Source organism: Saccoglossus kowalevskii, chromosome 4 (assembly GCF_978046115.1).
Source record: "Saccoglossus kowalevskii chromosome 4, keSacKowa6.1, whole genome shotgun sequence".
Lineage (NCBI taxonomy): Eukaryota > Metazoa > Hemichordata > Enteropneusta > Harrimaniidae > Saccoglossus > Saccoglossus kowalevskii.
In genome coordinates, this window is record NC_140644.1 from 13,592,533 (window position 1) to 13,831,935 (window position 239,403).

Here is a 239,403-nt window from a genome sequence, read left to right on the forward strand (position 1 = left end):
ATTGAATTGTTAGCAATAGCAATTAGAGAAAACCCAACTATAGAAGGTATCTCTTTTTTAAAGAAGACATTTAATCTTGTAATGTACGCAGAGGATATATCATGTTTAGTTCACCCATCCTCAATACAAAGTACTTTTTTTCATGGTCAATAATTTTGGTAAATGCTCTGGGTTAAGGTTAAATAGGGACAAAACAAAAGCACTTTTGATGGGTAATGGCCACAAACAGAAAGATAAAAATGATATTAAAATGTCAGATGGGTTAAGGATTCTGGGTATTTTTATAACTTATAATGAGAAGCTATTCACTTCTGAGAATTTTAATTTAATATTGACAAAATTAAAACAGTCATGTGGCTTGTGGTCTCTAAGGGGGTTATCAGTTATTGGCAAAATTAAGAATTTAAAAACACTTGGTATTCCAAAATTTGTGAATTTTTCGACAATGATCTCAATCCCGAAAGCAAATATAAATGCATTTAATTGTATTTGGAAAGGTTGTGACCGGGTTGTAAGAACCTCTTTAATTGTGGGTATAGAGGATGGAGGCCTGAACATGATAGAAATTGAATTTTTTCTAATAGCACAAAGAATGAAATGGGTTCTACGATTGTTTTCGTCAGACCCAGCTGGTTGGAGAAACAGAACCACTACTAAATATTAAAGGGGGTAGACATGTATTATCTTGTAATTTTGATGTAGAAAGTTTGGTAGATAATTTACCACCATTTTATGTTGACATTACTAGAGAATGGTCAGATTTAACGCTCCATTCCCCCAATTCTGTGTATGGAATTGACAATCAAGCGTTGTGGAACAACTGCTTTATTAAAATTGCAAACAAACCAGTTTATTTTAAATCTCTGGCAAATCAAGGCATTGGTCGCATTATTGACTTAATTGATCAGAAGGGGAGTTTTCATAATTGGCAGTATTGGAATATGAAGGGTATTACACACATTGAATTCATTCAAATAAAAGGTCTTATAGCAGCTACACCTAAAGATTGGAAGCAAATTATTTTTAACTCAAGACATACATACCTGGTTTGAATCTGATTATAATAGCACAAAAAATGAAATGGGTTCTACGATTGTTTTCGTCAGAACCAGCTGGTTGGAGAAACATTATAGAACCACTATTAAATATTAAAGGGGGTAGACATGTATTATCTTGTAATTTTGATGTAGAAAGTTTGGTAGATAATTTACCACCATTTTATGTTGACATTACTAGAGAATGGTCAGATTTAACGCACCATTCCCCCAATTCTGTGTATGGAATTGACAATCAAGCGTTGTGGAACAACTGCTTTATTGAAATTGCAAACAAACCAGTTTATTTTAAATCTCTGGCAAATCAAGGCATTGGTCGCATTATTGACTTAATTGATCAGAATGGGAGTTTTCATAATTGGCATTATTGGAATACGAAGGGTATTACACAGATTGAATTCATTTAAATAAAAGGTCTTATAGCAGCTATACCTAAGATTGGAAGCAAATTATTTTTAACTCAAGACATACCTGCTTTGAATCTGATTATACTAGTATTTTTTGGGAAGGAGAGTACATTAATATTAAATCCTTAACAACTAAAACAATTTACAAAAAAATATGTAAACAAATAACTGAGCCACCCTCGATAGTTCAAACATTTAGGAACTCTTATATCTCAGCAGAACATATTCCTGTTATCTTTAAATTGCCATTCATAACTACTATATCAAGTGCTCTCAGTACCAAATCCTTCACAATTACATTGTTACAAACAGTAAATTGTATGCTTTTGTTGTCATGTTAATGACGAAACCTTACATCACTTGTTTATGAGTTGTCATTTTGTGCAAGAATTATGGGAATTGGTACAAGAACAGTTTGAAGTAATTAGACATATAAGCTGTAACTACAAAAATATTGTTTTTGGAATACACAACTCACCAACAAACTAAATGTTAATTCATAGCATAATTTTATTCAAATGGTTTATTTATTTCTGTAGAACAAAAATATATGAATATGAAATTTCAAAAAGAAATATTAAGGTCAACTTACATTTTGAAAAATGGGAGAAAACTGGTTTAGTAATTAAATGCTGTATTCGTACACCAGGTCATCTTTTGTTTTTGTATTTCCGTTTGTAAATTTGTGTTTGTAATTACTTTATTCGTATAAAAAAAAGAAGCCAACGTTACATATGTAGAAATGTGAGCATTATATTGTATAATCGATTGAAAAACGTGTCATGATATATTATTGTCAATGAATGGTGAGATATGAATATATCCACATGCAAGCATTAATAATAACCAAGGAGTACGATTTAATGACGACACAAACGACACTATTAAGTTTCCTATTACTAATACAGCAACAACGACATAGCGTATATAAGAACATAATGTACCACAAACTTGTGTTGAGATATTGATGTTTTCATTAGTCTTTTATATTTATTTAATTGTTTCACAAACAGTACACCACATCTTGCATTTTTGTTTAAAACCTGCTTCTGCTTCAGTGCTAAACACAGCTAATATAGTCCACCCTCGATAGTTGAACAGGGAATTTCGTGTGTGATTCGGTGAAAAAGCTTTGAACTAAATTTTGTTGACAATGCAATGTACAACTGTACAATTTTATGGTTTTGTTTCTGAACACAGCATTCTTTAAATCCTACATAATTCTATAAAACTTTCTCAATATGATGCTCTCTCTGCAACTGGAACGTACACTATTGCATCTGGTGAATTCAGTGAGAATCTTGAAAAATACATGTAACTGCTTTAACCTGTCGTATGCGTGAGTGCATATAATACACAAATGTCAAGTTAATGTTAGAACTCGCTTTGATGTGTTTTACATGTCAGATGATGGGAAACTGCAGCAGAGGTAATCAGAATATATTTCTGTACGAGCTTGAGTGTACAGTTGTTTTTGAAATACAACGGGCCTAACATAATAATGCCATAGTACTTTTTGAAAACAATCTTGTGGAATGTTGATTTTCAGGATTCAAAATAATGGTCGAATTTTACATTTACGTAGAAAAAGAAGCAATTGTCTCAAAAGGGGGGGGGGGGGGTTGTTGGTTATAGAAAGCACATTAAATGATGTTTCATTTCGGCTTAAATCACTTTCAAAATGGTTTAAAATGTGTGCCTGGGCTTTGAAAAAGGGATGAACAACCGGAATTGATATCCCTGTGCTTAGCCCACTAACATATAATGGAACACACTTGTTAGCGAGTCTTGGTTGAGTTCCATTTTCCGGGACATAATCGTATAACAAACATTAATTATAACGAGTGAGTATGGAAAAATGGTTAGTCTCGCACAGTTTTTGTAGTTCGCAATTAATATAATACATGGTGAAACTCATTTCTATGTACAAAAGTGAACTATCTTTATCTCACTGCATTCAGTGCTGCCATTGGCTAGAAATGCGTTTGATTGACGAGTATAAGAATTGGAATGTCGTATGGTTTTACATCTCACCTCACAAGAAATTATTTTAAAAGTGGATCATTTTTCAGCTTATCTTATGTGTGATTATGATGTGTATTTTTGTACAGCACATCAAAACGAGTTCTAACAGGTGATTGTTGGCTTCGAATCTCATCTATTACTCGGCAAACCCATTCATGTATACACATGATGGTTCACAAAATGAAATGTGTTTGTGAAAAATATTTCCAATTGAAATTTCTGCACGAAAAGTCCATATTACAGTACTGTATCTGTAATTTGTAGATCGTTTCTCGCTTTTTGTGTGTCAATTTAACAGGGATTGGAAGCGAATGGAATATAAATCACGCGAATTGCGAGATAGAATAGAATTCTAGAAATAATAATGCAAAGGAGTTAGTCTGAAATAACTGGTTAGTGTTATTCTTTTGATGTACTTTTAGCGTCCTGAGATTTCCACAAAGCATGTATTAAGTGCGTTTTCCGTTTTGAAGTCTGACGATAATTTCGTTTCTGTGCAGGAAATAAAACCTTGCCCATACGTCTGATGCTTTCAGTGGTGCCATTTTAGGAATGCGTTTAGTTGACGAACATGGATCTCTATCACAGCAAATCATACACACGAAAAATATTTATACATTGTGTCACGATCATTAAATGCAACCGTCCTCCTGTTAATTAAAAATCTCTTTCGGATAAAAAAAATGGCTAATGCACAATATTAATTATTGACTCCTGAAAATCACCATGCCTCAAGAATGATTTTAAAAACTAAAATGAATATAACATTATTAATGCAAAAAAAATTAACAAGTTAGAAGTGTTATATTTGAAAAACAATGCGCAAAGATTGTATAGTTGGTGTGTCTTCGTTTACCAAATAATACATTACACAAAACTAATACAGAAACATTCTGATTCCCCTTGCTATTGACTCTAGTTGGTTATTCTATGACGTTGTTGTAATACACATCAAAACAAATTCTAACATGATCTTGACAGCTTAGAACTTAATTTACCAATAAATAAATTTACGTTATTGTAATACACATCAAAACAAGTTTTAACAGGAGCTTGACAGCTTAGAACCTAATGTATCAGCAATCAGTACTAAATCTACTTACATATACAATTATAGTTCAAAACAATAAGATGTATTTGCTGAAACTATTCCACAATATATTCCTTGTTGAAAATTACAACTTTAAGTAAAATTGTTATACAATCTAATGACATACAAAGAAAGTCTTTTTCCAGATTCACCGATATTATTCTTTCACTGAATTCAGCATTCAGTATACGTGTGAGTTGCAAGATCGTGGTATGCTAGTATTGGGATGTGCAATGAAAATCACGCGCGAATTTAAAAAAAATCCACACAAATTGTTAAATGATTTAAAAGTAATGAGTGAAAATGTTTTTCTAATGTACTTGATCATTTGTGAATATAGTGATACTTTCCCTGTGCCATTGAACATTCGCAAATAACGCAATATATTGTTTTTGAATATGACGATACTCTCACTCATTTACGTGTATAAAATTGAACGTCCTTGATCCTTGCGTTCAGTGTTGTCATTGATTAGAAATGCGTTTGATTGATGGGTATAACAATTGGAATGTCGTATGGCTTTACATCTCACCTTAGAAGAACCTGTTTTGAAAAAAAGTGAACCATCTATCATTGTAGGAAAATATTCATATGCTTAGTATCGTTACATTTACGTTTTACATGGATATTTTAATAAAGAACAATCATAAGTCCATAAGTACTGTCGTATATTTGCAGCATATGTATTCAACTTATCTAATGTGCGATTATGAAGTGTATTTGTTGCAAAACACATCAAAACGAGTTCTAACAGGTATTTGAAAGCATGGTATCTCATCTATCAATCAGCAAACCCATCCATGGATACACATTATGATTCAAACAAGTGAATTTTTTTTGTTGAAAAATATTTACAAATGAAATTTCCGTGTGCACTCATGACACGCACGAAAAGTCTTTTTTTTCATACTGATTGAATATTTGTCTCGCACTGAATCGCCCATGTCACAGTAGTGTATCTATAATTTGTGGATCGCTTTCAGTCGTTTAGGCTGTTTTCACAGAGATTTTACGCGAATGGAAGAAGAATCACGCAAATTGCGAGACGATCACAAAACATAGATTTCTAGAAATACTAATGCAAATGAGTGAGTCCGAAAGAACGAGCTAGTGTTAGAATGTGGATGTAACTCTAGTGTCTTTGGCATATTCGCAAAACGAGAATTAAGTGGGTTTTTTGTTGTTGAACTCTTTCGGTAATTTTACTCGCTTCTGTGCACACAAACCTTCTTATACGTCTTCAGCTTTCAGTGTTGCCATTGTGTTAGAAATGCGTTTGGTTGAAGAACACGCGGAATGGGACCTATATCACAGCAAATCATACGCAAGACAAATATTTATAACAATGTTACGATCAATAAATGCAGCCGCCTTCCTGTTAATTAAAAATCCCCTGCAGATAAAGAAAAATGGCCAATGCACATTATTAATTATTGACTCCTGAAAACCACCATGCCACAAGAATGATTTTTAAAAACTAAAATGAATATAACATTATTAATGCAAAGAGAATTGACAAGTTAGGAGTGTTATATTTGAAAAAAAAACAATGCGCAAAGATTGTATAGTTGGCGTGTCTTCGTTTATCAAATAATACATCACACAAAACTAATACAGAAACATTGTGATTTTTTTTGCTATTGACTCTAGTTGGTTATTCGATGACGTTGTTGTAGTTCACATCAAAACAAATTCTAACATGATCTTGACAGCTTGGAACTTAATTTACCAATAAATAAATTTAAGTTGTTGTAATACACATCAAAACAAGTTTTAACAGGAGCTCGACAGCATAGAACCTAATGTATCAGCAATCAGTACTAAATTTACTTACATATACAATGATAGTTCAAAACAATAAGATGTATTTGCTGAAACTATTCCACAATAAATTCCTTGTTGAAAATGACAACTTTAAGTGACATCGTTATACAATCTAAAAACATACAAAGAAGATCATTTTCCAGATTCACGGATATTATTCTTTCACTGAATTCAGCATTCAGTTTATAGGTCAGTTGCAAGATCGTTGTATGCTAGTATTGGGATGTGTAATGAAAATCACGCGTGAACTTATGAGAATCACGTGAATTGTTAAATGATTTAGGAATAAATAAGTGACACTGTTTTGCTAGTGTACTTGATCATTTGCAAAATCCGTTTTCATTTTTGAATATAGTGATACTTTCCCTGTGTCATTGGACATTCGCAAATAACGCAATATATTGTTTTTGAATATGACGATACTCTCACTCATTTATGTGTATAAAATTGAACGTCCTTGATCTCACTGCGTTCAGTGCTGTCATTGCTTAGAAATGGGTTTGATTGACGGGTACAACAACTGGAAGGCCGTATGGCTTTACATCTCACCTTAGAAGAACTTATTGTAAAAAAAGTGTGATAATTTTTCATTGTAGGAAAATATTCATATGCATAGTATCGTTACATTTATATTTTACTTGTATATTTTAATAAGAAACACTCATAAGTCCATAAGTACTGTCGTACGTTTCCAGCATAGGTATCAACTTATTTTATGTGCGACTATGAAGTGTATTTCTTGCAAAACACATCAAAACAAGTTCATCTATCAATCAGCAAACCCATCCATGTATACACATGATAATTCGTGTTTGTTGAAAAATATTCACAATTGAAATCGCCCATGTTACTGTAGTGTATCTGTAACTTGTGGATCGTTTTTCAGTCGTTTATGTTATTTCACAGAGATTTGCCGCGCATGGAAGAAGAGATACGCAAATTGCGAGACGTTCACAGAACAAAGATTTCTAGAATTACTTATGCGAATGAGTTACTCTGAAATAAATGGTTAGTATTATTCTTTGGATGTATTTTAAGTGTTCTGGCATGTTCACAAAACATGTATTAAGTGTGTTTTGCAGTATTGAATTTCACTCGTTTCTGCGTACGAAATTCTTTCGGTGTTGGCAGTTTTAGAAATGCGTTTGATTGATGGACACGCGAAATGGGATCTCTATCATAGCAAATCATATGCGAGAAAAATATTGATGACAAAATGTAACGATCATTTAGTGCCATCTTTCTGGTAATTACAAATCTTTCTCAGATAACAATAACCAATGCAAATTATTAATTCTGAAAATCGCCATGCCACAAAATGTTTTGTTTTATAAATAACATGAATATAATATTAAATTATAAAGTAAACGTAGCTGATATAGAAACATTTTGATTTTTTGGTATTAACACCATTTTTTTTATTCTGAATTTTTATTTTGAATATGGTGATACTTTACCTGTGTATAAAATTGAGCGCACTGCATTTAGTCCCACACATAAAAAATCGGAACGGTGTTACATCTCACTGTGCAGGAAATTATGCATTTGTATTCGTACATTTGTATCTCCCTTCAAAAATTATTTCTGATTCCATTGGTATCTTTGCTATTTTTTTCTGCTTTTTACGGTGTTTATATGCAAATTGGTAAGAATTCTTATGAGTTTCTAATAGATAAATATAATGAAAATAATAAAATGTCTGGATGAAAGTGACTAAATTGAAAATATGGTGGTTTAATTTGCGTTGTTCAATTTTATAAGGAGTCAATCGTAAAATATTGCAACAACCACACTGATATACGCTGTGGTAGAATGTTCAATATGCAAAACAAAAACAAACGAATGGTTCAAGTTCACATCAAACAAAAAACAATTGGTTTGTACCTGTTTTGGACGTGTTCCTCACAACTAACCCAACGCCTAAAAGTAACCTAGCAACTAGAAAATTTAATTCTTGGAGAAGAAAAACACAAATATCCACTATACCGAATAATACATATATTTTGGCACCCACAAAGCAACTATAGCAATCAGTTCATAATGATATATATCCATAAGTTATGAATCATTGCCCCAAACCGATCACTGCTTCTTGCAACTACATTTATTCGCTGTGACGTCATACTCTGAAGCTTAATTATCTATTCCACGATTTACACTTATGACCTGTTAATCGTTTAAGTATACAAACATTTCTGATTTATGTGAAAACTTATTATTTCTTTTATGTCAGCTGAACTGATTGCTGATGAATGTAATGACTATATTTAAAAAAAGTCAGGTTATTTGTTCTGAACTAATAACTATTTGAACTATTTGTTCTGAATCGATAAGAAACAACTTGACTCTAATAAAATTATAATATGTGGGCCTCTAATTATGCTGTTGTGTTTTTTACTTAATTTTCTATTACCCAGATAATTTATAAACACATTATTCAGTAAAGAATTTGAGTTAATAATATTATTGATTATGATGTTATATCCTATAGATATATAACAATGTGTGTAAGGATATTCTCATTACACCTTCTAGAGATCACATATTTTATTTAAGGATGTAGTAGAGTATTTGTTTTGAAAATAGCAAATTTAATTTTTCCCTACATTTATCTATAAGATATATAAATAATGTATTCAACTAGAAAAACAAAACAATTGTAGCGATGGTTTGAGAGGGCAATACATTTTGAGTAAATCTGAGATACAGTGTATTTTTTGTGATTTTTCACACTTAAGTAAACATTGGATTTTTGGCATAGGGATTCTGTGATAGCTGCTAATAAAATCTGGCAAAGATAGGTTGTCTACCACTTTGACCTTGGAAAATACTACTCAACACTTCTCATTGTGAACTCTGACACAGGATATCATATTTCAAAACAATGTTGCCGATGTTTTTAAGAAGTGTTATGAGGTCAAAATCTAGGTCACGCAATAGTGGGCGAACGGGGAAATTGAATTCAAATCTTTTATAGTATCTAAGTAACGTGAACATCATTTCTGTGGCCTTATTTCGGTTTCTTAGAAAATAAAACCCGTGTATTTATTTGCACCGTGTTCACATGGTTAAACGGCTAAAATTTTGTTTGATGGAATATTTATTTCATATTATTCGAAAAATAAGCTTTCTAAAAACTTGATAAGATTCAAAGAATATGTAACTTCAGAAAACCTCTACTCATCCGTAATTATTGTTATTCCAGTGTGATTCAAACGGTCTGGGTCGTATCTTTTCTTTTATTCATCAGGTTAATTTATGATGTATAATATTACTGTATTGCTAGTATTGAATATGCATTCCGAGTAAATCTAAACAAGTTATGATTTCAATACAAGTTTTGTCTATACTAGTATTCGGTTATTTATGGCAATGCGTCATTTGTGTGTGCTAGCAACTGGCTCTTAGCATTAGCTTGGTTTGTCAGCGTTCATCATATATAAATATGAGCTCATATGGAATGAGCGACTGAACTACTTATATGGTTTGTATCATAACACACACACACACACACACTCACACACACACACACACACACACATATATATATATATATATATATATATATATATATATATAGCTTGAACAAAGAACAAACAAACAGAAATCCATTGTATTGTCGCATATTTGCAGCAAGAACTTATATTTACATATTATGTAATATTTAATTCTGGTGTGCATTCGTTGTTGCAATATACATCAAAACGAATTCTAACATGTGATTTGCAGCTCGATACCTGATACATGGTGGTTTAAAATAGAGTGGTTCATAATCACATATCTAGTTGTATATTTACTAACAATTCACCATAACGAGCTACCGTATACGTACTAGTCACAATTATCATTCAATGAAACACACTTTTTACATGCATATTTCAAAAAACATCTTTCTTTTCTACGATTAATCACATTCGATAGTGATCCAAAATGATAATCAAGAAAAAGAGAGGAGACGCAAAACAGACCAGGTTGCCACTTGTGTGAAAGATATTAGAAACATTACTGTCTCTACAATATTTTTACATTCAAAATATGTTTCTCACAATTCCCGAACATGTTATTTCTGGCAACAATAAAAACAAAATTACGGAGGAATTATTGCATAATATTATCTTTTCAAATATTACATTGTACCACTTGAATCGTAGGTTGCTAAATGTATTTTTTTCAAACCTTTTAAATGATATTAATTACAGAATTAAAAATTAAAAAGAACACATTCGCAGACATTTCTCGAACTGAATATTTAATTCTCTGGCTAGTAAGTGAAACAGACTTTTGTTGTAGCCCAAATATATAAATATAAAAACGCAAATAAAATGAACTGACAGTATCTAGATTAACAAATATCATTCCATTGTATTCCTAATGTCTTCGAATATACATAGTTCCCTCTTTTGTTTTGTATACTATCATCATAACAAAGATGTTGTTCAACACAAATATTGACACTGTGTTATCGCTCGAGATTTTTTTCTGGAATTCCGCCACATCACGCCCTGTCAAAAAAAACGCACATGTCAGCGAAAATCAAAACACGAAGAAGCATGTTTCAACTTGCTGAACATGAACCTGATGTGCTGCTGACAAAAAGTCTATAAAAGAAAAACATCGCAATACAAACGATACAGTGTAAAACTGACTCACTCGCAGAGCATTTTGAGTAAGTATCGCAGTTATTAAGATTTCTTTCTTTCAAATACTTCAATTTTGTTATTTGCAATTTTTGTATTGTGTGTTGTTATCATTCCAGCCTATTCAGAAACGAATACAATTGGCCAGAGTTAAAATGAATTATATGTGCGTTGGGTTAGCATTGACTTTATTCTGGACTTCAATCCATGCAAAAGATCTGATGCAGGTACGTCGATTTCCTGATGTATTATTTATCAAACAGTTAAATATTCGTTTTGCACTTGATACACACGCTAAACGAATTATCAAATTGATTCAATTTTTAGCGAAATGTTCATACGTTATGTTGTATACAACTCTAACACAACTTCCCTAATTGTTATTACAGATGGATGTTGACGGTATGTAAACAAACTCAGCTTTGTATACCAAAAATCATGTATTTTACAAAAAATTGTAAAACCTCAAAATCGTCTGTTCGATGTAAAATTCCTGTAACCACAACAATTATTGACAGAATCAAATATGTTGTCTTAAATCGTCAAACAAATTGAAAAATTATATTTATATATTTTTAGATTCATGTAGTCAAGTATGTGGTACAGATGATCCATGCCAATGCTTGATGAATTTGTGCAAAAATAATTTTGTGTGTTGCAATGAATACGATGCGAGCTGTGCTACCACTATCGATCCAGGGATGCAGTTCAACGAGACCGTCAAGTTAGACCCGGATCGTCGGAAGATGAACCAAACAGTTCCTTAAATCACTTAATATTTGAGAATCTGTTTTGAATCTATTCGAAAACACCTACTAGATATTGATGTCATCCAATGACTTTTCCAATGTCAATCTCAGTGTTTGTGAATTGAAATCATTATTATCTCTTACAATATATGTTAAGTGATTAAATCAGTGAGACTGCCATACGAGAACAAACATGACTGGTGTCGATTTGCTTAATGACGCATGTTCATTATCGGGACAATACACTGATCAGTGAGAGCAAAGCTGAACTGAGCAATCATAATATAGTACACAAGATATTGTAACTGGGATATATTCTTCTACATATTGCACATATGAACATCACCTGCAACGTATATATCCCGCTTGCCAAAATCCCGGATTCACCTGTTTGCTAAAGTGGGTTGTTCCATTAATACCATACACGTTATTACGCTTTGTACACGTGACAGTCTTTTTGGATTTAGAATGGGTAAAGATTACACATTTTATAATACATTTCCATCACCAGAACAAAACATCGACAGTCCTATGAAGGTAGGTTATACACGTGAATAACACACAGCGCACCAGCTGTCAAATGAAATCGCCAAGAATACCATTTTGCTTCATGGACAAAGAGCGCAATGATGAACATTTCGCCGTTTGGGTATAGTGGATCCATAGGAGTTTAAAATATTAGCCGTCTACAGTGGCTCGCTCGTTGACCCGGAGGTTTTTTCAATCCTCATAACGCAATCGAGCAGACTAATAAACCTCCTAACACCGAAACACCACAACTCCAAGTACATGTATATATGATCATCGCATTCTTGTTCTAGTTGTAGAACCAATTCCAATTACCCACGGTTGCTAGTAGTGTGTGACATATTCTCTTCAACATTTGAACATGCGTTTTTTTGTAAATTCACAGTTCACGACGTTAATGCACAATTCTCAGGAATCATGCGGCTGTAATTTTTTGTCAAACATTGCAAACAAAAATAGTCAATAAATAAATGTTTGTACATAATGCATGCATTTAATCACAGCATACATGTTAATGAACTATGCGACTTGGGAGACAGCGCTCCGAGCTATTATTGGTGCAAAGTAAAACTAACATACCCACAGAAAATACTGAATAGAAAAGCATTCAAATGTAACATGTCAACAAGAATGAAAAATGGTGTTGTACAAAGTCCCTAATCAATATTAGTACAAAATCTAATCAATACAAGACTATATGATATAGTGTTCGTTGCATCATAGTCTATATTGTATAATATTGTATGAATTTATTTCACCAGGAAAAACAAATATGTACACAAGATAATAATTTGTAAGTTGGTATCTGGTGTGGAATGCAGATAGTTTGCTTGAAACTAGTCGAGACTGCGCCCCAATTCTAATGCGATGTATTCAGTAAAAACATGTAATAAAGAGTCATAAGCTTGATTACAATTGAAAAGTAATGAAGATGCAAGTTGTAATAACTAACGATGATACTTTTTGCAATAAATTGTAAATAATTTCAAGATATATAGGGATTACTTTACTAACATAATGTGTAACTCGTAGACTATCATTTAGTTAAAATATATTGTTTTAATTCGGTTTTAAATATACGTCTATTTTTCAATGTTTTGATTTTATTTGGTAATGAATTTCAATTTATGTTGAATGAAAGATTGGCTTGGAGTTGACAAGTTGTGAGGTAATGGTGTAAAATAATGCTTTAAATCAAAAATAAAGACAATTCGAGATTTGCGAAATTTGAATAAATTAAGTATATTAAGTTTGAGAAACAGAGGTGCGGTGTAAGATTTGAAATCTTAGAAAGTTATTAATTGAGTAAGTTGTGATATGGGCATTTCTCCATACTTCTAGACAATTTGTTAAATGGAGTAAAATTAAAGAATTTAATGTATAAAAGTAAAAGTATAGATCTTGAAACATAATGGATTATACAGGAAATTATTCTAGCTATAGGGGTAATGATTTTTACAATGTCTTTAACACGAGTTTTTTAATTTAAGTTTTGATCAATTGACACCTGTCTAGATGACGAAACGCCCTCAATAAAAGTCCCGTTGATACTCAATCCGCACTCAATGTTCCCATACTTCGGTGAGGTTTTTAGTATCATGTTATTTTTTTTAATATTAATGGCAGCTTGTTTGCACTGCAACATTCACATAATCTGTTTAGGTAATTAGTAATGTTGGAGAGATTAATAAAATCATGTTTGACGAATTGAAATGTATTTGTATCGTTACCAATATATTGTTAGTATTTGTCACGTGTGGAAGGGCCAAGCAGTCTGACATGCGACTCGCAAGTCACTAAAGTACACTGTCGAATAGAAACGGTATGGTCGCGACACAGAACATAATTTCTCCTGCACTACGCAGGACAATAATATAAATTGAGTAACTTCTCCAGTGCATTCACAGTTCCCGAACTTCACAGCGCTGGATCATCTGTGTTTACGCAAATCTTCTGACTTCTACCCACAGCACGACGAAATTGTCATTTTTGTTGCAGATAACAGGGTACGGCGGAGTTCCGACACAATGTCCGACTTCACGGAACATTGTTTTCTGTTGACTTGACATCTCCGGTGTAGCACTTGTGAAGAGTCATAGAATGTCAGTTTCCACAGCACGCAGCAGGCCCACTTTACATCCAAGAACAGGAACAGGAACAGTTTATAAAGCAATGTTCAAATAAACTCAGGAAACCCAACAGGAATTGAAACGAAAGCACAGAACCCTGCCTCACTTGTGCAAACCAAAATGGAACGGGGAAAAAGGAAGCACATTGTGTGACTGCTTTTTTTAACCTCCATACACCAGATGTACAGAATCACATTGTTAAATTCAGGCAATCATGATTTGCTACAAGCCACACTTTGGATAATGGCGCATCTATTATAAATACGGGGTGGTCCACCCTTCTGCACTGTGATAGCACCATCATTGTTATGCAAATATACGTGACTGCGCTGTGTACCACTATAGATATATACAAGAAAGACAACGAAAGAATGACCTCGTGACAGTATTGTTACCAATAGTAACCGATTTCAGGCGATTACTGTGTCGTTGTTTAAAGAATATTAAAAGCTATCCTCTCATAGCATAGTGTTGTAGACTATGGAGGAGGATGGTATGTTTTTATGGTATCAAATGCTATTTGAAGGTCTATAGATACTGCAACAATGACATGGCCCTTGTCTCTGTTATCAGCTATGTCATAGACAAAGACTGATAGAGCAAGTGTTGTGCTATAGTGTTTTCGAAAATGAACACATTATGCAAGAGAGACGCCTCATGCTATGCCGTTCCCTGCTGAGTTCAGAATTACTTCAAGTGCGTGACCGTCGACTGACTACTTCAGCCCAACAGCTAAAACGTTATCGTATCAAGTACGTGAATATACGCCCCATTCCAGCGTTATTGTACATTGCTACTTTACCATGGCCAAAGGTATTTCTTAAGGAACTGATCATTTTCCCGAACTGAACTAAATTGTTTGCGTACATATTTGTATTTATATCAAATTTGTACTTGTATGACAGCATATTTATCAACTGTTTTAAGGAGCAAGCATTCCGATTAATTATATAGTATTGCTATCGAGTTAGGAGGTTGTTATGATACGATTGTGTTAACGTATTGGGCCACAATCGATTGTAATTTATATAGTAATTAATGCGGTTTGGTGGCGTTTCTAGAGCCACTGCTAAAATATAGTATTGAATATTTGCGTTATGATAGTGTAATTTATATAGTAATTAATGTGGTTTGGTGGTGTTTCTGGGAGCCACTGTTAAAGTAACCGAATTGGAGTTCGTGGCTGTAAAACCCAGCCGAAGTCTGGTGTATTCGTGAATGTTCGGAATGCTTAGCCTTAGTCTGTAACGAATTATATTATACATTATACATTACATTTCTGATTCTGTGGGTTAATGTGTGCGCCCATCATATTTGTATTTATACTTGATTTTATAGTCTAGTCACATATGTCGTTGTTTTCGATATTTGAGGTATGTATTGTATTTCACCAATATTGAATATATAGTAATTCATTGTAAGAAATGTTCATATGCTGTACAATCCAGTGATACCTTGTGCGCACAGAACAAATACATTTATGTTTTGATAGTGATTTAATCTAGTTTGTGGATCCTTGTCATTTCCCGGCGTTAGGAGGTAACATACGGTGTTTCCTAGCATAGGGCCGTGACAATGATGCAAAGTGATTTTACTGATTGAACCCAATCCTAAACCGGAAAAAATACACGTATATTTCTATACTACCAGATGTGAATTCTCTGCCTATGTTCGAGCAATCACCAAAGTGTTTGAAGTAGATAAGGATGTCACTCTAATTAGCGACTTCAACTTACCATCTATAGACTGGGCTCATAATAAATGACCAAATTTTCTGGGATTGTTCTCTCCAGTTGGTTTAGCTAATAATATTTGCTTTAATATAACATATAAACCTTCCTATCTACAATTAAATTATTATTTATACCAATCCTGATTTGAGAAAGGTATTACCTTCAGAGCATCCAATTTTGATTCACTTGTTAAGATCACTCCGTTAAAATATCGACATAGAAAAAAACGTCAGAAAGCAATTACTTTGCTTGAACACATGTGAGACGATCGGAAATAGTTGCCAAATTGTTTTCTTTGCAGTTAAACTATCTGGTCAACTAGCTCTCATCGTTAGCCACTCTATTAAATTTGAATGCGTTTTTTAGCCATGTTGTAGTTTAATCTAAACAGCATGGGTTTTATGCAGGCAGGTCATATGTTATCAACTTAGCGATGCAATTTAATTTAGTCATTAGTATGTGTGTTCTATACAGTAGCCTTCCTTGGTCAAATCTTGAATACGCACCGTTTATCTTGAGTGGAAGGAAGGAATACATTTCAAGTTTTCTGAACCCTTAAACTGGTAATGTTAATGATAATTACATTTTTTGCGCTGTATTTATTTGTGTAAATAAAATTTAAATAAAAATGAATAATTCATGCAATCAAATGTGCAAATATTAAAAAGGTTTTGTAAGCTGAAGCAGTGGCTATTGTTATCGGAGATGCGAAGATTATCACTGCTTATACAATGTACTCCTCTATTATTGTTCTTTTATTATTGATGTTATTCATTTCAAACGCAGATGGAATTAGTGAATAGTGTACATATGTCGCTTGTGTATACGCCTCATGAGACGGGGTGTGGTGAATGTTATGGTATAGTGATATTCTGTTTTCACATGGCAACACGAATTATAGTGATGTTGCCCTACTTTTTTCAGGGGAGCAATTAATACGCAGTATAATTAATTTATATGCGCATGTTGATGTAAGAACGTCACGATTAACCACTTTGTTCGCTATCGCATACGCCTATCTTGGTTATGCTTGATCATTCTTGTTGATTGACTATAAACTGTGTAAACGCTCTACAAACAATAAACTTCACCCCTTTAATGAGAAAATTCTTCATTAGATTATTCAATATGTATTTGTTTTTAAACCGAACCTAATGTTGTCATCAAGCAGTTACCCTCTTGGTCGGGTATATTTAACATTTTCACCACACTCAATCTCATTCAAGCCAGACAATCTTAGATGCCATCGAAGTTAATGAATGTTAGATTCATTCAGTGACTCATTCAGTTGAATGAAATTTGTTTTACTTGACTTTAACAAATCGAACACTCACACATGCAATGAGGATTACAATGTTAAATATATTGAAAAAGAACAGTTTATAGTATCTGCAGGCATGTTGAACATACATGTGATTGGTGATAATGACAGGTAACGTATGAGTAGGAAGTTCCTAGTTATTGTGAACATATTCATTGGGTTATATTATCTCGGATTTACCGATGAAATAATTAGTTCTATTATTATTTTACGTGTTTACATAGATTTAATTTAGCAGACTCAACATATCAAATAACTGAATTAAATACAAGCCAGCGAATAATCAATGTGTTTGTATATTTCAAAATAATAAAACCCAGCAACAGAGACTCGTCATGTGAATATAATCGGTAATTTCTAGGAACCATGTATTTTCAAACAGTTTGCTGTTAGACTAACCAACTTTGCATTCCACGTATGAGACATATGCATGTAAAGTAACTGTGTGTTTAAAAAACTTGTATCCGACGAATGATAACATGTTATCACTGAAAACAAATTAACAATTGACGTTTAAGATTTTGTATTTGTATTGTTTCATTTATTGTAGAGAAAACAAACAAATCAGACTAATTTAATACACATGGGAACTTAGTCACCTAAATAATGACAATAATCAACATTGGCAACAGTTCGTTATACCAGTGATTTTATAATTCATATTTCAACTTCCCTGGTCTTTCACCTGGTAAGCTCATCTTCAGTTGATAATCATTGTATTGGCACATTGACGACACCACTTCGCTAGTCATTGCCATGGAGAAACATTGACTGTCATATAAATTACGGAGATCAGTTTGGAAACAAGACTCTAGAAACCGACGTAGCAGCAAGATGTGACTGAAATGAGAAATGATTAATCAGATTGTTTGTAGCTTAAGTAAAACTACCCAGCATGTATGTACATAATTGTTCTTTCATTTTGTCGCCCAAGGTGGAAACCTACTCATGAATACTAATACCCACATGTTATCCATTTTGCAATATCAGTATACGGATATTGACTTTGAAAATATTTTGTTTCACCGGCATATTTTGTTGGAGAACGATGGTCATTTTGTTCGTATTTTTTATCAAGTTTTCAAATAGTAAAGATATTATGCCAAATAACAAATTGTTATTACTTCACAAACAACAATGTTATTTTGCTTTAACAATGGAATTGTTCTCAAACTAGGAATGTTAAATTATGTCTGGTAAATGTATTGCAATACAGAGTACCGTGATATAATACGATGGAAATATAACTAAAAGTGTATATAATAAACTAATGGACATTATCGTGTGAGTAAATGCCTACTATGAAACTAGGAAACACCTGTACACCTGTTTTTTGGTTATCACGTAGCGTTTTCCATTATCCTGAGTTTCAAAAACAACGGGGAAATTTGTCATAATTGAATGGGCTCTGTTTTATTTTTCTATCACACTAACGTTTATCTCAAAAAGTTTGTGCATGGTCGTGTATGGCAGTAAGGTACAATCGCAATAGTATATATTGATGGTTTTATTACCTATTTGGTGCAGTGAAATCTGTTAAAAAGTCTTCAACGGTGTGATGTACTTTCATTGGTCTTGGTAATACACTTCCTTCTGTAAGGTTTCTCATTGCACCTCCTGTTCGATAAATATCATGAACACAGTAAGCAATTTTGAAAAGTGCAACTATTTTTCATAGCGCATAATTCGTTTTTCTGTTCATATGTTAACATCACATATATAAATGTATGCATTCAAGAAACGAAGAAGCAAAAGTTACAATGGGAATGGCAAAACTGACTAGTATAAATGGTCGCCGAGATCTTATGAAAGCCAAAGAACTGCGAGACTTGTTTTATGGCAGATCGAAAAGCATCCAAATTCACCTAAATTCAATTTGTAATGGTCAATGCAATTTTGTGACGTTAGTAATGTTTTGTCATTAACGAGTAGGATAATATATAATGGTACATAGTTTATCATGTTTCTACTTTTCAATTATGGTATTTTTATTTCTCATATATGTTGTTTAGTACAATTGCCTAACTATTTGACAGTGTAGGATTTAAAGCAATCTCATTAATATGAGAGAATATATTAGACCGAAACTTTTGTTTCATTTGCTGTGCTTCATTTTGATCCTGTTAGACAAAAAATGGGGCCTGCGCGCTTAAATGATGCGTATTAAATATTCTGAAAACGATAAAACAGACAAGTTCTGTACATATTATTAATTAACTGTGCAAATTACAATTAAGTGTTTCGGTGATCACTGATATTATACGTGTGTAGAAAGTAGTAGATTCTTACTTGAAGGCAATTCATCATAGTAGTATAAAACCGGGTGGAGAAAATACGAAAGATGAGCTTTCCCTGGAATACCAGTAAACTTCTTGACTATCAGTACAAACAATACAATATATAGACATTATTTAACACAATCTGTATATTCTAACGTATTATTCCAAAAAAGTCAACATATGTATTACAAACCACAACACAATTAAATCCAATAGTAAAAACACATTGGGTCCACAGCCATTTTTTAAAATAGTGTATGGTGCACTGCCAACTAGATAAACTATTGTTGAATCTCTCATTATAGTTAATTTTAGTTTAGACGGAAAGGCAATTAAAGGGAGTAGGATGTAATAAATCGGTACAACAAGCTGAGCATAATAAGTGGTCAGCTTCTGGTTGCTCTGTAATTCATGTTTAGACATCTCGGTATGTTTTGAATTTATAATTTGCGATTTTCTAAGCTATATTTTGTTATATTTCCCCAAAAAGATATTTTCGTGTTAAAATAACTGAATATATTCAATTGCAACGTTAATTTTGACAAAAACAGAGCCTATCTTGAAAGTCGGGAACAATACTTACAAAACCGTCTTTTCCCATACTGCATAATAATAACCAAAACCTCCTCTGTGTCATGACCAGTCTTCGTACGTAATTGGTCGAGTAGGTTTACTGGAAATTCCTCAATATACGTGTAAACTGTACGATTTCTACATACAAATATAATCCATAATAGATATTACAAGAGTGACCACACAATGTTCAATATGGGTTCCAAACGTCAGCGCGGTTGTTTACGCAACATTCGATCACGCGCTGCCTGACGACCTCCGTCCTTTTAATCTTGTGTAGTAATTCTGTTCAGCAAAACTGCACATAGTTTTCTGAAACTTATTTTCATAGTGTTTTTTGCTTGGCAATAATCTATAAAATGCAGTATATAGCGCCTAAGACACACATATTGCATGTTACTACATGTATAAGTTTACAAAGGCAGAATATTACTCGAATTTCGAGATGAGCTGCATCCACCTTATTATGTTTGAATTATACGGTTACACATTAAATACAAAAATCTCTTTTTGAACAATTAAATAAGTTTCAGGTTTTCTAGAGAACACAATCCTAAAAATGAAAGAAGATTTGATTTTCTTAAAATATGATTGTTTAACAAAAACAGTGACTAAATATAATAGTAAATAATATCAGGCATTCCCTGTCCTGAGTAACTATTGAAAATAGCTTTCGATAAACAGCCATTAAAATTGCCATAAACGTTCACTATATATCCTGACATTGCTTCATATACTCGAATATTTGTTAAATGGGTGGGAATGTACTTTTATCTCGGCAATTGTTTTTTGCACAATTTAGTGTGTTTTTTTATTTTATTAATGTAAAGTAGGTCCATTCTGATAACTGTATATCATTGTTCCTCTAGTTTAGTACTCTCTGAGAATTCACATTTCTGACTTTATTATCGTACAAAAAATTTAAACTTAGTCGTCAAAATATAGTTGTAGCAATTTTTTGCGCATTTTAACACATTGATCAAGAATATTTTTAGTTTGAACAAAATGAACAAAAAAACTAATCCATATATATATATATATATATAAACTACATTTTAACTTACCTCGAGAACATGACAATATCGCCGAGAACACCATACATCTGATATGTCCCAGAAGCTTCATTGAAGCGTTTAACGATGTGATTTAATAGTTCTGTTGTAGGTTGTGTAACAGATGGCCAAGAGACATTGTGATTCCGAAACTCCAATATTCTGCTAAGCACCCGAGCTGTTAAAAAGATTAATCGTTTATAATTCTCGTATTTAAATTGAATTGTATCAATGAATCTTATCGTATGTTCACATGGTAAAAATAATATTATAGAAAGAACAATATATCTGACCTGTATATCTGAAACCATGTATAAATCCACCAGCTGATTTTTTATGGTCCAAAGAATGAGTGTTGGTGCCAGTAAAGAATAATCCTGGTACATTGAAAGCCTCATAGCTATGGGTAATTGCAGGATACTTCTCTTTTCCTTTGATTCTACCTGGCTCAACATGTACACTCCTACAAGAGATAGATCAACAATTAATGACAAATGAAAAGGGATTCGGCATACGTTATGTATGAATTCAAGTGTTTTCTTTTAGCAACGTGCATATATTAGAAAGAACACACGATTAGATTATGACGATATTTTAAATGTTAGTAACATCTTTGTATACACTTATATTCTGTACAAATGGTACGATTTGAAAATAAATTACGTGTTTGAAACAGACTGCTTTTGCCAGACATTAGGATAATGTGAAATGCCTTATTTATGAACAGGGAACATAGTATGCTCCATAAGAGTTTCATCGTGACATTATCCACCTCAGGACATAAACTATCATGGCACAACGTGACGATTCGTATGGTTATACATATTGTTTTTACGTACGTGGCTTTACTTCTACAGTGACAAAGGCCGATTCATATATGAACAAAGAACACAATATATACGATTACTGTATGTATGTATGTATGTATGTATGTATGGGTGTATGTATGTACATGTACTGAGAAGAGCTCCTACAAAAATTGTTTCTTTCGCGCTTTTGCTGCACCTTTGGATTCAAATCTGTGAACTACCATATCCGTGAACATTAACCGAACATTTTGGTACGTTTTTGGAGTTTACAGATCATTTATTGACGTATTATAGTCGTTTCTTATCTCGTGGACCTTTTCAGGTCCGCGAACAGCTGATTTCCAATATGGCGGCCGCCATGTTGTCTTCTGATAATGGTGATAACTTGTTTACTGGATTAACACCTAATCACGGGATCAAATGCGAATCTCTTCATGGTGTGGACATTGAAGCTTATGTACAGGCAATTGCAAACACGCTTGCACCACAAAATATTATTGCTGCAGCTCGAGTAAGTAGCAGAGTCGTTGTTTTTCTTGACACTGTGAAAGCAGTTGAAAAGGTGTGCTCTACTGGTTTTGCTATTGGGCATTCTAGTGTATATGTGGAGCCCCTGGTTAAGCCAGCAACAAAAGTTGTGTTATCGGGAGTTCCTCCGTTTCTACCGAATGATTTACTGAAAACTGAACTGTCACATTATGGTCGCACTGTTAGTGCTATCAGGTCAATCCCTTTGGGCTGCAAACAACCGACATTGAAACATGTTAAATCTTTTCGCCGACAAGTATTCATGATCTGCAATGATGGTGAACTCGATGGCGTAATCAATGTGCCATATAGGGGACAGATCTACCGTATATATTTATCAACTGATGATGTTACATGTTATAAATGCAACAAAAAAGGTCACATTAAACGAAATTGTAAAGACAACTCAAGAACAAAACAAACTTCAACAGTTGACAGCCAGATTGCAGTGGAAAGTAATGGAAACGCAAATGAATCACAAGATACTCTTAAGGACAATGTTGTAATACCCACGGATCATTTAGTGGATACTGAAGAAAATAAAAAACAGTCACAATGTAACGATGTAAATCAATCACTAGAAATGAACACTATTGAAATTGAAAAGAACTCGATTGCCACACTTCCAGGGAAAGACAAAAGACTTGACGTGTGCATAGACGATTGTAATGCTAATGAAGATACTAAAAATAACGCCAATACTGACAACATAACTGTACCCATGGTAACTGCAACAGGTGTGCCGATTAGTGAAACAGTTATTGCTGAGACTGATAACTCCACACTAACTGGAACAACTAACGACAAAGAGATGGTAGAAGCCTGCCCTTCGTTCTCAATGCCGCCGGGATTTAAATGTTCATTTACTGTCACCAGTGACGCAAATGAGGATACACGTACAACTAAACAAGGGATTGTACCAGTTAGAGTTGCAACAAAGGCAAAGGTACGAACGCCACCCGTGTTTTCACTGCCCAGTACCATTTCATGCTCTTCATTCGCATTTTCTGACAACACAAAACGTACATCAAACGTTTCGGAAGTTTTTAATACAAAAGACACTGTTCCTGCCGATATTTCAGACGATGGAGATGACATAGAATCTATGTCTTCTGATATATCAAACGTATCCTACATCACAAATGATGAAAATACAATTGAAAATGAAAGGCTATTATCAACGGAATCACTAAGGAATTTCCTGGAAGACTCCTTCAACTCGAAACGAATTATTGAACACGCAATTGAATTTTGCCCTGACTTGAAACTTCTAATTAGATCGCTAACATGTCTACGCAAAAGTACGGAAACTAACAGTAAGAATAAATTACGTATTCAACGAATTACATCGAAGCTTAACAAACATTATATCGAGGCATGTAAAAGTCGGGGAAAACAGAGAGCAGAAAGCACCAATGAAGAAATCCAAAAAACATTACACTAAGACGTGGACAAAATTTTAAATAAAAATGAACAGTAATGAACTGAAAACGAAATTAAATAACTGATTGATTACTACTCTGTTATTATATACGTTATGTATTATAAGTTATATATATTTGAAATCATTTATATATCATTTACATATCCCGCTCGAGACATTGTACATATGGTATATTATTTGTATTTTTCATTTTAATTGCATTGTACATTATCAATTATAGTTTGTCCTTACCTGTACTGGTTGTAAACCACTTATTCGTTAACAATTAATTATTTGTTTACTTATGTATTACCATTACTATGCAATAGTTATGTAAATATTTCATAGTACTAGATTTTATAACTCGAGAATAAATACAATATCATGTATGTATGTATGTATGTATGTATGTATGTATGTATGTATGTATGTATGTATGTATGTATGTATGTATAGATAGATAGATAGATAGATAGATAGATAGATAGATAGATAGATAGATAGATAGATAGATAGATAGATAGATAGATAGATAGATAGATAGATAGATAGATAGATAGATAGATAGATAGATAGATAGATAGATAGATAGATAGATAGATAGATAGAACAAAGATTACCAACTCTCATTTATACATTAAAATGATCTGAGAGCTGACTCATAAGGAACATTAAGAGGAATGTCTTGAGTACTACCAATCGGCCGTTTATTGGCGATGATATTTCAATGGCTTGAGAAAGTTAGTGTCACTTGGTGTTTGTAGAAGTTATATTTCACATGTGATAAAGCAAGGACTGGGACAGTATTTTTTGTGGTGTATATGCGTAAATTGTATTATCTCTTCCCATACATATAGTGAAAAGCTAATAAATAATGTTCAAACAAAGATTTTCTCATATTTATAGAGCGACGCATTCCATGCCCATACAAACATACAATCAAATGTGTGGCTCATATTCTAATGTGATCGGTAGATAACATATTGTTAGCCTTATTTATATCAGTCGGTTTATAAATAATATATCTAAATAACACCTCGTTTATAGGCCAGAAATTCATAACTTCATAACTGTGCCCACTCACATATGGATCAAGATTTGAGAGCATTTGTTAATTATTTAATATTTTGTTATTGTGGTGTTATGGGCGCTTGCTGATCCTGTCTGGTTCCGGTTAAAAAGCGACGTTTTAGTTATTAAAATCGTCTTGTTCGCAACTTTACACCACCTAATCGAAGGCTGTATTAAGTTGCGTTCGTGTAATAAACTACTCACTTATCAAATAGACTGAAATCAAACTTGAATCCGAGGCATCGAATGACGACATCATATGGTTCTCGAAGGTCATTATTATCGACAGGTCGTCTTGATTGTCGATGTGTAGAGTTCGACTTTCCAGGTTGAGTGATATGAATCTTGTCTCCTATTTTAACGAACTTCATTTTTTCTACTTCTGAATAAAGTACTCCATCGAGTGATTTTAATAGATATGTATCTAATAAACCATTATTCACAGCTCTGAAATTAAAGTACTAAGTAATGTAGTTTATCATTGATTAGTTCCAATCCAATTAAGACGGTTAGTTCAATTTATGTAAAAAAGACATACCACTTTACATGATTGTAAAAGCCTTAACTGAAATACTTAGTAGACGCTACTGTATTATCTCATATCCACAGAAAACATCATTTTCATGAAAATCCAGTTTATTAACAATGACAATTATGTTGTGATATAAGATAACATTTACATGGGCGACGGATGCCTATTCTGGCAATAATTTTCGCATCATCTTATGTAGTATCACTACTTGCAAGGAACTAACCTTAAATCTCCTACATAATGCGTATTCCATGCTAATTTGTATTGTGTTCTTGACAATATGTGGATGAAATTTGTTGCACCCATTATATAATCAGCAGTCTCAAATCCTGAATTCCCCTTCCCCATTATCAATACCGTCTTCCCTTCATAGTCTGCTTTATCCATCGACATGTCTTCATAACCCACCGTATGTTCAACCCCTTTAAAGGAAGGAATATTTGGCAGAGATAAGCCGGTTCCAACAATCACAGTTCTGAGTAAAAATACAAAAAAACAACAACGTCAAAACAGACATATAAAAACAATGATTCAGCACATTTGTTGCTTAATCATTGAATTCCATGGATATGGTTACTCTTATCACTGATGTTAATGAATTATATTGATTGTCTTGTAATTAAATTATGAACTTATCACAGTACTATATATTAGTAGCTGATGTCTTCGAGGCAGCGTGGTTAGAACAGTTCAGTTCAAAGTAAATGTAATCGTGCCATATTTATTCCATGCGATCGAGCCATATGTACTCGCATAGAAAGCCTATTTAAATTTAAGGCCACATGTTTTGTACACATAAGAAAGTGTGTTGCTCTTAATAAATATTGGTTCAATTGGGGTATGATTTTAGTCATAGAGTACTGAATAGAAATTAGACAGTAATGTGTGGCACGTGCTTCTACATTTGAAAAGTGGCTTGACACATCCTGCAACAATGTATGATATAGTGGTCAAGCATGTAGAATATGCAGCAATCCCTGCCATTTATTGCGCTCACAGAGTCCATGCAACTCACCTAAGTGAAATTACAAAGCATGACTCCCTCACTTCATCCTGACTCGCAAGTGATCTCACCAAAATGAGAACTGGCATGCAAACAGTTGCACAAATACAACATAAATAATACCATCAACTCTAAAGCTATCTGTTCATCCACATTTTTTTTCACAAATCTAATAATAACTTACCCACAGTCATATGTATTGTTACTTTGATCTTGCATTTGAAATTCAAATTTGTCTCGACGTTTGACGTTCACAATGTTGGTATTGTACTTGACATTGATACCATGCTTCTCTGTGTAATCTTGAAGATATTTCACAAAAACATCAGCATGTGGAAAGAAATCGTGCGAATAATGTCTGTAAAATGATAAAAATAATACCATGGTAAAATATGTGAACAAATGTAAATTATTGTGGTCCTGATTGTCTTCAACTTTACACGTTGAACACTTTTGTCCATGTTTATATTATCGTGGGATATGCATACGTTTTCCTGTTATATTATCATCACAATACTACATTATCACACATTTCGTGCATAAATGAAATAAACATGGATAAAATAATTCCATTTTGAAAAAAAATTAAGTGTTAGCTTGAATGATCAAGCTGGCTTGTCTTCCAGGAACAATCACATACACTGTATGTAATGACCATACCGTTATTCTGAGGTCAGTGCAAATCTTCTTAAATGAGTGTTTGTTGACAGACGTTGTGACGTGTCACTTTTTACGTTGCGCATATTCTCGTACTGTTTTATATTTCCCCTTCCCACATTCATTCCACATATAAAGATTTTTGACAGTCTCAAAATCAACTGATCAGCAGTGCCCGCTTGCCTCGACTAGTCAACGTAGATGCCATATATTATAAAATTGCATATGTAGTTATGTAATACTAATATAACATTTTTTTTTATAATTACGCAGCTTATGCAACTAATGCTTTAAATATATTAACTGTACAAACAAACTGGCCATCATGAGGGCTCTCAACAATGCCTTCTCCCATGAAAAAAATCTAATTTGCACAAGATCTATAATTCTGGGTGCCTAAATGCTTTCTTTATAATGTTTGTTTCTCTCATATTTGTAATTTGCTCAAAAACGTTCATTCACGTTCCATAGATTTCCAAACGATATAATGACAACACCCTAAGGGATATGATAGCTAGTCATGTAATACTCAACTATGACTCAATATCTACAGTTCACATAACATTATTCAAGTACAACAAAAAACAATGCTGATTTTTACCTCATTTGCAAACTGTCATCGTCGCTTAGCAGAGAATTCCAATCGTGTCTCAAATTGAACTCCTTATTTGTTTTGCCGGTATTCCGTTTATTGATACTTATCATTGTCCTGTGTCTTGGATAGTCCATGAAGAATGCACCAGATGAATTGGTTCGCTCAAAGATCAAGTAGTCTCTTCCGGCTTTATGTAAGAAATAACCTAACTGTAGTCCTGATGGTCCAGCACCAATTATGCAGTAATCTTTCTTCAAGGCTGGTAGGTTTGCCGTGCAGTTGATGGTTATGACCTGCATATACAGCCATAGTACCAAGACGATGTGTGGCAACATGCTTAAGATAAATGATTGTATTGCGAACTTGAATGCGTAGTAAACCTGTTAAAGAGAATAATCATTAAGAAATGAAAAGGCAATCGAAATCCATAGTCAAACGACCTCTGGTCAAAAAAAATACACCTATTCAGTATTGCAGTTTTCATGATGGTGGATTTACACTATATTACAGGACTGTAGATTCAGATTTTATTTGATAAACCGAATTGTAATTTGTACCTGATATATATTTGTTTCACGCATGTCTTGTGGTCATTTTTGTAGTTTGTATATATCACGGACTTAATTGATGGACCGTAATTGGTTGCGAACAGTTGTGAACAAAAGAATATAGCTTGAAATATAAATAAAAACTAAAATAAATTTAACACGAGTTAAAATGGTCGTGGCCGTGAAAAAAAACATTGCTTTTGGTGAGCAGGGAGTACTTGGTAATGGTAATGGTAATACTTTATGCAAATGAAAAAAAAACACAGAACGATTGTCGAAGTACCAAAAATTAAGTTTCCGACGTTGGTGTTTTCGTTTAAAGGCTACGATACGAATATCAGAAATGAACAAAATATCAAATTCATGAAGGATTTACTCATCTTGTGTAGCGTTATCCATTTCGTCCGAGCATTTTGTAACACCACGGCACATGTTCATGCTGACTGCAGTGAATGGCCACAATGTTTTCGTATGCATATTAATCTAGTGTCATTATATCGTTATTGCATATATGCCGTCTTACTGGCAAGTACAAATCAATTTCGCATTCACCTAAATAAATAACTTATTATATGCATGCAATGTATTTTGCGTCTCTTCGGAATTATAATGAAATAAATCTTGTTCATTGAAACTGGATTCAAATCCTTCTGTTGGATGTGAACATATAGCGTTGTTCACAGATGGCGTCACTAAGTATTATAGTCCATAAAAACGTTCGATTCGAATAAACAAATTAGTACACACTAATTAGAATAACGATAAACGTATTTATAACTTTAATAATAGATTAGCAAGGAATTGTTGTTAATACAATGTTAAAAGTCTATACACAAGTCATGGTTGTTCACATTTGATATATCGGACGCCAAACAAAATTCTATGGTTACATCGTGTAATTTGACACTGTCACTGATTTCGCAATTCTTGTCATTGAACAATGATAGTAATGAACTCGCATCAACATGAAAATGATGGTATTCTATCCACGATACAAGTCAACACGCAGTATAAGTTGTCAGTAAATCTCTGTACGATATTTCTAATGAGTATTCTACCTATGTATTGAGGTCTACTTCGAGATCAGTATTGTCAGCTGGTTGGTGCAAAGTATAGTACAATGGTTGGCATAAGAGTCTAGCATATACTAAAATGTAGGGTTCAAATCCCGTATTAGGCGACTAACAGTTATATCTCTTATATATATGATATATCTGTATTTGATATAAATACTTATAATAATATAATATAATACGATTATAAATACCTGCAGAGCTTGCTCAGTACATTCAGTCGTGTCGGTTATATCATGAAATTGGTTAGTGATGGTCGTATGGTTGTCTTATTCAGTTCCATGTAGTTGATCACAGTCGTATATTTTATCGCTCTGAGAACCCTTAAGTCAGCGTTTATTTTAACAACAAAACTGAAACGTAGTCTGACATGTATCAACTTGCTTTCTTTTCATTGATGTCACTGTAAATGCATAATCTAGAGATGTCGGAAACACGGTTGATGTGTACATGTTCAGTTAATTAGACAATAATGACACGATTCAACATGTTATACCATATACATATACATATAGTACAATCGATATTTTACTTTTACTTTATATTTTACTTATATTTTAACATTCCGCCATTACGTATTGTTCCTTTGTCAAGTTTGAATGTAACGAATGCACCAGTATATGTAGTTTGGTGTGAAGGATAACATACACATAATATTTATTGTTATTCTACTTATATACACACTGGTTATACACAAAACACATAAAGAGCCTAGCTAATGTTAGAGCGTTTAAACTAATATAAATAATGTTGTTGTTCACATGCGTGTATACGTCCTATAAGATCAATATCCAACACAAAACGCACCAACCTATGAATAATGTCTCACATTGCTATTTATTTGTAGTTTCTACAACACAAAATTCATGAACGATACATTTTATATACTCTGATCAGTAGTTATCCGAGGATTCGTTGAACTTTATGTCATTGTAAAATTCCGTTTACTGTACTGGAGACGTCAACATGCTTTTGTTTAATAGTTTGTCAGATCACTATTTCACAATAGACCTTAATCCAAAATAATTGAGTAGTCAACAATTTATTGAAACATCAATCTGTGAAACATTACTTATCCTAACGATAGTTGTTTAATCATATGCTTCAAAATATTAACATTGCCAAACTTGAGAGATTTTGCCAACATACACGATGTGAAGAATACGTTGTCAATATTATGATATAAACAAATAGTCACATGTTATGACACATTCTCTGACAGGTATAGACGAGGTAAGAATCCATTCACGCATGTCCACCAATGACAGCTCAGTGACAGAACTGTCAACATAGTTATATTACTGTATCTTTTTTCATGTTTTCTCTGCAAACAGTGTTCAAGTTATACATATACACTACTAAGGGACTGGACAGAAAGTACAGAGGGAGGTAGGTGGGTGTTTTTGGCTGTGGGTCGGTGATTTTCATGCAAGTGTTTAGGGGAGGGTCGCATTTGTGTGTGCAATGCAAGCCTCATGAGACCACAGTAAAAGTAGCCGAGATTTTATGCACAGTCTGGTTGATTGTGTCACCTCAACAAACACCTATTCGTATTACTCATTCAGCAGTTGTATTTACATTGAATGACATGATAACAAATTAGCTTATATTCAGAGCTTGGGAAACATAATATTTATGTACGAGTACTGCTGGATTAAAACACACAGATTTTACAAAATAGTAAGAAGTGTTTACAATACCAATAACCACTGTTTGTTTACATGTATTTTCGCGGATTGTAATTAATATGCAAATGTAACTTTTACTTTATTCATTACTCTGATAAATCAAATATGTTCTTTAAAATGTAATTATCCTATGCTATGATTATCCAGTGTAAGAGGAATTAAGGCCGTCATTAATATTTAATAATAATATTTGATCTAGTGGCGTGGCTAGCACCTTTCTACTCTAACTGTACAACTTATTGGTGGCTGTGCTGTGCTGGTATGCAGCCACAAGCATACCTATTTAACAAGCCATTTATAATTCCCTGTTGGAATTAGGGGAAATGTTATTCATTATGAAAATAAAGTTACAGACCAAAAGCATAGTCGGTAATTCAGAGTGAATAAATGGCTGGTCTAGTATCAGAAATTACAGGATAAGCTATTCATGCATTTTGTGTATCCAAACTAAATTTCCTTTGTCTGGGCCCATGTACAGAAATATAGTAGTATGGCCAAAAAGCATGATTGTATAATTTGAAGAGAAAAAAAAATTGTCATTTTGGATTCGAACACAAAACAAATCATCAAGGACATCGAGTTTGAACAGAAACCGACAAATCCTGTCGAAGAAACCACATTTTTCAAAAAAACAAGATGGATGCCAGTCGGTTATCTTTAATTATTATAATTTTTCGAGTCTTTCAATCATGAAATAAACAATCAATAATGCTTATTAACGTATAGTAGGAAGCAATATCTCATTATAGTTGACCTGTTGATCCTCGTCTCAATAGCCACTTTCTGAAAATATATGCCAGGAGAAGTTTCTTGTGTTATTAAGTTAAAGCGCTACAATCGTTGCATGTGATTGGGTATATGCCAGGATAAGTTTGTTGTGTCGTTAAAGTTAAAGCGCTACAATCGTGTCGCAGTGCATGTTCAAATTTCGTGAAAATATACAATGTATATTGCACGCCTGATATACATCACTATTGGAGGAGGCATCATTCCCACCAGCCACGAACGTGTGTGTGTGTGAAAACGCGTTTTGCATTACCAATGTTTGACGTATGACATTCACCATTTTGCATTGCTGCACTAGTGAGTTTGTTATTGCATGCATGTGCAATGGGTTATGGGAGAGTACTTCCTATTGTAAACAACTATTATCACACAGACAAATAACCAAATAACTATTTGAGTAAACCATATCCTGGGTTAGTGTGCTGCACAGGGGATTCATACTATAACGAATGTGAACTTGGGGGACCTTGGTTAAGGTCAACATGCGTTTCTATTCTACGTGGTCTGGTTGACACCAGACTACAAGGACATATAAAAGATTGGAATGGGCTTTCTGCACTATATATTAATTTTAATTAAACAGGAGAGACAGGAGAGACAGCAGTGATATTGAATATCTAAAAATGTTAGCTAGCGCAACAGTAGTTGAACAAAATGTGTATAGATCGATTTTAAGCATTTTGTTACTTGAAATGTGTAATTAGACTAATGCCCGATTTGCAAACACCCGTTTACCAAAGGGGAAACAATAATAAGGTAGGTGACTATCCCATTCCTTCTTATTTCACGACATTTATTCAGGGTATGGCCACACGCTTCTTAATACATCGATAGATCTCTGCAGGTATTGTGATCATATTATGACATCAATAATATCATGTAACACATGTAAATACTAAAACTCATTCATCATGCTAAATCAAGACACTTATACCTATCCAATTCAATTCAGAGTAAAATAGAACTATAGCAACTTCACTGTTTATATTCATTTATTTTTATTTTTTATTCCTATTTTTAATTGCATCTCGTTATGTGTAACAGATACGCTTTGTAAATTGTAAGCTAAGACACATGGCAAATGTAATATTGGGAACACATTCGCTCACTTCCATTACTTAACGCACATCGAGCTGGTGGTTCGAGGCATCCCAATCATATATTAATACCGTCAGTATCTCATGAATGTTTTGTCCTGTTTCAGCAGTTCTACTACACAATTATATTGGTAATTTTTTGTTGCAAGCATGTTGCCACACATCGTCTGGTTGATATGGCTGTATATGCAGGTCATAATCACCAACTGCACGACAAACCAACCAGAATTAAAGAAAGATTACTGCATAATTGGTGCTGGACCATCAGGACTACAGTTAGGTTATTTCTTACATAAAGCCGGAAGAGACTACTTGATCTTTGAACGAACCAACACATCTGGCGCATTCTTCATAGACTATCCAAGACACAGGACAATGATCAGTATCAATAAACGGAATACTGGAAAAACAAATAAGGAGTTCAATTTGAGACACGATTGGAATTCTCTTCTAAGCGACGATGACAGTTTGCAGATGAGGTAAAAATCATCGATGTTTTTTGTTGCACCTAAACTATGTTATCGATCTGTTGATATATGTTGATAGCAGTGTATGACGAGGTATGATACTCCCAGATTAATGGATCGTTTGGAAATTAATGGTGGAATGAAGTGTGTAAAAAATTGTCAGAACAAATAACAATTATGAGAAACAATAAAGAATATAATTAGGGCACACGGAATTACAGATTTCCAGGTGAACTAGAGTTGTTTTTATGTGAGCGAAGATTGTTGTGTACCCTCAATGTGACCAATTCAGTGTATACAGTTAAAACAATCGAAGCATGAGTTTGTCGAAATACTAATAAAAATAACATACTGGTATGATATAAATGTATATGCACTACAATGGTGCGATCGGATTATATATGGCATCTACATTGGCTAGTCATATTGACGAGGCGGGCATGCTTCCATGATCAGCGCTTATGAAATGAATGTGGGGAGGGAAAAATAAGTATAGAGTAGAAGTTTATATACAATGTCAAACATATACGCCAACAAACAAGCTGTTTTCTGATTCGTCTGTCTGTTAGACACATTCATGTAAGCAGCTTTGCACCGACCTCCGAATAACGGTACGATAATTAAAGACAGGGTATGTGATTGTTCCTGCAAGAAAAGTCATACAAGCTTGTTTCACAGAGTGTAAATTTGAAGCCATAAGAATAAGAATGACAACAAATCAGGATCACTGGAATTTACATTTGTTCCTATATTTCACCATGCTATTTTTATTATTTTACAGACATTATTCTCACGATTTCTTTCCACATGCTGATGTTTTTGTGAAATATCTTCAAGATTACACAGAGAAGCATGGTATCAATGTCAAGTACAATACCAACATTGTGAACGTCAAACGACGAGACAAATTTGAATTTCAAATGCAAGACCAAAGTAACAATACATATGACTGTGGGTAAGTTATCATTATATTTTTAACAATGTCTGTGGAACAACAGATAGCTGTTGATAGAATTATTCTTGTCTTCTTTTTCATGCGACCACTTGAGATTCAGAACGAAGTGAGTGTTTTTCACGGAGGGGTTCTCATTTTGTTATCTCACTTAAGTGAGTTGCATTGAGTTGCATGGACACTGTGAACGCAATAAATGACAGAGGATGCTACATATTCCTCACATAATTGACCACTAGTCCTAGGATTCGGTATATATGACATCAAAATATGATGCCAGCACAGCTAGAAAAGTATCAATGCAATCTCTTGTTCTCAAATAATAACGCAATTGATCCAAACTTTAATAAAATCAACTTACTATTTTTATGTGCGTACAACATAGAGTCTAATGTGGCCTGAAATTTAAATAGACTTACTGAGCCAGTACATATGGCTAAAACGATTTACAGTAATTAACTAAAAGTATGTCTCTATTGCATTTGCTATTGCCCCGACGACTAACAACAACATCACACACATATGTGTGCTAGCTTCTAATATATAGTATATATAGTGTGATAAGTTCATAATTTAGTAAACAGCACAATCAATATTATTCATTAAATTCAGTCAAAGGAGTAACCTTGATCATGGAATTTTTAAATGTCCTGAAATCTTTGCTTTTACAATGCTGAATTTTGCTAAGTCTTTTTTTTTGTATTTTTTACTCAGAACTGTGATTGTTGGAACCGGCTTATCTCTGCCAAATATTCCCCATTTTAAAGGGGTTGAACATACAGTGGGATATGAAGACATGTCGATGGATAAAGCAGATTATGAAGGGAAGACGGTATTGATAATGGGGAAGGGGAATTCAGGATTTGAGACTGCTGATTATATCATGAGTGCAACAAATTTTATCCACATGTTTTCAAGAACACCATACAAATTAGCTTGGAATACGCATTACGTGGGAGATTTGAGGTTAGTTCCTTGCAAGTATTACATGACATAATATGAACATTATTGACAGAATAAGCATCTGCCGCCCATGCAAACTAAACTTCTTAGAGGGGTTAGAATACGTGTAATGTGGTTAGGACAATATATATGACTGTGCTTTTATTCTATACAAAACCTCAACTTTATAAGGCTCATTTCAACGTTTTTTTTTTTATTTCTGAACATTCCACGTGCGATTGTCTATAAACACAATCACAAAAAGTAATCCTAATTGACACTTGATGAAAGATCCGATTTGCATATCAATACTACAATGTTGATTTACTTACAATACTCATTTCGTCCAACCTTCCGCTTTTACTTCTGCTTCACCTTCCGCTTATTGCTTAATTTCCGACCGTGCGGTCTTGTCCGACCGGAAACCGACCGCATTTTAATCGTTTTTTTCGCTCGCTCATTGAAAACACCGACCGCTCGCCCAAACACTGATCACTGACACATGAGTGGTTTTGATAGTAAAGTGTGAAACACAACTAGTATTGCACAACTATTATTAAATTCTGGCATGACACTTGTTTCGTGAAAGCAACTGAACCGGGACATCTTGTTACGTCTTTTGGGTGCTTGTTCTAAATGTAATATTTTATTTTCATGAGACAGTTACGTGAAAAAACAATATGTAACTCATTTTGACAGAGCAGAGAAACGAGGAAAATGTAAATGATTTATTCCAAAAATAACGATACCAAAACCACGTCGGTCTAAAGGCGGTCGGTCTGTTAAAATTTGACATCCAATTTTCAAAATGAAGTCACGATCAGTAAATGAGCTCGATCTATACTTACCGTAAAAGTATTTACACAAACACTATTTTAGACAAAAAACGGCCACATGCTCTGAAAAAAATCGGACAGAGCTTAACATATATGAATAATTTATTGGGGTTAAAAAAACACGTTTCAAATTTAGTTATAGCCATAAATATTTGGTGGCCAGTCGATGAACAATTCGAAAATCAAGATTCTTACGGAAGTCCTTCAGGGTTGAAAATCATCGACCCTACTCTGTTTAACCTTATTTCACAACTTTTGAAGCATACTGATAGTCCGTGGACTATAATGTATCTCAGCCGAGTTTCATTTTGAACTGAGGTTAAATCCCACCCGTTTGTCAAAATATACCGATGTTTTTCAGTGAATAATTTGAAGCCTGTCATGGCACACAAAAACTCTATGAATCGATTCGAATAAAATAGCGATTGCTAAGAATGGTTTTTAACCTATTCCCCGATGATCTTCGAATTTTTATTTTTTTTTATTTCAAGGTGAAAATTGCTAGTTGAAGTTGTATCAGGGGGAAAATTCTTCTCTCTCTGGGTTCTCTACACGTCTCAGGGGGGAATCTCGTCTCGTCTCTATATCGCGTCCCCTTGAGGTATGGGATCGGGAAAGTCACTTATACTTTACAGTTAAATAAGTCATACACAACGAAATACGTTTCAGCTCTCGTCTTAGTCGGTCAATCGAGCACTCTATAAGACACGGCGCCCTGGGGAAAAATCCCCAAGACTATCGCAAGGCTGATCCAAGACTCTCTTAGACTGCGTCAAGGCTCGCCCCAAGTCTCTCCAGGACTGCTCTAGACTGCGTCTCTCGTGGTGTACTCGTCAAGACCAACTCAAAACTCTCTTTATTCATTTTCAAAACTCTAACCAATTACAAAACAGAAAAAAGACTCTAGGGCGTAACTTTCAATCATAAAGCCAATCACACTAAGCACTGAATACGTCATATCTTTTGATTAATCGTTCACTACATTACTATCTATGAATATAAACTGTCAGAATGAATAGTCTGAATAGCGGCGGTTATCTGGTAATTAGTTCCAAATCACTGAGCCAAGTTCCGTCCAAAACTTCAAATAGGCCTAAACGATGACAGACATAGCACAGCAATTCAGCTAATAATCAGCTAATTAAGTCGGTCAACAGATACGCAAAAACAAATTCATGACAGTTGCATCGACTACAGGGCGACTGTTTCACCGCGAACAACTCTACTTGTTTAATTATTTGGGTTTTCAGCCCACAAATTACGGGACATGATACCCATGAATGACGGTCAATGTTTGTTCTGTCTCGGCTGATTGTGTTGAATGCCGGACGTCGGGACCGACGCCCGTCCTAAACTCAGTAAATGGAGAAACCAACGAGGATCGATATTCCAAACAAATTATTGGGACATTATCGACAGACATTTCAAACAAATTATAAACAAAAGACGAGATTTTTCAGGATAATTACAAAGTTAACATACTGTCATGACAAACTTAATATAAAATTAACAAATACTCAAAGAGGTGTAATATTACGTTTTATTTTAGGGTTAAACATATTTTCTTTCACTCAGTCCATGCATGGGACTCATGGTCCTTCAGCTTATCTTCGCCTTGGGAAAATAATAATAATAATTATACAAACCGTAAATACATTGCGAAGACTCAGCAATCAGGAAACAAAATCCAGACAACCACGTCGTACTTATGTTAAAATACTTTTTGTATTTCACGTCAGAATATTGTTTAAAATATAATATTCAATCCAAGCAAAATCGAGGTCAAAGGGTCAGATTGCGTGTATATAAGATAGTTAAAATAAAAAGTATTTGAACTTTTGTCGGCTGTTCAACATCTATAAAAACAGAAAGACAATTATAAGACAATATGAACCTCTTAAATTTTCTGTTAGTCCGAATTTCAAATTCGAGCGAGCGAGTAAGCGGGCGATCGAAAATAAAGCGGAAATTGTCCGGTCGAATTCAACAAGTGATCGCAAAAGCGAGTGTAAAAAAGCAAAGTCATTGCTCTTGTTCGCACGCTTGCTACGACGTACCATAGTTACACGCTTGCTACGACGTACCATGGTTACACGGCTATCAGTGTTATAGTGAACAGTAATCAAAACAAACTTGAAGATATCCCGTACTCACGGCTTAAACCGTTTTCTTTATTTGGAATAACTCCGCCTTCACACCATATTAGTAATATGCAAATCACTACGTCACTTTTGCGGGAAGTCACCACGTTATCGGTTCTCACACGATAGGGCCGTTCCGAGATTTTAAAACACATTTCATCCTGTCTTTAACGCCTACAACATTTAGCTCCGCCATTAGAAGACATTATTTAGTAGCTAGTCGTTAATTAACTTCTACATAGTTCTACAGATTCAGTACGCAATTTCTAACACACAGATCGTCGCCATATTATGTTAAATTTACCGCTATATAAAGTACTGAAGGAATGTTCCTTGATTTTTTTCTGTCTTCCTTTGTCTCGATTTTTTGCTTATTTTTTGTATAGAGACATGTTATTTTTCCTCAGGTATTACTTACTTCCAAACATTTGAAATAGGTCTATATAAAAACAAATAATAGTTGCCAAAAAACGAAGAACATTGTACCTGAAGCACTCCTCTATAATATTTTCATAGAAACATATATTGAGTCGTGCTACAAATTAATTATTAATTGTGCCATTAACCGTTTTACTTCATTTACGCTTATTCCTGTGATCACGTGAATTGGTAGTTGCATAAATTAAAAAATGGTATATTTTCAAAGCTTGAAACAAGATCTTTATTATGGTGTATAACATGTATGTGTAAATGTATGTTTCAGTCTGTGTATTGAGGCCAAACAATCGAACAAGCGAACATATGGTAACCCATAACTGAAATGGAATAAACTAAATATACTTTATTTTCAGAGCTGTGAATAATGGTTTATTAGATACATATCTATTAAAATCACTCGATGCAGTACTTCATTCAGAAGTAGAAAAAATGAAGTTCGTTAAAATAGGAGACAAGATTCATATCACTCCGCCAGCAATGTCGAACTCTACACATCGCCAATCAAGACGACCTGTCGATAACTTTGATCTACGAGAACCATATGATGTCGTCATTCGGTGCCTCGGATTCAAGTTTGATTTCAGTCTGTTTGATGAGTAAGCAGATCTCTTTTTATTTTATGCTAGCTGAACGATTTACAATAAATCTCATTTATTGCACTTAAATAATAATAATAATAATAATAATAATAATAATAATAACAATAATAATAATAATAATAATAATACATTGAATTGGATTCACACTGTTCGTTATTTGAAAATACGTTGTTTCAAATCACTTTATTACACGAACAAACCTGAATACAGTCTAATTGCAAAGACGAAAACCTTTTTCTACCCGCCACTAACAGGGTCGGCGATCGCCAATGACAGTACAAAAACAAAATATTTAGTAATTAACAAATGCTGACAAATTTGCACACATATCTGACTGGTCACAGTCTAGAAATTGTGAATTTCTCGTCAATAAAGAAGGTTTTATGTAGATATATTATTGATAAACCGATTGACGTAGAGCTATGTCTCAGTTAAAATAATATCATCATGGAATCCCTCGCTCTACAAATGCGTGGACAAACTTTTCTGGATTCGAGTTTAGGTATCAGATAATGCTTTCACAATGTCACTTTTCCCAACATAGTTAATTCGCAATTACAACTAAAGTTTTCAGTTTACACACACGTGTTTGCAGTTATGTGTTCGAAAGTTGTTTCCTATTATTACTATAGACATTTATATTTCTGTAACAAACACGGTATTCTGCACAAGTAATGAATGTGATTTAATTCTGTCAAGCAATATACACCACAAATAATACTCTCCAGTCCTTGCTATATCACGTGAAATATACTTTCTACATACACAGAGTGACACTAAATTTCTCCAACAAATCAAATAACATCGAAAATAAACGGCTGATGAGTTGTATTCACGACATTTCTCTTAAAGTTCATTAAGAATCAGCTCTTAGAACCACGATTACAAACTCTCGTCTATACATCAAAATGTACAGTAATCGTATATATAGTTCTTTTCTTTGACGTATGAATCGGCCTTTGCCACTGTAGAAGTGAAGCCACATAAAGTAATTCAAAGGTTTATGTACAAAGTAACGACCATACGAATCGTTACGTTGAACTTAGATTCATACATACTACATATCAAATCTTGTAGGAGTGTACAGGTTGAGCCAGGTATAATCAAAGGGAAAAAGAAGTATCCTGCAATTACCCAAAGTTATGAGGCTGTCAATGTACCAGGATTATTTTTTACTGGCACCAATACTCATTCCTTGGACCACAAAAAATCAGCTGGTGGATTTATACATGGTTTCAGATATACAGGTCAGTCATTTTTTTGTTTTTCATTGTGCAAGTAATTATTGTGATAAACATTGGCATATTATTGATATAATTTATATCTGTTAACAGCTCGGGTGCTTAGCAGAATATTGGAATTTTGGAATCACAATGTCCCTTGGCCATCTGTTACACTACCTACAACAGAACTGTTAAATCACATTGTTAAACGCATCAATGAAGCTTCTGGGACATATCAGATGTATGGTGTTCTCGGCGATATTGTCATGTTCTCCAAGTAAGTGAAGATTTATTTATATATGTATATAAATTAGTTGTTCGTTCATTTGGTTCAAAGATAAAACAAGAAAGTCAAATTTTGTTTTCTTGTTTAGAATCGTCGTTCTAAAAAACCTGAAAGTTATTTAATTGTTCAAGAAGAGATTTTTTTAATTTAAAGTGTAACCTTGTCATTCAACCATAATAAGGTGAAGGCAGCTGATCTCGAAATTCGAGTAATATTCTGCTTTCGTAAACTGCTAGTGACATGTTTTGAATAATGTAATATGTGCATCTATGTGCAGCGATATATACTGCATTTTATAGGTTTTTGCCAAACGAAAAACACTTTAAAAACGTTACAGAAAACTATGTGCAATTTAGCTAGAATCTAAAACAGAATTACTACACCGGATTAAAAGGACAGCGGTCGTCACGAAGCGCGTGATCGAATGTTGCGTAAACAACCGCGCTGACGTTTGGAAACCATATTGAACACTGTGTGGTCACTCTTGTAATATCTATTATGCATTATATTTTTATGTAGAAATCGTACAGTGTACACGTATATTGAGGAATTTCCAGTAAACCTACTCGACCAATTACGTACGAAGACAGGGTATGACACAGAGGAGGTTTTGGTTATTATTATGCAGTATGGGAAAAAAAGGTTTCGTGAGTATTGTTCCCGACTTTTTCTGTTTTTGTCAAAATTAACGTTGCAATTAAATATATTCATTTTTAACACAGAAATATCTTTTAGGGAAAATATAACAAATTATATCGCCATGAATCCTAGACAATTAATAACTCATTGGCTGTCTGAGCATTAATGACAGAGCAACCAAGAAGCTGTTCACTTATTATACTCAGCTTGTTGTACCGATTTATTGCGTCATACTCCCTTTAATTGCCTATCCGTCCAAACTAGAATGAAGTGGAATGAGAGAATAAACAATATTTTGTCTAGCTGGCAGTGCTCCATACACTATTTTTTTAAAAATGGAATGGTTTTTTTACCATTGGATTATAATAGTTGTGTTTTGTAATACATATGTTGATTTTTTTGGAATTATATGTTAGAATATACAGATTGTGTTACTGTTAGTATCGCTATATATAATATATACAATATAAATAATGTCCATATATTGTATTGTTTGTACTAATAGTCAAGAAGTTTACTGGTATTCCAGGGAAAGCTCATCTTTCGTATTTTCTTCACCCGGTTTTATACTACTATGATGAATTGCCTTCAAGTAAGAATCTACTACTTTCTACACACGTATAATATCAGTCATCACCGAAACACTTAATTGTAATATGCACAATAATTTAATAATATGTACAAAACATAACATTTTTACCGTTTTCAGAATAATTACAACTCATAATTTAAGCGTGCAGACCTCGTCATCATTTTTAGTATGTTTGTTCTAACAGGAAGAAAATGAAGCACAGCAAATGAAAAAAAAATTCGATATATATTTTTACTGTGCTTTAATGAGATTGCTTTATATCCTACACTGTTATATAGTCGGCAAATTGTACTAGCAAACTGTTGCTCGCGGTTAAATTAACAACATATATGAGACATAAAAATACCATTATTGAAAAGCAGAAACATGAAAAACTATGTACCATTTATTATTATCCTGCTCGTTAATGACAAAAAATGACCAACGTCACAAAATTGCTTTGACCATTACAAATATAATTGAATTTAGGTGAATTTATTTTAAGTCTGTATAAGCGAGATATATGTAGACCTGAATCGCAGATACGCGTCGAGATCTTGTTGTAATCGAGAGAACTGTGAAACGCGTTTGCTTCACATAGTGTTATATTATATCTCATCGTCGCCTCAATTGTACTATTGATCTGTGTAACCACAATATTTGAAAAAGTGGACGCAATGGAAATTGAATGCTTTTCGATCTGCAAAAAACAAGTCTCGCTTTCATAAGATCTCCGCGACTATTTATATTATTCAGTTTTAGTCATTTTTGCCATTCCCGTTGTAAATTTGGTTCTTGGTTTCTTGAATGTATACATATGATGGTAACATATGAACGGAAAAACGAATTATGCGCTATGAAAAATAGTTGCACTTTTCAAAATTGTTTACTGTGTTCATGATATTTATCGAACAGGAGGTGCAATGAGAAACCTTACAGAAGGAAGTGTATTACCAAGACCAATGAAAGTACATCACACCGTTGAAGACTTTTTAACAGATTTCACCGCACCAAATAGGTAATAAAACCATCAATATATACTATTACGATTGTGCTTACGCCTTTCTGCCATACATGACCATGCACACACTTTTTGAGATAAACGTGATACTAGTATTACATTACTGTGATGACAGAGTAAATACATCGATACAATGGGGAAAAATAAAACACAACCTATTCAAGTATGACAACTTTCCTCGTTGTTTTTGAAATTCGGGGTAATGGAAAACGCTACATGATAACTAAAAACAGCGTCACGTACCTCTTTGTAAATATATTGCATTGTAATACACAGGTTTTTTCAAGTTTCATAGTAGGCATTTACTCATATTGTTCATAAGTCACATGACAATGTTCATTAGTTTATTATATACACTTTTAGTTATATCTCCGTCGTATTATATCACGTTACTCTATACTGCAATACATTTACCAGACATCATTCAATTCCATTGTTAAAGCAAAATAACATTGTTGTTTGTGAAGTAACAACAATTTGTTATTTGGCATAATATCTTTACTATTTGAAAACTTAATAAACATACGAACAAAATGACCATCATCTTCCCACAAATTATGCCGGTGAAACAAACTATTTTCAAAGCCAACATTCGTATACTGATATTGCAAAATGGATAACATGTGGGTATTAGTATTCATGAGTAGGTTTCCACCTTGGGCGACAAAATGAAAGAACAATTATGTACATAAATGCTGGGTAGTTTTACTTAAGCTACAAACAATCTGATTAATCATTTCTCATTTCAGTCACATCTTGCTGCTACGTCGGTTTCTAGAGTCCTGTCTCCAAACTGATCTCCGTAATTTATATGACAGTCAATGTTTCTTCATGGCAATGACTAGCAAAGTGGTGTCGTCAATGTGCCAATACAATGATTATCAACTGAAGATGAGCTTACCAGGTGAAAGACCAGGAAAGTTGAAATATGAATTATAAAATCACTAGTATAACTAACTGCTGACAATGTTGATTATTGTCATTATTTAGGTGACTAAGTTCCCATGTGTATTACATTAGTCTGATTTGTTTGTGTTATTTACAATAAATGAAACAATACAAATACAAATTTGTAAAAAAGAATTATATTACTATTTAAGTTAAATTTAGAAGCTACGTTCATCGAATCATGTCCATATTTATGAATCATTGGTCATCGTTATATGATATGTAGATAAAACAAACTACCCTATGTACTACTATTTTGGCGAAGCTTTTTATCAAGAGTTAATATCAAATTTGTGATTGCCAATTAAAATTCAATTCCTTGAGTGAATGAAGTCACAAGAATCACATTATATTTTATCTTGTGTATCTAAAAGTCTTAACTTGGTAAACGTCATTTGATAATTTGTTTTCAGTGATAACATGTTTTCACTCGTCGGCTACAATTGTTTGAAATACACAATTACTTTACATATGTGGAATGCAAAGTTGGTTAGTCCAACTGCAAACGGTCTGAAAATCCATGGTTCATAGAAATTACCGATTTTATTCGAATGAGGAGTCTCTGTTTTTGAGTGTGTTTAAACCGAAGAACAAAGACAGAATATTCATACTTGTTTAATCATAACATATATATTCTTCCTTCGTCCTTATTCAGTTTAAAGAAAACCCTACCCCAATCTTTTAAACAAAGAACAAAAAACACACATTAATATTCAAAGAAATGCATTTACATGCAGTCATCGTTCATACTCTTTAATGCATTTACATGCAGTCATCGTTCATATTGATTAATCATAACATATATATACTTCGTTCTTCTGTTTAAAGAAAACCCCAACCTAATCTTTAAGAAGAACGTAGACCATATATGATTAAACAATATGAATATTCTGTTTTCGTTCTTCGTTCTTTGTTCTTCACTTTGAACAGACCCCTCTGTTGCTGGGTTTTAATGTTTTGAAATATACAAACACATTGATTAATCGCAGGATTATATTTAATTTATATATGATATAATATAATGATATGTTGAGTCTGCTAAATTAAATCCATGTAAACACGTACAATAATAATAGAACTAATTATTTCATCGGTAAATCCGAGATAATATAACCCAATGAATATGTTCACAATAACTAGGAACTTCCTACTCATACGTTACCTGTCATTATCACCAATCAAATGTATAGTCAACATGCCTACAGATATTATAAAATGTTCTTATTCAATATATTTAACATTGTAATACTCATTGCATGTGTGAGTGTTCGACTTGTTAAAGCCAAGTAAAGCAAATTTCATTCGACTGAATGTGCCACTGAATGAAACTAACATTCATTAACTTCGATTGAATCTAAGATTGTATGGCTTGAATGGGATTGAGTGTGGTGAAAATGTTAAATATACCCGACCAAGAGAGTAACTGCTTGACCACAACATTAGGTTAGGTTTAAAAACAAATACAAATTGAATAATCTAAAAAAACTGAACAAGTTTCTCATTCAAGGTCTGAAGTTTATTGTTTGTGAACCGTTGACGCAGTGTATTGCCAATCAACAAGAATAACTAGGAAAAAACAAGATAAGCATATGCGATAGCGCACAAACTGTTTGATCATGGCTTTCTTTAAATCAACAGGCGCATATAAATTAATTATACTGCAAATCAATTGCTCTCTTGACAAAAGTAGGGCAACAGCAATATAATTCGTGTTGCCATGTGAAAACATAATATCACCATACCGCATACCATAACATTCACCACACAGCCTCATGTGGCGTAAACACAAGCGACACATGTACACTATTCACTAATTCCATCTGCGTTTGAAATGAACAACATCAATAATAAAAGAACAATAATAGAGGAGTACATTGTATAAGCAGCGATAATCTTCGCATCTCCGATAACAATAGCCACTGCTTCAGCTTACAAAACCTTTTTAATATTTGCACAGTTGATTGCATGAATTATTCATTTTTATTTAAATTGTATTTACATTTGTACACAAATAAATACAGCGCAAAAACGTAAATATCATTAACATTACTAGTTTAAGGGTTCAGAAAACTTGAACACTTGACCTGTATTCTTTCAACATGGCTACCTTGTTGTACAATATTTCAAGATAAACGGTGCGTATTTAGGAGTTGACTTAAGAAGTCTACGGTATAGCAGTTTTAAAACGTGCTCACTTGTTGCGATTGAACAATTTCCAAAATCAAGTACTCTCTCTGCACCCTTAGTTATGGAGTCAATATTTATACAATAAAAGCAATGGCGAATAATCTCATGGAACATTAACATAATTAATAAAAATTAAATAACCAAGATGTGAGCCTTGTAGATCACCTGATGCAACAGGCTTCTTCTGAGAGATATTGTCTACTGTAAAGGTAGAACTAATTAAGAGTGATGATATGAATGATAAATGAGTTTGTAGAGTAACAATTGCTAATAGTTGATAGTATCAAAACCATTAGAAAAATGTGTGTAGATGACATGACATCACACTAATGGCATAATTAAAATCATAGAATTGCATCGCTAAATTGCTAAAACATGACCTGCCCATGCTGTTTAGATGAAACTACATCACCAACATGGCTATAAAACACATTCAAATTTAATAGAGTGGCTAACGAAAAGAGCTAGTTGACCAGATAGTTTAACTGCAAAGAAAACAATTTGGCAACTATTTCCAATCGTCTCACGTGTGTTCAAGCAAAGTAATTGCTTTCTGACGTTTTTTTTTCTATGTCGGTATTATAACGGAGTGATCTTAACAAATGACTCAAAATTGTATTCTCTGAAGGTAATACCTTGCTCAAATCAAGATGAGTATAAATCAAAATTCAATTGTGGGTCGGAAGGTTTATATGTTGACTTAAAGCAAATATTATTAGCTAAACCAACTGGAGAGAACACTCACACAAACTTTGGTCCTTTATTATGAGCCCAGGCTATAGACGGTAAGTTTAAGTCGCTAATTAGAGTGACATCCTTATCTACTTCAAACAGAATCCGGTTCAGGATTGAGTTCAATCAGTAAAATCACTTTGCATCGTTGTCTCGGCCCGATGCTACGAAACACCGTATGTTACCTCCTAACGCCGGGAAATGACAAGGATCCACAAACTAGATTAAATTACTATCAAAACATAAATGTATTTGTTCTGTGCGCACAAGGTATCACTGGATTGTACAGCATATGAACATTTCTTACAATGAATTACTATATATTCAATATTGGTGAAATACAATACATACCTCAAATATCAAGAACTCGTGACTATTAATCCTCCAACGATATGTGACTAGACTATAAATACAAGTATAAATACAAAATTTATTGATGCACACATTAAGCAACAGAATCAGAAATATGTGTATAATATCACCGACATTCCCGCCGTATTCAATTTGTTACAAACAAAGGCCAAGCATTTCAAACATCCCACTTATATATATATACACCAGAATACGGCTTGGTTTTACAGCCACGAACTCCAATTTGGTTACTTTAACATTGGCTCCAGAAACACCATCAAATCGCATTAATTACTATATAAATTACACTCTCATAACGCAAATATTCAATACTATATTTTAGCAGTGGCTCCAGAAACGCCACCAAACCGCATTAATTACTATATAAATTACGTTAACGTTAACACAATCGTATCATAACAACGTCATAACTCGATAGCAATACTATATAATTATTCGGAATGCATGCCCCTTAAAACAGTTGATAATTATGCTGTCATACAAATACAAATCACAAACACAAACATAGGGATTTGATATAAATACAAATATGTACGCAAACAATTTAGTTCAGTTCGGGGATATGGTCAGTTCCATAAGAAATACCTTTGGCCACGGTAAAGTAGCAATGTACAATAACGCTGGTATATTCACTTACTTGATACGATGGCGTTCACGCACCTTTCGGTTCTTTAGCTGTCGGGCTAAAGTAGTTAATCGACGAGCACGCACTTAAAGTAAATGCTGAACTCAGCGGAGAACGGCATAGCAGGCCAGAACATTGACTACTCGAGATATTGTAATGAATGACTACAAATTCAAGCCTGACGACCCATTTCAAAGAAAACGCATGAGGCGTTTCTCTTGCTTGGTGTGTTCGCATTCTTAAATACTAAAAATACTAAAAAATACTAACCAAATAGCACAATTCCAAAACTATGAAATACACAAAACAATACAGAGAACTACGTGACAATCGTGTTAAACATAACCGAACTTAATGATAGTTTGACATAGTAACATGGTTTCAATTCCCATTATAATATGCCATCATACAGTTCAAACCGGACACATTCTTAGGGTGGCGTGGTTGCATTGTACATTCCTATGGACTGTGAATCGATCCTTGTGGAGACCCTCATTAATAACAAAAAGCTGATTGTAGAAGTTAATTATAGGAAGACAAACACCCCGTACTACGAATTTCAGGATAGCTTCGAAGCTTGTCAGCTTGTCACATTGTCAGCTGGAGGAAGTGATTGTGTAAAACTTGGAGATGTGATTATCGACACTACCCATAACGTTACCTTCGCTACTCATTATACTAAACTACTAAATACTCACAACCTTTTCCAATTAATTCAAACTTCTACTCGAGTTACGGAACATACTTGTAAAACTATAGACAACCTCGCAACTAATATTACCGATTATTATTATTAATGTGCACCATTCAGTCAGTTAACACAGATCATTTCTATATTTGGGACAATTAAACGTTTCAAGCATGTATTTAAATCAGAAGCCAAATATAACAGTTTTGATTTTAAGAACATAACCTGGCAATCAGCTAATGATTGTATTGATATTTTTAGTACTATCTGTAATCATTATTTCCTAATCAAAATTATTAAAAAATAAATCTAAATCAGCCCCAGACCTAAACACAAATTATTTTAAAAAACGCGATGTCACCCATTATTGTAGTAAAGTAATCCCTATATATCTTGGAATTATTTACAATTTATTGCAAAAATGATTATTGTTAAAGTTATCATTATTACAACATATATGCTTAATTACTTGTTCATACATTTCAAACAATTGTAACTATTAGGCTTATGACCCTCTACTAAATGTTTTTACTGGATATATCGTATTAGAATTGGGGCCTATTTCAATCAAACTATATCTGCATTCACACCGAATAACAACTTGCAAATTATTATTATTATATTATTATTTACATATTTTTGTTTTTCCTGGTGAAATAAATTCATACAATATTATACAATATAGATTATGATGCAACGAACACTATATCATATAGTCTTGTATTGATTAGATTTTGTACTAATATTGATTAGGGGCGTTTTACAACACCATTATTCATTCTTGTTGACATGTTACATTTGAATGCTTTTCTATTCAGTATTTTCTGTGGGCATGTTAGTTTTACTCTGCACCAATATTAGCTTGGAGCGCTGTCCCACAAGTCACGTAGTTTATTTACATGTATGCTGTAAATAACTGCATGCATTGTTATGTATAAATATTTTGTTTTGTATGTTTTGCTTATTGACTATTTATGTTTGCAACCACGCGATTTTTGGATTGGAATACATATAGTATATGTGGTTTGATCTGTTGGCAAGGAAAGTATTGGCGGGAAACTCCGAGCAAACATTCTTAGTAGAAGTGAACATAATGCATATTGGATCCCAATAATATTGGGCTTGAAGCAAAATGGTATTCTTGGCGATTCCATTTGACAGCAGGTGCCGCTGTGTGTTATTCACGTGTAGAATCTACCTTCATAGGACTGGCGATGTTTTGTTCTGGTGTGGAAATATATTATAAAATGTGTAGTTTTTACCCATTCTAAATCCAAAAAGACTGATGTTACGTGTACAAAGCGTAATAACGTGTACTGAAATGTTATTACCGGGATAAAACACGGTGAATCCAGGATTTTGGCAAGCGGGATATTTATGTTGCAGGTCTCTAGTGTATTATCCCGATAATGAACATGCGTCATTAAGCAAAATCGACCCCAGCCATGTTTGTTCTCGCATGGCAGTCTCACTGATTTAATGACTTAACATATATTGTAAGGGATAACAATGATTGCAATTCACAAACACGGAGATTGACACTGGAAAAGTCTTTGGGTGACATCAATATCTAGTAGGTGTTTCCGAATAGATTCAAAACAGATTCTCAAATATTTAGCGATTTAGGGAACTGATTCTTTCGTCTCCCGACGACCCGGGTCTAACTCGACTTTTGTTCGGGTCTAACTATATAAATGCACAAGAGACAATCTCCCTCTGATTGGTAGGAGTTACAATAGTTCGGCTACAATAATATTTTGCAGTGTAAACACAACACACTGTTCAAATATTAGCATGACGTGTGACGTGAGACTACTAAACACTTCCGGTACTTATATTTCAGTGTTATTCTTATCTCGTGACTATTATCAACTTGTTGTTACATTCCAATCTATATCTATTTTTACTTTCTATATATTCACATATATTGTATGCTTTAAGAGTTCGAATGATTTAATGCTCTGATTTAATTGAAAATTACTAAATAAATGAGTTATAATACGTTTTCGTAAGTACATTTAACTATCAACAATCACTCGTTTGTAGTTACCAATTTGCCTGTAATTACACTACTTTATATTATTAGATCTCTATAAAACCTGGACGATATCGATAAGGCTACACACTTAATATATCCGATTATACACTTTTAAATATATACCAATATATAATAAATGCACTTGAAAGCATGGGTTATAATCATGATGTATTTATTTAATACCTACTAGGATAATATTATTATAGTTTCTAAATTCTAAGCATGCATTATCGATACAATCATTTCAAGATACATAAGTGGCACTGTGGCGTAGTTTAATCTTCAACTTGATTGTCCGTGTGTCTGGATTTCGTCTAAAACAGAATATACATTATAGACATAAGTCCTATTACATTAATAACAACATACATATGCTGACCACTTTTTGTTTAGTATGTATATTTTAGGATATCACATACTACAACTGTAAATTCCAAGTCGGGTCTAACAAATATTTGGAAGCAATTATTCCCATATTGAACGAGACATGCCTTTAACGGACAATGTAGTTCGTAACTTTAACGGGTTATCAATAAACAGGTGTGATTAAATATCATATTTCAATAACAAAATAACAATAACAAAAGGAGACAGAAACACAATAATACAAATTATAGAATAGACACGTGCGCATTTATGGGGTTAGTGCCTCTTTGAACTGTTGTTATTATTTAAATATAGGTTTTTTGTATGTCTATTGTTATTTTTCTAAATAATACTATTTTGAAATATGCCACATAAAATATCAGAAGTACATCAGATGTTCAGTTTAGTTACCCAAACATGTGCTGTGTTTAAACTCAATAACTCCAATCATCACTAGTAGTGTCAAAATACCAATCATCACTAGTAGTGTCATAATTCCAATCATCACTAGTAGTGTCAACATTCCAATCATCACTAGTAGTCCCTGCATCGGTAGTGGTAGCACAGCTCGCATCGTATTGTTGCACCAATTCATCAAGCATTGGCATGGATCAGCTGTACCACAGACTTGACTACATGAATCTATAAATATATAAATATAATTTGTCAATTTTTCTGACGATTTATGACAACATATTTGATTCTGTCAATAATTGTTGTGGTTGCAGGAATTATACATCGAATAGACGATTTTGAGGTTTTACAATTTTTTTGTCTGAGTATGTCATACAGCCAGTCTCAAATCAGGTAAACATTTGACTTGACGGTTGTCGAATTAATGTGTAGTAATATTATACATTTATTTAGAAACACTGTTTACATTGCTTACCGCACGTTATTCCATCTTCGCTCAAGACAAACCCTTCATCACATCCGCAATTAGCAGTTATTCCATCTGAGGATTCACAGGTGTGTTGACATGGGTTGTCAAGCACACATATGCCAGGCCCTGCGAACAAAGGGATTTAAGAGGTCAACTAAGATTCGTGATGGACAAGGCACACATATACTATCCATATGATGGATAGTTTGCATTGATTTGATTGATGTAAAAGACTTATTCATTCGATTTGAACATAATTATACTGAAACACTTTTGTCCAACCTGAATATTGACAAACATATGATTTTCTCCTCCAGCAATAGTCGTCGTCTAAATTCCATGTATATTTTGGAGCCTTATATTGCCTAAAATGTACATAAAACAGGCGTATATAAAATATATAATGTTTACTATGAGCCATTCAGATTGAGGGTAATACAATTGAGAGTATTTCCAAAGGGACTTTCACAATATATAAGCCCACACATCGCCACATACGTTATAATTTGAATAACACAAATGGATAGAAACATTTTCAAATTATTTACACATAAAAACAACATGCAAACTATCAGAGTTGTTTAACATGCCAGGCAAATAATATTCATATATGCATAGACTGACATGTTTAATTCCATTTATATTATATAAAAAGGTATTATGGTTGTTACCCTTTTTTGGCATTTGAATATTGTCATGTACAACATAGTAGCAATATATACAATGGTCCTATCGCATGCAATACAGGAACGGCTGATTGACTTTAAGACAGTTCCACACAACAGGAATATGTAGTTGTATTCAGATAACTCACTAGCTACATTTTTGTACGAAAGAGTTAGATTTTGTTTTGTAGGCATCTATGTGAAATGTCATATTAGTAGAACAAGTATTTTTGATTCGTATGCATACACCAACGTGGGAGAAATTATAGTTTACATCACCTTAGCATTCAAGATATATATGACGGACAACATCCAAGAATGTGCATTGATTTTGTAAAAAAACTCGGGCAAACATTGACACGCAAATGAATAGATCTAATAAATTTTAGTCCACCTACCATAGTTGAACACAGTCTTGCCCAGCCACATCTCTCTTCACACTATTGCCTGGTTGTCCGCTGTACCATTTTTCATAATCTGTTGGTAATTGCTCGCCATTAGTGAACACGAATTGCCCCTCATTCACAGAATCAGTAGCTCCAATCCAGTAACCATTACCCATACACTCTCTTAAGGTATCGGTTTGGGAGTTGATATGCTTTCGTATTTTCCTGTGTACTTCTACGTCGTTGACAACTGCCATCATGTCGTAAGCATTGTCACATACTTGCCTGGCATTGGCCCAATTCTGTTTGTCATTGTAAAAGAACTTGTAGCATACGTTATTATCTGGATCACATGCATCTATTTGGATAAAAATATTGAGAATTCCAGATCACTATATTTATACCATATGTTTTATTATCAGGTATTACAGTACTTCACTTGTTACACGGTACAAAATAATACAAATCCGATACTGTGTATATTACTAACATGTCTTGCAAAATACATAATTTTTGATATACAAAACTGAATTTGTTTACGTACCGTCAACGTCCATCTGTAATAACAATTAAGGAAGTTGTGTTAGGGTTATATACAGCACAACGTATGAAAATTTCGCTAAAATTGAATCAATTTGATAATTCATTTAGCGTGTGTATCAAATGCAAAACGAATACTTAACTGTTTGATAAATAATACATCAGGAAAACGACCTACCTGAATCAGATCGCTTGCATGGATTGAAGTCCAGAATAAAGTCAATGCTAACCCAACGCACATATAATTCATTTTAACTCTGGCCAATGCTTTCCGTTTCTGAATAGGCTGGAATGATAACAAAAATATAACAATTGCAAATAACAAAATTGGAGTATTTGAAAGAAAAAATCTTAATAACTGCGATACTTACTCAAAATGCTCTGCGAGTGAGTCAGTTTTACACTGTACCGTTTGTATTGCGATGCTTTTCTTTTATAGACTTCTTGTCAGCTGCATATCATGTTCAGCAGGTTGAAACATGCTTCTTCGTGTTTTGGTTTTCGCTGACATGCGCGTTTTTTTGACAAAGCGTGATGTGCCGGAATTCCAGAAAAAAAAATCTTCAGCGATAACGCAGTGTCAATATTTGTGTTGAACAACTTAAATATCTTTGTTATGATGATAGTATAAAAAAACAAAAAGGAGAGAACTATGTATAATCGAAGACATTAGGAATACAATGGAATGATATTTGTTAATCTAGACAGTGTCCGTTCATTTTATTTGCGTTGTTTTATTTATATACTTGGGCTACAACAAAAGTCTGTGTGTTATGATACAAACCATATGAATAGTTCAGCTGCTCATTCAATATAAAGCTCATATTTACATATGACAAACGTTGACAAACCAAGCTAATATAATGATAAGAGCCAGTTGCTAGCACACACAAATGAGGCATTGCCATAAATAACCGAATATTATTAAAGACAAAACATGCATTGAAATAACTTGTAATAATTTACTCAGAATGCATATTCAATACTAGCAAAATACGCACAAAGAAGTAATAATTATTGTAATATTACATATATCAATGTCTGTGTCACATATACAGTATAAATGGACCTGATAAATAAAACTACAGATACGACCCAGACAGTTTGGATCACACTGGACTAACAATATTGAAATGTTATGTGTTATACACAAAAACATGTAATGAGAATATGCTTACCTACATTGTTATATATCTATAGGATATAACATCATAATCAATAATATCATTAACTCAAATTCTTTACTCAATAATGTGTTTATAAATTATTCGGGTAATAGAAAATGAAGTTCAAAACACAACACCATAATTACATAATTACTGGCCCACAGTTATTTCTTATTAATTCAGAACAAATATTTCAGCTAAAAATAATAAATTTTCACATAAATACGAAATGTGTGTATACTTAAACGATTAACAAGTCATAAGTGTAGATCGTGGAATATATAATTAGGTTTTAGAATATGACGTCAAAGCAAATAAATGTAGCTGCAACGAGTATTGGTCAGTTTGGGAAATTAAGCTGTTTAAATCAAGTTTCTAAGAACATGGCTGCCAGGGACCACCCCAGCATATATAAAATAAACGCATACTCGAAGTATACTGTACTGATTGTAATAGTTGCTTGGTGGGTGCCAAAGTATATGTATTACTCAGTATAGTGGATATTTGTGTTTTAATTCTCCAAGAATTCGATTTTCTTGTTGCTAGGTTACTTTAGGCGTTGGGTTAGTTGTTAGGAACACGTCCAAAACACGTAAAAACCAAATATGAAGAAAGAAGGTGATTGTTTTTTTCTCTGACTTTAATGTGAACTTGAGATATTTATTTGTTTTTGCTTTGCATATTGAATACAGCGTATATCAGTGTGATTGTTACAATATTTTATATTTTGACCCCTTATAAAATTGAACAACGCAAACCACCATATTTTCAATGTAGTCACTTTCACCCACACATTTCATTATTTTTGTTATATTTATCTAATAGAAACTCATAAGAATTCTTGCCAATTTGCATATAAACACAGTAAAAAGCAGACAAAATTAGCAAAGATACCGTCAGATATTAATTAGAAGATTTTTAAGGGAGATACAAATGTACGAATACAAATGCATAATTTCCTGCACAGTGAGATGTAACATCGTTCCAATTTGTTATGTGCGGGACTAAATGCAGTGCGCTCATTGTAAATTAGTTGTATACACAGATAAAGTATCACCATATTCAAAAATGAAAATGTTTTTTGCAAATGAACAAGTACACTAGCAACACAGTCTCGCCCATTTTCTTTAAATCATTTTACAATTTGCATGATTCTTTTTCAATTCGCGCGAGATTGTCATTGTACGTCACACCACTTACATGTGATCTTCTAACTGACACGCACACAACATGATGAAGACAGTAAAATAATTACATCGAAGATAGGGATTTCTTTTAAAGTTGTATTTTTTACACATTATATATTTGTAGAATAGTATAAGCAAATACATTTTACTGCTTTAAACTGTCATTGTATATGTTGGTAAATGTATTTATTGATGCATTAAGTTCTAAACTGTCAAGATCCTGTTAGAACTTATTTTTATGTGTATTACAACTACGTCATAGAATTAAAAAAATGGTGTTAATAATACCAAAGAAAATCCAAATGAGTGTATATCAGCTTTGTTTGCTTCATAATTTAATATACGACGACACACCAACTGTACAGTCTTTGCGAATCGTTTTTAAAATGTAACGCTCCTAACTTGTCATTTTTCTTTATATTATTAATGATATATTCATGTAATTTTTTTGCATTCTTTATTGTTGTTTACTGGGAAAATTGTTTAATTAACAGGAAGAAGGCTGCATTAAATTATCGTCACATTTGTCATCAATATGTTTCTCGCATATGATTTGCTGTGATAGAGATCTCATTACGCGTGTTCATCTATTAAACGCATTTTTAAAACTGCCAACACTGAAAGAATGAGACGTATAGTGAGGTTTATAGTCATGAGTGCTCACGGAAATTTCAATTGTAAATATTTTTCAACAAACATATTTCACCTGTTTGAATCATCATGTGTATCTATGGATGAGTTTGCTGATTGATAGATGAGATACCATGCTTTCAAATACCTGTTAGAACTCGTTTTAATGTGTTCTGCAACAAATACACTTCATAATCGCACATAAGATAAGTAATACATATGCCGTAAATATACGACAGCACTTATGAACTTATGATTGTTCTTTATTAAAATATCCATATAAAACTGAAATTTAACGATACTATGCATATGAATATTTTCCTACAATGAAAGATGGACCACTTTTTTCAAAATAAATTCTTCTAATGAGAGATTTAAAGCCATACGACATTTCAATTCTTATGTCCCTCAATCAAACACATTTCTAACCAATGACATCACTGGATACAGTGGGATCAACAAAGTTCAATTTTATATACATAAATGAGCAAGAGTATCGTCATATTCAAAACCATAAATTACCTTCTATGCGAATGTTCAATGACACAGAAAAAGTGCCACCATATTCAGAAATGAAAACTTATTTTGCAAATGATCAAGTACACTAGCAAAACAGCGTCACTATTTTTTTCCTAAATCATTTAACAATTCGCGTGATTCTCATAAGTTCGCGCGTGATTTTCATTGAACATCCCAATACTAGCATGCAGCGATCTTGCAACTCACACGTATTCTGAATGCTAAATTCAATGAAAGAATAATATCCGTGAATCTTTCAACAAGGAATATATTGTGGAATAGTTTCAGCAAATACATCTTATTTTTTGAACTATCATTGTATATGTAAGTACATTTAGTACTGATTGCTGATACATTAGGTTCTAAGCTGTCAAGCTCCTGTTAAAACTTATTTTGATATGTATTACAACAACGTAAATTTATTTATTTGTACATTAAGTTCTAAGCTGTCAAGATCATGTTGGAATTTGTTTTGATGTGCATTACAACAACGTCATAGAATAACCAACTAGAGTCAATAGCAATTGTGATTTTCATTGCACATCCCAATACTAGCATTCAGCGATCTTGCAACTCACACGTATACTGAATGCTAAATTCAATGAAAGAATAATATCCGTGAATCTTTCAACAAGGAATATATTGTGGAATAGTTTCAGCAAAAACATCTTATTTTTTGAACTATCATTGTATATGTAAGTACATTTAGTACTGATTGCTGATACATTAGGTTCTAGGCTGTCAAGCTCCTGTTAAAACTTGTTTTGATTTGTATTACAACAACGTAAATTTATTTATTTGTACATTAAGTTCTAAGCTGTCAAGATCATGTTGGAATTTGTTTTGATGTGTATTACAACAACGTCATAGAATAACCAACTAGAGTCAATAGCAAAGGAAATCAGAAGGTTTCTGTATTAGTTTTGTGTAATTTATAATTTGATAAACGAAGACACACCAACTATACAATCTTTGCGCATTGTGTTTTCAAATATAACACTCCTAACTTGTTAATTCTCTTTGCATTAATAATGTTATATTCATTTCAGTTTTTAAAAATCATTCTTGTGGCATGGTGATATTCTGGAGTCAATAAATAATAATATGCATTGGCCATTTTTTCTTTATCTGAAAGAGATTTTTAATCACCAGGAAGACGGCTGCATTTAGTGATCATAACACATTGTTATAAATATTGTTTGCGTATGATTTGCTGTTATAGATATCCCATTCCGCGTGATCGTCATCCAAACACATTTCTAAAATTTGCAACACTGAAAGCATTATACATATAGGCAAGGTTTTATTTCCTGCACAGAAACGAGTGAATTGTTGTCAGACGTTAAAACGGAAAAACGCACTTCAGGTAGAGATGCAGTTTACCTGACAGGTATTTTAATTAGTTAATTAGGAAACCAAGATGACCTCCCTTGTTCGCTATACTATATATTTTCAGAAAGCTTATTGTATGAATTTAAAAAAACTATAGTTTGAAATATGCACAAAAATGTGCCTTTTTGGTCAAAAGTGATTAAAACAATTAGCTTCTAAACCATGCTCCTGTTTTCTGTCAAAATTTGTTTACGGGTATATCTGTTTATTATGAAGAAAGTGCCGCCTTGAAAACTGTTTACCAGTTGTCAAATTTACAGGGCAGAAGCTCAAATTTCACTACTTCAAGTTTATGAATAAATTAACATCCATGTTAGTTGTCTGTACGATTGTTGTAACACTGTTCAACCAGAAACAATGCCCCGATGGCGTTTTGAAAATAAACACATTGTCAGTGATTTGTGAAAATTTCAAAACAAAAGGTCAAAGCGTCAAGGAGCTATTTTTTTAAAGTTCTTGGATGTTCACTAAAATGAAACTGAGATAATTTCTAATTTGCATAACCATCCACTCATTAAGAAGTTTGCTAATGCTCATAATTACAAGAGTTGGCAGAGCCATCTCGATGCTTGGAAAATAAGAGTGTTTTGGAGCAATGGATTGGCGAATAGGCAGAAAAGCAATTTCAAAGACTTTGACTTTGTTTTAATGAAAACTTGAAGTATACATGAGGGTACGTATTATTATTTATTTATTTTGAAAACTCAATTTTTAACTGAATGATTTAAAGTGAATTAAATAATCATGTTACAAATGACTGCTGTTCAACTCCGGACATTTAATTGTACTTAGCATATGTTACTATGAAAATCAACCAATTAAATAAAAAAATCAAAGAAAACAAGACAGGAAGAGAAACACGAGCGGTGTTGTCGAACAACATGCATTACGGCAGTCATGTTTGTTTCACCTCAATCAATACAGTATTACCCACGATGCACTATTCCCATAAGCGTGGGTATGTGGAAATTCATAGCCAAGCGTACTGCGGTCAATAATAAAGTAAGAAATTACGTGACGAGACCATCCCGATTTGCCATCGATTTCCGGGTGCGTTTCATACAAGAAGATCGATACGAACTACACCGCCGAGTGTAGTAGACGTAATCCCGATGGCAATAGGAAATTCGAAGGAAGCTAATACAGTTGATTTATGACACACGAAGTAAATGGAAATCACTTTTCAGTCCTCGTTGAGGCACAAAGAGACGATAGCAACTCCACGTTGTGGCAGATTTAATACACACTACTACAGTTCGACTAAAGTTTACAAAAAACACGGTCAGTCAAACAAAGTCCCCCAAATTCAAAAGGGATTTTTAAAATGCACCGGGAAATACGAGACGAGCAATTGTGCATACTTAGATGACGAGTCCACGCTATACGCAGCGTGAAAATGGCAATTTAAACTTTGCTTGCAGATTTTCCGGGGCAGATTTACATAATACTATAATTCGATAACATGCCCAGTCACATAAAATTCATCAAAAGGGAACTGCAAGTCGTATAATGCCAAAACAGTATCATGATTTCACAACTTTCGAAATATGTTCGCTTTTATCGATGTCTACTGTTCAACAGTTTAATGTCTTCCCGTTCGCAGGAACACAAAGCCTAAACTATCAGAAATTCGTAACACATAATTCGAGTGATGGTGTAACAAAATAACCACCGAAAAAGTATAAAAAACATTTTTATAAACAATTTTTATTATATAAATACACAAGATTCATAAACATAAATCTATTTGAATACATTCTCACTACAAATTACACAATACTTATTGTCGTATGGAGTTCCTTCACAGCACAAACTATTGTAATCGGTGACGGTGACACATTTTATAGCTACGCCCAAAATAGTCCATCATTTATTGCCAACTGTGACCACACGACATCATTTTGTTAACATCCACACATTTTCATAAAATCTCCATGCACTTTTTGACCTTTCATAAGTAAAATACACTACAATTTACTCCAGAAAAACAATTTTCTTGGTACATTCCTACATTTCTGCATACTAATGAGGGATCCAGACACATTCCAAGCTGAACAATTTTCTTGGACTAATAACAAAGCTGGTCAATCCTTTCCCAGCAGAAATGGCTGTAACAGTTCTAAATTTAAATGTATTATCGTTTTGTAAAAAGTTAATTATAGTGCATAATAAGGAAATCCCGTCATTTCTTTTTTTTCACCATGTTTTTTTTATTATTCATGTGCAGGCTTGCTAAATCTTGCTAAGCACTCAAAGCAGAGAATGTTTTCACCTGTTATCTTTATTTTAAAATCGTCTTTTGAGTATGTTCCACTATTCACAATTCTACAAAATGTTAACAGTCTATAGCCAAGACTATTTGGATGATAAAAATAAAAAAAATCACTCCCATGTGCCCACGAACCTGCATCTCTACCTTAATACATGTTTCGTGAACATCCCAGGACGCTAAAAGTGCATCCAAAGAATAGCACTAACCAGTTTTTTAGACTAAATCCTTTGCATTATTATTATTATTAGAAATCTATGTGTTGTAGTCGTCTCGCAATTTGCGTGATTTATCTTTCATTTGCTTCAATTCTCTGTGAAATCAACACAGAAGACTGCACACGAAAATTTCAATTGAGACTATTTTCAACAAACACATTTGTCTTTTTGAACCATCATGTGTATACATGGATGGGTTTGCTGATTGATAGATGCGATCATGGATAAGCGGCCAATCACCTGTTAGACATCGTTTTGGTGTGCTGTACAAACAATACACATCATAATCGCACATAAGATGGGCTGAATAGCTATTCAACAGCACTTATCGACTTATCATTTTTCTTTATTAAAATATATATGTAAAATATAAGAACCTGTAGAATGCTGTGTGGGTAATATTTTTATATTGATTTTTGTTGCATTTGCATCAAATAGTTACCAAACAATGAAAAATCAATATGATTGGATATACCTCTCAGCTGGCTTCACATGCATAGTTCAAGCCTGCTTAACCGGTGCTTATACAAGGATTTAGTTACACCACCTAGACGGTCTGTGGTTACAGCTTTATGTTCCCAGTAATCGCAAGAAATTAACATTACAATAGAAAATAAAAGACTGGCACTCCCATGCAATTAATAGCAAGTAGAATTCCTGGGATTGAAACATAGATTTTGAAGTCATTGATGTAGGCAATGAATAACTTGGCATAAAGACGGGGTAGTTTATTTAATCATTGCTTGACTAGAGGCTGAAATTATAATTACGTTCGTTGTCATATTTCACTTAATTTATTTTCGCTGACAAGTTTTTAGGCATTAATTTTCATTGTGCTGTGTAAAGTCTTAATGGCATTTTCACTGTAAATAAATCTATGGACAGAATCCTTGTAAATTATAAGATACAAACGACCTCAGCAATGGTATTTTTGGAGGAAATAACATTTTCAACTACCCAGCAGAAGCACAATTTTAAAAAATAAATAAACATTGGACAGTTTATTAAATTGGAAAGCATATTCATATGCAATGAAAAACTTTCCAGTAAAATTGTACCAAATGCTTTCTGAGAGCACGCATAGTTTTAAATTGACTGATTCTATCGCTATGAGCTGGAAAAATAAACGAAAAACTGATGTAAAAATGTTTTTGAGACACGTTTTTGATCCAAACTATTGAAAGTAGCCACATGTTTTCTTCTTTACCGTGATTATAGCAACGAAATTCATGGAGAACGCAGAGGAACGTATATATTTCACTTTAGTACTATTGCTCAAATTGTTTTTGGTAACTTTTATCACTGACAAGTTACCTAATTAGTATGTATTTCAATAAATCACTGTGTGTATGCGAAGTTTGAAATGGAATTTTTTTTGAACGCATTAAAATCACGCGTGAAACTTAGGCTCCAGCAAGAAATTGCGGCGTCAAACTGGTTGTCGGTTGATTTGTTTTGCAATAGACATAATTTTAGAGCCTGTTACTACACTGTATGTGAGTTTTTCTAAGTTGTGTTGAAAACTGTTCTGCAACGAAATCGCTGAAATTATTTTATCACATTGCAAAAGAAACGATGGCCTACGGATGACTGACTTTGAAACGTGCCACCGAAATTGGACGGCGTCCTAACGTGCCAAACCTTCACCATTGTATTCAAACGAATCACGTGGTAAGCTGTTCTAATCCGGGATTCAAACATTAGGGGCGTAAAAAAACATCACAAAGCATGCAAATTCAACTTTTTTAAACCAGTATACTAAAACAGAAATGCTTAGTAATGCAAGAGAAGGATATATATATTATTATTTTTTCAGTATACACATCTGTTTTGATACAATCTCTTACATATTCTACTCCCAATTCCTGCGTAAAAAGGAATAGCTTCTTTCCATGTCAACATTCTGAGTAAAATCACATGATAGGCTGTTAAAATTGGCTGTTACATACTCTTCCGCCGGTCTGGAAAATGTGTTTCATTCAAGCAGCAACGTAGGTTTCCCAGTGAGGGTGAAACTTGTTCGACTCTGCCATTGAAAAATAGGGGTGTTTTCAACAAAAAAAGGAATAACGCTGGAGTGCACACAATACACTGAATTTCGGCACAAGTCTCGCATTAGATACACCAGCAGAATACCGCAGAAATATCAGACGAAACATAAAAACACTACATATTGTATTTCAGCCTGAACCCTCTTTATTGCAATTCCAGGAATTACCCCCATATATACAACCATAAACCACCTTGGTATCACCCACTCTTGTATATAAACTCTTAATACAACGCTGGAGCGTTTGGTAATAAATGTAACAATACTATCAATATGGATATTGATATGAATATTTTCATTTATCTGGGGAAAATGTTTGTGTCATTATTTCACCGAGCGATTATATTTGGGGATTGCCGATTAATATGCTGTGTTTATGTTTTAAATGTATAGTACGTAATATATACTCAGCAATTGTTTTCAATATTTTGAAGGTAGCTACGATCCTGTATCCCCAGATTTCGACAGACAATAATATTCTGTATATTTTCTCCATATTTCTTTTTTGTGTTCCTTTGTCAGCAAGCAACTAAAACGTGAATAAATATACAATTGGACATAAAAGTAGAAACCACAGTTACGTTAACTCATTATGTGTTATCACGTCATCGGGTATCAAGCTGCCAAAAACCTGCTAAGACTTGTTTCAACCATTGCACACCAGATTCACAAATTAAATCATTTGAATGTTCATACATTCGCGTCCACACAATGCATTCAGAAACAAATTCCACACATACGTTTTTTTTTATTTAGATTTCATTGAATTTTGATGTGTATAAATAAATATAAAATATTCCTAAGATAACATAAGATAAAGGTATGCAACATCGATAACTAATAATTAATGACGAAAATTAAATTTCTTTTTTGCATCGATCAAACTCAATTATATCCAATAGCAGTACTGAACGCAGTCAATGCATGGAAGGAATCGATTGCGTTCATAGAAATGAGTTTAACGATCACTGCGTTGAAAACCTTAAATCTTACATAATACACTCTTTGCAAATGGTCAAGGACACTTGTAACACAATCTGAGACAAGCAATGATCACACCAATTCATTTATATTAATATTTCTAGAAATGTATGTTTGTTGTGCGCTTTTGTGATATTCATAAATCAGGGAAAAGCTTTTCCATATAAGTCATTATCGCATATAAGGATACAAGGGTTTGCAAATAACGCAGACTATGTTGTAGAATATGCAACTGTTTTTAACTATCAAATGTATTCTTGTGTAGATTTATTGATGAATATATCGGATACTAAGCTTTTGTAACAACTCATTTTAATGTGTTTTTACAACACCTTGTCAAACTAACTTTATTCTAACTTGTCAATTGTCTTTGTATTATCATAGTAGTCAGTGTTGGCCGAATTGTTCATTTTAGTCCCTTTTCTCAAAACATTTGATATTTGATCTACGATATATGTTGCTGAAGAATAATTAGCTACCTAGATTTAGAATCACATGTGAGCCCTTCTCATAATGCGTATTAGCGTCTTGTGTATAGCCATTTATTAAACATAAGGAAGATTTTCTGTTAAAGAGCATAGAAAACAATTTGGACGAATTGGGAATAACCTGGAATGAATACAATGGAATGCCCTTGTTTTCTATCCTTCTTATTGACAAATATGCACATATGAGAATTAAAGAAATACATATGATATCGTTTGAATGATGGTGCTTGTAATATACCCATTACATATACAGTTTCATGATTTGCATATGATGTGAAAAGTGACAATAAAGTTAAAATTCGACCAAAATATTGAATCCTGAAAATCACCATTCCACAAGAGTGTTTTCAAAAAGTACTATGGCATTATTAATTTAAATACAATTTACATGTTAGGCTCGTTGTATTTCAAAAAGGATTTGTAAATACTGTACAGTTACAACCACTGTGGCAGTACTTCGCTGCATTTGCTAATCTAAATATAAATTACACTCAATATAATCAAGCTCGCACAGACAAATATTCTGATTACCTCTGCTGTTAGTTACCCATCATCTAACATGTTGTTGTGAAACACACCAAACGAGTTCTAACATGAACTTGACATCTGTGTATCATATGCACTCACGCATACAACGACAAATTAAAGCAGTTACATGTATTTGCTGGAAATATTTCACAATATTGTCCGCGATTTGCAAGCCCAAGTGTAACTAATTCTCACTGAATTCATCAGACACTATAGTGTACGTGTCGGCTGTAGACAGCGCATCATATTAAGGTGGTTTTATGAATGATACAGCTGTACAGTTATACGTTGCATTGTCAGCAAAATGTACTTCAAAGATTTTTCACCGAATCACACGCGAAATTCTTTGTTTGACCATCGCGGATGAGCTATAACATCAATGTTAGGTGTGTTTAACACTGAAGCAGAAGCAGGATTCGAATAGAAATGCAAGACGGGATGTATAGTTGTGAATCAAATAAATAAATATAAAAGACTAATGAAAACTAGCATCAATATCTCAACACAAGTTTGAATTACTAATTATTCAATTTGAAAAAAAATGTTTTGACTAACTAAACTTAACTCGTAATAAATACATAGATGTACTTTTATCTTACATGGAGTAATGTTGTGGTTCATTTTGTTATTAGATACGCTATGTCGTTGTTGCTATAACTGTAATAGTAATAGGAAACTTAATGGTGTCGTTAGTGACGTCACTAAATCGTACTCCTTGGTTATTATTAATGCTTGCGTGTGGATATATTCATATCTCACTATTCATTGATACTAATATATCATGACACGTTTTTCAATCGATTATACAGTATAATGCTCACATTTCTACATGGATAACGTTCGCTTATGAAGCTAATATCGTCTATGTAAAAATACGATTCAGGCGCAGTTATGTCACGCAAAAATGTCTACCATAACATACATAAATGCATTCAAATCAAAACTAGAAACGTGTCACATACTAGCAAAAGCTAACAATGTAAATATGATTGTGTCATATACACACTATAAATAGACCTGTTAAATAAACGATATGATCTTAATCGTTTCTGCAATATTTATGTGAATGAGGATCACATTGTTACAAATATTCTTCGAATTCTGGCGTATGATTTGCTGTGGTAAATACACTATTCCGCGTGTGTGTCATACAAACTCATGTCTAACCAATGGAATCACTGAAAGCGGTAAACGTATGGGAAGGTTCAATTGCATGCAAAGTAATGGCCAAAATTATCGCCGTACTTCAAAAATATGTAATACACGTTTTGTGTATACATGTATGTCAGAACACTGATAACAAAACCAAAGGCGACCAAAAACGAATTCATACAGATTCATTTCTTTGCTTTAGTATTCTGGAAAATGTTTGCTTGCCATGCTGTGTTTGTGGTGATCTGGCAATTCACATGACTTTTCTTCATTTGCATGAGATTTCTATGACTGCAAATAACAACGAACAAACAATAAACAAATGACACGTATACAACATGGTAACATGGTCGATTTAATGACGAAAAATATACATTAATCTGTGAAAAGATGTTTCTTGTGTCTTTAGTGCACACTTGAGGTGTGTTTGCAGGCTTCATCTCAGCTTGATTATTGTGAAGCGGCATATAGTACATACATTTTCTATGTCATAGTTTTTATTGTGTCTTGGTACTGTATACTTATTTCTATTTTTACTTTTATTTTTCCATCAATTTGGCTTTTTTCGGTATATCTTATTTTGATGTTGTAGTTCCTTAAAGGCCCAATTCATTTTCCCCGGGCGAGTGTTTATTTATGTTGTGATTATGCACAACTTATGTTTACAAAACTTGTAGTTTATTTACATTTACATGCTGAGAGCAATAATACCCATAAGCATCAAAGTATACAATTGCTTCCATACAGCACAAATCTGAACGTTCGTTTGGAATACAGAATTGACGCATCATATCCATTTGCCACCCTCGTATCATTGAACTATGATGCCACGAAAATGACCACGATGCACGTATGCTTCGGATGCTGTCAAGCTCGCTTGGCAAACAATAAAAACAATAATCACTGCACGGCGTTAACACTTTCACTTGCATAAATGATGCTACCGATCGATACATAGCAATAGTAAAGATAATAAATTTGAGACGATGCATCACTGTGTACGATGACCGACTACAGCCACTTGTAACGCAAAATAAAACTGTTTTATGCCGAATAGTGTACATTTCCTAATGTGCACAAGACCGATTAGATAGGGAAAGTCCGAACTTACCGTATTATCTAAAATAAATATTTTAGTCATTTGTTCACCTATCATGTATAGGAATTAGTATAAGTATTTATTCCCTAGCGTTTTCTTGAGAAACTTCTTGCGGCTTAGAACTATGCAGGGGGAGTTGGAGTTTTAGTGATTGCATTTAGTGCTGCAGCAATGATGGCACCAAGTACACGAGGTGAGTGGCTGCTATAGGTGTTCACGTCATGAACGTGTTTAGTATAGGATAAAGCCTGACAACGAAGACTGTGGTATATAAGACAAACCAAAAACATGTTAAAACATTTTATTACAGGGTCCGAGAAAGTGTTTTTTTCTGACTTTAAACCTACTGGTCTAAATCATCTTTAGATCAAAAAGGAATATGCCATAAAATCATTGACAATTTGTTACTCAATGCGTGAATGCAATAGACATGTGCATTGCTTTGTTTTTTGAAATATGTGTTCATTGTTCTCACACAATTTGTATAAATTAGAGACGTAAACGCAAGATCTGCATAAGCAACTTACACATATTTGTGACCTAATAGTAACAACTATAGAATAAAATAGCCCATTCTGACTGGGCAAGTATGTGTTTTAAGTAATTATTAATGTACTTCAGACGAGTAAGTCATAGGTGAGTGATGTGTTGTAATTTGTATTCGTGTGTTTCTGTTTATACATCATGTGCATTCTGTGTGTTTTATTTATTCTGTAGGTGCATTGTTTGACAGCACGGGTAACATTTAATTGTTGCTTTGTTACTTAGACAGAAAGAAATTGAAAGATTGGATGTTAATGAGGATGAATCACATGAAGTTTACTACTTATAACCAAATGACAACCAAATGACAGACCATTGAACTCGTGGCTATTTTTGTATGTGATAGTGAATATTGATTTTAGGTCAGTGATCACACCTGGAAGAACATCACGATGTATCCAGGAGTGTATTTTAACAATTGTTCGGAATAAATACAATGGAATGCCTTTGTTTTCTACCCTTCTTATTGACAAATATACACATATGAGAATTACAGAAATACATATGATATCGTTTGAATGATGGTGCTTTTAATATACCCATTGCATATATGATTGTCTTCATCAAGATATATAACAATGGTTTCCATTCATACCTGCATACAAACATCGGTTTTTACGTAGCAGGAAGTCGAATAAACTTAATGAGCATGTACACCATTTAGGAGATTGTCAGCATCAGTGAGTGAGATTGCATACAAAATGCCCCCGTGTCTTGTTTTCCTATGTGTCGTCACTAAATCGTACTCCTTGATTATTATTAATGCGTTCGTGTGGATATATTCATATCTCTCCATGCATTGGCAATAATATATCATGACACGTTTTTCAATCGATTATACAATATAATGCTCACATTTCTACATATGTAACGTTGGTTTATTCTTGCTCGATGACATGGGATGAAAAAGTCGTTTTTATTAATACTGACCTGAATCCTAATATTGTATAATAATAATAATAATAATAATAATAATAATAATAATAATAATAATAATAATAATAACTTTATTTAATTAAGCGCAACAATTCCAACATATGAAGATCAAAGGCGCTGATACAATAAACAATCAGTCAAATATTAAAAGCACATTTAAATAAGTGCGTTTTCAGTCTGGATTTAAAAAATGTCTACTGTAGGACTAGAACGAACAGAGAGAGGTAATTCATTAAAAAGTTTAGGACCTAAATTTTCAAAAGCACGGTCTTTGTATAACACCTTGGACTTTTTACTACACATCTGACGAGTTTTAATAAGAATCTTCGATTCAGATCTTAAACTACGACTCGGTACATAAAATTCGATTAATTCACATAGATAATTTGGGGCAAAACCATACAAAGATTTATACACTAGTAAAAGTAATTTGAAATTGATTCTTTGTACAACTGGTAACCAATGAAGTTTAATAAAAATGTCTGTAATGTGGTCATATTTTCGAGCACGAGTGACAAGGCAGGCTGCTGCATTTTGTACACAAATAAGAGGTTTTATCTTAGTTACAGGGAGACCAGACAATAATGAATTACAGCTGTCTAAGCGAGAAGATATGAAAGCATGTACCAACTTTTCAGTATCAGATTGGGATAATGATTTACGAATACGATTAATATTTCTTAGATGGGAATATCCAGATCTACAAATAGTAGAAATGTGTGTTTCCATAGATAGCTGCGAATCAAACAAGACACCTAAGTTTCTAGCACTTGACGAAACACTAACCAATTCTTCACCAATTGCGATACTAGACAAATGACACGAGTCTTGTGAGAATCTCCGAGACGACATGCACACAAATTCAGTTTTCGACACATTCAAAAGTAGGAAATTACAAGACATCCAATCGCTAACATCTTGAATACATTATCTGAATTATCACCCGGGCGCGAATTTGATCATCTTCAGAAACCGATAAATAAATCTGTGTGTCATCGGCGTAAAAATGATAATGTAAATGCATTTAAATTTTTTATTAGTGATTTTCACCAGGTTTGTAAGAGTTTTCTCCCATAATTCCATTGCGCATGCGTACAGTAATATGCTCAGTAGTGCAAAATTAAAATTCGGCTCGAGCTGCCTTAATATTATAATTATACATCTTTCCGCTTCACGTGATGTTAAAAACATTTTCAGATAATATCAATCCTGTATTCTTTCTTTTCATGGGCATCATAATTACACACAATATTCTACTGTAAAAACATATCTACAAGAGGCTTTAATTTGTCAATCAAAATTATTTATTTACTTTTTTATAATCACGAGTAGGTAACTAAAGTAACTTGGACAAAAAATACCGCCAAGATCTTGTCGATAGCAGGAGTCACAAAATACTGCTTGATTCTCTTAACTCCATATGATGGTTACATAGGGAATTGAGACCCAACACACTCTAAAAACGCAAAGGCTCATTGATAGACGCTTTTTTGTAAACAATGGCACGCTATGGCCCAACTGACGCATGTGCAGGTGACGACTCCCCCGCTTTAATAAATGTAAAGGTCGTACAAATTGTTTTACTGTGTGTAACTGAGATACTATAAGTCTATGCTGATGTATAGAATTTATCAGGAGCTATGTCACTATTACAACCTTACTCAACACCTCCGTACAGAAAACCAGTAAAATTATCACATTCGTCCTTGCCACTGTAAAAGCTACTCCTTCCCTCAGATTCAGTAATTGTTTACCCTAAAAATGCTTTACTATTCTTGTTTCAAATTCACCTGGTAAACCCATCTTGAGTTGATAGTCATAATCTCGGCACATTGAAGACAGTGATTTACTAGTCATTGCCATGGAGAAACATTGACTGTCATATAAATTACGGAGATCAGTTTGGAGACAAGACTCTAGAAACCGACGTAGCAGCAAGATGTGACTGAAATGAGACATACAATGATTTGCCATTAGCACATTGCAATAAGATTCTTGTATTGGCAATATGCTTGTTCATGAATGATGCTTTATTTGATTTATTTTATTTTGAACCGAATGAACTGATGATATATACATCACATTATAGTGTAGAGTAATATTACCTTTGTGTGGCAGTAAAATCTGTTAGAAAGTCTTCTACAATGTGATGTATTTTTCTGGGTCTGGGCCATAGTCCATAAACCATAGTCCTTGTTGGCGACTGTGACATTGTTTTTTCTGTGTGACAAATAACATGATACACTAATTTCAACTAACCCGAAACACACTGACTTTGAAATATTTTTTTCTAACATTTGTAATGATTTCTATTTTGGCATTCCATTCAAAATCATCGAATTTTGCTTTTATTTATAACAAAGAAATTATATTTAATGTATCAAACAGCATATTCTACATCAGCTTGGATCGTCGTGCATTTATACATACAGAAACGTATACCCAAAAGAGAAGGCTCGTGTCATTAGACAGGCATGTGAATTTACAGTTCAAGGAAAAAATGCTTGTGTTGCCATTTTAGCCAAATAACCGCTTTCAAGTCTGAAAAATGATGATAAAACATATATAATGGTGTGTAATTTGTTGGTGAACTTATATTTGAAGAAAGTAGTAGGCTCTTAATTGATGGCAAGGCATCATAGTAGTATAAAACTGGGTGTAGAAAATACGAAAGATGAGCTTTCCCAGGAATACCAATAAACTGGACTAATAAAAAATAAGAAAGAATGTGCAGTTATTCAGTAACATCAATCATACAACATATACATTCTACTAACAATTCTATTCTATTTCTATAAATGTTATATGCTGTACAATACCTTCCATAGATGAAATATTTAAGAATATTCCGCGGAAAACACGTCTATGCTGCATATGTCAAAATATCTAACTACATCATCACAGCCAAAGATACACTAAAATTATTATCACAATTCTCGTGCTTTGGTATTCTGAGATGCGTACGTTCAATACAACCACTATATCATACAATCATACGTGCATATCTGGACTCCAGGGCCAATCTAAGTATAGGACTAATACCACGTTACTCCCGACATAGTACCCATGTTTTTAACAGGTTTGGGGATCTAGTTTTAGATAGTCGTCAGTCAGTCATTTTGGTTAGTCGTTGCTGCCCAACTATTTTGGAGCACTATTAACATTCAAATGAAAACAATTGCGTCATTTGTAAACATAATCATAATCTATTCGTAAATGTAACAATTATATAACAACAGACACACCACATTATTCGTTCAGGTTCAATAAATCCTTGTCATAATCTTCTCTGAAAGCACGGCTCTAACGTGGATGTTTGCCCAGCCCAGCTATCACGTAATTAAGAGCATTGCATTGACCTTTTTTCCAATTTTACTCACAACGGGTTGTGTTTATTTGTATTTAATATTTTATTTGCATGTGGTTGATGTAGGTGATGTTTCGTCTCTTAAACTTTCAGATTGCTTGTTTATTATGTTAGGAAATAATACATCTAATGTTTGGAGTCAGATGAGTGCGAGGATGTATCTATATTATTAAAAATGTGTTACTTATGTGGATGGAACCGTGATCGTTTCGTTCTCATGTATACGATGACAATAAACCGTTTACTGTCTATTAGATAAAGTATGTCACTTTGTAACCCCGGGTCATATAAACAAACGCACATTCTATGTTAGTATTATTAAATGGATGGAAGTCTAAAACATTACTACTCGTCAGTTCGGTGGCGAAGTAACAATAAATAATATTCACTCACTTAGATAATATGACAACATCGCCGAGAAAACCATACATCTGATATGTTCCAGAAGCTTCATTGATGCGTTTAACAATGTGATTTAATAGTTCTGTTGTAGGTTGTGTAACAGATGGCCAAGGGACATTGTGATTTCGAAATTCCAATATTCTGCTAAGTACCCGAGCTGTTAACATATATAAATACGTGTTAATCGTTTATAATTCTCGTATTCAAATTAAATTGTATCAATGAAACTTATTGTATGTTTACATTGTAAAAATAATTTTATATAAAGAGCAATATATCTGACATATATATCTGAAACCATGTATAAATCCACCAGCTGATTTTGTATGGTCCAAAGAATGAGTATTGGTGCCAGATCAACAATTATTGACAAATGAAAAGGAATTCGGCATGCGTTATGTATGAATTCAAGTTTTTTCTTCTAGCAACGTGCGTATATTAGAAAAAAACGATTACATGATAATGATGATGTTTTGAATGTTATTAACATTTTTGTATCAACTTATACTCTGTTCAACTAGTACGATTTGAAATTAAATTAAATACGTGTTTGAAAGAGGCTGCTTTTGATACGAGTTTCATCGTGACACTATGCAACACAGGACAGAAAATGTTATGGCATAACGTGACCATTCAAATGGTCGTTACGTTGTACATAAAGCCTTGACGTACTCTACGTGTTGTTACTTTTATGTAGTGGCAAAATCCGATTCATACATGAACAAAAATCGGAATTTATACGATTACTATATGTATAAATAAAACAAAGATTACCAACTCTCATTTATACATTAAAATGAGAGTTTACTCATAATGAACATTAAGAGGAATGTCGTGAGTACTATCAATCGGCCGTTTATTGGCGATGTTATTTGGTTTGCTGGAAAAGGTTAGTGTCACTTGGTATTTGTGGAGGTTATATTTCACACGTGATACAGCAAGGACAGGGACAGTATTATGTGTGGTGTATATGTGTAAATTGTAGCATCTTTTCCCACATTTGTAGTGAAATCCTAATAAATAACAGATCAAAGTTTTTCACATATTTATAGAGCGAGGGATTCCATGCCCACTGCTGATATTCTGTTAACTGAAACATAGCTTATACAAAAATGCAATCAAATATGTCGCTCAGATTCTAATGTGTCGGTAGACAACATATACTTATTTATATCAATCGATTTATCAATAATATATCGACGTAACACCTCGTGTATAACTTATAACTTCATAACATATAGCCTGTGCCCACTCACATATGGATCAAGATTTGGGAGCATTTGTTAATTATTTAATAATTTGTTTGTGTGGTGTCATGGACGATTGCTGACACAGTTTAAAAAAAACACAAGTAAACATAAAAAACAACAACAAACAACCCCAAAACAGACAGAAATTGAGCAAAAATAAGCATTTACAAAAACATTGATTTCAGGACATTTGAAATCTTTGAATGTTGCTGCTTAATCATTGAATTCCATGTATATGGTTACTTTTATCACTGAAGTTAATGAATAATATTGATTGTGTTGTTATGAACTTATGACACTACTATATATTAGTAGCTGACGATCTCATCAAAATGAGACCTGGTATGCAAAAAGTTGCACAAATACAAGATAAACAATACCATCAACTCTAAAGCTACGTACTATTCATCCACACATTGTATTCACAAATCTAATGATAACTTACCCACAGTCATATGTATTATTACTTTGATCTTGCATTTGAAATTTGTCTCGACCCTTGACGTTCACAATAAGAAATGGGAAGACAATTGAAATCCATAGTCAAACAACCTCAACTGACACCTATTCCGTATTATATTTTTCATGTTGGTGGATTCACACTATATTACAGGTAGATTAAGATTTCAGATAATAAACCGAATTTGTGTCATTTGTAATTTGAAAAATGGGCAGGACACACACGATAGGCTAAAAACAGTAGTGGTCAACACTACTAGTAAAATGAAACCAAAATAAAAAAAACATAAAACAGGACTTAGCTTAGAAAAGGGTGAACATGAAGTTTCGAATGGGCATGCTAATTCTTCCTCAGGTGAATGATTAAAACAGCTTGGATATGGTAGTTGGTAAAATATGATACTCCACAAAAAAGATGTACAGAATTGAGGACACTGGGGGCAGTGTTGATAATAAAAACGAAGGAACTAATAAAAATGAAAGACAGTGTTGATAATAAAAAACTAATAGAAACAAAAATATTATCTCATATTCTCCTGAATATTGAGACTATATAGTTTTGCAGTTCTTACCTCCTTAATCCAATATGTTTCCTTGACAAGACGTTGTATTTGGTGGTGAAATTGGTCGACTGATGCAGGATGGGTATATTTGTCTGTAAAATTGTTTGTATCTTAGGGAGTTCTCTGTTGTAAGTGATGGTTAATGGTGTTACAGCGTGATTGTTGTGAATGTGATGCTGTAAAAATATATTGTGATCTTTTTGTTTTGCCTTTTCAATGAATTGTTCAACACTTGATTGTTTGTATTTTCTATTGGTGAGGTATTTACAGAGTTCTTGTGATCTTCTATTAAATGAGGCATCAGTAGATCAAATATGGCGTAAACGTAGTGCTTGACTGTATGGAATGGATTTGAAACAGTGTTTGAGGTGGTCAGATGAAGCTAGTAGGTACTGATGGCTGTCCGTGGGTTTCGAGTAGAGGTCTGTGGTGAGTTGACTATTATTGATAATGACTTGAGTATCCAGGAAAGGGACTGATACTGCTGATGTTTCAAATATAAATTTAATGGACGGATGTATGGAATTCATGTGTTCTTTGAAGTAATCGAGCTGGTGAGAACTATAACGCCAGAGAAAGAAACAATCGTCAATAAAACGGTACCAGATGTTGGGTTTAATAGGGATGGTATTAAGCATACTGTGTAATTTTAAACTTGTTGATTCAAGTATATTTGTTTCACGCATATCTAGTGGTCATTTTTGTAGTGCGTAGATACCACGGACATAATTGATAGACCGTAATTATATCGGTTGCGAACTATAGTGAACAAAAAACCTTAATAACTTAAATAAAAAATAAACACTTTAACAGGAGTTAAAATGGCTGTGGCCATGAAAACAAACATTGCCTTTTGAACCCTAATATATATTTCTTGATCAAGTGATGGTGAATAGGGGGTAATAGGTGATTATCTTGAGCGATTATACTTTATGCAAACGAAAGAACACAGAACGCCTGTCGAAGTAACGAATATAAAGTTTCCGACGTGGGTGTTTTCGTTTAAAGGCTACGAAACGAATATCAGAAGTGAACAAAATATCAAATTCATGCAGGATTTACTCGTCTTGTGTAGCGTTATCCATTTCTTCCGAGCATTTAGGAACGAATGAACATTACTTTACAATATTTGTAATCATGTATTGGTCATGTGACATTTTAACGCCACACGGCACATTTAAATATAAATATATTACTTATCATATGCATGCAATGTATTTAGCGTCTTTTTCGAAATAAATCTTGTTCAATGAAATGGTTCGAATCCACCTGTCGGATGTGGATATATAGCTTTGCTCAGAAATGGCGTCACTAAGTATTACGAATTATGACAATTATGAATTATGGTTGTCTTATTCAGTTGAACGTTTCATGTAGTTGATCACTGTAGTCATATATTTTCTTACATTGAGAACCCTTAAGTCAGCGTTTATTGTCACAACAAAACTGAAACGTAGTCTGACATGTATTAACTTGCTTTCTTTTCATTGATGTCACTGTATATGCATAACGAAACAGGGTTGATGTGTACATTTTCAGTTAAATAGACAATAATGACACGAGTCAACATGTTATACCATGTATATTGTTTGTACATGTGGTACAATCGATATTTTACTTTCCGTACTATAACAAACTGACTAACAGTCCTCCATTGCGTTTTGTATCTTTATCAAGTTTGAATGTAACGTTGTACTTGTATACACAGTGGTTATACACAAAACACATGAGGAGCCCAGCTAATGCGTTTAAACTAATATAAATACCGTTGTTGATCACACGCGTGTACACGTCCTATAAGATCAATATCCAGCACAAATCGCACCAACCTATGAATAATGTCTCACATTGCTATATAACTGATATATTTGCAGTTTCTACAACACACAATTCATGAACGATACATTTTATATACTCTGATCAGTAGTTATCCGAGGATTCGTTGAACTTTATGTCATTGTAAAATTCTGGTTACTGTACCGGAGATGTCAACGTGCTTTTCTTTAATAGTTAGTCAAATCACTATTTCACAATAGAATTTAGTCTTAAAATAATTGAGTGGTCAACAATTTATTGAGAAAATAATCTGTCAAGCATTCCTTATCCTAACGATAGTTGTTTATATTCAAACGCTTCAAAATATTAATATTGCCAAACTAAAGAGTTTTTGCCAGCATACACGATGTAATGAATACGTTGTCAATATTATGATATGAACAAATAGTCACATGTCATGACACATTCTCTGAATGGATAAGAATCCATTCACGCATGTGCACCAATGACAGCTCAGTGACAAAACTGTCAACATAGTTATATTACTGTGTCATTTTGTCATGTTTTATCTGCAAACAGTGTTCAAGTTATACATATATACTACTAAGGAACTGGACAGAAAGTACACAGGGAGGTAGATCAGTGTTTTGGCTGTGGGTCACTGATCTTCGTGCAAGTGTTTATTGGAGGGTCGCAATTCTGTGTGCAATGCAAGATTTTATGCACAGTCTGGTTTATTCTGTCACCTCAACAAACACCTATTCATTCAGCAGTTGTATTTACATTGGATGACATGATAACAGATTAACTTATATTCAGAGCTTGGGAAACATAATATTTATGTACGAGTACTGCTGGATTAAAACACACAGATTTTATAAAATATTAAAAAGTGTTTACAATACCAATAGACACTGTTTGTTTACATGTATTTTAGCGGATTGTGATTAATATGAAAATGTAACTTTTACACTATATTACTTAATACCCTTATTATTCAAATGTGTTCTTTAAAATGTAATTATCTTAAGCCATGATTATTCAGTGTAAGAGGAATTAAAGCCGCCAGGACTAGTTAATAACAATATTTGATCTAGTGGTGTGGCGAGCACATTTCTACTATAACAGTACAACTTATTGGTGACTTGCTGTACTGGCATGCAGCCACAAGCATACCTATTCAAAAAGCCATTGATAATGACATAATCCCCGTTGAAATCAGCGGGAAATGTTGTTCATTCCGATAATAAAGTTACAGACCAAAAGCATTGTTAGTAATTTAGAGCGAATTAATTGTGATCTAGTATCAACAGAAATTACAGGATAAGCAATTCGTGCATTTTGTGTATCCAAACTGAATTTCCTTTGTCTGGGCTCATGTACAGAAATAAAGTAGTATTATCAAAAAGCAAGATTGCAGGCAGTCAACCATCTTTGACCCGGTTGTGAAAGTGATTGTCATGGACATGTATCCTAACATGTTTAATTTGAAGAGAAAAAATAGTTTATCATAGACATATACAAACCGACAAATCCTGTCGAAGAAAGCACATTTTTCAAAAAACAGGATGGATGCCAGTCGGTCTACTTTAATCCGATTGTAAAACGAATTTTCGTGGACATGTAATCAAAAATCTAAAACTTACAATGCATGTACCAAATTTTAACAAAAACTGACAACGCATGTATAAGACACCACATTTTCAAAAAAGAAAAATGGCTGGCAGTCAGACATATTGGATTGAATCAGTAAACCACTGGAAGTGCATATGCCCCAGGTAAAGTACTAGGAACATGCAAAGAATGAACAGATTTGGTCACAGGATTTTGAAATATGACTCTGGTCGAACGGAGGGACGGAGGGACGGACGGATGAATGGACGGACGGAGACCGAATCATAAGTCCAGATTCGAACATTTTTCGAACGGGGACTAATAAAGCTGGCAGTCTCTGATCGCCCAAACGTATATCGTGTGCCTTTTTATAGGTTTATTGTAGAAAGTTAGTTTTGAATCATATATCATATTTCATTGAACATCACATTTATTCAAGCCAGAAATACACTAAAGATGATTTGGTGAATATGATTTTTTTTCTCATTAGCATATTTATACTGTGTGATGGGCAAGTATTTCAACAAGCGTTGGATAAAAGGCTTCTTGATACTTTTGCAATTATTACTAGAATTCGTTAGACCAGTCAAGTTTGGCTGAATTTCAGTGTTGTTATAAAAACTGTATATCTAGAGTGTGTAATAAAAATATAAAGTATTAAAATATGTATCTCGTATTTCTGCATATGACTCAACACACAACACTCATAAGTAAAAAGTGCCAGTAAAATTGTGTATGTATCGCTCTAATGTGGTACATAAAAAGTATCCTACATTGTTTTCTTTTCAATGAGAGCTAGGCTAACATATTAAAGAGGAAAAGTTCAAGAAAGTCACTAAGTATGTATATATAGTTTTAATACATGTGCTATGCTTACAATAAGAAGGAGGGAGGGTCGCAATTTTATATACGCGACCTTCAAAAATACTGGCCTAATCCCCCATGTACTTTCTGTTCTGTCCCTAAAGTTTAGCACATACAATGTTGGAATATATTTACGTTCACCATGTGCGCGATTGTGAATCTTGTGTTTCGTGTTGTTATGTGAATGATCGTTTGTCTGTAATTATTCTATTTTAAATTCCCTTTTTGGAAACCACGTATATTAAAACTAGATAAATACATTTAACAACAATAATAATAATGCGACCGTGTTAATGTTAGGTAAATAAGGTAAAGATAACGTATATAGCAGCTTCTATTCTTTAAGGAAAACATACCACCGCGTACTCAATTACACTGCCACGTACTTAATCCATCGGACATTTGACATTTAGATGGGAATGATAAACACCGTTTGTTTATTGTGCTGCATCTGCCATCACTACACACTTATGAACTCCCAAAAAAGGATGCTTAATAACCGACCATATTACGTTCAGAGAACATGAACGGCCTTCAGATCTGGCTGTACTAGGATGATGAAAGAAATGGTACAGCATTATAAGTGAATAAGTACTGAGAAATAATTGGGTATTTGCCAGGAGAGGTTTGTTGCGTCGTTAAGTTAAAGCGCTACCATCGTCGCATGTGGTTGGGTATATGCCAGGAGAAGATTATTGTGTCGTTAAAGCGCTACAGTCGTCATGCAGCGCATGTTCAAATTTCGTGTAAATATAATGTATATTACACGCCTTATATACATCACTATCGGAGGAGGCATCAATGCCACCAGCCACGAACGTGTGTTTGTGTGTGTAAACGTGTTTTGCATTACCAATGTTTGACGCATAATATTCACCATTTTGCATTGCTCCACCAGTGAGCTTGTTACTGCATGCATGTGCAATGAACTATGGGAAAATACTTTCTATTGTAAACAACTATTATCACACAGAAAAATAACTAAATTAAATTGAATGTCTTTTTCAATGTCTTTTTACCTAAATCGTGTCACGGAAATCATTTTCGAGATATGAAAAAATAGCTTCAACAATAAAAACCAGTGAAAATTTGACTGGATATTGAAATTCATTAACCAATCACAGCACAGCTGCAGAATGTTATCGCAAACATTGTTGTTAAAACATGTTGACTCGTGTCCACGCTAATAGACTTAACGGGACAATTTTTATTCAAACACGCCAATCACAATTCCACTATCCCTAGTATGTGTATATATCGATTTTAAGCATGTTAATACATGAAATGTGTAAGTAGACTAATGCACGCATCGCAAACACCCGTTTATCAACGGGGAAACATTAATTCTGAAGCTAGGTGACTGTCACAGTACTTCTAATTCCACGACATTGTATCAGGGTATGTCGAGCTACTTAATACATCTATATATCTCTGCAGGTATTGTGATCATATTATGACATCAATAATATCATTTAACACATGTAAATACTAAAACTCATTCATCATGCTCAATCAAGACACTTATATCTATCTAATTCAATTCAATTCAGAGTAAAATAGAACTATGGCAACTTCACTGTTTATATTCATTCATTTTTTATTTATTGTTCCTATTTTTAATTGCATCTCGTTGTGCGGAACAGATACGCTTTGTAAATTGTAAGGTACGACACATGGCAAATGCAATATTGGGAACACATTCGCTCACTTCCATTACTTAGCGACCATCGAGGTGGCATCCCAGTCTTATATTAATACCGCTAGTATCTCACTAAGGTTTTGTCTTACATTTCTCTTTCAGCAGTTCTACTACACAAATAAATTTGTATTTTTTTGTCGCAAGCATGTTGCCACATATCGTCTGGTTGATATGGCTGTATATGCAGGCCATAATCACCAAGTGCACGACAAACCAACCAGAATTAAAGAAAGATTACTGCATAATTGGTGCTGGACCATCAGGACTACAGTTAGGTTATTTCTTACATAAAGCCGGAAGAGACTACTTGATCTTTGAACGAACCAACACATCTGGCGCATTCTTCATAGACTATCCAAGACACAGGACAATGATCAGTATCAATAAACGGAATACTGGAAAAACAAATAAGGAGTTTAATTTGAGACACGATTGGAATTCTCTTCTAAGCGACGATGACAGTTTGCAGATGAGGTAAAAAGCAATGTTTCTTGTGAAAGTTGTATTTCCGGCAAAACATAGTTAAAAGCTTTTAAATCGAATCTGAATATTTTGATGTTCCCAACTTACTGATCTCAATCCGACGCACTGCGCCGTTTATCAACAAAGTTATTCATGATCACTGCCTTCATTACATTTAATCCCGCCATGCATTGCTGATCGAATTCTGCTTCGAAGCATTGAATATTGATTTTGTAATATAGTCCATTTTCGATCGTCGAAAAAAGAATCTTGTTTGCGATTCGAGCGCATTACTATGTTCGGCTTATGACAAAGCGAATATCTTGCGAATTCAGTAGCTGCTGTATTTATTGCATAGTACGTATATTACTTAAGGCTTCTTACACACTTTTGCCGACAGTACAATTTCGTAAATTACTTTTCGTCTTGCGTTGTTACGGGTAAGTTTTATTAATGTGTTCCCCTTCATCAAATGTGGTCATACAATACCAGGATATTAAAATTGAATTCATTTGCATTGCAAAAGTCAAAATATACCTTTAACGGGAATTTTCGCCGGAATCTCGTTTAGAGTCGGAGATACACGAACCATTTATGTGCCTCTTTCTGCTAGTGATCGTTTCAACTGTTCAAAATACTATGGTTACATAGATTAGTGGAGTAGACGCGATGGCGGAAGACATTGGAACTCGATTTGAGGGACACAACAAGTCTCTAGCTATAGCTCTCTGGCGTGTATCTCTAGCACTCAATGAGATCCCGGAGCAATTTGTGTCTATGCTCTGTTGTACAACTGGGCAGATGACAAAAAACAATTAGTGTCTATGAAATTTCAGTTCGTTGAAATTGCTTGACGTTTTCAGATTATTTTGTTCAAAATAATTTGACATCAAAAAACACATATACGGGAAATGCTACTATCTTTATTTTGTTTGTCAATATTTGAAATGTAGTTATACCACAGACATTATGTTTCAGATGGCGGAATATATTACTTAAAAGGGCGGTGGTCGTCGCGCGTCGTCAACCATTTGTTGTTTTGTGTACTTGGAACTGTAAATGATTCAGAAAGACTTTTGTTTGAGTACATTATTTCCATTTCAGTTGTAAAATTATTGTATAGAGTTGTAATTGCTATTGCTTATTTACCTATTATTACCACTGGAATAAATGTAGCAAGTGATAACTGGGCAGTGAGACCTCTATTCATCCTGTCACGCGCGAACATTATGCGTTGATCAGCAGTATGTTTTCCCACATTTGGACGGTTCGTCAACACAACAAACTCACAATGATTGTTTGACTCGAAGGACCATTTTAGACTGTTCATGTAGATTCACATTTCGTTATCTCAGAAGTTTTTGTTGCATAATTGAAATCTGAAAGCATACCACTGCACACACATTGAGTTTTGTTATTTGCATACATTCTCATCCTTGTTATGCCACCACGAAAATGATGGCAGTGCCTCATCCTTTATTTCCCATACAACACGCAGTGGTGATAATATGTGGGAGTTGATCAGATATAAAAATGCCATTATACTGGTAACAGCTTCCTATTAAAAATGAAACTTGTTTGAAGATTCGCCTTTTTATTACTTGTAATATGTATATTACACAGTCAGTTTGTAATCATTTGTTATTATTGCAATATTAACATTAATTTCATTTAACAGGCACTATTCTGGAGATTTCTTCCCACACGCTGATATGTTTTTGAAATATCTTCAAGATTATACAAAAAAACTTGGTATCAATGTCAAGTACAATACCAATATTGTTAACGTCAAATCAATAAATATTACTGCAGATCAACCACGGTTTCAATTGCAGGATCATTTTCATAATATATATGAATGCAAGTAAGTTGCCCTTCAATTTATGAATATATATTATGAGTTAGCAGTTACTGTCTCCCAATTTATTGAATGTCACGTCTCTTACATCTCTAATATACGCATGCTGCATGCCTAGTTTACAAGACATCAATGAGACATTTTTGAGATATGCAGGTGTGACATTTCTAATGTGTCATCCATGTCTGACAGGACGCGTGCGTTCAATCGACTATGTCAGTATGTGTTAACTTCCCCATGTAATATTACTTCTGTCTACCGACGCGTTCGAGACTATTGACGTAACATTAGAACGCGTTTTTTATTTTGTAATTTCTAACATTGGCCACACACTCACTCCCACACAATCCCTCACGCTTACACACTACAGGCCCTCGCAATTGTGACTTGTTGGCAAATCCGGTAGTTTGCACTCGAAGAATCGTATCACTGAACGAACACGTTTTGTCACGTATTAAATTGATACAAGTTGAAAAAATATCTATAATAGTTTATCACGATAATACCGCAAAGTATGCTACACGTCGGTCGATTCAGTCGCTGTACTGCCTTAAGTACATAGTAGATGGAAAATATCACAATGGAATCATTGTTGTAGGAACAGTGGAAACTAATGTTTGGGGGAACGACGTGGGCTACAATCAAAGGAAACAAATTCACAGGTTCTATAGTAAAGGAAAAACAAATTTAGAAGAACCTGGTAAATGCACGTACGATGATGGTCGTGGTTTCTAAATGCGAAGGTTGCTAAATCCATCAATCACCATAGTTATTAAAGTCACTTTAGAGTCCCTTGCCGGCATCTCATCATCATTTTATAATGCATAGAAACACAGATTTGTTTTAGGAGTTCTTTAGATGCTTATATAACACGTAGCTAGGTTAGGAAATGGTTGTAATCGTTTTTAATACTGCTCACTCATCATTTCATTCCACGTTTTATTTATCTTCCAGAACTGTGATTGTTGGAACCGGATTATCCTTGCCAAATAATCCGTATTTTAAAGGCTTTGAACATACAGTGGGATATGAAGATATGTCAATAGATAAAGCTGACTATGAAGGGAAGACGGTATTGATAATGGGAAAGGGGAATTCAGGATTTGAGACTGCTGATAATATCATAGCAAATACCAATTATATCCACTTAATTTCCAGAACACAATTCAAATTATCATGGGAGACTCATTATGTTGGAGACGTAAGGTAAATTCGATAGTAATACTATTATTATATCAGTTGAGTCGAAACTTAAATGCAGCAAGCTGATCTCTGATTGGTCTGACTGTTAAGTGTTATGGTTGGGTAGCCAATCAGGGTCTTGTATGTAGCTTCGCATTGACTCTATTGCTTTTGATTATTTGAGTATGATTGGGGTGTATGTACTCTCGGGTACTCTCTTTTTCAATTCGTATGGCAAGGTGTCATCCAGTTCAACCGCACTTAACTCAAATACATTATTGTGGTTGATTAGAAGTTGAATCAATGTGTCGTGCTTCACCAGAAGATGTATCCTAACAAAACAATTCATTGGTTAATCGTTTATTGTTTGCATAATGTATTCTGTTGTGTATATTTACGCACTTATTTACCTACTTTTTCACTTATTATTGAATATATCCTTTAATTTCAGAGCGGTGAATAGCGATTTATTCGACACGTTTCGATTAAAATCACTTGATGGAATATATCAAGCGCCAATAAACGAACTTAAGTTAATAAAACAAGGTGACAAGATTTATGTGGACACTATTCAAGGCGATGTATTTGAGTTGAACTCAACTGTGCACAAAGGAATAGGATCAATTGATAAATTCGCCCTCAGAGATCCATATGATATCGTTATTCGGTGCCTTGGATTCAAATTTGATTTCAGTCTATTTGACGGGTAAGTTGATTTCTTCGTGTTACCATACTAATTATTAGGGCTATTAGATATAATTACTGTGGATGCTGATATGGCATTTAAGGATGAGATCATGTTCGTTGACACACACACACACACATATACAGGTGTCCCATGAATTGTGGAGCCACCATTGAATTAACTTTTAATATAGTTGAATTAACTTTTAATATAGTTGCGATATGAACTCGATTAAAACGCGTTCCTATATAAGGTTGCGTTTTAATTGGAGTTTAATTAAACTCAATTACAATGCAATACAATGGAGAATTGCACTTTAATTAAGTTTAATTAAACTAGAGTTGAATATCCCGTGACTGAACATAGAAATGTTTGCGAAGCTTAGGTTTAGTATCGGGGTAAGGTATGGCATAATTATATTAATATTAATATAACGTGAACCATACCTTCCCCGATACTAAACATAAGCTTCGCAAACCTGACTTAAATTCGATTAAATATTAATATAAATTATGAAACATTGTGGAGCCACCAAGTTGGGGCTCCACTTGTACAAAGGGCTCCACTTTGTTTGTGTATGTCTGGTCTACAGGCTCCACTTCTACGTCTACACCAACACACACACACATACTTGTATTGCTATATGTTCTGAGGACCTCATTGGATTAACTTTTAATAAAGTTGAATTAACTTTTAATATAGTTGCGATATGAACTCTATTAAAACGCGTTCCTATATAGGGTTGCGTTTTAATTGTAGTTTAATTAAACTCAATTACAATGCAAAACAATGGAGAATTGCATTTTAATTAAGTTTAATTAAACAAGAGTTGAATATCCCGTGACTGAACATAGAAATGTTTGCGAAGCTTAGGTTTAGTATCGGGGAAGGTATGGTACAATTATATTAATATTAATATAAACTGAACCATACCTTCCCCCAGATACTAAACCTGAGCTTCGCAAAACGTATTAATAATCGAATTAATTAAGGTAGCGGAATAGTTTTTTGGGCACTTTTCACATTTTGTTTTTGAAAATCACAAGCATAGCTCCATAAGGCATGCCACATACATTAGTGTATTTATTTTATTGAAAAAATAATATCTTGTACAAGTAAACTGGTTTTTTTCTTGTGTGCAAACAAATACCCAAGATTTTGTTTATCCAGTGTACACCCCATGAGTGCTTCTCATTAATATTCATGGTTAACAAACATAACTGAAGTGAGGCTAAGCTATTTACAAACAACTGATAAGATATCTGTTTGTAGTTTACACACAGCTGATAAGATATGTGCACTGCTTCGTTTCAAGAGGAGGAAGCTGTACAGCAAAAACAAAAACAAAAAACACTTTCGAAACACAACAAATTTTGTATAAACAAAATAGTACATGAGTGTATCACATGTTACCGGATTTTGCCATACATTCGCCCGGGCCGTTTAACGGCAGTTTGGTATTTTTTAAGATTTTTTAAAAATATTTTGGGAAGACAAATTTATGTTCTAAATGTTATTTTTAAATCTGTTGTCAAAATAAAAGTACAATGTCACAGTTGGAGATTTTTTATTTTTGTTTTATTTCTGTTTGATTTGCTTTTTAGGATCAGATCAGGGGGCCTTGACCTGTAGCGAGTTCCGTGTTGATTGACATTCAACGAGATCTGAATTTTTAATTTGATGGCTGGTTTGAATTTATCCACTTTTACAGTGATCAATATAAGCGTTTGGAAATAGCATAATTATATTGCGTGAGTGAAAGAAGCCAGTGAAACAGCGTGTTCTATTTATTTCTAACGCGCGTGGTCGGCGTCTTTGATTGCGATTGTTTTGTATTTTTGTCTTCGAAATGTATCACTGGCTGCGTTTTTTTTTTTTGGGGGGGGGGGGTCACGTCTCGCAACTGAAAGTCCAAGCTGACTTTGTTTTGGCTGTAAAACTAAAAGCCCCCAACGTCGGATTCGTCAGCGTCATTCACAAATACTTGAAGGGCATCTGTGATATCTTCACCTTCAAACTGTCTTCGTCCAAAAAGTCAAATTCGTCATCTTCTTCTCCAGTGTTAGCTTCCCCAGCTAACACCTCTTGAATTTTGCTGTTCAGTAATTTACTTTCATTGACTCCACCGTCATTCACAGCAGTTTTCGTTTCCTCAACGGCGGTACTCACAATGGTAAAGGATGTTTCCCAAGATAGTACGACGTATTCAATGCGGAAGTGTGAATTATAAACAGACCAGAAAAGTCCGGTTAAAGCAACAAAAAGATGACAAAAAGACCCTTTGAAGCCCCATCATAGCCATAACAAGAAACCACGTGGGGTTGTTTAGTGTCTGTCAATATTTTAGAACACTGCATTTTCATTGGTCGAATTACGTTGAAAGAGTCGTCAATTGAAACAAACATTACAGTCTGTTGACAGTGATTGATCACTGTTATCATCATGAGAAAAACAAATTATCCGCAATGTACTTGCTGTTGGGGAGCCACACTACGGTAGCTTCCTTTGCCGAGACCGCCAGAATCTTCACGATAAAGTGGCAAATTTAAAACTTGATGCAGCACAATTATTTGCGAACATAATGGACTTGAATTTAGCTGATGGTGGTTGTTACTATTTTAAACCAAAATCAAACCAAAGTCCGACGTACCTGCAAAAAGAGTGCATGTAAATGTGCTATAAGACGAACACTTTGATGAGGAGGGGCAGCGTTTCCTTCGAATTTGTCTGAAAATCGCTTTAGGCTAATTCAGGTAAAATGAAAACTAAACTTGTACGAACACTACAAAATGTCCCTCCCGAAAATAACAAGTCCAACAAAAACGGTCTCGTCGGATGATGATTTACAATATTTTCGTGTTGAAAATTTACTCTGCATTTCTTCCAATTCTACACATAAAAAAACTTACCCCGCAGCCGTCATTCCATTTTCTTATTCTACCGTATTCTGCGCAAGTTTGCTCGCGGGAGTCTGATAATTATTGTCGGAAAGTGTTCTTGTGTCTCTAAAAGACTTTGAAACTTGTGGAATACTCAAGAAAATAAGTTTGCAAATAAAACGGCCCAAACATAAATACGCTATGTTGACAAACACTTCAACGGCCCAGTGTAGTATTTGTGTTGTTTGCTACCTGCAAACAGAACCGCCCACGTTGCATAATCCCAGCTGTAATGAATGACGTCACCGTTCGTTATCAGCACAGACCGTGTCAAAACTCCATAGCGTGAAAGAAAACGGTAAAAATACAGTTTTTTCACAGACATAAATGTCGAATCATGATTTTTTCTGAAAACAACCTTCAAGGTAATTTATTTACTACCAACCTATATAATTGTTGCTGCTAAAACGGGAGTTAACCTTGATTGAAGTTTAAAATCATAAAAGTGCCGATTTCTCGGTGTTCGATTTCTGGCAATTGCGTTGACCTAATTTTAAATGGCGTTTCAGTGAGTAGCGCTACGATGTCGCCGTTTGGCTTTTCGTACTCTCGAATATGTTGGCTTCGTATCCGTATTTACATTTTTGTGAAATTCTATCGCGTATTTTCACAAACCTCGCGCAAACCACCGGTATACACTAACTTCAACAGCAAAAAACGTGCTTGAAATTTTCCATTTTTGGAGAGGAATACAAAAACTTAATTTAAAAAATAGAAATACGGATTTAAACTTCATGACCCTTGCTTCAAAACAGTGTAAAGTTTTTGGCCGCATGCATGACCGTAGAGCTGACATTTAAAAATGTATTCACGTTAGTTAATTATCAGCCGCGCCGATTTTCAGAATCACGTGACGCTAAAACAAACACAATGTTCACAAAATATTAATAATAGAAAAGTACAAGTCAAGGGCTTTCCAAACATATATAGATTGTATAGGTTCTTGTAAAATTTACTCCGATTATAGATGTTTACATTTTTCATGCCAAAAAACTATCTCGCTACCTTAACTATTAATATAAATTATGTTTTCCGAGGACTATGAAAAGGTCCTCGGAAGGTGTGTATGTCCTCGGAAGTAGGTATATATCTGTATTTTTGTCCTCGCAACATATAGCAATCCAAGTACACACACACACATTACAATTTGAAATTATATGTTTCAAGAAAAAAACATGTATTTTTTTATTAATTAATTCTAGTTTCATTCAAAACAAACATGAAGTGAGTGCTGCATGTCATTACATAATGTGTGTTCAAATGTCAATCAATGGACAGGCTGACGTGGTGTATTTCAAAAGATTTTCTCGTTTTCGGGAGAATAAGGAAAGCTGAATGTGGATTCGGAAAAATTGTTATTATGTATATTGTCATTCGTACAAATTTACTAACACGGTTTACTCCAATTAGAGTACAACAGTATTTTAAACTGTCAACTGTATCCAGATTTTTCTTCATTGCCGACTGTATCTCTATATCTAGATCTATTGGAAACTGTAGAAACGATTTGAGACTCAGCTCAATCAAACATTCATTATTATTTACGTGACCCAGCTAGATCGTTTACACACATAAATATTACATAATATAGTCATGTCCAACTAACATATCCGGTTATTATAGAATTCAGACGGAGTGTATAATGAACACTGAATGACATGATCATATTTCTCATATTTATAAGTAGTGGTTTTCCGATTAAAAACATGACCGACCACTTTTTTATTCTGTCGATGTGTCAAGGGTCTTGCAGAACCATGTGGCACATAACATGATGTCGGATTTACTTTAAGTACAACAAATCTTGCTATTTGACTGACTCATGTCTATTGTAGGAGTGTACAGGTTGAGCCAGGTATAATCAAAGGGAAAGAGAAGTATCCTGCAATTACCCACAGTTATGAGGCTGTCAATGTACCAGGATTATTCTTTACTGGCACCAATACTCATTCTTTAGACTACAAAAAATCAGCTGGTGGATTTATACATGGTTTCAGATATACAGGTCAGATACATTGTTCTTTCTATAAAATTATTTTTACCATGTGAGCATACAATAAGATTCATTGATACAATTTAATTTAAATGCGAGAATTATAAACGATTAACACGTATTTATATCTTTTAACAGCTCGGGTACTTAGCAGAATATTGGAATTTCGAAATCACAATGTCTCTTGGCCATCTGTTACACAACCTACAACAGAACTATTAAATCACATTGTTAAACGTGTCAATGAAGCTTCTGGAACATATCACATGTATGGTTTTCTCGGCGATGTTGTCATATTATCTAAGTAAGTGAATATTATTTATTGTTACTTCGCCACCGAACTGACGAGTAGTAATGTTTTAGACTTCCATCCATTTAATAGTACTAATATAGAATGTGCGTTTGTTTATATGACCCGGGGGGAACGAAGTGACATACTTTATCCAATCGACAGTTAACGGTTTATTGTCATCGTATACATAGAATGTGCGTTTGTTTATATGACCCGAGGGTAACGAAGTGGCGTACTTTATCTAATCGACAGTTTTATTGTCATCGTATACATCGATTCCATTCACAAAAGTAACACATTTGTAATAATATCGATAAATCCTCGCACTCATCTGACTCCAAACATTAGATGTCTTATTTCCTAAGATAATAAACAAGCAGTCTGAAAATGTAAGTGACAAAACATCAGCTACATCAACCATATGCAAATAAAATGAAAAATACAAATAAACACAACTCGGTGTGATCAAAATGGGGAAAATACAAGTCAACGCACTGCTCTTTATTGCGTGATAGCTGGGCTGGGCAAACACCCACGTTAGTGTCGTGTTTTCAGAGAAGATTATGACAAGGATTTATTGAACCTGAAAGAATAATGTGGTGTGTCTGTTGTTATATAATTGCTACATTTACGAATAAATTCTGTTTACAAATGACACAATTCTTTTCATTTGAATGCTAATTTGTATTTAAAATATTTTCTCTATGAATACGTTGTTCATCGCAGATTCTAGCAGTACTTGTTTAAATAGTTTCCCCAAGTCTGATTCATAACACCTTAAAACAAACCTAGTAACCATAATATATGTTAACTTAAAAACAAAATTGGCGTTGAATTGTTGCCACGAAATGAACAAATCAGTTGCGACAAAGCCAATGAACGTAGAGTGATGTTCTACACAATGCCTTGGATTATGGAATAATAACAATCTTTAAAATCATGTTACTGCGCATAATATGTATTATGTTTTGACATAGAAATGCTACAACCTATACATATCTTGAGGAGTTCCCAATCAATCTGATTCACCAGTTACATGAGAAGACGGGACATGCTGCTCAGGAAGTACTGGTTATCGTTATGGAGTATGGACAATACAAAAACTGTGAGCATTTTGAGATAATTATCTGGTTCATAAACATATATTTTACACTCGTAATACAAAATTAAACGCAAATAGGAGGCTCAACATATGTAGTATATAGTTGTTAATGTTCATTCTCGTTTTACGTTGACAAATTCAAACATTGTGACTGTAACCTGACGACACGCAGTAGTTGTACCTACAACATTTATTGTAAGGTATAATATGTTAACATCACTTGATTGCTAGGAGACAGCCTCACGGGTATGCCTGATGAGAGGCTGACATGCTCCAATATAGTTGGGCAGCAACGACTAACCAAAATGACTGACTGACGACTACGGTATTAGTCCTATACTTGGATTGGCCCTGGAGTCCAGATATGCACGTATGATTGTATGATATAGTGGTTGTATTGAATGTACGTATCTCAGAATACCAAAGCAAGAGAATTGTAATAATAATTTTAGTGTATCTTTGGCTGTGATGATATAGTTAGATATTTTGACATATGCAGTATAGACGTGTTTTCCGCGGAATATTCGTAAATAATTCATCTATGGAAGGTATAGTACAGCATATAACATTTTATAGAAATAGAATAGAATTGTTAGTAGAATATATATGTTGTATGAGTGATGTTACTGAATAACTGCATATTCTTTCTTATTTTTTATTAGTTCAGTTTATTGGTATTCCTGGGAAAGCTCATCTTTCGTATTTTCTACACCCAGTTTTATACTACTATGATGCCCTGCCATCAAGTAAGAGCCTACTACTTTCTTCAAATATAAGTTCATCAACAAATTACACCCCATTATATATGTTTTATCATCATTTTTCAGACTTGAAGCGGTTAATTGGCTAAAATGGCAACACAAGCAATTTTTCATTGAGCTGTAAATTCACATGCCTGTCTAATGACACGAGCCTTCTCTTTTGGGTATACGTTTCTGTATGTATAAATGCACGCCGATCCAAGCTGATGTAGAAGATGCTGTTTGATACATTAAATATCATTTCTTTTTAATTAATAAAAGCAAAATTCGATGATTTTGAATGGATTACCAAAATAGAAATTATTACTTCAATTAGTCGAGGGGTGATTAAACAAAAGCTTCCACAATGATTAAGAAAGTTAATGTGAATTAATGTTCATGTGATAGAGTTGTCCTTTCATTTACCTATCAGTGATTATACATTTGCCAATAAATTTATTCATATTTGAATAATTTCGAGCTGCAAATCAAAACATTACAAATGTAATTGTCTCCAATGTTAGAAAACATGATTTCAAAGTCAGTGTGTTTCGGGTTAGTTGAAATTAGTGTATCATGTTATTTGTCACACAGAAAAAGCGATGTCACAGTCGCCAGCAAGGACTATGGTCTTACCCAGACCCAGAAAAATACATCACATCGTAGAAGACTTTCTAACAGATTTTACGGCCCCACAAAGGTAATATTACACTTCACTATAATGTTATGTATATATCATCAGTTCATTTGGTTCAAGATAAAATAAAACAAATAAAGCATCATTCATGAACAAGCTCATTGCCAATACAACAATCTTATTGCAATGTGCTAATGGCGAATCATTGCATGTCTCATTTCAGTCACATCTTGCTGCTACGTCGATTTCTAGAGTCTTGTCTCCAAACAGATCTCCGTAATTTATATGACAGTCAATGTTTCTCCATGGCAATGACTAGTAAATCACTGTCTTCAATGTGCCGAGATTATGACTATCAACTCAAGATGGGTTCACCAGGTGAATTTGAAACAAGAATAGTAAAGCATTTTTAGGGTAAACAATTACTGAATCTGTGGGATGGAGTAGCTTTTACAGTGGCAAGGACGAATGTGATAATTGTACTGGTTTTCTGTACAGAGGTGTTGAGTAAGGTTGTAATAGTGACATAACTCCAGATAAATTCTATACATCAGCATAGACTTGTAGTATCTCAGTTATACACAATGAAACAATTTGTACGACCTTTACTTTTATTAAAGCGGTGGAGTCGTCACCTGCACATGCGTCAGTTGGGCCATAGCGTGTCATTGTTTACAAACAAGCGTCTATCCATGAGCCTTCGCGTTTTTAGCGTGTGTTGGGACTCAATTCCCTATGTAGCCATGGTATATGGAGTTGAGAGAATCAAGCAGTATTGTATGACTCTTGCTATCGACAAGATCTTAGCGGTATTTTTTGTCCAAGTTACTTTAGTTACCTACTCGTGATTATAAAAAAGTAAATAAATAATTTTGATTGACAAATTAAAGCCTCTTGTAGATATGTTTTTACAGTGGAATATTGTGTGTAATTACGATGCCCATGAGACGAAAGAATACAGGATTGATATTATCTGAAAATGTTTTTAACATCACGTGAAGCGGAAAGATGCATAATTATAATATTAAGGTAGCTCGAGCCGAATTTAAATTTTGCACTACTGAGCATGTTACTGTACGCATGCGCAATGAATTATGGGAGAAAACTATTACAAACCTAAGAAAATCACTAATAAAAAATTTAAATGCATTTGCAATATTATATTAATGAAAAACGACATTTCATCCCATGTCATCGAGCAAGAATAAGCCAATGTTACATATGTAGAACTGTGAGCATTATATTGCATAATCGATTGAAAAAACGTGTCATGATATATTATTGTCAACGAATGGTGAGATATGAATATATCCACACGCAAGCATTAATAATAATCAAAGGGTGCAGTTTAGTGACGACACAAACGACGCCATTAAGTTTCATATTACTATTACAGCTATAGCAACAACGACATAACGTATTTAATAACAAAAGGAACCAAAAGATTACTCCATGAAAGTACATCAATGTGTTTATTACGAGTTAATGTACGTTTACATGGTAAAAACAATACTTTTAAATTGAATAATTAGCAAATCAAATTTGGGTTGAGATATTGATGGTCTATAACAGGGAATTTCGTGTGTGATTCAGTGAAAAGTCTTTAAACAACATTTTGTAGACAATGCAATGTACAACTGTACATTTTTTTATTTTCTTACTGAATACAATATACGTATGCAGAAAATCCTACTTCATCCTACAAAATCTACTTAATATGATAGTCTGTCTGCAACTGACACGTACACTATTGTATCTGGTGAATTCAATTAGAATCCTGAAAAAGACATTACTTTATATAGATATTGTGAAATATTTCTAGCAAATACACGTAACATGTAGTCTGTCGTTGTATGCGTGAGTGCATATGATACGCAGATGTTCATGTTAGAACTCGTTTTGGTGCGTTTCACAACAACATGTCAGAAGACGGGAAACTGGAGCTAACAGCAGAGGTAATCAGAATATTTGTCTGTGCGAGCTTGATTATATTGAGTGTAATTTATATTTGGATTAGCAAATGCAGCGATGTACTGCCACAGTGGTTGTAACTGTACAGTATTTACAAACCTTTTTTGAAATACAACGAGCCTAACATGTAAATTGTATTTAAATTAATAATGCCATAGTACTTTTTGAAAACATTCTTGTGGAATAGTGATTTTCAGGATTCAACATTTTGGTCGAATTTTACATTTAGTGTCACTTTTCACATCATATGCAAACCATGAAACTGTATAAAGAACAATCATTGTCGTATATTTACAGCATGAAACTTCAAATTATCTCATATTTAATTCTAGTTCACATTTGTTTATAGAAAAACAAGACACGGGGGCATTTTGTATGCATTCTGACTCACTAATACTGATAATGTCCTAAATAGTGTTCATGCTCATCAAGTACATTCGACTTCCTGCTATGTAAAAACCGATGTTTGTATGCAGGTATGAATAAAAACCATTGTTATATATCTTGATAAGGACAATCATATATATAATGGGTATATTAAAAGCACCATCATTCAAACGACATCATGTGTATTTCTGTAATTCTAATAAGTGCTTATTTGTCAATAAGAATAGAAAACAAGGGGTTACAAAACAAAGGTTAATCCCAATTCGTCCAAATTGTTTTCTATGCCCTTTAACAGAAAATCTTCTTTAGGTTTAATAAATGGCTATACGCAAGACGCTAATACGCATTATGAGAAAGGCTCACATATGATTTTAAATCTAGGTAGCTAATTATTGTTCAGTAACATAGATCGTAGATCAAATATCACGTACATTGCCAAGGATGACAGATCGCTATGTTTTGAGAAAAGGAAATAAAATGTACAATTTGGTTAACAAATAACTGGCTTCTGAAAATCACCATGCACAACAATGTTTTCTGAAATTACTATGACTAGAGCATTGCTATTGCAAAGTCAGTTGATAAGTTTGAATAAAGTTAATTTGATGACAAGTTCTACATTGACAACCATTGTGGCAACACTGCACTGCCATTGTTTCTTCAAATTGCACATTGAAGGTATTTTGATTTCCCCCTCCTCCAGTTTCCTATCTGCTGACAAGGTGTTGTAAAACACATTAAAATGAGTTGTAACAAAAGCTTAGTGTCCGATTTATTCATCAATAAATCTACACAAGAATACATATGATAGTTAAAAACAGTTGCATATTCTACAACATAGTCTTAGGAATATTTTGTATTTATTCATATGAATCAAAATTCAATGAAATCTAAAAAAAAAATAACCCATGTGTGGAATTTATTTCTAAATGCATTGTGTGAACGCGAATGTGCAGCATGAACATTCAAACGATTTCATTTGTAAATCTGGTTTGCAATGGTTGAAACGAGTCTTAGCAGGTTTTTGACAGCTTCATACCCGATGATGTGATAACACATGGTGACTGTGGTTTCTACTTTTATGTCCGGTTGTATTTTTATTTACGTTTTAGTTGCTTGCTGACATATAGAAAGAAATATTGAGAAAATATACAGAATATTATTGTCTGTCGAAATCTGGAGATACATTATCGTAGCTACCTTCAAAGTATTGAAAATAATTGTTGATGATATGCTACAATCTCTGATAACTTTTAACGTACTATGCATTTTAAACGTAAACAAAGCATATTAATCTGCAATCCCCAAACGAAATCGCTCAGTGAAATAATGACACAAACATTTTTCCCAGATATAGGTATCATATACTGTTCTCACTGAATCGACATGCAAATAGGCTCATAAATTAAGAAAATGAATATAAAGGATTTATAAGATATGCAAGTGATGTGATAAGATCTCGCGCGAATTGAAGAATCACACTCATTGCACGATGATCACCAAAAATTCCCTTAGAAAAAAAGACAATTGTCTCAAAAGGGGGTGATTTGTTGGTTACAGAAAGCACATCATTTCGGCTTAAATCACTTTCAAAATGGTTAAAAATGTGTGCCTGGGCTTTCAAAAAGGGATGAGAACTGCTATATGATATCCCTGTGCTTAGCCCACTGACATATAAAGGAACACACTTGCTACCGGGACTTGGTTGAGTTCCATTTGCCGGGACACAATCGTATAACAAACATAATTCTATTAAATCTAAATCAAAAACGAGTGAGTATGAAAAAAATAGTTAGTATTCGTATCGCACAGTTTTTGTAGTTCATAATTAACGTTATACATCTTTTTTGAATCTGGTGATACTCATTACTATATACAAAAGTGAGCTAGTTTGATCTCACTGCATTCAGTGCTGGTATGATTGACGGGCATAAGGATTTGAATGTCGTATGGTTTTACATCTCACTTCACAAGAAATTATTTTGAAAAAAATGGACCATCTTTCATTGTAGGAAAATATTCAGTGGGTGGGAGATACCAAGGAGGTTTATGGTTGTACATATGGGGGTAATTACCGGAATTGCAATACAGAGGGTTCAGCCTCAAATACAATATGTAGTCTTTTCATGTTTAGTCTCTAGGGTATTCTGCTGGTGTATCAAATGCTAGACTTGTTCCGAAATTCAGTGTATTGTGTGCACTCCAGCGTTATTCCTTTATTGCTTAAAACACCCCTATTTTTCAATGGCTGAGTCAAACCAGTTTCACTCCCACTGGGAAACCATTATTGCTTCTTGAATGAGAGCTAATTAAACACATTTTCCAGACCGGCGGAAGAGTATGTAACAGCCAATTTTAACAGCCTATCACGTGATTTTACCCAGAATGTTGACATGAAAAGAAGCTATTCCTTTTTACGCAGGAATAATTGGGAGTAGAATATGTGAGAGATTGTATCAACAGAGATGTGTATATTGAAAAATATAGCTATCCTTTTTTTGCATCGCTAAGCATTTCCGTTTTAGTATACTGGTTTGAAAATGTTGAATTTGCATGCTTTGCGATGATTTTTTTACTCAAACGCCCTAATAGTTGAATCCGGGTTTGAACAGCGCATCACGTGATTTGTTTGAATACATTGGTGAAGGTTTGGCACGATAGGGCGCCGTCCGATCTCGGTGGCACGTTTCAAAGTCAGTCATCTGTAGGCCATCGTCGAAGCGTTCATTTTACAATGAGATAAAATAATTTCAGCGATTTCGTTGCAGAACAGTCATCAACACAACTTAGAAACCTCACATACAGTGTAGTAACAGGCTCTAAAATTATGTCTATGGCAAAACAAAACAACCTACAACCAGTTTGACGCCGTAATTTCTTGCTGGAGCCTACAGTCTACGCGTGATTTTAATGCATTCAAAAAAATTCCACTTCAAACTTCGCATACACACAGTTGTTTATCGAAATACATACTAATTAGGTAACCTGTCAGTGATAAAATTTAACAAAAAAATGTTGAGCAATATTACTGGGTGAAATATATACGTTCCTCTGCATTCTTCATGAATTTTTTAAATTGCTATGATCACGGTAAAGAAGAAAACATGTGTTTGGATCAAAACCGTGTCTCAAAAACCCTTTTACATCAGTCAATTTAAAACTATTACGCGTGCTCTCAAAAAACATTTTGTACAATTTTACTGAAAATTGTTTATTGCACATAAATATTAATTTATTTCAACCAATCGTGTCATGCACCCCCTTGGTGAAAACAGGGATTTATTTATTTCAAAAAGGGTTAATGTATTCACTGATTTCATTTTTGTCGGGGCGGTGAATTGTGTCATAGAGAGCGTTTGTACTTAATATGCAATAAGTAGCGTTCCTCTGGAAGGCCCAACATTGCCGCAGTATTATATTGTTAGGTGAAGTAATAATGAAATGCTCTCCAATTTAATAAACTGTCCAATATATATTAGGATGTCATAGTTTTACCATTGCTAAGGGCGTTTGTATTTTATAGTTTACAATGTTTCTGTCCACAGATTCATTTACAGTGAAAATGCCATTAAGACTTTAAAGAGCACAGTGAAAATTAATGCCTGAAAACTTTTCAGCGAAAATAAATTAGGTGAAATATGACAACGAACGTAATTATAATTTCAGCCTCGAGTTCAGCACTGATTAAATAAACTACCTCGTCTTTATGCCAAGTTATTCATTGCCTACATCAGTGACTTCAAAATTTATGTTTCAATCTCATCAATTGCATGAGAGTGCCAGTCTTTTATTTGCTATTGTAATGTCGATTTCCTGCGATTACTTGGAACATGAAGCTGTAACCCCCGACCATCCAGGTGTTGTGACTAAATCCTTGTATAAGCACCGGTTAGGCAGGCTTGAACTATGCATGAGAAGCCAGCTGAGAGGTAAATCCAATTCTTTAGATTTTTCATTGTTTGGTAACTATTTGATACAAATGCAACAAAAATCAATATAAAAATATTACCTACACAGCATTCTACAGGTTACTTGTATTTTACATATATATTTTAATAAAGAAAAAGTGCTGTTGAATAGCTATTCAGCTTATCTTATTTGTGATTCTGATGTGTATTTTTGTACAGCACACCAAAACGAGTTCTAACAGGTGATTGGCCGCTTATCCATGATAACATCTATCAATCAGCAAACCCATTCATGTATACACATGATGGTTCAAAAAGACAAATGTGTTTGTTGAAAATTTTCTCAATTGAAATTTCCGTGGCACTCATGACACGAACAAAAAGTCCATATTACAGCAGTGTGCCTGTAATTTGTGAATCGTATCTCAGTCTTTTGTGATAATTTCACAGAGATTTGAAGCGAATGAAAAATAAATCACGAAAATTGCGAGACGACCACAAAACATAGATTTCTAGGAGTGTTATATGTCTTCGTTTATCAAATTACAAATTACACAAAACTAATACAGAGACATTCTGATTTCCTTTGCTATTGACTCTAGTTGGCTATTCTTGTTGTAATAAACATTAAACAACTTTTAACAGGAGCTTGACAGCTTAGAACCTAATGTATCAGCAATCAGTACTAAATTTACATACATATACAATGATAGTTCAAATCATTAAGATGTATTTGCTGAAACTATATATTTCTTGTTGAAAATTACAACTTTAATTGAAATCGTTATACAATCTAAAAACATACAAAGAAGGTCATTTTCCAGATTCACCGATATTATTCTTTCACTGAATTCAGTATACAGTATACGTGTCAGTTACAAGATTGTGGCAAGCTAGTATTGGGATGTGCAATGGAATTCACGCGCGAACTTATGAGAATCACGTTAATTGTTAAATGATTTGGGAAAAAATGAGTGACACTGTTTTGCTAGTGTACTTGATCATTTGCAAAATAAGTTTTCATTTCTGAATATGGTGATACTTTTCTGTGTCATTGAACATTCGCATAGAACGTAATATATGGTTTTGAATATGACGATACTCTCGCTCATTTATGTGTATACAATTGAACTTTTTTGATCCCACTGTATCCAGGGCTGTCATTGGCTAGAAATGCGTTTGATTGAAGGGCATCAGAATTGGAATGTCGTTTTGGCTTTAAATCTCATATTAGAAGGATTTATTTTGAAAAAAGTCGACCATTTTTCATTGTAGGGAAATATTCATATGCATAGTATCGTTACATTTACGATTTACATGGATATATTAATAAAGAACAACCATAAGTCATAAGTGCTGTCGTATATTTACAGCATATGTATTACTTATCTTATGTGCGATTATGAAGTGTATTTGTTGCAAAACACATCTAAACGAGTTTCAACAGGTGTTTAAAAGCATGGTATCTCATCTATCAATCAGCAAACTCATCCATGGATACACATGATGATCAAACAAGTGAAATTTGTTTGTTGAAAAATATTTACAATTGAGATTTCCGTGTGCACTCATGTCACGCACGAAAAGTCTTTTTTTTCATACTCATTGAATATTTTTCTCTCACTCAATCGAACAATGTCACAGTAGTGTATCTGTAATTTGTGGAGCGTTTTGTTAGTCGTTTAGGTTGTTTTCACAGAGATTTTTCGCGAATGGAAGAAGAATCATGCAAATTGCGAGACGATCACAAAACATAGATTTCTTACTTATGCAAATGAGTCAGTCTGAAAGAACTGGTTAGTGGTATTCTTTGGATGTATTTTTAGTGTCCTGGCATTTTCACAGAACATGTATTAAGTGTGTTTTGCAGTATTGAAGTGTGACGATAATTTTACTCGTTTCTGTGTACGAAATTAAATCTCACTATACGTCTCATTCTTTCGGTGTTGGCAATTTTAGAAATGCGTTTGATAGATGAACACGCGTAATGGGATCTCTATCACAACAAATCATATGCGAGAAACATATTGATGACAAAATGTGACGATAATTTAATGCAGCCGTCTTCCTGTTTTTTGAAAATTTTTCCCAGTTAACAGCAATAAAGAATGCAAAAAAATAACATGAATATATCATTAATAATATAAAGAAAAATGACAAGTTAGGAGCGTTATATTTTAAAAACGATTCGCAAAGATTGTACAGTTAGTGTGTCTTCGTATATTGAATTATAAAGCAAACGAAGCTGATATAGACTCATTTGGATTTTCTTTGGTATTATTAACACCATTTTTTTAATTCTATGACGTAGTTGTAATACACATAAAAACAAGTTCTAACATGATCTTGACAGTTTAGAATTTAATGCATCAATAAATACATTTACCAACATATACAATGACAGTTTAAAGCAGTAACATGTATTTTCTTATACTATTCTACAAATATATAATGTGTAAAAACTACAACTTTAAAAGACATAGTTGCTGTCGACATAGGTAGTAAAGTAAGCAAATAACACCGAATAAACGGCAAGGTAAAGACTATGTCTAATTATAGTAAATACGTACTGCGTGCGTGACTCGAACCGGCGCTCGCGTACGGCACCTAATCGCCTAGCTTCACGCCACTACACGTCTTCCCCTCGGCCACCGGGCATCCCCAAGACATAGTCTTTACCTTGCCGTTTATTCGGTGTTATTTGCTTACTTTACTTCCTATGTCGACAGCAACTATGAGTTTAAAATTATTTCTCAGTACTTATTCACTGTTACAATGCTGTACCATTACTTTCACCATCCTACTACAGCCATAGTCTTTACCTTGCCGTTTATTCGGTGTTATTTGCTAACTTTAAAAGAAATCCCTATCTTCGATGTAATTATTTCACTGTCTTCATCATGTTGTGTGCGTTTCAGTTAGAAGATCGTGACATGCAAGTGGTGTGACGTACAATGACAATCTCGCGCGAATTGAAAAAGAATCACGCAAATTGTGAAATGATTTAAGGAAAATGGGTACTTGATCATTTGCAAAATACATTTTCATTTTTGAATATGGTGATACTTTATCTGTGTATAAAACTAATCTATAATGAGCGCACTGCATTTAGTCCCGCACATAACAAATTGTAACGGTGTTATATCTCACTGTGCAGGAAATTATGCTTTGGTATTCGTACATTTGTATCTCCTTTACAAATCTTTTCAATAATTTCTGACGGTATATTTGCTATTTTTTTCTGCTTTTTACGGTGTTTATATGCAAATTGGCAAGAATTCTTATGAGTTTCAAATATATAAATATAATGAAAAAAATGAAATGTCTTGGTGAAAGTGACTACATTGAAAATATGGTGGTTTGCGTTGTTCAATTTTATAAGGGGTTAATCAGTGGTCATAAAATATTGTAACAATCACATTGATATACGCTGTGTTCAATATGCAAAGCAAAAACAAATAAATAGCTCAAGTTCACATTAAAGTCAGAGAAAAAACAATCACCTTCTTTCTTCATATTTGGTTTGTACGTGTTTTGAACGTGTTCCTAGCAACTAACCCAACGCCTAAAGTAACCTAACAACAAGAAAATCGAATTCTTGGAGAATTAAAACACAAATATCCACTATACCGAGTAATACATGTATTTTGGCACCCACCAAGCAACTATTACAATCAGTACAGTATACTTCGAGTACGCGTTTATTTTATATATGGTGGGGTTGTCCCTGGCAACCATGTTCTTAGAAACTTGAATTAAACAGCTTAGTGTCCCAAACTGATCACTACTCCTTGCAGCTACATTTATTTGCTTTGACGTCATATTCTAAAACCTAATTATATATTCCACGATCTACACTTATGACCTGTTAATCGTTTAAGTATACACACATTTCGGATTTACGTGAAACTTACTTTTATGTCAGCTGAACTATTTGTTCTGAATTAATCGGAAATAACTTGATATGTGGACCAGTAATTATGCTTTTGTGTTTTGTACTTCATTTTCTATTACCCAAATAATTTACAAACAAATTATTGAGTAAAGAATTTGAGTTAATGAAATTATTGATTATGATGTTATATCCTATAGATACATATCAATGTAGGTAAGGATATTCTCATTACACGTAGTAGTGGATAACACATAACATTTCAATATTGTGTGATCCAAACGGTTTGGGTCGTATCTTTTCCTTTATTTATCAGGTTCATTTATGATGTATATGTGACACAGACAATGATATATGTAATATTACAATACATATATAAAGTAATAATAATTACTTCATTGTGCGTATTTTGCTAGTATTCAATATTCTGAGTAAATTATTACAAGTTATTTCAATGCATGTTTTGTCTTTATTAGTATTCGGTTATTTATGGCGATGCTTCATTTGTGTGTGCTAGCAACTGGCTCTTATCATTATATTAGCTTGGGTTGTCAACGTTCGTCATGTAAATATGAACTTTATATTGAATGAGCGGCTGAACTATTCATATGGTTTGTATCATAACACACAGACTTTTGTTGTAGCCCAAATATATAAATATAACAACGCAAATAAAATGAACTGACACTGTCTAGATTAACAAATATCATTCCATTGTATTCCTAATGTCTTCGAATATACATAGTTCTCTCTTTTGTTTTTTTTATAATATCATCATAACAAAGATGTTGTTCAACACAAATATTGACACTGCGTTATCGCTCAAGATTTTTTTCTGGAATTCCGCCACATCACGCCTTGTCAAAAAACGCGCATGTCAGCGAAAACCAAAACATGAAGAAGCATGTTTCAACTTGCTGAACATGATATGCAGCTGACAAGAAGTCTAAAAGAAAAGCATCGCAATACAAACGGTACAGTGTAAAACTGACTCACTCGCAGAGCATTTTGAGTAAGTATCGCATTTATTAATATTTTTTTCCTTTCTAATACTTCAATTTCGTTATTTGCAATTGTTGTATTTTTGTTATCATTCCAGCCTATTCAGAAACGGAAACAATTGGCCAGAGTTAAAATGGATTATATGTGCGTTGGGTTAGCATTGACTTTATTCTGGACTTCAATCCATGCAAGTGGTCTGATTCAGGTAGTTCGTTTTCCTGATGTAATATTTATCAAACAGTTAAGTATTCGTTTTGCATTTGATACACACGTTAAATGAATTATCAAATTGATTCAATTTTAGCGAAATTTTCATACGTTGTGCTGTATATAACTCTAACACAACTTCCTTAATTGTTATTACAGATAGACGTTGACGGTAAGTAAACAAATTCAGTTTTGTATACCAAAAATTATGTATTTTGCAAGACATGCTAGTAATATACACAGTATCGGATTTGTATTATTTTGTACCGTGTAACAAGTGAAGTATTGTAATACTTGATAGTAAAACATATGGTATAAATATAGTGATCTGGAATTCTCAATATTTTTATCCAAATAGATGCATGTGATCCAGATAATAACGTATGCTACAAGTTCTTTTACAATGACATACAAAATGTCCAACAAACAAAATGACAATGACAAACGAAATTTTCATACGTTGTGCTGTATATAACCCTAACACAACTTCCCTAATTGTTATTACAGATGGACGTTGATGGTACGTAAACAAACTCCGCTTTGTATATCAACAATCATATTGCAAGACATGTTGGTAATATACACAGTATCGGTTGTATATTATTTTGTATTATTTAACAAGTGAAGTATTGTAATTCCCGATAGTAAAACATATGGTATGAATATAGTGATCTGGAATTCTCAATATTTTTATCCAAATAGATGTATGTGATACAGATAATAACGTATGCTACAAGTTCTGTTACAATGACAAACAGAATTGGACCAATGCCAGGCAAGTATGTGACAATTCTTACGACATGATGGCAGTTGTCAACGACGTAGAAGTACACAGGAAAATACGAAAGCATATCAACTCCCAAACCGATACCTTAAGAGAGTGTATGGGTAATGGTTACTGGATTGGAGCTACTGATTCTGTGAATGAGGGGCAATTCGTGTTCACTAATGGCGAGCCATTACCAACAGATTATGAAAAATGGTACGACGGACAACCAGGCAACAGTGTTCAGCAAGATGTCGCTGGGCATGACTGTGTTCAACTATGGTAGGTGGACTAAATTACGGTATATTCGATCTATTCAATTGCGTGTCCATGTTTGTCAGACAAAAAAATTGTAAAACCTCAAAATCGTCTACTCGATGTATAATTCCTGCAACCACAATAATTATTGACAGAATCAAATATGTTGTCATAAATCGTCAGACAAATTGACAAATTATATTTATATATTTATAGATTCATGTAGTCAAGTCTGTGGTACAGCTGATCCATGCCAATGCTTGATGAATTGGTGCAACAATAATTTTGTGTGTTGCAATGAATACGATGCGAGCTGTGCTACCACTACCGATGCAGGGACTACTAGTGATGATTGGAATTTTGACACTACTGGTGATGATTGGAATTATGACACTACTAGTGATGATTGGACTTATGACACTACTAGTGATGATTGGAATTAATGAGTTTAAACACAGCACATGTTTGGGTATCTAAATTAAACATCTGATGTACTTCTGATATTTTATGTGGCATATTTCAAAATAGTATTATTTAGAAAAATAACAATAGACATACAACAAATCTATATTTAAATAATAACAACAGTTCAAAAAGGCACTAACCCCATAAATGCGCACGTGTCTATTCTATAATTTGTATTATTGTGTTTCTGTCTCCTATTTTGTTATTAAAATATGGTATTTAATCACATCTGTTTATTGATAACCCGATAAAGTTACGAACTGCATTGTCCGTTAAAGGCATGTCTCGTTCAATATGAGAATAATTGCTTCCAAATATTTGTTAGACCCGACAAAATACTTGGCATTTACAGTTGTAGTATGTGATATCCTAAAATATACATATCAAACAAAAAGTGGTCAGCATATGTATGTTTTTATATTAATGTAATAGGACTTATGTCTATAATGTATATTCTGTTTTAGACGAAATCCAGACACATGGACAATCAAGTTGAAGATTAAACTACGCCACAGTGCCACTTATGTATCTTGAAATGATTGTATCGATAATGCATGCTTAGAATTTAGAAACTATAATAATATTATCCTAGTAGGTATTAAATAAATACATCATGATTATAACCCATGCTTTCAAGTGCATTTATTATATATTGGTATATATTTAAAATTGTATAATCGGATATATTAAGTGCCTGTAGCCTGTAACGTCTGTGTCATACACTAAATGTAACAGTTATGCGACATATCGAGTTGAACCGTTTTTGTTTTGTATTGTCGCCGGAACTGCGTATGTATAAAAAGGGCTTTCACAGCAACAAATAATTCCTTATCGATATCGTCCAGATTTTATAGAGATCTAATAATATAAAGTAGTGTAATTACAGGCAAGTTGGTAACTACAAACGAGTGATTGTTGATAATTAAATTGACTTACGAAAACGTATTATAACTCATTTATTTAGTAATTTTCAATTAAATCAGAGCATTAAAATCATTCGAACTCTTAAAGCATACAATATATATGAATAAGTGGAAAGTAAAAATAGATATAGATTGGAATGTAACAACAAGTTGATAATTTTATTATCAACACTGCCCTCCGTGTCGTCAATTCTGTACATCTTTTTTGTTGAGTATCATTTTTACCAACTACCATATCCCAGCTGTTTTAATCATTCACCTGAAGAAGAATTAGCTTGCCCATTCGAAACTTCATGTTCACCCTTTTCTAAGCTAAGTCCTGTCTTATGTTTTTTTTTTATTTTGGTTTCATTTTACTAGTAGTGCTGACCACTACTGTTTTTAGCCTATCGTGTGTGTCTTGCCCATTTTTCAAATTACAAATGACAAATGACACAAATTCGGTTTATCATCTGAAATCTGAATCTACCTGTAATATAGTGTGAATCCACCAACATGCAAAATACAATACTGAATAGGTGTCAGTTGAGGTTGTTTGACTATGGATTTCAATTGTCTTCCCATTTATTATTGTGAAAGTCAAGCGTCGAAACAAATTTCAAATGCAAGATCAAAGTAACAATACATATGACTGTGGGGAAGTTATCATTAAATTTGTGAATACAATTTGTGGATGAATAGATAGCTTTAGATTTGATGGTATTGTTTATCTTGTATTTGTACAACTTTTTGCATGCCAGGTCTCATTTTGATGAGATCATCAGCTACTAATATATAGTAGGTCATAAGTTCATAAATTAGTTACAACACAATCAATATTATTCATTAACTTCAGTGATAATCGTAACCATATACATGGAATTCAATGATTAAGCAACAACATTCAAAGATTCCAAATGTCCTGAAATCATTGTTTTTATAATGCTTATTTTTGCTACATTCTTGTCTGTTTTGGGGTTGTTTGTTGTTGTTTTTTATTTTTACTTGTATTTTGTATTTTTTTTAAACTGTGTCAGCAATCGCCCATGACACCACACAAACCAATTATTAAATAATTAACAAGTGCTCTCAAATCTTGACCCATATGTGAGTGGACACAGTCTATTGCTGGGAATACCAGTAAACTGAACTTTTCGTATTTTCGTATTTTTTACACCCAGTTTAAAATTACTATGATACTTTTCCATCAAGTAAGCGCCTAATACTTTCTTCAAATTACACACCATTAGGTATGTTTTATTGTCATTTTTCCAGACTTGAAAGAGGATTTATGGCTGAATTGCAACACAAGCAATTTGTCCTTGAACTGTAAATTCACATGCCTTTCTAATGACACTAGCGTTCCTTTTTGGGTATACGTTTCTGTATGTATGAATGCATGACGATACAAGCTGATGTAGAAGTTGTTACTTGATATATTAAATACAATTTCTTTTTTGTTATAACAAGCAAAATTTAATGATATTGAATGGATTACCAAAATAGAAATCATTACTTCAATAAACCGAGATGTGATTTAAAAAAAGTATCCACAATGATTAAGAAAGTTAATTTGAGTTAATGTGCATGTGATAGAGTTGCCCTTTCATTTGCCTATCAGTGATTATACATTTGGCAATAAATTTATTCATATTTGAATAATTTCAAGCAGCGTATTTCAAATCAAATGTGGCAATACATTACAAATGAAATTGTCTCTAATGTTAGAAAAAATGATTTCAAAGTCATTGTGTTTCGGATTAGTCGAAATTAATGTATCATGCTATTTGTCACACAGAAAAAGCAATGTCACAGTCACCAACAAGGACGATGGTCTTACCAAGACCCTGGAAAATACATCACATTGTAGAAGACCTTCTAACAGATTTTACTGCCCCACAAAGGTAATATTACACTACACTATAATGTGACGTATATATCATGAGTTCATTCGGTTCAAAATAAAATAAAACAAAACAAATAAAGCACCATTCATGAACAAGTATATTGCCAATACAAGAATCTTATTGCAATGTGCTAATGGCGAATCATTGTATGTCTCAGTTCAGTCACATCTTGCTACTACGTCGGTTTCTAGAGTCTTGCCTCCAAACTGATCTCCGTAATTTATATGTCAAGCAATGTTTCTCCGCCAATCACTGCCTTCGATGTGCCGAGATTATGACTATCAAACAATTAAACACAAAACAATGTGTTCGACCTTTACATTTATTAAAGCGGGGGAGTCGTCAGTCAGCATGCGTCAGATGGCCATACCGTGTCATTGTTTACAAACAAGCGTCTACTCATGAACCTTTGCGTTTTAGCGTTTGTTGTTATCATCGCTTGGGACTCAATTCCATATGTAACCATGGTATATGGAGTTGAGAGAATAAACCAGTATTTTGTGACTCTCTTGCTATCGACAAGAGCTCGGCAGTAATTTTGTCCAAGTTACTATAGTTACCTACTCGTGATTAGAAAAAAAGTAAATAAATAATCTTGATTGACAAATTAAAGCCTTTGGTAGATATGTTTTTGACAATTATAAGTAGTAAACTTCATGTGATTCATCCTCATCAACACTCGGTCTTTTAATTTCTTTCTGTCTAAGTAACAAGGCAACAATTAAATGTATAGTTCCACTTATAATTGCTATTGCTCCATTGAAGTAGAAAAGCGCATCATAGTTACCAGTGCTGTCAAACAATGCACCTACAGAATAAATAAAACACAAAGAATGCACATGATGTATAAACAGAAACACTCGAATACAAATTACAACACATCACTCACCTATGACTTACTCGTCTGAAGTACGTGGATAATTAGTAACACATCCAGTACTTGCCCAGTCAGTATGGGCTATTTCATTCTATAATTGTCACACATATTCATAAGTTGCTTATGCAGATCTTGCGTTTACGGCAGAATATTCGTAAATAATAATAATAATTATAATTTTATTAATTGTATAATGGCCTCCGGCCCATTACAATCATGCAAATTAATTATTGACAAGAAATAAATTTACGTTACAAAATATGTATGAAAATATAGATGAAGAGTGTGTCAATACATAATATAAGCCCTATATAATAATGTGATGGGGATATTAATATATATATACATACAAGCTTATCAGGTTATTCTCATTTGATCTTTGATTAAAAAACACTTATAAATAAATAGAGCCAAAGAGTTAATGATTTGGCTTTTAGAGGAACTTAATAGTTGTACTAGAGTATTCAAATTTGGGGGTTGTGTCTCATTTGGATGATACTTTTTCCTGATTGTGTCCCATGCAGTGCATTTTAGTAAAAAATGATATTCATCATCAATTTCTTGCAGGCACAAATGACAAATACGGCTCTCCCTAGGGATATTATTATGTCTGCCTCTTTCTATTTCTAAGGGGTGGCACGCACATCTTAATCTTGCTATTGCTCTGCGCAATTTTAATTGTGGCAATGACACATAGTTTTCAATCCCAAAATTTGTTTTGTATTGCCTATAATACTGCGTTTTTTCGACAGAACAAACGTCTATATACCAATCTGTAATTCCAGTATCTTTGACCCTTTCACAAACTTTATACAAGAACATATCAGAGTCCCCCACCCCTTGATTAAACCAGACATAACCAAATCCATATTTAAATAGCAGTTCTTTAATTTCTGTGGCCCATGACCTTTGTCCTTTTTCGTTCAGTGAAAGTAGCATCCGGTAAGCTTTCTGGGGTAATCTGTTTTCATCCATGCTAGTAATTTTTAACCAATATTTCACACATCGTTTAACATGGTAACAAAATAAGGGTAGCCTCCCACAATCCCCTAATACTGTACAAGTTGGAGCATTTTTACCTACACCAAGGTATTGCCTACAATAAGATGTATGTACACTTTCTAAATGTTGATATTGACCATATCCCCAAATTTCAGACCCATATGTAAGTACTGGTTGAATTAATGTGTCAAAAATCTTAAAATACAAGTCTGCTTTAAAACATTGCATATTTCCTAAGTATCTTTTGATTGCAATCAATTTCTTTTTGCCTTTTATAGCTAAATTTTCTGTGGTAATATTAAAGGAGCATTTACATGACATTACCAATCCCAAGTATTCATATGAACTAACAATACTAAGTTGCTTGTTCCCGAAGTACCACTTTTCATATTTACTGAGATATCCCCCATTTCTGTATACTACAATTTTAGTTTTATTTAAGTTGATATTTAGATCCCACTTGTTTGTAAACTCATACAATATACTAATTAGTCTTTTCAAGCCCAAAACAGAATTTGAAAATAAAGCAATGTCGTCAGCATACAATAATGAAAACAACTCTAACATGTCGTTCGGGATCAATTGTATTCCTCTATACCCAGAGTCATCCAACATGCTTTGTAGCTCATTAATGTAAAATGAGAATAAAATAGGGCTGATCATGCACCCTTGTCGAACCCCATTCTTCAATTCAAAGAATCTCGAAGTGACTCCTCCTTCACGAACACATGATTTGACGTCTTTATAAATACTTTGTAAAATTACATACATTTTCCCGTTGATACCATTATTGGCCAGTCTAAATAATAAAAAATCCCTGTTAACAGAGTCGAATGCCTTCTGGAAATCTATATAGAGGCAATACAATTTCCCCCCTTTCCTGGCTAACTGTTTCTGAATTATGGCATATAATGTAAATATTTGATCAATAGTTGAATAGCCCTCCCTAAATCCAGCCTGTGTCTCTGGGATTATATCAAAAACCCTTGCCCATTTTGATAGTCGTGCTTCAATGATACTGGTGAAGATTTTTCCAAATATACTCATGAGTGATATAGCTCTATAGTTACCGGGATCATTTCGACTGTTTTTCTTGTGGATAGGAATAATAATACCTTTTGACCAACCTTCCGGAAAGATACCGGTATTAAAAATTAAGTTAAAATGGGCATTCAAAAATGTTATCGACACATCACATGAAAATTTAAAAAATTCAGTGATTAAAAGGTCAGGACCTGCAGATTTGCCATTTCTAAGTTTATGTATTGACTGAATAATTTCTTCATTCGTTATTGGCACATTCAATGATGTGTCAGTTTCCCCAAATTCTGTAGAATGCGGATCAAAACTATACAGAAAGTTTTTAACTTCAGTAAGATGCTCTCGATCTATGTTATTGTTACATGAATCCTGGTTATACAGTTTTTCGAAGTACATGGCCCAATCTTGTAATGGGATTATAGATGTTTGATTTTTACTCTTATTCTTTCTAATAGTTTCCCAGATACATTTTTCACTTGTTATGTTTTCTCTAATTGTATCCTGCAATTTTTCGTTATATGTATGTTTCTTTTTTCTCACCAGTGAGCGAAATGAATTACGGGCACTTCTGTAGTTATTTAAATCAATCTCACGACCAGTATCACGATATCGACGTAAACGGGAAAGTTTATATAATTTTGCCATGCGACATTCCTCATCATACCATGGTTGTTTATTTTGTCTGTGTGAAGATAATCTTTTGTTAGGGATCTGTACTTGCATAATTTCTCCCGATTCTTTTAAAATATCTGTAAATTGGGTAACTGTTTCGTTTAAATTATGAGCCCCGAGTTGATTAGTCAATAAATTAATTTCAGCAGTTTTCTCCAGAATACGTGTTTTATAAATTTGCAATAGTTCGTTTTTCCAACGAAATTTCACAATGGAATTATTTCCGATCGAATTTTCGTCTGAATTAAGTACACCAGAAATTCTAAGTTTATAACAAAGTGGAAAATGGTCAGACTCACTCCTGACTAGTATTGTGAAGGATGTCACATAGCCATACAAATCCAGGGATACCAGGGCGTAATCGACTACACTTCTACCATCATTTGCAATACACGTGAATTCACCAGGCTCTTTTCTGCCGTTTAACATACATACAGACAGGTGTTTGCACATAGACAGAAGTGAAATGCCAACATTATTACGGGTAAGGTCCCTAGAATGGCGTGGAATATCAAAATCACACTGCATATAATTAGGATCGATTCCAATGCTATAACGAGCATCATCATGTAACATGTAATCAGGGTCAGATGCGGTTCTAGCATTGAAATCCCCAGCCATTATTATGCTAATATCACCAGCATTACATTGTGACAAAGAATTTACCACGTCATTTTCAAGTTTAATTATACCATCCATTACGTCATCATTCTGTAAATACCACTTTGAGCCTTCTGGAGGGACATATGCAGAAACAAGCAAAATGTCATTTTCAAAACTAAAAAAATAGACTATCTAATAACAAAATCACCGCCTCCGTGGTTTCAGGAAGCATTCGTTTAACCCCTTTTAAATAACTTTTTTAACATAAGTGACGACACCGCCACTTGCTCTTCCCCGGTTCTTAAACTTCACAGCGGGGCAATTAAATGCTACATAACCAGAAAACAAATTTACATCATCTATATCAATACACCATGTTTCAAGTAAACTAAATACATCAAAATTATTACAAAAACAATGAAAATCTGTGTCATCTTGTTTACATAATAGACCATGCACATTCCATGACATAAAAGAAATTGTTGCATGTGCACCTCGTAAGTTTGAGCCTTGGCCACCTTCTTAGCTATTGTGTTGGCGTAGTTGTTTAACAGCTTGGCTAGCTTCGTCATAGATGTAAACCAATCGAACACCGGATGGTTTGTATACAATTAGCTTATCATAGCGTACGGTAACTTTATTACTCCGGTCATCTTGTAACAACGAGTCGCGATATGCAAATAGTTTCTTTCTTTTCATGCTAATTCGTTTTGAAAAGTCTTCTTGAATAAAAATATCAGACCCTTTCAGTTTGTATGCGTTTTTCCTTATTTCTTCTTTATCTTTATAATCATTAAATTTAGTTGCAATTAGCTTTGCCTCGGCCACCACTGGTCCATTAACAATACGATGCGCTCTTTCAATTCCTATCTCCCTGTCTATTCCCAACCTGTCTTTTATAATTTCCCTCACCTTTATCTCGGATTGTTCCCATGTTTCATTTCTCTGATCTTGCTTAACACCAGAGAAAATCAAATTACATCTTCTTGTTCTGTTATCCAAATCATCGTAGTCATCTCTCATTTCCTTCATCATGTCGTGCATCTGTTTTAGCTCGGACTCTAAATTTTCGCTCATTTCATGGCCACTGTTCCTCCTTAATCTATCAATATCTTCACGCATAGTAACCATGTCGTCTTCTATATTATTCATTCTCCCTTCAAACAGCTCAAAGCGCTTGTTTATGTTTTCTAATACATTGGAAATGCCCCGCAATTGACCTTCCATTGTGTCCTTTAGTTGTTTAATGTCCTGTCGTACTGGGTCGTCGAAATTCAATTTACTTCTCAAATTTCTGCGTGCACCTCCACCGACCTCATCCGAGTCACCATAGTTTGGACCAGGGTTCACTTCCACATTACCAATTACTAAGAGACAGAATAGACATGTCCGAACTGCTAATGTTGTTTTACCACATAACAATAGAGAACAATAGGTCACTGCCAATATGGCGAAAGTACCGTCACCTTTACTCAGTTTCCCGCCACTAAATCTGCCTATTCTTGTTCTATAGGTAATCACATCCACACCCATCATCAAAACATGTCACTATATACCTCGTTAGATGGAAACGTTGTCAGATCCTACCGATCGTGTCTCAAATTCGGCAAAATTCAGGAAAGATACGTAGCTCCAACGTAAACGATGCACTTATATATGTACTTTGACAATGATGCTACGTATAAGTCGTAATATCTTGGAATAAACAGTTATCTGTTGCACAAAATCTGGTTATAGGATGAAATTATTCACGATTCTCCATCCAGAGACTATGGGTCTTATTCGTAAATAATTCTTCTATGGAAAGTATAGTACAGCATATAACATTTTATAGAATAGAATTGTTAGTGGAATGTATATGTTGTATAATTGTTGTTGCTGATTAAATGCACATTCTTCCTTATTTTTGTTTAGTTCAGTTTACTGGTATTGCTGGGAATACCAGTAAACTGAACTTTTCGTATTTTTTACACCCAGTTTGAAATTACTATCATAATGATACTTTGAGCCTAATACTTTCTTCAAATTACACACCATTAAGTATGTTTTATTGTCATTTTTTCAGACTTAAGCGGATTTATGGCTGAATTGCATATTCATAAGTTGCTTTTGCAGATCTTGCGTTTACGACTCTAATTTATACAAATTATGCGAGAACAATGAACACACATTTCAAAAAACAATCCACATGTCTACTGCATTCACGCATTGAGTAAAAAATTGTCAATGATTTTATGGCATATTCCATTTGAAAGGCATATTTGAGAGGCACGGTCCTTTCTCAGACTATGCATTTTGTACAAAATATACATCTACAGATAATTTGGACCAGTAGGTTTGAAGTCAGAAAAAAAGCTTCCAACTCGGATTCTGCAATAAAATGTCTTAACATGTTTTGGGGGGGTCGGTCTTATATACCAAATTCTTCGTGATCGGGCTTTATCCTATACTGAACACATTTATGACGTGAACATCTATAGCAGCCACTTACCTCCTGTACTTGGTGCCATCATTGCTGCAGCACCAAATGCAAACACTGATACTCCAACTCCTCCTGCATAGTTCTCAGCTCCTACAAGTTGCTCAAGAAAGACATAAAGCGCTGTGGAATAAATGCCTATACTAATTCCTATTATAACAGCCAAAACAGCTAACATTCCAAAAGAGCCTGATAACGGTACAATCATAAACGACACTCCTCTAATGACCAACATGGAAGCGGCTATGTATCTGTCATCAATAAGTCGTAAATACGCAACAGCTCCATGTATACATCTAGAAATTAGTGCACATATTCCAACGATTGTTCCTAAAAGTGCGGCTTCTACAAATGGCAAACCTTTATCAATCGCACATGGTACAAACATCAATAAACCATTTATGTATGCAAAGTTCCCCAAAAACACACCTATGGTGTTCAGACAGAATAGTTTATTTTCACAAAGCAGATTGCATCCAAATGACTGTAACTGTCTTTGGCAAAATGTTTTGGTAGCTGGTAATGTTTTATATGTCTTCATGCTGTTCTTTTTGTTGCAACTGTCCCTTGGTCTCAGTAAAGCAGCACATACTAAGATGTTAGAATTCAGAGCCGATATCATAATGTAAGTTCCTCTCCAACCATAATAATCAAGAAGACCCTTGTAAAGTATAGAGTATATCATTACCCCAGCAGGTGTTCCAGTGTGAGTGATTCCACTTGCCAATGAAAAGCGTTTCTTGAAATATTGAGGGAGGTTTGAAAAACTTGGTCCATAGCAAAGGCCATGTCCAATACCTAAAAAAAGTAATGGGTTAGATGAGTGTGATGTGTTGGCTAAATATTAACAAAAATCTCAAAAGGCAAAGTGGGGTACTTACTTGAAATAATCCCATGGGTGAAATATAAATAGAATAAACGTGGCACGAATGCACTCAACAGAAAACCAATGGTTGAAATTACGCCACCAATAAAAACAGTTGGACGTGTGCCCAGTCTGTTTGCAACATGTGTTCCAAGAGGAGCTGTTGTAGGAATGAATAAGATATATACATAATGTATTTGTATGTGAAGCTGCAAGTATGGATGTAAAAAGCACATGCATCAGTTATTCAAAAGAAAAGCTGTAAATGTAAAAAGTGAGTAAATTAGGTACTGGAGAAAATTGTCTTGTTGTATGATATAGTCTGTATCTTATCATAGGCAGGTACATATTGTACCCTAACTTATACATTGTTTTTATATCACTGTCCATAATGTTTAGATAAAGTTCGAAATAATCGATTTTTTTTCTGTGAACCACTGTTCATCACATAGAATTATATATTTGGAAAAAATGCAGGCATGTATGTATATGAGATTGAATTGGTCCAGTGATAGAATTGAATGTGAATGGGGTGCTGAATATGAATACTGAACGATGTCACTCCTGCAGTTGGAACTGACTAAATATGAGTTGTGATTTATTGTGTCGAAAGTGCTTTACTATTAGCAATAACAACAAAGCTCATTGCGTGAGGATCCCTTATCCTAAACAATAATTTGTATGTGGTCTTGAATGAATATGTTTGCTCTCTGTTAATTAGTGAGCACACATGACACTGTTCACAATCCTGTAGAAAATGATATCAGTCATCCTAGAAACCATAAGAAAGAGCATTAAGTGAACACTTGCTCCAGGATGATTGTTCAATACCATGGGGATATCTCACAGCAACAAACAATGATACGCCCTCAGTGATAAGAAAAAATGAACCTGATCAACAAAGGCCCAAGAACCATCGTCAATATAGTGTAAACCACTCTATGGTGCTTGCTATATTCTTCTCAATATTGAACCAATACAAAAGAAATTTTGCTAACAGAGGCACAGTGATATGAAGAGAATCCGCCTTCACATGACAGATCATTGTTTAACTATAAGTGGCCAGCATTGTACCTCATTGTAAAGAAGTGTTGCAGTTACCGATTGACTCAGAAAACACTTGCTGTATAGTTGCTTCACAATTACCATGTGTGAAACTAGAACAGAGACAGCTCTGTGAAAGTAATGTTGCCTTCAGTTAGGGAGAGACAAAAATATGATAGGTAAGGAGGGATGTCCACAGTATATACCTCCTATGTACCTTGAAAGATGATGAGTATTGAGTTGTCTGACCTGAGCAGGAAAGCGTGTGGTAACCAAGCCGGAAAACTACATTAGGATCAGACTGAAAGTTTGCATTGCAACAATTGGATAGCAGTAACTGAATGCACCCTTTTACAGCTCCTGAATTTTGAATTTGAGTGAGGCTAAATACTTGATTCTGATTGACATGGGTTTTGGAGTTCAACATCATGGATATTGTAAGGAATATTATCCTTGCTTCCATGACCCTCTGATCTCTAGTCTGACTAGAGGGTAAACTCCTCCTTCTACATTATGGTGAGCTCAAAACTAGGCAGGAGACAGAAGCTCCTTTGTTAGTGGAAACATTCTCCTCTCATGCGACACGATCCGTGTGAGTGCTCTCTCACATGGCCAACCAGAATTTGGGTTTATTGTGACACTTGATGTTGTTAATTTCAGAATAATTACATTAATGCTTCTTATTGCTTATAAGCAAACACTATACATGTTGTCAATTTATGCCGACTATAATGGTGAAACTGATCAAATTTATTTCATTTTTCTCATATAAAACGTTGGTCAGGCATATTACAGTTGAATGAGTATCAGGATGATCAAACGTTTGGCCATTTTTATGAAATCTGGGATGACAACGCAACCATGCGACTGATTGAATGGATTTAATTTGTCATATAAAACTGTTGCCATGACATACTACATCCATTCTACATGTCAAAAAGGAAATATTAAGATGAATGCGAGAACAGGAAGCAAAAATGAAAACCGATTCACTGTAAGATTAGATTTTGCGTCAAAAGAAGCATAGAATTAACCTACCTGACAGCATACATAATGAGCTTGACAATGAAAGCACCCAGGCTGTATTTGCTGCTGATTCATCAAAGTAGTTCTTAAGAGAAACATACAGTAAACCAGTAGAAAGCTGTGTGCCCATGAGAAAGAACTGCACTGTGAATGCACTGAATACTATGACCCATCCCCATCCACCTTCTGAAGGGTTATCTAAACGGTTTTGTTGACTCATTATATTAGACAGTGGTGCATATCTGTAAAAGACAAAAAAATGTCATCTAAATGTAGGTAAATGTTAATGGGCAGAAAGCAATATTATATCGATGTATAAGACAGACGTACAACCGTGGTAACATGCAATGACCTCATGTACAAACTAGATTTAAACGTAAATGGCTGCTGCAATCTCATTGAGAAAAGACCCAAGAGACATGTTTGTGACCCCTGAATAGTGCTTCATTCATTTCTCGTTATCTATTGTAGCATAATTTATTGGGAAATTAGTTTTATAGTTCTTTTGGCCTCCATTGTGACAAAGGTCTATTGTAATGCAAATATCCAATAATTGGTTAGTTACAACATCAATAGTGTTGGTTGTACACTGTATTGTAATAATGTTTACCATTAGCATATTAGTTGTTGCATCAAACTCTTGATCAGACGACCAACGTTCAAATACTGGTCAGCGTATGCAACTCAATGGAGGGGTCAGCTGTCCGAACATCTTTCACTAATAACTGATTCTTTAGGGAACCCCCTTTAAGTTATGAGCCACTGGTGCTCTCATTTGGTCATGCATTGTTGACATTAAATTGATATAATCCTATAATGAAAAGGAGATGGTCAAGGCCCAAAATATAACTTGCTTCTCTGGACCCGCCCCTTTTCAAATGTACTGTGTCTTTAGTGGAGCTGTACTTTTTCTCCAGCAATATTTTATCTTCTTTATGGGCAGTGGAACATACATGTAACACAATTTGTAAAATAAAATCTCTTTACTTTACATGATTTTCTTTTGAAAAACCATTAGGTCGTCGCCCTTGTATTCTCTCTTGGAAAATCCCTGGGTGAAAGTTTACTTTGGGGTATATCATCACTGTATAATTCTTGCTTTGGCGCCCTATTATTATTTTTCCAGTTTGCCTCGCCTTCCACCGTTTTTGTTCTCAGCTCATTTGACAAAACAAAAACACTGAACAAGTGGTATAAAAACCGACAGGGGTGATGTGAAGATAGTTTCCCACCCCTCATTTTCAAAATGTTGATACGTCAACAGGTTCTCTTTATAAAGCTCATTGAAGTCGGTGATTTTGGTCAAATGGTTTAGCTACCATCGTTGTAATTTTTGACTGATAGCACATTTTTCGGATTATCTTGAAATTTTCTATGCTGCATCCTTATACCAAACACATTCGAATCAGTCACATGATTTTGCTGCCACCTTGGTTAACGACAAAAATTGTCATATTTTGGAGCATTAATTGTGGGCTTTTATTCATTTTAAAATTACACGATTCGTGTAACACAGGAATAATTTACTCTGATAGATATAAACTATACAATATAATTAGAAACAAGACATGAATGTCACAGTCCCCGTTATTTGATTATAAAGTAGTACAAGGAACATCTGCAAACAGGTGAATAAATATGTAATCTATGTGGGTACAACTCATCATAAAGTGATTTCCCATAATCTAGTTTTGTACTGACTAAACTAAAACTAATGACCCATGTTCAGAATCTCAGAATACACAAGTGTAACAAAACTATTTGTCACATGTATACTTGCTCAAGAAACTGCATTCATTAACCTGAGTGAACATTGATGTACATGACTTCTTAGTATATTACCAGGACCTGGGCTTGTTTCAAAATCACCACTGGGCATCAGAATCATTTTCATGTTGTCAAATACAATTTGTTATTAATACAGTAAGGTTTATTATTTAAAATGTATGCATTGTACATAGAACAACATCTGTTAATTGTTAAACAATTGTAGAAGCTATGTTTTCAGAGCAAGTACATGTAATTTGAGGAGCGTAGTCATTATTGCCAAAAGCACATCTACTCATTTCAAGGTGTGATCCTACCAAATATGAACTAAATTGGCCCAATGGTTGCTGGGTTAAGAGGAAATAACTGCATTGATCTAATTTGCATATTTTTAGGAGAGTGTGGTCATTACTGTCAGAAGCACATCATCTCGTGTCAAGGTGTAATCCTACCAAATATGAACTAAATTGGTCTAATGGTTGCTGGGATAAGAGCAAATAACTGCATTGATCTAATTTGCATATTTTTGGGAGGGTGTGGTCATTATTGCCAAAAGCACATCTAATTGTACCAAGGTGTAATCCTACCAAATATGAACTAAATTGGTCTAATGGTTGCTGGGATAAGAGCAAATAACTGCATTGCGCCAGTATGGACACAGACCTGTTGTATACAGAGCTTGGACTACAACCAGACACTTCAGTTGGAGCGCTAACGAGCGAGTAACTCCGTTTATTTCTCAACGGGAAAACAGAACCAACATGGCGGGGAAAACACAACGAGAGAACAGAGCATGCGTAGCAAAATGTAAAGCGAACACAAGAGGGCGTTAACATGATTGTAAATACAATAAACACACATAGTGGCGTAACCACTTATTGTCTTTAACTTACATCATTTTCGAAAAGACTAAAGAAAACGCATGAGGAAAAATGACAGGCAACATGATAATTCAAAATTGTTGTTGGAAAGACACAAAAAATACTCTAAACTGAATACAGACTTAAAAGTCCATGACATAGTCTTTTAGATGTTCCGGAAGCCGGCGGTTACGGCTTGATCGTCTATGTTGAACGGGCTGCATGACTTTTGGATTATCATCAGCCAGGGATGTTGGTGTCTGGTCTCCAGGAGTCAACAATATTGGGTTTATTGAGCCAATACTTTGCGACTCAGTTTCTAAGGGAGTGTTAGTGCAACCTGTTGCCGGTGTTAGATCGGAAGGTATACTTGGTGGTATTGGTGGATGTGTTGGAGATAGTGGAGTGTCGTCTTCGTCCAGATGATATGACATAGGGTTTTGATCGGTGTCTTTCGGAGAAGGTACGATATAACATTCCGACTCTTTGACACGGTATGACATTTGCCTGAGTTGACTACCGCGGAACTTGCGGATGTTGCGCCATTGGCCATCGATACCAGTCACCAAGTAGCGATCACGGGCACTAGACTTATTGCGGTCACAGTGCAGATAGACGAGGTCCCCAACTTCAAGTTTGGGTGCACTGGTGGTTTTTACAGTAGGAGCTTTTGACTTCTCGCTAGCTTTAGTCTAGTTAGCGTTAGCCAAACGTTTCGTGTGTTGGTCTAAAATAAGTTTACGGTCGCTAATTGGAAGCTGGTAATTGGTAAATTGGTCTCTTTGGGTCCACATTTCACGTGCCGATAAGCCACTTGACCGTATGCGAGAGTTAACATGAGCGATTGCTATGGAGAGGGAGAGTGGCGTAATAGTTGCGCACAGTGGATCCTGGCGGAGAATCTCATCCTCAACTTCCTGTATTGCTCTATCTGCGACAGGGTTTTTGTTGCGATTCTTGATGCGGCCGACCTCAATATTCAGACGGTATTTTCGAAGAAGGCTGTCTTTCGATAGGGCTACAAAACCTGGAGCTGGGTCTGTTCGTATAACTGCGGGTGGACCATCAAGGGGGCTCAGGTCAATGCAAAGTCGCAGTAAGGCGTTGCGCAATGTTTCACTGCGTTCGTCTTCTATGAGGCACACTGTGGTGTATGACGTGACGCATTCTCTGACGACTAGGACTAATTGTCTTTCACGTTTAATTACATCTGCTGCGTATAAACTGCCCACAGATTCTGGTGGATCTGAAGTTGATTGCTTAACAATTGTGTGAGGTACTTTGTTAAGTGAGGCACACTGGTGACAAGAGGTGGATACGTGTTGGATTGCCTTGTCCATATCCAGTGCGAAAAAATAACGATGGAGGACCTGCTTCATTTGGTAACAAGACGGGTGACTGAGACGAATATGAATTGCTGTCAGGAGGCCATCTAACACCTGTCGAAGTACAACAATGCACTCGCGAGGTGGAGCGAATGGATCAGTATGCTTGACTACAAGTAGATCATCTTTGGCAATAGTGACGATGTTGAGGTAGTGTTTGACGTCTTTGATGTTAGTTAGCTTTTTAGATGGACGAGTCCCCTGGGTGAGATGAGAATGTGTGCGTCTTAAATCAGCGCATTCCAACTGGATAGTTTGCCACGCTGCCCTATTGGTGAATGGTAGGCGTTTATTTCCTGATGATATGTCTTCAACGGATGTGTTCATGACAACCGAGTCTTCCACACGTTCTACAAATGAACATATCTGACAGGTAGGGGTGGTACACTCTGCGGCATTGCGGCTGGCAAAGTCTGATGAAATATTGTCCTTGCCCGCCAGATGGCGCACGTTGGCCTGGTAACGACTAACAGACGAGAGGAATGTTGTTATGCGTGGGCTTGCTGAGAACTCACCCCGACAAAGTTTTTCGTACGCTTGCACACATGGCTTACTGTCGGTAAGAATACACAGTTTATGGTGGGACTGAATGATGTATGGCCCAAAGTGCCTTGTTGCGATGGCAATAGAAAGGGCCTCAATTTCACATGGAAGCCATGTTGCCTGACGGCCTCGAAGCTTGGCACTGAGGAAACCTGCGAGGTGGAGCTTGTCACCACGCGAGACATACATGGTGGACCCAACACTGTGTTTTTTAATGGCTGCATCAGTGACGATCCATATCTGATCTGTGCGTCTGGGGAGTGTGATCGTGTGATTTGATGATAATGCTGCCTGAGCAACACGAAAGGAATCACGAAGCTCATCCGACCATTGAATTTTATCTTGGGATTGTTGTCCAATAGTCGCATCTTCTAGTGGAGCAACAAGAGAAGCACAGCCTGGAAGCACTCTAGCTAGGACCTTATATGCGCCTATAAATGATCGTAGGTTGCGTATCTTTTCCGGTGGAGAACATGACGACAATGTAGAGATACGGTGTTGGCTTGCGCGGATGGTTCCCTCATTCCATACCCAACCGAGAATTGTGACTGTTGCCGGGCAGATGACAGTTTTCGATGGTGACAGTCTTAAATCATTGGCTGCTAACTTACACAGGAGACGTCTCCAGTTTACAAGAAGGTCCTCGATTGTATTTGCACCGCAGTACAGATCATCTGCGAGTTTGGCAATGCTACCATCCTCAAGCATGTCACCAAGTACGCGACACATTAACTCCTCCAACGCTGTCTCAGAGCCTGGCATTCCCATGGCTGAACGCACGTATACGCGGACACCTTTGAATGGGGTTACAACGCCACAGTATTTTTGTGACTCGTGTGACAGGGGAATCTGGTAGAAGGCCTTAGTGAGATCGGTGGTGATGATATACTTCCATTGTGCAATTTGGCGTAGTGTGCTGTCGATGTCTGGCATGAGGGCGGGTTGTGGCTTACTGTAGCGGCCAACGTCTGCAAAAGCGGTGACAAGACAGAATTCACCGTTTGGTTTTTTGACTAAGAATGAGGGGTTCACATATTCCACATTGACATGTACGTTGTCCGGGCGAGCAAAAACACCGAGCTCTTCAAGTTCGTCAAACTTTTGTTGTAACTCAGCCAACTTGTCACGGGAGTATTGGGGAACACGGCCCTTGCGCTGCGGTGGTTGAACAGGACCCATGTTGACAACTGCTTGAAATGGGCCAGAAGCACCGTTATAACCCTTGATTGCAGTGTTGAAGACATCATTATATTCATGGTGTAATGTTGCGAACTTTGCTTGGTGAGACGGAGAGAGGAGTTGGTCGGGGTCAATTTTAACCGAATCTGAGTAGCTCTTTTCTGGAAGAACTGATTTGTGTGGTGATGTTACATGAAGTGTAGTGTCTATGCTGTCTTTGTTTGTCGGTGGTACGAAGACAGGACATATTTGGCAAAAATGTTCATTGCGTTTCAAATTTTGGGGTGTGTTGGTCTGGTTCGGAATCCGAATTTTACCCGATATGGTTGAATAAATGTTTGGAGCAGGCCATGGCTTGTCAGATGATATGACTGAGAGCGAGCGAGATTCTACTCGTGGTTCAAGTGCAAATGCCTCGCTTGAGTCTTTGATTTCTGTAGGCAAGTCAAGTTCAATAAAATCACCGGGCCAAATTGTTGTTGACTTTGCGATGACTGCCCTTTGGCGATGAACCGTATGTATATGTAGTGTTGTCTCCCACAGTGACTTGGTGCTTGGCTGGACGAACACTTATATCATTGGCCTCCATGAAAGGGGTACCTGCGAGTATTTCAACATCGAGATTCTCGACAACGAGGCCTTCAAACTTGAAATTCGTATCATCGCGACTCACTGCGAATTTGGTCTCACCCACAACTTTTAGGGGAGATGAACCATCTGCTTGGCGTGCTGATTGAGAACTAGACTTTATTGGGACGCCGAGACGTTTTGCGGTGGCCAGTAGAATCATATTGCCAGTGGCACCACTGTCGATGGTAAGACGTGTAACCTGGTGGCCATTAAATGTATCAATATATGGTGACTGACGAACCTGTATTCTAAGGGCAGTAGGGACGTCCGCAGTGTCAGAGTCACTGAGGTCATCATCGCCCTGTTGAGTGTCCTGGGGAACGTCATCGAGTATATTAACAATCTGTCTGGCCTTGGTCATGAATTTACGATCTTGGTTCGGCAGGAAGTCACACTCGCTGAGGAAATGGTTGTCTGGACGGCTGGCCTGCTTACATAATGGGCATGAGCGGCTTTTGCGTTCCCTGGGCCGAGCCTTTTGATATCTCACTGGTTTTGGTGTGATGCGTCCCCTCTGAGGCCTTGAAGAAGCAGAGAGCATGACAGTGGCGTCCTCAGTCATGTGGATTTCATCTAAAAGTGAGCTCAATGCTTGCGAGATCTCGGGCTTTATAGAAGCTAGAGTCCGTGTCCGCAGCTCAGTCCCATACCGCTGTTTAACCAGTTTGGGGAGGTCACTATGAATTAGTTGTAACCAAGTGAGTACAATGTAGTTCTCAAGTGAAGGGGAAATTTCCTCATCGTCAGTTATTGTTTCACCGTGGTGTGAAATACCATTGTCGCTGCGTAACAGGTTATCATCAACAAATGCTGTTAAGCGTTGGAAGAGATCTTCTGGGCGTTCATCTGGTTCAAGGTGTATATTACAAAAATCTAGCAGGTGTGCACCAGTGGACTGGAACCCAAAATGGAGACGGATTACCTGCCAAATATTGCTCATGGATGTCGAATTTTTGACTATCATGTTGCGAGATATGATTGGACAGAAGTTGGCTATTTGCCCCAACATTAGTTCTAGGGCACTGACCTTCTGCTGGGCAGTTTGTCGTCTGCCGGCCTGGATGTCTTCTCCATCATCTGTGAAACCTCTCAGCGGTGTAGCCTTGGTTCGCTTTGTCCACTGTACGCCCTCACCGAGGAACTGTGCAAAATTTGAGTCTAATGAGAGTGTGTAGACCAGGTTCTGACGCCAGCTTTCAAACGAAGTAATTGTTTCTGATTTTGACAGACACCACTGCTTGGGCGCCCGTTGTTGGTTGGCCATAATGATTAGTATTGCTTAACGAAATCAACGTCGGTATTATCCAGTCGATATATTGACTGACTGGCTGTACACAATATGCGTGTGTAAAGTCCGTACGTGTATAGCAGGCTTGTGAGTTAACGATGTCCGTATTACCTTTCAATGACGTGAGATCCGAAGGACGCTGCCACCACGCCAGTATGGACACAGACCTGTTGTATACGGAGCTTGGACTACAACCAGACACTTCAGTTGGAGCGCTAACGAGCGAGTAACTCCGTTTATTTCTCAACGGGAAAACAGAACCAACATGGCGGGGAAAACACAACCAGAGAACAGAGCATGCGTAGCAAAATGTAAAGCGAACACAAGAGGGCGTTAACATGATTGTAAATACAATAAACACACATAGTGGCGTTGATCTAATTTGCATATTTTTTGGGAGGGTGTGGTCATTATTGCCAAAAGCACATCTAATTGTACCAAGGTGTAATCCTACCAAATATGAACTAAATTGGTCTAATGGTTGCTGGGATAAGAGCAAATAACTGCATTGATCTAATTTGAATATTTTTGGGAGAGCGTGGTCATACTGTCAGAGGCACATCTACTCATGTCAAGGTGTAATCCTACCAAATATGAACAAAATCAGCTCAATGGTTGCTGAGATCAGAGGAAAATAACTGGATTTAGCTAATTTACATATTTTTTGGTGTGACCCCAACACGTAGGCGCCAGTTATGTAGCCTCAACGTCCACGTGTGGGAATAACAGTGATATGCCACTGATTCAATCCACTTTTACAATGCATAAACAACCCGCTTTATACCACACCTTGGCCAGATTCCAATTTCTAAACTACTTGGACATGAACCAGGGCAAACACTTTAATGTGATAGGCTCGGAATGAGTCGAGGCAGTTTCTCAGTGACTCGTACAAATTCACTCACCATCAATAACAATAAATGCACAACTCAACTCTACACATGTTGCAAGTATCAACAATAAACATGGCAAATCTGTATTCTCCACCCAAAAAAACATTTCACAATAGCATAGAAATACAGGTAGTCATAAAACACAATTAAAATACATCAAATGATAACCACAGCCCAACCCACTTTTATAGAGCTCTGAAAACAACAATCACTATCGAATCAGTCCCTCGTCACGTGTTACGTGTGTACTCACGGCAAAGTGCTCAACGCGCACGTAGTTCCCAGCACCAGGGTAGTCAACGACAAAAATCGGCGAATTCCAAGTTACCATCAAGTCCCGTCGATTACTCAGCATACCATCGATGGAGGGGCCCCTTAGCGAGTCTTCTGTCGGATCCAGGTCGGCCTCCTTCCTCAATTTCCGCCAATTCACTTGACGCAATGATCCTGGGACTCGCCGTAGGCGGCAGTATTTTCATTCGAGGTCAATTTTGGATCACCAGGTCATTCCTAAACGCGTAATTAGGACTGAGTCGAGAATCAATTTTGGGTGCCAGAAATCATCCAAAGACGTTTATTTGGGTATAATTTGTGCTGTCAAGACAAAGTTCAGGCTAATAAAATAAGATTGACGACGTTTTCCTATGAGGAAAAAGTGAATTATTTGTTGAAAAAAGCGGAGAAAAATTGATACGCAGAAATCGTGACGTTGACTCTACGCATGCAATGCAGCGTCATGGAAATTGTCTACAGTACACGTACACGCATCTTTCGATGACGTGATTATTTTGCCAGCCAGCCCAGGACGCCGTACAGACATTGTACTAAGGTAAGAGCCTTTGCCATTTTCCACAAATTATAATATATTCTTAACAATTGCTTTACCTATAAAACTCTGCACACCATGCTATGATCATTCAGTGTTTTGTACTAAACGATTCATCGCTTAGCAAAGCCAATTTTCAGGATTTATTGGCACATGATGTCATGAATCAGAGAAACTAATGACCAAAAATAAATATTGCATCGTATATAAATGATGACAGCGATTTACTAGGCCCATGGCCTGTGAACTCATATGATGTGTGTGCACGGTGCGACGAGTAACAATTACCTAACCTACCGGTCCTTCACGGCCACAGTTGTCGCGATGCATCTCAATAAAATAGCATCTAAAACCAATTAAGGCCGATATGTGTAAATACTTGTACATTAATAGTCTAGTCTATGCAACCAACAATAATGGCATGCAAGAATGGCATTGGCAAAATGATGACCTCGGATGTAGCCATGTCTAGGGGCATGGATAGGATTTATAGTCTTTGCCCATTAATGTAATGTTATAATGTATATGAAGTATGTGATCATGATTAATCTTCATGATCATTTGTGACCACACCATTGATTATTCGGCATAGGCTACCACACACTGTATAATATTGAGCAGAAAGTCATGCAAGAAATTGCATTTGATTCACCACATTGGCATGGCTGGCTTTATTCATTCTTACTTTTTCATGATCATTGTTTGGCGCACTACAAGTTTCTTGTGATTTAGGCGGACTTTTGTCACATGCAAGAAACAGCAAGAGCTGCAATGTGTACATCAGGGGGCTTTAATCATGCTTGTGATGTTGCTATTGTAGGTAAATGGTCACAGCAGGAATGTACATAACTGTCATTTATTAGGCAGAAACTGATAGGGGCCAATTCCTTGTGCTCACTACATACACATGTACATCAGTGAAGGTTTTTCTGTTGCCAGCTGCCATTTTTGAAATGGTGCCACCGATTAACAGTTCATGCCAATCACCTCAACATTAAACAATGACATGTGTTGTCATTTGTTATTATTTTTTTTATGGAAATGAGTTTTTCATTGGCCTCATAATGGTTTAGATCTTTTTAACATGATCCACAAAAATAATGAGGGATGAACTGGGATTCTGTACAAACAGGTCCATGCATTTACATTCTATGTTTCTGGTTTGATGTTGACTCATTTACAGCCTTTTCATTGGTGATACAAGAAGTTTACTTCTTATAGCATGTGTTATGCAAACCAAAAATGCTGTTTTTGCACATGGTCAATTCACTCCGGTTATATGTCAGATGACACATTACTATTGCCATGCGATAAATTCATTACATTTATCGGTTCTATCAGTCTGATGGAATTGATATCATCATTGATAACTCTATGAAGTACAATTACATTCCATATAGTCTCTTTGCACCTACTTTATTTCTTATTCATTCTGAATGGACAGTTGGATGAACATACAATAGCCTAAAAGTAAGGGGGTATATTTGTACAACACCCTGTAACTTTGCATGATATGGGTCTATAATACTTGTCTGGTTTTGTACAGTTTATTGTTGCTGCACATATACTTATTGAAAACAACAAGATATAGTATTTTCGGCTTTTGCACCATGAGTCGTTCCATGCACATCATACCAGATTTAATCATGACACTCCGTTTACAACACTTATTTACCTCATTATAATGTGCATAACCTGTGTTTTCATTGAGAGGATGCTTGAATGCACGGTAGTGCTTTCAGCATCCTCTCACTGGTTATTTACAATGTGCCTCAAGATTTAATTTATGGAAAGTCAAATCATTTCCAAAGCATCTCAACAATGTTCTTCCTATTGAACATTCCTCTACTCAACACCTTACTCAAATCAGTCATTACAATATATAATCCGTACCACTTGTTTTTTTTTTATTTTCTTCCAGGCGAGATAATTCAACCATCACCTGTATCTCCTATTGGTTCAACTTTTTACTTTATTCTTACTCGAATTTTTTTGTAAACTTGTAAACTTGTTGTATATTGATGCTTAAGATAAAAAATATAATAAACTTTATTTTTTCCTTGTTCATTACAGACGTTTATTCTATTCACACTATTTTTACATGGTTGTCTTCCAACTAGTCATGCTGAGTGATGTCTAATAGCAGCTGGCCAAATTACAATCGAGTGGTGGGTGGGTCACAGTCAAGTATTTTCGAAACAAAACGTATACGATCGCCACCACACGTTGTGTGGCCATAGGTAAATATAATCCCATGAAAACACAAACTCTACACTACAAAATCCTTCATCGCAAAATCAATGCAACGACCAAGGCGGGAATGAAAACATTACCGTAAAACGCACAATGCCGTTTCAGTAACCAAACACTAGAACACTCTTTAACATATTTACAGTAATTTTATATTATTTAAATTGGTAAACAATAACATGGACCATGTCCGGGTTATATTGGGTAGGGTAATAAGAACCTAAAAGATGACTTCCGATGATAAGCAAACTATTTTGAAATTGGGTTCTGTGAAATTGGTTCTGAGTTATGAAAAGTATACACTACCGATCATCTTACACATACAACATAATACTGCATGGACATTGTCATTGTGTGTATAGATATGGAAAACATTTTGACTGGGAACACAATTCTGGTGAGTTGAAAACATCATGTTAAAACCTTGTAAAACACAATTCTTCTGAGGACTGCAAAACGGACATTAGGAAAAGTTGCAGTAACACAAATGCATATGAATTGGGCAGTAAACATATTGGGGTGGAGTACTACCCGCATAATTTATCAACTTGACATTTCGGTGACAGAATTTACACTTTCTTATATTTTCTATGAACTGAAAATCCTCATTTTTGTTTGAAATCATAATACAATGGCTGTTCTTGGTTGGAGAAATAACAGTTATATGTATAAGGACTATACATCAAGTGATTTACGACCTAATAGCACTTACACTAATAATTTTCAAGTTTATATTCGTTATATTTTGACTAATTTCCGTTTTAACATATATTTGCTGTTATTACTTGATGCAATAGCGATCATGTTTCGGTACAGTTGTTTTAGTACTGGCCAAGATACTATTCATCAAGTGATTATTCGACCCAACTGCATACTTAATACAAAAATATAAAATTCAATTCATTTAATGTTGAACTATAAAAATCCTAATAGCATCTTAATACGTTCGACCTGGCCGCAGAATGGCCGTGTTTGTCAGTAATCAACCCCCGCCATCACAGAGAAAAGTAAAAGTTGCCATAGCCTGACAGGACGAGGAGCGATTGGTTGAGGGCGTCATTTATACCATACTGCCATACCACAAAGATCAGTTACTGTTGTAGATCGTATAATAGTGAGATTAGTAGAGGAGTAGTCACGTCACTACTATGACTGCGAGGATTTATTACCTTGCTATTATTGTTGCGAGAATTTATCTTTTTGTCGTTATGATTGCCAGAGGTTATCACTTCTCAGTCAGAATTGCAAGGTATAATGAATTCATTTTAACATCGCTGTGGCCTTAATCCTAAACTAAGATTAATAGTTTAAACAAAAACATCATGTCGTACTGGGTCCAATAAAAACGCTACGACATCATAACATATCAACATATTCAATATGAATTGGACTTAAAACAACACTGTAACAAATAAAATGCCATTGGCAGGTCAATCGACACAACAAGTCATTTTGTTCTATATTAACATGTGCTGTGTTATTCTGTTGTTGTACATAATTTGACATCGTCATCACATTTATGATAGACAGACGATTTCATCATGCGCCATATTTGTAACCATCGAGTTTTATCAATTTTTCTGAATTTCAGCAGTATACATGTTTATAATTAAAATGTGATATAACAATTGTACTTTTATTCTTTAAAAATTTCATTAGAATATCTCTGAATTACCTTTAAATATCCCTAAATAGCTTATTTCGTGGTTATCCTGAATCTATAGGGTTTTTTCCTCATCCGTGTGTTAATTGTGATTAATTTCATTTTCTACCTTGTTTTATCTTCTGCATCAACTATGTGATTCTAGGCATATGTTTGATAGATTTATGATTTGTTTTTACATAAAAACTGACAAGCCACAGATATCCCGAGATGTCTGTTGTGGACAGCTGGTGCGTAGAGTGTTTTTTGCTTTAGCAAGTGGAAAATTAATGTTTTGTGGGGGGGTACATCGATATGCAAATTTAGAATTTCAAAAGCATACCAAGACTAGTCAATTACAATACAGAGATCTTGTTCCCTATGTCTGTGAACAATTCTTTTGTTTCTATGGAAACAAAAGTAAGCATGGCTTGAACTGTAGACATTCTGGGGTTAGTGTGTAACACACTCACACAACCGTGTCACCGCCATGAATTTGCTCTGATTCAGAAAACCAACCATTGTGATTGATCAATTCATATCTACATCAAAAATACACATATGATACACAGACGTCCATTCTTGGCTCGATTTCATCATTGGCGTTGATATGGTTACAGTAACCGGAATACATCTATAAATTATTCCAGGGCAAAAGTTATATTTATAATTGTGCGACTGCGCAGAAGGAAGTTTTACGCGCATATTTATTTGAACAATGACAAATCATATCGGACCATTTTAATCCGTCCACAGGTCGTGTTTTATATAATAGCACGCGTTGTATCATTCTGTTGAGATTATTTTACTCATATCGATAACAAACGACTTCTATGATGCACAGATGTACACCTTCTTCCGGATTACGTAATGTGAACATGTATGGTTTACATCGATATAATGTCCCAGGGAAATATATATTTCCATAATTTGTACACCGTGCAACTGTACGTGCAGGGGAAGTTTGATCAGTGTGTGAATTTCCACATTTAAGGTATGTGTCGTAAGGACAGTGGCGATGGCGCATTTGCATTGTCGTATGCTGTTGTATGGTTCTTTGTAATGTGCTGTTAATAATTTTTCTTTTATGCAGTTTCTCTGCTCTGTGAATAAAACAGTTGCATCGAATTCGTATTTTCAACGTTAACATTAATGCTGAAAATTGCTGACGAGTATTGCTTCGACATTATTACATTCCTACATTTCTCTACCATCCACGCATTGTTGTAAATCAGACGGACGAAATATACGTATATGTAGCTGGACAAATTCAATGCTCCCATGTAAACTGGGCTAAGATTCGATATCAAAACATCAATATTATAATTAATATTTCTGTCATATATTTCTATCTACACAACTACTTAATGTACTAATTATACACACATATCGTATACACTATCCAGGATTGACTCTTATTTTTTATGGACAAAATACTGCTTGATGTTGATTACAGCTTTACAGAATTGTAAACACAAATAAAAAAATTAATAACTTTTGACCTGAAGACAATAACATCACAACCATGGAATGCCGAAAATGTAATGTATTTCTTTGCCGATTGTTTATAGTACAAAATGGGTTAAGTATTTTAGCTCGCCTAATGACTGTTTCACTCACTACAATATATATCTTATATTTTAAATTTGAGTCAAACTACCAAAGTAATTAATTCGGCATTCCATGTGAAATAAATAAAGCTCATTTCGATTCCATTGGTTCACAGATTTTCAGGATGTCATTTCTTGTTTTACGATGCTTGTTAGTCGCGACTACATTGACGTTGACTTCATGCAGTGAGGTAATTTCATTATTTCCATTCATTAAAGTCGTCATAGAGATACTAAAGGACCAACAAGTTATGAATATTTTGAATATATCATTTTGATTTTATCCATATTTGTGTTTGTACAGGATGAACTTTCTAAATGGGTTTTCCCCAAACAAACACGTGAGTTACACCTTCTGTTTACACTGCACATGATATGAATACTAATTAGGTATATCGTATGTTATTTGTAATAGTTTAAGATAATTAAAAATGGTGATTTGCATGACATGTAATTAAAGTAAAAATACGAGATAGTCATAAATAGGAATTTACAATTTCAAAAACACCGACAAGTACTCCACAAAACAACCAGACTAAACGGCCAAACAGTCAACAAGAACAGAGCAACTGACAAGAGCATATTATTAATTAGGGGTGTTAGTCCATAATTCGTCTTTATTATTTTACTCCCAGGTGCTGAGCCAGCGTGTCCTGGTAAGTAAGTTACACACACTTCCTGTAATGACGTAATAGTTTAATTTAGTCTGCAGTCTGTATGTATTTAAACGTATTTTATTTCACAATGTAGAACAATCATATATTAAGGAAGTCCAGACTCAGACAGACGAGAATGTTAATGCGACATGCCGAGCCGTGTGTCAAGACAACGAGGCAGAAATATGTAGTTATCAAAAAGATTCCTTACCCTGTGGTACCACTAACGACAAATTGGGTTGCAAGTCGTGCGCTAATAAAGATAGTAAGCTATTATCGCTTAATATACTGGATTTCTACAGTGTCGTTGATTGGGATTCTGATTAACACGAAACAATTGTTACGACTAGATATTGTTTAACATTACCATTATAATAACTCTAAAATATCAAACTAAAACTTGCAAGTGTTTATGACCACATTCGCCTTGGCATTATTGTGTGATTTGTCTTCCTTTTTTTTGACAACTCCTTTAAAACTGGACATTTAATTTTTTTCAGCTCTGAAAGCTCTATACGGTTTGGGTTTCGATATATGTCAATGGTTTTGTCGTAAGTTATGTTTATATCATTTCAACAAACCTGAGTTGTAATGCAATCACTAAATGGAATGCAGGATTTTGCTAACATGAATTATTATTGATATGAAGAACACGTACTGAAAAACAATCCGAATGTGTGGCCATTAATGTACATGTACCACGCGAACCGGCCAACGTACACATAACGATTTGATAACATAAAAGGCGCACGTGCAATCTAGAAATGGCAAATTTGACCAAGTAGGACTGTTGCTTTGCAATTACAGACACCAAATGCGAAGAGCTCGGAGGGAAGTGTAGACTTTTCAAATGTAAAGCCGGCGAGCACATAGGACAAATGGAAAACACCTGTCCGTTCCCCTTTTTCTGCAAATGTTGTAAACGTAAGAATGTACAAGATACTCACATTTAAATATACGTTGTCTCGAATTATTACAGTATAATAATTTAACACAACATTGTTTAAAATTATTGTTATTATAACTATTTTTTTTCGTTACAGGGGATACCCGTGAGTTGGTTTGTATACTATATGGTCTTATGAAAATACGTTGTGCAATACAGTTAAAAAAACAGATAATTTTATAAACTGGAAGTTAAATCATTTTCCAATCCCCTTTTTTGCTAATTTTGGATGAATATTTCTATGTTGCTTTCATTCCACCTAAAATGATCTTGCAATACTATGGAATTACCCAGTTCTGTTCAAAAGTAGAACTTAAGTCATGCAATGAAAACAACGTTCTATTACAGAGCCAACACCATCCCCACGGCCACCAGGGAGTGCTAGTGTACAAGGGGACCCACAGATTCGCACATTCGACGGATTTCATTATATGTATAATGGCAACAGCGATTGTGAGTACGTATTATTTGAAGATTGTGTACCTCGTCCATCTTTCACTGTTTTGATCCGATACCATTATCTCAGGGAAGTTATGAAAATGGTGGTTTCCGAAGTTTCGATTGTTCTTAATGGAGACCGTGTTACCTTGATTGAGGACAGGCTTTACGTAAGTAGATTTCACTCCATTGATGTGTACACTCAGATAGAATCAGATAGCATTGTTAGTGGATGATTAATTGCTACGTTCACACAACAGCATTTTATCGGAGCCCTACGGCTCTAGCCAGAAAACACTGCACGACTAATCAGTGGAAAAACAGAGTTAAACAGGCAGAGCTGCTACAATCCTACACGATGTAACTTACCAATTCAGTAGGCTGTCCGAACAGTTTCGGTTTTATTGTTTCGTATTTTACCAATATGAATTTTCACAATTTAGAGTCAGAACCAGAGATTCTGCCAACCATTTTTAAATTTAATTGGCAGTGGTGAATATTCTCGTACATCATGGATTTCTATTTTGTCAGCCACTTGAATTGTTTACTATTGTAACCTGGAAAGTGTATTGTAATGAATTGTAGCGAAGGGGTGCACACAGCAGCTTTCACGTTTGCAATACATTACAATCAAATGTTTCTAGCATAATACACATCATATATGGCACATTAATTTATATTGTCTATTATATTCACTAACTTTATAGATAAATGGCAAAATCCATAGTCTTCTGACTCCACTGATACTCGGAAATCTGACAGTGACACGAGATAATGCAGGATATGTGAGAGCAAAACTAGATTCAACATTTACTTTGGCGTGGAATGGCAAAGGACGCGTTGCTCCTGTTCTAAACAAATCTATGTTCGGAAAAGTGTGTGGCATGTTGGGAAATGCTGACGGGGATCCGTCTAATGATATGCAGGTACCGATGCCAGATGGGACACTAAAATTAGTTACTGAGTCTGGTGACTTTGGGGACATGTGGATTGTTCCAGGAAGGTGAGCACATCATTACTGCGATTAATTTGTAAAGTATAGATGTAGATTTGTGTGATCTGAGCCTGAAAATTAATATTTTGCTTTTTTTTATAATTGTTTGATACTGGCTACACAAAGTTTAAATAGTTGAGCTATGCCATATTTAAAACATATTAAAAATATATTGCAAAATATAAAAACACTGACGTATATATGATTATGTTTGTTTCAAATCGGCATTGGTGTTAGTTAAATCGGCGTTTGGTCTTCAGTTGGTGAGGAAATTTCATTATTGAATAGCTCCAGTAGTACGTGTACATTTGATTTGAAATGACAACGCTATGGGTAGTGTGAATCCCAGGCAGCCAGGTTGTTTTTATTTTGTGATTTGTTCTCATCTAATGATGCCAAAAGTGTTAAATACTTGAGTGTGTTTAATTTTCTGTGTGTTCACTCCATAGTTGCAGTATATAATCCGTAAGGAGGACATTGATGTTGAGAAAATCATCATCATATTCGACGATGGTGATGGGTCTTTCGTTTAAATTATTCGTATGCAAAAATACGTGTAATAAGCAGTGTATACGTTATGCTTTAGTGGTAATAAAATACGGATACAGTGAAATAAAATATGTAATCAATACATGAGTGTATGCATGTTTAACATGAGGGACATTAGATTGAATTCAGCTGTAAATGGAAAGTCATATCCTAATAGTACAGCCAATGTTAATGGCTCTGTGACGTTGATATTTTAAATTAAATATTAAAATACAATTTTACGAAATACATGCCCTTCCCTTGTTTTGGAAATTAGCACTCCAGGCGCCAATAAAATCGGCAACATCTCCCTTAGCACCACTAGCAACCAATTTTATTTTTGTCACGCCATGTAATCTACAGGAGATTGTAGTGACGGGGGAGGGTAAGGTATGTATGACTTTGCTGTGTACAATTTCAATTTATCCCTGTGGTTATTTTTTTTTTATTTTACTAGCACGTTCATAATTACCTTATTAACAAGCAATATTGAGTATAATGCATACCAGGGGGTGGGTGACTGTCAGAGTTGTCAATCAATTAAAAGTGGCTGTTTTGAATCCACACCAGGAAATGAGGGAACAGTTACACAGAACTAATCTAACTATTTAACCACAGGCAGACATAAAAGGATTTTAACTGAATTAGTAAGCTGGGGAAATACTTTGCTGGAATAATACATACATAAAACTGGGACCCGGTGAGTTAAAACGCAACTGTAAACTGGAACTCAACAGAGGTATCTCAAACAGAAATTCCATCTCCTCGAAACACCATACAGCCCTTCACTTTTTTCTTTTCCCACTTTATGTCCCCCTGACGGAGTGAACGCAGATTCGCGGTCCTGCAACTAGTGAGTCCAGACAGTTTAAGCCCTCGGCCGCATATGCTATGTCTGGTAAATAACTGCGGATTAAAACATTTGACATCCACTAAAATCATACCCCAGCAAGAACATGATTGATTTACGCCTGCCTGAAATTACAGAGACTTGATATATAAAAGAGTTAGAGAATACAGTCTCTGGAAGTAATCTTGTGGGTCACACAAGGACTAAGGATCTGAGGATGTTCATGTGTCACGTTTCCCCGCCAAATAGCAGACAGCAGACAAACATATGTTTCACGCCATTCCTGATCTCACACGTTCCATAGTAAAACCTCACCACGACAGTAAAGAGACAGTAAAATATGAGTTACCTCGAATCCTGATTTCTGCATACTCGTTAAAAAAACCTAGCCCCAAAGAAATGCCCTGATTACTCCTCTAGAGTATAGTTCTGTTGTCAAAACAACGAGAGAAATGCGATTTAAATTTACATACGACCCGAGGCCAGGGTAAGCAATTGTCGGTCCACAGTGTGTGGATAGCAAGCTGTTGGCGGCTATTAATTTATGCTGTCAAACAGCTATTCTGAGTTCAGAGTATACATTGATAAAAGAAGTTTATTAAAAAAAAGTTACGTAATTGGACAGGTACAAACATTGACATTTGGTCTTGATTTTGGGGCTTGGCAGAGGATCGTATGTATGGGTTTGTTTCAATGCGCAAAACTTATATTTCCACGTGTTTTTATTTATTTCATTTTACATATTACAATGTAATGTTTGTATGAATGTTCTTCGCATTAATTTTACTGTAATTTTAATTGTATTTGTTTAATTGCGGTTCATTTCTATATCATTTCTATTTGTTTTTCTGTTTTATTTTATATATTACATTTCATTTTTTTTATTTTAAATGTCATTATACTATAAACAATGTTTCAATTATATTTTCATTTAACTTTATATAGTTTAGTTTATATGGATTATGAGTGTTTGAATCATGTTACAGAAACGTCAGCTTTGTTCTCATGTGTTTGATAAGTACGACTGAAGCCTATATCAGTGCACAATCCCCAAAATGCTCAAACATAAACAAAATTCTCATTTTAATAGTGACAGAAACTAAAATGTAGTCTACAAATACACCCAAACATTTTGCATTAAAATACATTTTACTGCCATCAGTATATAAATCGGACATATAATGTATGTTTGTCTCATGATTTTGTGATCATCGCGCAATTCTAGAAATCTTTACCGCATATTAGATATATGTTCAAATGTGGAAGCAGGCGAAAGGAGGGGAGGTAGCAACAGTTATTTTGCCGCAACGTCAAACCACAAGTTACATGTTGTAGGTAAGGTTACAGGTTGCAAGTGAGGTTAAAGATTTCCGGTCATTAAATACATCTTCTTTATATTATATACTAATAAAAGCAGATATAACATTTTTAGCACCCTGACCATGATCTTTTACTAGTAATTAACTGAATCGTAGAAACAAACGGTATGGCACCACCGTACTGTCATGAATTTGTTTGCGTGTATCTGTTGATCGACTTATTTAGCTGATTACTAGCGAATGGCTGTGTTATGTCTGTCATCATTTAGGCTCATGGGAGGTCCTGGACGGAACTTGACTCAGTGATTTGGAACTAATTACGATATAACCGTTGCTATCCGGACTACTATTTCTGACAGTTGGTATTCGCAGTTAGTAATATAGTGAACGATTAATCAAAAGATATGACGTGTCCATTATTTAGTGTGATTGGCTGAATGTGTGAAGGCCACGCCTTAGAGTCTTTTAACTGCTTTGTAATTGGTTAAGGTTTTGAAAGTGAATAAAAGAGTTTTTAGTTGGTCTTGGCGAGAACACCAGGAGAGACGCAGTCTTGGGCTAGTCTTGGGTCAGCCTTGTGATAGTCTTGGGGACTTTTCCCCAGGGCGCTGTGTCTTATAGAGTACTCGACTGACCGACTAAAGACGAGAGTTGATACGTATTTCGTTGTGTGCGTCTATTTGACTGTAAGGTTTAAGTACATTACAAAAAATTATAAAATAAAATCCTGCTGAATTAACTCTTTGAGTTCCATGATTTGGTTCAACATTTTGCCTATTTTAATGCATTTTCCTATCATTTTTTGTTTGATATTTTTTTAAGAAACTTCCTTTGGGCTACAATACTGTGTCAAATTATATGAACAAGCGTATGCAGGTTTAAATGTTGTGAAAGATGTAAACATTTGACATTGGAACTCACAGATTTAAAAGAATCTCCTAATTAATTAAATTAGTAGATGTTTCTGTAATCAACATGACGATAACATAGCTCCATACACGTGAAAATAAATCAAGATAAAATGTTTCTAACAAAATATATAATATTTTTTTTAAAAGTAAGTGAACAATTTGAAGCTAGAAAATTGGTAACAAATTTTGAAAATGTTCATAAAACCGTTCCTGTATGGGTTAATTTTAAATTGATGGTGTCATCTGGTCTCGTCGCTTCTCCACGAAGAGGCACGCCAACAACGACAAAAAGGGGACAGGGCAGATCGTTAAATGGATATCATGATCGTCAAGGCCGAGAGCATAATAAACGCTTTTTTTACAGTAGGTATCCTAATAGGATGAAAGCGTTAATAATCGGCAACTTGGCCTCCATCCCGCGTTTTTATTAGGCGGTTTGTGGGATTTCTATGGCATAAAAATCAGAAAATGAATATATAAACATGTAGCCCTGCGTACAGTCTTTCGGGCGGCATATTTTCATGGTCAGTTCAATGAGGCTGACCTACACGACTGTACTGTGTTATTGTACTAGAAGGACCTTGTGTAAGCGACAGTTGTTCGCTGTATGATTCAGAATAACAGAAAACTCACGTTTTTCCACGAGGTAATAGGCAATACAATCAGTGGTCGCCTAATCCATACGTCACTCTGCATATGCGGGGCTCATGACTTGAAGTTTCCTTAAAGGTCATTTGTGGGCGTTCGCACCAGAGCTCATCACGTTCGAAGCTGACGTGAGCTTAGCAGCCTCGACCAATCACAAGCCAGCTTAATGTTGATTTGCATAGGTAAACAAACATAGGTCAATCTATAGAGATGCAGGTTCTAGGGCACTTGGGAGTGAATTTTTTTTTTTTTTTTTTTGCTTTTTATTATCCAAAAAGTCTTGGCTATAGACTGTTGAAATTTTGTAGAATTGTGAATAGGGGAACATACTCAAAAAACGATTTTAAAATATAGATAACAGGTGCAAAATTATCTCTTTTGAATGCTTAGCAAGATTTAGCAAGGCTGTACATAAATAATAAAAAAAACATGGTGAAAAAAAAGAAATAACAGAATCTCCATATTATGCACTGTATTTAACTTTTTACAAAACGATAATACATTAAAATTTGAAACTGTAACAGCCATTTATTTATGAGCATTAGCAAACTTCTTACTGAGTGAATTGTTATGCAAATTAGCAATTATCTCAGCTTCTTTTTAGTGCACGTTCCAGAACTTTAAAAAAAAAAATAGCTCCTAGACGCTTTGACCTTTTGTTTTGAAATTTTCACAAATGATTGACAATGTGTTTATCTTCAAAACGCCGTTGGGGCATTGTTTTTAGTTGAATAGTGTTACAGCAATCGTACAGACAACTAGCATGGGTGTTAATTTATGCATAAACTTGAAGTAGTGAAATTTGAGCTGCTGCCCTACAAAATTTACAACTGGTAGACAGTTTTCAAGACGGCACTTTCTTCATAGTAAACAAATGTACCCATAAACCAATTTTGACAGGAAACAGAAGCATGGTTTAGAAGCTAATTTTTTTTAAATCACTTTTGACCAAAAAAGCACATTTTTGTGCATATTTCAAACTACAGTGTCCATAAAAATAAAATACTTACAAAACTTTAAAATTCATACAATAAGCTTTCCGAAAATACATAGTTTTCTGGACAAGGGAGGTCATCTTGGTTTCCTAATTAACTAATTAAAATACCTGTCAGGCAAACTGCATCTCTACCTTAATTTCTATTTCTAGGTACATGTGTAGTTGCATCTTTACCTCGCAGCCAGCAGGAGTTTTACACTTTGCTAACTGTTGTCCACAAACCTAGTCCAGGCAATCGTTCGGCAATTCGTCAGCATACCACTGCATTATCCGCTACATATTTCGTTATACAGACATCTCCACTTGTCAATGAGTAGGAGCCAATGCTGCCATTCTATATGAATTAATTTTACCTAACTAAACTAAATTATATTCTAAATTACTTGGCATACGCGTCTGTCCATCAGGTTTGCAATATTCCGTGGCGGACTGATATACCCCAAATTTATTGCTTTTAGGGGAAACACATATTCCCTCTGCTAGTACTAGACCATTTGTGCCTTCCACTAAGCCTTCTAACTCTCGGGCTACTGGCCCGCCATCTGCTGCAATTGATAATTCTGGTAGGCCAGTCTGATCGAATTACAACAGGGGTAGATGCAATTTTTCAAGGTTTCACATATGCACGTCATGTGTGCCTTGAACCGTATTGTAGGAAACCTCACCCCAAAACAGAGCATGCTTGCTATGTCAAAATAATAATTTTGACTTCCCACTACAATTACCAGTTTGGCAAGATGAATTGCGTCTTGGCCCAGATAAAGCCTTCTTGCTAGAAGGAATACACCAGGGTTTTCGGATAACTGATAACGGTGCAGTTTCTAAACCGGCTCAACTGCATAATTACAAGTCAGAAAGTGGAGAAAGTGGAATCCCAGATTTTATCAGAATTAGCAGAGGGCAATTATGAAATTATTTCTGAAAAACCAACCATTATGAGATTTTGAAAAAATATTGAGCACTTATTTTTGTAAAAAAATACTATTAAAAATTTGTTTTACATGGGGTTTTACGTAACACTAACATTTTTTTATTAAAAGCGTTTTGATCGTTTCGCAAAAACAGCTGTGTATAGTACGACACTCCCGGATGTAACGAGACTGGGTTGAGATTAAGCCATCTGCTTTTGCATGGCGGCGTAGACGAAACTGTCAGTATGTTGATGTATGCTGATAGGGGATCTAATTTTTTTCGCATCGATTGGTACATCTACAAGCACAAAATCGCGCGTGCATGTATATGATTACGTTGCCTTCAACCCGCTATGTGTATTCATACAAAATACCGCTTGTACGGCCACTACACATGTCCTTGCTACTGCAACTGTGATATGCATGCGTATTCATGCATGGCCATAGCATTTCATTGTTTACAAACAAGCGTCTACCCATGAGCCTTTGCGTTTTTAGCGTGTGTTGTTATCCTCGCTTGGGACTCAATTCCCGCGCGTGCGCAGGTGACGACCCTCCCACTCCCACAGAAAACAGGTGCAGGTAATCACTGAAACTGGACTCAATGTAGGTACCCTTTAAGATTAGCCCGTTTAATTCTGAAGTAATTTTGAGTCACCTTACAAATAAAACAGGTTAATAAAAAAAAATTAGTCACCCACATTTTTTTTCTAAAATTGTGACCAATCGTGAAACCAGTCAGGCCTTGTGTTTATTTGGTCCGGAATTATCATTGGACAATTACAGAAAAGTACATCACAATTTTGGTAGAAAATTCTATGTTCAAATGGTTAATGAGGCATGTAATGTTCTTGGCATACGAGTAGTTTCTTAATATGTAATTACAACAAGGCAATGAAAGTGTATAACTTTGGAAAATGAAAATTCACTCAAATTTCTTTATGCTATTAAAACACTTTCATAATACTACTTTACAAATATGGGTCCATCGACTTTCCAGAATATCATAGAGGGATTCTTTGTTGAACTTATTCAGTAAAGAAATCGCAAATAATCTGTGATTATTCAGAATTGCTGATAGAGTTATGGTGATATTTTTTTTGGAGGAAAGAAAAGGTTCGGTTTGTGGAGTAGAAGAAACTAAGAGGTGTGTGTAGTTTTAACACAAAACAAAAACTGATTTAATGGAAACTAAGTAGCTAAATACTGTTACGAAATCATTATTTGTATAACCTAGACATTGATGGTTAGCAGAATGTTATGTAACACTAAAGTCGTAATAAGTGCATATGGCTGGGCATATGTTTATCTATCCAAGCCAACAGTGGCGGATCCAGAGAGGGGCAGGGGGCATGCCCCCCAACGCATGACGATTCATATCATCTGGATTGCGCATAGCTTCTCTGCGATTTTCGCTCCGTATATCTTAAGCGAAGCTTGCCCCTCCCCCCCCCCCCCCCCAATACGTTTTGCTGGATCCGCCACTGCAAGCCAACAAAGACACCGCACATTTTGCGAAAAATAAAATTAACATAACCCATCACATAATTCCGTTCAATAAGCAAATCTGAAGAGTCGGTCCTATAAAGCAAAGGTAGCGCGTTATATGGAGTTATACTATCATGCAGGCACCATAGGATATCATATGCAAACGCCGGATGCGAGTCGGCCCTGGCCGCCATGTTGAGCCTATGTTTTGATTAGTGGTATGAGACCTGAATCGAAGTCAATGACAACGAGCGCCCTCTGCGTTTACTTGCCGCGTATGCACATGATTCTACGAACAAATATTTCTATCAAAATAGCACCCTCTAAACCCACTGTCACATATTTTACAAATACAAGTAGATGATTTATGAATAAAAAAAATCATCAATATAAATGCAAATTTCACAAAACTAAATTTGTATTACGAATGCAAATGAAGATTTTACAAATACAAATACACGTAGAGATTTTAGTAGTAGGGATAGAGATAGAAATGAAGGTTTTACGAATATAAATATGTCATTTATAAATATGAATGTGAATTATTGCACATAAATATTTTAAATGAATATGGCAACATAAATACATATTAAAAATTATGGTACCAGTAGTGAGGGTGATAAATTAAGATTTTTTCCCATTATGAGCAACAAACGTGTCTCTTGCCATAGCTCAATACATTAAGGCCAGAGATTACAGAAACCGTGCTTTGTGTGAGTTTGTAGCATAGTGTGTTTGTTATGAATGACCATTTTTATCTTCTCCGGAGATGTTATGAGGTAATTATTATTATTAGAAAATACAAACAAATGTGTCAAATGTTGTGATGAAAAATCGGATTTTGGAGTACTCACCGTGACTGTAAGAGCGTCAATTTCAAATGGCGATCGCCTTAATTGGTTTTCGGTTTTTCGCGTGAATACGTATTTTACCAAAATGGAGCTGGATCTATCACTCATAAGCAAAATTTCCATTTTTTTTTCAACATGTTGATTAATACCTGTAATTTATTTAAAAATGGCACGCAGAAGGTTAGGCAAACTGACCTTCGAGATTTGGAGTACTGACCGTGATTGTTAAAGCGTCAATCGGTCAACAACGATTGGTTGGTTCCCTATGAGATATGAGATAAATGTTCGTACAAAAGTGAGGGTACTGTAGTGAGCATATGATGTTTGAATATATATTAGGGGTTGTCCATTTGAATCCTGAGGGCTTGAATTTGTTTTTTTTGGCAAATAATGTATTCCCATTTGCCAAACAAACATTATTTATTCACATTTTTTGCCATACTATTTTACAAGATGCGCGCATCGTACCTTTCCTTTCCTCTTTACCCAAAACATATTTTGTTTCATAAAATACATCTTCCCTATTTTTCAAATGGCGATCGCCATAATCTGTTTTCTGTGTCTCCCGTTAATACGTATTTTTACCAAAATGGAGCTGAATTGATCACTCATAAACACATTTTCCATTTTTTTTTTCTCAAAATGTTGATTGATACCTGTAATTTATTGAAAAATAGCACCCAGAAGGACAAGCAAACCGACTTTCGAATTTTGGAGTACTCGCCGTGACTATTAAAGCGTCAATCTGTCAACAACGGTTGGTTCCCTAGGAGATACTCTGACTTAAATGTTCATACAAAAAGTGAGGATACGAGTGGGTAGGCAATGTTTAAATATAGAGTAGTGACTGGCTGTTTAAAACCTGTATGCATATTTTGCCATACTATTATTGTTTCATAAAAGAAATCTCCCCTGGTTTTCTAATGGCGATCGCCTTAATCTGTTGTCGGTGTTCGCCGTGCATACGTATTTTTAGACTCGTCGATTCTGCATCGACTGTCCCATAAAACGTTCATTGCTTGTTAATTTAATCGGCCGGTGTAAAAGTTTAGTGGGTGGGGGGTTAGCTGGTACAGGTTACAGGAAATAAAAACGGAATTTTACGTTTTTACAGGAAATAAAATGAACGTTTCATTTACAGTAAAAAATAGGGTTTTACACTTTAATTACATTTTCATAATATTTTTTCATAATTTGTGTTTCATGATCAAAATTGGAAATTGCGTACGAATTACGACATTTAATTTGGAAAATGCTTTATACGCTCACAAAAAATAATATCTTTGTACAAATTACGGACGAATAAAATAGCTGATTACATTTTACATCTTGTCCATGTCTACGAATTTACGTTTTTTATTTATTTAAATTACATAATTACGAAAATAAAAACAATTGATTACAGCTTACAAAAATACCCCTGTAACCTGTATCAGCCATCCCCCCCCCCCCCATCATGACCGTCACGATGTTTCCGCTCTATAATAATATCGGCCATATAAATTTCTCATGTAGAATACCTTTCATATATTCTTCTTCTAATTATTTCGCTTTGAAAACCTTTCCTGAATATTGAACTGATACTGTTCCAACTGAGCTTGCATTTTCTCGATAGTACACATCAGTTCGCGGTTCTCTGCAATCAGAGGCTTGTAAACAATGCGGGTTTCGTCTATCAGGGGTTGTTATGGGTGGATGGTTCGTCAGGTTGAATACACGGGAAGTGGTTGTAACGGGGAATGGGTAACTCGCAAGGCAGTGAGTGGTACACTAGGATCGCTCGACACTTATACGCACCATTCAGTCATAAGGACACCAGTAATATAGTATAGCCGTATATTTATTACAACTACAATCGTCACCATACGCCCCCCGGTCCTCTTCTCACTTAATACGCTAGAACCCCCCATTTTTATAAACGACAGTGTTAATCGTTCAACCAATAGTCTAAATACTTTGCATGCGTTGTCATGACGGCATGTGGACTCCGCCAGTGAGGGCGTCGCCCCATAGCATCGTCATGACAACATCAATGCAACTTGGTGACAGGCTTCACCTCGTTTTCTAGGACGCCAATTCCGTCGTTGACTTTGACATTCAATTGAAGCTACTAAATCGCGTTTAACACATTCATATTTTTCATCAGATTGTCCAGTGTTTCTTGGCAATATTTCTGGAAATCAGAAACATTTTGGTGTAGTCGATAGTATCATGTTAGTGTCTGTATCTGTGGTTGGCGTAACAGGATTTAAAGTCACACTAAAGTCGCCATCTTTAAACAAATATTCTCTTGAATCATATTTATATAGGTATGGGATTGGATATTGATAATTACACCATTCTTTCCACCAGAGTTGTTTTTGCTTCAAGACGGTCATGGTTACGACGATGTAATTACACATGATTTGAGTTCAACGCAAATATATATTTTGCTATGCTAACTAGTAGCTTCGCGATGAGTGGCTTTATTAGCGGTGAGTAGCTTTCGCTGTCACTGGTCCTTTTATAAAAGTTGAGAATTAATGTTTTACGTGTCATGAACAACTGGTGTTAATATAAAAATACCATCCTTAGTAACAGTTAATTTGTCTTTATGATTTGTAGAGTTGTTTCGTGTAGGAGTTCCTAAATAAAACACATGCTCTGATATTGCCTTTATTTTCTTTCTTCGACTACCAACCACTTGATCATTTATATAATGGGTTTTGCATCACACGCTTTTGTTATACTGCTTAGTGACATACTATAAGTAATTAAAACAAATTAGTATTGGAGAAAAATACAGTATAAAATATTACATCAGTGGTACTTCAGTGCTATAAATTTTCCGACGTCATTTGTTTGAATCTGTAAACAATGAATGATAAATATTTGAGAAAAAATGTGAAATTCTTTTGAGAAATATGGCATGACGTTCCGGTTTGATTGGAATGTTCACAGTTGTAAAAGCTGTGCCCCCAGTTAACAATTAATAGACATAAATAAGTCTAGTCATGAGAAAAATGTTTGACCATATGCCAAATAAACCAGTTAAACAGCAATATTGCATGATTATTTGTATACAATGTAAAGTTATTGCAAAGAATTTTTAAAAATAAAATAGTATTTGGATAGTTATGATATGAAAGTATACACATTCGGTTTTATATAAAGTTTTTTTGATGATATAATTGTATTCTATCTCTGGTAAATGAGTGGTCTGACACACATAACCATGTAATTTGAGATGCTTGAAATTGGTTCTGTATTTTTTTTTCTAACCTGCTAGATGAATCAGGAGAAATGTTATTACAGGCCGAATGTAGTAAAAATCTATATTGCATGTAAATAAACGTGACAGAGCCATATCTCAATAGGTGGGATAAAATGGACTAGATATATATGTATATATATATGTTGATTTTTTTTTAAATTAAAGGTAAATTGTAGTAAGAATGTTACCATAGTTTAATACATGGTATGGTTAACAGTAGATAAGATGAGCATGCAAATAACATGTTTATTACTTATAGAATTATAGAATGAGCTGCGTTTAAATAGTATTACAATAACATTAATGATACATTATTATTAAAGTATAGTAGATATGCAATAAGATGCATAAATGATACACACTAAATGAGAAATGCAAGAAAGAGAAAATGTGTATAAGATACTTTATAAATAGCTATGCAGCTATGAATCTCGTTATTCTGCTAGCAATCTGTGAAGATAAACACTGGCAGTAAAAACATATGAAAAAGATTATGTTGAAACGAATGGCATGGAGATAACAATTAGCGTTTTCCTGACTCTTCAAGATTAAATTCTGCGAGATCTGGTGAATCCAAAGAATTATCTGTAGCTGAATTTGGAGAAGTATGTCCGAAGTATCTGATCATGATTGATAGTCTGGGACCCAGGGGCCCAAAAGCCTTCAAAATATGGTTAGACTTGACATTTCTTCCTATACTTTTTGCAATAGATTTTTATTTTAGTTCAACTATTCACAAACAAGAATCAAGAGGTCTGCTCTGCAACTGCTCTTGCAAAAACTGTGAAATTGATGATTACTTGTTGAAGCATTCAAATAGTATTGACTCAATATTGCGAAATTGTATATAAGTGCAAACAGGTAGTGTATTATTGTTAAATTAGCAGCCACTAATAGGATTGGAACGAAACTTGGTGGAAATATTCTAAAGGTCAACAGATGATTAATATTTATTCTGTGATGAGTAATCATGAATATTAATTAGCTAATTTGCATAATACACAATCAAACTTTGTTTATAGAGTTCACGTTTATGTTAAGATTCAACAAAGCCATTAACACTCGATTTTGATTATTCCTCATCAGGTTTGATAAGTTAATATTTATATTTGGTACAGGGGTAATCTCATTGCAAGCGTGAATGCAACGTCAAACACTTTAGAGGTATGTTGATACTTTATTATGTAATATATGTTACTTGTGATATGTTCTAATTGATCAGCCTTGATATATTTCTATAAATCTGAATGGAAGTACGCAATTGTATTAAATTGATGTTTATTGTTTTTGTTATATAACTAGATTGAATCATGGAGGCTGCATTTTCTTTTGGCGCCAAGAGACGGGAGCCCGAAACTGATTTTACTGTGTGCTTAATTTGTCAGTGTGGAAAAGAGACAGCACCATTGCAGCGGCTGACAGATCAAGGCTTTGAATCATTCGCATATGCTGTAGAGAACAGAGAAGACGATGTGTCTTTCCGTCTGATTTCCTATATTAAAAACAAAGATCTTCTTTTGTCAAAAATGCCACTATATCATGCCAAATGCAGAAACAGTTACACAAATAAAAAAACTGTCCGACAAATGATGCGAAAAATTCAAAAGACAACACATGAGAAACAGCAGCCTGGTACCAGTACTGATTCGCAAGATACTGCTAGAACTAAGACAAGATCCTCCACACAGTCGCCAATAGATTACAAAAATACATGCTTTATTTGCGAAAAACAACGGGACAAGTCTGGAGACTGGAAATTAGTGCTTGTGTCTACAACAGAGCGTCAAAACTCTGTTATGGAAAAGGCAAAACAGTTGGAAGATGATGTTATGCTGCACAAAATCCAAGGCTTACCGGGTCAATGCATTGACATGATAGCATATGATTTCAGATACCACCGTAAATGCATGAACACATACTTAAATAAACAGACATCTGTATGTAGTGATTCCAAGACAAATCAGAAAATATATGATGTTGCGTTTGGTGAGATTATTTCTATGATTGATCAGCCATTATTTGAATGCGGCAATGTATATTACATAACAACGTTACGTGATCATTACAGAGATCTTCTGACCAAGTACGGTGCTGAAAACGCCAATGCATACAGATCATCAAGCCTAGTGCATCGCTTACAGGACCATTATGACTCACCTAATGGTTGCAGAGTAATGATTGTCCCACAGAGGGGAACTTCTAGTCTACTGTGCTCAGCAGAACTAAATATATCAAAGCTATTGTTAGAGGTTTCCAAACTTAAAGAGAAACTAGATGAGTCTGAGTATACAGAGGAAAGTGACGATGACAATGAACGTGAAACCACACACATGGACATAAAATCACTGTCATTTCATTCAGCTAAACATCTTAGATTTGAATTGAAACAACTTGGAAAGGCTGAAAAACAGCAATTAAGAAGTATTAAGGAACTATCTGCAATACAGCATGCTACTGATGGAGATCATGCAACTGGGGACCAAGCAAGAGAACCTGGTGATACAGAAACAACAGGAGGGGTTCCAGATAATCCACGTGAAGTGCAAGTTCCAACAATGGATATATCATATGAAGCTGCTGCATCACGAGTTACTGATAGTTTATACAACCATGTATCATGGATACTGACTGATGCAGATGCCACCATAGGAAATAGTGGAAGGGTTTCTTTAAAACCACATCTACATGAACAAGTACTAAACATGGCCCAAGATATCACTGCTTCAGTAGCAGGTATAGCAACACCGAAACAAGTAGGGTCTGCTATTCATGTATTGAAAGAAACTAGGAGTAAGGACACTTTAACCCTTTTCAACAGATTAGGTAATTGCATAAGCTACCAGGACACCCAACGTTATATCACAACAAAGGCAGAAGCAGCTGACAAACAAATATCAGATGATGGGTTCTTTCTACCAGCCAATATAAAACCAGAGAGATTTACTCAATTTGCTATTGATAATTTAGATTTCCATGAGCACACAAAAGATGGAACAACACTTCATGCAACAACGCACATTATTTATCAGTATCTCTCTGATGGCGAAACTGTTGATGATGTAGGTGCTGTGCCACTTGTGAAGTCACGTAACGTTTCAATTAAAGATCCACAGCCTTTTTTAGCAGAACAAAGCAATCTCACTCTCAGAGAGCGTCAAAAGAGATCTAGAGATCTAGCTGGAATATATACATCATTGAATCCATCAGAAGATGTTGAATCACCTCTACAGAACAGCAACATGGTATGGTTACTGATGCAGATTGGCCCGACTAACATGATGAGTGATATTGAAATTAGTGATTTTGTTCCCCCAACATGGAGTGTATTTAATGATAGATTAAGCTCAGATGCAAGAGGAGCGACAGTGATCGGCTATGGTCCAATATTCCCCCAATCACCTACACAACCAGATGTAGTAGAGAAATCTATAGAATACTGCATGAGAGTTTCAGAGAAGACAAATCAAGAATTTACAGTTATAACTTGTGATCAGGCTATTTATGAGATAGCCCTTGCTCTACAAAAGAAACAACCCTTTAAATTCTCTAAGCTTATTCTTCGAATGGAAGGATTCCACATAGCTACTAACTTTATGGGAGCCATTGGATTCTTCATGAAGAATGTAGGAATTGAAGATATTCTTGTTGAAGCTGGAATCTGCCACCGTGGAACGGCAAACAAAATAATATCAGGAAAAGACTATTATTCCATGCTGAGGGCACACAGTTTGGTTCAAGCTGCTATGTTCCACATTTACTGCGAGGAATTTGAAAATTGGCTCATAGATGAGAACAAGGGAGGTGATGAATTAGCAGCACTGTCACACAATCTACAACTAGTATTTGAGGATATAGTAGACTACGACAGGATGACGCCACTTGCTGCTAGTGTGGATGCAACATCAGATCCACTTACTCCTGTTAAACAGCTACTGCATGAGTTTAATACTACAAGACAGAAAATGCCCACTAGTAAATTCTGGTTAATGTTCATAGATATGGTGATGATTCTAAAACGATATATCCAAGCAGAACGTGCTGGACTTTGGGAATCCCACCTCTCAGAAGTTGAGAAGATGCTCCCATATCTGATCGCTGCTGGACATTACAAGTATGTGGCAAGCGTCCCTCACTATCTGGCAGCAATGAAAAGCCTTTCAGCATCTGCACCACAAGTTGACCAGGCATTTAAGGAGGGGAACTTCACTGTGAGGAAAACACCTGGACGGTTTAATGGTGTTTGGTCTGACATGGGATTGGAACAAACTTACAACTGTGAAGCGAAAACCACCCTGTTCCATGGTATAACTCAAAATCCTGCTGCCATGAATAAATATTTACAGGCCTTACCAATGATGACTGCTGTCTCTGAAAAAAACAAAATGATGGCACATATGGATCAAACCAATGACAAACACCATGAAGACACTGTGAAATTAGCTGAGAACGAATCCAAAGCGATAAAGAACATACATCAAATCAATGATAAATCCATTCACATGTGATGCTGATGGCTTATTGAACATATCAACAGGTGAGAAAGCAGCAACATGTGACTTGGTTAATGCTCGTGAACGAGGCATCCAGGCCTTAAGTTCAGCTAAAGAGAAAGGTAGTGACAAGATTGAAGTAGTTAAACTACATACATTTGCCACAAAGACCAAAAAGATTCAGACAAGTGCGGAAAAAGCCAAAAAGATTTATGAAGAAGAGAGTTCAGTGTTCAGAAATCTGTACTTTGTACAAGAATTAGATGAGCAAAAGAAGAAAGAAGTCCTAAGTTATGAATGGACAAGTTATCCAGCTTCTATCTTTGAACCAAATGCAAGTTTGTCACAAGGCTATGCCATGCGCAAAGGAAACAAAGCAGATTACCTCAATGGCATCAAAGACTACCTGGGTGATGAATGGACCCAAGAGGACTATATTCCTCCATCTGATGAACCAACAGTGCTGGTGGTTGATGCTATGGCTTTCATCCAACGGTATCAGCAACTAGGCTGCAAAACATTTGGAGAACTCCAAGAACATTACATGAAGAAACTTCTCAGTTTGTCTCCAGATTATTGCACGTGCTTCAATTTTGTTGGCGATAGGTATGATGTATTATCATCAGAAAGTTTGAAGGGTGAAGAAAGAGAAAAACGAGAGCTTGCATCAAAGAACACAAGCAAAGAATACGAGCCTTGTGACAATTTTGTCATTCCTCCTTGGAAGGAATTTGTCCAGAATCCTAGAAACAAGGCCAACTTATTGAATTATCTAGGGGAGTCATGGGTAGAGTACCATAAAGCACTACCAGATAGCATAATGGTAATTCTAGGTGGTATAATGAGTGACCCTGGTAATACTCTTCAAGTTACAAATGAAAGTGTGACTCAACTGCCAGAAGTGTCATGTACAAAACACGAAGAAGCCGATACGCGGATGTTTGCTCATGTTGCATACTGTGTACAAACACTTCACTGCAAAAGGGTTATCATCCAAACTACTGATACAGATGTTGTTATACTAAGCATGTATTACTGTGGTCGTATTCCTGGGCTGTCAAACATATGGGTTCACAAGATGAACACTTTTCTTCCAATCAATAGCATTACAGAGGCACTTGCCAGGAAGTCTGAGATGGCACTTGCTGATATTACATCTATTCTACTCTGTGCATACGTTCTTAGTGGATGTGATACTGTTAGTTATCCCTACAAGAAAGGGAAAAAAAGAGCTGCTAAAGTTGCCCTTGAAGTAGCTTCAAAGTTACTTCCACTCGCTCAATATGCTGAACCAGGTGAAGGGTTCGATGTTGATGAAAATGTGATTGAAGCTGCCAGACTATACATCATGGCACTCTATGGTAGAGCTGACTTCTGTGGAAATTTTGACGAGTTAAGAGCACACTTGTTTGGCACAACAAAGGGGGATCTGAGATGTTTCCCCCCAACTGAAGATGCCTTTCTTCAACATATTCTTCGAGGCCTACATCAGATAGTTGTCAATAAAAGTGCTCATGATCCAGTGCCAGAATATCCAATTGCAACAATGTTTGGTAGAAAAGTTGTAGATGGAAAGCTCGTACCAATAAGGATGTTGAAGGGAGCTAAACCAACTGAAGCCACGCACAAGAACTATTGTCGTTGTAAAAAGTCAAAATGCTTAACTCGTCATTGCATCTGTGTCAAGGCAGGAGTCAAATGTGTTGTTGCTTGCATGTGTGCTGCAGACCCAGTCAATTGTGGTAGGATACAACCAATAATAAGTGAAAGTGATAGTGAGTGAGTGGGTGAGAGTGTGAGTGTGTGAGTGTGTGAGTGTGTGAGTGAGTGAGTGAGTGAGTGACTGAGTGAGTGAGTGAGTTAGTTACTGAATGTGCGTTAGTTACTGAATGTGCGTTTTCAAGCATACCATATATTATATATATCACAAGGGGTGAATTTATGTTAGAATAGTACAGTCTGAGCAAGTTTCTATTTTGTGTATTTCTTCTTGATTGTGTAGTTTTACATACAGTCTAACTTCATTTCCATAATATAAACATTATAGTATATGAATTTAATAACGTTCTGTTTTCAATATTCAGACAAACTAGTTTAGACATTTTTGCCTTCACTGTTTTCAGCACATATCAAATAGTTAAGTGCATTGAGTGATTGTGGTGTATCAATTATGTATATTTCAATATTTTAGTTTCAACTTTAATAATCGAACCAAACTTCATTCATGCATGAATGTCATAACGTCATTTACGGGCATACCCGCATTTCTGATAAAGTTAATAGAGTAAATGTGAAAATCATGGCAATACAATATATATGTATATTTATTAACTTTGTTACATATTACTCGAGTTACTTTTCGTAAATACTACATTTTCAGTTTGTATTTGAAACTACCAAATTAAGTTTTGCGACATGTTTAACATGCATTTGGTGAAAGATTGTTAAATAAATACTATTTGTTCAAAATGAGTGTAATGTGTTTGTTTGATTTCCATTGAGTGTCAGTGTCATGAACACATGTAAACTATAAATGGAACAAGTGTCGGTCTTACTGCGCATTCAATAAAACAAATACGGTATCTACTATATCTACTATTTATCTACTAACACCTTCCAAAATATGTTTATATCATAATTTTAATAGGAGAATCACTAACACAAATCAGGAGAAAAGTTTCAATTGAAATGTATTAGCTGAACCCTCGTCTTTTCACATGTTTTTACTGAAAATACTAATATTCAAAATTAAAAGTTGCACTTGCAAAATTGTAGTTACCATCAGTTCATATATATTCCAAAACAACTACTATGTTGGCAGTAACATATATTTTATTGATCCCATGTAGACCCAAACCCAGTATCTCCTCAAATATCTTCATACATTTGCTCAAAAAAGTGCCGCCAACATGCACTGGGAAAAGTGCCCGGACGTAATATTTTGCAAGAGTTAAGGAAGAGCAGGCCTCGTGATTATTATAACATAAGGTATAATCCAAATAAAAATGGTGGTCTGCAAAGTATAGGAGATGGTGTCAGGTACCCTCTCAGATTGAAAGTGACTGGCAGCTGAGTTTTGATAAATGTCATATTTGTTTGAATTTTTCCTAACAAATTGTGACTTTTTTTGTGGAGAGAAATGTTGTTGTTTTTGTTTGATTGGGGAAAATACAGTTTTTAGTGCTGTTGCTGTTGAAACGTATAAATGATCGAACGAACGAAACGTAAGCAAATCAACAAATTCACGTGATTGAACGGGATACTGTGAGAAATTCCCATGGTACATGACTTAAAGTAATAGCATGTAGCCTTTCTGTATTGTATTCATTTTTTAATCACGTAAACAATGGCTGGGACAGTGCCCAACATATAGTGTCCATCCGGCGCTAAAGCCTCAAAGGGCTTTAAACGGGCATTTCGCAGTCTGGCGAACATAGTGAGATTCAACAAGCTCACACGATCATTTGGATGGGATACTTGGAGACATATCCGCAGTATATCTGGTGCTTAAGCCTCAAAGGGAAAAACTGATATTCCTCCGTCTAGGGAACATGGTGAACAGACATTTTGGCCTCTGTGGTCCAGAAACGTTCGAAAATGTTAAAAAGTAAGTAAAAACTTGTATATTATAAAGCATGACAACTACCTGGAATCACGAAACAAACTTGACACTGCCTGTAAGACTGATTTGAGACGGTTCGCTTGTAACATGGACGTCCATGCTTGGAAAAAGACAGTATCTAAATAGAGTTGATATTAATATCGGTCGAATGCAGAGTGATAGTTCCACCAATGGAAATTGGTTTGTGCCACGTGATGTAAAATTTCTAGTAGACCAATGAAAACAGTAATAAACAGACACGTAATAACCTGGCACGCAATCAGGTTTCCGGGTGACATAAATAAATGTTTCGTAAATCTGAAGTTAAAATGAAAATAAATGCAGTTTGAAAATTGGATAGTAAAACCGTTTGTATTATTTGATTACAGTTTCCCGGGTAACCAATATTAATGATGTAATTTACCCTGATGAGGAAACAGACGGCAAAGGACAAAAACTGTATTACGGTAATTCCATGAGCAGTTTTTGAAAGTAATTTGAAGTACTCCCAAAAACGCAATTTATGGCACATGACTTAAAAACGCATTGTAATGCCATTGAATATCAGGACGAACATTTCAAATGTTATAGTTATCTGAATTACCACGGCGATAGCTAGGGAAAATGCGACCGAATAGTTTTCAGCAAGATTACAAGTACCCCCCCCCCCAATGTCATTTAAGGCAACACTTGAATGTCTTTCCGATCAAAAAAAGGCCGAGGCCAAAAAAAATTAAATTTGCCCATTTGAAAATAATTTACTAAACAGGGCAGCTAACTTTAAAAACTTGCCTGCCATGTTAAAAACTTACCAGCCGTGCTTATGTTTTAAATATGTTATCAGTGTCTCTACAGTGACGACTTTCATTCAAGTAAGAAAATCTGATTCATAATCCAGCTCTATAAAAGGTCGGGCCAACTGTAACTCTCGCATATTGTGAGAGTTCACTGAAATCACGCATATTGTGAGAGTTCACTGAAGTAACGCATTGCGCGTGAGTTAGCTAAATTGTTCAAGTTGTTGTTTTACATGTTGCATGTGTCAAAACGGTCGCATCTAGGTACATAATTTTGACAACAATCATACATTCCTAGATATTTTGTGATTTTTGTAAAAAGTAATATTTTATTTATTTTACCAAAAAATCTGCCCGACTGAACAGTTACTCGTGTCGGACGTACGGGCGGGCAGTAATTTCAAACACTGCAAACTTCCATGATTTATTTGGTGATATCAGCCAAGCGGATAGATAGGTTATTCATTAGAGGGGCTCGGCGAACCAAAATTTAGCGTGAATGCCATTCCGAGCGTGGGAAGATCGAGGTCGGAAAAAAAATTGCGCAATCTTTTATTCATGATTTTTTGTTTATGTATCATTGATTCAGTCCAGCGGTTAGATGGGTTATTTATCAGAGGCGACAGGAAACCAAAATTTGAAACGTGAATTACTTAGGCGACGAATCAGTGATAATAACTACGGTTACTATATATAATACGACCCGGACACTCGCAAAGGCTCTGTGGTAAAGACCATGTACTTCTTTTGGTGGATGTGTAGAGTTAATTCCCCCATGCCCCTTTCATGTTTACGTGCAATTTTGACCCATAATTATCAAACATGAAGGTCAATCTTCGATCTTGGCTTTGGAAGCTAGCTAAGCCTATTTTCTACATGATCCATAAATGCGAGAAATGTCTGATATCCCGCATTAAGATAGGAGCCTGCTCATAAATTAAAAACCCCAGAATTGATTCATTTTGCAACAAACTGTACTACAAGGCAGTATAGGGATATTGACTTAAAAAAATTGGGGATCACCAGCCTTATTTTCGAGATATTTATGGTTTTATTTTAGTGCAATTTTTTTAAATCTGGGTTTTAAAAAGTGTCAAAAAATACAATTTTTCTTTAACATTGTGTTCTATGGAATTGTTCTAAAAATAGCAATATTCAAGAAATATTAGGACACGTTTATCAAAAGCTTAACTGTAACACACAACAAAATGCTATTTCATTGTACCATGAGACATTAGCTTCATGATTGTACATAATAAACTAATGAACATTGTCATGCGATTTATGACCAATTTTGTCAAAAATTGTGAGTAGGCTTCTACCTTAATGCAATTTGTTTCTGTGATTTTGTTTTCATTTCCTTTCCGATGCATTGAAAGCGTTTCAAATAAAATAAGGACGTTATGTATACTAGTATACTAGTATATATATACACATGAAAAGCGCCATCTATAGCTTAAACGTGTTATTCATTGTGCATTGAAAATTGTGAAAATGTCGTATTTTTTATCACTACTGACAGAATACTTTAAAAGCATTATTTTAATTTATCAATAATATTAACTACCGGCAGTTAATTCCAGCCGGCCAATCAGCGAGCATAGTGCACAATAACGTCGATTGCAAACGTTCCAATGTTATTCTACCAGTTAATAAAAATCTCTCGTTTCAGTTCATGGATTTTTCAGTGAAACAATAAGTACTATATCATTTTTTTTCTGTTGGTGCGTATTTAATTAATCGGATTTCACTTCAAAATAATGAAATTAAAATTCACTGAACAATTAATGCATTTACTATACTATCTCTGTCATTAGTAAATATAGTAAATTGAGATTTTTGATTTAATCTTCAAAATTTGCAAAATATCTCAAGATGAAATAGGAAAAAATTACATAACGATGTATATGGAGAATGTTTTATGTTCTCAATTATCATATTTACTAATACTTAACAGCAAAAATCCAATGAGCACTAAGGTTTACAGTGTGTTGTGAACTATATGAGCGTTCGTTCAATACACGGAAGTTCCCTACATATACACACAATGCATCATGGGAAGCCAATGACGTCGCGTATTTAATAACAAAGAAAATACCCGGATGGTTAACGTCATACACCACAACGGGTTTTCTGACTAATTCCAGTGAGAAGAAATTACATATTTCATTTCTATTTTACCACTCTCTGGTGCATTTTTTTCTTATTTATATTGATTTACATAGTGATCCGGTATGTCGACTCCTGCTAGAAGGCGGTTAATGAGAGATTTTAAAAGGTAAATTGTCTATTCGAAGAGCAGATTGTCTTGGGTTCGTGGTTTGTTTTGGCCGGTGAAGGGAAACCAATATGGCGGATTTTCCCTCAGTTACATCATATACGATTTTTTACCTTTATTTTCTTCACATCTGATTATATCATGTTTAATGGCTTTATATTTAGGCTCCAAGAAGACCCGCCTGCAGGTGTTAGTGGTGCTCCTTCAGAAAATAACATAATGCTCTGGAATGCCGTGATATTTGGGTAAGTTTATATCCATTATGCGTCGGCTGCGCAAAATCTTACTGTCTCACCGACCGTATATCAAACAAGATAGTATACGTATATTGTGATTATTCATCTTCAAACATTCTTCGATTTATATACGCTGTACTTTGTGTTCTCGGTTTTCACCTTTATGTTACGAATGCGAAAAGCTATTCGTCGTTCGCCGTCCTATATTAAAATTGACCTTTGTCCTTTGTACTCACCTTTAAATTAAAAAAAAAACACTAGCGTTTTCAGTCTGTTCCATTTTAATGGTTTCACCCTGCTGGTGTAATTAGTTTTCGTTTCACTGAAACATAGCATTTGGTGTAGGAAATTCAATTTTTGTACGCAAATCTTACTGAAACTTGGTATACACAAATGTCAATAAATGACGCACTTCATTCTTTACATATCCTTGAAGAACTTTCTGCCACGTTACATGTTTCTTCGCCCCCCCCTAAAATATTGTTTGATTCATACAACAACTTATCACTGTAGAAAATCTGTGCCAGAAAAAATATATTTTAAAACTTGTACAAAGTTAGTAATATCTTTCTACAAAACTGATTTAGCATCTGACATTTGTGTGTGTAAATAACAAAAAGGGAAAAATAATTGTATTCATATAATCAACACCCTGGGAAGTTAATGTTTATTAATGTAAATTGTAATTTCAACTGCTTGTACATTTTTATGGCAAAGCTTTATTTTTTCTGATCAGGCAGGAAGTTTGTTTAATCTTGTTTTTAGTCATTGACAGAGTGACACTTATATTTGATTACTAATGACATTTCAATGTATTTACTACATTTTGACATTGAATCACAACAGCACAACACATGCCACAGCTACAGTGTATGGAGTTAATGTTTGTTTTTGTTGAATTTTGTTTCAGGCCTCATGACACACCTTTTGAAGATGGTAAGAAATATTTCTTTTTCTCTGTGCTATAGAAACTACTGTTAATTATTTAGTTTTGCTTATTTCGCTGACTGGAAAATGCGCTAAGTTAAAACCTAGTGATTATGTAAAATTTAGCATAGAACACATCTAAATGATAAAACCATAAATTTAAAACCCACTGAATATGCCTGAAATGGTAAATCAGTGAAATTTAAACCCAGTGAAAATTAGGCATTTTACAGTACCTTTAAACTCAATGGTCAACTACTACAAAGTTTTTCCCACATGTTTTGTCTCTTTAATAAATATTTTGAGGTTTGAGTGGAATTGAAGATTTTGTGCCATTATCTTCCTGTTTTTATTATTATCATAGGTTAATGCCATCAGAATACAAAAAATAAAAAAACAATTGGGGTCACCAGACAATTTTTCGAGAAATAAGAGACTGAAAAGACATGGAAAATAGTCCGAATTTACATTTTTGCACTGATTTCTGTGGTGACTCGGTTATTGCTTCATATCTTGAAATTGTGTTAGGTGTCATGGAATGGGATGGAAAGATTTGTTATGAATCCCAATATTGTTAAAATAAATTGTCATTTCCCTTAAGTTTTCTGTGTGAATAATAGTTTTCAATACACTGGGAACTTTAGTCACATAATGCTAAATCAATAGACATGTGCAATGATATGCTTGAAGAAGTGCAAAGTTTGGGTGACCCAAATTCTTGTTCATTTATATTTTGTCTAGTTGACTCTCTGTGGATAAAATCTCTACACATACACAATTTATTATCATAACTGTGGCATAAAATTACTGCTGTATTATTCATAGTCTCTTATCTTCAATTTGGGACCTAGTAGTGACCTAAAACAACTTGACTTCATGGGAACAGCTAGACTTGAAAGGATCTTATCTCCATTTTTCAGAGTCAATTATAAATCCTACAGTATCTTTGAAAAGCGTTTTTCCAAGAGCTGTAAAATCTGTGAGGCTCATTGTTTTGTTTTCAAGTATCGTTCCTGTCTGGCACATGCATTCATCCGCCTTGATGCCAAAACTTCTGATAAAAGTAACAAGCTGGTGGTGTGAAGTATATGATTTTTCGTTTTAAAAAAATTGTCTCATGTAATTATTTTTATTAACAATCTGTATTTGTGTATTTTTACACTGAAAAGTCCAATACTGATAATTGCAACAGTGACTCTCCATTGCATTGCAATGCAGTCAGCTGATACTGTTGTGGTGTGGTTAGTGTTATAAAATAGATCATTGACTCAGTTTTGAGGTGCTGTTGAGGAAAAGATGCATGTTATTATAGATTTCATCTTATTTTGATAACAATCTCGTAGATTTTGCCAGCTTAACAGAAAATTCTTATCACAGAATGACAAAACTGACAATATAATGATAAATCAGTTATTTTCACGGATAAACTTGTTTAACTGATCCTGGCAAGTATACATTTCATTTGGCCATTTTTACTTCGAATTTTGTTGCACTTTTATTTTATACTTAATTTATTTCACTTGATACACAATGGATATTGGTTACATATTATATGTAATACAAAATTACAAAAGATATTAAATATAGACCACATTGTCTTGAGTTGCAGTAAATGATTTAAATAAGTTTTGAACTGCAGTTAGATCTGTCACATTAATTTCATTTGAAATAACAATAATACAGTTACGTTGGCTTATAATGTTACAGTTACTACGTTCACGTTACAGGATCTCGGCACATGCCGAAATTTTTAATCCGTTGTGTTTGCAGAGGGATTACAGCGGTTGCGTTCACGTTATTCGGGGCCCACTTAGGACTGAGTCGGCTCGTGCCGAAATCACGCCTTCATTCGTCTATCTGTTGGCCCAAACATGGAAAACGATACGCATATGATAATAATAATAATAATTGTTATAGTGAAATTATATCCATTTATTACTATGGTGTTTATTACGAGCCATCGTGTACATAAACGGCAAAGAAGATTCGAAACACAATTATTTGTTTCATGTCAATTTAGTATTGCAAGAAAATAGCGGTTGCAGCAGCACATAAATAAGCGTCGCTGACGACTGTTTGCACTCATTTCATTCATTCCTACAGCATCCGATCATATACTAGTAGTATATCTGAATTTCCTATCATCGTCATTTCATACTAGTATGAATCAGCTTATGTTTTCTTAGATTTACCACCGAGGGCGTGATTTCGGCTCGTGCCGAGCGTTCAGGCAGCAAATCTCGGCACGTGCCGAGTTTCGGTCCCAAGCATCTATCAGGACCGAGATCGAGTTCTTTTCAGCACGTGCCGACTCGGTCCCGACCGTTCACACACAAGTTTCGGCACGTGCCGACTCGGTCCCGAGTCTCGGCACATGCCGAGATCTCTAACGTGAACGCCACTATTGACAGTTTTTTTTTATGAGGAGGTACTAAATTAGGTTATGTAATTATGCAGATTAGAATTAGGCATCATGGATGTCACTTGTTACTGTGTGAATGAAATTAGTTAATTCGTCTTACTGCAATTTACCATTTTCTCAGTTATTATGCATATCTGACCCATTTCTATATGTCCATTGAAACAAATTAAGAACAGCAAAAATTTAACATAAATGCAATGGAATTTTTATGGGAAGCTTTCAAAGATAAAATATTTACAGGTACAAAAGGTCAGTCACTCTCCGTGGCTGTACAATGAAAAAAACGCCAAACATTTTTTATGCACCAGCATTTCAAAAGTAAAGTGAACTATTTTTCAGAGATCATCTATTCCTTAACAATCCGACACAAATGTAGATCCCTTAGTAAGTTAAAAATTGCACCAAAATTGGCAACACTATATTTTTTCAAAACATCGGGGGGGGGGGGTTAATGCACTTCCTGCTGCCATCTTGCTCACCTCAATCGGTATTACTTTTGTCCCCCAGCATGCATCGGCCATGACATCACATTATGCCTTTTGTTGTTTTATTCGTTCATCTATACGAAGGCACTCTATGAATAAGGTATTTCCCAGGATCCGGGTTTGTGATTCAGACAAAATAATTGAAGACATGTTACGGTAAAGCCAGTGTCAGTAACGTGTCTTGTTATTTGTGTGTAGCTGTAAAACTAAAGCAGATAAAAAAAAACTGAGACGTGATCCTCTAGCCTACAGCGTTTTCAATGCTCAGACCATTGGCATGATTAAAATATGTTAAAATGAGTTGGAATAGTAAAAAGGGCACAATATTGAAATTTGCTGTTTGATAATCCCTTAGATAAACATTGGCATGATATATGCACTACCATATTTGCCTGTGTATCTAAGCTTTCAGATGAAATATAGGTTGTTAAAGTACATGCAAATAACTTGTAGAGAATGTCTGAATTACTGAACAATTCTTTACACTCTTCACCCCTGTTGCTACCTTAATGTATTTGATTGTTTTAAATTTGTGCTAGACGAGACTGACAATCCAATGATTTAATTTTTAGCATCATGGGCGTAAGGGCTAGCGACACTGGCAAGTGTCCATACACAACGGGAATATAATGCTTTAAAGTCCTTGGGAGAACACTGTTGCCAATAACACATCTTAACTCAAACTGTATTTATGTAGTTAAGTTGGACGTTCTCCAATCCAACATTCTTTTTGCAAGAAGGAATTTATATGTAAACTAAAGATCAGCAGATCAGTTTGCACTATGTACCCTTGTATACATGTATGTTAAATTAATTACTAATTTAGTGGCTACCACAGTCTCAATAATCCTCTAATATTATTTCTTATAGCAAATTCAAAAGTAGTAACTCCATAACCCACACCTAGCCCTATCAACCTGTTGCCTGTCATGAAGAATTGAATAAACTTAAAATTCTGTTTATAGAATTGTGCTTTCGACCTGTCAACTCTTATTTGAAGTTTGCTCTACTAAAAGTTCACTGACTCGCAGTGGTATCATTTTGTAATATTCAAGTAGTAGTGCTTTTAACAAAATAAATCGTAGTCACCTAGTGACAATTGATACAGTAAAGGTGATTAACATAATATTGTTATGCAAATTAGCCAATAATGTTGCTATTTTCATATGTCCTATTGTAACTTTAGATAAACAATACAGCTTAATTTTCAGGGGAGGAATGCAATGGGTGTCATTAATAATGTCATTAATGGTGATATTTATCATTGGCAACTAAATATTGGTTCAGGCTAAATACCCTACCTGATAACTACTGTAGAATTCTTTATTTTCGCTTGGAATTTATTTTCGCTATTTTCGCTGAAGGGATGATTCCGTGAAAATAAAATCCAGCGAATATACTTTTTTTCCTATATTTTACATTAAACTCATCAAAAATCAGTGAAAATAAATTCCATACAAAATGCCCAAAAAGCCTTTTCAGCGAAAATTAATTCCAGCGAAAATAAAGTATTCCACAGTATATACTTAAATGTGCTCTCGATGAAGCAGTTAAGAATAATTCTAGTTGGATAAAACATATTGAAAATATAATGGGCCACAATGACTTTGAAACAATAAAATTAAACCATAAAGTAAATAACATTGATCAAATCTCAAATGTTGTTAAAATAAAACTCACAAAAGATTATGAAAAATTATGGAAAGAAAGCTTAAATTCTCCTCACAGTAAAAATGGTAAAGGTGGCAATAAAATGAGAACATATAAATTGTTTAAATCGTTTTTGAAAATAGAAACTTACCTGACCGAAATAACAAACTTCAGCCTTCGGAGAATTGTGAGTAAATTTAGGCTTAGTGATCATAATTTAGAAATTGAAAGAGGCAGACAACAACGACCAAAAATTCCTGCGGATGAGCGATTTTGTAAAAAATGTCATACAAATTCAGTTGAGAACGAACAACATTTTATCCTAGATTGTGAATTTCTCAATAAAGAAAGAGGGGAGCTGTTTCAATAAATAGGAATTAAAAATAAACTAAATAAAACAGACAATTTCATTAAAATAATGACGTGCTTCATACCCCTGGCAAAGTTTCTAAATAAGGCAAAACAGAAATCAGGTATATGATAGCTATCACCTTTACATTGGGAGAATCCTGTAACTATCCTTAATTTGTTTTTCCTATTAAGCTTTTAACATCTTTTATTTTTAATTTTATCTTAGTCTAGCTACTGTATTTTTTCTTATGATTTGTATTTTATTACCTTGCTCGTACCATCAAAGATGGAAGGGAAAGGTATATTAAGGGAAAAAATTTGTCCGGCGTTGTCGTCGTTGTTGTTGTTGTCCTCGTTAATAATTGTTATTGTGTGCATAATAACTTTACTAATTCTATTCCAAACTTTATCAAACTTGGTCACCTTATTCATCAGTATAAAGTCTTCCCTGAGTTTGAGCAACAGATGTCCTGTATGAAAATATCATGCAAAAATTGAGAAAATCTGACAAAATATTTTGACTGTTTCTACTTGACTGATCACTGGTGATACACATCAAAGGTCGCTGATCTCAGTGGAAATATGCATTGTTGTATGTGTTCAATGAAGCAAATGATTTATCTTGTAATAATATCCTTGGTAATGTATCTCAGAATCCCATACTGGGTTTCAAAACCAACTCATGGAGAGATTGCACAGTCTGATACACATTTGCAAACCTACCAATAAAATCTTTACAGAAAACAAGATGTCAGAAAATCAATATAAGCACTCCTATGAACTGGGTGCCTAACTTTGATCAAGATCTGAAGCTAATAGAAAATCTGTTTAGTTCAAAGTTATCAAATCAAAAACAATACATAAAAAATACATTAAAAGCAAAACATTTCATCCACATTTTAAAAAGAAAATTATTCTAAAATATATGTATTCTGTATTTGACAAACAGTTCATTCGACAAATGAAAACTCACAGGAATATGTTTCAGCTATTAGAACAGAATGATAGAGTTTTTATAATACTAGTTTAAAAACGCACTTCAAAGATTGCAGTGTTTGAAAATGTAGATTCTCAGGAGGCAACAGTACTGTTGACTTCTCCCTCCACTGGACATCAACTATTAAAGTTGATTTGCATACAAAGCAGAGCTTGCAACATGATAGCTATTCATAAAGGGTGTTTTCTTTTTACTTTTCATATAATACAGTAGTCACACAATGAGGCAGTTCATATTTGTCTCAGTGAATCATTAATTTTTGACAGACACCTGTACAAAATACTTGGACTAAAGCCAGCTAAATTTTTCTGTTATCTTGCATGTTTTATGAATCTATTCACATCTAAATGCAGCACTTTTTTTTTGCAATGAGACATTTGTTTTTATTCTAAAATATCTGAATTACTTTGAATAAAGCTGGAAATTATGTTCCTTAAAATAATTAAACAAATAAGGCATGTTTTTGTAAGATATTTACATCTTTTAAGGACATTCGGTAGACTGATTCCCCACTGTTGGTTCAACTCCAAAACTTGTTTGTATTCAAAATTAATTATGACAATGCATATTTATATTGAAACAAACTATGATAAAGGGAATTATATTGTAATAGAAAATCTGTTTAGTTCAAAGTTATCAAATCAAAAACAATACATAAAAAATACATTAAAAGCAAAACATTTCATCCACATTTTAAAAAGAAAATTATTCTAAAATATATGTATTCTGTATTTGACAAACAGTTCATTCGACAAATGAAAACTCACAGGAATATGTTTCAGCTATTAGAACAGAATGATAGAGTTTTTATAATACTAGTTTAAAAACGCACTTCAAAGATTGCAGTGTTTGAAAATGTAGATTCTCAGGAGGCAACAGTACTGTTGACTTCTCCCTCCACTGGACATCAACTATTAAAGTTGATTTGCATACAAAGCAGAGCTTGCAACATGATAGCTATTCATAAAGGGTGTTTTCTTTTTACTTTTCATATAATACAGTAGTCACACAATGAGGCAGTTCATATTTGTCTCAGTGAATCATTAATTTTTGACAGACACCTGTACAAAATACTTGGACTAAAGCCAGCTAAATTTTTCTGTTATCTTGCATGTTTTATGAATCTATTCACATCTAAATGCAGCACTTTTTTTTTGCAATGAGACATTTGTTTTTATTCTAAAATATCTGAATTACTTTGAATAAAGCTGGAAATTATGTTCCTTAAAATAATTAAACAAATAAGGCATGTTTTTGTAAGATATTTACATCTTTTAAGGACATTCGGTAGACTGATTCCCCACTGTTGGTTCAACTCCAAAACTTGTTTGTATTCAAAATTAATTATGACAATGCATATTTATATTGAAACAAACTATGATAAAGGGAATTATATTGTATAACAAAGGGCAAGGTCACCAGAGTTCAACTATGTTTTACCATACTGCGCCCTCTGATGGCATAGTAGTGTAATAAAGTTATTAATTTATCCTATTCACATTTGAATTAGCCTTGGTGCTAAGCTGTTTTCTTGGAGGTACACTGATAGTTATTTGTAATATCATGATTTCAAGTCATATAATCATATGGTGCATGTCAATATCAATTACTGTGAAGGGGGTAATTATTCACTGGGTTTTAATTTAGCTTATTTTGCTGAATGGAAAAATGCGCTAAATTAAAACCCAGTGAATATGTAAAATTTAGCATAAAACACATTATCTAAATAACAAAACCGTGAATTTAAAACCCACTGAATATGCCTGAAATGGTAAATCAGTGAAATTTAAACCCAGTGAAAATTAGTGCTTTTACAGTATTCACTTTCTATTATCAGGAACATAATGTCATCCTGGTCTTCCTGCTAAGAGTGAAATAGTTTTAGTCATGCTGGCTAATTATATTACTATTCCTGCAATTTTTTTCTTGGCTATTTACCAACTTATTTAGCAAGTCAGCAATCACACAGGCAAACTAATTATATATGTAATTTCAATGTTTTAGTACTTTTTTGAAAGTATAATTTAAAGTAATGCATCAAAATTTAGGAATACACATTTTAAGTCTCCATTTTGGATAAAGTTGAAAATCAGAGTATTAACTAAGGTTTTGTTTGTGTCTGTCTGTCTGTTGATGCATCTCATTTGTTTAAGCTCTTGTGCAACTAATAGAGCAAATACAATAGTCCACAGTGGATGTTTAATATTAAAGCCTTTACAAACTTAATACTAGAATAATAAATCTTTTAATGTACTTTTTATGCATTAAATCAATAACAATATTATAAAAATAGGGCAGTTATTTTCTTGTTCAGTCAAAGCCTACATTGACAACTATTGGGATCTTTATTGAAAATTTGTCTTCTTCTCCTTATAGGTACTTTTAAATTACAGATAGAATTTACAGAAGAATATCCTAATAAACCACCTACAGTTAGGTTTATTTCTAAAATGTTTCATCCAAATGGTAAGTTGCATGTGAATCCAACACATATTTTATTTATTGCTGGTTGAAGAAATAAATCAATTTATAAATCACAGAAAAATACTCAAACTATTATTTGCATTTTTATTCTATTAATTCTTTTACTTAACAAATCAGTACAACAATGTTGCTCAAATAGACACATAAATCCCTTCTCATTTCATTTCATATTGTAAAACATCATCATGTTATTTTTAGCTAATCTATAATTTTCAAGAAGTTGCTAATTTAAAATTAAAATATATTCTCATGGTCAAATTTGCTAAAATTGCATGTAGCTATTTCAATGTATTTTACAGTATTGTGTTGTATTCTAGATACACATACTTCATGTTTGTACATTTGCTACAGTTTACATTGTACAATTTGCCGATTTATGGTAAACCGATTCACAGCTAAGAATTTATTTCAGAATTTTACAGCATTTGTAAGAACAAAAATTTTGCGAAATTCATTGATGCAGAGTTTGAACTGCTCCAAAATTTTGTGAAAATTTGACTTGTGCAAAAGTTGGTTACAACTGTAATTCTTCAGCACAGTGTGACTGACCTTCACATTTTGAATGTCCTTGCATTCCTTCTCTTTGTGTCACTGAATCTGTTTTTGGTCTCTGGCTGGCATCACAGAATCAACAGCTGATAAGTCTTTTCTTGTTTATAGTTTATGCAGATGGTAGCATATGTTTGGATATTCTCCAAAACCGTTGGAGCCCCACTTATGATGTTTCAGCAATATTAACATCAATACAGGTGAGATATGCTGTGGTTTAGGTTGCTTTTTTATGACTGGTCCTCAGAGTAGCATCTATTTTTACAGTCACTTGTGCTTGCCACTGGATTGGAATGAAGGGTTTTGTTTTATTCAAAACAGACTGTTTTTATGGATCATTAGTAAAATTGCTCATGTTTTAAATGTTTATTACCGTACTCGACCGCGTTAGCGCCCAGGGGCCTCAACTCAGAAAATCACGATTTTTTAGGGGTGGGTGCTTACCCGAGCACCCCCCTCGAAAAAGAGTGCAAATGAAAAATTTTATTCATCAAGTGACAGATTACGTCTTCGAGGGAAAATCAAATTACGAAATTAGTTGAGTCGTCATTGATTTTCACAAGGAAGAAACAAAAATGATCACAACAAATATGCACATTTTATTACAACATTAATTACGTACCACCAGAATTTATGAAATTAAAAACATTTGAGTCTGTTGGAACACAGTCGAAGTCAAAATTGTCATATTATCTCCACTGACGAAGGTGTTGGATCGTACGCAAACTCTCGATGAAAATCACTTTCCGCCATGATGCATTTGCATTTGACCTGCAGCAGCATCCTTTGACCTAATGAGTCAAGTTGGTTATTTACCAATCAGAATGCTGTGTTGCACTGACGCAATTCTTCGGAAATTCTTGAAGACTTTCCGGTAACGCAATGCGGAAGTGAATTATCGATGTCGAAGTACGATCTGTTGGAATTTATTTCAGCGAATAAACGACATGGTTTTTCCAAAAAACTAGTAACTAGCCATTTTTGAGAGGTGAACTGAATATGGCATGAAATATTTACCGCATTTTACTTGTATTAACAGGTCATTGTCGAAGCGTAGTTTACGCACGGTTACCGTGTTCTACGCATTCACAACATGTTCACAGTGGTCGATATCCACGCTGTATCATATAAAAACGATTACCAAGATTCGTTACGCAAGACCAAGTTTTAAATTAGTTGCATTTTGAAGGGGTGGGCACTTTGCCGAATGTGACCCCAAATATTAAAATTGTGCAAAAGTGGGGGGTGGGCGCTTGCCCGGGCATAGGCGCTAACGCGGTCGAGTACGGTAAATGTTTAACTGAAATGAATAAGTCATGTTCAGGGAGGGAATCTTTTTTATACGAATTATTTTATCTTCATTCTTACACGTTATCTTCGCCTCTTCAAAATGTTGTACTTTAGTGTCAGGAGCTAATCGGCTGTCTATTTTTCTTTTTAATGGCACATTAGTCGTCTACCTTTTTTAAATACTGTGTGAAATAATATAATTCAGCTGTCAGCCTTGGGAATGCTTGCAAAGTGGAAATGCAACTCTTTGTTTAGCTGATTTCACTTTTCAGCACAATTAAAACCAGTAAAAAATTAATGCATTTATTATATCTTGTTTTTATGTGAAATTGTGTTACCTTGTTAATAGTGAACTATTTTTTTGATTTCTCTATATCTGCTTAGTCTTTACTGGATGAACCTAATCCTAACAGCCCAGCGAATAGCCAAGCAGCTCAGCTTTACCAAGAAAACAGAAGGGAATATGAAAAAAGAGTATCCGCTATAGTTGAACAAAGCTGGATGGATGCCAACTTATGATACCAGCTCTTGTCAACAAAGAGTAATTTTTGGACAGCAAGATAACAGAATTTACTGACTGCTCACCTGTGGGTCTGCTAGAGATTGTGGAAATACCTTTACTTACTTCTCCTCATGCTGGTTTTATTGGTGACAGTCTGGGGAAAAAAATGTCAAGACCTTGTTTTGTTCACCTTAACACAGACTGGAAGCGTAATATTGTTGGTGCCTTTGTTTGAAATAACTTCCACTGTGGAAAAAGTGACTCAATCTATATGTGGTGTGTACACAAAGCCATACAAGTGTAATTTAACAGTTGCTTTTTAGTTTCAGAATAAAAGCGAAGATAAATATATTATTTCTAACTCATGGGTCTTCTCCATGTCATTTCTGATATTAACACCACATGACCAGGTTAGTTTTACATGTCAGTATAAATACCAGTGGAACTGCCACAACTTGCTTACCAACTTCATTTATTTTTGATTTAAATATTAAATGTACAGATATGCAAAATATCCACTACAGCTGTTTATTGTAAAGTGGTTTATTTTGTACTGGTATTCACTTAGCATTTACCTTCCCTGGCTTGTTTTTCCCTGCATGGACATACAGCTTTGACAGAGCTAAGAGGAAAAATGGATTGATAAACTGTATATGGTCGATTGGGTGTTTTTCCTCATGACAGTTGGAGTGCACCTTTGTAATAAACCCGCCCAGATTTCATTAGCTTCCTCTTTACTTTCATCAAAGCAACCTATAACAGCATTGTAAGTTACCAGAATTGATGTGTGTATTATTGTGCACCTATAGAAAACTGAAATGACCTTAGTTGATGTTGAATTAATTTTACACTCCATCTGTATTACGGTATGTCTGGCTTCGTGAGCTGCATTTGGGACAACCTGAACAAATATTTGAGAGACCACAAGGTTGTATCTTGGTTCACACGTTCTATATCTATTCTTATACTAACAGCATAGATAGATAAAAATGTATTTCTCTGTAAGCTCAAACTGAAAAAAGACTACTGTCTTAGGTACTGTGTTTATATTGTTCTGTGTGTGTGTATCCATTTGATATCACAATGGGAGGTTTGCCTCAATATTGTATTTACTCTATTAGAACTGCACATAAACTAAACATTGCATTTATTGTATGCTAGATCATTTTGACCATAGACATACTTCTGACATTTACGTGAGTGTGTGCTACTAATTGAACAAATACGATACATGGATTCGAACCTGTCGTCAAATGCTGTTCATGCCCCTTAAACAATTAGTGGTCAGGCTTTGGACTGTCTCAGTGTTGGCCATTCAGCATGTCAATGGGTTTTTCAATAGCATGATTAACTTAATACTTGTGCATAATTTTAAAATGGTCATTGCTCAAAAAAATAATTTTGAATTTTACAGCCATGCTTGAAGTCTGAATTGGTCACTAGTGAACTATGCTAGAAACTACGGCGTTTCAGTCAACTGTAGCGACATTTCCCCATGCAAATTCAGTATTCTGTTGTACTGCTCACTGCCCATACATACAGCATAGAAAGGGAAAAAAGAGTTAAAGTTACATGTACATGTTAATTTATTCAATGGAAAAAGTGCTATTTATGGAGTATTGTTCATAATGGCTTGCTGTGAGACTGGCAATCACCTGTGTTTGCTGAATTGTTTTTTTTTTTTTCATCCTGTATATAAATTTCATTCTGCTCTGATAACCTTTTAGTCTTGTATCATGTAGGGAAAAATTACAATAAAATAACATTTCTTCAGAATGTTTGTGGCTCAGTTGTGCATTGTTGTACTATATGGTTATTATGAGGATACCTCAAAGAATGCACAGAGACAGAACTGCGGGAGTATCAACCAACTGCATACTGTCTGAGTGCATATTTTGCAGTATCATCATAAAAACCTTGTTATACATCTGTTCCTCCCAAGGATACATCATGGGAATGTCTAAATCCCAAAAGTGTCTATGCCTTTTTCGTGAATGAAATGTGCAAGTGAAGTACCCTGGGGAGGAGGGCTGCCATGTTTGCTTTTACCGGTATTAGATGATCGCATGCATAATCATTCCATATTTGGAATTTGCACTTGCACTTGTATGACCTTGCAATTCAATATATTTATATGAAATCAGCCAAGAACTTGCATAAATTTTTTTCAGGTTGCAAGTAAAAATGAGCAATTGGGTGAACCTTGGTCTTGAACATTAGTTCCCCCTGCATGCCTGCTCCATTCGATGTCTCTGTACCATTTGCCACACACCGTTCAAAAAACGCCTGGAATCTGAGACGTACCATTTTTCACACACTATTTAACAAATGCCTAGAATCGGAGGTGTACTATTTTCTATACACCATAAGACTAATGCCAAGAATCGATCCAGTGTACCATTTGGCCACACCATATTCAACAAATGCCTAGGATCCGAGGCATACTAAGACAGAACCCCATACCCTATTTGTGGCTTTCGTTGCATATGGAAGTTATTCTCATGAGTGATGCGGTGTATCCTGCAGTCGTACTTTCACAAGGGAAGCGTACCACTGATGCCTAGAATGTGAGGCCTACTATTTTCTACACACCATACCACTAATGCCTAGAATGTGAGGCATACTATTTTCTACACACCATACCACTGATGCCTAGAATGTGAGGCATACTATTTTCTACACACCATACCACTGATGCCTAGAATGTGAGGCATACTATTTTCTACACACCATACCACTGATGTCTCGAATGTGAGGCATACTATTTTCTACACACCATACCACTGATGCCTAGAATGTGAGGCATACTATTTTCTACACACCATACCACTGATGTCTCGAATGTGAGGCATACTATTTTCTACACACCATACCACTGATGCCTAGAATCTGAGGCATACTATTTTCTACACACCATACCACTAATGCCTAGAATCTGAGGCATACCATTTTCTACACACCATACCACTGATGCCTAGAATCTGAGGCATACTATTTTCTACACACCATACCACTGATGCCTAGAATGTGAGGCATACTATTTTCTACACACCATACCACTGATGTCTCGAATGTGAGGCATACTATTTTCTACACACCATACCACTGATGCCTAGAATCTGAGGCATACTATTTTCTACACACCATACCACTAATGCCTAGAATCTGAGGCATACCATTTTCTACACACCATACCACTGATGCCTAGAATCTGAGGCATACTATTTTCTACACACCATACCACTGATGCCTAGAATGTGAGGCATACTATTTTCTACACACCATACCACTGATGCCTCGAATGTGAGGCATACTATTTTCTACACACCATACCACTGATGCCTAGAATCTGAGGCATACTATTTTCTACACACCATACCACTAATGCCTAGAATCTGAGGCATACCATTTTCTACACACCATACCACTGATGCCTAGAATCTGAGGCATACTATTTTCTACACACCATACCACTGATGCCTAGAATGTGAGGCATACTATTTTCTACACACCATACCACTAATGCCTAGAATCAAAGTATTATATCATTTGCACATCATTCCACTAATACATAGTACAACGTTAAATTATATATTGACTGTAGATTTGTTGTGTATGAAAATTATGTCAAAGTAAACACTGGAGATTAAACAATTATGGAAATTCCCAATGTATAGCATTTAAACTTAGCATTACTACTTGAGTATATGATGCATATGGAGTGTGGTGACACTTGGATAAATCTGAATAGTTATTGAGCCAAACTACCATCATACCTAGTTGTTGTTGGAGTGGAATATAGTGAATGGAATCCCGCAAGACAAGGAGAAAACAAGCAAATTTCAAGTGAAAAAAAAACAGACATGTAGTGACAATTACAAAACATAAAGCAAGGGCTGCATTATGTTGAATTTTGGCTTGTGCATTAACAACTAGTCACATTGGGGGCCGTGCTCATTACACGTCATTTGGAGCAGTTAGAACAGTGACTGTGGTATGATGATGAGCATGTCTGGCTGCAGAGATGAGACACTTGTCATGATCACGAAATTCTGTGTTTAGTGTTGTGATGTATGTATCTTCCTTAGTCTGTAATTACATACAAACCTAAATCTTCATTTCATTTCATTTGATCTGGAACTTTATTGAATGAAAACAAAATAGATACATAATAAATTATTTAATCATGATCATAAGAATAATGTGCAGTGTTGCATGATGGTAGTTTATATCACATGAGGTCTCTGTGGCATACATAGATTGTAATACGCAGTTTTATCCCAGAATTCTTCACTCTTCCATCCACACCAGCCCTGTCAAAAAAACAAAACAATTAATTAAAACACATAATAGCACTTTGCACACAAAAATAATTAATAATAATTAGTAATTAAATTCTATTGATATTATAAATTTTTTTCATACACATATTATAAGTAATACTCATAGTAATAAGGAATAGAGGCATTAGAATTTTCAATTATAGAATAACATATTAAACTATATTAATAAAAACATGTTTTTACGTTACCTTATCTTGAATGACTTTCAAATCTTCACCACCGGTATAATGGGGGTCTAATATTAAAAACTTGACTTGACCTGTGACCTCATTGAAATCAACTCCCAGTATTGTATGGGCCAGCACTCCACCGCCTTTGTGCAATATACACATGTACATGTAAGTAAAAATATGGAGGAAACGTAAACATATCACACGAAACTCTGACTGTAAGTACCCAACACCTTGTCATAAATACTTTTTATGACCAGATTTAAAACACTTTTTACTGTCACCATGATATTACTGTCATAAAAACAGCAATATTGCCATAAGTTGCTGACTGGTTTTCTATGCACATCTGGAGATTGTTATGTGATCAGAACAAGTTGGGTCAAACCAGGGAGCTGTAATGAGATACAGCTCCCTGGTCAAACCAACCTGAATAGGAAATGTCAAACTAATAGTGAGGGACTCAGACATATTGAATATAAATTGAAGATGTAATTATCTTTCAATTTATTTTATTCAATTGTAAAAATTGCTTTATGTCAATGAAAATGTTATCCAAACAAATTAAACAAAATGTATGTCAGTACTGTACTGACGCAGTCTTACAAGTTAGGACACAGTACTTGTATGTCTAGTGCATGGCATAATGCTAGTCAGGTAAGTGCATGAATTTAGCCTTAGAAAAAAATTTCCACGTATTTCTAAGGGCTATGATTTAGCAGAAAGCAGACACTTGTAAAACTGGTTTGATGTAATCTAACAAGTTCTAATCTCATAACCATCTTGAGATGTGTATTGCAAATTAGTCAGCAATTTAACTAGTAATTTTGCTATTTTGATGTTCGAAACAATATGGTGATGAACTTAAAACCCAGTGAAATTGCCCAAAACATCAAAATAGAGAAAATTAAATGTCAGTGAAAATAAATGGTTTTGAAGTAAAATCACAAACAGAAACTTAACCAATCAGGAAATGACAAAATTAATTATATTTGATATATTTCAAAATTGTGTACAAGACACGGAACAGGTGATTTTCAAAATTAGTCATTCCTGCAAGAAAGATACCAGCCCTGCATTAAAGATTATTTTCAAATCCTTTTGTTCCAAGTTAAGTACAAGTAAACAGGGCAAATAAGTTTATTTAGACGATGTCTCATTGTCTCTTTCATTCATTCGTTCTTTGTTTTATGATTGTACTGTCCATGGGAAAGACTTGAACTTCATTCAACAATATTATTTAGTAAAATTGTATTTTCAAAATTTAAATTGAATAGAAAGCCCAGACCATCAGGCATGCAAGTTTCATTTTTACCAGCCAACTGAAAAGTTACCTGTCGAGGCAGACAGTAATTACAAACTCTGAATACAAAAGATATTTTTAAAATTTGGTCTGCAATCAACTTCAGTGAATGAATTGACCAATTCATAGATGACCAGGACACACTATTAATGTTTTGTGATAAAACATAAGTTTACTTCCTAGAATTATTTTGTATGTTTTTTATAATATTTCAGTGTTTGAAGCCATGTAAGTGTACTTACCAATCATTATTGGTGTACCCTGTGTCTGGAAATGTACAGCTAGCTCTCGTCCCTTGTTACCCAAATCAGTACCATTGTTTACAAACATAATTTTACTTGTAACCTGTAGAATATAAAATATTACAACATATGCTATGTTTTTTGTATGGGCTCTGTGCGAGCAGCTGTGGAAGGGTTTAAATTTCACTGATTTAGCATTTAAGGCATATTTAGTGGGTTTTAAATTCACGGTTTTATCATTTAGATAATGTGTTCTATGCTCAATTTTACATATTCACTGCATTTTAATTTAGCGCATTTCCAGTCAGTGAAATAAGCAAAATTAAAACCCAGTGAATAATTAACCCGTTTACAGTATATAAATATATATATACAATGTATATACCGGTATATGTATGTTGCACATTTAGGGGTAGTCTTGGTACACTATTCAACAACTAGCTCAAAGTACAGTTTTATAAGAGTTTTCAACCATTGTTTTCACTGTGATAACAGGGGGTGAGAATGTCAGGATGTTTCCCCCAAAAACCATGTATGGATGTGTTATATAGAATACATTCATACACTTTTAGTGAACATTGTCACACTCCACCCATGTCTGAGTCTAAACATTGACTTTTTAGGAGGTTAAAACTGAATTGAAATTATAAGTCATCTTGTTTCATTATTACAGATTAACGCCATTAGGATACCAAAAATAAATAAAAGTAGTAAATCTTTCAAGAAACAAAAGTCTCAAATTTCATAAACAAGCAGCCTGTCGGCTGAGATAGCTCAGCTGTTAGCAATGCACATGGCAATTAAAGAACAGAAGATATCATTATGAAATGAACAAATCTGAGAGAGGTCCACATGTAGTACCTATATATGTAATATCAAAGCAATTTGACTTGTGGTTTTCAACAAGAAGTCGAAAATATCACTTTTTACCAAAAATATTCATCAAAATTAGAAAATTGAAGATATCATTATGCAATGAACAAATCTGAGAGAGGTCCACATGTAGTACCTATATATGTAATATCAAAGCAATTTGACTTGCGGTTTTCAACAAGAAGTTGAAAATATCTTTTTTTACCAACAAGCAGCCTCTTGGCTGAGATAGCTCCACTGTTAGCAATGCACATTTCAATTAAAGAACAAAAGATATCATTAGAAAATGAACAATATGCATAGTACCAATGCAATGGGACTTTCTGTTTTCAACAAGAATTCAAAAATATCATTTTTGACCATAAATGATTGTGGTTTTTAACAAGAAGAAAATATCACTTTTTACCAAAAATGACAAAAATATTCACCAAAATTAGAGAATTGAAGATATCATTACAAAATTAACAAATCTGAGAGAGATCCACATATAGTACCTATATATGTAATATCAAAGCAATTGGACTCGTGGTTTTTAACAAGAAGTCGAAAATATCACTTTTTACCAAAAATGACAAAAATATTCACCAAAATTAGAGAATTGATCATGAAATGAACAAATCTGAAAGACGTCTACCCAAGGTACATATACACCAAGTATCAACGCATTCAGGCTTGTAGTTTTCATGAAGAAGTCGAAAAAGTAAAACATTGACACGGACGACAGACACCAACGGACAATCACTCATATGATAAACTCCGCTCGACAAAGTCGACAGCGGAGCTAAAAATTGTCAAAATTTCTTTTCTTCATATCTCAAAATTGTGCTCTGTGTCATGGGATTAAAAATCCAAACTATTATTGATATGAATCTAATATTGTTAAAACATTTCAAAAAAAATTGAAATTTCATTTTGTCAGTTTCCAGTGTGATAGTTTTCCATTATGTACAATATGAAGTTCTCTCCCATGATGCATTGCATTTGTGCAGTAGTTAGAAATATAAATTTGGCATGAAGCGCCTTCATGTATTAGAGTATGTAAATATCATGAGTGAATAATTCTTTACGGAGATGAATTGTTAAAAAAAAAAATTAAAACTTTTTTTTTATTGCAGTGAAAAACAATCATTAGAGTGGTAACATAGTTGTAGAGTTAAAACTTTAAATAAAAGTAATTTTAAACAAAACAAGTTTTAAATACGAAGGCATAACAAAGAATAACTACATTGTATTTTTATTTCTTGTTATTATGAAACATCAAGATGGACTGATGTCATATGAATGTGACATTTGCCAAGTGGTTGATTTACTAAAAGAATATGATAATGGTAATTTTGTGTTTTGTATAATTTTTTGGACTCTATCGCAATACTAATTAAAATATAAAATTAAGCACAATGTGCACTGTATTTAGAGGGATTTGCAATCACACACCCTCAATAACAAGATGCAGCTGACTCTTTGACAATTACAATTACACTTCAAAACACAATTAATTGATGTACAAACCCCAAGTAGTTGATCAAGACATGTGCTGACTTCTATGGAACCAATCCATTGTCTACTACCAACAAATTTACTTGGTTTATCACCAACATCTACCAATGCCTGAAATAAATAACAAATCCACAGTTAAAGCGCAGTGGTCGTCTGGCAGTGCGTGTTCGAATTTCATGTAAATAAACAATGTATTTTACACACGTTGTATACGTCGCTATGAGTCCAATATCAAACAGGACACGATGCGACGACTACCGCCCTTTAAACATCATGGTGTAACCAGTCAAATACAAACATACTTCCAACCCATAATTTGTTGTAACATTTTGCCCATTCTCATGCATGTTTTTAACATCACAAGGTGGAGCATTTATTAAGTCACATGTAAAGACTCCAGAAATGTCCAAGAATCTCACTCATTTTGGTTTCCACAATCAAACCATTCAATGATAACTGACAACTGTGATACTGTAGAATATTTTATTTTTGCTTGGAATTAATAAAATCCAGCGAATATACCTTTTTTCCTATATTTTACATTCAACTTGTCAAAAATCGGTGAAAATAAATTCTATACAAAGCACCAAAAATGTCTTTTCAGCGAAAATTTATTCCAGCTAAAATAAGTATTTTAGAGTACTATTTGTCTGAACAAGTTTGATTGACGGGTACATGGGACAAAATAGGAATTTCAACTTATCGCATACCAAACATGGATTTATGAAAGTTATAACCTTTGCTACAAACCTATGCACAACGCCTGCTGAAAGCCTTCATGGAACGCAGAAATGAAAGGGAAAAAATGCCAACAGTAGGCAATGTGATAACTACACTACAACTATGTTGTGTATACGTACCTGCTGTATTTCCTTATGCGTAGGTACCGGTCTGTCGACATAACCCTGATGTCGAAACCATGAGCATATCGTCTGTAAGGATCTATAAGCACATCCCCATCCGTTGTCATCGATACGATCCTGCATGTAATGATGGTAGGAATACACACCACTCACTATGTACATCTGTCCATCTATAAGAAAACAGACATTGTCGATGATGACATAGTCCTTGTTTGTATAATAGACACATTTGCATGATTACTGAACGACATGTATGGCTCTGTGAAACTGCATTTGTATAAACAAGATGGCCGCCAGTCAGATATTTTGGATTTGATGGTGGTAATAATGCATCTGCATTTGTCCGATATGATGTCCGATGTGTGAAATTCGAACTTGAAGGGTCCAACCATGTCGCATATATGAATACGAAACAACACTCATAAAAGTGCATCAAGGTCTCATTATGTTCAACATATGTACGGAGATTAAACGGAACCAGTTTTTGTGTGACTGAGGTCGAGTTCCAGATTACCGATAGTATAAATGTGTGATTATGAAACATTTTTGGCCTTGAACGAAATCAGAATCAGATCATGAAACAAATACATGTGCATATGTGAGATACAACTTGATATAGATGGATGCATTCATAAAATGATGTATACATGCATGCATGGAAGTCAATCGATAATTCTTGTTTTTGAACTAAATTGCATATAAAGCCAAATAAAACAAATTGGTTGTTTTCGGTAACAGTCTAGACAAATACTGGGTAGGTAGGAAATTTTATTTTATTGTATTTTTCATTTAATTTTACTAGGTTTTTGTGAACATAATCATGGTTGAACTACAAATGTAAAAAATAACATCTATGTTATTTTTTTGAATATATTTAATCTTACAAACATCTAAGTCCTTAGACCATAGCCAATTTGCATAGAGTGCATTTACATAAAATACCCGATCTCCCCTACCCCATCCCCCTCGTTTGCAGATTTTTGTCTTTGACAGCTTGTAAGAAAATATTATTATTATTTCTCTTGGGTGATTTTTCATCAATATTTATGAGTGAAGTAGTTGACAGACTGTAACTATCAAATCAGTTCTACTGAAAATTGGGGCCAGTGTTTATCAAATACCCCCGGTACTGTCAACAACATTTTGGCGAGTTTCCTAAGTTTGAGAAAGATGCAAAAGTGGGAAAAATTTTGTTTCAGCAACAAGAGATATATTAGCAGCATTTCATGAAATTCCAATGTTAAAAGTACAGACACTAGAATTGATGGATTTTACTGCAAATGCATCTATGAAAGAAAAACAACCTACAGTGTGTATATACATATGCAGCAGTTTGCCCTCTAACTAAAGCTGATTTTTTTGGGAACCCGAGTCAAAATGGAATCCCCAAATTCAAGTCAGCTTACCGGTAGTGATGGCTTGGGAGGTAGGTCTTCAAGAAAAATAAAATGGTTTCATGTGACTGTATATGGAACTGGAGACACGAAAATCCGAAAATGAACAATTTTCTGTTGAATCAAAGATGCGCTAGTGAATAAGCACAACAGTTGTATCAAAGCAAATCTAGCGGCACATCATATTGGTATAGAGGGCTACTAGTTTGCGGCGAAATTCATCGATTCATGTGTCTGTGGTCAAAAGTGGATTAGTCACGTCAATCTTTGTACTATACTTTGCAAGCAAGCTTCAGTCGAGAGTGCTGATCAAATCTTGGGAATTTGGGATTACACATTGGTAATGACATGTATGTAGACAATTTCATACCTCCAGACTGTGGTAGTCCTATGTGTGTGTTTGTTAGGTAACCTTCCTTGTTTCTTTCCTCAGTAAATACGTATCTTCTAGTTCGCCGTAATAATGGTTTGTCCAATGGTATGACAAGCTTAGTGTGAAGATTTCTACGATGCGATTCTGAAAATATAATAACAAGAGTTTTGTTGCATCACTTTAATAAATTCTCATTTTACATATTTTTACATATTTGATATAAGATGTTACAAAAGAAAATAAAAGCATGGTGTATACTAACACCATTCAGTTACAGCGTGCCATAATTTTGCGGTATTTTACAGGGTATTTTCATCCTACCATATTAAGAAATGCGAATTCCAAATATGGATTGAGTATGCACGTAAGCGTCCTCTAATAATAAAAAAAAAACATGGCTGCCACGAGGGTTTGACCGGATTCCACACAAAGAATTTCGCTAAACCTGTTCTAAACATTTTGGATTTTGGCATTCCAATGATGTATCCTTGGGAAGAAAAGATGTATAATAATAAGGTTATTACGAGGATACCTCAAAGTATGCACTCAGACAGTACGCCATCGCATCGGTTGATACTTACGATGTAATGTCTTCATGCATTATTTGAGGTATCCTTGTAATAACCTCAAAGTGATACATGTTTTGTCTGTTTTAGAATAATTTTATCATTGTTTCCTATGACAAGGATACCAGTATAACTCAATATCTCTAAATTTTGCTTTGTCACATATGGTGAAAAAAAGATATATAATGTCTTACAAAGTACTTTTTGATATGGTACTAATGGACAATATTTTTAGTGGGGTTTTAATGAGATTATGTGTCAATGTGGTCTCTGGAAACCACTGCTAAAATGGCATTTCATTTGTATTCTTTCACTAATTTTTCAACAAAAAACACTGTTCATATATTGTTGACTAATACTAAATTGAATAATTGTAAACAGATTTTGACACAAAACATTGCTACCGCTATATGCGTATAAATATGCACACATGCAACAAATTTGCGAGTAGCATTCTACTTTAAAGAAGCATTATTATCTCACACACTTGTTTGTAAAAACTTGAGCAAAAGGGGATAGATTATTTGGAAATGTTCGGAACAATGTTCTTAAATTCTCAGTAGATGGGATTAATATGGTGACAAAATTCCATTTTTGGGTTGTACTACTAGTAGTTCTCAAATTACCCACCAATTAAATTTGAGTTCTTCACACAATGTAATTAAAAGTAAAATGATTTGTCAATTACAATTAGATGTACAATTAACTAACAATATCAATAATAATAATTACCAAGTTCTTCTTCTGATTTATCTCTTGGATAAACAACATTAAGAAGATGTTGAAAACCAGGAATACTGAAGTGATATGACTCCGGAATGTGAAACTTTTCATTCTATGAAATAGAAAATTATATTTTGGGATGTTTACAACATGTATACAATCTGATGAAACAAAAAAAAAGTAAGGTCTCATTGGTTGTTCAGAAGCAGTGTATAATATTTCCTCATATTTGTTCTATCTCCAAATTGAAGTGCATGTAAACCTAAATATGGCAACTGTCATACTGTAAAACCATTTATTTTCACTGACATGTAATTTCAATATTTGGATGTTTTGAGCATATTCACTGTATTTTAATATCACAAATTTGTCAAGGAAACAATCAGTTTTGTTATTTTACACCTAGATTCAGTGTAATTTACTTAACAGCAAAAATAGCAAAATTAAAACCCAGTGAATAATTAATGCATTTACAGTAGCACTGAGAATCATTCATTTTGATCACAGAAATACCTCTGTAGTGTATGTCATTGCATGTGATACTATTATAATATGATACAATAGAAGAAAATCTGTTGCATAATGGGTTATAAAAATCTGACATATTTTGACCATAAACTTGGTGTACATTCCAAATATAACATTCCATAAATATTGACTCCTGTCATTGATGTAATTGCACTTTCTACTTATAAACCATATATAGTTTTTTGATTTTTTTGTTTGTTTTGTTAAAAAACATTTCATTTTATACTCAAATACGCTGGTTCAACAGGAAAACCGATATATGTACTTGAAATGAGAGGTTGATAAGTGTGACTCACACTGAGCCAGCCATATATTAACCTTCTCACCAGCAGAATTTCTCGCCTAAATCTGTCTGCACTTTTTTCTCATATTCTTCAATATTTCTGGGAATGAACCCTAATTTTGAAGCCAACAGACAGAATTTGAGTCAATTTTCAGTTTTTACTAAAAAAATGTGGCTATTTTTGTCCCAAACTTCTGAAGTAAAGTGCAGACTATAAACATGACTATTTTGTGAATTTGTAATGAAAAGAGGGAATTGGTGGTGAAAAGGTTAATTTTACAGAAAACAGTATCATAACAAACCTGGTAGTACGTCAACATACAATCTTCCATTGCAATGAGCTGATTTGATATACCCTTGGAAAACAACCTGGGTAACTGGGAAACTGGAGTGGTTTTGGTCGTCATGACAACAACATCAATATTTAAAGGTATACTTGTATAGGTGAAGTCATCTGCATAATTGAGAAAAGGGATGAATTAATATGTGTGTATACTACCAGATTATATATTATTATAATAGTATATAGTATATTACTACCAATTATTTTTAAAGCAAATAGTTAGAAACTTAAGAACAAGTCGAATGATGCCTACCGGTATATATTTTTGACAAAATTTACATTGGATGTGTTCTTATTGTTATGACTTGTTAAACAACAACAAATGTAAAATACGGATTTCCATAGCTTCTTTCAACTGTAGTAAGAGACTTTGTCTGGAATATCATGTTCTCACATGTTCATATACTAATACACACTTACTTTGTTCACAGTGTATAACTGGTGTGCAGTCCGGCACATCATCAGCAGATGAACTGAGTTGATGTAAGAGATGTACATTAACACTCTCCTGTAAAAAAAAAAAAACATCGTAACCATTAGCATCTTCAGAAAACTAGTACAAAGTGCACTTATTTCATTACTTTTTTTAAAGCGGGGGAGTCGTCACCTATGCATGCATCAGATGGCCATAGCGTGTCATAGTTTACAAACAAGTTTTCTTTGCGTTCTTAGCATGTGCTTTTATCGTTGCTCGTGACGACTCTCTCGCTTTAATATAAATTGCTTGGCAGAACAGTGACTTATTCTGCAATACAGGAATGACAAATGTGATTGGTTATTCATGAATCACATGTGATATTTCAATCAATGAACATGGTTGTAATGTGAGAAACATAGCTTGCATTCACAACTGATAAATAATTATCGCAAAAAGTCTTGAATTACCAAGTCTAACAAATAATTTGTTCTGCAAAGTTTTTCTATTTACTAGTATGTATGTAAATCTGAGTGTATAACAGGCTCTTAGCAGCTTCTGATATTTTGCTGCATAAACATTCATGTTTTGGCCAGCCTCCTACACATACATGCACGGATGTGATATCAGAATCACATTAATATTTCAATATTACTAGAAATGAACCCTAATTTTGAAGCCAGCTGACAAAATTTGAGTAAATTTTCAGTTTTTACTTGAAAAGTTTGGCTATTTTTGTCCCAATCTTCTGAAGGAAATTGCAGACTTAAACATGATGTGATAAAAATAGGAAACTGGTGGCGAAAAGTTTAAATCTGCCTCACATACCACAGATGCCTTGGATCTATTCTTGCCCTTCTTTTTCCCTCCTTTTGCTTTCACAATAGTATCAAAGTCATCATCTTCTTCCAAATAGATATGTTCTAATATTCTCTCACATGGTGTTTCTCTGGACATCTCAGTGACTGTCACATCATCCACACTATGATCACATTTCATGACCAGACTACTGTTCTCTATGTGATATGCTGATGATGGAGAAGCGATTTTATCGCAAAGTTCTTCAATTTCAACAGAAAGGGATTCAAGTGCATCTGTTGAGAAGATAAAAAATGTCATATTCATATTTGCCCCAATTTTTTTTATATCAGAATTATTATATGATAACTATTATGCAAAAAAAAATGTGTTATATGTGCATTTGTTTGAAACATGTTTACTGGCATCCCACATTCTGATGTCTTCTTTTCTGGTGAAATTTGAGTCACACATACATCACGTTCAAAGAGGTTCATTTATATCTAATGCTGCAACGAAGTAGCACATGACAGAAACAGGACATGCCAATAAACGCAAAAGATCGCACACAAAAACTGGATGACAAAAGGTGTAAAATTATACAACCTCACCTTTCGGTTTCATATAGTCAAATTGCAGAAGCAGATTAGCTTTGATGCGAAATGTCATCATTTCATCCGGTAAATGACTATCATCAACAATGTTCACTTCACAGTTTTCAGCTTGTCCATTACTGGGATGGTACCAGTAAAATGAACTCTCATCTATGGTAACATTGTCATGCTCTATGTGGAGGACAAGCAGTTTGTCAGATCCAAGAAAATCCTTGAAGATAACATAGAGATGTATTATAATTTCACGAGTTTAGAAAAATAGCATCACCATATTTACTTTATTAAAAGTGCCCAATAGAAGAGCATACAAAAATTGCATTTATTGTATTATGGATCATTGAAATATGATTTATTTTTACCACAGACACAACTCTTTGATTTACGTAAGTTCATGTATTAATAGAGCAAATACTGTATATACTTACAGTCTTTTTTTCCTGACTCAATATGTTAAATTGGGCACAGTAAAAAAGTCAGTCTCTCACTAGAAATTTGTTACACTATTTATTTGGATTTAAATTATTTTCTTACCTTTGTATCCACTGGAATCAACTTTCTGCACTTCCTAAGAACATTTTCTGGCGATGGTTGAGAATGTACAAGATAAAATATGCCATATATTTCCAGACCTGGGAAGAAAATTATAATGGATTATAAGATTATAAACAAAAAGAAAAGTTAGTAAGTCTGAAGTTTTACACCAATCTGCTAAATTAAATCATGGTCACATGCTATATACTAAAAAAAAAATAACACATGTAAAATACATTGGTTGTTAGAAAAATTCGAACATGCATTGTATGACAAATGTGGTGCTAAAATACACACCTAAATAATAACGAAATACTTGATATGTGATAAGTGATATGTATAGGTAGTTGGTAAATAAAGATGTAGGTTACAGTTATACACTACAATATTATATTGACTATATAAAACCACTATTCACATCACATAAAGCACACTGTATCTCATATTCACTCAAAATGTACTAAAACCCTCTTAAACCATCGCTGTAATTGTTTTTGAATGCATGCTTTATATATTTGTATAAGAGAATGTGGGGAAAAAGTAAATTTGATATTTTCAAAGAAAAAAAAACGTTTACTACATCCTTTATAATGACATTGTACAACAGACCCAATCTGCATATCATTATCATAACAGAAGATGCTTTGTTTCATTATTTGCATATCTAAAAAATTATGGCACATTAAGTAAATAGGTGAACCGTCCAATCAAAACCATGTTTGAAGAACACAGTCATGTGGTTGCCACAAATAAAAGCTTGTCATATAATTTATGTTTTCAGGCATACATATAAAATAAGTTGAAACACAGCAATATGTGATTTCAGAAGAAGTTAGATCGAAGCTTTAGATCAGCCACCTGTTTAGCTGTCTTTAGGACAGGTACTCTAGATTTCAGATAGATTATAAATGCCAACAAGCTATTCAATCTATTGATAGATTGATAATTTTCTTTTGGCAGATACTTTTATTTTTACTGAATCTAACCTGAGTCTGATCCTGAAAATAATGTAAACAGTGTAAAGTACCAAAGTTGTTCCTGATATTCAATATGGGTCCAATATTACGTACACATTGTAAGTAAAATACATATACTGTAAAATGTAAAAAATAAAATTAATTTTCGCTGAAAAGGCTTTTTGGGTGTTTTGTATGGAATTTATTTTCACTGATTTTCGACAAGTTGAATGTGAAATATAGGAAAAAAGGTATATTCGCTGGATTTTATTTTTCACTGAATCAGGCCTTCTGTGAAAATAGCGAAAATAAATTCCAAGCGGAAATTAAGTATTTTACAGTAGTTTGTTTACGCAAATTTCAAATGTGCACTGCCAGATGCCAATTTATTACCAAATGAGCTGGAAAATATAAATATAAAGAACACACAGGGATTTGTTTAAACTAGGGAACAGGGGTGTAGCGCCCTCATGCCATGGCTATGCGCAGATCCTCTGGCAACCATAAAATTCTGATTGACCAGGGATCACATGTGTGGCCACATTCTTCAACTGTGACATGTCTGTTAGTAATTTTGGTCCCAAGGAAGCCAAAGAATGCTCCATTTTAACTTAGAATTATTAAAAACTTCACAATCTGGTAGGGAAAACCCCCATTTGGTGGCGCCGCTGAATTGCAGTGCTCCCTCTTGCAGTTTTTTTCTGGAAAAACCCTGACACAATAAGATAAAGAAAGCTGTATAGCCAGGAACTTACCAGCCGGAATAAGACTTTGCGTTTTTTTAACTTGCTCAGCAAAGTATTGTGCAGTGGAGCAGGATATACAACTAATAATATTACAACTTTTATCTTTTGACTGATAACCAATAAGAAATCCCAAAGTATCTCCTTCCAATTTGTCTGTGTGTAAACTTAGTTTCTAGTGAAAATAAAACACATACACAGATATGTCAAAATGACCAAAACATGACTAAAAACATGTATGCATTTACAGCTACATGATTATCTATCTGAATATGAAATGTGATAACACAAATGTGGCAATAGTAAAACCGGAAACAAGCAGCAATGAGAGGCTGATAACATTTTTAGAGGGGGGGTTGGTTTTATTGAGGTATGACGGATAACATTTATTCATCATCTGCAGATAATACAGCATGGGAATGAAACTTAATAAACATCAGCATAATATACAGATATAATTTGACAAAATAAAAAAAATCTGTGTTTCCGGTAACCCCTACCTACCAATTTTGTTTGGTGTGTGTGTGGGGGGGGGGGGGGGGGGGTAATTTATACAATCAAATCAAATTACGAGATTATTTTTCACATCTGATGTTAAACCATGAAAATGTTCTCACAAAAGAGCACTATCCATTGAAAATATAAAATAATATAAAAATGCCTGTCCACCTACCTACCCACATTTGTTTTATTTTACTTTAGTGACATATGGTTGCACTTGAGCGCAACTGAATTGGGAGACTGTTATATTTCCTTTTAAAATGGTCAAATCTCTTGATGATTCAAGTATGAGAGTAGTATGTGAGTGTGGCTAAATGCAGTCACAATTCTATATCGTCATCACTCTAAACAGTAAACTACTGTACATGCATTTATGACTGGGGTTGAATGACATAGATCATAATCATTATTATCAATTAGCGTTATTATTAATATTATCGATAAATAAGCATTTACAACGTATGTGTGGTGATAATTTCCCGATATGCATTCAGGTAAAAATCGAAACAATAGCGTAAACCACTTACGTTAACAACATTTTCACGAAAAATGTTCACACCAGTGATAGGATGAGACATTTTGGACTTTACTTCCGGAACATGTATACTTCCGGAACATGTTATTCAGGTATTATATCATTGTGCACGTGCATAAAATAATCCGCCGGTTAATGCAAGTAATTAGAGATGTTATACTAATGTTATAAAAGGAAACATTTAATGCACAGAAGCTTCAATAAATTAATATCAGAAAAAAAATTATTTCTGTGGCATTACGCGCTTTCTAGTTCATGTCGGCGGAATAATTTCATATTATAACCGAAGAGAATAGGCATGCTGGGGTCATGGGTCAAAAAGATGGTGGCGAGCATGGAGCACGAGGATAGCATTTCGGCTGTTGCATATTTGCATTTTTTGGTGGAACTTTGATGACTGATAAACATTAGTTGAATATGGGCAGGCCGAACAGGGATCATAGACTAACATTCATTCAAAATTTTTCGTGCGGCGGGATTGCAGGCATCACAAGTCGAACTTTAACTTCACCGCTTGACGTGGTCAAAATTGTGTCACAAGTCGGAACGAATGATTCTCGCCAAGGATTTCTTCGAACGTTCATTAATTTGTACCAAAAGCAAGGACTTCGTGCTTTTTGGAAAGGGAACCTTTTGGGTTGCCTGAGACTTTTTCCATTTTCTGCGGTTCAGATAACATCCTTCAACTTCTTCAGAGTTCAATTTCAGGACGAATATGGCCGATGTTCGGGGTCATATGCTTTGCTGGCTGGAACTTTAGGCGGCGCTGTTGCCACAATAGTGACCTACCCGACTGACATGATAAAAACTAGGCTGATAGTACAACACACAAATACGCCTAGGTACAGGGGTATTGTTCATGCATTCAAGTTAGTGCTTCAAGAAGAAGGACTTTTAGCATTTTACAGAGGCCTATTCGCTTCACTCGTTGGTGAGTTTGACCCACAATGTTTTGAGTGGGCAAAATGGTGATTGTACTATTGGTGCATGGGGTGAGTTTGTTGCTCCAGGTTCCTTATTTTGACATTCTGGTGTTATCCTGACATTTTACGTAACATTTTCATGATGTGGTGGGGCAAAAGTTACTGCCTCCATGTTTAAAAAAAAAGTGATAAATAGTTTTTGCTAGATATTAGTAGTGCTTATTCACACATGCGTGGGTCCTACTATTTAACGCCCGGACACGCGAGGGAGTGTCCGGGGACGCGCGGAGGCGAACAGGGGGGAATACCTAACGCGCGGGGCAGCGGCAGCAATCCTTGTACTGTATAATATTCGTTTATGCTCATAATTTGAACTGGGGTGGCGAATTCGAGCAGCTATCCACACTTTTTATGATCGACGCCCGGGCATTCCGGCGAGTCGAGTCCGCCATGTTGTTTACTAATTTTGGTTAGCGTTTAACAATAGGACAATACCATTCGATCCATGGGGGTGACAGTCCTACGAATGTGCCGACATTGTCGAAGGACAAGGACAGGAAAAGTTTGTGCAAGTGTGGCGAGACTCCCGTAGTTACGCGGAAATTATTTACCTCATGTGAAAAAAAAAGCATTTTCGAGCATACGTATCGAGACCAAACATAATTTGTCGATAATCGAGTGTTGCAAGAAAAAGTGAGATTGTCGCAAAATGTAGCAAATCGTTTTCAAAACAGTGCCGTGCCGCTAAGAAAGTCTCACTTTGTTTGCGCCCACTGTAAAACATGTATAGTAAACAAACCGCCCTGTATAGTAAATAGACAGACAGGTTTGGAAAAGATCGATCACGGGGCGTGTATACAGAAAACTACTGGTATGTAGCTCGCCAACTGGGCTTGGGATCTCTCCATCGCGTCAAGTGGTCATTCATTCGCAAACGTGAATTCGTACAGCGGGCGATGAACTAAACTTGACCTTTCGATGTGTCGCTTCCAAGGCGTTGTGATACTCTCTTTACTACTACCTATATCCATGCTATATTTAATAAAAGTGGGAACGTCATTCAGTTTCATTGTTAACGGCAGGTTACACTAGCGCACCGGAAGCATGTGTGCGAATAGAGGTCATAGCCGTCGCATCGCGATTTTATAGTAGCTCACATACCGGACTCACACACCGGACTCACACCCTGCTCGGGGATCATGTGGTCTGTGTTACGAGCCCGGCCGTTACAAATTGGTCTGGGATCAGCTTGTAAATAATCTACTGTAACTATACACTGCACAAACAAACTACAAGAGATTCCATAAAATAGAAATACAAGGTGGCGTTTATCACGCCATTAATTTATTCAAGACCTTTTGTTACCTGTTATAGCTCCAAACAGAAACAACAAATGCTTTGTCTCTCGACGCAACTCGCCCTGGTTATGTAAATGTTTTCCCTTACCATCAGGCTCCAAGCCGGAACAAATGACAACCTTTTTTTTCTGAATTACACAAGTTCATCATATTTGGTATGTCATGTTTATTTGAAAAAAAAACGTGCCTTGCTTGGGTTGAACCACAGTTACTAAAAAATAGTGACCGTGGTTGAACTGAATTAGGGACAGTGTATGTTCCCCTCTTTGTTGTAGCTGTACAATAGAGTGTCAATCACAGCTGAATACGTGTCGCGGCGTCAACCTTTGAAATATGTGGACGAAACGTAATATATTCCGTACGCTATACTGTGCACGAGATTGACCAAACTCTGTGTTTTCGACAAGAGGTATAAACCAGGTTTACCGTAAACTGCGTGTACAACAAGAAATTTACCGCATGCTGTAAGAGTGGGGACAGGGGGTGGGTGACTGGTACAGGAAATAAAATAGGCATCTTAAGTTTTTACAGGAAGTTACCATTTACAGTAAAAAAATCGATTTTTACACTTAAAGATATATTTGATATTTTGTGTTTAAGAATCTATATTGAAAGCTTAATGTGGAAAATGCTTTATACACTTACAAAATATACGATCTTTGTACAAATCATGGATGAATAAAACGGTTGATTACAATTTAAATCTTGTCCATGGCTACGAATATACGTTTTTTATTTGTTTGAATTACATTACAAAGTATAAAAACATTGGACGAAAATATCCCCTCTGTACCGTACACGAGATTTACCGAACTCTGTACCGTTCACGATATTTAACCGTATGCGATATTCTTAGGATACCGACTTTATTGCAAGTGTGCGTAGCATTGTCACCTGCATACAATGCTGTGTTTACGGGGACACATAACAATGAGAAAACAACATGAGGTGAATAATTTCTGCGTAACAGACGTCTTACATGGTCATTTTTAAATGAATCTTACTAAACAATACTACGGGAGTCTCGCCACACTTGCACAAACTTGTCCTGTCCTTGTCCTTCGACAATGTCGGCACATTCGTAGGACTGTCACCCCCATGGATCGAATGGTATTGTCCTATTGTTAAACGCAAACCAAAATTAGTAAACAACATGGCGGACTCGACTCGCCGGAATGCCCGGGCGTCGATCATAAAAAGTGTGGATAGCTGCTCGAATTCGCCACTCCGGTTCAAATTTTGAGCATAAACAAATATTATACAGTACAAGGATTGCTGCCGCTGCCCCGCGCGTTAGGTATTCCCCCCTGTTCGCCTCCGCGCGTGCCCGGACACTCCCTCGCGTGTCCGGGCGTTAAATAGTAGGACCGCACATGCGTGTGTTTCTATGGTAATATTTTGAAGATTCAGTTTACAGCACTTGTATTTTTATGTTTATTCTTGATTCTATTGGACGTGCTTCTAGTCTGTAAGGCCACAAGATTCCAAGTAATAAATTTGGAGCCCTAAATCCATGACTTTTATTTTGTAGGAACTGTTCCTTTTGCTTGCGTTTATTACATGACTTATGAAATACTTCAGGAAATGGTATGGAGAAAGCCTCGATTTATGTTATCTCCTACAGAAAACTTCTTCAATGGATGTTTGGCTGCTGCAGTTGCACAAACTGCTTCTTATCCCTTTGATACTATTAGAAAGAAACTACAAGTAGGTACAAATGGTAGAGCAGATGTATTGTCTTCTTCCTAAGTTGTCTAGACTAAAGTAGTACATGTACATATTAAATTTACTATTTATTTGTACAACTCGTATTTGTGGCAGTGATGACAATAAGCTATTGAGAAATCAAACTATGATAAATATTTATACGCTATACTGAGCCACTTGTTTATAAATTTGATAAGTTTACCAGTCTTTCATTCATATACTGTAGATTTGAATTTATGTTAAATTACATGCTAGTTAAAACACATGCCTTCTTATTGTTAGGCCCAAAGCAAAGTTTTACCTGGTAACGGCGGTTGTGATGTGCGGTTCCACTCGTTGACTATGGGATTTCGTGTTATAATAGATCGTCATGGTATTGTAGGCCTATGGAGAGGACTGACAGCAAATCTTTTGAAGGTATACGTCTGCTGGTTTTAGGATTCACAAAGTTTACTACATAAAATATATTTACTTGTTCACTGTTGATGTTTCCTACTGACTGAAACTGTTGAACTACATGGATACGTGTACTGTTCTCTAAAGTCCAATATGTGTCTCTATTCACATAATTGATGGCCTAAATGCAGGTTCTGAAACTGTTATTGGTACCATTCAGTGTTGATTACAATGTACCAATATGAAAACAGATTACCATACTCAGTCTTCCATAGATAGATGTGGAATTCTCAGTGTTCTCAGATTCATGCATGATTCATCTGGACAAATAACATACATAAAATTGGTATCATTGTATCAATGCATATATTTTCAGATATCCAAAAGGGAATTCGTAAAAATTGATTAGAATTGGGTATAACAGCTGCAAAGTTCAAACAATCCATCCCTTTTTCATTGCACAATCAACACCATATATATTAAGTAACATAGCAACCAGATAATCATATATCATTTGTACAACTCGTATTTGTGGCAGTGATGACAATAAGCTATTGAGAAATCAAACTATGATAAATATTTATACGCTATACTGAGCCACAGAGTGTTTTGTTTTTGCCGTGTGAAATCTAAAGATATATGGTACCCTTAATGATTGCCAGGATGTTGTAAACTGTTACTTGGCCATGAACAATAACGCTAATGTTTGAATTATTGCAGGTTGTTCCTTACCACGGTTTGATGTTTGCAACTTTTGAAGCACTGAGACGTTTTTACCTGTATGAGAATGGTTATACAAGATCTGCACTGGATGACTCACCTAAACCTGGTACTGATCAAAGTCTTAAACCTGGGCAACTTAAACAATACATGTCTAGAATGCATGGCAATGATTAACTTTCTGTTAACCGTAGATCACTTGGTTTTTCACTGAGAATTTATTACTGTCCCCTTTCATCTGAGGCAGTCATACCTTGTTCCATTCTCTGAAGTTGAACCAGAACAAAAGAAAATGAACTGTTCTTTTTGTTAAAATAAATTCCAGTAAAAATAAGGCGAGCTTACACCCTTACTAAGATCTGAATGCAAAGCCTGAATGCAATAAAATTTTAGAAAGCTACATTAATTGCTCTTTTTTGCCGTGTTTAGAGTGCAATTTATTATATGGGAATGAATTCACACTCAACATTTTTGAAATTATTTGCACGTTTTAGTAGTTCCATCTCAGTTCATAACAATGTAGGTCTTAGATTATAGATCATAACATCTTAAGAACAAGTTAGGTCTTCATGAGTATTTTTCTCTTACCCATCCATGTGACAGGGTTCTGATCTTGTTCATCAGAGTAGCACGGGTAATAAAGTGATTTATTGTTTTTTTAAATGTTTGCCATCTAAACTAATTCAAAAATCAGTGGGGAGAATAACACGATAAAAATTCAAAAATGTTTGGTGTGAACATTTGTTAACAAATATGTAGTTTATACTGTGTATGACTAATGATGGCTGGTTAAATTGGGCAAATTCTATGGATCTTCCGAAGGTCATGAAATGGCTGAATATGCATATATATAGATTGTGAGCTTATTAATGTCAGTACTTCAACCATGGTGGTTGGAGATTGCATATTTGTAATGTATACATCTCCCAATATTGGAAATCCAGTTATTTATTGCGACAGCTGTATAGTGTACATTTTTTTTTTATATATAACTCGTTTCTATGTTTTGAGTTATTGCACCTTTTCAATGTTTTGCTTAGTTTAGGGTTTGGGAATTACTCTTCGACTGTTCTTTATTTGCGCGTAACTAGTTTGTGCTCATAACAACGCTTTGAATAAAATAGATTGCTGCGTAGGTGCTTCAATGCATGTTGCACTCGATGTTCTTTAAAATGCTTTTGCATGCTCACTTCAGCTATCTTAGCAATTCACCAAGCATTTCATAAATCATATAGTAGAATATGGTCATTCATTGCTTCAGCAGGCAAGCTTGCTTCAAAACACTTTTTGGGCTTATGGTTGCAACAATGTTACAAAAAACGAATGTTCTTGTCTGCCATCTTGGAATATAAGCTGTGTGCATCTTGTGCAAAAAAATAGCAGTGATGTTATTGTGCATGCATTCGTCACAATGCATTGTGTTCAATATACATGTAGATCTCATGCAACAACGCAAGTAAAATAGATTTAGCAAAAATAATTTCAATGCTTGCTGCAATCGAGTTACAAGCATCAGTGTTCTTTTAAATCATAAAATTGTTGATATACACCCAAAAAGTATTATGAATCGATTGACAAAGTGTTGGTTCATTGAGCAGAGACTATCTGAGCGCTGTATTTGTACTTTACCTGAATTGCATTAAGTGTCAGTTGTTATGCAAGTGTGCATTCAAATTGTGTTTACATGCATATTACATTGCTTGGGACCTTGTATTGAACATGTTACATCGCAATGACTGTGGAATAAAAATTAAAATGTACCAGTTTATTATTCCATATATGGTAATGTTGTAGGCTGTTGCTCATTTTCATTAATAGAACTTGCCTCTTGCATCCTTGTGATTAACTGTTCCATCTTTTTTATATGTAAATATTTGTCTTTTTTTTTTTTAATTTTACGTTTTATTATAGGAACTTGACTACTGGTGCTTGGGATTGTAGCTGACAAATGAAACTCTTTTTCATTGATGTACAATAGATGCTTTACTGCCAGTTTCCTTTTTCTGCAATAAAAATTTCAGATACAACATAACTTGTCTTCAGTGATTAAATAATTTAAATATTCAGAGGTAATCTTATGAGAAAGAAGGTTGATGTAGCAGTTTATTCATTCTCAGAATTGAATATCACTGACCAAATGACAATTTGTATAAGCATGTGCGCCCTCAATGTTATACCATAGCTCTGTCATAGAGTGCATACCATGACACCTAATTGCCAAATGCAGTGAAGTATTAAAATCCTGATCTCTTAATAAATTCAATACAAAAATAACTTCCACTAAGAATTAATTGATCATGGTAAGGCATGTCTCCAGCCTTTCCTCAACAAATTTGCTAACTTCTGAGTAAGTTCTTTATACTGTGCATCATTGGCAACATTGTTATTTTCCATCTTGTCTGACCTCAGCTTGTACAATTCTCTTGCGTGCACATCGTCCCAGTTACCCTGACACTGCACATTATTAAAACCAATCCATTCCGTGTAGCGATACTTGTCAGTCACCATGGAATACCCCATGATTGTAATATCTTTCAAAATAGGAGAGTCGCTGTTTTCTTGTGGCTCATCTGAGGGCCTTGGGTACTGTGTAAATACTGCTTTCTTCCATTTAAAATCAGCCAATGTATCATTTGTGGAAATTTGTTCAATTAGTGGCGAGAGGCTGATTCCTTCTGTACACAGCCTGACCTCTGTAGGATTTTTTGGACACAGAGGGGGCATGGTTATTCCGCAGATATCTGTTAAAGTTGGGAAAATGTCTACCAGCTCTACATGGTTATCACAAACAAGTCTGCCACTTTTTAAATCAGAATGATCGAACATTGTAACTGTGGTCTTTGATTTAAAAATATTAATGTCTTCAGTTTCACTGCCCTCTGCATTACTGTATCGATTTCTCCGTGTTTCCTGTGTGGTATTGTTATCAAGTTTCGCAGACCTTAATTGTTTCAGTATATTTATGTGTGGGAATTTCTGATGACCTTGATCTTTCTTATCAGTGACACCAGGAATGTACATTAATAGCGGTACTCTGGTGGCGACATCAAAATTGCTGTATTTAGCCCATTCTTGGTGTTCTCCGAGAGCCCATCCTATCGGTAATAAGAGAATCAAATTGGATATTAGACTAGTTTAGACTCCTCTGTTTGATACCTTACTGAGCATGCATGGTGTTGGTTATCTGATTATTCACGAGACCATTTGTTTCGGGTTTTCACAAGTTGAATTGACATAGTTGTTATGCCGCAGAGATCTCTTGCCAGAATACAAGATGTCACAAATTATATTTTGTCCTGCTTCATGGGTAATACGTTTTCATACTGATTGTAAACTTTTATAACGAACAATTTAAATATACCAGATGTTGAATTGCAAATAATCCCCTTCTCATAATAACATATAGCAACTACTGTAAAATCTGTATTAGAAGCCGCAGCTGCTATTAAAATGGTACAATGCAACAGAGGGGATGCGGTTTCTATTAGAGCATCTACACGTATGAGAAATGATGAATTTTTGGTTCTCAATTGTTCAAAAAGAATGGGTGCGACTTCTATTATTAAGGATGCGGCGTTTAATACGGATTTTACGGTAAAAAGTACATCCAAGGTGCCTTTATACGATTATATCAAATCATGTTACGACAAACAGTGAGTGAATGGGATATTTTCCTGTCAGTTGTGTAGAAGTCAGCCAGGTGTTCCTCAAATTTAATTCCCATATTTAAAATTTGATTTTTAATGTGTTACAATTTAACACTGGCCCTGATGACATACGATAAACTGCAAGTGCAACTAAATGAAAAATGCATAAAAATAATACGATAATTTTCTTACCATGGTCACCAACGAATGTTATGACAGTATTTTCAGCAAATCCATACTTCTCTAGACTGGATAATAAGTAACCAACTAAGTTATCAACATATGTTGTGGAAGCGTAGTAACTTTGTCTGATTAACAACTATGAAAACAGAATAAATTATCAGTGATAAATACTGTGAAAGTATCAATTATATGCTGGATTTAACTTTTAAAATTATAGTAGTGTTATTCATTCCATTCACATTTTAGTTACTTCTAATCAAAATTGTCATTCTCACAGTATGCAAAACACTTTTGGGTTCTGCGAGCACCAGTTAATGACTGAACATGGATTCATTGCGCGATGATTAAAAGTACCCAACAAATAAACATAGCTTTTAATACCTGATAATGTTTTGGCATTGGTCCGTAAGGGAAGCTAACATTCAATGCTTTGATATCGTCCCTCTGCCTCACATCTGTCCACGGATCCCAGGCAACATGGGGTAACTTCTTTGGGTAATCCGGATTCGTAGGAGCCTTGATAGAAGACAAAGGATACAAGTCACGGAATTCCTTGGGATACTTCAATGGGATATGCGGTTTATGGTAACCAACAGCCAGGAAGAATGGTTGGCTACCTTTCGTTTGTTGTTGTTGTTGTTGTGAGATATTGCGTAGTAATTCAATAGCATATTCTGTGCTTTGTATATCTGGCAGTGATGCCTCTGGTTGGGTTTTCACATCCACAGGACAGATAAGATTCATATGTAGGTTACCATCGGGTCCTGGACAAACCTGGCAGGATTGGAAAACAGATGTTGATGAATACCAGTAAATGCAATTGAAAGTTGTTGTCAATAATAATACTTCTGAAATATTTGAATTTTTAACATAATTTGTGTTCCTGTGTATCTCATTATGTATTTGTAAAACACATTGTATTCTAGCAACCAAAAATTTTTTACTTGGTTACTGAATTTTCCAGTTATCCAACAATGATTTGAACTTGGTTGCCAATGGCAACTAAGGAAAATATTCTGAGGGCTGTCTTGAGATCACTCACTCAATTTAGTATTTAAATCCTACAAAGTTAAACTCACTAACACATATATTATCATTATCTTTATATACTTACTTTTTTCATTTTGTATTTCTGTGTTGATGGATGAAAAGCAGGCACAGACCAGCTGTAAGGGTAGTCATCAGTGTAGTTGCTGGATATACCTACATGATATCAGCAGAATAAAACATACGTTAAGGGGGTCTAACAAATCCAAGGATGAACAGAAGAAATAAGAGGACTTAAAAACCTGTTTGTGTTTGATGATTACATTTTTGTCTTTCTTATTTATTTGATGTCTCTAATTGTGGCTGTTGGAAAGTAAAATTTTCTTCATGTGTAGAATATAAGTTTTTTTTCATACACCAATCTTGGCCCTATCTTGACATCACCAGAAACTGTTCAAACTTGTACTGAGGATCGACTGGGTGATTCCTCTTTCAAGTATAAAACTGAAATGCTATTCATTTTTAATTCAACATCAATCGTGATTTCATAGTCTTGAAGATGGTCTTGTTAGAGTCTCATATAGCTGTATTTTTATGTGGCATTTTTTTCACCATGAGCGAACTTTGAACTTTGATATTAGGTACTTCCTAGGTTGTGTCTATAATACACCAATCAAAGAAAGCTTAGAAAGAACTCCCATGTGCTGAGAGTATTGGAGACACATTAAATATAATTCGAAATTACTTACCTGAAAACTAATTATGCAAATCAGAAAATTAATATGAACTGATTTGAGTGTAAAAATAATGAGGTCTGCGCAATGTAACAAAAAATCTATGTTTCCAAGTTTAATTGAAATGTGATTAGAACCAAAAAATTATGAATTATTATGCTTATTAGGGAATTAGTATGAACACGATTTTTCCCCAAACTAATTAGGTTTGTACATTGTCCTAGAGCATCTTTGTACTAAGTTTCATTGAAATGGAATAATTAGTACTTTAGATATCAGTGTGAAAGCTTAAAATTGGTTAATTATGCAAATTAGGTAATTAATATGTACAGATTTTAACCCCCAATTATCCAGGTCTGTCTATTGTTCTACAGCATCCATGTACAAACATTCATTGATATGTGATGTTTAGTACCTGAGATATCAGTGTGAAAGTTCAAAATTGGTTAATTATGCAAATTAGGTGATTAATATGCACAAATATTTACCGAAAACTAATTGGGTCTCTGCATAATTCTAGATTCATTGAAATGTGATGATTAGTACTTTAGATATCAGTAGAAAAGCTGAAAATTAATTATGCAAATTAGGTAATTAATATGCACAATTATTTACCCTAAAACTAATCAGGTCTCTGCATAGTCCTAAAGGATCTATGCACCAAGTTTCATTGAAATGCGATGATTAGTACTTGAGATACCCGTGGAAAAGCTGAAAATTAACTAATTATGCAAATTAGGTGATTAATATGCACAAATATTTATCGGAAACAATCAATCTCTGCATAGTCCTTGAGTATGTAAGTACCAAGTTTCATTGAAATGTAATGCTCACTACTTATATCAAATGCTGAAAATTAATTAATATGTACTGATATTACCATAAAGACTATCAGGTCTGTGCAGTGTCATATGACATCTATGTACTAAGTTTCATTGAAATGTGATGATTAGTACTTGAGATATCAGTGGAAAAACCGAAAATTGACTAATCATTATGCAAATTAGGTAATTAGTATCCACGGATTATTACCAAAAACTAATCAAAACCTAGCATTAGTTCAGAGCATCTATGTACCAAGTTTCATCAAAATCCAATGAGTGGTTCTTTAGATATCAGTGGAACAGTCATAGAACAGCTAAAAATTAGCTAATTATCATGCAAATTAGGTAATTAATATGCACGGATTTTTACCAAAAACTAATCAAATCTGTGCATATGTTCGGAGCATCTATGTACCAAGTTTCATCAAAATCCAATGAGTGGTTCTTTAGATATCAGTGGAACAGTCATAGAACAGCTAAAAATTAGCTAATTATCATGCAAATTAGGTAATTAACGAGCATGGATTTTCACCAAAACCTGATCAAATCTGCGCATTGGCCCAGAGCATCTATGCACCAAGTTTCATCAAAAACCGATGTATGGTTCTTGAAATAGCAGTGGAACAGTCGGACACACATACACACACACACACACACTAACTGCAAAGACTCCCATTATGTGCTTCGCACATGGGAGTCAATTATGTGCTTCGCACATGGGAGTCAAAAACGGAATTTGAACAGCAATGCATGATGGGATTTATTGTAGTTAGCTTTCAATGGGTTTAACTCACGAACACTATAGCTTCCATTATTGAGTTTTGCCGACAATAAAACATGTGTCATGTGACCTACCAGGATGAAAGACTTTTCCAACCGATGCAGCGTAATAACCATTCTCTTTGAAATGTTGTGGCAGAGTAGTAAAGTTACCACCAAGACTCCTCCAATAGCTATTCAAATCATAGATTCTGGTGGTGTCAGGGCGACGACCAGTTAGAAACGATGCTCGGCTTGGTGCACATAATGCTTGCTGCGTCAACAAATGAAAATGACGTCATTAACATATCCATCTTGATTCTCCCTCAGATACTGTACATCAAATCTATTGTTGTCACTGTCAATTCTTACAGTTTAATAATTTTAGTTCATTCCTATGAGGGAAAATTCACTATCGCTTTTAAAGCGGGGAAGTCGTTACCTGCCAATGTGGCCAAATGCCATAGCGTGTCATTGTTTACAAACAAGTGTCTACCCATGAGCCTTTATGTTTCTAGCATGCATTGTTAAAGCGAGAGGGTCATCACCTGCGTACGCGCGGGAATTGAACAACACACGATAAAAACGCAAATGCTCATGGGTAGACGCTTGTTTGTAAACAATGACAAGCTATGGCCATCTGACGCATGCACAAGTGATGACTCCCTCGCTTTAACATCTCTTAGAACACAATTCCTGAAAATATAGTATTCCACAGTGATTTAAGCCAATACATTTACTGCCTGTAGACTTGCTATGTGATTATATTTTGAAGCACGAGTATAGATCGTACCTGTACATGTGCATTGGTAAACTTGATAGAATTGGCAGCCAGCTGATCAATGTTTGGAGTGAAATATTGCGTCACATTGTCATAACATCCAAGAGCTGGTCTCAGGTCATCAACTACTATGAACAGAACATTGAGCTTTGAAGCTAAAGAAACAAATAAAAGCATTCATTATAATTACCATACGGGATGATGATTTCAGATTGAGGGATGGATTGCTTGGTCTGATGGAATATAATGTTTTTTTTTCTTTCTCATGATGCAAATTGCAGTGAAAATCGTTTCAATTAAATGTGTATTTGATCAATCAGGAACGCCCAATGCACGCTCAAAGCAAGGGAGTCATCACCTGCACATGCGGCAGATGGCCATAGCATGAAGTGATCCTTTTCGTTTTTACCATGTGTTTTATTATCGCTTGAGACTCAATTCCCATGCGTGCACAGGTGACAACTCCCCTGCTTTAACTGTTCAAGTAGTTCTAACGCTATTGTTACCCACTCTGTTTCATCCAAATGTTACACACACTATGGGATTAAGCAGTCTTACAAGAATTATTTGGGGGAGGGTGGGTGGAGCTGATTGCATGGGCAAACTATCCCCATTTGAAAAAGGGACATGGTCCATTAGGAATTTCACACATAATTGTAGTCAGGGATTGGTCAGTAAATTTCTTTCAACATTATGAGAATTTCTCAAAAAATACAGATCTATCAATGGTTTGGGAGCGGTCATTTTTTAAGTCAGATAAAATGTTTGTGCTCTGATTCTTCAGGGAAAATTACAGAAAATGAATATTTAAAAAAAAAAATAAGATAGAGAAAAGCCCCCAGAAAATTACATCTATAACATCATGAAAAAAAAATCGAGCTCAAAGCTAACTAGTGGAAAAAAAACTAAAATGTACACAGTCATGTTGATACTCACAGCACAACATATCCATTCTCTTTATAAATTTCTAAATTCAAGCTCAAAAGATATTTATTAGCTGATTTTCAAATGACGCCAATGGACGTACACTGAGCTAGGTTATTGGTTGGATTTAACTTCCACTTAAATTTGTATAGACGAAAAAGAAGTTATATATCTCATCCATTCATCCCCCAGCCCGATTATTAAACCTTCTGAGAAAAGGATATAAGAGTGAATTACACTACGCCATTTGATATCTGATATCATGAGAAGTTTGTCAAAATGTACATTTTGTATATTGTCAAGCTTTTAACAAACAAACAAACAAACAAGTTTTGATTGAACTGCCAGGAAGCATCCCCTCCCCTCATATCACCTCCCCTCGTAGTTTCACCCACGGCGTTGTCAGAGTGGGCGTATTTGCATTCGGTCGTTGGCTTCCCACTCAAATCCCCGGTGTTTATAAACATACCTCGCCTAGTCCCAGTAGTACCATCCAAGAGCGCAGAAACCAAAGCGATGCATGTTGAAAATGCCACTAAACGAAAAAGTTGAAATACCAATGTGTTCATCAGCATTGTGATATGACGATTACGAAAAACTAATTCGCAATTAATGCACGGTGTGACTGTGCTGACTGTCGACAACTAAAAACCAGTTCCGTTCTCCATATTTTGATTTGGTAAACAGCCGCGCCCTCTATCGACCGGTGTAAAAAAACTTATTCACAAGGATTGATTGAAAATGTATGGCACGCCAAAACTGTCTTATGTGGATATATATCATTATACACTGCATACTCGTTATTATACACTGCATACTCGTTATTATACATCGCTTACTCGTTATTATACACTGTATACTCGTTATTATACAGTGCATACTCGTTATTATACGGTTCATACTCGTTATTATACACAGCATACTCGTTATTATACACTGTATACTCGTTATTATACACTGTATACTTGTTATTATACAGTGCATACTCGTTATTATACAGTGCATACTCGTTATTATACACTGCATACTCGTTATTATACACTGTATACTCGTTGTTATACACTGTATACTCGTTATTGTTCAGTGTATAGTCTATATTATACGGTGCATACGTGTTATTACACACTGCTCACTCATTATTATACACTGCATACTCGTTATTATACATCGCTTACTCGTTATTATACACTGCATGCTCGTTATTATACAGTGCATACTCGTTATTATACGGTTCATACTCGTTATTATACACAGCATACTCGTTATTATACACTGTATACTCGTTATTATACACTGCATACTCGTTATTATACGGTTCATACTCGTTATTATACACTGCATACTCGTTATTATACACTGCATACTCGTTATTATACATCGCTTACTCGTTATTATACACTGTATACTCGTTATTATACAGTGCATACTCGTTATTATACGGTTCATACTCGTTATTATACACAGCATACTCGTTATTATACACTGTATACTCGTTATTATACACTGTATACTCGTTATTATACAGTGCATACTCGTTATTATACAGTGCATACTCGTTATTATACACTGCATACTCGTTATTATACACTGTATACTCGTTGTTATACACTGTATACTCGTTATTGTTCAGTGTATAGTCTATATTATACGGTGCATACGTGTTATTACACACTGCTCACTCATTATTATACACTGCATACTCGTTATTATACATCGCTTACTCGTTATTATACACTGCATGCTCGTTATTATACAGTGCATACTCGTTATTATACGGTTCATACTCGTTATTATACACAGCATACTCGTTATTATACACTGTATACTCGTTATTATACACTGCATACTCGTTATTATACGGTTCATACTCGTTATTATACACAGCATACTCGTTATTATACACTGTATACTCGTTATTATACACTGCATACTCGTTATTATACGGTTCATACTTGTTATTATACACAGCATACTCGTTATTATACACTGCATACTCGTTATTATACACTGTATACTCATTATTATACACTGCATACTCGTTATTATACACAGCATACTCGTTATTATACACTGTATACTCGTTATTATACACTGTATACTCGTTGTTATACACTGTATACTCGTTATTGTTCAGTGTATAGTCTATATTATACGGTGCATACGTGTTATTACACACTGCTCACTCATTATTATACACTGCATACTCATTATTATACATCGCTTACTCGTTATTATACACTGCATGCTCGTTATTATACAGTGCATACTCGTTATTATACGGTTCATACTCGTTATTATACACAGCATACTCGTTATTATACACTGTATACTCGTTATTATACACTGCATACTCGTTATTATACGGTTCATACTCGTTATTATACACAGCATACTCGTTATTATACACTGTATACTCGTTATTATACACTACATACTCGTTATTATACGGTTCATACTCGTTATTATACACTGTATACTCGTTATTATACACTGCATACTCGTTATTATACACTGTATACTCGTTATTATACACTGCATACTCGTTATTATACATCGCTTACTCGTTATTATACACTGTATACTCTTTATTATACACTGCATACTCGTTATTACACACTGCATACTCGTTATTATTCAGTGTATACTCGTTATTATACACTGCATACTCGTTATTATACACTGTATTATCGTTATTATACACTGCATACTCGTTATTATTCAGTGTATAGTCTATATTATACGGTGCTTACTCGTTGTTATACACTGTATACTCGTTATTATTCAGTGTATAGTCTTTATTATACGGTGCTCACTCATTATTATACACTGTATACTCGCTATTATACATCGCTTACTCGTTATTATACATCGCTTACTTGTTATTATACACTGTATACTCGTTATTATACACTGTATACTCGTTATTATACACTGCATACTCGTTATTACACACTGGTAACTTGTTATTATACAGTACATACTCGTTATTATACAGTGCATTGTGTGCATACACATTGTACAATTCAAATTCGTTAATAAACAATGCATTGTCATTGTTTTATACATCATCCCAGAATACAATGCAATATGTCAATTCAGTGCGCATGTGCTAGTTGTTCTGTTTACTGAACTGCATGTTTGATTAGCTTTTGCGCCACGTAAGCAGCAATGGAAGAGATGGAATCCTCTATGATGAATATCCTGGTCAGTCTCAATTTGCAATCATTGAAAAGTAAGTTTGAAAGGGAAAGAATAACACCTGATATAATTTGTAAACTGTCCATTCCACAAATGGAAACACTAGGTGTCATCAATTCAAGCGATATGATGAAACTAAGAGTTGCATGTTCAACATATGGAGGACAATCGCCTATGATACAAGGACGTGAATTCTCAATCCCTAAATTTGTTTTAGAAAACTTACTGGATGAAGATTTTACCATAAAGGAGATTTCAACGATTCTGACTGTTTCCGAAAGTACAGTTTATCGACGAATGTCGAAATACGGTTTGAGTAAAGTGAATTTTACAGAGATATCTGATGTTGAACTAGATGCTAAAATACTGAATATAACAAGAGATTTCCCATACTGTGGAGAAAACATGCTTAGGCAATTACTTCTTAGTCGACATTCCATAAAGATTCAACGCATGCGATTAAGAGACAGTGTACACAGAGTAGACGAGGATGGAGTCATCAGCAGAAGGATTACACAACTGCATAGGAGAGTTTATAATGTTAAAGGCCCTAATCATTTGTGGCATGTGGACACAAACCATAAATTGATTCGATGGTATATAGTAATATTTGGTTCAATTGATGGGTTTAGTCGTTTGCCCACCGTTCTAGCTTGCCTCAATAATAATAAGTCTGATACTCTTCTGCATCACTTTAAAATAGGTGTTGAGCAGTATGGTTGCCCAAGTCGTGTCCGCTCTGACAAAGGTCTAGAAAATGTGGGTATAGCTGATTTCATGCTTTCAGAAAGAGGGGTAGGTAGAGGAAGTATGATAACTGGCAAGAGTACCCACAACCAACGCATTGAACGACTATGGAAAAACGTTTTCAGTGGTGTACTGAGTATTTACTACCAGTTGTTCTATCATATGGAGGACTGTGGTGTTTTGAATCCTTTAGACACCATGCATATTGTTGCGTTGCATTACGTCTTTCTGCATAAGATTGACGAGAAATTGGAAATTTGGCGACAAGCATGGTCACAGCACAGAATGAGAACCACGAGAACTTCACCTCTCCGTTTGTGGGTTTCAGGTCAGCTCCAGAATCCAATGGGAATTGAACTAAGGTCCACAGAAATTGTTAATTATGGGGCAGAGGGGATTATCTATGATGAAGAAGAAGACGTAAACCCAAGACCAATTTTGAATACACCATCATATGAATTGTCACCACAATGCAGGGATCACCTTGGTGCAGCTATTCCAAGAGACTGGACTTCTGACAATTATGGAGTGGATATCTTCATGTTAGCTATACAAATAATCAACAACCATAATGTAAACCAAGGTTATAGGTAGTAACATTTAGACAATGGTAGTATGTTCCTCTATTTAAGGATAAAACGAGGTTGCCATAATTTCGGTACAATACATTTTTGGGAAGGGATGTCTCCACTGGGTACATGTTTATTAAGGCTATGGACCTTGCACATGTCGGTATTGTGGCACACTATTTTACAGTTTCTGTTTTTTGTGAACAATTCGGATATTGTTAATGAAACCCTATTTGCTCTTATCACATGGCGGCCATTACTGAATATTAATTGATTTTCATGCCTTGCTTTCGTCTTGACATATTGGTGGCGGATAATATGTATCCTTTCATTGCATGGAACGTGAAAGCAAGGCTTGGAACACAAATTAGTCAGCAATGGCCACCGCATGATAACAGCTAACTGTGATGTCATTTGTTACATTTTTGCCAAACAGCATGCGAATGTCCGATATATTTAGTAACTGTACCATATTTGATCTTTGGAAATGAAAATAAACAACTGTGCCCGCCTATCACGTTGGAGTTTGATCCCAGAGTGTGGAAACTAATTTCCATAATAGTGGAAATGTTCTTGGTTATACAGTAACTTTCAGAAGTGTGCTGATTTCATCTTGAGTGATGGTTTACTATACATGGGTATTAGTAGAGGTATTGGTCAGACAAAGCCTCCGTTTGTATTTTGGGTGACATTGACATTTTAAACAGTCTGCAAAATAAAATAACATTTATCATGCTTATGTTCAACGTATGCATCAGTTTTGAAAAAAATCTGTCCATGCATGACTGATAACTGGTTCCGGAATGGTGACAATTTGCGATTTTGATGCATTTTTTACTTCCGTGTGCGAAACATAAAAAGGTCTGTGCGTTCTGTCTGTATTTTGCTAATTTGGTGATATCTTAAGAACCGTTGAACACACTTGACACTTGTACATAGATGCATTAGGGGTGATGCACATGGCTGATTAAGTTATGGTTAAAATATATTCAAATTATCTAATTTGCATAATAATTAGTCTAATTATAGCTATTTTGGTGATATCTGAGAAACCATTCAACACATTTCAATAAAACTTGGTACAAATTTGGATAATGTGCAGACGTAATTACGTTTTGGTTGAAACCAATTTTCATTAAATCATGTAGAACGGCCAAATTTCAGCTAACTGTTCTACATGGTTTAATGAAACTTTGTAAATAGATGCATTAGGTTGATGCACACACCTGGTTAGTTTAAGCTGGAAGTTTATGCAAATTAGTTATTTAATTTGCATAATGATTATCCAAATTGTAGCTACGATATTGATCTCATGAACTATTCTACATATTGCAGTAAACCAGGTACACAGATTGGGTGTAGACATGATTAGATTATAGTGGGAATTAGCCATTTTTAGCAGTTTCACTGAATTTTTTAAAACACCATCACAGTTTCTTAATTCTCTGTTGTCAGCAAGTACACTCAAGTTATTCAAAGATGTATATAGGGTGGATGCAGTGTAGTTTTTCCCCCATTTGTCTTGTCAGCAATTATACTATTTCTAATTCTCACACAGCTTTCTTTGTTTTGTTTTAAAATGGCTGCCATTAGGCCATCTTGAATTTTACCATGTAAAAAATTTACATGCATATGTATCCAAAGTTGTATATGTGTATGATGTTTGAACTTGATCGGTCCAGGTATGTCTGAGGTACAGGTGTTTAAAGTCTGTGTATAACAGATTCCTCTTGCTCCAAGACCATGTATGTGGACAGCAAAAGGTATAATGCAATGAATGCAATTTAATACAAATGCATTTTAACATGTTCTATAATGGTTAAATGAAAAAAAAATGTATTCATTCAGGGGGAAGTAAGATTGTAAACTGTAATTCGTAACACAATCATGCATAATAGCTTTGCTAAATGGGCTTGAATGAAAATTGCTGCTACATTTTATGTCAACATAATATACTTTATTGTATAACCCAAAACAGAAATGTCAAACTAAACTAAACTAAACTAAAATGTTCTATTACATTCATATACTGTAGAAATACAAATTATTCACGCAATTTCATGTAATTTTCAGAAAATAAAATTGGCTTGAAAATCAGGTTTTACAAAATGCACCCATTACCTATCACTTTTTCAATGTGCGTTAGGATTCTAAATATGCTTGTGATTCCTTGAAGTTTTATGATACTAGACGGTTATTGTAATGCAATAAACAACAATTCAATTGTGCAAAATGTATGTAAAAATATTTGTGTGAACATTTTAAGTTCTACATATAACACTCTACATTGTTGAGGGAATGTATTGGATTTAGTGCCTAAAATCTATGGACAACATCTGGGTATGCTTAGGAAAATCAACCAATGGTTTTATTCAATACAAACATTTCAATTATAATAATGTACCGGTAATTGTGTTTTTGGAGTGAATTAGTGTCCAATGACAAGTTATATCACATCATGTCTATTTCATCACTATGTCCATGTAACATGCAGTGTGCATTGACAAAAAACATCTTAAACAAGTCATTGTTAATGACACACTCCCCGTCCAGAATTTTTTGATCTGACATATCAATTTGATGCTAATGAAGTCATTGAGATTAGATTGAAACCATTAATAGGAGATGGATTTGTAAAAAAATATGATTTAGTGCTTTTACACAAGAATTGGACATTGGGCAGTCACATTGAATCAAATTACAAAAATAATGTTCATGTTGATTTATCTATTGGTATACTGTCTTTGTACAAAATTTAAAGAGAAACGTTCATTGCATTCAAGATAAAGCAGCATGGGTACCATGAAAAACAAGATGGCCGTCAGTTGGCTATATATGTTCGAATCACGAAAAAAAATGATGTGCACCTACAACCCAATATGTATGATCATCATACAAACTTTGATCCAAATCGGCTCAGTCATCTGCGGACACGTTTAGGTATCAGAAATAGCAAATTTTACATCCAAAATGGCCACCAGTCGGCCATTTTTTCTCCGATCATAAAGTAACTTGACGCGCATATGTAAGACATTATGAATTATCTTCTTTAAGTTTGAATGAAATCCGTCAATGGGTGTCCGAGATATAGCCTCGGACGTATGTACGGATGGACGGAACAAGCCCAAATTAATAGTCCATTTTCGGACTTCGTCCGAACGGGGACTAACTATAGCAATCCACAAACTGTAAGCTAACTTTCTCCATTTGTTTAATGAAAATTTAGATGAGGATGTTAGAATTTAAGAGTAAATATTTTTTTGCTGAAATTCAAAAGAAATGTATATGTATGTTCAAAGTGAAGAGCTCAGCATCTTGATGCATAAATGTTAATTAAAGAAATCTTAGCAGTAGTGAACAAGTGGAACAATTTGTTGGCAGCCTGGATTACCATACAAAGTCTAACAGTTAAATTTGAACTTGAGAGCATTCATGTAGCTTTGTTGGGATCATTAGACTAATATGTGAAATACTTGATTGTCTGAATGTGTGTACATTGAAAGAAAAAAATGAGAATGCACCAGCAAAACCATTCCGTAGAACCCAATTCAATCGTCTTAGCAGATTAAAATCAAACACTTAATCAAATGATTGTGCTTTGGAAGTGCTGAAAGTCCCACGACCCCAATAGAGGTTTAAGAATGGTACAATTTATAAACAACTTTAAATACAAAAAGATGTTTAGGATATTTTGTATGTACCGGTAATAAACATTATGATATGATGTATGCACAATTGTCATTTGTATATCCATTAGGGATAACTATTTGACAACACATTAATGGGAAACTCTCATATATGTATTAAAATCATATGTTACCATAGAATTTACTTGTAAATGCATAGTCATATAAAGTATGCATTAGTTCAGTTGATAACAACTCATGTTCAATACTAGGTATTGGTAATTTAAGTTTATTAATGCATGTATCTGCCTCAGGTAGAAAGGACTCTTTATATTCAACAAATTCTATCGAAGGATGAGTGCCAAAACCCAACACTGGCTCTTGAACTGATCCTGTTGCAAATGACAGAACATCCTCCAAAGTAACATGATCTCTTCTATTACCTAAACAACAGAAAAAAGTTGTTACTAGCAAATTATTGAGTATGCAGGAAACTGTAATGATACATTAAGCACATTTCTGCAGTTCCTGGGATTGCACCATTGAATCATGGAAATGTCATTTGAATGAACAGCCCACTGCTCATTATGTATTCAAAACTTACTGCCAATCCTACATTGTATGTTTTAGCATATTATGTACACATTATCTCTACCTTGAACGGACATATTTGTAACACTTTGATTTGAATAAATCTATATGATTGACAGTCATTTAGAAGAATTGTATCTTGTTTTCTCGTCCACTTTTAGATGAAAATTACGCTTTAATCTTGTTCAACTAATAATCTAATGCCAAAATCATATTCTACAAATATTCATGAATGTATGCAACAGAAAAAACAGTCCTCTATGCATTCTGATTATACAATCCATTATTCCAACCAGATGTGTTAACATTAGGTGTGATTTTCATACTGAAATCTGATTACCAAATTTTCCTGTTACACTCAAAGCTATGGTTTAAAAGCTCATTCCAGAAGCTAAATATTATAGCAGTAATAAGACCCAAGATCAAAGAAGGCTTAGAATGAGTGCCATGCTGAAGATAATGAACATAAATGTCCAAAAAATTAAAATCAATTAATAATAATCATGCAAGTTGTCAGTTATCAGTGCCCCCCTTCCCTCCACCACACACATGGTAGTCCCAATGTTTGCACAATTTTTCTCCTTAGCTCTAAAGCTTAGCTATGGTGGATTGTTGGATACTTACTTGCAAGTTCACGCAGATATTTAATAAAGACAGCATACACTTCCCCTTCAAATCGCCTTTTATTTGACCCAACTTCACTGAACTCAGGGACCAACACTGTGCTCTCGCTGTCGCTCGCAAATGTCGTAAATTACGAAATTTGGACGAGATTTACGAACAAAATAAATATCTATTAGTAGGATTTACGAACACATTTTGTACAAAATACCCTCGCAAATCGCCCTCATTTAATTGTCAAGACTCGACTGTGATCATCACGCGTGTTACGGTTTGAGTGATTGTCATTTTAAAGTTAAACAATGTCCCGTTACTTCTAAGATTGCAACAATTGTAACATGGTGATCGCGATCAACACGGAACTGGCATTGAATGTATTTTTCCACTCTAAAGTTATTTTGGTGTCATCGCACATGCGTAGTTTAGTCGACATGTTTTTCAAGATACCCCGCGACATTACTCTCAGTATGGAACGGTTTCATGTCGCCCTTATCAAACATGTGATTTGTTTATTTATTGAAAATGGAGACTACGTCAAAAAGGAGCAGACAACTGCTCGACGAGTATTTTTCACGACGAGATGGAGAAATCGCTAAATCGTGTTCAGAACCAGAAACATATGGGTGTCCTAACCCTGACAGCATCAAGAAACGGAAAGTTGATCGTACTGCAGCACGATTTCAGAAATAATGGAAGGTTAGCTGCGGTTCCGTAGCGCTTTGGTGCGACATACAATCTAGTTTTGCCCTACCAATTTCATTCGGACGTCTTGTTTTTATTTTTGTTGTTGTATGTCGAACATGGGCCGGCCAGTGTCTGTCACGTAAATAATGCGGTCGGCAACATAGGGCTATTATTCCACAGCTAATGGAAGGTGAGACAATGTTAGCGAATCGATCGAAAAATACTATAATTTGTGTAACATTCTTACCGGGCATTCTTAGCATTGAGATCGAAAGTTACTTTAGTTACTTTTTCACTTTAATTCAGAAATTTCGATGAAAATAAATAGTCATTTTGTGTCGTCATATACGTCAACATGCGGGTTTGCATGATGAGCACGGGAGATTACTTCATAATAATATTGATTGGCATAGTTTTTTTCTGAGAAATTTCCCGTGAAAATTTATTCACAGACTTGTGTTCTAGGCAGTGAACTTTTGAATGATAACTATTTTCCCCACTGTTAACAATGTGAGCTTATCATGAATATGTTTAATTAATACTGAGTTATTCAAATAAAGGTTCTGGTGTCTACATATTATATTTTGTTGTGATGTTTTGTTGTACCATCATAAATGGTACATTTTGTGGAGCAGACTGCCTAATTTGATGTCATGAAATTACACACAAAATTAGAGCTCAAGTTGCACCAGCAAGCACCATTTTCAGCATGCTGTTCTTGTTTTCGGCGGACGACAGATGGGACACCTCCCTCTCCTTCTCTCTTCCCCGTTGTGCTCGGTCGCGGGAAAATGCTCCGCAGTTTCCAGACAAAGTTTACTAATACTTTTTTTTCTTGATTAGTAAATTTACTATTACCTAGCAAATTCCAGAGAGAGCCCAGCAACAGCAATTTTAGATTTGGGAAGGTCAATGCACTAGACGGATTGTGGATAAATAAATGTTGCAAGGTCGGCAGCTTAATACATAACTGCAAAAAAGAAAATAAAGAAACAAGTCATTGTTAATGACACGTCCTCCTTCAAATTCTGGGTGATACTGGCATTGAGGACATTGACATAATGGTATCAAGTCTTCGTGCTTTGAACAAAAACAATGTGAATGTCATGTCCAGTCACCCGTTTGTTGCTTTAGTATGCAGCCAAGCAGTGCAGTAATTCTTTCCAACTTAAGCACACTGCAAGTGCAATTATACTTGTTCACCAAATAGAATGGATTTTGTAACCAATTTTGATAAATGTATTACTTAAAGGCATGTGCAGCATAAATGTCATAAATGCACTCTAAATCAAAGAGTGCAAAAGTTGAAAACATACACAGCCAGATATGCACATGTGTACCCACCATGTCCTATTTTATCTTCCTGACCTTACTAATGCATTGTGAGAAAGTTGTTGCAAGTAGGTAATGGGCTTTGCAACACTGTAGCAACAAAGTAACAGTTGTTCAAGATATGCAAATTAGTGATCTCACTATGACACATAAATTTTGTTTAAAAAACATATAAACCATTTTTTGACAAAAATTAGAATCATGATCTAAATGAATATTAAGCATATGCATGAGAAGATGTATGTGTGTGAAGTTCGAACTTGATTGATGTCGCAGATATGGATCCAGAACTGAATTCGGCCATTTTGAACCCGATCCACACAAAAAATATGACATGCATCAAGGTCCTATTATGTTTAATGTATGTACCAAATTTGAACAAAATCCGTTTAAAAAATATGCATCAAGATCCTATTATGTTTAATGTATGTACCAAATTTGAACAAAATCCGTTTATGCATGCCTGAGATCCGTTTCCGGAATGGTGAAAATGTGTGATTTTGATGCATTTTCGGCCTTAAAATTGCCGCCATTCAGCTATCAATCGGATCATGAAACAAATGCATGTGCATATGTCCCATATAATGTGTAATGTATGAGTGAAGTTGAAATTGATCGGTCCATGCATGTCCGAGATACAGGCGAGGACGGACACACAGACGCACGCACAGAGCACAATCCACAAGTCCCCGTTTTCGGACTATGTTCAAACGGGGACTAACAAGTCATGACATAGCCACTATACAATTCAATTTAATGTAAGTTTACAGCACATGTATGTTACATGATACATATGTCACAGATTTTGAATCGATCTGGTATCTAGAATGAAAACTGGAAACAAATACTTTTCCATTCAGGGCAAATACTATGTATAACAACTATACGTTAGTTTAATTATACCTGATATATTCCCAATTTGTCCAGTCCATGCTTTAACTGTTGAATACATGGACAAGAGGAATCTGTATCCATAAATAGTTCTTGTCTAATATCTTCAGAAAGAAACTGCGGTAATTGTCCATTTTGCAACATACTGAGAGCTATACCAGAATACAAACAATAATTAGTACATGATTTACTTGAGTTTAATATAGGCGGCTACTCATAAATGAAAATACCCAGAATTTACTAGCAATAAAATCAATCAAAAAATCAGATATCAAATGAGTGAAGACAAAAACAAACGTATTGGGTAAAGACCATGTTCTTCTTTTTGCACTGAAGAACATGGAATTATTCTAAAAATAGCAATTTTTGAAAGTTGTTAGGTCAATTTGCTCAAAATACTATACTTTAAACACATGAAAAAACGCTGTTTTGTGTTATCATGGAAATGTATTTTAAATGCTTTTACATAAGCCAAAAACATCATACTATTTATGACCAACTTTTTCAAAATTGATGTGTACCTGACTTCTACCTTTATATACAATTGAACTGCAGGTCACCAAAAGTTGAGAAAATACATGCATTAGCTGTTAGTATATTCAGAAAATTGCAATAAAATGAGTGGTCATCAGTTATTTTTCCATGGTAACTGAGTATGTAAATTATCAATCAAGTGATAGAGCAATTCATAAACATTCCCATGATATTCTATGTATGTACTAAGTCTGAATGTAATGAAGCCTAAATGGGATTTTGCTGTAGTTTTCAAGAAGAAGTTTAAAATATCAAAGAAAGCTTAGAAAGAACACCTGTGTGCTTGTGAGAATCAGAAACCGTAATGTTTTACAGCACAAATGGGAAACACTACATATCACCCTACATACCCATGAGCGCATAAATCTTTGAATAACTATGAGTGTACTTTTTAACAATTGGTATATGACAACTTAGATAATTAATATGCACAAATTCCCACTATCATCTAATAATGTCTATGTATTACATCCAATGCATTTGTTTACAAAGTTTCATTGAAATATGTTGAACGGTTCTATAGATACCAGTGAAACAGCTGTAAATTAGTTAAAAATATCTAGAAACGTTCATGAGATATCACTGAAATAGCTACAAATGGTTGATTAGTATGCAAATTAGATAATTTGTATAGATTGCCACTATGACAGCACCGAAATAACCTGATTAGGTATGTGCATCATTTCATGTGTACCAGGTCTCATTGAAATATGTTGAATGGTTCACTAGATATCAGCATAGTGGCTACAATTAGGCTAACCAAAAACTAAATCTGATCTGCCCATTATCCCAGACCATCTACATACCAAGTTTCATTGAAATCCAAACCATTCATCATCCATACATACAGGTTTTAAACATCCAAGTGGTATCATTCAAATTGAACTAACAATTTTACCATATATTTGTAGTTGCGATTCTATCAAGCTGTTAGGAATGAAGGGAGGAACTCCTGACAAAATAACCTTAGTAGCTGGTTTAGTCAAAGGTTCAACATGAACGAGAATATCTCCAATGTCAGTAATACTGGCAGCACAAACTTGCTCGACAGAGCTCAAAGAATCAAGAAACACAATAACACTGCCGTTGGCTCTTGAAGCAGACAGACAGACAGACAGACAGACAGACAGACATGATAACCACAAAGACTCCCTTTTTGTGCATCGCACACGTGAGACAAAAGTGACAATCATATGACACAAGTAGATTAAGAATTAACATACCCATGATTACACCAATAGTCATATAATCACTGGACATAAACATCTTCTTCCCATTATCAAAGTAGGTCTCTTTGATCTCTCTTAAAATGAGAGCAAAAAATTCCTTCCTAGGACCTCCATAATCCTTGGCTTTCTGAATGTAATGAAAGTAAAAAGCAATATTTAGGCTATAAATGTTAAAGAATAGAGGAATATGCTAATCAGTGTTTACTGGTATTGTGCTAACATATACATGTAAGTACATTATATGTATTATAATTGTCAAAACAAGCATCAAAGATGCATAGTCCCCGTTGTGTAGTATTAGAAGAATGTAGTGATTTTTCACTGCTGGTGATCAGTAAGGTGTGCTTTTGGTTGAATTGTTATATTTTGAATCCAACCTGCAAAAAAGGACATGCGAAAGTTGCGAAATAGCCAAAATAGCAGATTTTGACTAAGTTTTAGCATGCCATTTGGTCATCTTGAATGATGGCCATTTTGAATCCAATCTGCAAATCGAAGAAAGCTAAGAAAAAACTCCTATGTGCTCTGTGAGAATCAGAAACAGCGTTGAAGTTGACGGTTCATGAGATATCACCGAAATACCTACAATTTGACTAATCATGCAAATTAGATAATTAGGATTGATTTCCACTATAACATAATCAGGTAAGTACATCACCCCAATCCATCTATGTACCAAATTTTATTGAAATATGTTGAACGGTTCTTGAGATATCACCAAAATAGCCTAAATTTACCTAATTTTTATGCAAATTAGATTATTAACATACATACATACAGACAGGGTAACCGCAAAGACTCCCATTGTGTGCTTTGCACATGGCCATGTTCTTCTTTTTGCACTGAAGAACATGGAATTATTCTAAAAATAGCAATTTTTGAAAGTTGTTAGGTCAATTTGCTCAAAATACTATACTTTAAACACATGAAAAAACGCTGTTTTGTGTTATCATGGAAATGTATTTTAAATGCTTTTACATAAGCCAAAAACATCATACTATTTATGACCAACTTTTTCAAAATTGATGTGTACCTGACTTCTACCTTTATATACAATTGAACTGCAGGTCACCAAAAGTTGAGAAAATACATGCATTAGCTGTTAGTATATTCAGAAAATTGCAATAAAATGAGTGGTCATCAGTTATTTTTCCATGGTAACTGAGTATGTAAATTATCAATCAAGTGATAGAGCAATTCATAAACATTCCCATGATATTCTATGTATGTACTAAGTCTGAATGTAATGAAGCCTAAATGGGATTTTGCTGTAGTTTTCAAGAAGAAGTTTAAAATATCAAAGAAAGCTTAGAAAGAACACCTGTGTGCTTGTGAGAATCAGAAACCGTAATGTTTTACAGCACAAATGGGAAACACTACATATCACCCTACATACCCATGAGCGCATAAATCTTTGAATAACTATGAGTGTACTTTTTAACAATTGGTATATGACAACTTAGATAATTAATATGCACAAATTCCCACTATCATCTAATAATGTCTATGTATTACATCCAATGCATTTGTTTACAAAGTTTCATTGAAATATGTTGAACGGTTCTATAGATACCAGTGAAACAGCTGTAAATTAGTTAAAAATATCTAGAAACGTTCATGAGATATCACTGAAATAGCTACAAATGGTTGATTAGTATGCAAATTAGATAATTTGTATAGATTGCCACTATGACAGCACCGAAATAACCTGATTAGGTATGTGCATCATTTCATGTGTACCAGGTCTCATTGAAATATGTTGAATGGTTCACTAGATATCAGCATAGTGGCTACAATTAGGCTAACCAAAAACTAAATCTGATCTGCCCATTATCCCAGACCATCTACATACCAAGTTTCATTGAAATCCAAACCATTCATCATCCATACATACAGGTTTTAAACATCCAAGTGGTATCATTCAAATTGAACTAACAATTTTACCATATATTTGTAGTTGCGATTCTATCAAGCTGTTAGGAATGAAGGGAGGAACTCCTGACAAAATAACCTTAGTAGCTGGTTTAGTCAAAGGTTCAACATGAACGAGAATATCTCCAATGTCAGTAATACTGGCAGCACAAACTTGCTCGACAGAGCTCAAAGAATCAAGAAACACAATAACACTGCCGTTGGCTCTTGAAGCAGACAGACAGACAGACAGACAGACAGACAGACATGATAACCACAAAGACTCCCTTTTTGTGCATCGCACACGTGAGACAAAAGTGACAATCATATGACACAAGTAGATTAAGAATTAACATACCCATGATTACACCAATAGTCATATAATCACTGGACATAAACATCTTCTTCCCATTATCAAAGTAGGTCTCTTTGATCTCTCTTAAAATGAGAGCAAAAAATTTCTTCCTAGGACCTCCATAATCCTTGGCTTTCTGAATGTAATGAAAGTAAAAAGCAATATTTAGGCTATAAATGTTAAAGAATAGAGGAATATGCTAATCAGTGTTTACTGGTATTGTGCTAACATATACATGTAAGTACATTATATGTATTATAATTGTCAAAACAAGCATCAAAGATGCATAGTCCCCGTTGTGTAGTATTAGAAGAATGTAGTGATTTTTCACTGCTGGTGATCAGTAAGGTGTGCTTTTGGTTGAATTGTTATATTTTGAATCCAACCTGCAAAAAAGGACATGCGAAAGTTGCGAAATAGCCAAAATAGCAGATTTTGACTAAGTTTTAGCATGCCATTTGGTCATCTTGAATGATGGCCATTTTGAATCCAATCTGCAAATCGAAGAAAGCTAAGAAAAAACTCCTATGTGCTCTGTGAGAATCAGAAACAGCGTTGAAGTTGACGGTTCATGAGATATCACCGAAATACCTACAATTTGACTAATCATGCAAATTAGATAATTAGGATTGATTTCCACTATAACATAATCAGGTAAGTACATCACCCCAATCCATCTATGTACCAAATTTTATTGAAATACGTTGAACGGTTCTTGAGATATCACCAAAATAGCCTAAATTTACCTAATTTTTATGCAAATTAGATTATTAACATACATACATACAGACAGGGTAACCGCAAAGACTCCCATTGTGTGCTTTGCACATGGGAGCAAAAAAAAAGGATGTGCACCAAGGCCCCATTTTGATCAATGTATGTACCAAGTTTGAACGTAATCCGTACATGCACGACCAAGACTCAATTCCAAAATGGCCAAAATAGTGGATTTTGACACATTTTTAACACTAAAATGGGCACCAGTCGGCCATCTTGAATCGGATCACAAACAAATGGACGTGTATATGTATCCCAAGTAGTATGAGGTGTGTATGAAATTTGAACAAGATCGGTCCAGGCATGTGCAAGATACGGGTTCGGACGGACGCACGCACTGAGGTCAAACTACAAGTCCCCATTTCAGACTTCGTCCGACAGGGACTAATAAGTTATACTTTCGAATAACAATATAGTGAATAATATCTCTAGTTTATGTCTGCTTCTATTGGGAGGAGATGTGGTAATAAAAAGCATTGAATCTTCAGTAAAGCGACAGGTGGCTGACTAGCAACTTTGTGACTGAGGTGGCTCTCCAGGGTGAATGATGCCATGCACACCTAACTAAGTAACCTTATACAGAAATGCCCCCTATTGTTTCAGACTATCATCTGGTGGGACTAAAACACTAAAACAAATTTACCTCTCCATAAAATTCCACTTCTAGTGTAGTTCTTAGCTGATTTATATCTAGCTGACTGATCTCAGACATTCCAGTTTCTTTTAATGAAACTCTATCGACACAGATAATAGATGTATCTTCTTCATCACACTGATCCATTGTTTGTATTTCTAAGCTTCTTCCCAGCATTATTTTGGACTGGTAAAACCTTAGTATTTCTACTGGATCTCTGATATTATTTTGTAAGCAATATTGCACTGTCAGTTGTACAGTTTCATCTACAGTAGATGAATCTTCTACTGCAATCATCTGTAAATATAGTCAGCCCTAACATGTGTCAAGTCTTTTATTAGTCTGGATACTGACTACTGAAGTATGTGATATTTTCATGTCAAAGGTTGAAGCCTACTTTTGAATTAATGACTTAAAATATATCATTATGTATCATATGTCTGTTGGTGTTATGTGCTAAATCTGTACACAATTAATGTCTAAAGTAAATGTCCCTGTAGGGATTCCTCATTATCAACTACAAAATCATTTTGAATGAAATCACTTGTGGTCATATCAGGAAGGTCTGGTACATAATTATAACATGTGAAAAATGTGAAATTTCATTAACACTAAAACATACTTACAGGGTTAATGACGTCTTCTCTTATATTTTGAATGTCCGATTCAACTACATGTACTATATTATCATGTGTCCTGTTATCACTTGTCCTGAAGAATAAATTATTTATGGCCATTTGTATACAGTAAAACCTGTCAAAACCGACCCCTGGATAAACCGACCTACTGTCAGAACCGACCGATTTATGTAGTCCCAAAATTTCTCCATAGACACCTATGTTAAAACAACCTGTGAAATCCGACCACTGTCTACTCCGAACTCCGACCGCATTGATCGGTCCCAGGTCCAATATTCACACTGAATACATCGGCCATCCGACCAGTTGCACCATATCCGCTATCTAGTAATCCGGTGTGCCCGACCTAAAAAGTGTGCATTGTGTTCAATTTACCGTGAACGTCACAGAAACGATAACAAATCTCACACTACAAGTAACATCCCGTGTAGCGTTGATGAATACCTCAACTTTGATGAACGTATACCGACTGAAGCAACGTATGACGGCGAGTGGGAGCAACAGATTGTTGAGAATTTTATTGCAGACAAAGAAAACCATGAATCTACAGACAATGATGACAACGACAGTCAAATTATTGACCCCCACGACGACCATGACTTGACGCATGTCTATGTGCTAGACATTTTGACAAGATTACAAAACTTCGCAATAAACAAAGACTCCAGCTACTGTACAGATATCCAAAATTTCATAATTCGAACGAACAAAATCGTTGAAAAAAGATGTTCTTTAAAGCAGTCAAAACTTGATGTTTTTTTTTTACATCTGCATAAATTATGATAATTACATGTAGCTCACGTAAACTTACGTTCTGATGTCATTCAAAATGGACGCCTTCAGTTACGAAATGCGATAATTACCCGGTTTGTTCCAACAGTTATTTTAATGTTTATTGATTTCATGTACATACCATAATATTCTTGTCTTGTGTGGTAAATTATTTTATTGAAACAATACAATAAATGTAAATACATGTACATGTACAAATGTATAATCACCAGAGGCAAACTGCAGTGTCTTTCATTTGTCTCGTGTTTAAAGCACATGTAATTGTTGTTTCAATAGAAGTTTCGCCCACCCTGAATAAACCGACTCCCTCTGAAAATCGACCATAGATCCCAGTCCCAATCATGCTCGGTTTTGACAGGTTCTACTGTATATAAAAAAATTTGAACAGAAACTAAATCTTTTCAACAACAAAATCAGCAAAATGTTTGACAAAATGTAATGAAAATCTGCAAATAGAAATTGCCAAAAGGGACTTCATAAATACATTTTACCAATGATTTATAAGTTCATGGTGTGCAACTCAAAATAATTGTGATATGTGATATATCAAGGATTTGTATAGACTTGCATACACTCTAGTTTGTTTGTTGGTATGTTTTCAATAAAATAAAATATTAAAAAATATTATGCGAGTGAGTAAAGGGCGAAAGACGGGTTACCGCGAAACAAACAAAAGACTTGTGTCCATAGTAGATGCCCCAAGCGACACTGGTGATGGTTGTAACCAGTCTGGGGTACAGAATCGAGACAAATGTTTGTTTATGAAAATTGAACTCCAATTTTGTCGTTAGTGGAATATTAATAAGCCTGTCAATCATTGCATCACGGAATGAACCCCAGACCGGTGACAATCATCACCGGTATTGCTAGAGGGCGTCTACAAGGGACAAAAGTCTCTTGTATGTTTTGCAGTAACCCGGCTTTCACCATTAACACACATAATATTTTTAGTATATCATTTTATTGAAAAAATACCAAAAAACAAAACAAACGAGAGACTGTACAATGCTTAGAAATGTTTGATAGAATACATGAGTAAGGTTATCGCCATAACACGAACCATATCTTTCACAGACTCATTCAGGAAATGAACGTATGTTTTTCGATTTTGTGATTATATTTGTATCTTTATCGCACATCACACCAGTATTACATATCCTCTCCTATAAATCCTTGATATTATGAGGTTATGACCTGATATCACTTGTGAATAGAGCTGGTTGATACGAGTGACGTCATTGGCTAGATAATACAGCCCATGACGCCACAAGTATCAACCAGCTCTACGAACAAAGGATATCAGGTGATAACCTTTTTATCACATGACCAACGTTGAGTGTCAAAAAGACAGAGAAATCGTATTTTTTAGGAACTTCTCTGTGGCCATCGATGTTTTTCGATAATCGGCTGAATATTACCCTTCTTTTAGATGTCTTCCCAAAATAAACAGTGTGCGGTTCGAACACACATAAAACTATGACTTTTAACGTGAATATCGTGACGTTTACCGTACCATATCAGCAGTGATCTTTCATGATAAATGCCACAACTGTGAACGATATGCACCATGGCCATGTGATTGCAAAGCAAATCATATCACTCAGACTGTTAGAATGGTAAGCAGGTGAGAGAATTTTGTATGGAGGTCTATGTCTAAGAATTACTTACTCATTAATAACGACGTCTTCTTGTACGGCAGATACCAAGGGTATATTTTCATTTGTCTACAAATGAGAAATACATACATTTAGTATGTTAACATGTACAAGGAGATGCCATACTATTACCATGGCAATCACACTATGTAATGATTATTAAATGTACATGTAGTGGAATCAAAATTTAATGTTTCAGTGTTTATGTTATGTGTGCTCGGGAATAAAAAATACTGCTGCGTTTTTCGGATGTTTACAAAATTCACATTTTGCACTACATGCATTCTAATCAAAGAAACCAGCTGCCCAGAAAACATAGATTAATATTTTATTTACTTCTCCTGCTTTTCAGTGATTTCATATTCTTTTGTTTATTGTTGTTGTCTACTTGTTGCTAATAATATTTATTGTATTTTTTTATACTTTATTGTACCTCATTTAGTTAAGATCCTATTAAGAATATGACTTCAAGTCATTCATACATTCTGTCTGAAAACTGAATTACCGACACCTTAATATTGAAACTTACCGAGGTCATAGTTGTGATATTTTCATCTTCACTGTCATCAAATACAGAGGAACACGTCCAGAGATGATCACGTAATTCCCGGACAAGGACTTCTTGATTGCAACCTCTACATATTTCTTTTAAGGACGAACTTTCTGCTAGTTGTTCAATTGGTTCAGTGCTAAGTGTCGTTTGGATTGGTCGAATGTAGATTTTTGCTTGGGATCCCATGTGCGCCTTTAATTCACTGACAGACCACGATCGACAGTTGACTAAAGTCAACTCACGGCAATGCGGTATACACTGCATCAGTTCGAATCCACCACAGTTACGTAATTGTGGGAAACCTTCAGACTCGTCCGATATTTTTTGTATTACACTTTCTTCGTCATCATCGGCCAAAAACTGTATTTTTTTCGACCCCAATCCCGCTCTGTGAAGTACTTGCCTTTCAGTTACTGACGGGGCTCTTCAATGACGACGTCCTACTTGCAAGGCAAATGAAGTGACTAGTCCACGTTCTACGACGAGCGGCACTGGATTGGACGCGTTTCCTTTTCTGGCCACGGGCGTTAGATGACCCCGAGGAGGAAGAGGTACTTGGCGAGAATAAGGATGCACGCTCTAATGCAATTTCAGCAGCGCCATGTCGACGTGCACTGGTGCTCGGTGTGTCGTCTTTTTTGTTGACAATTTCGCTTACCATCTCACGTAACCGAACCTGATCGCCCATCTTACTCACCCCAAGTCGAATTAACTGACCATCAGTTAAATTTGGCACGGTGTGTATATCTATCCGTTCATCCCTGAAACGCTGTGTTAGGTTTCCTAATCCCAGCCTCAGCATAACAGTTTCAATCTCTCGATCACGATCTCGGTAATCTACTTGTGCCGCCGACATTTTAGAAATCACGTGTAAACGCCCTCTGTGTTGGATTACAAACCGAATTGCATTTTGGGATGATGTGTATAATAACGAGTAAGCAGTGTATAATAACGAGTATACAGTGTATAATAACGAGTATGCAGTGTATAATAACGAGTATACAGTGTATAATAACGAGTATACAGTGTATAATAACGAGTAAGCAGTGTATAATAACGAGTATACAGTGTATAATAACGAGTACACAGTGTATAATAACGAGTATACAGTGTATAATAACGAGTAAGCGGTGTATAATAACGAATATGCAGTGTATAATAACGAGTATACAGTGTATAATAACGAGTATGCAGTGTATAATAACGAGTATGCAGTGTATAATAACGAATATGCAGTGTATAATAACGAGTATACAGTGTATAATAACGAGTATACAGTGTATAATAACGAGTAAGCGATGTATAATAACGAGTATACAGTGTATAATAACGAGTATACAGTGTATAATAACGAGTATACAGTGTATAATAACAGGTTTGCAGTTTCTAATAACGAGTACGCAGTGTATAATAACGAGTATGCAATGTATAATAACGAGTATACAGTGTATAATAACGAGTATACAGTGTATAATAACAGGTTTGCAGTTTGTAATAACGGGTATGCAGTGTATAATAACGAATGTGCAGTGTATAATAACGAGTATGCAGTGTATAATAACGAGTATGCAGTGTATAATAACGAGTATGCACTGTATATTAACAAGTAAGCACTGTATAATATAGACTATACACTGTATAATAACGAGTATCCACTGTATAACAACGATTATGCAGTGTATAATGATATATATCCACATAAGACAGTTTTGGCGTGCCATAAAAATGAGAGCGACCAACTGCGATTCGTGTTTTAGGACAAAAAGACAGATACGGTAAAATACAATCCAGCATTATTACCTTTGTGACATGATCATATTTATCTATTGTTTCTCCTTTGGTCTGTCTACAAGCTGTTCAATGGCTTGCAGACAAACCATTTCGTGTGACTTTAAAGGGAAAACTTCCAATCCTAGGGATTGCACCAAAGAATCATGGAACACTATTGTTTATGTTGTTTACAAAGTTAATCTATCTTTTTTTATCCATTGTCATTTTAATCCAAAAAGTAAATTTGTTGTGAGATTTAGGCTTAACTGGAAGTGCCCCTTTAACTAATCTTAGGATATAAGTAAGTGTTAATGGTTAATTATGTAAATGAGCTAATTAAAATAATGAATTGTTGGCAAATCGCCATACGTACAATAACACTGCACTGCATTTATGAACTCAACTTTCTGAAGAAAATTGTTTTTATCTGTTAACCAAAACAGAAAATTTGATGTTGCCCGTAACTGTTAATAAAAGTTCGAGTTACTAAATGTGGACGTTCAACAAAAACAAAAAGATAGGTTGCCTGTAACTCGAAGTTCTGTTAACTGTTAATTGAACATCGAGTTACAATTTGTGCGTGGTTTTGCAAAAGTGGTCGTGGTTTCTGAAATATGGGCGTGGTCATTTTTGTAACTCCCCCCAGGAAGAACACGTGCGATAGACCACAGGGAGTTGGACAAACTTATGTATTTTAATAAATTATTAAATAATTAAATGTTATATAACTTTTCTTTTACACCCCCTTCCTGGTATCGAAATATATTTTACTATAATAGGGCGTGTCTACATCGCGCGTTAAAATTTGCATATAACATTAGCGCGTAACAAAGATTGTGATAAAGGAAAGAGTGGTATAATCAAAAATCAGTGATTACTTGAAATCGATACCAGGAAGGATAGACTAATGAACTGCAACACTACAATAATAATGAGCGACGAATGCTCTGCTACATTCCCAATTTGTTTGCTTAATGATAAATCCTTTTACTAATATGATTTGTACAAACTCCTGATCTAATCATGTTAAAATACTTTAGTTTAGTGTCAGAACCACTTTTTTTTAAATTCAATCTTAAAAAGAATTATCATATACAACAATACAATAGTAAGGCCAAATACAGTAATGCGGACGACTGTAAACTTTTAATTTACTTGGAATGAACACGCCGCAAAATTATTCTCATCACCACTCATCTCATCTTGTACATTTTCATTTGCTGAGCAGATTTAACACATCAAATCCTTAGGGGCTCGATTTTTACAGAACTCATGTCGTTCAATTGGAAGGTTGCAATTCTCAATCACCCACTGCTTAAAGGGCGGTAGTCGTGTGCGAAGTTTGTCTTGATTAATATTGATTTTCCACAATTTAATGCACTCTTCTAATGAAAATCACGAGTATGCTACACCGAGTATGTACCTGGGTGCAACGTGCAATAGTTACGCCGGTTACTCATTCGATACCTTCCAATCACCAAATAAATTATCTAGTTAAAGTTTGGTAACGTCTCAGTTTGTACTCGTTTGTCTTAGCAACAGCCAAACTCGCCATCTTTGTTTATATGAGTTCCAAATCCCGCGCATGCGTGGCGCGACGACCAACGCCCTTTAATAGTCAGCACACATTTGTCAGGAACTAAGGGAACTAGGGATTGTGAACTAAATTGAACTTCGCGCGAAAACAAAGCAATATCCACGCAATTATGACGCCGGTTGTAAATCAAGAGTAGACCATTTCGTGTGTTTAAACCAACGTAGCTTCGGTGACATTTATCCGTGGAACCAGTCAAGAAGAGACATCCTACGACATACGCCACCGGACAGAGTATTAATATGTGAGTTTCCTTGTGACGCACACCATAGGAAGAAGTGTTAAAGGGCTGAGAACTTCACCCGCCTCTTGTTTGATATAGGACTCATAGCGACGTACGCAACGCGTGTAAAATACATTGTTTAATACATGAAATTTGAACACGCTCAGCATGACGACCACCGCCCTTCCATGCTTATCAATAACCAAAAACCTCCACGAACTTGAACGTTACTAGTATATTGGTATGTTAGTCGTGTAAGCTTTAAATAGGACTTTGATCCGAAATTTCCAATGGGTCACAGGTCACATTCCTGTGGTGTGTTGTAAACAGACATATTGTTAGTCGGCATCGCAAAGAATAACAATGTTTCTCGTCAAACTGAATCGTTTTTTCTACTTCTTCCTTCGTCTTTTTGCTTGCTAAAATATTATCGGTAAACAATTACTCGACAGTTCCCATCACTTTATCAACAGAGGGCGCTGGTCAGTGATATCATTTTATTCAGACCTCAGGGTAGTACTATCTCACAGTTTTTTTTTTTAAATAGCATTTTATTTAATAATATCAATCATTCGTAGGCATAAAGCTGAACTGTAATTAACAAATATTACAGATCAAAAGGACTATCATTTCACAAAAGAAAAATTAACATATATAATCTCAAAAATATATATACTTGTAGAATACTTTATTTTTGCTGTTTTGTATGGAATTTATTTTCACTGATTTTTGATGAGTTGAATGTAAAACATAGGAAAAAATGTATATTCACTGGATTTTATTTTCACTGAATCATCCCTTCGGCGAAAATAGCGAAACAAATTCCATGCGAAAATAAAGTATTCTACAGTAATGATGTAAATTGGTGGATCAGTCACATTTGTTTAAAATATTGATTAAACACGGTATTTACGTTACATTACGTTACGCTTGCAACACCGTGTAGTTTGTACGATTAATGTTTTTGAGGGGTAACCAATCATGGTTTCCATGTACACGCGGCATTGCAACCTTTTTACATCTACTTTGATGCAAAGTATTAAGATTTGTTAAAGCTAAAGTTTTGTAATCATATATGTTATAATGCATAAATATATATACAATATAATATATAAATACACAATTATACTTAAATGAGACCCCAATCAGTTCATGTATGGTGTGCTGCAGTACCGTAATTTTGCACATGTAATATACGTCGACATATCAAACACATCTACTTTTACTGATATTACTGGAATATTTGAATTTGGCATAAAGCAAGTATTATTCATCTGTACAGTAGCGCTTTCTAACACTTGAGCGTGGTTAAATGGGACGCCTCAAAGAATCAGACCCTCCCGATGGTGGATGGGGATGGGTTATTGTATTCAGCGCATTTACAATCCAGATGATTGTGAATGGGTCACAACTTACCACTGGTTTACTCTATGTGTCTCTGAAGAACTATTTTAACGAATCGGCTACTACTACTGCATGGGTACTTTCACTTTCAACGGCTTTAATGCAGATGTCAGGTAGGATACACGTTTAACTGAATTCCCTAATTGTTTTGTATTCTAGAACTAATAGTATAAAAAATGATTCACACATGGAAGGTAGGTCCTACTATTATTGGTATATTATTTCAACATTATTTGCACCTTTTCATCGTATCATTCCTTGATATACTATTAATTGTATGTAATTTGCATTGCTTTAGTAATAATGTCTATAAGTCTTTCCAACAATATCTACGATGATACTTGTAATTATTTCCTTGAATACGCATTGTTTTGAGTTTACATGTGTATTTGGAAATTCTTAGCTTGTTGCAATATTAGAAGTTAACTCGAAAAAAACTCGTATCTAAACACGATGTTGTTCGTGATGGTTTCAGCGTATATTAGGACTTTGATATGACGTCAGATTACATATAGGAGTAGATATATTGTTATTATCAATTGTCATATTTTCTAGAATAATCCACTCAACATGACAAATCATACAACCCTAAATAAATATTATTGCAACAATAAATACTTGGCCAAAATCGCAAAAATCTGATAACTAAATCATTTTAATAAGATAATATCAGTTTTGTTTTTGAATAAGATTATCTCAAGTCTGTAAGTATGTTCAGGTTGTATTATGAAGTAGAGAAAACTAATATTGAATTTTATAAATATATTATATTCAAATATAATATTATATGCAATTATATGCAAATGATATTCTAAATAAGTGAAAATTTAAATTATTGACCTAAATCTGTTGTGATCGTGTCACAAATTCTGCCACTATAATACTGTTAATGTTGTGATTTCTTTCCTTTTCTAACACAGGTCCTCTTGGAACCTATATTGCTAACAAATTTGGAATACGACCTACCGTTATTATTGGAGGCGCAGTTTCAACTGCAGGTTTTTTGCTGAGTTCATTTGCACCAAACGTTTACTATCTGTATTTTACCCATGGCATAGTTGCGAGTAAGTGCGCCCTCTATGTATGTTACTATACATACTACAGGTTAATAATAAAACTGGGATTTTAAAAATGTTAAATTAATTCCAAACTAGTCTCGAGCTCTATAGTAATTTCCAAACAAAGACTTCTGTGGTTCATATATCATCTATATCTTCTGTCTAGTTTGTGGAGCTTTCACTATTGTCAAATTGACGCCTAGAGAGAGAATTTGGTCAAAAATAATCATCCAATAGCCATATACAATTTAGTGTTAAATTTAACAGTTTTCATCTCTTTCAGGCATTGGGCATGGACTTTGTTTTGGACAAAGCCTGGCAATTCTTCCTTATTATTTTGAGAAGCGTTTCCCGATAGCAAGCTCACTCACCAGTTCTGGAACATGTGTTGGGCTTATTGTATATTCATTACTCTACCAGGTTTTCCTTGAGATATATGGATGGAAAGGAACTTACCTTCTGGTATCAGCTCTGAACGCTCACCTCATACTATGTGGCGTGCTGTTCAGACCAATACGTAAAAGTCGCCGGAAATCAAGACATAGCATTCGAGCGTCTGATGACACAACATATACTATGAGAAACTCACTTTGTCGCAGACAATATGAATCAATCGGCTGTAACCTCTTTTGTGAAAATAAGCTCTTTACTCTGCATGCAGTTGCAAATTTTCTTGGAAACATTGCTTATATAATATCCACACTACTCTTTGTCGCTTGCGCTATTGATAAGGGGCTACCATCCTTAAGAGCGGCGTCTTTGGGAACAATTATTGGATTAAGTGCGTTAGTGTCGAGATTCAGCCACGGTTTTGTTGCCAATCTACGCATTGTGGATGATCGATATGTTGTTGTGTTTATTGTGCTCATTAGGGGACTGGCATTTATGTTTGTGCCAATGGCAAACACGTACAGCTTCCTAGCTGTATTGGCTGTTATTTTGGGCATCACTGTAGGCGTATATACCCCAGCTGTATGGATATTCCTGAAAACACTTGTTGGTGCGGAAAACTATGCAGCGGGGGTTGGGTTTGTGATATTCGCATTTGGATGCGCTGGACTTGTGGCGCCAAGTATTGGCGGTAAGTACATGTATGCATATGACTTGTATGAGTAACATATGAAATGAGATACAGTAATTTATGTGTGTGTCCTGGTGATATGAAATGGTTCCGACCGAATTTATAAACAGTCCTAAATACTTCTGTTTTTAATTTGTAAACTACAAACTACAAACTACGAAAAATAATTTTACATTTCCAGTGTGTTATTCGACAACACCAACATACAATCAGTGAGGCTGACTTAGAGTTATCTAATGTTGTATGATGTTATGCTCACATCTTGAATCTTATTTATAGTACCCATGTATTTTTTATTTTATATATTTAATTCTATTTTTACCATATTTGTTTAGTTATATTGTTTTATGCATCTCAATTTGTTATATTTCGACTACCCTGTGAACTTTCATACTTACCAAATAATAATTAAATATAAAAACTTGTATTTATTTATTTATTTATTTATTTATTTATTTATTTATTTATTTATTTATTTATTTATTTATTTATTTATTTATTTATTTATTTATTTATTTATTTATTTATTTATTTATTTATTTATTTATTTATTTATTTATTTATTTAGGTGCACTGTTTGACAAGACTGGCAATTTTAACACATTGTTTTATTTGACCGGTGCTATAGCTATCCTGGGTGCAATTTTACATCTTATTGTGGCACTTCTATCAAGAAAGCAGGAGGTAAAAGAAAAGAGAAGAACAAAAGAAACACTTGAAGATGATTCACCAGAAATGTTAGCTGTTATGGATTCTCAATAACCTTTTCTTGAACTTATAAGACTTACTAAACCACGAGAATTATTTGCTTATAATTACCTGCGCGCTGCTTCGTGTTTGCTTTCAGTTCCATCGCTTACCTAATTACAAATATTTGTGGTAACTATATTACGAGACTTGGTGACTAAAATTAGAAGTTACTGGGGTTCAAGACATCTGACATTCACTTGGGCGTGAAGTTTTAACTTCTGTTACTTTTGATCCTGCCCAACTGGTGTTTATTATGACGTCAAAGTATTATTGAGACTACCATAACAATACAAACAATATAAATATAATATCACATATATTATACCAACGTGTTTCAGATACCAATACGCTATGTTTATCAAAACACATATCTTTATAATGTAATAAAATGCATTTTCGTATCTGTGAAAGAGAAAGAAATTTACCCTAATGCATCTAGACAAGATTGTTATGTCAGATATGTTCACATCCCACCATAAATTAAAACGGTATCCTAAGCAATTAGTATTATCATCTACATCAGAGATGTGTAGTAATACTAAAACTTTTTGAATTCATTTAATATGTAATAAAATTGAATTATTTTCAAACTAATTTAAGTCCATGTGTATCATGCAGCGAAGGTATTACGAAGGCGTACGATGTGGCCAGACGTAAATTCCAGTAGTTTTGTATATAGTCTTATTATTATTATTATTATACGCCAACTTTGCCATTCTATACTTTAACAATGGCTAGACTGTGAATGCATTATAATCAGCTATACGATAAGCATAAGTCACATCTTATCATACCATTGCCATGACAACACATTAGTCAATACAGTTTTATCATTATAATCACAGTTACTAGAAGTAATCGTGTTACAATCTAACGTGTATTTTTATTGGGTAGTTTTTATTTGGGTAGACATTCAAGTCCGATGTGTATCTCCCGCATGACCCAATTTTTGGGTATAAATAAATGGCGATCCGCTCCGATACACATTACAACACAGATACTGATATGCTTCATGTGCACCAAGGACAGGAACCACACATTGACCACACACAAGCGTAATACCCTTTTCTTTATTTCACTGATGGCGGGGGGGGGGGGGGTAACCAACCAGGCGAGTCAAGTATTCCTGATGTTTGTGTGAACATGCTGACTGTATGCCAGGGTATGTATCTTTATGTAGCAGTGGACTGATACTGAACAGGTGCTAAACTTCACTTACCTAGAACTCAAATGTTTCTTTCTTTTTTTTATCTCAATTCATCCGGTGAAGAAAAATAGGTTTCTAAAATTTCATTTATGAAAGTTCCCCCGATATGCAAACATGGAAACCTATTTTCAATATTACGACAAAATATTTAGGCAATATCGCCTCCACAAGCTGTGCATGTGCCGCCAACGCACCTATTGCTTCTGTTCTAAATGTTTGAAATATTTTTCTTTTTTCTGCTAATTTGGTCTAGCTATAAATTTAAAAACGTTTGACCTAATGATCTAATAGTGAAGTATAGTAATATGAAGTTTGATGTAATTCAATTCTGGAAATATCTGAGAAGTTCGTGGTTTTTAAATTTACCTTTTTTGTGGAAAAACACGATGTGTGTTTAGTTGGGTTTTGGTACAAATGTTCACCAGACCAGGAAGACGGAAACTTTAGAAGGAAAGGCGATTCAATAGTTTTTAATTGAACTTTTAATTAGTAACGGAAATTTTGGAGATAGAAAACACTATATTTCGAGAATTACATTTTACCTCTGGATATTCGATGTTCAGATACCTCACGACAGGTAGTTATATTGTGTGTGTATATTTTTGATTGTGCAAGTTGCAGGTTTTATGTATATGTATTCGGAAATTTCCAATGTTTCCTTGTATGGAAGCTGTATCTTCATATGATGGGAACTGTGGGAGTTATGTGGTTGATGGTATTAATATATGTATAATTATATATACATATGAAAAAGACAAATTCATCATATTAGTATTAATTAAACAATAATTAATCCGATATTATTTTGAAGGAATTTAGAAAATTGATCGTTTGACTGGATTCCCTACATTAGTGAATAGTTTTTTTTTTAGATTGTTCATGTAGTTCTGCATCAAAGCTGAACTTAAGATAACCAGGAACTGCTCATTTCGCGTGATTCTCAACGATGTGAGTTGCCTAGTAACCTAAATTACTAAATATAGGTTAAAAAGAATTAGTGTTAGGTTTGTAATAATGGTCATGGGAAAAGGCTTTCAGATGTGGTGTATTACATGTAAAACAAAAGTTTCGTTATAACTCACCTGGTTCTGACATGTGGTATTTTTTTCAGTACTTTATTTCGTTATTGTAATTAAGTAGGCGTGGCACATTGATGTTTTAAAAAATTCTGTCAGAAATTGCTGAGATATATTGTATATTTGACGATTTCGAGTAACATTAGATAAATATTATGACTATTTGTATGTATATTATGGATATATATTATGAATGGTTGTATTTCACAGGTGTGGGCGTACTAATAAAAACTGGCATGCACATTTATGGTTCAACGTCATTTTAACTTTCCTTTCTTCATGCAGTTTATTAGCTCAATAAATGCGTTACTAATGTTATTTTACAGATTAGTAAATATGTTTTGTCTGCTTTGTTTAAATGTCATAACATAGGAAATGATGTTACTCGTGCTGTCTTAATGCTGTAACTCTTGTTACAATATAATAATACTTAACTCAATTAACGCTTTATTAATTTTAATTTATCAATTTTGATGCATAATTTTTTTGTTCAAATGACAGGATGGAATAAAAAACGAGAAGCTCCGAACATGCTCTCTTAGTTCCGTTTACACATAACCCCTAATCATGTCCATAACGTACTCACACACAAAGTTTCCATTTATAAACCTGATTTCTCAAATAAACGCCAAAGTATTGTCTGATACGAATACAATATCATTGATGTATAATAAATTGTTTTTATTTTAGTGTTGGTTATGTTACGTCCATATCTAATTCCCAGATATTTGTTAAATATACACATTTATTACTACTGGATAGTGTACATGTGGATGGAGAGACTTGCTTTTTCACTACATTGTGCATATGGGAAATGGATTTCCTGGTCACGTGTCCTTATTATTTATGTTCATATTTTATTCCCATAAGTTTTTACTATTACTTGGAATTAAAATATTTTAATTTTGCCGAAAAAGGGTATGTTCCTAGTGAACATTAAGATATCTATAGCAACATGGTTCAACAACTGTAAGTTATAAATTTGTTCTGACAGAATTATTGACTTATGTAATGTAAATATCAAAGATAAAACTATTATAGTACATGACTTTCTAACCCCCAAGCAATTTACTGAACAAACTAATGAAATATGCTTTTTAAAATCTGACCTGGCCATATTACATTAAAACATCAATCCGAAGTGGTTTATTTAACATACATACAGTGGTCATAGCAACGTAAATTTTTTGTTGTAACATCAAGGATATATACTCTACTAAAAAGTTGTTGATGCTTTTAAATTTGTTGTGTGACATTTATGAACATATTGAAGTTTCAACATTTTTTGATGATCATATGGTTAGGGTGGTGGATTAAAAAAAATTAAGTGCTATATTTATTTCAGTCGTGGGAGGGGGCAGTTAGTTTTATTATAGCGTCATAGATATATGTTTTACAAATATCACGAATAAAAAGTATAGCATGTCACATGACTTTTTGTCTTATAATTAATTTTGTACAAAAAATGGCATTAAATGTTTCTGAATCTTCTTTTCGTAAACTACTAATCCCAATAATTTTATTATGTTGCTTGTATGTAAATGCTACATTGTACTTGAGACATTGTGTGGATATTAGTCACATGGTTTGGCTGCAATTCTGGATTTAAGAAAACCGGGAAGATTTCCGTTTTGTTTAGAAAAGGGTGTCTTCTTAGTAACAAGTAACATTTACACCAGAATGCTGACAAATTTGATCGTCATTTTTGACAAATGTGCTTGTAATATCACCGATAAAAAATCTAACATGTCATATTTTCGTGCCATGACTAATTGTCATAAAATAGCATGAACTGTTTCTATTTTATAAACACATTGTTATGAAATTTGATATATAGCATGATTATAAGTGCATCTTGAATTTAAAAAACAATCGAAAGTACTCTGTTTCACACAATATTTCTCAACTAACAATTCCAATTGTACAAAATGCATTAAATTTTGGGAATAATTTAACAATTGGTCATTTTGTGATATTGTTTGACTATTTTTATAGGAGCATTGTTGTATCACAACTGGTAGCTATAACACTTCGTTTTACCTAATTGATATGTTGTAAATTTAAAAAGCAACTTTAAAATCAAAAGACAGATAGTCGAAGACGAATATGGAGAAGATGCGAACGAGATTGTTGATTTACAGAAAGTATCCGAATTATTAGGACAGCCAATCTGCAAACTCGCTAGCGAATTGGCTAACTGCTTTGGTTTTTACTAAATGGTTGGCTTTCGAATCTCGCTGGCGCCGTCATGAGGTCACGCCCACAATCACAGGTTTTTATCATGAAAATAAATTATGCAACTGTTAAAAATGAACTACGTTTGCTGCATATCCGTTATAACCAGAGTAGTTTGGTCGAAACGTCTCGTACATAACATAACTAAGACATGTTTTACGTGACTGTCATGAATTAGTTTTCGCTTATCTGTTGACCGACTTGATTAGCTGATTACTAGAGAATGGCTGTGTCATGTTTGTCATCATTTAGGCTCATGCGAGGTCCTGGACGGAACTCGACTCAGTGATTTGAAACTAATTACGATATAACCGTTTAATTTAATGATTAATCAAAAGATATGACGTGTCCAGTACTTAGTGTGATTGGCTGAGTGTGTGAAGACCACGCCTTGGAGTCTTTTAACTGCTTTGTAATTGGTTAAGGTTTTGGAAGTGAATAAAGTTGTTTTAGTTGGTCTTGGCGAGATCACCACGAGAGACGCAGTCTTGGGTCAGCCTTGCGATAGTTTTGGGGACTTTTCCCCAGGGCGCTGTGTCTTATAGAGTACTCGACTGACCGAATAAAGACGAGAGTTGATACGTATTTCGTTGTGGGTGTCTATTTGACTGTAAAGCTTAAGTGACTTTCCCGGTCCCTACCTCAAGGGGACGCGATATAGAGACCAGACAATATTCCCCGCTGTCACCTGTGGAGAACCCATAGGAGAAGAATTTCCCCCTCATATGACTATAATACTTAAAATTTACATTGCGAGTCAGTGTCTCTAACAGCCACGGAAGAGCTGCTAAGAGCGAGCTAGATAAAATAAAATCAGCTCAGTTTTAGCAAAAACGTTGATCTGAAATTACTTGGAAAATTAACAAAATAATGATCTGAAATAAAGGACGGCTATTTTTAAAATCTTACCTGTGTGTATCGTACTTCTAATGCTATGAAATAAGAACAACCATTTGGCGGTGTCATTGTCCATTACTTACCAATGTTCATGGTCAAGAAACGCATCTCCAGTACAGTGAGCCAATCAGTGTGTTGTATATCTCATTGAATGTTATCTTTCTTTCAGGCAATTCACGCATGTTTAATTGATTTCTGTATTTTATATGATTTTTAAAATTTAGACGAAGTGGACATAATTTCTCACTTGATCAACATGTTTTTTTAAACAAACTGAAGAAATGCAGATTTGTTTTGTGAAAAAAACAAAGGTAGATGTTGGACATCGTTGATCCATCTTGTAAAATACAAGGCTAGATAATGAATCAAAGTGATCTATACGAGTACTTTATTAACAGATAACACTGAAAAACACAACGCAAGGAATTGTGGTATCAGAAATCACATCTAGTATTATATGACGTGTACAAAATGAACAAATTAAGTTTATCCCAATAGTAGTCTTCGTCGTCTTTCAAATTTCTGCTTGGCTTGTGATATACACGTATGTTAGTTACTTTAGTTGTTTACTATGAATATTACTTAATATTTACGTCGGATTCATTGTGTGATGTCGTGCTAAGATTTTAAGGATCTTAAAATTATTGTAGCGGCATTAGTGCTCTTAAAATCACCCAATCGAAATACGTTGCCATCTAAATGTCAATTCGTTGGTAATGTCATCATTTCGTAATGTATGAACGTTCGTCAGTGTTTTGTCGACATGTATCTTCCCCGTCTATCCCACAATACAATTCACAATGACGTTCTACTGTGATGAATTTGTTTTCCCGTATCTGTTGACCGACTTATTTAGTTGATTACTAGCGAATTGCTGTGTTATGTCTGTCATCGTTTAGGCGAGGTTCTGGACGGAACTCGACTCAGTGATTTGGAACTAATTACGAGATAACCGTCGCTATTCGGACTACTATTTCTGACAGTTGGTATTCGTAGTTATTAATGTAGTGAACGATTAATCAAAAGATATGACGTATTCAGTACTTAGTGTGATTGGCTGTATGATTGAAGGTTACGCCCTAGAGTCTTTATACTGCTTTGTAATTGGTTAATGTTTTGAAAATGAATAAAGAGTTTTTAGTTGGTCTTGGCGAGTACATTACGACAGACGCAGTCCTGGAGAGTCTTGGGGACTTTTCCCCAGGGCGCCGTGTCTTATAGAGTGCTCGACTGACCGACTAAGACGAACGTTGAAACGTATTTCGTTGTGTGTGTCTTATTTGACTGTAAAGCCTAAATGACTTTCCCGATCCCGCACCTCAAGGGGACGCGATAGAGAGACGAGACGAGATTCCCCCCTGGCTCGTGTGGAGAACCCTAGAGGAAAAAAATTTCCCCCTGATACTACCCATGCATCACACAGATGGAATTTAAGAACT

At 34.7% G+C, this 239,403-nt stretch overlaps 12 protein-coding genes, 2 non-coding genes and 1 pseudogene across 14 annotated transcripts; 8 read left to right on the forward strand and 7 right to left on the reverse strand.

Moving 5' to 3' along the window:
- Positions 1–18,010: 18,010 nt before the first annotated feature.
- Positions 18,011–28,355, reverse strand: LOC100374525 (FAD-dependent oxidoreductase domain-containing protein 2-like). Its single transcript, XM_006816475.3, has 10 exons — positions 28,027–28,355; positions 26,953–27,126; positions 25,989–26,240; positions 25,438–25,680; positions 21,696–21,865; positions 21,415–21,580; positions 20,361–20,488; positions 19,788–19,874; positions 19,013–19,115; positions 18,011–18,338 (listed from the first exon to the last, which is right to left on the reverse strand). Exons 1-10 carry the CDS (start codon positions 28,353–28,355, stop codon positions 18,149–18,151), a joined length of 1,842 nt encoding a protein of 613 aa, XP_006816538.2. The 3' UTR covers positions 18,011–18,148.
- Positions 28,356–33,362: 5,007 nt separating this feature from the next.
- On the forward strand, positions 33,363–44,266 carry LOC102802306 (FAD-dependent oxidoreductase domain-containing protein 2-like). The gene is made up of 10 exons (XM_085498251.1): positions 33,363–33,691; positions 34,461–34,634; positions 35,346–35,597; positions 39,342–39,584; positions 40,665–40,834; positions 40,922–41,087; positions 41,616–41,752; positions 42,241–42,327; positions 43,222–43,324; positions 44,077–44,266. The coding sequence occupies exons 1-10, from the start codon at positions 33,363–33,365 to the stop codon at positions 44,264–44,266; spliced, it is 1,851 nt and encodes a 616-aa protein (XP_085354377.1).
- A 7,420-nt stretch (positions 44,267–51,686) lies between these two features.
- On the reverse strand, positions 51,687–71,103 carry LOC100374373 (uncharacterized). The gene is made up of 8 exons (XM_085498252.1): positions 71,021–71,103; positions 70,686–70,860; positions 53,936–54,043; positions 53,762–53,774; positions 53,230–53,575; positions 52,449–52,531; positions 52,173–52,292; positions 51,687–51,925 (listed from the first exon to the last, which is right to left on the reverse strand). The coding sequence occupies exons 1-8, from the start codon at positions 71,101–71,103 to the stop codon at positions 51,687–51,689; spliced, it is 1,167 nt and encodes a 388-aa protein (XP_085354378.1).
- A 9,951-nt stretch (positions 71,104–81,054) lies between these two features.
- On the forward strand, positions 81,055–105,633 carry LOC100374226 (FAD-dependent oxidoreductase domain-containing protein 2-like). Its single transcript, XM_085498253.1, has 14 exons — positions 81,055–81,383; positions 83,050–83,235; positions 84,184–84,435; positions 84,863–85,117; positions 89,871–90,040; positions 90,167–90,332; positions 91,298–91,425; positions 92,085–92,168; positions 92,757–92,862; positions 93,023–93,197; positions 104,057–104,164; positions 104,326–104,338; positions 104,869–105,214; positions 105,417–105,633. The coding sequence occupies exons 1-14, from the start codon at positions 81,055–81,057 to the stop codon at positions 105,631–105,633; spliced, it is 2,535 nt and encodes an 844-aa protein (XP_085354379.1).
- A 2,373-nt stretch (positions 105,634–108,006) lies between these two features.
- LOC102804865 (monocarboxylate transporter 12-like) lies at positions 108,007–140,370 on the reverse strand. The gene is made up of 5 exons (XM_085498496.1): positions 140,222–140,370; positions 118,086–118,315; positions 116,020–116,163; positions 115,151–115,936; positions 108,007–109,272 (listed from the first exon to the last, which is right to left on the reverse strand). The coding sequence occupies exons 2-5, from the start codon at positions 118,291–118,293 to the stop codon at positions 109,103–109,105; spliced, it is 1,308 nt and encodes a 435-aa protein (XP_085354622.1). The 5' UTR covers positions 118,294–118,315; positions 140,222–140,370; the 3' UTR covers positions 108,007–109,102.
- LOC146746635 (uncharacterized) lies at positions 121,393–124,597 on the reverse strand (annotated as a pseudogene).
- LOC102800961 (zonadhesin-like) lies at positions 132,186–136,598 on the forward strand. Its single transcript, XM_078009264.2, has 10 exons — positions 132,186–132,330; positions 133,063–133,137; positions 133,251–133,287; positions 133,582–133,602; positions 133,697–133,867; positions 134,103–134,153; positions 134,410–134,526; positions 134,897–135,156; positions 135,694–135,989; positions 136,430–136,598. Exons 2-10 carry the CDS (start codon positions 133,072–133,074, stop codon positions 136,440–136,442), a joined length of 1,032 nt encoding a protein of 343 aa, XP_077865390.1. The 5' UTR covers positions 132,186–132,330; positions 133,063–133,071; the 3' UTR covers positions 136,443–136,598.
- Positions 140,371–158,735: 18,365 nt separating the features above from the next.
- On the forward strand, positions 158,736–171,156 carry LOC100375081 (ubiquitin-conjugating enzyme E2 A). Its single transcript, XM_085497816.1, has 6 exons — positions 158,736–158,902; positions 159,067–159,147; positions 160,049–160,074; positions 168,347–168,436; positions 169,115–169,203; positions 170,678–171,156. The coding sequence occupies exons 1-6, from the start codon at positions 158,859–158,861 to the stop codon at positions 170,810–170,812; spliced, it is 465 nt and encodes a 154-aa protein (XP_085353942.1). The 5' UTR covers positions 158,736–158,858; the 3' UTR covers positions 170,813–171,156.
- Positions 171,157–174,913: 3,757 nt separating this feature from the next.
- LOC100374931 (ufm1-specific protease 2-like) lies at positions 174,914–189,456 on the reverse strand. The gene is made up of 14 exons (XM_085498497.1): positions 189,382–189,456; positions 188,366–188,528; positions 186,655–186,752; positions 186,121–186,334; positions 185,540–185,805; positions 184,717–184,804; positions 184,256–184,407; positions 183,152–183,254; positions 181,851–181,997; positions 180,084–180,256; positions 179,236–179,334; positions 176,854–176,956; positions 175,327–175,451; positions 174,914–175,108 (listed from the first exon to the last, which is right to left on the reverse strand). Exons 1-14 carry the CDS (start codon positions 189,430–189,432, stop codon positions 175,022–175,024), a joined length of 1,869 nt encoding a protein of 622 aa, XP_085354623.1. The 5' UTR covers positions 189,433–189,456; the 3' UTR covers positions 174,914–175,021.
- Positions 189,457–189,685: 229 nt separating this feature from the next.
- LOC100370648 (solute carrier family 25 member 43-like) lies at positions 189,686–196,525 on the forward strand. Its single transcript, XM_085497818.1, has 5 exons — positions 189,686–190,320; positions 193,202–193,377; positions 193,660–193,794; positions 194,494–194,602; positions 196,405–196,525. The coding sequence occupies exons 1-5, from the start codon at positions 189,807–189,809 to the stop codon at positions 196,410–196,412; spliced, it is 942 nt and encodes a 313-aa protein (XP_085353944.1). The 5' UTR covers positions 189,686–189,806; the 3' UTR covers positions 196,413–196,525.
- Positions 193,486–193,556, forward strand: LOC144348602 (small nucleolar RNA U54). The gene has a single exon (XR_013419860.1). It is a non-coding gene; the product is annotated as a small nucleolar RNA U54 (small nucleolar RNA).
- On the forward strand, positions 194,306–194,376 carry LOC144348603 (small nucleolar RNA U54). The gene has a single exon (XR_013419861.1). It is a non-coding gene; the product is annotated as a small nucleolar RNA U54 (small nucleolar RNA).
- A 43-nt stretch (positions 196,526–196,568) lies between the features above and the next one.
- On the reverse strand, positions 196,569–204,023 carry LOC100370796 (iduronate 2-sulfatase-like). Its single transcript, XM_085497817.1, has 7 exons — positions 203,802–204,023; positions 202,421–202,563; positions 201,724–201,901; positions 199,438–199,526; positions 198,705–199,097; positions 198,333–198,459; positions 196,569–197,588 (listed from the first exon to the last, which is right to left on the reverse strand). Exons 1-7 carry the CDS (start codon positions 203,905–203,907, stop codon positions 196,789–196,791), a joined length of 1,836 nt encoding a protein of 611 aa, XP_085353943.1. The 5' UTR covers positions 203,908–204,023; the 3' UTR covers positions 196,569–196,788.
- Positions 204,024–211,655: 7,632 nt separating this feature from the next.
- LOC144359258 (uncharacterized) lies at positions 211,656–221,112 on the reverse strand. Its single transcript, XM_085498498.1, has 6 exons — positions 221,041–221,112; positions 217,349–217,481; positions 215,604–215,743; positions 214,256–214,338; positions 212,688–212,788; positions 211,656–211,915 (listed from the first exon to the last, which is right to left on the reverse strand). The coding sequence occupies exons 1-6, from the start codon at positions 221,107–221,109 to the stop codon at positions 211,656–211,658; spliced, it is 786 nt and encodes a 261-aa protein (XP_085354624.1). The 5' UTR covers positions 221,110–221,112.
- Positions 221,113–229,568: 8,456 nt separating this feature from the next.
- On the forward strand, positions 229,569–231,640 carry LOC102807214 (monocarboxylate transporter 9-like). Its single transcript, XM_085498254.1, has 4 exons — positions 229,569–229,773; positions 230,581–230,724; positions 231,002–231,235; positions 231,591–231,640. The coding sequence occupies exons 1-4, from the start codon at positions 229,569–229,571 to the stop codon at positions 231,638–231,640; spliced, it is 633 nt and encodes a 210-aa protein (XP_085354380.1).
- The last annotated feature ends 7,763 nt before the right edge of the window (positions 231,641–239,403 follow it).

Coding starts and splice junctions, on each gene's coding strand:
- LOC100374525 (XM_006816475.3), bottom strand. CDS start 28,355: ATGTTGCCACACATCGTCTTGGTACTATGGCTGTATATGCAGGTCATA. Junction 20,489..21,414: donor GATATTGTCATGTTCTCGAG/GTAAGTTAAAAT, acceptor ATTTGTATGTAG/AAATCGTACAGTTTACACGT. Junction 19,875..20,360: donor GTATGGGAAAAGACGGTTTT/GTAAGTATTGTT, acceptor TTGTACTGATAG/TCAAGAAGTTTACTGGTATT.
- LOC102802306 (XM_085498251.1), top strand. CDS start 33,363: ATGTTGCCACACATCGTCTGGTTGATATGGCTGTATATGCAGGTCATA. Junction 34,635..35,345: donor AACAATACATATGACTGTGG/GTAAGTTATCAT, acceptor TTTTTTACTCAG/AACTGTGATTGTTGGAACCG. Junction 41,088..41,615: donor GATATTGTCATGTTCTCCAA/GTAAGTGAAGAT, acceptor ATTTTTATGTAG/AAATCGTACAGTGTACACGT.
- LOC100374373 (XM_085498252.1), bottom strand. CDS start 71,103: ATGGTTTATGGACTATGGCCCAGACCCAGAAAAATACATCACATTGTA. Junction 70,861..71,020: donor GATTTTACTGCCACACAAAG/GTAATATTACTC, acceptor GTCTCATTTCAG/TCACATCTTGCTGCTACGTC. Junction 54,044..70,685: donor GTGAATTTGAAACAAGAATA/GTAAAGCATTTT, acceptor TTATCATTCCAG/CCTATTCAGAAACGGAAAGC.
- LOC100374226 (XM_085498253.1), top strand. CDS start 81,055: ATGTTGCCACATATCGTCTGGTTGATATGGCTGTATATGCAGGCCATA. Junction 81,384..83,049: donor GATGACAGTTTGCAGATGAG/GTAAAAAGCAAT, acceptor TTCATTTAACAG/GCACTATTCTGGAGATTTCT. Junction 91,426..92,084: donor GTATGGACAATACAAAAACT/GTGAGCATTTTG, acceptor ATTTTTTATTAG/TTCAGTTTATTGGTATTCCT.
- LOC102804865 (XM_085498496.1), bottom strand. CDS start 118,293: ATGAGTCAACAAAACCGTTTAGATAACCCTTCAGAAGGTGGATGGGGA. Junction 116,164..118,085: donor CTCATTATGTATGCTGTCAG/GTAGGTTAATTC, acceptor TTCCTACAACAG/CTCCTCTTGGAACACATGTT. Junction 115,937..116,019: donor CACCCATGGGATTATTTCAA/GTAAGTACCCCA, acceptor TACTTTTTTTAG/GTATTGGACATGGCCTTTGC.
- LOC102800961 (XM_078009264.2), top strand. CDS start 133,072: ATGTCATTTCTTGTTTTACGATGCTTGTTAGTCGCGACTACATTGACG. Junction 133,288..133,581: donor GGTTTTCCCCAAACAAACAC/GTGAGTTACACC, acceptor TTTTACTCCCAG/GTGCTGAGCCAGCGTGTCCT. Junction 133,868..134,102: donor GTCGTGCGCTAATAAAGATA/GTAAGCTATTAT, acceptor AATTTTTTTCAG/CTCTGAAAGCTCTATACGGT.
- LOC100375081 (XM_085497816.1), top strand. CDS start 158,859: ATGTCGACTCCTGCTAGAAGGCGGTTAATGAGAGATTTTAAAAG. Junction 160,075..168,346: donor TGACACACCTTTTGAAGATG/GTAAGAAATATT, acceptor TTCTCCTTATAG/GTACTTTTAAATTACAGATA. Junction 168,437..169,114: donor TAAAATGTTTCATCCAAATG/GTAAGTTGCATG, acceptor TCTTGTTTATAG/TTTATGCAGATGGTAGCATA.
- LOC100374931 (XM_085498497.1), bottom strand. CDS start 189,432: ATGTCTCATCCTATCACTGGTGTGAACATTTTTCGTGAAAATGTTGTT. Junction 183,255..184,255: donor GTATGTTGACGTACTACCAG/GTTTGTTATGAT, acceptor TCTATTTCATAG/AATGAAAAGTTTCACATTCC. Junction 180,257..181,850: donor AGGACTACCACAGTCTGGAG/GTATGAAATTGT, acceptor GTTTTCTTATAG/ATGGACAGATGTACATAGTG.
- LOC100370648 (XM_085497818.1), top strand. CDS start 189,807: ATGGGCAGGCCGAACAGGGATCATAGACTAACATTCATTCAAAATTTT. Junction 193,378..193,659: donor CTATTAGAAAGAAACTACAA/GTAGGTACAAAT, acceptor TCTTATTGTTAG/GCCCAAAGCAAAGTTTTACC. Junction 193,795..194,493: donor TGACAGCAAATCTTTTGAAG/GTATACGTCTGC, acceptor GAATTATTGCAG/GTTGTTCCTTACCACGGTTT.
- LOC100370796 (XM_085497817.1), bottom strand. CDS start 203,907: ATGCTGATGAACACATTGGTATTTCAACTTTTTCGTTTAGTGGCATTT. Junction 199,527..201,723: donor TGGAAAAGTCTTTCATCCTG/GTAGGTCACATG, acceptor GATATCATGTAG/GTATATCCAGCAACTACACT. Junction 198,460..198,704: donor CAATGCCAAAACATTATCAG/GTATTAAAAGCT, acceptor CTGTTTTCATAG/TTGTTAATCAGACAAAGTTA.
- LOC144359258 (XM_085498498.1), bottom strand. CDS start 221,109: ATGTCTGAGATCAGTCAGCTAGATATAAATCAGCTAAGAACTACACTA. Junction 217,482..221,040: donor AAGTGGAATTTTATGGAGAG/GTAAATTTGTTT, acceptor CATTACATTCAG/AAAGCCAAGGATTATGGAGG. Junction 211,916..212,687: donor ATATCTGCGTGAACTTGCAA/GTAAGTATCCAA, acceptor TCTGTTGTTTAG/GTAATAGAAGAGATCATGTT.
- LOC102807214 (XM_085498254.1), top strand. CDS start 229,569: ATGGGACGCCTCAAAGAATCAGACCCTCCCGATGGTGGATGGGGATGG. Junction 229,774..230,580: donor GGCTTTAATGCAGATGTCAG/GTAGGATACACG, acceptor TTTCTAACACAG/GTCCTCTTGGAACCTATATT. Junction 231,236..231,590: donor CGTGCTGTTCAGACCAATAC/GTAAAAGTCGCC, acceptor TGTGCTCATTAG/GGGACTGGCATTTATGTTTG.